Source organism: Rattus rattus, chromosome 4 (genome assembly GCF_011064425.1).
Source record: "Rattus rattus isolate New Zealand chromosome 4, Rrattus_CSIRO_v1, whole genome shotgun sequence".
Classification (NCBI taxonomy): Eukaryota; Metazoa; Chordata; class Mammalia; order Rodentia; family Muridae; genus Rattus; species Rattus rattus.
Genome location: NC_046157.1, coordinates 53,534,759 through 53,823,116, shown reverse-complemented (window position 1 = coordinate 53,823,116; position 288,358 = coordinate 53,534,759). Strand labels below are relative to the sequence as shown.

Genomic DNA, 288,358 nt, shown 5'->3' with positions numbered 1-288,358 from the left:
ACTTACAAAAAAGGGTTGCCCTTGGGGGCTGAAAATATAACAGGCTATTTAAAAGTGGTGATAAAGGCTGTTCTGTTTTAAGAACCATTTGAACAGTAATTTGACCTAAAACCAGCTCTAAAATCCTGAGATGGCTTAGCCAAGACAATGACCAAAGCACCCAGGTGTAGTGCAGACATAGATGGTACTGTGGCTCTGCCCCAGGAACACCAGGAAGTGGTCCTCAGCCTCTTTTTATATGGCGTCCCCAGTCAGGAACTGTAGAAGGCTCCTCGCAGAGCTGAGTTCACGGCTGGTACACGGGGCACCTGGCAGTGGCACTTACATCACGCTGTGCCAGCTGCCCTGGCAGCTATGAGTCAGGAGCTGCAGACTGCAGGCCTATTCTGTCTAGCACAAGATCTGCTGTGGAAAAAACATCTGTCACTGACATTGCAAACAGCCTTGGCTGGCCCTGTTTCTTGGCCAAGGACTTAAAGAGGGGAGGTAGTAAGGTTATGAAAACAGGTTCCTGTCTCCACAAAGGGCTGAAAGTGCAGCAGCAAGACAGAGGAATCCGGGGCCTGACAGGACCAAGTCAGCAATATGTGTCTGTTGGGGAACTGCAAACAGACTGCTGGGGCCTTGGACTACACCCATGCACATAGATACACACATAACGTAAATAAAAAGGAAACCACGTCTAGAAGTCAGACACAGAAGCTTTTACTGTGTGCCCTAAATTATTTCTTCTATCACCTAAATTCCAAAATTTGAATGCATTATCCAACACTAAAAATAATTAAATTCTAATTTGGGGGGAGGGGGATAGAACAATTTCCCCTGTTCTTCCAATTAAGTACAGATAAAGACCTTGACCATAACATTAAATAAACCTAGGGGCAGGCCAGACGCCTTAGAGATGACTCAAAGGTGCTTCTTGCAAAGCCTGACACTGGAATCTATGCCTGGAAGCCATCATAAAGCATCAACCACTCCTTAAAGTTGTTCTCTGACCTCCATGTGTGCTGTGACGGCATGCCAAACATCCCATGCACAGAAATAACGACTAATTAAAAACTAACCAACCAACCAACGAACCAGCAAAGGTCTATAATGACTGAAAGGGAGAGAAAGCAGCTCAGTTCAGGGCTGGAGACCTACGAATGGCAAGGGGGACTGTGCCACTGTGTCCCTGGATCTAGTGCTAAAGAGCCCAGTCATATATTCAAATAGACAGACAGACCGACTGACACAAACCCTAACAGGATGTTTTTCTGATTCAGGACTGACTTAGGCCATGACAACAACTAACTGCCACCTGACTGTAGAAGGCAGCACACTCACCTGGCCTGGTCAGTTCCCCAAAGAGGTGGAGGAGAAAGCAGGGGTCATAGAGGCCGCTGAGGTCCACTCTGGCAGTCTTGTCCTTAAACACCTGTGGCTCCCCTGTGTCCTGAAACAGTCCAAGCCAACAGCATGCCATCACCTGATGGATCTATCATCTGAATGCTGACCCCACGGTCAGAGCTCATAGAGCAAAGCAGTTCTACATGATAATGGGATCTTCGACAGCTGCTTCAAGCTTGTGGGGTAATAAATGAAACAGTGTGACTGCTGTGACCTGGCTTCAGGGATGGACACTGGGCAGACACTGTACCTCTGTAAAGGTTGGAATGGCAAGGAGGAAGGGAGAAAAGCGCATCCCACCTCAGTGTGAAGCAGCCTCCGGTACTGCGGGAAGTGCAGGATGGTCTGCATCATCCGGTCTGGGTCCAGCAAGCGGAGGATGTCCCCAACGCTTGGCTGCTGCCAAAGCGACTTGCCCAGGCTCCGGCATGTCTTGTGATGTTCCACAGCTGCTGGACCCCACAGCAGAACCCTAGAGCCAGACAGGGAAGCAGACTGGTTGTAGGACTCAGCAGGAACAGAACTAACGAGAACCACCCCAACATGTACTCTAAGTACACAGCTCATGCCCAGGGCCACTCTGGGTAAGCATGCGTGCTCTATCACTTCTCCCCAACACAGCTTCTGAGATCAGCATGCTGACAGTGCTGCTGAGGGTGCAGGGACCGCTAGTGCTGGCATAAGTCAGCACCCACACAGGCTCTTGATGTGTGTGGCCAGACTCTGAGCCCATGTGCATGCATTGATTTACCTAACCTGTGCAATGGTCCCATAGCTTACATTGCCATGTCCTGTGCACTGGGGAGAAGGGGCACGGGAAAGACTGGGGGAGCTGCACGGCCACTCATTCGCTGGCTGCTGAAGAAGAGCCGGGATTCTACGTGATGGTATGTGGCTCTCAGGCAGGCTAAAGCAGCTACAGGATCCTGACCTCCTGCTGCCCACACATCGGGCTGCCACACACATCTTCAGTCAACCCTGCCTGGAGATTCCCCTACAGCTCCCCACAGAGGCCCATGAGACATAGCAGGTGCTATGCTGTGAGTCTGGTTCCTGCTGACAAATACAAGGAGGTTTTGTTCTTGACCCCCCAAGTGTGCACTGTGGCATGGACACGCCACACATATGCCTACATGCATACAACATAAGGAAATATAAATGCTAATAAAACTTTCAAACAACAACAATAAAAGAAATGAAGTCTCGGATTTAAAGCTTGAATCTACTCTGTGGCGAGGGCTGCATGGGTGGGCCTGGGGTGCCCAGCGAGTGCCCTGCTCCTCATGCCCGCCTGTCAACCCAACGCTCACCTGAAACTGATGAGACTGAGGCTGTGCTGTTCATATGCACGGAGGAGAAGTAATATCTTCTGGTCTAGAGGGCAAATAAAGGCCTCTTTCAGGAAGCTGAACATCTCAACTCAACAAGAGGGTACACCCCACCAGCCCTGCCCACAGCCTGGCAATCAGGTCCCCCTCACCCAAGATGCTGAGGGTGGCACTGTAGGTCCCAAGGAGCACAGCAAAGTGGCTGCTCTCACAGACAGAAGGGCACATCCTCACCACTGTGGACATCAGGTCCAGCAGGGTTTCTGCAAGAAACAACAGGGACAAGCACCATGGAGTCAGTCTCACAGAGTGGGGTGCCTGCAGCAAGTTGGGGAGCTGAGCTGTCCTTTCTGAGTAAGGCTCGGCTTTGGGCCTCCATCCAGCAACCAGCCTCCTCTCCAGGATCATAGGCACCCTTTATAATGAACACATCTTCACAATCACCATCTTTCTAGGACTCACAGGGCACAGGCTCAGGATCCAGAACCCCCACCACCAATTTTAAGAAACCCAAGATTTTAAAATCCAAGAATCTCCCCAGTTATCCCACCACAGTCGCCAGCATGTATACTACTGCCTGCACGGAGCATGGAGCCCATTTTTAACTATCTGTACCAATACTTTGCATCTAACAGTTTCTGTCTTCGACTTAGTAGCTTATGACATATCAACCCCATGCTGATGTGTAAGGTCTGGGGGTGAGGGCTTTCTCTCTAAACAGTGTTACTGTGAGTGGGCAGGAACTGTCATCAGACATTCAAAGCAGACTATGCTGCTGCACTCAGGACTTGTGAGCACAAAGCGCAAGCCAACGGAGACAGTGCAAACTTAGCTGGAAAGACTTTTCTTTTAAAGATTCACTTATTTATTTATTTAAAGTATGTGAGTGCACTGTCGCTCTCTTTAGACACAGCAGAAGAAGGCATCGGATCCCATTACAGTTGGTCATGAACCACCATGTGGTTGCTGGGAATTAAATTCAGGACCTCTGGGAGAGCAGTCAGTGCTCTTAACCTCTGAGCCATCTCTCCAGTCCCTGGAAAGACTTCTATAGAATGAGTTATCTCCATAAGTTTAAGCCCTTGCAGCTCAGGTTCAATCTTCCCTACAACATTACTGTAGGTAATCCACTCCTCTCAGGACAAATGTTCACATTTGTTTCCCATCGCTCTCAATGTCCCCAGTTCCCAGACTTTTAACACCAGCTCCTGACAGGACCACATGAGCGCCACCACAACCTCTGTAAACCAGCAAAGCCTTCAAAACAGGTGGCAACTTCTGGGTCACTTTTTTTTTTTTCTTTTCTTTTTTTCGGAGCTGGGGACCGAACCCAGGGCCTTGTGCTTGCTAGGCAAGCGCTCTACCACTGAGCTAAATCCCTAACCCCTTCTGGGTCATTTTTAAGACACAGGAGCATGCCTGGTCCCTGGCTTTATAGACAGATATTCTAGTATGTACTCTGAAAGCAGATGGGGGAAGCACTTTGTGTGCATGGCTGTGTGGATGAAAGTGGAAGATAACAGCCACCGCTGAGCGGGGCTGGCGGAGTGCGCGGTCACCTTTTACTGGACTGTCTGGAGTTTCCTCTTCTTTAGATGTCAACATGGTTGGCAGAAACAGAGAATGCTGGGTGAGCATCATGTGCATCACTGAAAGCTGGACCAGTTTTGTGTGCCCAGAGCTTTCTGGACTATACAGGAGCTTTATGGCATCAAGCAGGGTCCTCAAAAAGGTGAGGTCCTGGTACCGAAACCTGGGAAACAGTCAAAGAGAAAGAGTGCACGAAGGTGAGTTTGGTTTTAAGAAAGGAGCAGGAGCACAAACGTGCACTGTGCGTTACTCCTCACCTGGTTCTGTCAGTGACACGCATTGTACTTGTTTCATCACAGTCCTATCTGTACACCACGACAGGGATCACTAACCTACACCATGATGACATTCTGCCATGATACAGACATCACAGAATGAGCTGAATAGACTAAGACAGCTACATTTCTAGGAGCCACAACCTCATGTGGGAGCACCATTGCATACAGACGGTTGTTGACCAGACCATCTTATGTGGCACATGGTTCAATCATCTTTGTGACAGACATCAAAAGAACTCTTTGTTTAGCTGACCCAGCAGGTAGCAGAACCGAGTCTGAGGACGCTCCTCTGCAGTGGACACTCTCAGTCAGCCTTGGTCCTTCAGCCATTTGAACTACACCAAACTATGTCTTAAATCCCTTCCAACCCACTAAAAGTCCCACTATAGAAATCCCTGCAGTCTGTGTGAGCATTAGGATGTCCCTACACTTGTAATCCCAGCACTTGGGATGAGGGATCAGAGTTGGAGGCAGCTTGGGCTATGAAAAAAAAAAAAAAAAACAAAACAAAAAACAAAAAAAAGGAGGAAGGGAAGGGGAAGGGAGGAAAGGGGAGGGAGAAGAGAATGACAAGGAGGAGGAAGAAGAGAAGAAGAGGGGGAAGAAGTAGTGTAGTACTGGTAGTACTGGTGGTGGTGGTGGTAGCAGTAGCAGTAGTAGTAGTAGTAGCAGCAGCAGCAGCAGCAGCAGCAGCAGCAGCAGTAGCAGTAGTAGTAATAGTAGTAGAAGAAGAAGAGCTAGAACCTGGAACCACCCTTCACTCTCCTGTGTAACATTTTCTCTGAATGTTGGCTGCCATGAGTAATCAGGAAATGAAGATTATAGGCACTATACACCATTTCCTGACTCTCTGAACACCCACACTGAACCATAGCAAGTGTGAGTGACGTCACATGAACTCTTATACATTCCTTGCTGGGAGCACAAAGTCACCCAACTTTGCTCATCTAGTGGCAGTCAGTGTGCGGATGGGTACTAGCAGTCAGCAGGTCCCCCAGCATGTGTGTACAATGGGTATCAGTGTGCACCCACAGACATGTGGGAGCCACTGCAGGGGCCACAATAGTGGAGATGGCTTAGGGAACAGCCTTGGTGTGTGCAGGCAGGGTACTGTGAAATAAACCACCATACTGTCTAAAGATGGAATCTATTCAGTGGGAGGCCTGATGACTTTCACATCTATATATTTTTAAATTAGAAACAGCTGAGTTTAGAAGAATGACAAGGGTGTTCAAAAGGTCAAACACAGGCACGCAATAACGCGCTGTGCTGGGACACTCTCTGCCATAAAACTCAGTGGATCAAATACTGCCTAGCATTTGTAGGGTCAGAGGCTCAGCCCCAGTACCACAAGAACAAATAAATAAAACAAGATAAGCAGAGCACATTTGGAAGGAGACAAATATGGGGCGGGCAGATGAAAAATTATTAGGAATGACAGACATCTGTGACATTCATCATGTTTGAGTACAGTTATAATCTATTTTTTCTATTTCAGTTTTACTTACAATGTATGTTTGCATGTGGGTGTGCACATGTAACAGCATGCATATAAAGGCCAGAAGACCAAGTGCATCCTGGGCCAGAAACAAACTCATGGTCAGACTTGGCAGCAAGCACTTTTACCTACTGAGGCATCTTGCCAGCCTGTTTTGCTTTCTTGAGATAAAGTCTCACTCAGTCCAGGCTGGCTTTGAACCTGCTGTACAGCTGGGGAGGGCTTGAATCTCCCCCCAATGCTGCATCACAACAAGCATAGCATACCCTTCCATGTTCCTGTTTCTAAGATGTTCCTTCTCACAGACAAGGCTGACAGCAGCTCTGTGACTGAGGCTAACGACAAGGGAAAGGACTGCACGGTCAGAACACCCCTATCTTTATAAGCCGCAGCAAGGAAATGAAATCAGCTTACTTGAGTCCTGTCTTCACAAACTGCTGCCAGTCACCAGGGTCAACCTCCTTAACTGCATGCTAGAAAAAGGCAAGCAAAAACGCACACGGAACATGTCAGTGAGCTGAAAACATGGAGCCTCCAGCCTGAGTCTCCAGGGGCAGCTGAGCTACCTCCAGTCCCTCTTACGACTCTCTGAATCAGGCTCACAAAGAACCCTGCCATCCCTCCTACTAAGTCTGTCAGTCCACGGCAGCTGCCCCAGCCACCTACAACCATTCCCGCTGAGACTAAGAGGGCAGAGACACCACAATGATCTTAAACAAGGACTAACTCACACAGACTTCGAGTTACCGCAAATACAAACAAAATATCCAAACCAGACCCCGCTTTGAGACAGGGTCCCAAAGTGTAGTTAACTTCAACTTCTACTCATCCTGCCCTTCTTCCTGAGTGATGATTATAGGTGTGGGCTACCAGGCTCTGTTTACTCAGTGCTGGTGATGGAGCCCAGGGTTTTGTACCAGCTGAGCAAGAGCTCTACCCACTGAGCTACAACCCTTTGTTTTGTTATTTTTTAAAAAGTAGCACAGATGGTTTATTAGCACGCCCATGTACATCAAACGTGCAAAAGGACATTTCCTTAGTGACCCTGTTACATCTCCATGCCTCCTTTTCAGAGGGCACAGGTGGATTCTCAGGGGATTCTCTAACCCAACCCAGGAAGCAGTGTTCAAAGGGAAGATGTCTGTGAAACACGAGGCTCAATGCTGGCCCTGAGGCACCAGCTGAGTACAGTGCACATTTGTCTCCTCCACCAGGCCAGCCACACGAGGCCTCAGTGCCTGTGAAGGCTGTGAAGGAAATTCCAGAGCACTGCACGCCTCCACTGAGGGACTGCTCTGAGTCATCCATCCTTAGCTGCAGCAGCTGCCCTTCAGGAACTCACCTGCACATACTGACGATGGCTAGCGCTGCCTTGACGGGACCTACATACTCTAGAAGTCAGACCTCTGGGCATCTCTGTGAGGGAGTTTCTACTCTGGGTTAACTGAGGTGCGAAGGACTCACCCTAAAGGGCAGCATGGTCCATTCCATGGGTCCCAGCGTGCGCGCATGGAAAAGGCTGGCTGAACCCACAACTTCACCCCTCTCCACCTCCTTACAGAGGTAGCCACTCGTCCCTGTCATGCTGCCTTCCTTGCATGGGCTATAGCTATAGGCTGAGAGCCCAACAGAGCCTGCTACTGTCACCCATGTAGCCACGCAGGACTCATTACAGCACTCTTTTTAACAGCAAAAATCATGGACGCCACGCACAGGTCTCAACAGTGTGTGCTAAGCACACTTCACTAGGAGGTCAGCGCCACTGCCAACACCAAAATGTGTCCACAGACACTGCTGTGGGGGGAAAGCCTGAACGTATGCTATCATGTTAAAAACAGAACAAAACCAATGCCTGAAAATGCAGGCTATGCATGACACGGACACAGCTCCATTAACACTTAAAGGTAGTTATTGCAAACACATGCATGCAGAGATCCACGACCTCTCTAGGGTATTCATTCACCTAACACGGTGGGATGGCCTCGCAATGCTTTCTTATTTTCACACTGCTGGTTTTCCTAGAGGAGGAGGCGGGGGCTGTGGATGGAGCTAAGGGAACACAGGCTAAGCCTGCCCTTGGCCTCTCGGCTCCCTCCCAGCTCTGCACCACTGGTTTCTTAAGCAGGGATGGTCATGTGTTAGCTTTATGATCACAAAACCCAGGAAGTTCAAATTTTCATCATGGGATTGAGGAAAAGGATGGTAGACATCTCACACACGGATTACTACTAAGAAACAAAAGCCTAGTTACTCATTCTCATGCCTGCAAAGTATTTAACCCAGAGAAGCCACACTGAAGAACACACATTGAAGTTATGCCTTTTTTGGGTTCCCTTTACTTTAAATTCACAAACCTATGACATAACAAATTAAGTCAGAAGTACAGGCTGTACGTTTTACACACACAGGCATACGTGCGTGCGTGGGCTTTGTATGATATATACCACTTGGTGATTTGTAATAAACTCATGAATAAAAACACAACAGCTAGATTGAAGTGGCCACTCAAGCAAACACTTGCCCTGACCAAAACCCTACATGCTTCAACTCCTGAAGAGGGAGCTTTGCTCAGGGTTACAATGGACAAATACACGGTACCTGCCTGGAAACTCTATGCCACACTCTGGAGCTAACAGTAACTTTGGGGACACTATTTGCATAAAAAACCAAAACACACCACTACCACCACCACCCACCACCACCACCACCACCACCACCACCACCACCACCACCACCACCACCACCACCACCACCACCAAGCAGCTCAAAGGGGAGGGTGCTTTAATAGAGGGGAATAAACAAGGAGCATTTCTAAATTCTCTAACAATTGCCAATCTGCAGACTAAATGGCTCACTGAAGCCAATGCTTCAGAAACCAGGGATGGAAGGCCTGGGGCTATCATAAGCAAACTGTTCAACCCACATTCTCAAACACCCTGAAGTCAGCCACAGGAAAGGGTACCATGTACTGATGAGTGAGGGTAAGAGTAACAGATTGTTTTTTGTTTTTTCCTAGAAACAAAGTGATCCAGAAGATAGGAAAGCAGTTCCTATAAAACAGTTAAGGAAATACTAAACTGTCAACTTTGAATTTCAAACCTAGTAAAACTTTCCCCAACTCATCCCATGAGGCCTGTCTTACCTAACACAGAAGCATCCGCTCCAGTAAAGCCACATGAAACACAGCCATTCCTTATGCACAATAGAACAACACCTAACATATTCATTAGCAAGGCAAATCCAAGAGACAGAGCAAGGCTGATACATTATGATCAATATACATCAATAATGCACTAAGAAGCAAGGCTGGCTTATCATTAACTAATAGAAATCACCCTATTAACAAAGCCATTAACTAGTAGAAACCACCCTACTAACAGACTAATCAAGATACAGACTATAACATCTCAGTAGATGCCACTCCTGATAAAAGATGGCTTACAGATTCAGGGCCCTCCTACCCCAGCTCTGCCCCGGCTGTGGCTCCTCTCATGCCCTATGAGGCCACACTCGCAGCACACAGCTAGAAATGCACCTCTGAAGTTTGGCTTGTCTGGCTTGCTGTCCCCTTAGCATGCAGCCAAGATCTCTAAGGAGAGACACTTACCAACAACTCGCTTAATCGGAGCAGCATTGTCTTCTCCTGCTCCTGGGTGTTCTCGTCTTCTGGCTCCCTGCCACTGAAGGACACAGCCAGCCACTGTATACAGGACCGCAGGAGGGTCTTCCTCCAGGAGGCTAGCTCCTCTGCTGACTCTGCCAAGGCTGCTGAAACAGAGTCCGCCACGATCCAACTGCAGCAGGAGAGCAGGTGGCAGATCACTGCTGAGGGCACTGGCCACTCTGAGCATCCCACCGTCAGGAACAACAGGTCTCTCCACTGAGGTCTAACTAGGGCCTCCCACCTCAGCACTAGTGACATACAGAGCCTGGTGCTTTCTCTGGAAGACTGTTCTATTGAAACACTTAGTGGCACTCTGTCCCCTCCACCCTCTGGAGACCAGAAACCACATCACCTCACGCTGGTTAGACCCTGCAAAACAGCTTCTGGGGAGGCCACTCTACTAGAACACTGCTCTCAGGGCATCAACCACAGCCATCTACATGCAGAGATGCACTTCTCCAGCCAATGGCTGCTCTAGTCAGACCTGCTGCTGCTGCATCTACTGATGCAGTGAGATGTCAGATGCTGCTTTCCCTTAACTTTCATTCTGTGTGCCAAATAGACAAGTGACACCAAGAAGGGGGAAAGCACCCAATGGCCTTGGTTTTCATACCTCTTGTGATTACTCAGAGTCCGAAGCAAGTTGGGTAAATGGTCCATGAGGACACGCAGATCTTTGGTTCTTGCAAATGGAATGAGCTGGGCCAGGGCCTCCAGATGCAGCGCATGTTTGGAAGGCCCAGCGATATGAAAGAACCTGTCTCGCACTTGTCTCCACAGGGCTCTCAAGACAGGAGTGACAGCAGAGGATACTAGGTAGACACAAAGCGGAAGTCACTGTAGACAATGCAGAGTACTTATGAACAAGAGGATGACTGTGGGAGCCGCCCTTCAGAAAGCACCTGTCACCACGGACACACATACAAAGCAATAGGGGAATTGCTTTACGTTTACTATGAATGACTACGTTGGAGGTGGCTGGTGCCAGACTTGAGGCTGAGCAGGGGGAGAGCATTGGATTCACGCTGCCCAGACTCAGTATGAACTTACCAACAACTTTCCTGAGGGATGGCACAGTGTGATGGGAAGGACAGATCAGCCTCCAGTTACTTCAGCTCAATCAGAAACAGCCAGACCACCCCAATGACTGCCCACCCCACCCTGCTTTTCTAATTAGGAATGGACAGGCAGGCACCTGGGGCCGCACTTCACTTACTAAGGGCAAGAGACAGGACATTGAGACATCTCAACTTTCTCAGCCTAAAGAGATTCCAATGAGGATGAGGAACAGGACTGTAGTGTACCCACTCTTGAGTGACAGGGTTTAAGATGGCAACTATTCTGCCTTTCCAGATGGGAACTCGTAAGTTGCCCAAAGCCAGCTATTCCCATACCTTCTGTTGGCCGCATGAAGCTTCCTTGCATCCTGTGTTGGAGGTACACATGGATAAGGGGGAAGAAGTCATCCAGGTGCTCTTGCAGGCTGGGCCCCACACCAGGCTGCCCACACCACAGCTCAAACTTCAGTAGATGCGTACTGCTGTACTGGAGGAGGAGGCTGGCAATGCCCAGGGCTGCCTTCGTCCGTCGGACCAGGCAGTACTCAAGTAGGTCAGTTGGCACCACGGGGGCCAGCACAGGGTCTTTCTGAAGAGTCTGAAGGAATACAGTGTCCAGCTCCTGCTCAGCCAGAGTGGGGAGGAGAGCCCCCAGGCCACGCACATACTCGGCACACCAGAGTAGCTCACTGCTCTGCAGCCGGTTCTGATGGCTGCTTGCCAGCAGTTGTACCAGGGTCTTTCCAAGACTGCTTAGTTGTCTCTCCTTCCCAGGACACTGTGTGCCTTGCTGGGTCAGCAGGTGGGCCTCTGGCAGTCCCAGCAGAGCCAAGGTGACTTCTCGGATCTGGACACCTTCCATGTACGGGTGCAGCTCTCGAAGGGCCTCCAGCTGAGGCAGGGTCTTGGGTGTCGTGGCTGAGTTCACAGTCCTAGTGCGGAGCTCTCTCAATACACTTTGGGTGATGGCTTCTGAGTACTTTGCCAGAAGGCCCAACTGACCCAGTTTATGGAGAATTGGGGAACTTGCCACCAGTAGCTGAAGGACCCCTGCACTGAAGTGGGCTGCAAGGAGCTTTACAAGGACAGGGCTGAGTGTGTGTGGAGGTAAGGCTTTCTGCTCCAGGGCCAGGAACCAAGTCTCCAGTGTGGGGTGTTTAAGGATGGCCACCAGCAGCTCCTCTACTGTCTGAAAGACAAAGCTGTGCGTCACACAGAGATGGAGGGAGGCCGCAGCTACTCGAAAGCATTCTGTGTTCTCAGTGAAATAGAGCAAGGAACACTTTGCAAATCTGCTCTATCCTTAGCCCCAACTTTTAGTGACACTCTCAGGCACGTTCGCCACCTCCTGACTTGGGCTATCAGGACACTACAGTCCTCCAGGGTGTGCTGCACCTCCCATCCATTCCCTGCACAACAATGACAACCAACCTGGGGTACAGTTTGTCCTCACCTAGCCACCAGCATGTCATTACCTAGCAGAGCAGACACAATACAGCCAAACTGCCTTTCCTGTCGTTTGGGTGGCCATGCAAAAACAAGGGATTAAAAGGAGCCACCTGCTGCCTGCTAGTGCCTCTCTGGTGGCTTTGCTCTACTGAACAGATCTGGTAGAGGGCCATGGTCTATCTTAACAAACCGGGCAGTTGTTTATACTCAGACAATGTCCCTGGGGAAGTTGGACAGAGACTAAGGCACAATTAAGAACTAAAGTCAACCCTGTTTCCACTTTTAGGTGGCCCCAAGAAATGAGTTCTGGCCCAGGTGACTTCTACGCACTGACCAGACCACAACTCCTAGGCAGGATAGGGAATGATGTAGTCTGGGTATATCTCTCATAGCCTTACCAACCATGACCTGGAAGATGGTCTGCTAATTCCCAGGGATGAAAACAAGTTCCTTATACCATGGTTATTTCTGAAGGAAGCAAAGAAACCTATCCCCTTTCCAACAAGGCTTTGCCAAACAGAAACCAGAGCTACATCTCCCACAAAGTCAATGTGGAGATCAAGGAAGAAAGCAGCCTATTTCATAAGACTACGAAATGAGAACATACCACTGGGAGTTTCCTGGCAAACTGCAACAGAACTAGCCATCTGGCCCAGAGAAACAGGTGACTACAGACAGAAGAATGCTGCTGCGCACATGTGCCCCAGTTAGCAGGACAGTTGCCTGACCCCCACTCTGATGCCCTCAAGAGGCTCAGGGCACAGGTACAAACAAGAGCTGAGGGCTGACATGATTATAAAGGACTGACTGGAAAGAGAGCCCTCCTTAGGCAGAGGTCATAGGTGGCTTGCAACATCTCAGGTATAGTTTTCTACATTTCTCTATTTTCCTACAGTGACCATATAACTCAGAACTAGCCAGTATCTGCAATCTTGTGGGAAAAGGGTAACAGGCTGAATGTGAGTGGTGGGGGGAGGGGAGTACCTTGTCAGTAGCCAACTCAAGTGAAGCTACAGACTCCATGTCCAGAAAGAGATCAGACTCAGCACGGGCAGCCTCCAACTTCTGCTGATTCTGGGCGTCCAGCTGCTCAGAGTGGATAACCAGGTGCTTAAGGAGACCCAGTAGGAACTGAAGGAGAGTTGGGCCCATACTTTTGCCCAGCTGTAAGAAATACATGACTCTCAGACAAGGCAGGGCTGACCCGTCACAGAGCAGTGATTGCCAGGCCCCATGGTGTCACCGCAGAAAACTAGAGGGTTAGGCAAACCAGGGAAGACTTGTATGCAGTTTCCAAGTTTCTTTCACATGTGAGATTTGGCTTCCTCCAGAACTATAAGGCAATCTCCCCTTCCCACCATTCTTCCCCAGATGAGCCCATGCTGAGACAAGAGAGCATGTGGGTATGGACTCGATATTTACAGAAGCGTGGGATAAAGGAAACTCATCATCCTAAACCTCAGGGAAATACAAATGGTAACTTTGGCTAAAGTAAGGAGGGTAAAGGCACTAGTCACCAAGCATGACAACCTGAGTTCAGTCCCCAGCATCTATACTGCGAAAGAAAATCAACTCCTACATGCCAGCCTCTGCCCTCCACATGTGCACATAAATAAAAATAAGTAAGTAAATCAAAATGTAGTAAGGTTGGCTTTGAGGGGAAGGGGCGGTGTTGATTTCAGGAAAACAGGGTTTCTTTGTGTAGCCTTGGCTATCCTGGAACTCACCGAGATCAGCCTGCTTCTGCTCCTGAGTGCTGGAATTAAACATCATGTGCTACCTCACCTGGCTTTGTTTTTAAAATAAGGGGAATGGGTCAATAACCAAACCTAAAGTAAGGAAGTGTAAAAGCACATCAGCACAAGGTTCAAAAGTGAGCTACTGGACTCACAAACCATCAAAGACAAGACTTGGCCATGCTGCTGTGTCCAGGCGACCAAAGGAAGGGCCTTGTCCTGAGTGCATACACCAGCAGACAGAAGAGTACCGCTGCCTCTGCACAGCTGTTCCAGGAGGCTCCAGCACGGGAACTGCACAGCTAAGAATCAGGCTCTAGAACTGGGGTCTGCCTTGTGGCCTTATCAGGATTCCTGTCCCTCCCTGTGGTACAGACTCAGGAGAGCACATGCTGTGCATGTGGGGGCTGGGAGGAGAAGGAAAGAAACTGACCTGGCTGAAGTTCTCCACGGTGCTCTTAAGGTACAGCAGGACCTGCTTGGCTGAGCGCAGCATGTGCTGCAGAGGTAGGCACGGGACAGCGGCTAGAACCTTTGCCTGGACATTCTTATCCCCAAGTGTTTGGCTTTCATACGCTGTTTGCAGCAAGATGGAGAAGCAGGAAGATGAGGGGGGCGTATAGGGTCCTAAGGTACCAGACACCTGCAGGGGCTGAGGTATCAAAAAGGATAAAACAGGAAAAAAATTACCTCAGAAGCAAAGGCTACACACACTGCTGACAACTGTGGTAGTGTGTAATGAAGGGCATTCCACACTGAGCACGCAGGGCAGTGTGGCGCTGTATCTAGGGAGCTCCATCCCAACACTGACAGCAGAGATCATCCTAGATGTGTGCCTGCTGAAGGGACGCACAGGCACTGGCACTCACCACACACACACCTTCTAGAGAGGAGCCGACTGCCAGACACGGCATGTGACTACTGTATTACCAGGACAAATTGCTACAAACTAGAAAAGCATCCCACCCAAAGCAAAGGCCTACTGCAGGCTACCTGTCCACACCAGAATACCTTGTCCAAAGGCCTAAGGGAGCATGGTGTGTGGGTTGCAGGGGGATAGGTAAAGGAAAAGAAGGATCCAGAGTAGTCCTGCTCCAAACACAAGTTACTGCTTATAACCACCAGGCTACCGTCTAACTCTACACATGTGACTCAGAGCCCGTGGCTTCCTTCAGCTGAAGAGCTCAGGCACTGTGTCAGGAAGCTCAGTGGTTCTCGAAGCATGGTCTGAGGACAAGGACAGCAGCAGCAGTACATGAGACAGTGGGACGAGGCTGAGTCTCAGGACCCCACTCCACTCCACACCCGCTAGCTAGGTGACAATGATGGTCAGAGCCTGGCAGTCAGGTTTAAGCAAATACCACAAAGGACGGGTCCAGCTATGACCCACCTCACTGGGGGCAGACACCAACACCAGTGCACAGGCAGAGTGGCACTGTTGGTGACCAAGGCCTCTTTGTAGAAGAAGGTGGCAATCACTGCTTTGGACATTAGCTCTGGAAACAGACTGACCAAGTCCTGTCCCACCACCAACTGTGTGGAAGCTCTCTGCACGTGATAAAGGGTGATCAGACTCTTGACCTACCTCTCAGAGGTAGTGGCTCAAATGGCTTAAAATATATATGGCACACCACCAACATGGCTACCATCGCAAGAAAAGAGTCCTACTCTATCTGCATTTTTAAGCGTAGCTGAACTGGATTGAATCCACACAAATCCAGAGCAGTGTTTAGACACACAGCATCTGAACAAGAATGCCATTACACAGAGCCTCCCCACCACCCATTTCCTCTCCTGGTGTAGAGCCCATGGGGTAGAACGAGGAGCAGACATGCTAGCTGAGAACACCAAGGTCTGCAGAAGAGTGGAGATAAACACTCCATTTGCTTGGGAAGGGAAGAGAGGAAGAGGCCAGGCTGAAGCAGTGACAATTTCTGTCCTTAGGAGCCACTCCGTTCACGTCAGCTGAGCAGCGCTAACATGACTGACATTCCTCTATTCAGCAGAGGACAGAGGAAGGTTAAGCCCTGGCTCTGCAAACTGTACAGTATCGGGACCCTCCAGCTACACGTCCAGCTACAAGTGCAGAAATGCTTCAGGGAGCAGTGAGTGTAACTCACCAAGGCCTCCTGGGCTTGCTCAGGAATCCAGAGACTGTAGTATCTGTGAAACTGGGCAAGCTGCTGACCGCAGAGCAGGCTAGCAGGCTCGAACTTGTCATAAGACTGGAGCAGAAGGCACAGGGCTAGGGGGTCCCTCTGGGTATGGAGAATGTCAGTCAACACTGCAGTCATGTATGCCACGATGCTTTCCCCTGCAAAGGAATCGGGGCAGGCAGGGTTAGGGAAAAGTAAGACTGCCTCTGAGATACTGATGTGATGCCCCTCCATAGTCAGTCACATCAGACCCAGGAGTACCAGCTCCATGAAGGGTCAGACACCCACCTGGGAGAGCACATGGTCTGAAATCAGGTCCTCAGGTCTGCACGGCCAGACCAAAACTACCCAGGCCAAAGACTTGCAGGTGATGCTCCTGTCCCTTCCTCTGCCTTGGCACACAGGCCTCTCCAAGTCACTCTCCAGGTATAGCACTCCCTGCCTGACCAGACCTCTAGGGTAAGCATGGTTGCCTTGCCCAGGTATCATAGAAACCATGCCTTCAGATGGCATGGCTGTAAGACAGGAAGAGCCTGTACCCCTGGGCCACTTCCCAGAAGACAGCCATTAGAAAGTCATCGGGCCTGTACTGGCCAATGACAAGGTACCTGCTTCACATTCTGTCCCGAGGAGCAGCTTATTCCTGGCTTCCAGAGCTGCAGGGACCAGAGCACTGAAGGGGAAGGTGAGCAGAATCATGTCTTCATTTAACAAGAACCCAATATCCTCGTCCAGGCCCTCACTGCCTTCCACCAGGACGTCCACCATGTCCAGCACATCTGCAACAGAGGAGGGGAGGCCAGCTTAAGTAGGGGCCATCAGAGGCTCCTACTGGAGACAGCCCAAGACAGGGAGATGCTAAAGAATGTTTACAGAAAGAGAGAAACAAAACCAACAAACATTCTCAAACTTCTCTTGGGGAAAAATGCTTCCCGGAGTTTGGGCCTGAACAGGTGACGATGAGGCCTATGGTTCTTTTTTTTTTTTTTTTGATTCTTTTTTTTTTTTTTTGGGGACCCAACCCAGGGCCTTGCGCTTCCCTAGGCAAGCGCTCTACCACTGAGCTAAATCCCCAACCCCGAGGCCTATGGTTCTTACGGATCTGAAAAGTGCAGGCTACTCTGCTAAGGTGGTAACTAAAGCCCAAGGACCTTACCCCATGCTCAGACAGACAAGCTGACATCTGAGAGGGCTATAGCACAGACCAGTAATTGGGCACCTAGGTTCAAACCTCTCTCCTCCCTCTTCTCCTCCCAGTCCTTCCCTCTCACCTACCCTCCTCCTATCCCCTTTCCTTTCTTTTCAAAGAAGGGGAGGCCTCCCTTGGCTATCAACCCGCCTTGGCATATCAATTTGCAATAGGACTAGGTGCATCTTCTCCTACTAAGACTAGACAAGGCAGCCTGGTTAGGGGAAAGGGATCCAAAGGCAGACAACAGAGTCAGCTACAAGCCCTGCTCCTGCTGGTAGGAGTCCCTCATGAAGACCAAGCTACACATCTGGTACATATGTGTAGGAGGTTTAGGTCCATCCCATGAATGCTCTCTGGTTTATAGTGCAGTCTCAGTGAGCCCCTATGGGCCCAGATTAATGGACTCAGTAGGTTTTCTTATGTAGGCCTTGACCCCTTGGCTCCTTCAATCCTTACTCCCTCTCTTCTACAAAACTCCCCGAGGTCTGCCTAATGTTTAGCTGTGGGCTCTACATCTGTTTCCATCAACTGCTGGGTGAACAGGTTCAAATCTTGAAGTTGCAAGGAAGCACTTGTGATAGCCAAAGTGACTTGGTCTCTCTGTTCCCAGCTCTCTGAACTATATATATACTAAGGAGGAAAGGAATCCTTCCTCATCTTAGAGCTGTTAATGAGGTTTCTGAGATCTGTGAATTTAACAGTGCCAGTACACAGTAGACCACACACACACACAGAGCAGCTAAATTCTTCTTGCATGGTCCAGTTTGTAAGTGAGATGGCTTCATCTGCAGAGAGGCCTCATCTTTCACACGAGGAAACGGGCTGTCTGTACTCTAAGCCAAGCCTTTGCACAAGTCTTGTTCTGTCTAACTGTGGCCTGAGAGGCAGAGCACAGGCAGGTTCTGGGCATGAAACCTACCATCAATATGGGAGATGGGAATGCTGACATCATCTGCATCCTGCTTTCCCACAGCGCCCTGCAAGGTGCTGGCTTCTTGGACAAACTCAGAAGCTTTGTCTGTGTATGAGTAAGGATTCACCACCAGTGTCAATAAAATCTGAACATAAAAGAGGCAGGTAAAGACAGTTAAATGGCAACAAGAGAAAAAAGCCTAAAATGCCCTTGGTCTAAATCAAATAAAGTAAGAAAATATTAACCGCCCTTATCATCATCATCATCATCATCATCATCATCATCATCATCATCATCATCATCATTAGTGGTGGTGGTGGTGGTGGTGGTGGTGGTGGTAGTAGTAGTAGTAGTAGTAGTAGTAGTAGTAGTAGTAGTAGTAGTAGTAGTAGTAGTATAATTTTACTGAAAAGATTTTTTTTTTCAGAACTGAGGACCGAACCCAGGGCCTTGCGCTTGGTAGGCAAGCGTTCTACCACTGAGCTAAATCCCCAACCCCTACTGAAAAGATTTTAAAAGCTTTTTTGTTATACAATTTTAAAAGTATCTCTTCTGTTCTACTGTTTTGTAACTTTGCTTTTTGGATAAATTTATTCCTTCATGCAAAAAACAAGCTTCCCAAATGAAATCAAGAAGCATGCAGTAGAGTACTGCTGTTCAGAGGCTAACATGGAGTGGCTCTCAGTGTCAGCAAGATTAGGAAGTCAGGAGCCCTTCAGGTGTAAATGCACACTGGGCAGTGTGGCCCAGTCAGCTGCCCCCAGCACAATCTGGTCCACTGAGCTCCGCACTCACACGCTCCAGGAACTGAATGACGGTTTCCTTGTGCTTTTCTGCAGTGCTGTCCAGGCGCTCCAGCCAGAGCTCCAACTCTCTCCACGTGTGTTCGAACACGCCTGTGTCCCGAAGAATCTGTGGGCAGTGGAGCCATGCAAAGGTCAGAACGGAAGTTACTTTTTCTGTGCGGCTGCACACGTTTCAAACCAACGTACCAGAGTACAGGTGCCAGCTCTTCTCCCAGGATGGAAACCCACTGCTGAGGACAGAGCGGAGATCACGCCATCCCCCACTGGGGACAACATGGTACCTTTCTCACTACTGTGCACTCCCTTTCCTGCCTTAGTTCTTGGTAAGGAGAATGATCCAGGTGGTTCTGAGGCTCGTTTTTATCTGGATTTCCACAAAGACCCGATAAGCATGTGCGACTCCACCCTCAGCATGGGGGCCCTCCAAGTCTAGGTAGGAAGCGCACCGTTCCTACCAGGGTCTGAGCTTGGGACGAGATGGTCCACTGGTGTGGGAGGCTCAGGGCTAAGTGCCCTTATGCCACAGAGCCCTGCAACAGTGTGCACCAAACTTCCCACAACTGTAATCTGCACCTCTGTGGCTATCGGTTATGAGGTCAGTAAGGACACGATGGCACCAGCAGGGACTAAAACAGGGTGGGTCTCAAGTTGCTCAGGTAAGAAGCTCAAAATGCAGAAAAATTCAGAAAAAAACACAAAGTCTCCTGTTGGCACCTACTGCCACCATTAGTGTTTTTGAGACAGGGTGTGGAAATGTGGCCTCAGAACTGTCTAGTCTAGACCACAGGTACCTATTGCTGTATTACATGTCTGGCTGGTCAAGTGCCCGTGGAGAAGTGAGGGCCACATTCAAGAGATAAGACAAGAAGACCAAGTCCTCACTCCTGCACCTGACTCTGGGGACAACTGAGATGGGGGTGATGGACAAGGGTGAAAAGTGAGAGGCCCAGGGAAGTGGGAAGGAGGTTCAAGCCACAGCTCTGAAATAGTTTCCCATGGGAACAGAGCCTAGGGAGAGTGTGTGTCCTGACTGACTTTCATATTTCACCTTTCCAGTCCCCACATATACATACACAGACACAAAATAAACAAGTACATTATAAAAAAATTTAAATTTACTATATTCCAAATAAAAGAATTCACAAAACTCTACATACTCCTAAAACATTCTAAGTCACCACCATAGGGAAGCCATGCAACCTCCTATCAGACGAGAGACTGCTACAGGATACTGACCTTCATGATCAGACGCTGAGTGGATGACTTGAGCTGTAAATGGCTACTATTCACAAACATCTTCATCAACAGGTAAAACACCGAGCGTTCTCCTCCAACGATTTCTGCCTCGGGGCCTTCCTAGAGTTTGGATATTATCTCAACTGTTAATATGCACAATTAACCAAGGCCACTACTTGCTGAGCAAACGTGTGACTGACTGCATGCTCAGCACATTGCCAGGTTCAACATGCTATCGCATTTTAATTACCAATCAGAGAGCAGTACAGGGACGTTACACACAGAAAACCTTACAAGGCAGGCCACTCATCCAGATCCTCCAGCAGCAGATGGTAACAAGCCACAGAGCAGCACACAACCATTTCTGGGGCCACAGCTCAAGTCTTCACGTATAAGGCTCACGGAATCCGCCCCTCACCTAGGAAGCAGCAGAGCTGCTGTCCTATCTGACTCACACAGAAGGTAACAGTGTCCTGGAAACCAAGATCTGGCATAGACATGCACACAAGTGGGCAGTGAAGAGCAACCCTGAGCTGTCCACCTCAGCTGCATGGGCTGCATTTCATCAGGACACTGTGTGAGCTCACCAGCCACATACTAGGGCCTTTAAAACTGCTTCCAGACTCTGAACACATGCTTTAGAGCGGTGGTCTGCACCCTTCCTGATGCTGCACCCTTTAATACAGTTCCTCATGTGCTGACCTCAATCACAAAAGGACTTAGTTGCTACTATAACTGAAAGTTTACTACTGCTATGAATTGTAATGTAAATATCTGTGATTTCTGATGGTCTTGGGTGACCCACGCGCTGAGAAACCTCTGTCTTAGAGACGGGCACAGAGCCCACATTCTGTAAAGTCTGTTGATATGCAATGGCCCTTAGTGGGGATAACTTGGTCCAGTACACAATACCAGCACAGAAGACGCACTTCAGAAGCATGAAATGTGTAGAGCACAGAATGTCAATGTCGTGTGTGCAGTCCCACCCCACCCTTCACCCCCCAGGATTCTGTGTAGCCCTAGCTGTGCTGGGAACTTGCTCTGTAGACGAGGCTGACCCACCTGCCTCTGCTTCCCAGGTGCTGGGATTAAAGGCCTATGCCAACTGCCTCCAGGCTGTCAATCAATGTCTTAGAGTTGCCATTTCTTTCACATTAAGCGGCCTCTTTTGGGCAAATTTTCATGGACAAAGATTGTGTGGAAAACATATCTTATAGTGTGACACTTCTTGTGACATTCAGGATCCAAAAGCACTCACAGTGTCATGCCATAAAGTGCCAAAGGAGAACTACAAAGCACAGTGTGTCATGTGCTGTCTCTTCTACTTGATAACTGCTCTCGGCCTCCATTGTTTCTGTCACTCTTTTTTTTTTTTTTTGGTTCTTTTTTTCGGAGCTGGGGACCGAACCCAGGGCCTTGCGCTTCCTAGGCAAGCGCTCTCCCACTGGGCTAAATCCCCAACCCCTCTGTCACTCTTTAAAGACTGTCCTGAACACACCTGGACAAGTGACCCATCAGCAGGAACTTCCTGGTGCATGCTGACTTGATGTGCAGATAAGATGGCGGTTACTGGGTAGTGACGGTACTCTGGGAGGACTGTTCACCTTTACTTTCACTTGTAAAGGTTTGCCTTTGTCCCGGGAAACACAAGCACAGGGACTAAGCTTCTTTCTTCCACCCTCCACTTCTCCTCCTGGGGATAGCTGGTGTCCTGGTTTCCATGCCTTTTTAGTAACGACGAACACATATGTGTGTGAATAGCTGTGAGTGTGCAAGCACATGTGCACATATCCAGGTGTGTGTTCCCTCCTTTGGAATGACAGCTATTGTTATCTTTTCTTTTGCCATCTTAAGCAATGCACTTGCACTGCTGTGCATGGAAACTTTCGCATTCCTCTGACCCACTCCTGCTACCCCACAACGTATTATGGTCTAGATTGCTTGGTTTTTAATGAGGCCCGAGTTTCTTGCATTTAGAGAAAGAAAAGTGTGAAGGAGGTGGCTCAGTGGCGCAGTGGTAGAGCACTTAACTAGCACACACAGGCTTTAGTTCTATGCCCTGCACCAGTGTGGAAAAGGACAACTTTTCTAACTTTCTGAGTATATCATCAAGAGCTACTGGCCCAACCCAGCTGGAATGAAATTACCAACATATAGCATGCCATTTCAGGATGGAGACAGCTGAAGGCTGAGAGGAGGGCTCAGGACAGCACTATCTGGGCCCACCACAGAGCTCTAGCATTGCAGAAGTGTCCTGAACTCTCTCTGACCCCAGCAGCCTGCCCAACATGGTATGGGTGGAGAGGTCAAAGCACCCTTTGTGCAGTCTGCCATCTTGTAAGTCCTTATGCAATTATGAATTGTCCTCAACTCAGAAAGAGAATTCTGAAAATGTCGTGTATAAATGTCAACATGCCTTTCCATGCCCTGGTTCCATATAAAAAAGGTTCGTAAGAACCAAGTCACTGTGTGATCTGAGGTACTCAGAAGCACATGTATTCTTGCCAGTGCACAGGAGAGACAGCACCTAGGACACAGGTGAACATCTGGTGCCTGCTGACCTTCCCTGCATGAGTGAAGATGCTAGTCCTAGAAGATGCTGCTGAAGGCATGCAGACACTGTGTCCAGTATCTGCCAGCCTCAGCTCTGTTAGCACGGTGGTGCTCCCAGCCTCAGCTCTCTGTTAGCACGGTGGTGCTCCCATTCTGGGTACTGAGTTCTCTCAGGGTGAGAACAAAGGGAAAGTCATGTGCTTTATTTCCAAATGTGTTCACTGACAAGAACTGGGAAAGAATGGAGAGAAAAGTCAAGCACACTGGCAGAAGACTGGAGATGCCCAATTCCTACCTGTGCCTTTAGCCACAAAAACTTGTTAGCAGGCAGTTCCAGGGCCACCTTCAGCATGTGGTGCTGCAGGATGGGAGGAGCCTCCTCGGCAGGGCCCTGCTCAGAGATGATGCCTGCAGCCAGAGATCCGGAAAACACAATATTACCCAGAATAGGGGAGAGAAAGGACAGAGAAAGGACGTAGTCTGCTCCCTGTGTTCCAAGCTCCCTCGCTCAGGCTGTGAGCAGCATAATTCTCTTGACAACTCCCCATTTGATGTCTATCGGAATTTGTCAACAAAAGTCCAAATTCTACAAGCTCAAAATACCCCTTGTTTGTCCCTTAGCCAATTTCAGCCTGTCCTATAACTGAAGTCACCATACGATATACCACTGCCTCACTGCCTCAAAGTATGGTCCCAAACTCATGAACCTTACACCCCCATTATACCAAGCAGAGAGCAGGCCTATTAGCCAGGCCGTAAGTATTTGTACACAGAGACTATGAGCACCAAGCCTGACCACTGACTCTGTTCCCTAGCCTGGTCTCTAGAGTCCTCCCCTGCTTGGGAAGGCTACTGTTCCTAAGACCTACATGGCCATATCTTTATAAACTTCATATTCACATGGAAAGGCAACTTTTCACCCTTGATGATTAAAATGCTAATTATAAGTCTTGAGAAATAATTATTTCAAGAATTTATATAAATTCCAAGAATGGTATTTTTGCAAGTCACTATAGGCCAATTATAAAATTGATTTTATTAGGCAAACTTGACCATCAAGGAACCGTGTCCAGACCAGCATGATGCTATTTACACAAGATGGTTTGAGCCTGACTCACTCGGGTAACGTAACGTAACCATGCACACTGCACCTCTGTACAAACAGGATGGCATGTCCCTTCTACAGGGCTCTCCTTTCTTCTGTCCCCTTGCAGCCTTGTCTTGGAATAAGTACCAAATGACCTGGTTTGGGGACAACCCTGAGCAGCGTGCCCAGGCAGCTTGCCCTCTCACTGCTGTCCTAGGTGTTCACTAGGTAAGTAATATGGGAGCCTCACTGGCAGAGACAATAGTGGTACAAATAAATCATGGTGATGGGTTACATCTGCTGATAAACTGCCCATACTACCCCTCCTGGTCCTCGCTCCTAGACTCTGCTGTAGTTTACTGGAGTGACCTTTGTCCCCCACTGGCAGAAACAGAAGCAGCTCGCCTGCAGTTCCCCCGCCCCTTTTTTTTAAAGATTTATTTATTATATGTAAGTACACCATAGCTGTCTTCAGACACACCAGAAGAGGGCATCAGATCTCATTACAGATGGTTGTGAGCCACCATGTGGTTGCTGGGATTTGAACTCAGGACCTCTGGAAGAGCAATCAGTGCTCTTAACTGCTGAGCCATATCTCCAGCCCTCGCCTGCAGTCCCTTAAGACCCACCTTTTAGGAGCTTGCTGAAGTCAAAGTTGTACTGCGTGACCACGTGGGGAACAACCTGTTGGTAGAGGCATATGACCTGGAGCAGGACGGATTTCAGAAGAATTGTTTCTGCATCATCTGTACCAAAGGGAGACAACATGCATTAGGACAAATATTTGTCCTTTGTCCCTGATCAGGTGAGCATTCACAGCCCTACATGACTAGCCCCAGCCAACTGCATCCTCCGCACTGAGGCTACAAAAGGCTACTGACATTGAAGGGTCAGTGTGGTAGCAGGGTTGATGCTGTCCCATGGACCTGCTCTTAAGCACTCTTTACTGCTGCAGCTTGCTCAGGCCAAGGTTGCCTACCAATCTTGGGCTTCCTATCCTCATCCGAACAGCAGGGATGCACAGTAAGGACTGCCCTATAGTGTCTAGATATGGAAAACCACACCTGGCCAACACCAAATTTTAACACAAGAGAGGCCTGGTAAGCCCACCCCCATCTGCACAGCAACCAAGAGTCCTCACCCATTCATACAGCATGCATGGGTGGTCAAGCCTTTTGAGACATGGTGCTGGCATACAAACACTAAAGTATTTCTGATACTAAAACTCACTAAAATGTACAATTCCACCTAATGCTTCTCCCTAGGCAAAGAAGGATACAGAATCTTCATGGCTAGAGGGGCCTTGACACAGAACTGCTTAAGGAACCTCTGAGGAGCCATCCTGGCTGCCTGACATCTCTGTCCAAGGTCAAGAGCAGAGGTAGCTGAAGCCCTCACCACGATGGACAGCTTTGGAGGCAGCAGGAGTCTTGCTACTGCTCTTCTTCCCTTTCTCCTGGTTCTCCTTAATCTCTTGCTTTTTAAATGATTGCCAGACCCAAATAACAGTGTTCAGATCTGGCAAAATCTAGGTGAAAAAGAGAAGCCAAGATTACAAATTAGTCATTTGAAGCATGGAAAGACATCAATGAACTGACGTACTAACAGGGAAAAAGCAAAAACAAACCCAGAGAGGAGACCTAAGGGAGAATAGCTCATCCCTGTAAGCTCGCTCCTGCGGCACATCCTAGAACTGCACTCAGTCTTCCACTCAGCCCAGGTGGTGGGACGGGAGGGCCTCTTCCTGGAAACACCTCCAGGAATCTGCCAAGGACCACCAGGGCACTCCGCACTGCTGGCCAGTATGCAGAAGACATTCCTTATTAGCAGACTTAGGCATGGAGAAAGCAGATATCCACCAGCCACCAACTGCCACTCCCTTCTAACCTGAGCCTCAGTCCCATCAGTGTGTGTGTGCATTTACAGGTAGGGAAAGAAGCCACAGGCCCCACTAGAACGACAACCCACTGTTTCTGTGCAAAGGCAAGTCAGAGCCTGACTCCTAGCTCACTCAAGGATCTGTCCTAAGTGAGATCTCTAAGCAAACGTCGTATTTGCTGCTCCTGAGTACTGTGCCAGGACACTGCCTGCTAGCTCCGCTATCCAGCAGCTAAGAGGACACATCCCTCAGCTCCCACCCCATGTCCCTTTCTCTCGTCTGTGTTTGGAGACCGGGTCTGCAGTGAAAACTCAAACCTAGCCCTGCACCCACCTTGCTCAAGGCTTCTCTGAAGAGCTGAACAAATTCTTCCATCATCTCAGCTGTGTACACGTCTGAATCTTGCCAGGTCTCTTTGTCCAGACAGTGGTCAACTGTTTTTAATGCTCTCTTCAAAATGATCGAAATAAGGGATAATGCTGACTGTTTTACAGGTATGCTGTCCAACTAGAAAGAAAAGAGAACTGAAATCATATGTGTCTCTCGGGGACAGCTGTGCTTGACAGGTTCTTGCTGTTCTCGTTACTATTAGGGAAAAGCCAAAGAGTTGACAGGACTCTTCACTGAGAAGTGGTGACCTGGGGACCTTCCCCATAGACATCTATCCTGTCGGAGTCCCATGGTAGACTGCTCTGCACATACTTCTCAGTCAGCCTTCCCTGACAACCACTCAGCTATTACAAATTATCTGCAGTGAGAGCACAGGATCTCTGCCTGGCAGCCACTTACGACCCATAAGAAGCACTCACATGCAGTAAGGTAGTGAGACGTCAAGGAAACATGCCAGCTTGCTTGTGAGGAAAGGTTGCACCTTTATAAAGACTAAGCAACTCTGGTAACCTAGATGAAATCTGCCCACCAAGTTTACATGCTAGACGCCCTGTTCCAAAATGGTGGCAGTGAGAGGTGACAGAATATTTAGGGGGTAGGATCACTGAGTAGGCTTAAGTTGTCTGTTAACAGAGTTCTCACAGGATGAGTTGATTTCTAGAAGCAAGGGTTGTTGCAAAACCAAAAAACAAACAAAAAAACCAAAAACCAAAAATCCTGGGCCAGGGCTGATGGTGCATGCATGTAATTCTAGCACCCAGAAGACTGAGGCAGGAGGATCATCATGAGTTGAAGGCCAACCTGACCATCAAGAAATCAAAGTAAACCAGCCCCTCACCATGTGTTCCTGCCCACTCTGCTCACACACTGTACGCCTCTTTGTTCATCTACTGTCACTCATGGCACAGTAAGTGGGGCCTCACTAAAGCCTAAACACACAAGGTCACTCAACCTTGGACTTTTAGCCTCTAAAGTTATGCATAAGTACACAACTTAAAGTGTTGGAATAGCAACAAAAGATGGACACACACACACACACACACACACACACACACACACACACACACACACACCCCACAGACTTCTGATACCCAGAGTTCTCAGTTAGAGAACAACCAAGAAGAGTGTCAAGGACCTCAGTGACCTCAGAGACTGAGTAATGTTCAAGGACCTGTAGGTCCTATCAGCAAAAACAGGATGGGCCCAGGACACTGTGGTAAAAAAAAAAAAAAAGGAACCCAGGGAATGATGTTTCTGATGGGATATGGGGAATTCTACCAGAGATAAGATATCTTTGAAGTTTATTTTGTGTGTGTGGTATGTGTGTCTGAGTGTGAGTATATGCACGTGAATGTAGGTACGTGTAGACATCAGGAGACAGTATCACAAGTCCTGGAGATGGAGTTACAGGCAGCTGTGAACTGCCCAACATGGGTGCTGGAAACTAAAGTTGGGTCCTCTGGAAGAAAAGCAAGTGCTCTCAGCCACTAAATAAGGATACAAAACTTAAGTATCACTTTTTCCTCCAACACTGCCTGAAAATAGCTGTCCCTCAATATAAATGGTCCCCGTAAATCTTAACACCTGGTCCATAAGGCCCTTCAAAGAATTAAGAGATTGGTGCTATTTCCAGATATCCTGAATGAGTGAAGTTTTACCACAGTACCTTCCCTTCCTCTAACATTTTCCCGCACCCACACACCCTACAGAAATGTAGAGGGTTAGGGGTCCCCACAGAATGCTGAAGCAGAGCTAAAGACACCATGCTAGTCACTGCCAGAAGAAATGGCTAACCCCAGGTGCACAGTTGTCCTCGTCAGTGACTTCAAGGCAAAGCTCTGTCTGACAAAACAGTCAGACGCCATCAGCAGGTGTTTTCAAGGACCACATGCTGCAGACGGCAGCAGAAGAAAGCTGGGTGTGTATGACTTACCTTTGTTTTCACATTTTAAATTTTATTTTGTGTGTGTGTGAATGTTTTGCCTAAATGCATGTATGTCTGTGCAGCATAGATAGATAGATAGATAGATAGATAGATAGATAGATAGATAGATAGATAGATAGATAGATCGATCGATCCATGGTATACACATACATATACACAAACAGCAGAGGCCACAAGAGGGCATCTGATCCCCTGAAACTGAAGTCACAGAAGGTTGTAAGCCAATACTTGCTAGGAACTTAACTTGGGTTCTCTGACTGAGTCATCTCTTTCCCTGTGACTTACATTTAATGCCTGAGTGAACATGATCTTATTGCACACCAGAGGCACTGTGGTCACCATCACCATCGCCAGGAGCCTTGGCAAGGGGATAAACTCTCTAGTCCAAAAGGCCGGGGAAATCTCTGGCTGGGCCTCATAGATCTACAAAAGGGAAGAAAGAGATTGAGTTATGGATGGAAGAGGTACAAGGTATAAGTCCCCCAAATCCATTACCTATTACACAACCTGCTAGACCCGGTCCTGCTGCCCCTGACAGGTTACTGACAAAGCACTCACTCAATCCCTTTGAAGCTTCATGAAAATCCTTTAGACAGACACTTAACACACAAATGTGCTGCTCAGATGTCAAACGTCAATGAGATGACCAGCCTCACAGCTACACCATAAGGATTCACACCACACTATAAAACCACACAAGTGCCCCTTCAGCAGCATGGGGCTGGACAGCAATAGGAGCAGCTCCCAGGACAGATGCTGGCCAAGGTGAGTGCTTCTCACAGGACTCACAAGGCCTGCACACATGTGCTCTAAGAAAACCATGTATGAATCAAAAGAGCTGGTTTTACAGATAATGCCCAGGACAAGCTGAGGCATAAGCCAACAATCATAGAAATGTACCCAACTGAAGACCGTAAGTCTGAGAGAAGGCTGAGTCACATTATGGTCACAGCTAAAGCTGTTTACTTTATTTACAGTTAAGTGTGATCTGCAGATCCAAGATCCACAGCTCTTTGAGCACCAATATGATGTTCAAGTTTCACATAGCAGAGCTGCCTCAGTGAGTAGGAGCACTTGACACATAAGTATATGGACCTTTGCTCAACACCCAGGACCTACATACAATACCAGGCATGACTGGGCAGCCCCAGTGGTGTGTGGGAAGACACAGGAGGGTCACCGTGCCTCCAAAACCTTGTAGAGGTTGTACAAAATTACAAAATCCACCCCACCCCACTCATGCAAACCTTCCTGGTCACAAGCATTCAGGATGGGATATCTATCTGATCCACACATCACACAAACATTTTTGTTACAAGTTTTACTGTTCTGTTCAGACTTCACTGATATCAGCCTAAATTGTGACTCCCAAGGATCAGAAATGAGCTCAACTGAATCAAAAGGGAAAATTCCAAATCCAGCTCAGTGAGAAACCAATGCTACCACAGGGTAAGGCCACCAATCGTGTGGTTCACAATACCCCATCCCCAAGACGGGCTTCACTGCACACCCCAGCAGAGCAGATGCCCGCTGGCCCCACCCACCAGCTCTGCTGAGCCCTGTACCTTGTTCAGCAGCTTCACGTTGTTTAGCCAAGTGGACTTCACTCTTGGGAGGAAGGAGAACGTGACCTCCCTGAAGTATTTGGTCAGCAGGTCTGGGCACACCTTCAGGATGCTTACCACGAGTGAGGCCACCAGCTCATCCCCTGCTGCAGTTTTCAAACTCAACAGGAAGTGCAGGAGTGTCAGGTTGCCTCCTCTGTTAGGAACAGAGACAAGACCAGAAAGGTCAGCAAGAGAAGTTCAAATACACTGAGCACTGGAGTCACACAACTCCAGGGTATCCCACAGGTATGCCTTGGCCTGAGGGCACACAAGGGGCTCTAATCTCCCTCCTCTGCTTCTGAATGGCTGAAAAGGTCTCTATTTCACCTCACTTGGCAATTGGAGCCCTAGGGAAGGAATCCTATGGGAAAAGAGTCATGGTGTCCCCAAGTAGGCAAAGCATCTTCAAGTATAAAGTCAAGATGAGGAAAGCCAGGCATGGTAGCACATTCCTGAAACTCAAGCTGTTCAGGAGGCTGAAGTGGGAAGATAGTTTTAAGCGTGCAAGCTCTAGACCAGACTGTGCAACAAACAAAAACAAGCAGAAAAACCCTGCTGACATAGAACCTCAAAGGGAAGCACCGACCCAGGATCTCAACAGCTGAAGCTCCTCCAGGGCTCTGTGCTTCATCTGCCCAAAGCATAAGGCTATGTCCACATCTGCTTGACCCTGGGTAGTTGAGCATCCAGATGCAATCATGCTTCGCCATCTGCTCTTGACTGGCTTACTAGGCTGCCATACTATGGGCTACCACCTAGCTTAAAAGTCGTATTTGGCAGTTATAGTCATTTGTCCTCGTCTATAGTCACTTCACTGTCACAACAGCAGTGCTGGGTAGTCACAGAGACACGCCTATCAATCTTAGTCTACTACTTGGCCCTCACAGAAAAGGCTGCCACCCCTTGCTCTATGCTGGCCCCTTGTCTTCAGTGATTACTTAGGGGACAGCAGCCACCATCCTAGACAATGAGGAGTCTCTGCTTGCTCTTCTCACCAATCAGACTGTGAACAAAGAAATAACTGCATGGTGGTGAAAAGCCACAGAAGCCTGCCACACAAGAGAGGGGCTATTTGAGCAACAAGGGTTACCAGGGTGAGCTTCCCTGAAGTGCTGACACTTGTGTGGGAGCAGAAGTAAGGGGGTGAGTGTCATGACTGTTGGGGCCCTGCTTCTAATTCCTCAGTCCTTTCCACTTCGAACAGCACACTGTCCCCTCGGCCCCTAAACACAACACTTAGTATTTGCCAAAGGTTTTAAAACTCCACATTAACTACAGCGTTTTGCAAACTTATAGCACATCAACTGATGCTCTAATGCTTACTAGGTGACCATCTTTTTTGGGGGCGTAGTAATAAAAGGGAAATTGCTTAAAGGCATGTCAGTAACAGATTTCTAACAGTTCTAACATTGTACTGAATTCTAAAACCCTAAGTTGCATTTTAACAGGAAAATTAATTCATTCTGATGAGGAAAAAAAGGTTCCAATTAAGTTTTTAAAAAGTTAGGGCTAGAGATATAGCTCAGCAGTAGGGTACTTGCCTAGAATGCTCAAAGCCCTAGGGCTCGTTCCTACCACACAGAATAAAATAAAAATAAATAGTAAATAAATAGTAAAGGGTGAAGTAAATGTAGTAAATTAATCAGAATAACCTTAAAACAAATCTATACTCATAGGCAGATTTCCCACCATGCCACCATGCTGAAGGTGTCAGTTATGTCCCTGCAGCTGCTCCAGTTAGCAGTTATAAGTAACTGAATTCTTTTGTGTTTGTTTGTTTGTTAAGACAGAGTCTCTTTACTATGTAGCCGAGTCTGTCCTGGAACTTACTATGTAGTCCAGACTAGGCTTGAACTCAAGAGAGCCATCTGCCTCCCAGATGCTGGGATTAAAGACATGCTACCAGGCTAAAGACATACCCAGGCTAAAGTTTTAAAAGAAATGCTATGCAACCAGGAGGAGGGAAATAAAGCACTGAGGAGTAGAAAGCATGCTCATCTTTTATTACTGAATGGAGGTGGGGCAAAACAAATATGGACATATATATTATAGTTATCTGACTACACAAATACATTTAAAAAATTAATTTAAAAAAAGCATTTAAAAAAATGGGGGGAGGGGGGCTGGAGAGATGGCTCAGCGGTTAAGAGCACTGACTGCCCTTTCCCAGGTCCTGAGTTCAATTCCCAACAACCACATGGTGGCTCACAACCATCTGTAATGGGATCTGACTCTCTCTTCTGGTGTCTGAAGAGAGTGATGGTGTACTCACATACATAAAATAAACCTTAAAAAAAAAAAAGCATTTTAAAAAAAATTAATACCATTAGGCTTGGTCCTCCTTTCCTTACTGATAAAATCTTGTACCTGTGAACAAGGAAATACAAACCTCAAAACTCCACTCTGAAGTCCAACCCAGTGGCAGCACGTTGGAGGAGCAGGGGCTGTTTAGCAATTACATCAATCAGCCTTGGAATCAGATTTTTGCACCCAGTGGAACCTCTGCCACTCACAAGGTAAGTGCCTTGGCCTATGGCTACCTTTCTCTTATGTAAAATTGGGCTAACAGAGCTCAGGGTTGCTATAAAGCCTGTGTCAGCAGGGAGCTCTTTCTCTGATCCTGGGACACTATTGTCTTTAAATACACACATGCACTACCTCTCCCTTGGTAAAGGGACCTTTATCTGTGTGCCTGAATTGCATCTGTGAGCCCTCTGTCTCCAAGGGCACTGATAGATACAGACTCTCCAAATCTCCCCTAAATGAGTTCAGCCAGGTCCATGATTCTGACTTGAAGCACTACAATATCCATCATTTAGCTGGTTTCCACTGGACAGTCAGGATGTACCAACCTTTAGGAAACACACACACACACACACAAGCACACACATACATGTTCACAGATCAATGCACTCACCTGCCAGAAGTCCCCAAAGAGGCGTCATAAAAACTAATCCCATGCTTTCGAGAACAGCAGAGGTCTATCAGGAAGTTATGAACGAGGTCCCTCACCATGGCTTTCCCTGCCTCTTCAGCAGACATCTAGAAGGGGTTAATAAACTATCAATTCCAAGGTCCTTAGTGACAGCTACAGAATAAAAACTGGGCAATTATCACTTGATGTTGTAACTAGGGATGTACTTTAAATCAAATACTTGAGATCAATTCAATAGCAAATAAGCAAACCCCAGGCAATAGATATACACTGATCAGGACCAAGGAACACTCCTAAGAAGATTCAGCTTGTACGTTTAAACTTTAAAAGGTTAAAAATGATTTGTCTTGTGCTTTTGAATAAAAGCCCACAATTATGATTGCCTTTGTCGGCTTGTGGGATTCCTGGTGAGGAACATACAACAATGTTTAAAGCAAAAGAACAAGGACAAGATGGAAGGAAGCCAAAGTAGGCTCTCAAGAGGCAATGGCCATCAACTTAGCAGTGACACTGAGCCCAGCCCTTACCAGGCTAGCAGAGCCCACATTCAGAAGCATTCAATGAAAACCAAAATGAAAGCTAGGCTTGCGCCAATGGGAGGGTGCAGCTTTAATTTAGCTCATGAATTAATCACAACATAAGCAAAATGTGAGGTCTTCTGGACAGAATGCTGAAATAAGAAAGTTATACTGCAAAAGCTAGATATCATAAAAAGGAAAAGAGCCAAGGGAGAGGAGGAAGCGGCAGCCCAGAGGAGCCCTACAAACCTACCAGTCAGGTACTGCAGGGCCAGGCAGAGTGCCACTCCACCACGAGATAATTATTTTCTCATTAAAAACAATTACTCATTGTTCCAAGACCAGAATAAAAACCTTACAGGAATTGCATTATACCTGGCAAAGAATTAATTTAACTCTATGAATATAAGTCAGAATAGATCAGATGGTGTTCCCTTAGAGGTCTGAGGCAGGGCTCAGAAGTTTGCCTATCCTGACTGTGAGGGTCACACAAGAACAAAGCTAAGAGAAACCCTGGACTCACCTCCGTACTCTCTGGGTTCTCTGGAACGATATCTGTGATCCCGTTCCAGTTGTAGAGAGCAGCTATATGGTTCAGAAGCTGCCCAGTAAAGAAACGCACCTTCTGGGTTTTTGTGATGTTTTTATTGTGAATCACCTGGATACAGTAAGACAAGAAAGAAAGACGGAAGTCAATCATTTCTATGTTCTACTACTATGAAAGTACGCATGCCAGGAGAAGATAATTTACCAAAGAAAAATAGAAATAGAGACTCTGCTGAATTCCCACGAATCTTAGACTACCCATTTAGTATTTTGGTGTGTTTCTTTTTAAGCCCCTCCTACCTACACCCACAATGCACACTGATCATATTTATTTATGGTTTGGATGTTTCTTTTATTTACACAGTTTAGCTTTGTTAAGAGCATCATTTTGAAGAGCTAAATGCCCTTCTGTGCTCTGACTGGTCCATAACTAATGCCATGGTTCCTGCGGTGTGTGTATTAAGTGATCCCACACTCCGTGTATTCCCTGTAAAGGCACGACCAGCTTCCGGCTACACAGTTTCTTTGTTTTTTGTTTTTTAAGCACATTTCTGTCTAGGGGGCAGACATTGGTTCTTATATATAGGACCTATATCAAGATCTCAGCCCAATCCAGGGCTACCCTGTTACTGTGCTTCAGGAAATTGTATTCCAAATGCATCCTTGGGTGGTTTGAACACATAATACAATGAACCCACCGTAAGTAAGCTCAGGTATAAACATGTAAATGCACACCAGACTCTGATGCAGCATGCCTCGAGGCTCAGCACTTTCTCCAAGAAAGCCCTCACTTCTGCTGCATCTTTGCTAGCTGGGTACTACTGTACTAAGTTCATAGTACTTTAGGTTAAGGGTTTCTCAACCTCTATCCTGGGAGCTGTCCTGAAGGATGTGTTCCAACATTGTTGGTCTCATCCACAAGGGACTAGTGGGACCATCCCACCATGACAATCAAAACTATCTCTTCAGATGTCTTCAAGTGCTCTCCCCTAGAGGAGAATGGGTCAGTCACCCTTAGTGAGAATCGCTGACATAAATAAACACTACCTGATATGTCAGCCATGCTTCTTAGCCTGTTTTAAAGCATTGGATTCTAACTTTTCATTTCAGAGGGTCAGTTTGTTCACTGACCACTGAAAGTATCTGCATATAAAATCCATGATCCTTTTTACCAAGTTTAAAAATGTCTCTTAAGATAACTGAAAAGGGCAGAATATGCAACATGACTCAAATAACACTTGGGCATGTCAGTAAAGAAAGTATCACTTGTAAGTTACAGTCCGAAATACCACAGCTGAGTCCCCATGGACTGCAGGCTGACAGCTTTTCTCTCTCAGTAGCAAAAGGATCAGGCTGCTTGAGCTTTGGGTCTTCCTTAACCCCGCAGCCCCAAAACTAACTCCCCACCAATCCAAAGTGTAAGCCTAAGCAGCTCTTGTCCAAATGACCGCACTATAAGCTGAGTCCTGAAACACCCTGGGCGTGAGGGTGGGGCTGGCCTTCATGCTTTCTCAGAGACATACCAGACACTAGACAGTAGGCATGTACCTTTGTTTTCAGAGTGGACAACAAAATGTTGATAGTAGAAATCTTATCTTCCTTTATGCCTGAGCTGAAAATGCAAGGGATGAACTCTGAAAATAAATGTTGCAAAGAATTAAAGTCAATGGTACTTTCAAATGTAGAGCAAATAACGCCACCCCGATTCAGGTTCTGCACCAATTATACAAGTTTTCAACAGTAAACCGGCTCCATGGCACAGGGAGTCAAGGGCATCTCAAGGTGAAATGACCACGGAGCTCCCCACTTCCTGTTTCCTTATAAGAAGTAAAGGCAACGTGGAGCTGGGAGGATAGGGCATGGCAACAGCCCCTGAAGTCTCTTCCACTTCGACGAGCTCAGAGAAGCTTAGGATGCTCGTGGGTTCTGAACACCACAGTGCAGAGGGCAGCAGTCTGCCCTTCTCTCTGACTCGCCCCTTTCCTCTACCAAGAAGACAGCTACAAACCTAGAGGTGACATGGCAGCTACAGACCTAGAGGTGACATGGCAGAATGCTCAGCAATCAGTCTCACCGGCTCCACACAAGTCTACAAAGTATAAATTTCAAGTCAACCATACTCCTCTACTCAACAGCAAACACCGTGCCATCCGAGTTGACTGCTGGTTTCTGCCACATGCGCTGTCTGATGTTCACGCTGTTCTACACTCACCCACCTGTCACTCACTCACTCACATCAGTGTGCACTGACACCCAGTACCCCACTGGCTCACCTCACCCCCTGCTAATGGTTAGTTGGAGAAAGATGAAGGCTGGTAGTGAGCTTGCCTCCTCACTATTACTTAGTCAGGGATCCAGCCCACGGGATGGTGCTGTTTACATCCATCTCTCTCTACTTCTGACCATGGATTCAGTGTCACCCTTGCCCTTCCTTGCCTTCAGTGTTCCCTAAAATAAGGCAAGCCCAAACAAACCCCTCCATCCATCCTATCCTTAAGTTGCTTCTGTAGGTACCCGTTACAGCAAAAAGAAAAGTCCCTAATGCAGACCTTATGCAAACAGTCTATCTCCTCCTGTCATGCGCTGCCCAACAGCAACGGCGCCCCCACACAGCCCAGCCCAGGCTGACACGTACAGTCTCCTTGCCCTCGCACCCTCACCTGCAGCATGAAGCTCAGTTCCCTGTCCCGGCTGAGGCAGAAGGGTTAGTCACCAGCCACTTAGGCTCCGGTACATGGGGATTCCCCTAAGGACTCAGCCCAGGACATAAGGGTATGACTCTGGACCTCTGACAACTGCCACATGCTACCACAGGATAAAACACTAATGCTCCTAACAATGCTGACAAGCCTTGTTCTAAGGAGGCAGTCACCAGAAGGTGGTCAAACTGAAGCTCCCTGGTGCCTTTGTATCCTGATAACATGGAGTACAGCCATGATGGCCATTAATGTATCTGTCTATGTTACTTATCATGATGCAGGGAATCAAACTCCTTGTTATGTTGGGTAAGTACTATACAACTGAGCTACAGCCAACCCCTTATACTTTTTTTTTTAATGCAATTACTGGGGCTGGAGAGATGACTCAGTGGTTAGGATCAGGAGATCTTCCAGAGGACCCAGGTTTGATTCCCAGCACCCATATTAACAGATTAAAATTGTTTATAACTCCAGTCCCAGGAGATCTGATGCCCTCTTCTGTCCTCTATAGGTGCCACAAGCATGTGGTATATAGATACAAACAGGGAAAACACCCATACACATTAAATAATTAAAAATTAAAAATTAAAAATACAAGTACCAAAGAGAATCAGGGCTGTGAATCTGTGTGCTTTGGAACGAAAGCCATAAAGCTTCCTGTCAGCCACTTGAGGCTGTGCTCAGCATTCCAGATAAGTGCTAGCAGCACACAACTGCTCACAGCCTTGCCCCAAACACCTGCTCTGAGCACTACGGCTAGAGGCTGCAGGCGCTTTTGGAAGAAACACTCGAAGTAGGCTTCTCTGAACTTCACACTTTCCCAAGGGACAAGGGACTCACTCCTACCTTTTATCTCCAGCACTTGCCCTATAGTGTTGTCATCACCTGCAATGAGGAAGGAAAGGGCAAACTGGATGTAGGCCAGCCGTACGTCATGCACTCCCTGTAGGACAAAGGAGACTCACATGTCACATCAGCCATTACAGAAAAGAACACAGAAGGCCCATATGCCTCTCAGATCAGTGCCAACAGCTGCCTGGCCTTACCTCAAGCACTGACTGGCATGTGATTCCTCGTGCTTTACGGAAAGCACATTCTCTCTGCACCCCAGCTCTGTGGGTCTTCTCTGCTTCCTTCTGTCTAAGTCCATTCTCAATGGAAACATATGGCTGAAAACAGCTGTGCCCCTCCCCTGACTTAGGACATAGCTTCTTCAGTTCACTCTGGGACAGGGCCAAAGAACCTTAGCCCTGCTGAAATCCATGCCCTCTTGCTTGCTAATGCAAACAATCTATTGTGTTTTAGAAAAGCCAGAGATAATAGAGACACGGTGCTGCTTTTGATGAGAGGCCAATGCGGTGATATCTGGTTTTTATTAGGAATCGTAAATAAGTTATTACATCACACTGAAAACCAAAGCGCAGATGATGCTTCATGTTACAAAGGCATGGACATCCCAGGACACAGCTTACAGGCACTGGCATGACCGTGGGAGGCGGGCACAAAGGCCATGACTACCAGCCATACTTCTGGAGAAGTCCTGAGCCATCTCATCAGCTCTCCCTCCCAGCGTTAAGATATATTCGTCTCAACACAAGGAAGTGAAGGCCCAGGTCACCACAGCTGCTACAGCGCTGGAACATGTACTCAGAGCCTCCACCACTCAGACGGAAAACCCTTCCAATTCCCAGTTATTCCCGGAGTTGAATGCTTTGCAAGAATTAAGTTAATAGGATAGAAAGCGTGGTCTTGAACTTGGCAAGACCAAGAAGTCAGCATCCCTGCCTTCCAGACCACCCTGGCCCACTTAATAGTAACAGAAGAGGTGGTGGCAGTCATTGTGACTGGTGATGACAATGGCGGTAGGCACGATGGCGAACACTGAATCACTGTCATCTCCTTCAGATCTCGACAGTCATGTGGGTGGGGGCACTCACACTTTGCAAATGAGTTAGAAAAAGACTTCCCCTCCACCACCCTTTCCCCTTCCACTGAAGTAGTCTGGGGCCTAGGATTCTAATCCTCATTTTTGTCACTTTAGAACTTTCTAGACTATGAGTACACAGTAGACCTGGACAAGATCTTCCTGTAACATCTTCCCACAAAGAATGTCTAAATGAAAAGGAATCTGATTACCATCTATTGGTCCCTATCCTAGATCCCCCAACCAACCCCAAATCCAGGTCTGACACACTGCAGAGAAACTAGACTGAGACAAGGGCACCCGCCCTCCTAGGCCAGCACCACAGACCTCCGTCTCCAGACTACCCTTCAAATCACCTCACTCCCACTGAAGACAGCTGTGCCTACTCCTCACTCCTACCCTATGGCCTCACAGGGCTGTCATCCCTCAACTTCTCTAAACTTGTTCTGAAAAGTACTTTCTAAAATAGACTGAAACATTTGGCAAAGCTGATATTTGGCACGAGATTTTAACAATGCTTTCTTTGGCTGCATGAACAGAGACATGATCTACTTTCTTCTAAAACATTAAAATATATTTACAAAACAGAAATGATTCTCCACCTCCAACAATTTCAGGGTATGAAATAAAGAAGGGGAAACTCAAATGCTCGAGATATTTAAAGACACCAACGAACCTATTAACCAAATACAACAAACATATGGACCTTGTTTAGACCCAGGTTTGGACCAAGAGTATAAAATGTTTTTGAGACTGGAAGACCCAAGGACCAAACTGGCTGTCCATGTGAGAAAGTATTAAAGGTGACAGTGTTATAATGCCATTGCGGTTTCATTTTTAAAGATACTCTTCTGCTAAGAGTACATGCTGAAATATTTATACTGAAATATGAGTCTCTTCTGAGACTTGCTGTAAAAGTCAACTGAAATGGTGGGGTGTTAAGTGGGTGAAGGCGGCTGATGCCAGCTAAAGCTGGAACTTGGGGTCCTTGTGCTGCTCTATTTTTAATGCCTCTGACTTTTGAAAAACCTTAATGTCACTGACCACAATATACCTAAGGGAGCTTATGCAGCTCACACAAGAGAAAGTATAAGCACTTGGAGTGGGACAGAGCCTTCCACTTTACAGAGTCCAGGGGTAAAACAGCGCCCCCTGGGATCCTGGGTGGAGCAGCTGCTGTACCCAGGGTTTGGGAGGGAGCCACTAGGGCTTTCCCTCATTGTTCTGGCTGCCTGGGCGGCCTGGATACATCAGACAGCATGGATAACTCTTTTGACTATAAGTGCATTTCATGTTCAAAGCCTTACCCGCTGATAGGAGTCTGTTGATGTGTTAATAAAGTATAGCATCTAAGGAACACTGAGACCTGGACTTTCTTCCCTCAGACACTGCCATCTTTGTAATTCTATAAGCCCTTAATACCAGGCTAGTCTTGAAGAGCCATAAAATTTATGGCATTATTATGAACCCATCAGACTACTTCCTAACAATTAAGAAGTTTAATCGCCAGGCATACTAGGACAAGGGCTAGCCTACTGTTCATTTTTTCACACAGGAGATGCACAGAACAGTCTTCCACTTCAGCCAGGGTGCGATATGAGTACACTGTGCTCTATCCTCAGAGGAAAGCACTCAGGCCTTGGCTGTGCACAGTGTTGAGCACCATTAGGAGTTGATCTGGCACGCAGGAACAGGTGCTATCAAGACCCATGACTGACCCCTGTGCTGGGGGCTTAGACATCTTTGTTGTGTTTTCCTCTCCAGAGCCTTGCCAAACCCAAGTGTTACCTCTAGAGCTACCCATGAACTCCTGCAAGCTCCAGAACTCCAAGCATTCCTGCTCCCATCCTCACTGGTTAGTTCAGTCTCTATCCATTGAAGGCTATAACTGAGAAGCCAACGTCAGTTAGCACAGAGCCCCAGGAGCTTAGAGTTGCAAAGGATTTCCCTAAAGGGGACAGAACGGGAAGAAGAGGACAGGGATGCTGTATAAACTCACAGCTGTGAGGCAGAGAGGGGCTCTCCTATTCACTCGGAAGAGAGCTAGGCCTATCCACTTAGGCCAAGAACAAAGCCTCCGAGACAACCTCATACTAGATAGGCCCAGATCCTCCTCAGAGGTCCGAGTTGTTCAGGTTCTGTTGAGTCACTGGCCCCATCAGAGGCAGACTGGAGGGGATGTGGGGTGAGAGAAAGGCTGCTGCCCTACTCAAAGGCATGGACTTCTGCAGCTGTGTTAGGACCAAGGGAGGGGAGAAGGAAAAATCACCACCAAAGCCTCCCAAAGGAAATGGAGCTGTGGACAACCACGGTGACACTGGGGGTTCTCACCTTTGAATCCCTCTTGGTTACCAGGGCATACAAGGCTTTTTTATTCAAATCAAAACAGCTGCACACATCTCTGGCAGCTTCAGGGCCCTGGGTCACCACAGCAGTCATCAGGTCCAGGCAGGCTCGAGCCATCCTGCATAGGGACAGGAAACCAAGGATCAGGCCCAGGAGCAGCACTGTCAGGGAGCCCAGCACACACCTTGCTGTAGGATTTGCTGCCCAAAACCAGAAATGAGAAAGCCTGAATGTTCCGCTCTTTCAGGTTTCTTTTAAAGCATAACCAAAACTTTAAAAGAAACTAAAAAGCCAAGGAAAGATTATAATACAGAAGTGAAAAAATTATTATTAATATTATTATTATTTGAGACAGATCCACTGTGTATGTAGCTTTGGCTGAAATGGAACTCACTATGTAGAGACCAGGTTGGCCCTGAACTCACAGATGTCTGCTTGCCTTTGCCTCTTGAATTCTGGGATTAAGGTGTGAGCTACCATGCCCAGTACTAAAGACAAAAATTTTATCTCTCAAGTAACCATCAGTGACCCAGCAGCCACATCCAGTCACTGTGTTTTGGGGACATAAAGGACAACTTTAAAGAGGTGTCTCCAAAAGTGCCGTCTTGGCAGCCTTCTTCTCTGAGCTTGCCAGAACTGGTGGCTCCATGCAAGGCACTGTTCTAGACGCTGGAAAATAAGATCCATGATCCTCTGCACACATATTAGGGAAGAAGTCAATAGATATAGACCATGTGTCAAGTGCACAGGTACTGTCTACATGCAGAAAACCAACCAAAGTGGGACATGGAGACAGAAAAGGACAGTAGGATTGTTACCAGCCTGAGGGTCAGTGACGACCATACAGGCCTTTCTTCTGCAAAGTATTGAGGAAGACATAGACCATGACTACTTGAGAAAAGAGCCATCTGGGCAGAACAGGCTATGCAAGTCATGGCTGAGTCCAGGACAGTGGAGAGAGCAGGCTAGAGCAGAAGGACACTTGGTGTAAGAAGTCAGCCATGGTCCCTGTTGGTCCCTGCTGAAAAACCTTGGTAAAAGTCAGCGTAAAGGCTGGTCGCGGGCCTCACGGCAGACGGCTCACCTGTAACCAGATGCATACAGGGATTCACAGAGGAGCTTCATGTGGTTGTTCAGAAGCTTCTTCACAATGTTGGTGCCCACCACGTGGAAATGTGTAAGATCACTGGCTGTCCGCAGTAATATGGCCTCAAAAGCTTGAAATATTAACAGCACCTGCAAAGGCAGAATTGAACCCTGTCAATCATTTCATCCTTGACTTAGCTAGAGTTATGACATTAGCCCTGCCCCAGATCCTGAGCCAAAATAACGAGAGGGAAGTAGGCAAGCGTGTACCAGCCTTACACAGCAAGACCCAGGCTCTGATCTAGAAACAGACAAGAGGCTGCTTAGTTTTACAAGACAAAAGCAAAGGACAAAACTTTGAGCATGAAATTCAGTGCTCTGAAGACATTCAGTTCTACAGCCTTACAAAAGTCCAGTTCCGTATGTGTTCTGCGTCTGTAACACACAGCATTTCCCCGTTAAAGCAAACCTAGTGTACTGTAAGAATCTATAGTCCCGGGGCTGTACTGTGAGAATCTATAATCCCGGGGCTGGAAAGATGGCTCGGCAGCTGTAGAAAGAACTGGCTGCTCTTTCGGAAAACCTGGGTTCAGTTCCCAGCACCCACATGGCAGCTCACAACTGTCTATACCCAAGTTCCAGGGGACTCACTGCCTTCTAGCCTCTGTGGCAACAAGCATGCATATGGTGTGCATATATACATACACACACACACACACACACACACACACACACACACACACACAAATACCGATAAGCAAAACACTCATACACATAAAAATAAATGAATAAACATTTTTTAAAAATCTAATCTTGACTTATGACATTATTTATAAACTATTGAAGAGAAGTTGCATTTCCCACAAAAGCCACAGAAGCAAAGCTCTGGAGTAAGAGATCACTTTCTGAAGGAAGCTGGTACTGACCAAGATATGGACAGCACACCTGGCAAAGCTCACTGCTACACAACACTGACTTCTTGTCATCATGCAAGTAAGAGACAACCTACTTCACTCTCGGGTCGCTTCTCTCCACTCAGGAGCTGGAAAATTTCTGCACACTCCATGGAAATCTTGATGTAGCCCTCGACAACATCGCACATGTCTTCCTGTGGCAGATGCTTGGCAGCAGAGACGAAGGCTTCCAAAGCTGAAACAAGAGTTAGGAGATCAAGGGGACAGTCTCCTCAGAAACCAGGGCAGCTACTACGACAGACACCACACTTTCCTTCTCCAGTGTCTCCCACACACCTCTAATGTACTCAAAGAGGCAAAGAACCCCTGAACTGAGGGTTCATGTTAAGGCTGTAACTCCTACAAAACTATCTGAAGACAGCACTTCTAAGAGACAAGGATGAGTGAGGTCATCAGGTTGATGGCCCAGGTCCATAGGATTGATGTCCTAGTAATAAGGGACACCAGAGAGACCTTGGAAGAGGTGAGGGCACAGCGAGAGACAACTGTGTGAGTTCAGGGAGAGCCTTCATGTACACGGCACTGGGCTCATTCTACCCAGAACTGCAAGAACATAAATGTTTAGCATCTAGTGTGCAGTCTTTAGTTACAGCAGCCCCGGGCAGATGAACCCACGTGTACATTATAAAAACACTCAAATGAGCCCAGTGTAAGAAAGAAGCTGGGGGTGAGTGAACTCCTGCTGCAATCCTGGCTCTGGCCCTAGAAGGGGACTTGATTCTGCAGGTGAGAGCCATAAACTGTTAAGAGCCAACTACGCCTTGGACAGCAGCTCTATGTGGCTGACTCAAGCCGTTCTGTAACATCTGGTCAGGTATGAGGACCAAGGAGCAAGGCCGGGCACTATGAACACATCAAGTAAGGACATACCAATTAAAAACATGTTTGTGGCAAACACCTTGACCTACATCCTAGAGTGGCCACCTATTCGCTCCATGGTGGTGGGCAAATCACTGAACGCTGAGTTCTGATACCTTATCTAGAACATGAGCAGGAGCAGGAACCCACCTAACAGGGCTTATACAAAGTTTAATTCTGGTATTGCATACGGCACAAAGGAAGCCCTTCAAAGCCAGCTGCATTTAGGTGGCATCTGCTCACATTCTGGCCTCTGCTAACCTCGCTAACCTCACAACGCCTTTCCCAACTTCACTTTATAGTGAGGGTAGCATTTCCCCTGCAACTATACTCGCTCCTTAACCATTCTCAAGTGGTGCTGCTGCCCTAGGCACTGCAGCACAGCCTAGAGAAATAGTAAGCAAGGGCCATGGCACCTGAGAGAGGTGGCTCAATGTCACAGTGGCTCTATCCCTCAGGTCTCCAAGAGTCACTCACGATACCTACTCCTCTTCCAGACAGCAAGCTTAGAATCCGAGAAACAGTAAGGCCTGCCACTGCAGAGAGAGTAGTGTTAATACTTTCTTAAAGAAGCACTTGCCACGCTCTAAAACTCTAGGTAGCGCAGGGTACTGTAAAGTGGGAACTGCTGATCCATCATTACACCTGCCAGCTCTACAGCCATCTTTCATTCACTACTGACTGAGCTCTTACCATACAACAGACCTGGGATGTGCTGGTGAATGAACTGGAAACGGTCTCCATCAACACGGTACAACCAATGGAATGCAGAGGTACACAGATATGTATTCTGGACCTACCAGTCACTTAGTAGATACATGCCACACACTAGTGAGTACTTTGAAGACACGAGGGGGAAGAAAAGGTTGTTAAGAGGTTATAACTGTACAATGTGATTTTGACCAGGGCCTGGGGAGGTGTCTCTGTGGTTGCACCTGATGCTAAAAGAATGAGTTGGGGCAGGGTGAGACAGTGCTTCAAGTTATTGATGTGAAAAGTCACAGGCAAGGGGGAACAGGGTGTGAGTAGGTACAAGGGGATGGTATTTGGGATGGGGAGGAGGTCTGAGACAGAGACAAACGAGTAGGAAGGCGAGATGAACTAGTGGGGGACGACTTTGGCTATTAGTAGGATCACAACAAAGAACGCCCTGAGAGGAGTGACATGAGCAGATTGGCAGTTTTAAAGATCACCTCATACTGCATGTATGATGGGATGCAAGGAAACAAATGTAGGGAAAAGACCAAGCCTGGCAGCTCTGGCCATCACCACAGAAAGACTAATGGTGCCTGGATGAGAGTGACCATGGAGACCACCGAGTCAAGGGGTGACTGAGGCACAAGGAGGGCTCTGGAGAAACATTTAGGTGACTGGACCTGCCTGGCACTGCAATGAGGAACAGGTAACATTTAACCAGCACTGGAGAAGGGCAAACATTTTCAAAAACCGGACTTAGGCAGATCCTTGTTGACCTAGAATTCTGACTCACCGATCATCACTTTAATGCTGACACTGGTCAGCTGAGCATCCTCTGCAATTGAACCCCAAAGCTCCTCTCCACTACACCAAGGGAACAGCAGTAGCCACCAAAGATTCCTAACACACACCCACCAATCCATCCTTGATAGCATTTCCATGACAGGAACTCAGTGTGTACCAAGAAGGAGGGAAGGGAGAAAAAAAATTCTGAAATTACATTCAAATAAAAATCTCCAAATTCCCACATTTACCCACGGACTTCAGCTTTGCAACATCCTTCAGTCACTTCACTAATCGTGTGCCCGTCAACCTAGCTGTCCTGAAATGCAGACAGAAGCTTCTCAGGAACCAAGCTAGCTCTCTTCTGCTAGAGAGGCTCCTCTCCCCACACCATTCCACAACTCTTGACAACCTGCTTCCTTGGGGAAGCCTTCTTTGACTTTACAGATCAAGGCCCCAGGCCCCTTAGGCACAATGGACACCAGGCTCCTTTGGAAGACCTTTGACTATGTGACTTTGCTGCTTTCCCAAACTATCAGACTCACAAAGGCAAGACCTGTGCCAGGGTTTATTCACCCATTCTGTCTCTACCTAGCAAATCGAGGCTGTGATTAAATATCAAATAAATGTGCGGGGCGCTAAATTCTGTGCTAACAAAGGCATCCTCTTCCAAGCAAACTACCAAGGCTAGGCACCAAATGTTTAAAAAATAAAAATTGTAAGAAAAGATTAGTTGAGAATACTTTTTGAGTCAGGGTCTCACTACAGTGTTTATAGAGTCCCTTGGTTGTGAGTTAGCCTGGGGTAGTTCAGGGAGACAGACAGCTTACTCTTCTTGGGGCTGTAAACAGTAGCAGTCAGGAGTGCCCTGCCAACACTGACCCTGTCCAGACAGCACCAATTCTATCCTTAATCTTCTAGTAATTCCAGTGCAGGAAGTCAAGGTGTACTTGGTCTGGAACTTGTTAGGTAGATAAGGCTGGCCTCTGACTCACGAGATCCTCCTGCCTCTGCCTCCTTCTCAAGGGCTGGATTAAAGGCATGTACCATCAAGCCCTGTGATAGCTTATTAACTTAGTAATTTTGTTAACCTGAGAGAAATATAGTTCACTGTCTTGTTTTACCACAGCGTCGACGTCGGAACACGGTAACAGGTTCAACTGTGGTTGACAACCAATGTACCCCTTACACGATTATAAGTAGTTGTGACCTGTAGTCACACTCTGCATAGAGTGAAATTAATTAAATTACAGAATCTGGTCCATCTCAGTCACCGGTCCCCGGACAATCCTAGTCACTTGACAAGGAGTGGTAGGTCCTTATGGAACTTGTTACACGTGACATCCGGCTATTATCAGGGTTGACAGTTGGTTTGCAAGTGCCTATGGGAACGGCTACTGACAGCCCACGCAAGCTGTCTCACTGAACCATTCTAGACTAACTCAGAGCCAGGGCTCGGTAAACGCTTGCAGTGTGAACGGGGACAGTTCCTTTACTTTCCTGATAGCCAAGAGGTTTTGGAGGTGTCTAGGGGTCGCTGCCCGGAAGAGAAACGCGTGGCCGCAAAAGCACAGACATGCAGTCCTGGGCACCCTGTACGCTCAATCGTCGGAGCCTCTGTTTTCCCGGAGGCGTGGCTGTGACGGTTACAGCCCCGAAGCTGAGGAGAGGAGTTTGGTTCTGTCTCCTCCCGACCCGCCGCTCTCACTCACCGGGTCCAGGGCCCTGCGCATCCTTCAGCTGGGTCTTGAACCGCACGCCAGTGAACTCCTCTGCTCGAGTTCGCTTGGATGTGCCCGCGGGGGACGCCGCGCCGCCAGGGCTCTCTGAGGCCTTCCTCTTAGGGACCCCCATGGTCCAAACCACCGGCCCAGAAAAACGGCGCCCTCGGAAAACCCACGCGACCGGAAACACTGGCAGCAAGGAAGGGGCGGGACTGGAGGAAAAGGCGGGGCCTGAGAGGGGAAGCCGGTAAAAGAGCCAGTCTTCGGGTGAGAAAGAGCGAAAGGGGTGGGGCCATCTGAAAGGGGCGTGGAGAAGGTAGAACACCTGGGGGCGGGGTCTTTGGGAGGCGTGTCTCTGGGCGGGTTTGGGCGTGGTTTGGTGCCGGGGCGGGGCCTGGAGGGCCTGGGATTTCCCCACCAGCTCTCCGCAAAGAAAAATCACCTCTGGAAAGACTTTCAGGCCCTTAGCTGCTACAATCTAAATCGACTTCTCCTGTCCCAGCGGCGCTGTTGGGGTCCCTGAGCGGGAAGAACTCCCAGATGCTTCCCGAAGGCCACTTCCCGACGACTACTAGAGCAGCACAAAAAGCTCAGATTTTTTAAACTCTCTGGGCACCTTAATTGTGTCCTTTGAACAACTTCATGGGATTAATACTTCCTCATTTCAATCCCCGTGCGTGTAGACCGGGTGATTTCACGAGGGCCTGACATCAGGTGGACTTAATGCTTGCGAATGTGGGTCCCAGGCTGATCAAGTGTCCTTAACTCTAGCCAGAAGGCCTAGGCTGGTTAGATGTGACTTCGAATAACCTCCATTCCAGGTTCCCCCAAGCTTAGATGCATTCCTTCCTGTGGTGCTGAAGGCCATGGGAGATCAAAGAAAGTAAACATTTAGAAAAAAACCCTGGGACAGTGTCCATGTCTCAACACCCTCATTAAAAAGGACACAACAAAGTCTGCTCTCCCCAAACTTGGGCCGGAGAACAGCAAGTAATGTAATGTTTAAAGAACTGCTTTAAGGGGACAGAGAGTACAATAAGGATTTTTTTTATTGGTTGTAAGCTGTTGATTTACAGGCTACATTAAATGCTCTGGCAAAATGTGGGAAAGTAAAAACAGGCAGTTAGTTGCATTAAAAAAAAAAAAAAGATTGTATCAATACTTGGGTATGTATTTAAAATTCCAAACTAGCCTATAGCTGGGTAACTATTTCAGATGGTTTCTGAAATCCTCTGTCATAGTCTTCTAGTTTAATGAGGTACTCTTTTGAAAGCAAATGTCTTTTAAGCATTTAAGAATGTGGTCCTTGGGGGTTGGGAATTTAGCTCAGTGGTAGAGCGCTTGCCTAGCAAGCGCAAGGCCCTGGGTTCAATCCTCAATTCGGGGGGGGGGGAATGTGGTCCCTGTTGCTACTAGGATTTTAGAGTCCCTAACAGGAAAAAAAAATTTACCTTTGACCCTGATCCTGTAGTCTACAGAGACAACTGCATCGGTGGAAATCCCTAGGTCATAGGCCTGTCAGAAAAATAAAGATGACTGAAGCCATGTAATAATATTAAGAAGAGGATAAAGACAGACTTGTGACCAACTGTCCACGTGGGTCCTCCTTGCTGATTAATTAACGATCATCCACTTACCAGGACCCACACAAAAAAGCAGCAGGAGGATGTAAGAAATAGTCAAAAGCGGGTTGGGGATTTAGCTCAGCGGTGGGAGCGCTTGCCTAGGGAAGCGCAAGGCCCTGGGTTCGGTCCCCAGCTCAAAAAAAAAGAACCAAAAAAAAAAAAATAGTCAAAAGCCTTTTGAGTTCAGCTTATGTGACGTTGGGGGAAGTTACCAATTCTCTGTACTAGCTGCCTGACCTTCCTTCCGTAGCTCAGACCTTCACTTATCCCGCTCCTTGTCCATTCTTCGCTCTAGCTTTCTACCGTCCTCTGTTTTGTTTGGTTTTCACCTTTCTTACCTATTGGTGATACAGAATAGTCTTTGTTAATGTGCACCAAACATGGCAACACCAAGCTGGACACTCTGTTTCCATAGCCTGGAACTCAGACTGGGCCAACAAATGTTTAATAAGTATCTGAATGGATATGAATACGAATGAATCCATGGACCTGCGTTTTCACCTTGGTTTAAATTTGAATTCTGTTCAGTCAGAATCCATATCAAGTTCATATTAAACTGTTTATCATGGATGCAGAATAAGAGAATCATAGCATCACTGCCCACAGGAGAATGCTATCACAGTATTATCGCTGTTGCTGTTTTGAAGCACAGGAATTCAAACCCAGAGAGTCAAGCAGGTTAGGCAAGACCCCTACTAACTGACCTACATCCATGGCCCTGAGCGGAACTTCTCTTGATAATTTGAACTTTCACCCTGCCAAGAGCTCATTGGCACAGTCAGATTGTAGAAATCAGAGGTGTGATGCTGAGAGAAATCTCGGACTTGGAACTTCCCACCAGGCCTTAGGGAAGGTCCGTGAGTTCCTCCCTGCCCAGCCAATTAACGTAAAGGTCACCAGGACCACCAATCATTATGTGCCGAGTTGCTGTTGCTATAATCTGCCCTCAAAAATTGTATTAAAAGCTTATGAAAGAGAGAGAAGGGGTTGCCTCTCCTCTGGGTGCAGAACGACCCCTTGCTTTTGCATTGAACTCCATTCTCCAGTGTCGTTTGAGGGTCTCCTGGTAGCTCGGGCTCACCTTGAGTCTTACATTTGGTGCATTGGCTAGGAAGCCAGACCTCCAGTGACAGCAGGGGTCTGTGGTCGGTGGTTGGAGAAATGTTCAGTTCGAGCCTAGAGTCAGGTACTGCAGTTGTCTGTCTTTGTGTGTCTTCTGTCTCTCTTTTGGTTTGTTCAAGAGTGTCAGAAAGGCTTAGAGAACCCTCTGGTTTGTCTGGTCTGGGTGGTGGTTTGCAGGATGCAGATGTGCCTTAACAGCATGACCTCAGGGATTATGGAGGATGCTTCGGTTACCCCGAGGGGGTTGGGAAGACCCCACTCCATTTGGGATCTTGTTAGACTCAGTTCCGGCAGAAGCCAGCCAAGTCATCTGTACTGGGTTATTCCATGAGTGGCAAGGATGGATTGTTTGGGTCTTCCTTGGTCTCTTTGTGTTAATGGACTTGGACTGGCATAATTTTTGGACATAGGACAGACTGATTCTCACCTTAATCTTATTCTGGCTCATTTTAAAGAAGTTAGGGCTAAGGACCACTTATTGCAACTTGGAGTGGCCCGCTTTTGATGTTAGATGGCCACCAGAGGGGGACCTTTTATCTCCCCAGGGGGTCAGCAGTACAGGATACCATGTTTCAAAAATCTTCCCTCTTTCCCCCTGCTATCACTTCTTCATTAACAGGGATGGCCACAAGGTGACAAGGAACAACAAGAGTCTACTCCAGCCCAGCAGCCAGCTCCATCCTTGCTGGCGGCATCAACTCTAGGCCTAGTGAGATGGCTCAGAGTTAAGAGCAATGACCTCTCTTTCAGAGATCCTGAGTTCAATTCCCAGTCTACACTCGGCAGCTATTGCAGAACTGAAAGATTTAATAGTTAGGGTCAGAGCTCCCAATGAGCTCATGAGGATATGTTTGGCCTAAATTATGTGCCCTTTATGAAGCAGGCCCAGTTCTAGAACCACACAGGTCAAAGAGACTGGATCTACGTGAGATTCCACCAAGGTGCACTTAAACCCAGGTGAAAAAGACACTACATCATCCCGTTGACCACACCAACTGCCATCAAAGTGGATAAAATCACTGCCTGGGTACACTACACTCACACCAGACCTGCTTCTCCACTAAAGAAGACTACTTGGCTCCAGTTGTACCAAAATGGAGGGTTCAAAAGGACACCAACCCCCTCAAGTTAAAGTTGACTAAGTCTATTGTCCCTGCTAACTATATGTACTGTGTGTTTTATATCCCCCTTTTATGAAGACATTGAGTTAATAGTTAAATATGTTTCTACATATAGATGGTCACAGGAAGGTCCACCTTTAACCCTCCAGACCATATTGGAACAGGGTATCTGTCTATGGGAAGTCCCCTTGTCACATCAACACCTCTACAATCGGACCATTCCCACAGTTTATTCTAAATAGATTATTCCCTCAAAACAGACATAGTGGGCCTATTTGACAAGACTGACCCCTTTGCATGAATGGGGTGGTTATTAATTTCTCTACCCCAGATGGGCTCTGTATTTTGATTCATTTGGTGCCCCACATAACCTATTTCTTTTATTTTAACATTAATTCTAGGGCTAGGGCTGGGGCTAGCCCTGGTGGGCACTGAGATAACTGTGCTAACAGAGAGAGAGAGAGAGAGAGAGAGAGAGAGAGAGAGAGAGAGAGAGAGAACTATAACAGTAAAAGACAGACATAGATATAGATATTGAGAGGATTAAAACTTCCATCGCTCATCTCCAGGAGTCACTCACTCACTTCCCTCTCAGAAGTTGTGTTTGAGAACTGTACTGGCTGGTTTTGTGTGTCAACTTGACACAAGCTGGAGTTATCACAGAGAAAGGAGCCTCAGTTGTGGAAATGCCTCCATGAGACCCAGCTGTAAGGCATTTTCTCAACTAGTGATCAAGGGGGGAGGACCCAGCTTATTGTGGGCGGTGCCATCCCTGGGCTGGTGGGCTTGGATTCTACAAAACAGCAAGCTGAGCAAGCCAGGGGAAGCAAGCCAGTAAGTAACATCCCTCCATGGCCTATGCATCAGCTCCTGCTTCCTGACCTGTGTGAGTTCCAGTCCTGATTTCCTTTGGTGATGAACAGCAACGTGGAAGTGTAAGCTGAATAAACCCTTTCCTCCCAACTTGCTTCTTGGTCCTGATGTTTTGTGCAGGAATAGAAACCCTGACTAAGACAAGAACCATAAGAGGTTAGACTTATTGTTCCTTCAACAGGGAGGTTTATGTGCTGCACTCAATGAGGAATGCTGTTTCTACGTAGACCACTCAGGTGTAGTTAAAGACTCAATGACTAATGTATGAGGGGGGCTGGCCCAAAGAAAGAGAAAAAGAGAACAGAGCCAGGGATGGTTTGAATTCTGGCTTAATTCTTCCCCATGGTTAACTACTGTGGTGTGGACCCTAGCTGGACCCTTGACTATCCTACTTTTGCTGCTAACCTTTAGACCCTGCATTTTAAATTGCTTAGTTACTTTTATTGGAGAACAAATTAATACAGTACAGCTGATGATACTTAGACAACAGTATGAAGATATACCTCTTAATGATTCTACCTATGTGTTAACAGAATGTGGTTAATCACTCCAAGATTTCACACTCACAAGAAAAAGGAGGGAACGAGAGAGAGCCTGGACTTGGAACTTCCCACCAGGCCTTAGGGAAGGTCCGTGAGTTCCTCCCTGTCCAGCCAATTAAAGGTAAAGGTTACCAGGACCACCAATCATTATGTGACAAGTTGCTGTTGCTATAATCTGTCCTCAAAAATTGTATAAAAAGCTTATGAAAGAGAGAGAAGGGGCCGCCTCTACTCTGGGTGCAGGACGACCCAACCCCAGGGTGCTGGAACAATAAACTTCTTGGTATTGCATCGAACTCCGTTTTCGAGTCTCATTTGGGGGTCTCCCGGTAGCTAAGGCCCACTTTGAGTCTTACAATGCCTTTCTTCATTTTGATTCCAGTTCTAACTTCTTCAGTTGATAAGTGTCTTAGTGCAATATCTACTGAGATCAGGACAATTGAATTTCCTGCACCACGAGCAAACGGAACATTGTGTTATTCTGAAGGCAGTAACCTCAAGCTCTAGTGCAGAACACAGTACACCTCGGCCAGAAACGGGAAGCAAGCATCTGGATACTCAGTTCAAGTTTACAAAAGGCCAGCATCCACCAATAGCAGCCATGGGCGTTGCTTTTTGTAATCAACAATAAAAGATTCAAGAAAGCATAACACAGCTCACTCACCCCACTCAAGGGTCACTAAGGATGTAACACATTTGACAAGTTCGGTGAAGACAGTTTACATCGAGATTCCAAGGTGAGAAGTTAAAAGGCCACATGGTAATTAAATAAAATATTTGAGCAATGACTGCATCATGGTTATAAACTCCAGATTATTTCATCACCGATATCTTACTGAAATGGTAGTAAAAAAGAGAAAAAGCAGAAACAATGAGTTTGTTGATTTTTTTTCCTTCTCTGAGGAAGAAAATTGAGGAAGAATAGAAAATATTCCTACTATTCAATGTAGAATAAAATAGCTATGTGAAGCTAGACTTGGTTTTAAAATACTTGTAGTGTAGATGAAGTTTGTGACCTTAGATTGCCCCCAAGTCTGCTGTCTACTTGTTCTTGTTGCTGTGATAAGACATTGAACAAACGCACCTCAGGAGAAGAAAGGGTTTATTTGCCTTTCACTTACAGTTCGCAGCCCATTACTGAGGAGAGCGAAGGCAGGAACCCAAACTAGAACTTGAAGCCCAAGCATAGCAGAATGTTGCCTGCTGGCTCCATCACAGACTCAAGCTTACTTAGCATCTCTATAGAGCCCAGCGCCACCTTCCTTGAGGATGCTGGGGCATCCTACATCAACTAACACTAAGGCAATTCCCCACAAACCTGCCCACAGGCCACTCTTACCAAGGCAACTGAGGTTGTCTTCTCGGTGACTCTAGGCTGTGCCAACCTGACAGTGAAAGCTTACCAGGGCTCTGGTACCCACCCATCTCTGCCCAGACAGAGATGCCCTGTTTATCTGAGTCGAGCTGACTCAGCTTTCCCAGAACTGATCTTCCTGTGGAGAGACTGTGCCTGGATGATTCCTGCTTCCACCTCCCTTCCAGTGCTGAGCCTGCATTGTCCTCTCCACACCCCTCCTTCCTCGGCCCCCATCCAAAACCTCTTCCCTTATAAAAGTTCTCTGGGATAATTATCGGAACATAGGGACATTTGGCATGTTCACCATCAGGTATAGGAGCACAATACCCTTCGAAGCCTATCCACGATTACTTTTATATTTTAAAAGAACATTTGGAGCGCACTACCCCAGTGAATTTCGAGTGTGTTTTAGTCGCTGCGTCATTAGGGAAGGCGTAGGTGAGAATGAGGGGCCAGGTCATGGGCAATGAAGAAAAACAACTTCAGAACATTGACATCCATCTACCTGAGTTCTGTCCACGCGTTACATTTTTATGATCTTGAGACTTTTCAAAGACAGATTTTAAAATCCATTCAGAAAGTACGCAAGTATCCTACTACATCCATGTTTCTGAAGGCTACGCCCTTAGCCAACACATATCCTGTCGATGGCCATTGTCTTAGACAGGGATGCTCAGAAACGCTAGGCCGTTGAGTTCATGGACAGAGTCTTTGAATGCCAAAGCAGAGCAAAGGCTGCAGTGAGCTTAGAGATTAAAAGAGCGGATACATTGCAAAGCTATTACACAAACCGTGCTGACATCTTAATTATTAGATAGAAATCTTAAAAACACAAGGAACATTAATAACAGTTTTTAAATTAATAGACTGTAAAAGTTTTGGGCTTTTTTACCCACAGAGAATACATGTTGTTTTTAAGTGAACAAGGAATGGTCGTAAAAAGCTGACCATTTTAGGCCACAGAGGAGGCTTCATAAATTCCAGGATACCCACATCATAACAGGCCATGTTCTCTAACCATCATCCAATAAAAGTTAGTCCTTGATAATAAGAGTTGGTTTTTTTTTTTTAAATCCCATTAGTCTTGGGTGAGGGATACAATTTCTACCACGTCATCTTTGGGAAGCATAATGAAAACCGTGTGAGTTGGAATACAGTGAATGAACCTTAGTGACATCCACTGAGCAGAGTGCACGCAGGAATACTTTCTGCCTTGAAACACACCTTGAAAGTCAGGGAAGACCGGAAATGAGCACACTGTGACAAAGGGTCAAACCATAAGACTGTGGAACGGGTAAACAGAAAGGAGATGTATAAAGTGGGGAGGGGACAAACATCTTAAAAATATTCACAGGCTTAGAAGGAGGCCGGTTGAATATGCAAACCTGTGACACGACTAATTAGGAGAATAAAATGAGAGAGACTACAAAAACTGCAGGACTGAATGCGGAAATTAGCACACGAACAACATCGGTATTTAAAACCACTATTTTATCCTATGGGTGTGGCTGTTTCGTCTGCGTGTGTCTGTGCAACATGAGCAAGCCTAGTGCCTGCAGGAGCTAGAAGATGGCATGGAATCCCCTGGGCCTGGGGTTACAGACAGCTGTGAGATGCCATGTGGGTGCTGGGACTTGAACCCCGGTCCTCAGCCAGAGCAGTCAGTCCTTAATAGTGGTTAAGACCACTGAGCCACCTCTCCAAACCCTATATAGGCCTTAAAATGGTAAATGATTACTCAAAAATATTAAAGCTGAAAGAAATGCACACGCTATTGGAAGGGATAAAAATCCCAAAGTGGGCATTAAAAAGAACCCAGAACAACTGGAAACATTCACAGGCATTAAAATTATAAAATAAACCTTCCCCAAGACACTGGTGATGTTTCAAATTTCTAACAATCTTTAACAAAATCCACAATCCCTAGTTCCCTCAGCTTCTTCCATGAAAGCAGACAAAGCATCACAACCCTAAACGCTACACCAATGGTCGGGGATGTAAGTCAGTTGTAGAGCATTTATTCGTCAAGGGTTAGGACCTGGACTTAATCCACAGCACTGGAAAAAAACCCTACAAAGCTAGCTGCTTAGAGAGAAACGTCACCAATAGTTTTTCCCATCAGTCAACCCCATGAGCAGCAGCAATGACCAGCATTGCCGTGGGTAATAACGACACACAAGTTATGAGGATAACCAATCACTTTTGGATCCCATTTAAGGTCTGCTCTGTTAGAGGAAACTCATACTTCAAACTAGAACTTGACTAAAATTGAGTTAAGACCCCAAGGCTGGAGAGCTTTTAGGCTCCCTGGGGTGAACATTCCATTTTGCTAAAAGGATTTGGTATCAAAACTCCCTCTAGATTTATACCTCTAGGTTGTGGCGCAGATCTCAGACCTGATCAGAGAGGCGTCTTTGTGCAGCCGGCAACTGCGAATGCGGAAGCTCACAATTGTCTGAAGTGCAGATAAGAAGTGGGGTGCTCCACTGTAAGTGGGATAACTGCACTAATTCCCCTAAGACCATGAAGGAAGAGGGGTTGGAAAGACTGCAGGAGCCAGAGGTTGGTGAGGACCAAGGTGAAGCCGTTTCTCCTGGACCTGAAGGGATCTCTGCACTGGGGAACTCTCACAGCTGTGGTTAGCTGCCCAAGATCACCAGTTAGCATTCCTACATGGAGTGGGATTCATGACACCCACAACACACACTCGCATGCATACGCGCATGCACACACACACACACGCGCATGCACACACACACACACATACACACACACACACACACACACACACACACACACACACACACCCCTTGAGAAACTATTGACATTTGGAGAAAAGAGTCAGTTTTTGTTAAAGGTGTGGTCCTTGGCAGCTCAGCCACACTCTAGTGAATAGTCCCCACCCACTACACACTCTGGTGAATAGCCCCACCCACTACTCTGGTGAATAGCCCCACCCACTACACACTCTGGTGAATAGTCCCCACCCACTCCACACCCTGGTGAATAGCCCCACCCACTACATACTCTGGTGAATAGCCCCACCCACTACACACTCTGGTGAATAGGCCCCCTCCACTTCACACTCTGGTAAATAGCCCCACCCACTACACACACTGGTGAATAGCCCCACCCACTACACACTCTGGTGAATAGCCCCACCCACTACACACTCTGGTGAATAGCCCCACCCACTACACACTCTGGTGAATAGCCCCACCCACTACACACTCTGGTGAATAGGCCCCACCCACTACACACACTGGTGAATAGGCCCCATCCACTACACACTCTGGTGAATAGGCCCCACCCACTACACACTCTAGTGAATAGCCCCATCCACTACACACTCTGGTGAATAGGCCCATCTACTACACACTCTGGTGAATAGGCCCCATCCACTACACACTCTGGTGAATAGCTCCACCCACTACACACTCTAGTGAATAGCCCCATCCACTACACACTTTGGTGAATAGGCCCCACCCACTACACACTCTGGTGAATAGGCCCCACCCACTACACACTCTGGTGAATAGCCCCCACCCACTACACACTCTGGTGAATAGGCCCCACCCACTACACACTCTGGTGAATAGGCCCCACCCACTACACACTCTGGTGAATAGGCCCCACCCACTACACACTCTGGTGAATAGCCCCCACCCACTACACACTCTGGTGAATAGGCCCCACCCACTACACACTCTGGTGAATAGGCCCCATCCACTACACACTCTGGTGAATAGGCCCCATCCACTACACACTTTGGTGAATAGCCAGCCCACTACACACTCTGGTGAATAGGCCCACTTCACACATGCTCATCTGGGCAGCATGGATTGGAGGTAGGAATGAGGGAGGGAAAGATGGAGGAGGAGGAGAAAGAGGGAGGTAGAAGAGCAGTTAGGGCAACGAATGGCATATGCTTTAATCCCAGCACTTGGGATGCAGATGCAAGCAGGTATCTGTGAATTCAAGCCCATCCTGGTCTGCACAGTGAGTTCTAGGCTAGCCAGGATTACATAATGAGACTCTACCTCAAAACAACCAAATAAGAGCATGAAGTCAGGAGGGGTTACAGGGCAGGGTGGATCTCGGAGGAGTTAGGGGAGGGGTGGGTGGTAAATGATCAAAATACAATGTACGCATTTATGAAGTTCTCAAAGAATTAATCAAAGCATTATATATATTTTTAAAAATCATCTAAAGATGTTCTTGCTTCAACGATGGACATAAATTTGTATAAATAAAACATTAGCTAACCGAGTCCAAGACTGCACTTTAGAAACAGAAGAATGATTTAATATCTTGTTTATATAATTCACCACATTAGTGGACTGAAGACGAACAACTGAGAGGCCATGAAGAAGAGCATTTGAAAAAACTGCTTATGGTTGTTCTCAGCACCCACACAGGACAATGGTTAGAGGAGCTTCCTCTGCTCCGATGTGATTCTGCGTCCCCAAATTCAAGCAACTGTCACGAGTAACGGAAACTCCTGAGAAGCACTTGAGTTAGGATTGGAGAGAATAGAAAAGACACTGCTGTATACGGCCCACGCTCCTGCCTTTCGCCAGCCATCCTAGCTAACGAGAGAAGCCAAGAGAGACCCTCGAGAGAACCAAGATACAGAACCATCTCCTGCCCCCACACAAGCTGAGAGTTCATCGAAGTTGTCGCACATTAAGTCAAGTTTCCAAAGTTAGTAGTGATGCCTTTATATCAGTAGTTCTCAACCTGCGGGTCAAGAAAGACCCTTTTGGGGGTCAAACGACTCTTTCTGGGGTTCCCATACCAGATAGCCTGCATATATAATTCATAACAGTAGCAAAATTACAGTTATGAAGTAACAACAAAAATAATTGTAGAGTTGGGTGTCAGCGCAACGTGAGGAAGTGTATTGAAGGGTGGGGCATTAGGGTTCGAGAACCACTGCTCTAGACTACAGTCCAGAGGACCCAAGTTCAGTTCTCAGCATCTAGGTGAGGTGCATCCCAACCTCCTGGAACTCCAGCCTCAGATAAAAATAAATAAGGTTTCCAAAAATAAATACACTATAAAAGCATGGTAGAAACCAAGACTCACTTACAAAAGATGAAAGTCACAACTTACAAACTCTGAACTTAAGAACGCTACACGCCACTTATAAAGAGAAAACTGTACAAGAAACCCTGATTAGACAGACATACCACGTTCACGGAAAACGTCTCCACATTACAAACCTGTAAATTCTTTCTAAATGCAGCCATATCATGTATCTAAACGTAGCCATATCGCTAGCAAAGTAAAGAAACAAAACGCATTGATTTAACTTATCTGGGAAAGGAAAGGTTTGTCAATGGCCCAAGTCAACTTCAAAAGAGTTAAAGACATCTTCGCCTTCTCGTGCAAGAGGACATACATGCCTTGGAACCATGCAGCTAGAATGTCATGGTAAAAGAATAGATAAATAGTTCAAAAGAACAGAATATAGACATGACGTCATGGAAATGTGGGTTCATGACTTGGAAACATGCCATGTATCCTGAGACCACAAACTAAGTCAACAACTGGAGGGTGGAGAGAGCCCTACTCCTCACTGTGGGTAGACACACCTGAGCCAGAGGGCAAGGTTGGAATTAACCCTTTAGTACTGAATTACAGGAGAGATTCAGTGTGGTGGCCCTGTGTTCACCTGAAAATAGCTAGAGCTGAATAGACAGAAACAAACACAGCTATGCCTTCTGCCTAGGTCTATGACCATTGCACGTTATCTTTTGGTTTGGTAGACCTAGGAGCAGTGGCATCCCAGTAGAAGACCATGGTCTCTCTTTTTATAGCTTGCATTTATTTATCTATTTTATGCATTTGTAGGGAGATATGCATGCCATGGCTTGCACGTGGAAACCAGAGGACAACTCGTAGGAATCATTTGTTTTAAAAGATTTATGTATTATATCTGAATACACTATAGCTGTCTTCAGACACACCAGAAGAGGGCATCAGATCCCATTACAGATGGTTGTGAGCCACCATGTGGTTGCTGGGAATTGAACTCAGGACCTCTGGAAGAGCATTCAGTGCTCTTAACCACTGAGCCATCACTCCAGCCCTAGAATCATTTGTTAAAGTATAATCAATACGTAGTAAATTGCACATAGTGGCCTCGTACACATTTGTGAGTTTGAGCATTAAGCCATTGGCCCCACCAAGGTAATACATGTCTGTCACCATCACCTCTCAGTTTCCCTGTGCCCCTGGAGTGTGGTGAGGGCTGCGGGAGTTTTAGAACTAACTTTAGAACCCCAACTTTATAGCAACCGCAAAACAAGCTCCCGTTTCTTCCTCTGCCTGCGGGACAGTCTCCCCAAGCATCCCATCCTTGCCTGAAACCCGGTGTGCGTCACAGGCTGGCCTCAAATCCATGGCAATCCTCCAGCTTCAACTCCTGAGTGCTGGGATTGCTAGCGTGGATCACTATATCAGGCACGGACTTATTCTTGGTTTTGTGAGCTGCACCATTCTAAATACTGCATGTAGGTACAATGGCAATTCAGTAGCTGTCCTTTAGTGGCCGGCTTATTACTCAAGAACAGAAATCAGGATCGTGAGGCCATATCTGTACTCCTGGGTTCGTGACAATAACATCATTTACACCTAGGCCTTCAGAAGTCAATGGCCGGATGATTGTATAAAGACAATGACAGGTATATTCAATGGGATATTATTCAGCCCTTTCAAAGAAGCAAAGTGTGATGGTTTGCATAGGCTTGGCCCAGGGAGTGGCACTATTAGAAGGTGTGGCCTTTTTGGAGAATGTGTGTCACTGTGAGGGGTGGGCTTAGAGACCCTCCTCCTAGCTGCCTGAGGATGCCAGCCTATTCCTGGCTTCCTCTGGGTGAAGATGTAGAACTCAGCTCCTCCTGCACCATGACTGCCTGGACGCTGCCATGCTCCCACCTTGATGATAATGAACTGAATCTCTGAACCTGTAAGCCAGCCCCAATTAAATGTTGTCCTTTATAAAACTTGCATTGGTCCTGGTGTCTGTTCACAGCAATAAGACCCTAACTAAGACAGGAACCTTGCCGTATTTGGGAACAGAGAAGACCTGGAGGACATTCCAGGTGTTTGATAGATGATAAGGACAGCGCTCAAAACCCAAAGAAGTTGCTGTGGACACCTGCACGATGCAGTCATAGATTCCTCCCACCAGGTCACATACCTCTTTGCATTTTAACCTCGAAGTTCTTCCTTTTAGGGTGGTAACATCTCTCACTTGTAGAGGAGCAGCCTGGACTTGTGGAGCTCTGGGAGTAGCTCGGCCCCAGCTTCAACACTGCCAGCATCTCTCGTTTGGCTTCCTTCAATGCTCCTGGCTTACTTATCTAAATTACTATGATCCTGTGTATTTACATCATCCTCTGTGTTTACTTCGGTCTTTACTGTTCTGCTTCCCTTTTGTGCACTGATATTTTAATAGCATCAAGTTTGGAAACCCCAGACTTCTAAGTCCAACTGTGCTTCCAGGGGGTTGGGCAAATGCAGGAAGAGTGATAGAGCTGGTCACCATGAGTACTTTATAGACAGAGAATGTAGTCAAGGTAACTAGGACCAGCAGCCCTCAGACACCACAAGTAGGTTAGGGAAAAGGGCCATGGCAACCCAGAGAACAAGACATCGAGGTGGAACATGACCAGAGTAGGGCAGCATACCACAGGCCAACGTGTTTTTTATGTTGCTGTAACAAAATACTTGGGGCTGAATAACCTATACAGAGGTTTCTTTAGCTAACTGTTTTGGGGACTGAAAGTCCAACCACCATGACATAGATTCTGGCAGGGGCTCCTACACAGGGGCACACCAATCAGGTAGCCCATGTCAGGGGTGCATGTAAGCTGAGAGCTCACATGTTGACACAGGTTGGTGAGAGAAGCAGCCATGAGAAGGCTCACACAGCATCTTTGGGGGAGGATAAGGCCTCGCTAACATTCAAATAATTTCGATTTCTACTTCTTACCCTGAGCACCAAACGGAGGGGGCGGGGGGAACACGTAGAGTGTCTTAAAATATTTGTGCATATCAGAAGAGACACGGTAGCTATTGACGTCTCTTTGTCCCACATACACTGCTGGTCCAAGCTGGCTCTGTTTCAACACCTTGTACTCTTTCCCGGTCAGCAATGCCACAACTCAAAAACCTGGGATTCAGCGGTGATTGTGATTCAAAAGGAAGGGAGGGGCAGACAGAAGTCAACATGGGACAGGAAATAGTATTGCCCCATAGGACCGTGACGAACCCAACAGGCACACACACGCCATGCGTAAATAACCATGGTTACTTAAGAATAAAATAAAAATATCTCTCCTTTCAATTTACTTTGTGGTAACTTTTTTCAGATGGCTACTTAATTATTATAACGCAAATACTCACTAAGCTCTTCGGATCTTTTTCCTAAACAGGAAACGTTCAGTTTGTCATTGGGTGTCTGTGTGTTTGACTAGGGCCACCGTGAAGAATTATCAAGACACAAAGAGTAAAGGAACCTGGGAAAATGTGAAACCTTCTGCTCTGTGCTCTTTACCCAACCAGAGATCACGTGTTTGCTTCTGAATTGCCTTTGTTGGGCTTTGTTTGACTTCGTTCTGTGTAGTTTAAAGTCTTACGCTGAGAACAACCACTTATAATTTGCATTTTTTGTACACCCAGTTTCATAGCAGGATAGTCCCAGTGGTCAAAATGTAGAAACAACCCAATTTGCCAGTGAGGGATGGGTGGGAAACGCGGTGGGGTAACAGATGCGTGGGATGTTTCTCAGACCATGTGTGCAGTGGCTGTTGTCCACCTTGCAAAAAAATGAAATTCTGACGTAGGCTACAGAATGGATAGCTCCTGAAGACATTGCACTTGGTGGGAGAGGGACTACTTGCAAAAGGACAACCATTTAAATGAGGTTCATAAAGTATTATCTCAAATTTATAGACATAGAAAGTATTGACTAGGGACTGGGGATAAAGGGGTGTGGCGTTATTACTTAATGCTTGCTGTGGTTTGAGTGTAAATGTCTCCCACAAACTCATGTGTTTGGACCCTCAGTTTCCAGCTTGGGTGGTGCTGTTTAGGGATACGATGAAACCTTTCAGATGGGGGGTCGTCTCCCCAGCAGAAACTGGACGAGGACTTTCGAGTTATAGGTAGGCTCAGATTCCCCCAAACTATCTGCTTACTGAATCCCAAAGCTGTGAGCACAAGCTGCCAGGCTACGGGCTGGTCAGGGCAGACGGCAGCACAGGCAAGAGCGGCCTGCCCTCTCTTCCGAGAAACTGTGCACTAAAATAATCCCTCTCCCCTAATTTGCTTCTCATCAGACGTTTAGTGACCCGAAGGAGAAAGGTAGCGTATGCAACTGCCACAGGTCTAGGGAGATGAAGAGCTGTGGACCGTAGCTCTGGGTCCTCAGTGTGGACAGGCTGAATGCACGTCTAAGGGTTTGGATGGATAATTTTATGTTATACGGACGCTGCCTTCATGTATGTTTTTAAGTTCGTGGCCACTGTAAACGTCTGTGAGACAGAGATTAAGATTTCCACCCACGGAGAGCCCCACTGGGGGTTCATTACAGCATCACGTCCCTGCTGAGTGTGCAGGACCGGCCTGAAAGCCATCTCAAAGGGCTGCATCCTGCCTGAATCAGTTGCTGCACCGTTAATGCGGTCCTACACCGTGTGGCTATCATCAGTAACACCGAGCCTATTGTTCATCCCTAAGGAAGGAAAGAAAGTCCAACCTGCATTGTAACGGGGTGAACTGAGAAACGACACAGCCAAGGATGGGCAAACCCTTTATGGATTCTGTTTACCTGAGGCTACTAGAGTTGTTGTGTATAGAGAGACAGAATGGGAGTTGGGGGAGTAGGGGAGAGGGTGGGAGAAGAGGGAAGGGGTGGGGTGTGGGGTGATTGCCCCAGGCTACAAGGGGGAGCAAAGTTACTGTTAGTGGGTTAGAGTTCCATTCTGCATGATGAGTAGAGCTCAGATGATGGATAATGATGCTGGTTGCATGGCGATATAATTAATGCTATTAACCCTACATTGGAAATATCCATGGGGGGGGGCAGAGAGATGGTTCAGCAATTGAGAGTACACACAGCTCTTGAAGATGGCTAGGGTTCGATTCCCAGCACCCATATCAGTTGGCTTACAAACCACCGGTAACCCCAGTTCCAGGGATATCTGACACCTCTACCCTCTGCAGGCACCTGCTCTCATGGGTATATACCCGCACATAAAGTTTAAGGAAGAGTGCGTTTTTGTTAATTTCCGCATGTGCTATCCGTTGGATTGTATGGGATTGTATTTTCTTCTTGGTAAAAGCATGCCTGAGGAAGCATTTGAGGGTGGCAAACAGTTTGATTCTAATTCACGGGACTCTCGGGTGTGGAAATTTGCAGGTATTCAGAATGGTGAAATCTAATTCTGGGGGAGAGCAGGATTTGAATCTGGAGGTGGGAAATATCAGGATCCAAGGGAAGCCCTGAGGCTGCCCCGAGAGACTTTTGGTAAAGAGAGGTGTGCTGTCTGAGCGAGAATGGCCTCGCAGGCTCATACACTTATGTTCGGTTTGCAGTTGGTGGAACCAGGTGGGAAGAACTAGGAGATATGGCCTTGGAGGAGGTGGGTTTTGAGGCTTGTCTTGTTTTTTTGTCATTTGTTTCCGAGACAGGGTTTCTCTGTCCCATCTTAGCTGTCCCAGAAGTCACCCGGTAGACCGGGCTTGCCTCTGCCTCCCGAGTGTTGGGATTAAAAACCGTGAACCAGTCTTGCTGTCTCTCTTCCTCAAACTTGTGGATCAGATGTAAGCTCTCAGATATTCCTCAAGCACCTCTGTAGGCCCTCAGAGACCTCTGACTACACCTTTCTCCCAGCTTCTGATTGGAGACCAGGGACTCTTCCTGTTGAGTTCTCTGAGGCCAGAAAGCATAGCAGATGGACGTAAGCTCCCTCCACAGCAGAAGCTGCAGCCCTGATTCTTGGCACCCAGGCTCCTGCCCTGCACGCCTGCTTAGTGAAAAGTAGTGGTCGATGGTATGGGCTCTGTGGTCAGTGAACAAAGTTTCAAATCTGAGCTCTGCCAAGACTTGTCCTTGTGCTGTGGGTTGGGAAAGAGTTCATAGCTAAAGGAGTCAGCTAGGGTTGGGGCTTTGCATGTGGGGAGCCATCGGGATGAACAAAATCATTTTATAGATTTATTGTTTATTGTTTGTTTATGTGATGATATTTAGTTTTAATTTGAACCTTTGGGGTTACTTTTCTCTTTAAGGCAAGGTCTTGGGTATCTGGGGCAGGCTGTGAGATTGCTGGGCAGCCCAAGGAACACCTTGAACCCCTGATCCTCCTGTCTTTACGACCCAGCAGCTAAGAGTATAGACATTCATCCTTTAACTCTATTTCTGTGGTGCCGTGACCTGAACCCAGAGCCTAGTGAGTGCTAGACAAGCTCTCTCCAAACTGAGCCGCATCCCCAAATGTTCATGATCAAATAAAGATTTCTCTTCTTAGGCAGTTATGCAAACAGCTTCCAGATGGCTCCTCTGTGAGCCAACAGCCCCGATTCTCTGCTGGACACGGGGATTTTGTTGTCTTTCTGGTTCCCTGTCTGGGAACCCTGCCTGACCCTGCTTCTCAATTCCCAGTTCTGAATTCCCCCCTTCCCTCCTCTCCTGCTGTCTTCCCATGGCAGATACTTCTCAGTCTCCTCTTTCCCCAGCACCGTCCCTGTCACAGAGACTTCTGGGACATGCCTGAGTTTTCAGACCCTAGCTTTTCTTTGAAATGCCAGTTGAACACAACTTCAGCTTTCAAGACCTGTGAAACCTGAAAAAAAAATAATATTGCACCTTAATTTTTTAAAAAGACGTGTTTATTTTTATTTCATGTTTCTCCGAATGCGTGGGTGTATACTCTGCGTGTGCCTGGTGTACTCAGAGGCCAGACGAGGCCATCAGATTCCCTGAAACTGGAGTTACAGAAAGTAACTGGACGCCGGCAAACCAACCTGAATCCTAGAGTGGCAAGGGCTTTGAACCACTGAGCCACCTCTCCAGCTCCTAACCCTTTAAAGCAATGCTTTCATGACCTGTATGTGCGTGTATCTGTATGTGGGACTTTGTACACGTGAGTTCAGGAGCCTGCACTCACATCTCCAGGAAAGGGTGTTGGATCACCTGAAGCCAGAGTGCCGGGTGGTTATGAACACTTGATGTGGCTGTTTAAGAACTGAACTTGGATCCTCTGTAAGAACAGTGTATGTTCTTAACTGCTGACCCATCACCTCAGCTTCACAAAATGGATTTTTATAATTAAAAAAAAAAAAAGCAAGTCTATTGTAGTCCAGGCTGGCCTTAAGCTCACTTTGTCATTGAGGGTGAGCTTTAACTTCTGTTGTTCCTAAATTCACTTCCTGGCTGCTGGGATTATAGAAACACACACACACACACACACACACACACACACACACACACACTTCTGTTTTTAATGCAGTGCTGGGTAGTAAATCCATACAGGGTAGGCATGAATTCTACCAACTGAACCACAACCTTGACCCAAGATAGACCTTTCATTTTGCACCTTTAAATATGCAAGGTGTGACGGGAGATGATGCCACCGTTGGTGATTGTCTTTTAGTGTCACAGCTGGGATTGCACTGGTGGTGTCTAGAAGGGCTATTTGAGTATCGGTGGATGCTATACTTTTGGACATTTGACTCTAGATAGATAGGTGCAAGAACCAGTTAGCCACTACGTACTTACGCTCTTCCTTTTGTTCTTTCGTTGTACATGTAAGGGGCGTTCTCTGCAGGTACATCTGTGCACCATGTGCATCCTAGTGCCCGAGAGGTAGGAAGAGGGCTCTGGATCCTTCGGGACTGGGATTAGAGATGTTTGTGAGCTGTTATGTGAGTGCTGGAAATTGAACCCAGGTTCTCTGGAAAAGCAGCCAAAGTGCGCTTGACTGCTGATCTATCTCTCCAGCCCCAAACCATAGCTTCTTCAAGACCTGGTTCAGCAGTCTTTTGGCCTAAACATTGCCTCAACAAATTTTCTAGTACTTTCTAGCTTCCTAGGTCCCCCACTACTCAGGCTCTCTGCTATTGATGTGGTACAGCTCTAAAAACAAACCGCCATTTGTTGTTTTCTAAAAATAAGCCCTTTTAGGCCTGCAGGGTATGTGGCCTTTCTCTCCTGAGCTGAAAGGTTGGTTGCTTCAAGGCTGACAAATGGCTACTTAATCTCCTCAGAGGAGCCACAGCCCATCTTTATTGGAAACTGGATGCCTTGACTCGATAGCCCAGGTGAAAAGACTTGATGAGACCGCAAGTTTAAGTTCAAAGCCCTCGACCTGCTCTGAAGCAGACTTAGATATCTGTGAAGCTAAGTAGCGAAGATCTCACAGGAGAGAGGAAGTGAGACACCCGACTTACAAGGTCCTTAGTGTCAGATACAAAGTAGCATCTCAAACTCATTCAGTCTGAGGCAAGTTTGCCCAATGGCACGCAGCATACAGAGGGGGCGCTGTTAAGTTGATATCTATTCCTTTCAGAGCAGGGGGCTTCCTTCAGCTCCTGGCTCTGGGTGAGCCAGTACCCTCGGTGACTCTATCTATCATTTTATAATGGACTGATAAATGACGTCTTTTATAAACTATGTATCTCAAAGGGTTGGGAACAGTTTAGCTCACTCCTTATCAGACTTCATTCACTCTTTTTTTTTTCTTCTCTCCAACCATAGCATGGAGCTCAGGTCCTTGTGCACCGTAGGCAAGTGCTGTAGCCCTGAGATACAGCCCCTGCTTTTCACACTGAATGAATGTGGCTTCCAGTGCCTGCAACCTGGCTGGATAATCAAACGATTGTAGCCATTTCTTAGCTTCCAAATTCTATCATAGAAGAAAGAGCTTGGGGGAGTGGTATCTCAGCTATTTCATTTATATGTATGTTCACTTTCATTTGCTATTCGTTTATTTATTTACTTATTTGTAAGTGAGTGGCTTACTGAAGAGTTTATTTGCTTTGTTGTTCCAGAGGGAGAATTGAAAACGGCTGGGAGCTATGACAGCAGGTAGACTGAGAAGCTAAAGGGTCACATCTTCAACCACATACAGAAAGCAGAGTGAGAAAACTAGAAGCTGGGCTAGAGAATGGATGGAGTTTCATTTTCTTGCAAGGGCTAGCCTGGTAACCTAGGGAGGCAGAGGGTAGGCAGCCTCCTGTGCTGGCCCAGGCTGTGGTCCCTTCTTCTAAGGCAGTCACTCACAGGGGATGAACAGAGTGGAACCATGAACAGACAATCTGGTTAGAAGCTCACACGTCAGCTCCAAAAAAAAACCAAAAAAAAAAAAAAAAAAAAAAAAAAAAAGAATCTCACACGTGCCTTTTGGCCCACTTGGGATTCACACAGGTGACACAGAAGACTGGCTGGCTCTCTGTCTAGAAAAGAGCAGCTGAACACGGGTGCCTTTGGGAATGGCCAGGGCTGCCCTGTGACAGATGTCCACCATTGTCAAGAGACAGTGGGATGGCTTAGTGGGTAAAAGCTCAATCACCACGACTCCCACGGTAGAAGGAGAGCACCAACTCTCCCGAGTTGTCCTCTAATTTCCACATGTATCCATGGCACATGTACACACACACACACACACACACACACACACACACACACACACGTAAATTTAATTTGTCTAAAGATTTATTTATGTTTAACACAAATTCAGTGTTTGTTCCTGAGTGTAGGTGCAATTGCTCACAGTACCCAGAAGAGGGCGTTGGATGCCTTGGAGTTGAAGAAATAGCAGTTGTTAGCAGCAGGATGTGTGTTGTGAGCCAACCTCTGGCCCTCTGCAGGAGCAGCACTTGCTGTTACCTGCTAAGCCACATCTCCAGCCTCTTGAAAAGGAAATGAAATATCCCATCTTAATGAAAAAGGCCAAGGGGCAAAGCAAAAGAAGCCAGGGAATCACCGTCAGCCCCTCCTCCTCCTCCTCCTCCTCCTCCTCCTCCTCCTCCTCTTCCTCCTCCTCCTCCTCCTCCTCTTCCTCCTCCTCCTCCTCCTTCTCCTCCTCCCATGTGTAATCATCCATCCTCATAAAACTCTTCACAGGGCTGGGGAGACGGTTCAGTCGATGAAGTGCCTGCTGTGTAAGTGTGAACACCCAAGCTCTATCCCAGAAATGTGTGTGTGTATGTGTGTGTGTGTGTGTGTGTGTGTGTGTGTGTGTGTGCACGCGCGCTCAGCCTACCTGAATCATGAGCTCTAAGCTAAGGAGAGACCTTATCTCAAAAAAAAAAAAAAATGGTGGATGGTGCCTGAGGAACAATACTCAAGGCTGACCTCGGCCTCCTCGTGTATACACATACACACAGCACCCATATGAACACACACACTCTCTCCAAATACACACAATCTTTTCAATTCTCCTACGGTTCTTCTTCCCTCTGGACTCTCTCATGCCAGCCTGAAGTACAGCTCTGTGCTTTCCTTGTGACCAACTCCCTAGATCCACCATTTCCATATGATTTTAAAGACAGCTTCACTGAGAGATATTTTACGTACTATTAACCCACTTGTCTAAAATGTACAATCCAGTGGTTCAGAGTATATTACATTATTATGTTTTTTGTTTTTTTTTTTCTTTTTTTTTCGGAGCTGGGGACCGAACCCAGGGCCTTGTGCTTGCTAGGCAAGCGCTCTACCACTGAGCTAAATCCCCAGCCCCACATTATTATGCTTTTAAAGCTGTGATATACTTATATAATTTTTTTCCATTTTAACTCGTTTCCAGCATACAACTCAAGAGACCTTTAATTATGCTGTTATCCCATATTCCAGAACTTTAAAAAAAAACCAAAAGAAGTTCAATTATTCATTAAGCAATAACTCCTGGCCTCTAGTCAATGTTCTGCCCTGTGACCCTGCAGACTAGACACCGCCTGTAACTTCATTTGTCCTTCTGCGTCTGGTTAACTTCTCTTAGCATAATGTCTTCACGGTTCATCCATGTCGCAGCACGTACCAGAACATCTCACCGTTTTATTGCCAAATAAAATTCTGCATTGTTGTGCCTTCTTCATCCATCGACTGGTGCGTGGACTGCTTCTGCCATCCGGCTACTCTGAGGAAGGAATCCTGGTGCACAAGTATCTACATCAGTCACTAATTCTGATTCTCTGTGGTGCATTTTCTATCAAGACCCCCTTTTATCTGAGATATGATATCACTGTGTTCTTATGCTGACTCACACTTGCCATCCTCCTGCCTCAGCCTCCTGAGGATGACAGGCATGCACCATCACATCGAGCTGGATCGACCATCGATGCCTGCAGTTCCTTTGTACTCATCTGCCACAGAGCCCCCTCCCCCGCCACCCAGTGTTGGAAAATCAAACCCAGGGACTTGAATAATCTAGGCAAAGTCATTGAGTTAATCCCCAGGCCTTATCGATAGTGACAGTTCTACCAACAGATGTCCGACCACCCCACTTCTCTATCCACAAACCTTTGACAGTTTGACGTCGAGATGCCCATTAAGGTCTGAGAAGAAGGTTCCGCTCATAAAGCATGAACATGTGAGTTAGAGCCCCAGAACGCATTCAGGAAAAGCACAATGAGGTAGATAACTTGTGATAAAGACACATAGGTCCCGGGCGGGGCTCACTGGCCAGCTAGCCTAGCCTCCTTGGTGAGTTTCAGGCCAGTGAGAGACCCTGGGTCCTCTGACCCCCATGTGCATGCACAACATGTGAACCCCACATACATACCCATCAGGTAGACATGCACATGCTTAGCCAAGCCTGCAGAACCTGAGTTGGGGCCTGCCAGAGTCTCCGAGGCAGGAGACTTCCATCTTCTCTGCCGACTTCTCTGCTCCAGACACCCTAGACTTTCCACTTTCCATCCTTCTGTGGGGACACACCTATCTCAGATTTTAACCTGTAGGTCCCTCTTTTTTCTCACTATTATTATTATTATTATCATCATTATTATTATTATTATTATATACCTGTATATGTATGCATATGCATGAGGAGACAGAGAGATGTCAGGTTCCCTGGAGTTATAAGCAGTTGTGAGCTGCCAGATGGGGGTGCTGGGAATTGAACTCATGTCCTCTGCAAAAGCAGTATGCGCTCTTAGCCACTAGCATCTCTCCAGCTCAAGTTCCTCTTTCTAAGGTGTCCCTCACCTCCAGATCGCTGGTCTTACTGTCTTGAATGCTGTCGTCAGCTCTTCCTGTCTTTCTCATGGGTCTAGTGATGAACATTTCCCTAATGTCTACACGCCCCACCCCCAGCCTGCCTCTCACGCCCCTGTGCTCTTTCCATTTCTTGACTTTTGTGACATTCACTCAGTGTGGTTGCTCCAAGGTATTGCCTTTCATGCTATTATCTATAGCAGTGACTCTTAGGGACTGAACACCTTCTATGTGTCTCAGGATGCTTCACACACCCCTCCTGTATCACCTGATCACAGCCTGACAATATGGACGCATGGGAATGTACTCACAGTGTCAGTGGCATCTGGAAAACTCTACAGCCCCAACAGCACAATGCTTCCTGTCCCCACCCCTCAGGGAGCATGGTTCCCTTACGGTGCCAGCATCTTTGTGCCCTGCCAAAGAATCTGCACACACTGTAGCCAATCTATATCTAGATGAGGGGATAAGATAGAAGTACCACAGGGACCCGAGGTTTGCACACTCTTTCTCCAGTGGTCTTTATGAGTTGAGCAACCTTACCTACTCTCCCAGCCTCAGTTTTCCCCAATGTAAGACGTTCATATTAAACTTTTTTTAAAATTTATTTATTTTATGTATGTATAAATACACTGTAGCTGTCTTCGGACCCATCAGAAGAAGGCATCAGATCTCATTACAGATGGTTGTGAGCCACCATGTGGTTGCTGGGATTTGAACTCAGGACCTCTGGAAGAGCAGTCAGTGCACCTAACCACTGAGCCATCTCTCCAGCCCCCATATTAAACTTATATCTCATGATTATTGAGGCTTTTTTTTTAAAGATTTGTTTTTATTTGTGTGTGTGTGTGTGTGTGTGTGTGTGTGTGTGTGTGTGTGTGTGTGTACGCGCGCGCGCCTGCGCCTGCGCACGCGAGTTAGCCCACACGCACCTGAGGAAGTCAGACTAGAGTTTGGGGTCCCCTGATGCTGAGGGATTCATGGTGGTTGCAAGCTGCTAGCGTTGGGATCTGAACTAGAGTCCTCTGGAAAAGCTCTCTTAACCACTGAGCCATCTCCCCAACCCAAGACTATGCAAACTGGATCTCTCCATACAAACACCAATATTTTCTTCTCATCCTCAAGATCTCAATTTGGCTGACCTAGCCCCTGCAGGATGTGTGGCTCTCATCCTTCTTGAATCCAGTGGTCCAGCTCTGAGACAGTGCCACAGGGAGGCAGAGCGTCCTCGTGCTCCGCTGGCCCAGCCTCCGCACTTTACGGGCTCTTTTCCCAGAGCCGGGCGGGGCTGGAAGCCTGGACCCGCCTTTGGGCCTCGTTATCTACGTTTCCGCGTCAGGCGCTGGGTGAACTTGGCAAGCCCTCCCGGCGGTGGATGAGGAACACTTTGTGCCGAGCGCCCGCCCGCCCAGCCCTCCTCCTTCCCGCCGGCGCCGCGGGGCCTGGATGCCTGCTCTGTTTGTAGGTCTGGGGTCTCTAGAAGCCGAGTACCTAGCACCTGTCCCGCAGCTCTGGACTCCCACTCTTTGTCCCCGGTGTCCTCACCGGTCTACGGGTGGACACCGCGCGTGGTCAACAGGGTCATATAGATTCCGTGGCCCATTTTAAAACAAAGCTCAATTATAAGCGCTGTTTATTCAAGCCCAGTTTCAGATCCCCGAGGGCTGCTGTCAACTAGAACCCACCGGAAGCTCCATCCGGGCAAATGGAACCGGGCTCGTAGCCTCGTGATCAACCGGTTTGAGGCTATCAGCTCGTTCAGGTCCGGACTGCTAGAACCTAGGCAGATCTCTGTGTGGTGGGCAGAGAGTTGAGGACCCAGTCTCCCTTTTGGTGCGATCGGACGTACTGCGTGTTTGGTAACTGAACATCAATCGCTAAAGGTGGCAGGGACAGTAATGCCTCTATCTCCGGGACCCCCATCTTCCCATAATCTCCGCTCCCCTCTGGCCAGGACTGTACGCTGCTGCGTTGGTTCTAAAGTGCGTCACGGACGGGCACCGGCCGCGCCGCTCCACCGGCCTGGGTGAGGTTGGCGCCCGGCCAGCGCAGGCTGGGCCAGCAGCTCTTGGCCATCACCCCGCCTAGAGACCCGGGTGTGGAAAGCGCTCAAGTTGCGCAGCATCGGGATCGCTGCTGGAGACGCTCTCCGCTAGGGGCTCGGCGCCCCGGATCGGCCTCAGCAATGCTCCGGGGCACGAGGTGACACCCCCTAGACTCTCTAGGCTCTCTAGGCGCGTGGAACCAGGGAGATTTCTTCAGAAGAAACTACGCCTCGGCCTCCCTGGGATCCTTGCCCCGCCCCAGGTCTCCGCCCCCTCCCCTTGGCTTGGGATCCAGGACCCGGTGGCGACCGCCTAAGAAGCTCCAGCAGACTGGACCAGGAGGCGGCAGGGGGCTGGGAGCCGGTGGCTACGGACTCGCCCCGCCATGTGACGCGATCCTCCTGCCTGCGATCCCAGCACTGGCGCCCGCGCCCAGCCGCGCCGCGCATCATGGTCTTGCCGGGACACCCGCGTCCGCCGCCCGCGCCACAGCCAGCGCAGAATCCCGGCCTCCGCAGGCAGGTAGAGCCTCCGGGGCAGCTTCTGCGCCTCTTCTACTGCACGGTCCTAGTGTGCTCCAAAGAGACCTCCGCGCTCACCGATTTTTCCGGTAAGAGCTCCTTTGCTTGCCTTGATCCCGCGTTCCCCTAGCTGTTGCCCAGGTGAGCAGCCTCTCCACGGGGCACGACCCGGTTGGATTAGAGTTGAAGAAGTGTTCTCCCTAACCGGTTGTCTTGCCTGGTGGGAGATGTTGGCATCTAGGTGGTAGTAGCAGGAGAGTCCCTTATTACCTATTTCGAGTTTCTCTCGACTTTTGTTAGTAGTTTCCTGGGCATCGGTGACTCAGCCCTGATCTTTACATGTTCACTCGAGGACCCCTAAACTGAGTCCCATACCACGCCCAATTCTGAAGATTACGGTGTTCTGGACGAAGAATTGCCCTTGGCTGGCCACTCACACGATAAGGGTGCGTCCCAACCAGACTCCAGGGTTACCCATGTAAGGAGACTAGTCCAGGACACGCCGGACCTCAAGTCCAAGCCAGCCTCGAAGGAGGGAGTTTGGGAAGACTGGCAGTCTGGTGGAGATACCTTGAAACTGATGGAAGCTGATATAACCGAGACTACACTCAGAGGCATGACTCTTCAGCAAAAAGGTGGCAGCATCCACCCCCACCAAACACACACACACACACACACACACACACACACACACACACACACACACACACACACACACCCCTCCCTCCTGCCAAGTCAAAGATCGATGCTTTCTTTGGCAAACTCCTACCTGACCTCCGGGCAAAATATCTTAGCAAGGTGTGAGGTAAGGCTGCAGGTGGCAGTTGTGGGGATGGCTTTTAGAACCCATGCTCAAGTGACGAATGTCTCTACAACCATAACCACCCTGGATCTCCATCAACCCCAGGAAGCATCTCTACCTTTCTCCAGGGACCTTCTGCCTAGTTCAGGCTGGACACAGACTCTCTAGCAACCCTCTTGCTACAGTTTTCCTTTCCTTTTCTTTTTCAGCATTAACTGTGGTAAACAGAGTCACCCGTCTGCTCTGCTCTGCTCTGCTCGTGTGACAGAGTACTAGGCAAAGAAAGAAACTGGAAGCGCAGATTCAAGCTGGGTTTCTGGTGCGCTCACAGAGAATGTCATTCATTGTTAGCTGAAAGCCGGTAGGTCAGAGGTTCTTTGCTTAGAATATTTAATATCGAGGCAGTGTTCTTGCCTGGCCAAGGAAGCCAAGTTATGCCTGTTTGGCAAGCAAACCATGGCCCTTTAAAACGAGCTGTGGAGAACCAAAACTCTGGTAAATGTGCTGGGGAAATTCATCCGTTTTTTTTTTTTCTTTTTTCCCCAAGCATTGTTGACTTTTTTTTCTTTTCTGTAATAGAACTTTCTTGGCTTCCAGAAACTTTCTGTGTTTGCTGATTTAAGCTATAGTGAGCGGCTCTGAGTTCAGCCACTCTCTTGCCCTGATTATTGTAAGAGAAGAATTAAAAACTGACACCTGTCCCCTGTCCCATGACATCATTGCAATTGAACAAATATTGCTTTAGACAAACTGCAGTGAGACTCCCCCACCTGCAGATTATAGGATCTTAGAGTTTGTTTCTTGTGGGAAGCAGTCGCGGTACTAACTGTGTGTATGGTAGAAATTAACTGTGCTTTGCAACTTGCCAATTGCAGATCTAGCCTACAAACTGGGAGCCAGCATCCTGTGAGAAGCAGGTGCTTTGGTTCTTGAGTAGCTGACGGGTGGCTTTTCCTGCTGTTTTCTGTGGTTTCTGAGTCTCAGAGCCAACAGTAGGTGGTGGCATTGCCAGGCCTTTTCTGCTTTCCTCATTGCTGTCTAGGGACCAAAAGAAACATGTGGTCCTGTCTTGCCAAACTATAGGTCCACTCAGGTTTAGACCCGAGTTCTATATAATGTGGGACAGGGAAAACCTCTCTGAAATCACATATATTATATCATATATATCATCATATATTTGTATTCATAAAATATATTTATAAATTATATATACATTTTATACACACACACACACATACATTCTCTTACTTTGGAGAACAAAGCAGGGGGCTGGGGTGTAGGGGCTGGGCTGCCTTTTGGAGTCTCAGCCATAAAAACCCCAAGGCATTTGCCTACAGATAAACACCATCTAGTTCATGGGGTTTCCATGTGTCTCTTGGAGCTAGCTCACAGTGCCCTTCTGTACTTACTGAGTCGGTTTCTCTTTAAGTTTATTAATCCAGGGGTTGGGGATTTAGCTCGGTGGTAGAGCGTTTGCCTAGCAAGCGCAAGGCCCTGGGTTCGGTCCCAAAAAAAAGAAAAAAAGAAAAAAAAAGTTTTATTAATCCTTGTTTGGTTGTATTCATATGCGTATATGTGGTGTGTGGTGTGTGTGTGAGGGCACCCAGCGGCCAAAGTGCACCTGTGGAGGTCGGAGGGCAACCTTCAGGAGCAGGTTTTCTTCTCCCACTCCAGGTTCTGGGGATCAATCTCAGGTCACAGCAAACACTTGAACCTTGAAGACAATTCACGGGGCAGTTAGAGGGACTATAACTCTCGGTCACGGTGAGAAGAGGAATATGGACCGCCTGTCAGGGCCGCTTGTTGGACTGTTTTGCCTGGCCTTTCTCTGTCATTTCTCTGATGAGGACAGGCGGGGGTTTCTTTCCGTCTTGATTTCTTTACCTTCTCCCCCATTTTCTTTTCCCCTTTCTTCTTAAAGAAGTTCAGAGGCTTGGGCTGGGGGCCGAGTGTGAAGGGGAGAAAGAGAAGCCAGAGTCTTGTTCATCTTTCCGCTGAACTCCCAGGGTTTGGTCAATGTGGTCTCCCTACAAGCTTGTATGGTTCCTTTCCCCTGAGCTTTGGAAAGATGCAGAGAGTAGGAGCAGGAGGGATGGAGAAGAGATGTCAGGAAAGGCTACCGTGCAGCGCTCTGCTTTTTCCTACTGGTTGTACTTGGAACTAGGCCATGCTTCATCTCCTCAGTGACCATGACAAACCGCTGCAGAATGGGTTCATGAACCCGGACGTATGCTCGAGCCCAGTTTGGAAGGTTGGGGACGTGGGGTAAGACTCGTGGGGCTAAGACTCTTGTTACCACGCTGATGACATGAGTTCAACCACCTGGACCTACGTGGTGGGGAGAACCGACTTTACCAGTGAGTCCCCTGAGCCCCACATTCTCAGACGCAGTGGCATACACGCACAAGATGAATCTATACGTGTAAAAAAATTTGGGGCTGAAGAGATCACTGAGCAGTTAACAGCTCTGGCTACTGAGGCTTGGCACGGTGGCCCACGCCTTTGATCCCAGCACTCAGGAGGCAGAGGCAGGTGGATCTCTGAGTTCAAGGCCAGCCTGGTCTACAGAGTGAGTTCCAGGGCAACCAGGACTACATAGAGAAACAATGTCTCAAAAAGCAAAAACAAAACAAAACACACACACACACACACACACACACACACACACACACACACACACACACAAAGCAAAACAATGGAAAATGAATACTGCTCTTCCAGAGGGCCGGTGTTCAGTTTCCAGCACCGACATGTTGTAACTCCAGTTTCAGGGCACCCAGTGTGCTCTGGAGCCTCTTCAAGAGTCAGACATGCACGTGGTACACGGGCATACATGAGGCAAACATATATTCACATAGGATCTTTCAAAATCCCTTTTGAAGCTCTTAAAACAAATGAAAAATAAAATAAAGAAGCAGTTTGAGAGGCTGGGCCTCTACCATCAACAGTTGGCCTCTGTTCTTGGTTTAGAGGTAGCTGCCTTCTCATCTATGCGGTCACCCTTCTGTGTGTCTGTCCGTGTGCTTATTTCCTCTTCTGAAGCCACCAATCAGAAGGATCAGGGACCACATAATGCCCTTTTCTTAACCTAATCACCCATTTAAAAACCATACCTCCAAGTTTACTCCCATTCTAATGGGAGCCCAGGTAACACACAAATCAGTCTGTAACACGGGTCATCTGAAATGCCGCCAGTAGACCTGCCTGGGTGCTTCATGTCCCACGGGCCAGAATTTCAGGATGTGATAATGGTGGCTCTTAGAGGCCAAGTTCTGAGAGGGAGATAGGACACGCACAGTTGTCCATTTTTTTTTCTTTTTTTCAGAGCTGAGGACCGAACCCAGGGCCTTGCGCTTGCTAGGCAAGCACTCTACCACTGAGCTAAATCCCCAACCCACAGTTGTCCATTTTTAGGGAGCGAAATTTCCCTGTTTTATTCCAGGATGAACACTGCGCAGCCCTAAGTGTATGGAATGGCCTATATACCCAGGTACATAGTTCTAGGGGAACTGAACCGCTGGTGTTTGGCTGCATTCTAGGCTTTCTGATTGAACTGACCTGTAGAGTGCCAGGCACTGGGTTCTTTTAAGGTTCCCTAGGCTTTTCCAAGGTGCAACCAGTTGAGAGGCACTATGCCAATAGTCATAGGGCAAAGCTACTTCCCGTTCATGTATCAGTCCACCCAGAACATGGCTGAATGGGATCCCCTCCCCCATTAGCCCAAGGTGACCCACCAGGGCTACCAGGCCTGCGTTTCCCCAGCTCAGCACCGCCTCACAAAACATATATATTCCCTCCACCCCCACCTATCTCTCTGTCTCTCTCTCTCACACACACAGGTAAACACACGGGCACACACACATACTTACATACATACACACATGTACACACATGTATTCACATATACTCAAATGTACTCACATACATGTACACACACACACACACACACACACATGCCCTATCTGCATTTTATCACACCTCAGTCACTTTACCCTTTACCTAGGAGTTATTGTCACTTTAAAAAAAATTGTTACTGTGTGAGATGCCAGCCCAGAAAGAAACCATGAACATCTGAAGTTGTCTGGCTCTCACGGAGGAAGAGAGAAGGACCGGGGGTCTCAAACTGCCTGCCTGTTTCCGTGGAAAGCAACTGCCCTCGACAATGTCCTGCTGGCCCCTTGTGCAGTAAAGAGATGTCTCGGCTCACAAGTGGGCCCCTTATTGATGGCTGTGCTCTCCCTGGTGCCGTATTGAAAAGGGCAGCCTAGCAGCCGTCCCACGGGAGAGACAGCAAGAAGGGAGTGAAATTAATTGAGCTCAGTGGTATTTGGTCTCAGCCCCGTAACAGTTCCATGGTGAGTCTCCTTTACAGACGAGAACTCAGCCTTGTCTAGGGAATCTAACTTCCCCTGGATGCCTCACTGGCAAAACCACCTCCAACGCTGAGCTCCAGCTAGCCTAGGGGACATGGCTTCGATGGTGTCAAAGGAACAAGGCCAACAATGCGTCTACAATTCGCCCAACTTTTCTAGATAGCTCCTGGAGTGACAGTTTCCTTCACAGCTTCTCCTTACACTGGTTGGGAAGAGGCTGAAGTCATGGGCCATACACACGATCGTTCTGGTCATCTGGTATCTCCTGAGGAGAGACCCAAGGACTGCTATGGACATGAAATGCTCCTTTCCGAGTAAATGGCAAATGGTCTGAGTGTAACTACACAGCTCCTGTTATGGGCTTCCAGCCATCGCTTATCATACCTAAAAGAGCTAGAGCTCTATGCAGATAGTTGTTACATTGTTTAGCAAATGGGCCCATGGAAAAGGAGCCTGTACCCATCCAGAACAGATTGCGTGCATGTGTGCATATGTGCATGCACGTGTGCATGTGTGTGTGCATGTGTGCTTATGCGCATGTGTGCATGCATGTGTGCATTGTATGCATGCACATGTAAATGTGTGTGCATGCATGCATGTGTACATGAGTATATGTGTGCATGCCTGTATGGCTGTGTGCTCATGTATTCGTGTGTGTGTGTGTATGTGTGTGTGTGCGCACATGCATGCATGTGTATGCGTGCGTATGTGTTTGTGCATGAATGCATGTGTGTGTGTGTGTCTGTGTGTGTGTCTGTGTATATAAGAGTCTCATGTAGCTCAGCTTGCCTCAAACTTGCTATGGAGCTAGCTGAGGATGCCATTGAACTCCCACTGTCCTTATCTCTGTCTCACGAGTGCTGCTGGACTGACTCAAGCTTGCATCACCACAGTGAGCTTCAGGTGCGCACAGGTGTGACTGAAGGTCAGGTGTGATTGGAAACACCTTTAATCCTAACACTTAGGAGCAAGGCAGGCGGACTTCTTTCAGTTTGAGGCCAGCCTGGTCTATAGTAAGAGCTGGGCCAGCCAGGGCGCCATAACTAAGAAATGAATAGGAATTAAGTACTTTGGTCTGCAGGAGGTCGAATGTCCATGACCAGTGATTCCCACGCTTAGGGAGGGCAGCTTGTATCTGCTGTTCCATCCTGAAAAAAAAGAGAGGTTTGTTTTATAATTGGCACACACATCCACAGTTGAACAGTGTATCATTTATAATTAAGTACACTCATGTTAGAGATGTTTTCTCTAGATGTTTTGACTGGTGGTCCTTTATTATAAGATGTGGAGATCACTGATCTTCCCTCTCATCTTGTCAGCTTAGGGCTTAGCATTCCTGAGAAGACACCAGTTGAAGGTTATGAGAGAGCATCTTCCCCTGGACCATTACCCAACCTTACTGCTTGCTTTGCCTACTTCTCCCCTCCTGTCAATAAAACTTAGAGTCAGGATTTGAGCCCAGTACTCATCTGGTTTCAGAAACCCACACACTTATTATCTGAGCTAAGATCATGGAGTCTCCGAGATTATTAAGACTGGAGCACTATGAGAAGATGCCCAGATGGGCCAGCATCAGTACCCTCCCCTGATCCCCAGAAGGGGACCCTGTTGCTGGTCCCTAGGTGTGGCTGTCTCCAGTTAAAACTCTGGCCTAGCACAGACAGCAGCCTCCTCATGTGACCTCCCTCATGTGGCCTCCCTTGGCACAAGTGAGAAACATGGATGAGTTGGAAACTCCTCCAGTTATCAGATGAAAAGCAAACCGGAGACCTCTATCTCAGATACTATTCCACGAGTTTCGTGTTCACATCTCATTTACTCCTTATAATTCTGTTTTAAAGTGAAGATGTAATGTCAAGAGGTTTTAATCCAGACAGTTTTCTAATATCAAGGGAAGAAAAGTAATATAAATTCCAAGTGGCTTAAATTAATATCACTTTTGTAACGTTTATTGCCGATTTTACCAGAGCCAGCATTTACCTGTATTCTTGTTTCATGCCTTACCTGGAAAAAAAATAAACACATAGATGTTCCCTACATGGAAACATTAGCAACACAAGTCATCAAAGATTCATGTGAACACCCCCTCAACACACATACAATTTAATTTAAAAAGATTCATACAGGTGAGAAAGCCTTCCAATTATGAGCACATGATTGAAACCACATTATCCAGGTGATGCCCAACAGTAGCCACAGAGCTCCAGAGAAGTGAAAGAGGGAATTCCCCGAATCAGAAGAGAACAAGGTCCACCAAGAAAAAGAATACATGAAGAATACACTGACTGAAATGAACATCTTTGTAGACAGGTGGGTGAGCAGAGACGCAGCTGAAGAGAGAAACAGCAGTATGGAAATGCTAGAGAAATTATTCATGAAGTTGGAAGAATAAAGGCCTAAAACAAAACTATAGGAAATGGAAGAGAATGGATAGACATGGAGGATGAATGAATGGAAGAGAATGGATAGACATGCAGGATGAATGAATGGAAGAGAATGGTTAGGCATACAGGATGAATGAATGGAAGCGAATGGATAGACATGCAGGATGAATGAATGGAAGAGAATGGATAGACATGCAGGATGAATGGAAGAGAATGGATAGACATGCAGGATGAATGAATGGAAGAGAATGGTTAGGCATACAGGATGAATGGAAGAGAATGGTTAGGCATACAGGATGAATGAATGGAAGAGAATGGATAGACATGCAGGATGAATGAATGGAAGAGAATGGATAGACGTGCAGGATGAATGAATGGAAGAGATTGGATGATAGGCATACAGGATGGAAGGAAAAGCTAACACACTGGAAAATTCTCCAGAAAGGGAGAAAACGAGAGAGGCACACACTCAACATCACAGAACCGTAATTCAAGTGTTCAGGAATTTCTGAAGACTTCATTCTAAGCATCTCATGCAAGGTAATTCGCAGATACATCAAACCTGTAACATACAAACTGAGGGGGAAATATTATCTATACAGTCTCTCCCCCCATCAGCAGCACTGGGAGATAAATCGTTGTGCTTCGGAGGAAATGAAAACCCCCAAAACTGCCAGCCTAGAGTGTAGATAAGTGTAAGTATGAAATGAAGACCTTCGCCAGTGATAAAGCTTTGCTGAAAGGACTCCTACCGGACGCCCTCCGTGTAGGACATAAGTCCCAGGAGAGGGCCTGAGAAAGAACAGTGACAAACACAGAGGCTGTACAGCGCTCAGTTCATTCCCACCATGCCTTGCTCTGTCTTCACACTGCATGGTGAGTCTGAGTCACTGCTCTAGTGCTGTGAGGAGACACCACCGCCAAGAGGACTTGGGGAAGGGAGCATTTCACTGGGGGCTGGCTTACAGCTTCAGAGAGTTGGTCCGTTATCATCATGGTGGGAAATGGGGTGGCACTCAGGCAGGCATGGCACAATGCCGGATGCTGGAGAAGTGGCTGAGAACTTTACATCCTGATACAGAAGCAGTAGGGGTGGGAGGGGGGAGAGAGGGAGAGAGAGAGAGAGGTAGACAGGGAGGCAGGAAGACAGGGAGACAGGGAGACAGGGAGACAGGGGAGACAGGGAGACAGGGAGACAGGGAGACAGGGAGACAGGGAGACAGGGAGACAGGGAGACAGGGAGACAGGGAGACAGGGAGACAGGGAGACAGGGAGACAGGGAGACAGGGAGACAGGGGGACAGGGAGACAGGGAGAGAGGGGGACAGGGAGACAGGGAGACAGACAGGGACACAGGGAGACAGGGAGACAGACAGGGAGACAGGGAGACAGGGGGACAGGGAGACAGGGAGACAGGGAGGCAGGAGGGAGGCAGGGAGACAGGGAGACAGGGAGACAGACAGGGAGATAGGGAGACAGGGAGACAGGGGGACAGGGGGACAGGGAGACAGGGAGACAGGGAGACAGGAACTGGCCTGGGCTTCTGAAATCTCAAAAGCTCACCCCACAGTGACACACCTCAACCAAGAAGGCCATACCTCCTAATCCTTCCCAAATAGTTTATCAGCTGGGAATTAAACATGCAAATATATGAGCCTATGGGGGCCATTTTTATTCAAACCACAAGTGGTACTTCCTCCTCCACCTCTTCCTCTTCCTCCTCTCCCTCCTTCTCTTCTTCAACAAAGTCTCACTACATAGATCTATTGGCCTGGAACTCATTGTGCAGGTCAGTCTTGCCTCACAGAAACATGCCTGCATCTGCCTCCCAAGTGCTGGGACGAAAACTGTGCACTCCCACGCCTGGCTTGCACATCTTTATCTTAAGAGTGATGTTCTTTTCGGTTATTTTTTTCTCTCTCTAAATACTGGGTATTAAATCCAGGACTTCATGCGTGACAGGTGGGGACTCTGCCACTGAGTTGCATCGTTAGTCCTGATATCGTCTTTCGTCTAAATTCTAGACTCTTTCTTGACAGCTTTGAGCTCCTCCACTCACTACCAGCCTGGGACACTCACATATCCTCCCCAGAGGAGAATCTGTTCCAGGGTGACCCGAGGGCCATCCTGTGGGAAAGGAAAAGTCTCTCGGGTACTAGCGATGACACATAACCACCGTGCAGAGCCACTCTTGTCCTGTTCTTGGTTTTGGTGGATTCGTGGACACGCACGTCGTAAGGGAGGAGTTTGGGGAGAGCTGACAGGGTTGCCGGGCCTCTGGAGTAATAAGCAAACCACAGAGCTACACACGAGTGTTTCATTCTGTGCCACAGACCTGGCAGGTGACTCCGCCCGTGCACAGATTTGACATGTTCACAATGTCTGACTCACACTCCCTCCAACACCTGTGCCCCTAGAGGACTCAGGCCCCAGCACTGCACCCTCCCTGCTTGAACAAGTCAGAGGCTGAAGGGTGCTCCGGGCCAGCAGTCTCAGCCCGGCAGCCAAGTTTCCCAAACACAGAGCGACTAGGCAGCATTAAAATTCACGACTCGGGCCTCTGAATCCGAACCATGTTTGCGAATGGTCTGATTCCATGTATGCCTCGGATGTCCCTCGAATACAAATAGCCTCATTTGGGCTCGGAGGAACAGGGAGGGAGAAACAGAAGAACGCTCTCCAAAACAAACCTTGAATCGCACGAGTATAATAGAGTGCACTCTGTCAGCATTCCTTTGATGATTACAAACGAGTCCCTTTTCCTGGGCAATGCGGGGAATAATCTGGATAAAATTACCTCCCCCCCTTTTTTTTGTCTGCAAAGGGCCGTGTGGCGCTTACGTGTGACAGCTGTCACAGTAGTTGTTTCAGAGTCTAAGGGCACTCACCGCGCCACTGAGCCGTTTCCTTTCTTTCTCTCAACTCGGAAAACTTTTCGTGTTTGGCCACTTCTAAAATTCTCAGGCTTGAAATCATAAATCATTAATTATACCGTAGTCCTAAGGGACAAGGGACCCGTCACTGACCCCCTACTCTGCCCCCTCCCCTGCCTGTCGGACAGCAGACAGGTGGAAATGAGAGGGAATGATCTTATCTGGAGAGCCAGTTTGTACAGCCACCGGGGGGTCTGCTTTAGGAAATGCAGACAACAAGACAGTCCCTTTACATTAGTGTGTGTGTGTGTGTGTGTGTGTGTGTGTGTGTGTGTGTGTGTGTGTACACATTTAGGCTTCTGTGTCTCTTTGGTCTCTTTGATTGTGAACTATAAGGGACACTCATGTGTAACACTGCTCTCAGTTTGCTGAGACTCGAAGGACTAAACACTTGTTCCAAGGCAGGTGACCAGAATGACCTGTGGGCAGGTTGGAGTGGAGGCAGAAGCTGTCTCCAGCCTTGGAAGGAGGAAGGACGCTGCCCTCTCTGTGGAACTACACATCTCGTGAGCAGAGCAGATCTTGTGGTCTCTTTGGCCTGATTTACCTCTTCCACTTCCAGGGTCAAGTCCGAGGTCCTTCTGTTCTGAATTCCCCTTTGACTTAGGTCGGAGTCCACGGCTGTTTGGCTCTTTGAGGTGCTTTAGATGAGAGACGTCTCCCCTGACCCACATGTTGGAGCACCCGATCTCCAGCTGGCCGCATGGTTTGGGAGGGTTAGGAAGTGTGGCCTTGCTAGAGCCAGGATGTCACTTTCCAGTCCCCGCACTGGCTCTGTTGCACAGGCGTGGTTGAAGATGTGCGCCCCCAGCTTCATAGTCCTGCTGCCTTGCCTCCCGCCAAGGTGGACTCATCTCTCTGGAACCATAAGTCAAAATAAACCGTCTCTTGTGGCTTACGGTCATAGTGTGTTACCACAGCAATGGATCCCTGTGAGGCTGAAGGGCTCCCCTTGTCTGGAGCCTCCATGGTGCTATGTCACATCAGGATGTTTGAAACCATCAGCACTCATCAAGGGGCCTCCCTACGCAGAGAAAGTATGCCTCTCTAGAAGGTTTAATGGAGACAGAAAGATTTTGTGTCTAAGTAATGTTTGGTGGTGTCTGGAAGGATGCTAGTGGAACTGAGACGAGACACCTGAGGATGCTGCTAAGCGTCTTCCAATCCTCACGGAAGCTGTGAGGATGAAGCATCAGCAGTGTCCATTCCCCCCGAACCCCATGCCTATCCATCCATCCGTCTCCCACCCCTCCCCTATGACCCACCTCCCACTCAGGCTGAGGAAACTGCAGTAGCACAGTACCAGTCCCTGCCTCATTTCCCAACCTGTTAGAATTTGAAAAATTTTTTTAAACATTTACTTATCACTGTGTGAACACATGTGTGTGCTATGCTATGCATGTAGAAGTTAGAGGGCAATTTGTAGGAATTGGGATCTTTCTACCTTATGGGTTCCTGGAATTGAACTTAGGTTGCCAGACTTGGTTGCAGGTGCCTTTATCTGCTAAGCCATTTTGCTGGCCCTTATAATGTTTGAACACAAAGTTCCAATACTCTGTCATGGCTCATGTCCTGAAGCCTGCTTGCCTTCTTAGACCAGGGGACCCTTCAGTCCCTCCACAGGGGAACGGAGATCCTCCTGTTAAGGTGTTTCCCACCCTGTCCAGGGGATTTTACTCAGCCCTCCCACCCCCTTTCCTCCCCTCTGAGGGACTGGCTTGAGTCTTTTGAGCTTTTTCCCTCTTCATTTCAAACACAACCATTTGCCACCAGCAGGCATCAACTACAGTGCGGGACATCAGAGATACCCAGGCTTGAAGCCTCTCCGTGCTTGGAGTGTGAACGAAGATGAGTTTGCAGCATACCTTGGCTATCTTGAAATCTCAGTGATCAGCGGCTTGCGGGGTTCAGTTCCATCTGAGTCTTACGAGAAAGAGAGGAAGCCATAGAGACCGGGCAGGGGTCTACTTTCCCTGGAGTCTCCTGGCCGGCTTCCTTCCTCGTTCCCCTGCAGCTATCCCTCCTGTCTCTCTGCCCACAACCCCACCCACCTCTGCACACCCATGTGCAATCAGCCCCTGGCACCCATACACAAACTTGCTGTCTTGCAGCCTGGCACTAAGTGACTCCGTAGGGCCTATCTTGAGCAGAGGGGAGCCCACCACCTCCCCCTACCAGAGGGATGACTCCCACTTTCAGACCATGCTCAGCCCGGTCACATCTTTTAAAGACAAGTCACAACGCCACACAGAGTATTTCCTTCTGTCAGAACTGAAAATCTACTATCGTTTCCAAGAGAGGAGCAGAGAGAGAGAGAGAGAGAGAGAGAGAGAGAGAGAGAGAGAGAGAGAGGAAGAGAGAGAGAGAGAGAGAGAGAGAGAGAGAGAGAGAGAGAGAGAGAGAGAGAGAGAGCGCCACTGGCAGGAATGGGTGTGCAGTATTTGAACAGTTCTGTGACTCAGTCCATCTGAATTCCCAAGTATTTTAAGAGCTTTGTCCAGAGGGGGGAGAAAGGTCTATTGTATGGTTCTTGGCACTGAAGAAAATAGCAAGCCTATCGGAGCGCTGCTTCAGATTTGATTTTCAAGTGGGTGATGTTAGAATGCCGTCCGACAGTGGGGCCTCGGCTCATTTCCTTGTTCCTGTTCTTTCAGAATTTCTCCGGTGGTTTACTTCGGTTTTCAGAACCAACTCATGTTGGCATTGGAAGGTCTTCTCTTGTGAGTCCTTCTTAATAAAAAAAACAGCGTTGTGCCCTTAGGCAAGGATGAGGGTGTTTTGAGATGCATGTGGCTTACTGGACAAAGCGAACACACATTCGAGTGTGTATCCAATAGATATTTCTGTAGTGTAGCTCTCTCTCAGCATCAGACTCTGAGGACACTCACCCCGAGATTTCCTCCCTCATGAACCAAGGCTTTCCAGGTAACCCACGCACACTCCCGTCTATTTACAGGTTATTTAACAACGCTTTGTGCGGCAGAATGCTACGCAAACAGCCGGCATGCCGTATTATTTAGAAAGCCAGCCTGTAATATCCAGTATAGACACTTCCCCACACCCCGAGTGTTTGCTACACGGTTGGTTGAACCCATGAGTATGGGATCCATGGTTACGGGAGGCTGGCTGCATATATTTTCAGAGTTGGGTCCTTATACTCCCCCTCCTCCTCGATTCCATTTGAAATCGCAAGCCCCGAGCTTCCCTGATGCCTCAGTGCTCACTTCTGGATATAGACGTCGCAAACAGAAGCAGGACAAACTCGGTGTTAAATCACACTATTGTCTTGCCTGGATTTGAATAGTGAGTAGTGATTGCTTTCAACACGTGTACATCGTGAGTGCATAGGTAGCCTCTCTCAGCCCTGCTTTTTCTTGCTGTTAACTACTATGTATGAAGAAATGATGCATCACACTCAGCCTCAGGTCGCTCTGAGCCACGAGGAACTGATGGCGTGCTGGCTGGGGAATCCTGTCACAGCCGGGCCAGGAATGTATCCTTGTGATAGTGGCATCTCTCTGCTAACTTGAGCCTTCTGTCTAGTGACAACCTGTTCCTAGCACAGCAACTTGGACATCCTTCTTCCTGGTTTCCAGAAAGTTCCTTATAGCTTGGAAGGTTTTTATTTTGTTTCTACACTAGGAAATGGGACGTGGTGTAATGTGGAGAACCCATGATACAGCAAGAATTTCTCCAGACTGATTCTCAGATAGAGTAAGACCTTGGACAAGATGAGTGTTTGGAAACAGACACGCGTAGCCCTCCTGGCTGAGGTCATTTGCTGCCTGACAGACAGGCCTGACCACAAGAAATGCCTCAGGCCACTACTCCTGTGTGAGCAGACAAACATGATGAAGCCTGTGTCTTTAGAAGATGTTCAGTGCTGATCTACTGATCCCACGGCCTTCTCTGGAGCCCTGTGGAACTTTCTGGAATGTGACTTATTACTGATGAAAGCCTAGTCTGCACCATTTACCTTCTTGGCCCACGCACCTTCTTCGCAGCGAGAAGGTAAATTATTAGGCAGGGTTTAGGCAGACTGAGGTACTAATTGAGAGCTTTAAGGAATGGTAAGTGTGATTCAGCCTCACAGACTGGCATGGAATAGCAGGGTTCGAGGGCGGGTTGTACATTAATATAATTATCATCATTATTACCGTTCAAGCAGGCGGGGAGAAAGGAGCACTAGCCGACCTCGCGTGAACTTCAGCGGACTGTCAGCAAGGGTGAACTTGCTATAGTTACCAAGGGCCAAGGACCACAGGGGCATTCCACAGAACAGCCACAGCCTTGGCCTGTTCCATCAGCTACTAAACCCTTTATCAAAGCTAGGCTTTAGTAAAACCATCACCAAGGAAATCGTATGTTAGAAATGGAGCCGGCCAGCGGAGGCACAGTGCAATCTGTGTATGGAAAATTAGATATTATAGTGACCACTGCAGGCAAAGCAGAAGAAGGAAAAACATCCACCATAAATGTCGCTTAATCAGTGTACATAAAATATCATTATCTCAACATGTACCGTGGACCTACTCACATATCGTCCCTGTTCACGGGGCACCACCCATAAGGAGGTCAGAGGGTAATCTCGATGGTAGTCCTTGCCTTCACGTGGGTCTTTCTAGTTGTCTGTGGCCTTGTACACCAGGCTAGTTGGCCCATGAGCTTCCTGGGAATTCTTCTGTCTCTATGCTATAGGATCTCTCACCATAGGACCACTGGGATTACATATATGTGGGACTATTCCTGGCTTTGACATTGCTTCCAGGGATCCAAACTCTGGCCTGCATGCCTTCCCAGCGAGCACCTAACCTATTGAGCTATCTCTCTGTACTGGTTCTGGTGTCTCTCTAGGCTTTTTTTTAAAACCAAGAATAGTCTTTACCATCTTTAACACTGGCACTTGCTACAGTCCCCTAGAGTCCCCTGCACTGACAGCTATTGACTCCCCATCACCCTGAAGAGAATAGTGTCTGACCAGGGTTGGGAAAGATGTCTTAAAGGTCCAAGAAGGTCGTCAGCCGTTTTCACTCCAACGAACTGATCCTTTCCCTTAGACTGGAACAGTTTGGTTTAGGAAGCATTAAAGAAGGGAAGAAAGGAAGACCGTTGAGGCTTTGGGTTTGGGGAGAGGGTGTAAGGAGTCAGGCTTTGATTCTCTGTGGCTTTGCTGAGGGCTGTACTGTACCCACAGAGTTCACTGCCTACTTTAATTAAAATACTTATTGCTTAATTAACTACTGTGCACCTGAGCCCACGTGTCTCCTGTGGCAGCCAGAGGTCAACCTAGAGTACCGTTCCCCTCCCCCCTTCTCTCTCTCTCTCTCTCTCTCTCTCTCTCTCTCTCTCTCTCTCTCTCTGTGTGTGTGTGTTTGTGTAGTGTGTGTGTGTTTGTGTTTGTTTTTGAGACAATTTCTTTCAATGGGAGCTGGGGCTTGCCAGTTTGGTTTTAGGGTGTCTGGCCACAGAGCCTTCTGCCTCTGCTTCCTCAGTGCTGGAATTGCAAGCACGTGTTTCACATGCCTGGCTTTCCCCCAGTGTTTCCTGTGGGTGTGGAAGAATAAGCTCAGGTCCTCCTGCTTGAATGGCATCCGCCTGGCAAGCCCTTTCCCACGAACCAGCCCCTCATGGCTCTCTTTTATTGACAGGACTCCGTATTTCTAAGTCTCGCCTCACCTCACAGCTCCATCTCCATCTTCTCCTCTGGGAATAATGGCTTCCCGATCCAAGAAACATTTCTGTTAGGGTGATGTCTGACTGGGCACATTTGTTAAGTCTACTTGTTAACTCCTACTGCTCAGCCCCAGGTCAAATGCAAGTCCGAGGTTTCCAAGAGCCCTTGAACTTGTCCACAGGAGGCAAAAACGATCACCCCTATACACGGATCTTGATTAGGAAGTGATCATGCTTGGCTTTCCTTCTGTGCATGTGGAGCTCTGTGTCGGTGCGGTGCCATTCAGGTCTGTACACTTGGCATCCCAGATCTCCTGCTGGCCCCTGAGAGTCGGCAGAAGAGTACTGACCATGAGCTGTTTCCCTCTCTGTACATTGCTGTTGGCATGCCTGCCTGTTGTTTTCGGCAGCTTATGGGAATGTGTTGCTCCCCTTTCCGTGTTCCCTCTTCTTACTCCACTTGTTTGCCCTCACCTGGGCCCCAGTTGCTGCTGGGAAAACATTGGTTGGCTGTGGAGATTGTGACCACAACAGATTCAGGCTCCTGGCCTCGGCTCTCCAGTCACTGGGCCCTCCCACATACCTGAGAATAAATTGGCAAGCAATCAGGGAAAGAACAACGAAAATGAGCCCTTCCACAGAGCTGGGGAAGGCAGCTAAGCATTGGATGGTGTCGCTCCAGAGTCTCAGTACTGCAGGACGTGGCCTTATTTGGAGATGGAGCCTTGGCAAAGGTGATCAAGTTAGAATGAGGTCATCGGGGTGGGTCTTCCCCCAACACGACTGATGCCCTCACACAAGGAAACTTGGAGACACACATGTGCATGGGAAGACTGGAATTATATACTACGGCGAATCAAGGACCTTCCAGAAGGTGGAAGAAAGGCTCTGAACCGAACCTTCTTTAGAGATTTCAAATGAAGTGAGGTTCAGCCACACCACCTCAGACTGCTGGTCTTTAGAAGTGTTAGAGAATCACTCCTATTGTAAGCCACGCCCGCCCACCCTCCTTTTCTAGTACTTTGTTGAAGCAGTGGAGGGATGCCATATAGAGGATTTCTGGGCACTTCACATACAGCTGCTCGTTTGCTCTCCTTGATCGACTGAGACACGTGCTGTTGTCTTTTTTTTGATAACTTACACCTGTCCTGCAAAGATTGAACAGTTTGTCTGAGGTCACATGAGCTAATGGTCACATGACCCCCATCGTTCCTTCCCACCCCTCCAGTCACCTGTGCCCCCTAGAAGCTTCTCCGCTGAAGCCTTCTTTATTGTCCTGTCTCTCACACATTTACCTTCCCAAGTGTCCCACCCAAGTCCTCACGGTAGCTACCCATCTCCCACGGCTCGGCAATCACCAACATCCTCCGTCATCTGTCTCAGAGCTTGTGACTTTGGACCCCATGAAACATCCTACAGGCTCAGCCTGGGAAGGACAGAATCGCAAAGCTTGGCCCTTGTATACAGGCTTCTGTAAGCAAATGATACCACTACGTTAAAACAGCAGCCGTCGCGCCTGAAGGCTTTGCTCTCCCGTATGCCCAGGCTCCACTATCCCCTCCTGATTCCAGGGCTCAATTGCGGTCGTACAGTCAGGACCAGCTGTGTAATTTGTAGGACACAGTGCAAAATTAAAATGTGAACTCCACATTTCTAAACTGGAACTGGAGAAAAGGGACTTTTTTCTTTTCTTGTATATTTATTTATTTATTTAAATATATAACATACATTCACACACATGCATGCACACACACGTGCACATACACGTACACGCACATACACATGGTTTCACTATATAAACCAGGCTGGCCTTGAACCCACAGAAATCTGCCTGCCTCTTCCTGGAACTCACCAAGTAGGCTAGGTTGTCCGGCCAGAAAGCCTCAGGGATGCCGCCATCTCTGCCTCTCTCACTCTTTAGCGCTGGGGCTACAAGTATGTGCCCTCCACGCCTGTGGCTCTCAGTCAAGTACCTACGATTGTGAGACCCACATTTTCCTACCAAACCCTCTCTCCAGCCTTAAATGCAGCTCCTCTTCAGCTTCATTCACTTGTGCATGGTCCCTCTCCCCTCTCCCCCTCCCTCTGCCAAGCACTGGCGATGCTCCCAGCCTTGAAACAATCTGTAAAGGCAATGAGAGGGAACTGGTGACTCCCACTCACCCTTTCACCCTGGGAGGAGGCTGGACCCAAAGTCAGAATTCACTAGAACCCTTGCCTAAATGAGGCTGATTGAACCTGTACTCTCTGCCAGTCACACCACTGCTGTTTGTCTGTTATGAAGGCAGGGTTGCCTTCTTGGCATCACTTGGGACGTGTGCATCAGAAGGTTCTGAGTTATCATCTCTCTCCCCGTGACCCGGAGATCCCTGGAAACAATTAAGTGGATGCTTCGAGTTTACGAAAGAAACTCCGTGAACAGTGGGGCTCACCTGAACATTTACTGGCAGACAGGATCTGGTGTTCAGTGTATCCAGCCTGAAGGTGGCCAAGAACTAAGACTTGGAAACAAACTCCTTGGAGTTGGTGGTGGGTAGAGCTGTCAAGGCAGGGGCTCAGAGGGGATCGGTGTTGGTCACTCAGCTGTCACAAAGTGAGGCAACAGGTGGAGAGAACAGTGAGCATAGATGTGGGCAGCGCTCTGAGCAAGAGTGAAGGAAGGTAGGCCCTGGGGCCAGCACTGGTGTATGTGCCAGGGAATCAATTAAGGATGAATGCAGAGCTCCGGGCCAGCCCTGCCTAACTACTGTGCAGGCGCCCGTGTTTCTTTTCATTTGGTGGCTACCAATCCAGCCGCCTGGTGTCTAGGAAATACGGGGTGGGGGATGGGATATAGAGGGGGTGGGGGCAGGAGGGTGGGAATGCAGTGGGTTACCCAGGTTCTAAAATGAAACCAAAGAACTGAAGGCCGGAGGGTCTGCCCAGATCATCCGCTGAGCCCAGGTGGCAGCCGTACCAAATCAAGCGACGTTGTACTGAGGCACTCGTTCAGATGACACCACTTAGGTCAGATTCAAGCCTTAGGAACCACGGGATGTTGGGTTTGTATCTGCTTAGGAACATGGTGTGTCTGTCTGGTCAGGAGAACAGGAAACTTGCCCTGCTTTCCACATCCAATAGCCTTTGGCTAAGTATCATCATCCCAAACACGCAAACAACAACAACGACAATAACAAAACCCAAAACAAAACAAAACAAAAAACTACTTGAGAGGTGAGATAATTTTCCAGTTATCTGAATGCAGCACAAAAGCCGTGCCAGTAACTCTGACCTTCTTCCCTGATTGTCTTACCCATCCTGAGGAGGGGCAGAGGAAAAGCCGTCAGAAGTCAGAACCAAGAGTGGTTAGGAGGTCAGGGTGAGCCGGAGACTGCGCCTCCCAGCCACAGTGTCTGGCCCTTAGGCTCTGTGGGCCTTTCTGATTGGCCAGTGACCCAGAGCGTTGTTTCTGAGAGCCTTTTGTTGAACACAGAGAGAGGGCTGCAAGTTCGGCCAACTCCAAGCAGAAAATGATCAAGGGTAGATTTCATATCTGGGTTTTAAGTGCTGGTAAAAGTTGCATTAAGTTATCAAGTGCACTGCGAACCGGGCTTCCTCGCCAAGTGGCTCTGTAGTTGGGGGATTATTCTGCATCCCGAAGAAAAGAAAAAGTGTTTTGTTTAGATGCTGGGGTTGGGGGGGGGGAGTGAGGAATTGATCCAGTTTCTCTTAAACTAATCTAACCCAGATGGGGCTTGCTGAATAACTTGCTGGGGTTGGTACCTGGTTAGAAACAAGGTGTTCATTTTATAGGGACTAAAACCTTCCATTGGAAAGGTGCAAAGGGGCTCCTACCAGACCTGTAGGGATCAAATAGTGAGTGTAATCTAAAGGTGGTAATTTCAGACTAACACAGCACATTGAGAGGAATTGTTTAGGGTAATAATTTAATTGATTGATTTATATCCTTTTCCCTGCCACTCACAGGCACTCCTCCCTACTCATAGTTCCCTTGCCTGTGGCCTCCACTAAGACTAGACTGAAGATACAAAATAAAACAAAACAAACCACCTAAGTGAAACCCTGCATATGTAACTGAGTGTGTGCAGGCTTTTTGTTCGGTACCTCCTAGATGACACAGTATAAAAACTAGATACAAAGCATCTTAGTTATGTGTTATAGGCCACATCCTAGGGATCAAGAGGCGCTTTAACATGTATGGGAAGACTGCAAGGGTTATACGTAGATACATGTGTTTGTTTGTTAGTTTGGTTTTGGAGATAGGATCTTGCTACATAGTTGTAACTCCCTGGCTTTAAACCCTGTCTGTGGCCCTGGCTGAAGAACTTACGACCATTTTCCTTATCTTTCTGTGGTTTCCTATAAAGAATGTGAGTTCTGAGGACTCGCACAGCTTCAGACCTTTCTGGAACTGTTATCCTGTGCATACCCAGGGATGGCTGTTCACAGATACATGCAACAAGGCTGTAAAGAGAAATCTGCAGGTCCTGACAGCTCACGAGGGCTCAGCCTGCTGCTCACTCAGCTCTGGCTTGGCCAGCCTTCTTCATTGGCTCTCTTACTCTCATTCAAAAATAATTCACTGGGGCTGGAGAGACGGCTCAGCAGGTAAGAGCATTGGCTGCTCTTCCAGAGGCTCCAGATTCAATTCCCAGCACCCACACGGGAGCTCACAACTGTTTGTAACTCTGGTTCCAGAGGTTTTAACACCCTCATACAGGAATACATGAAGGCCAAACACCAAAGGTACATAAAAATAATAAATAGAAAAATAATTAGATGCATGCATGCGTGCCCGTGACACACACACACACACACACACACACACACACACACACACACACACACATTTCTAGGTACTAGAGATGTGGTTGTTGGTTAAGTATTCCAAAGGGGAAAACTGACTATGTCCTCAGTAGCAATTCAGCAGATTTGAGGGTGTGGCTAATAAATATGGCAGGTTAGGGTCATGGTTAGCGAACAAGCATAAGGATTTGTACTCCACACAGATGAACACACATTTAGCCTAATGACATCAGTCAACGGTGGCTCTGTAGCACTATAGCATAGCCTAGGTTGTCATAGCTATGCATGTTATGTATAGGTATACTCTATGATGTTTGTCCAACTCCGAAATTACCAAATGACATGCTTCTCAGGATGGACACTTGTAGTTGCAGAGGCCTTATTTTAAATTTAATAATGCATCTTCATGGAGGGTAGAGTGGGTATGTGCACATCTTGAGGAGCCCAAAAGAAGGCATCAATGCCTGGGGCTGGAGTCACAGGCAGTTTCAAGGCACCCTGCTACACAAGTGTCCAGAACTGAGCTCGAATCCCCTGCATGAGCAGCACGTGCTTGTAACCAATGAGCCATCTCTCTAGCCTGCATCCCTGTTTTAGAGCAATACACAATTGCATGTATGTGGATGTCCATGCAGAAAACACCCACTTAAGACATATGTGAGAATATGCGGAAACATGTCCATAAACCAGTGGGTCAGTGCACAGAGAGACAGAAGAAACTGACGGAAGACTCAGGGGAACTGACTTGAAGTCCAGGGGAATGTTGAGAAGCCTCTGGGTGGGGAGACAGTGCGGCTGACAGTGACATGCTGCCCCCTCAGTGACATGAGGCTTCTCATAGCTTCGGGCAGAAAAGCCACAGAACCAAGAATTCCCATCACGTGGAAGCCGGTAATTGCTAGGATTATTTTTTCCACATTGAGACATTTGGGAATACTCGACTGTTGAGTGTTATTGAGTAGCATATGGGGAAAGCTCATGCCTTTGGCAATAGGATTGTTTGGTTTTAAGACAGGCAAACAGTTTTATTGTCAAAGGAAATAGTTGTGTTGAGGACGGGTGCTGAAGAACAGACTGACATCAGGCATTTTGAAAACCTCATTTCTCCCTCTCCATCTGTCCCTCCCCTACCCCACCCCTGTGTGTGTGTGTGTGTGTGTGTGTGTGTGTGTGTGTGTGAGAGAGAGAGAGAGAGAGAGAGAGAGACAGAGAGACAGAGAGACAGAGAGACAGAGGAGGGGGAGGGGGAAAAGAATATGTGTGTCTTCTCAGCATCCCCAAACTGGAGGCAAATAACCCATGACATCATTCCCTTGTGGAGTTGAGTGTCTCCTCTCCTCTCTCTAAGATGCTGTACTCCTGAAAGCAGTACCTTTGGGGTATTGGTTGCTCTTCCCCCTCTTAGGGCTTCTCTTTTCAACAAACCTTGAATGGCCAATCTCTTTGTTTTTCTGTCTTTATCTTACTAGTTCATTTTTAAATATTGTGACCAAAATACCTCAAGCTGGGTAAACGAATACGGGAAAACCAATTAAATTGCTCATAGTTTCAGTTCTAGGTTAAAGACCAATATCTGGTGCCGATCTCTTTGCTGGAGGAATCTTGAATTACCACAGGGCATCGTGTGTGCAGGTGTGTCTGCTTCTTCACGTCTCATTCCCTTCTTATATAGCCGCCAGGATTGCATTCTGGAGGCATTACTCTGATGACATTACCTAAGCTTAGGTACCTGCCTCAGAACACTGTGGTCTGATTCAGTTTCTAGCCTCCTAATCCCTGCAAATAATAACGAAGGTTTCACTTGAACCCACGGAGCCACATACAGACCCTGTGCAAACCATTGCCCTCATGTCCTGGGTCTCTGTTGTTCACCTTTCTCATCACCTGTCGGCAGCTGCAGAGGAAGCACAGGCCTCACATTATGCGGAGGAGGGAGCGGATAGTCACAGTGGCAGTAATGAATCTTCTCATAAGAGCTGACTGGGGAAGGTTCTAGAACTTTCATTCCCTCCATGGAGCTCACAGCCTCACTGCTCGCTGCCTGGGTCCTTTCATTCAGGTCTGGGACTCTCCAGAGAGTCCCCTAGCCCAGCCCTCAGGCCCCACCCCACTCCACACTCAGTATATTTCCTTAGCATTTCGTCAGAAGCTACCTCTGTCAGTTTCCCAACGTGGCTCACATCGTGATTAACTCAAATGTGCAGTGAATATCGTGACTCGAGGCTAACACATGAGACTCAGTTCCTTGCACCTCGCACAAAAATCTATGGGCAGAAGCCACATTACCCAGAAGCAAGTTTTGTTTTGTTTTTTTAAAGATTCGTTTTTATTTTTCATAGATGTGTATGTGGTTGTCTCTGTGTATGGGTGTGGGCATCTGTGGAGGCCAGAAGAGGTAGTCGGATCTCCTGGAAGTGAAGTTACAGAAGGTTGTGGGCTGACCAATGTGTGTGCTGGGAGCCAAGCTTGCAGCCCTCTACAGGAGCAGTAAGTGCTCTTAACCAGCGAGCATCTCTCCAGCCCCCTGTTGCATGTCCTTAATTCAAAGAAATGTTTTCAACAGTGAGGTTTGGAAAGTGTTAATCCTGAGATTTGCCAGTTCCACAATTTGGAGTCAATTTGAAGCAAGCTTTAATTAAATACTGACCAGGATGGATTCTGTGAAGGACCACTCTCTGGAATTTCCACTGAGTGGCCCGGAGACATGTGTTACAGAGGCTTTTAAGGACAAACCAGCATGGTCACCATATTTTCCCATGTGGCTTTGTTATTTTTTAAGAACTACAACTCCCAGCATTCCAGGAAGTTACCTGGTCGTTGGGCAGGTTACAGGTTAACATTTTGGTTTTACAGGAGTTAGCAGGGTAGACTCTAGAATACCATCACAGAAGAGTGAGGTGGTTTTGTTACTTTTCAAAAATCCAGCCAGCATTTTACTTACTGTAAGCAACAGCTCTAAGGATTCCAGATTATTGATACAAAGTAAGCTAGGTGTTGCAACCAAGAACCCCTGATTCTTTGTGGCAGAACAGAACAGAGGGTTAGTTCCTACTCAGGTCATTGTTCTGAAACTGGAAAATGAAGGGAACTTTAACTCTGTGTCATTTCATAAGGATCAGGGCTCCTTCCCTCCTGGGACAGCTGCATCGTTTGGGGTCCTAGTTGGCTCTTTGTCCATGTAGGAGAGCAAGGGGGAAAGCAAGAACAGGAGTGTCCCATAGAGATGGGTTTCATGTCCCAGCCTCTCAAATGGCAAACATCTCCTTTGCCCTCTTCCCATTGTCCTAACGTTTGCTGGCCAGTTTGACGAAAGGCCTCTCCCCCTAGAAACCAGGTGGGCTTCCTCCCACGCAGAAAACATCTCTGCTCTAACAGTTGGGTGTCCTCTTCTTATCTGGTATGCTCTTTGGCAAGGTCTCTGAATTTAAGAGTTGTAATCACTACCGTTGGGGCCCATGACTTCCTGTGATTTCCCTTTCAGATAGCTAAGAAACAAGCAGATGGTCCTAGTTTTCTTTATCTCCAGACCTTCTTTCTAAAGGGTTCGGAGATGGCTTCCAAATGGCTTCAAGCATGCTAGGCAAGTACTCTGCCACTGAGCTATGGCGGACCCCAATGTCACTGTTTTTTGTTTGTTTTGGGTGACGCTGGAACTTGAACCCAGGGCTCTGTGTGTGTGCAGCAAACATTCTACCTCTAAGGAGACATTTCTAGTCCACACACCCCCATACCCCCCCAGATTACTTTTTGGTTATGCTGCTCTTGGCATTTAGGGCCTAATGGTGGGCTCTACCTGTGGAGGGGCTTTCCAATGCCCAAAAGACTCCAACTCATGGCTCTAAACACACACAACAAACATGAAAGAAAAATTGTTTTTCTGAAATGTACTTCAAACAGGCAGAGACACTTCTGGATTGTGTGACTAGAAGGGTGTGGCCTCTTATGGGGGGGGTATCACTCCAATTATCTTTTTAAAGAGATGAGAGGAAGGCCAGGATAGAACAATTGAATTCCTTTCTCTTTCCAGAATGGTTGTGATTGTGAAATTGTCCTCTGGGGACTCAGGGACTTCAGCACCTGGATGTAGAGCCAATAACATTGCTCAGAGTGACTCAGGCAGCCTTAGCCCTTAGAAAACTTGGAGAATCTCTGGCTTCAAAAGGGAAAGAGGGAAAAAGACTTGACAGCCCGTTTGGCCTCCTCTGAATATGTGTGATGCTTACTTTTAATTGCGAACTCGACACAACCTAGAATTATTCCTCGTGTCTTGGTTTGTATTGCTGTCAGTGTACACTTCCACATTGTAATCCATCACTGAAGGAAGTCAGGACAGGAACTCAAGCAGGGCAGGAACCTGGAGGCAGGAGCTGATGCAGAGGGCATGGAGGGTGCTTCTTACTGACTGCGCCTCATGGCTTGCTCAGCCTGCTTTCTTACAGAATCTAGGACCTCCATCCCAGGGATGACTCCACCCACAGTGGGCGGGGCCCTCCCCATCAATCACTAATTAAGGAAATGCCCCACAGCTGGATTTTATGGAGGCATTTTCTCAATTGTGTCTCCCTTCTGTCAGATGGCCGTAGCTTGCGTCAGGCTGACGTAACACTATCAGCCTGTGAGAATGTCTATGGGTTTTGTCTTGAAGATGTTAACTGAAGGTGGGGGTACCATTCTCTGGTTTTAGGCCCTGTACTACAGAGAGTAGAGAAAAGCCGCTGAGAACTTAAGCACACTTTACTCATTTCTCTTCGATGATGACTGTGGCAGTCCTGTGACCTGGGGTGTGGCTGTCCTGTGACAGGAGGCTTTGGGTTCCTGTCGCCCTGATTTCTCTGCCCAAAAGACTGGAACCTGGAACCGCAAGCTAAAACAAACCCTTCTTCGGAAGTTACTTTTTGTCAGTTTTTGTTTTCTTTAGCCACAGCAACAGAAAGGAAATTATATAACGATTAGGAATGTTTAGACTTGACTTAAGGGCTGGGGCGAGAAGGGTGGAAGAAAGGGAGCATGGAGGGAGGGCAATCCGATGGGGGAGGACAATCCGACGAGGGAGGACAAGCCACCATTATCCATAGCTCAGCCGCTGGGGTTCTGACCCACAAGGGCAGCCTCCGGGCTGAGTGCTTACCTCTGAGCTGCCTAAAGAGCAGAGGGATGGAGAGAGGCTGCTCCGGAGCCCACCAGTGGGAACTCTGCATGAATTAGTGTTAAGATGGATGGGATGTGAACAGTAACGGGGCAGAGCCGCACCACGGCTTGTGATAGGTAAAGGATGCGTAGGCCTGCAGCAGCGTTTGATTCCCACCACAAATCCTGGGCACCGGTACTGAGAGGTGAGCATCGCTGTCAAACACTGTTTCAACCTCTGACTTGATCTTTAATCCCCTGTCCCCTCCCACCTTCACTGGCCTGCTCACAAGGACTCCAAAGCTTTTTGAACTCTGTAGTCATTCAAGTTAGGTGTAGGTCTTGGCTCAGACTGAGCTTTATGTCGTGCAAGTGAAGATCATTTAAGAATGATATGTTCAGTACACTAGCACAAGAATGGTGCATTTAACTCAAGCACATCCCCATGTTTGCTTACACACACACACACACACACACACACACACACACACTCACACGTGATATATTTGATGTACATCCGTGTGCACACACAAGAATGATGTATTTAAGTGAGTCCTGAGACGCTTCCCGCAGCTGATGGGGCTGTGTACCCGCTCTCATCAGGAGTCTTAGTGCATGTAGCATAACTGACTCTGAGGGTTCTGCAAAGGAGCGCTGTTTTGACGCTATTTTTGCGAACGATACCCAAGCTTTGCCTGTGAAACTCCCCTCCTGCTCCACATAGCACCTGTAGAAATCAGCCATTCCTATGATTCTGGCCTCTGTCACTGTGCTCTTTATATAGAAGAGAGTTTTCACTGTCCGTGTGATAACGGTGCTCCTAAGAGTGACTTTCAATAATGAAGACCTGATTTCTTCATTTATTTCTTAGTGTGAGAGGCATGCGGGCACTGTGGTGCTTATGTGGGCATCAGAGGACAGCTTGCAGGAGCTGGCTCTCCCTTTCTACCACATGGGTTCTAGGTATGGAGCTCCAGTCATTGGGTTTTGCGACAGACATCTTTCTCCCTGGGAATTTACCCAAAGGACTCCATATCTTTTTTTAATTGAGTATTTTTTTATTTACATTTCAAATGTTATCCCCTTTCCTGGTTTCCCGTCCATAAGCCCCCATCCCTTCTTCTATAAGAGTGTTCCCCTACCCATCCACTCACTCCTTCCCACCTCCCTACCCTGACATTCCCCTACACTGGGGGTGGGGTGTCCAGCCTTGGCAGGACCAGGGGCTTCTCCTCCCATTGATGCCCAGCAAGGACATCCTCTGCTCCCTATGCAGCTGGAGCCATGGGTCTGTTCATGTGTAGTCTTTGGGTAGTGGTTTAGTCCCTGGAAGCTCTGGTTGGTTGGTATTGTTGTTCTTATGGGGTTACCAGCTGAGACATCTCATCTCCATTCTCTACTTCTTTGCAAAGATGGAGGGCAACTCCCAGCTCCCATGGCTTTTTAGCAAACTCCTCATCTTTATTGATAGTACAAGAACATAAGAACCCTTTATCTAGTCTGCTCTTAGATCTCCTTGAGACCAGCCTTTCAGCTGTTCCTTTGAGGAAGATTAAGGCTGAAGAAGCCGCCAGAGTTCTGGTAATATCATGCGACTGTTTGCCAGGGAAGAGAGTCTGAGTGACAATCACAATCTGTGGCCAGGCTCCTGAGCTGACAGGAAGTTCTACCTACCTTATGGTAAGCCCTGACCCACCAGTTTAACCAGCAAAGTATCTCACTGGACTTTAAAGACAGATTTTTAAAAAGAACACACACTTCTACATATGCTGGGCTTTGTTGCTCATACTGTGAAACCCAAAATTTGAGTAACTGAGGCAGGAGGATGGCCATGAGTTCCAGGCCAGCTTGAGCAACATGGTAGATTACAGGGCAGGCTGCTGGGATACAGTGTAAGAGATCTGTCTCAACAGGAAATAAAATATTAAAAATGAGGATGGGGAGGCAGCCTCCCCCGTGATCCCAGCACTTGGATCGGGAGTTCAACATCAGCCTCAAGTAATTAACAGGGTGGAGGCCAGCCTGGGCTACTTGAGGCATTGTTTCAAGAAACAGGACAAAACCGTACACTTCAGTCTTCTCCTAAGGTGGTAAGCAGAGTTAAGATTATAAAATCCCTGGCTGGGACTATGGCCATAGAACGCATTTGACTCATCCAGTATGGTCCAGAGAGAAGTCATAACCAAAGGTAGCTGTTTCTTGACAAGGGTTACCTTTTGAAGCAGCGGAGAAAGCAAGTTGTGGGGAAGCCAACTGTGTTCACTGAACAGCACACTGGTGAGAGTGGACTCTTCCCCACCCCAGAGAACCGGATGCACAAGACAACCCTGGCAGCAGGCTGCTCTGTTCCTCTTTCTTTTGAGGTGTTCTTGATCCCGAGGGATTCCTCGTTTACTGTACAGAAACATCTCCACTTTCAGGTGCTCCTCTAGAACTGCTCAGTGATATTTCTCTGTCTATTATTATTACACTTATTTAGCGTGTGTGTGTGTGTGTGTGTGTGTGTGTGTGTGTGTGTGTGTGTACCTGCATGCATGCGTTCTTGCTATGGCGTTGTTGTGGAGGTCAGAGGTCAAGCTGTGGGATTAGTTCTCTCCTTCCATATGGGTCCCAGGGGTTGAACTCAGGTTGTCAGGCTTGGTGGCAAGCACATTTTCACACTGAGCCGCCTTCTTGTTCCCTCTGGGGCGTTCTATCACTCTGCCCTCCAAGGACTTTCCGCTCACAGTTGTGCTTGCCCTCTGATCTTATGACCCTTCTCAGCAGGACCTCAGTTCCCCAGGCTCGGTCCCTCCCACACTCATCTCCTTTGCTGTATTTACACTGGGACCCATGGTCTCTCATCCCAAGCAGTTTCTTGTCAATATTCACTTTCAAATTTATTGGCCACAGCTCACAGTAAGAAGCACAGTAATTTGCACATGGTCTAGAACTCATTTGATATATATTTTGACATATACAAATGTATACATCCAAGGTTTTCCTCACTGTAACCCACACATACTCATTTTTAAAATCTTTCCCTAAAAACCGTTCTTAAATCTGCAGCTCTGGATCTCTCGTGTGCACCAATAGTCACTAAGAAACCAAATCACCACAAACTTAGTCTCAGAGCAGCACAGGGGGGCTGCTTGGAACCTCAGTTGTAAAGTGCTGGCTAGAAGAGTGGGCATGGTAGAGCATCTTGTATTCTGGTGATGGAGAGGGGAGATGGGCAGGTGGGCTGGCCGTCTCACTAGTAGCCTACTTGGGAAGCTCTGGGCAATGAGGAACGTGTTCTCCGTGAGAAAGGTGGACAACACTCAAGAGGAGACATCACAGGTTGCTCTCTGGCCTCCATGAACATGTGAGCAGATGTGCATGCACTTGTGCATGTGTGTGCACACACATATGTATGCATACACATGCCCACACAGCACACAGATTTGTAGTTCTATTGGATAAAAGTCCGATGTGGAAGTGGCTCCGTTCTGAAGTCTCTGGGATCGTTTTCTTTAGCTTTTCCAGTCTCTTCAGGCCACCGGCACTCTTGGGCCAATGACTATGTCTTCATTCCTGGACGCACTGTCTTAGCATCTGTTCCTGCTCTTGCCCCACCCCCGTGCTTCCCTCCTAATAACTCTTGTGGCTATGCTGAGCTGTCACAGATACTGTGTATGGCAGGCTGGCCTTGAATTCTTGATGCTTCTGCTTCCGATTCCACAGTGCCAAGCCCACTGGTGGGATCACCCAGTATCCATAGTGTCTGTCGGATCCACTCTCGATGGTGTACATAAGAATTTGGGGCAGTGTAAGTGACATTGTCTACCATTATAATCCCAGACACCAGGGAGTAGTTTTATGTCCCTGGGTATTCATTGTGTCCTGCCTGTTCCTCTCTCTCTTCCTGTAATTTCTGTCAATGCTGATCTTTCTCTCGCATCCACACTTCAGTCTTTCCCAGAACATCAAATAAATATTGCATGGTATATACTATCGCTTTTCAGACTGGTTTCTTTCATTCAGTGATGCAGGTTTAAGGTAAGGTACCTGTGTGTGTGTGTGTGAAGGGGGATTTGATAACTCATTTTCAAAGACTAGAGCTGGAACCTAAGGCCTCATGCCCTATGTCTCTTTTAAAACCAAGTCCATGGGCCCAGTTTGGAAACAGGGAAGGGGATAAATATAATGCGGGCTTTCCTGCCCAAGTGTCCTCTTTGTAGCTCAGAGTAGGGGGGCTTTGATGATCTTGCATTAGTCTGTTCTGAACACTCCCAGGATAAAAATATGGGACAGAGTGAGTGATTGGACGAGCACATACTGTGTGTGTGTGTGTGTGTGTGTGTGTGTGTGTGTGTGTGTGTGTGTGTGTGTGTTTTTCCAGGGCTGAGGACCGAACCCAGGGCTTTGTGCTTGCCCCAGGGCTTTGTGCTTGCTAGGCAAGCGCTGTACCACTGAGCTAAATTCCCAACCCCTACTCATGTGTTTTGATGGAAATGGTCCCACAGGGGTCAAGCTCAGTTTCATGGGAAGAGGCCCTGGTTCATAGAGTGAGGCGAGGTGCTAACCCAACATGGCTAGGATTTTCCTGTGATGATCTGGGCAGCAAGCCGTTTGTATTTGTGCCTTTCCTCATTGCTGTGGCCAGCGACCCAAGGGGGAGAAACTCCAGGAGGAAGGGTTTATCTCGGCTGGTGGGTTTGAGGGTAGAGTCCACGTAGCAGGAGGTGGCATGAGAGGAGTGTGACACAGGCGATCGCATTGTGTCTGATCAGGAGGCAAAGAGATGTACCAGGGACACATCTTGTTTTCTCCTTTTTTTCTCATTTAAAACTTTCTTTCTCTGTTCTTTTTTCTTGTTGGTTTGTTTTCCTTCTTTGTTTCTGTCTTTTTTCTTCGGGGGCGGACGGGGGGACGGGGGGGCAGGGCAGGGTCTGGTTCTGTGTGAGTTTATGTGCATGTGTGCATTGGTGCCCCGTGGCTCTCCCTTTACCACTCTCTACTCACTTCTCTGAGGTGGGGACACAGGGCTCACATTTCTCAGCTATACTGGAAGTCAGCAAACCCAGGGATCCTCTGTGCTCTGCCCCACTTTGAGCTGAGGTCACAAGCATGTACGGAACTCTCAGCTCCTTACATGGGGGCTGGCATCTGTACTCTGAGCCTCATGATGGCAAAGCCAGGGCCCGTAATCACTGAGCCACCTCCCCGGCCCCTCTTTATCTCCTCTTCTGTTTTATCTCCTCTTCTGTCTGGGACCCTAGGCCACCGGATGGTACCATCTGCATTTAGGGTGGGTCTTCCCTACTCAACTAAACCTTTCTGGAAACCTCACAGACAACCCTTCAGGTGATCTCAATTAGCATCAACTATTACAGAGCACTTCTGTTCATGGTTCTAGGACCCAGAACTCTTCTGAGAGTCTCAAGACTCCACCATCCTTAGAAGCCCGTCCTGTCCTTTATCTACTAGCGCAACAAAGCATCTTTTGCATAAACAATGAGCCTTAAGCCAATGTCATCTTCCTCTGAGAATTACTTTGAAGTTGCAGTCAGCTGACCACTCAGCAGGGTTCTGGGGATAGGGGCTGATGGACAGGAAGTTTTAAGGAGATGTCCAAAGGGATCAAGTAGAGAAGGGTCCCCGCTGAGCACATCTCAGAATAAAAATGCTGGCCCTTCCAAAATAACTACCCCGATTTCCTGCGGGCAGAGTGTGCCCCACAGGGTGTTGAAAGCCATAATGAAATCCTGAACTACTGGTGCCTGTCACTGGGTCAGAGGCTCCCTTCCTGTGTGCTGTGCAAAGAGACAGTGACCCGCAGCCTATGAAGTTGAGGGCTGGTGGCCGAGAAGAATCAGATTCAAACTGATGCCTGATTTCCTTTTGCTGTTCCTACCTGATGAAGGTAGCCTCCCAAAGGAGGAGGAGAAAGAGAAGGAGGAGGAGGAGGGAAAATGAAGGGGGCATTATGGCTAGGATAAGCCTTCCAAAGGGCACTTGCAGCCTTCCTCAGAACACTCATGTATGAAAAGAATGACCCGAGGGCCTGTAAGCATCCAGGAAGCCTAGGTACTTTTAGTCGGGAATTATACTTCTGAGAGATTTTGAAACCAGAATGGGACTCACATAGGCGTGGGTCGGCTGTGTGGGAATCAGAGACTTCAGGAACGGCCCTTCCTCCCATAAAGCTCTCCTGTCAGTCTGCCCAGTAGATCCCACACACACCTCAGCAGAAAGTCCCTGGCTCTGCTCCCAGCAGCCACACTGTTGACCTCATGAGGTGTGAGGAGGAAGGGAGATCTACACTCTGGCCAGAACTTTACTTCCTCATTTCTGAGAACCAGCCATGCTCCAGACATGCAAGGCTGTCGGTCCCCAGAGCTTCTCAGAGCCCAGGACCAGCCTGAGTCATCCTCCCCCACTGCTTGAGAAGTCACCAGAGAGACTGGTGTGCAGAGTGTATAATTTCCAAAATGGGTGGCTGTGTAGCTCAGAATCGCAGAGGTCTGAAATCAAGGCGTCGACGGAGACACACACCTCAGTTTCTGCTGAAGGCTGGCCCTCCTTTGGCTACCCTTGGCTTGTGTCCCTCTATCACTGACTCTTCACATCACTGTTTCCCTCTTTCTATCTTCCTTCTTTCTTCCTTCCTTTCTTTCTGTCTTTCTTTCTATCTTCCTTCCTTCCTTCCTTCCTTTCTTTCTTTCTTTCTTTCTTTCTTTCTATCTATCTTCCTTCCTTCCTTTCTTTCTTCCTTCCTTTCTTTCTTTCTTTCTTTCTTTCTTTCTTTCTTTCTTTCTTTCTTTCTTTCTTTCTTTCTTTCTTTCTTTCTTCCTTGTCTCCTGATGGGGACACTCATCATACGCCATGAACGGATCCCCTGAGCTCGGTATGCCCTCCTTTTAACTACTTACATCTGCATCCCCGTGTTCAAATAAAGCCACATTCTGAGCTATGCTAGGAATACGGAGACATATTATTCAGTCCACGACAAAGCTTCACTATGTTTCTCATTACCTCATTCCCCTGCCCCTCTGAACTCCTTCCTGGCAGGCCTTACCTTAGGCAGGCAACCCCCCACCCCCAGCTTTCCTCTGTGGGGTCGGGCATGCCCAGGAGTGGTTTCCTGAAGTTTAATGGCATCCCCTTACTCCAGGAAGGCCTGGAGACTAGAGAACTCGAGTCTTCCTCAGGACGGGTAGCCGCACGCCCAGGGACACCCACTCAGCATACTTTCCTGCTTTATAGGTTCTTCCAGATTCCCTGGGCTCGCATCCAATCCCTCAGTGTGCTGCCTGAAGGGAATAGAGCCCTCTGAGCCTTACACTGGGCCATCACAGCCCGAGGTGCCTGGCCTACACAGGAAAGCCAGCATCTGGACCTCCGCAGCCCCCTGTGGCCTCAGATCTTCCATAGCCGCTAAATACACCCATGCTTTCTTAACCCAGCAGCCCCTGCCTCGGGACACTAGTGTCTCCTTGCTCCGAAATCTCCGTAGTAACGGGGAAGGGGGCTTCCTGAAGCTCCTGTAACCCAGCTAAATATTTTCCAGGTTACTTAACCAAACTCCTGCAAAACCACACCGCCTATGCCTGTGACGGGGACTATTTGAATCTGCAGTGTCCTCGGCATTCAACAATAAGTGTGCAGTCGGCATTTTATGGGCAAGATTTCCAAAGGTGTAGCTCCCAGGAGCCCACCTCCCAGAGGGAAGACAACTTGACCTGTGTGGCATCCACCGCTTTGCAGGTACTGAGTTTCGTGGATGTTCTAAGCTCATGAAATTGGTGTCCCCCCCTCCCTATCTCTGTCCCTCTCTTTCTCCCCCTTCTTCCCTACATTCATATATATGTGACTTTTACAGTTCATTCAGAGCAAAACCCCATGGGAACTCCAATTACTATACATCGCTAGTTTTTACAGGTGAGAGCTGCTCCTTGCTTCTCAAACTTTGACATTGTCATGGAGAGCACATGGAATCCCTATGCCGTAAAGCATTCCCTCAGCACATGTTCAGTGAGAAGTTCAGGGCACATTCTTTACTGTAGTGAAGCAAAACAAAGCCATATTGGACTTTGACCTCCAGGCCACAACGCTGATCAATGCCCCAGTGGGAAAGGTGGAGACCCCCAAATGTCTTTCTGATACCAGAATTGGATCGAACTTCCTAAAGACTGTCCCAAGAGACGTATCAATGGCTTTTGTGCCTCATGGTTGGCTTCTCTACCTGCGGACAACCCTGTTACTCTCATTTGGAGAATATGAGGATATTTTGAGTGGTCTTGGTTGGATTTGGTTTTTCTTCTGAACAATGCCAGAAAGAACAACAACAACTTCCTCCTCCTCCTCTTCCTCCTCCTCCTCTTCCTCCTCCTCCTCTTCCTCCTCCTCCTCTTCCTCCTCCTCCTCCTCCTCCTCCCCCTCCTCTTCCTCCCCTTCCTCTTCCTCCTCCTCCTTCCTCTTCTTCTCCCTCCTCCTCTTTTCTTCTCCCCCTCCCATCTTTCTTCTTCTCTTCCTCCTTGGGTATATTTGAGGAAGAATTGGTACATATAGAGGTCAAATCATTTCTCTGCTGGTATTAGCCTATCTGTGGCTTATCCATGTACTTTTTTCATTACTGGAGATTGGCTGAACCTGGGATTTTCTGCACGTTGGGTGGGCGCTATAGCCTTCGGCAAGCTATAGTCTCAGCCCACGCCCTCCCTTTTATTTTTCATATTTGAGACAGTGTCTTGCTAAGTTGCCCAGGCTAGCTTTGAACTTGCTCTGTAGCCCAGGTCGTCTGTGGACCTCCATCCTACTGTCTGTGCAAAGCTGGGATCACAGACCTGTGCCACTAAGGCCAACTTTATCCAAACAGTTTATAACCTGTCACCTCAACTACCTGGCTAAGATTATTAAGTCACTGGCCTGGGATGATTTTAACACCTCTCAAGTTCTTTGCAACAAATGGTGTTAGAAGTCAGCTTGATCATGACCAGCATAGAATATGTGGGTGAAGGTCAACTTACCAGTAGGTCTAAGGAGACTTTCATATCCTTTTCCTAATGCCTACAGAGAAGAAGCAAAAATATTAGATGGCACAGAAATTCCTCCATTTTTCTCGTACCACATATTCAGTCCAAAAAGCCATAGCATCTGGGCTGTCATATGATTGGTGAACAACAGAAAAGAATGTGACTGGCTGACACATCCCCTTGATATGGTTTCTGTGTTGTGATGAGCGACAACAGGTTTCTTTGGAAGTCATGCATAGTGTCTTTGAGTGCCCCATCCTGCCCCGGTTCCTCCCCTCTGGGCCTCCCTTCCAAAAACCATAGTCCCTGTCCTCCTCACCCAACCCGGTGGCCAGGCCCTCTGCTGTCCTCCAAGGTGCATGAGAGGAGAGCTGGCCAGCACAGGAGCACAGAAGTACCCGGTTGTTGAAAGTTGGAACTGCTGGTACCCGCATCCTTGCTCCAGCCTGGTGCCCTGAGGGAAGAGGAAGTTCATTTAGACTGACATGTTAGCATCTGTGAACACAATCGGAGGCTGAGTCTGCCAGGAACAACCCTGTGCAGCTCAGCAAGTTCCTTCCCCCGAGGGCTTCACACTATACTGAGGCAGCCAGTGGCCTGAGGGGCAGTGGTGTTCAAGATAGGGACGGGTTCACATCTGCCAAGGCAGACACCGTGGCACCTCTCTGCGTTTTGCAGTTGGTAACATGGTTTGAGCACACTTTGCCTCAGAGGGAAAAGCTTTAGGGGAGCACCTGAGGGCTGGGTATGTAGTTCACCAAGGCCATTCCAATGTGCCATCATCTGAGAGCTGTGCCTCCCAGGGGCGTAAAGGGTCCCCACGAGTTCTTTCTGATTGACAGACAGATCCAGATCTCCTGGGCCCCTGAGGTGGTAGGGTAGGTGACATGGCAGGACTAACATCCTCATGGAATTATGTGTTCCTTGAGCTGCTTGTAAGAACACAGTAACTCGGGAAAGCTCAAAAATCTGAATAGAATTCAGTCCTGAAGTGTGTGTAGATTCGTGAGAACAGTTCCCATTCTGGACTTGATCTCTCTTTCATCACAACCAAGGCTGAGACCTGAATTTATTCTGGGCAGAGCTTTCTCTGGGAGCCAGAGCCCAGAGGAGCAGGAGGGAGTGGTGGGTCTTTCCATGAAGCCGTGTAGGGTTTTCCGCGAGCTTCCAGAGGGAGTGTGGGAGAAGCTTTTTGACTAAACGAGTAGTCCACTAAAGAAATCATTCAGCCACAAGGTCACAGGCTCTTGCCCTTGGGTTCGTTAAGGGTGGGAATCAACTTTATTTTATTTGGTAGAACAAGTTTGGGTGTTTGAAGCTTTCCCCGAGTTCCTAGGGCCTGTGTGTGGCCATTCTAAAGGTAAGAAGGTATGGCCATAATTCCTGGTCATAATGGCTTGCTCAGCTTGAAGGTTTGGATCACCCCCCTCCCCCGACTGAACAATCAAACATGACTTGATCACACTCACGTGCCCTGGATCCTCTGAGGGATGGCGCTTTGTAAGAGTCAGGCATAGTGCCCACTGTGGCTGGTTGCTGCTGGCTCTCCCATGGGCCTGGTTCTCTGGACCAAGTCCTTTCTTCTGGATGTTATGGGGGAGATGCTCCACCCCCCACCTCATATGTTTCCATATAAGACACAGCTCAGGCTGGGCAGAGAAGCCTCACTCCCTCAGAGCCCAGAGCAACCCAGGTTTGGGGCCCAGCAGACACCATGTGCAGTTTACAAGCCTATCCCTTTTCTACCCCTCCTTCCAGAAGGTGCTGGACGAGTGCCAGAACCAGCGGGCCTGCCACCTCCTAGTCAATAGCCGAGTCTTCGGACCTGACCTTTGTCCAGGAAGCAGTAAATACCTCCTGGTCTCCTTTAAATGCCAACCTAGTAAGTAACTTCTGAGGGGGGACAGTGTGTTTGGGATTGGCCCCTGGTCTCATGGACACTCCTGACCAAAGTCCTCTGCCCATCCAACCTCAAATCCCTTAACAGGAAGATCAGAAAAGAGAGACACACAAGGGCATGTGTGCACTCACACTTACACATCTTTCAAAAGTAAAAATCCCTCTCAAGGTATACAGCTCGATTGTACTGATCCTGAGAGTATCCACAGAGTGGAGGAACCCCAGTGTTACAAGGCTTGATTTTCACTGGGCTCAGTGGCACGGGTTCCACCAGAGCCACCACCTCACGTGTGTGCTGTCCCCAGTTTCGTGGATGCATGGTGTGCAGGAGTAATCGCTTCCATTCTCGTTCTTGTGCTTTCTCCATTGACTTTTGCCATCCACAGTGCACAGAGCTTTATGATCAGCCCACCGTAAGCTCTAAGTAATCCCTCTTCAAGGAGCTGTCCCATTTCCAGGCCCCTGGGATACGCCTGTAACAAGCCCAGGGGATAGGTGACTGGAAACTTTCTTTCCTTTTCTTTAAATTAGCATACATATTTTGGTTGGTGCTCTCCCACCGCTCTGTCCCCCCTCCCACTCCGTCATCTCCTGTCCCCCTTCCCCACCTTTCCACTCCCAGTTGTTCCCTTTCCAACCTCACATTACACGCATTTTTATTCATTTCCCTCCACCTCCTTGAAATCTCTTCCTCTATTAAGGCCCCCTTTTTACTTTCACACCCACACAGACACAGGAACATAAAAATTTATAGCTGGACTTTCACATGAGGCCTCTCACACTGTCTTTCTAGTAGTCTTTCTTTGCTTGAATAAATGAGTGTTGAAAAGACATTGTAGCAATAGTATGTAGCAGGATGTTAGGAAAGATAGTTTGTTTCTACAGCGCCCTCTATGCTGTCCCAAACTCAACTGGGTTTTTGTTTGTTTGTTTGTTTGTTTGTTTTTGTTTTTGCTTTTGATCTCTGTCCATTCTAAAACACTAGTAGCCTAAGACTTGGCTCTATTGTCTGTGGGGGACCCTTTCAGCAGACTGCAGACTTTTCTTTAACAATCTCCCAGAAACGACCAGGAGTATGATAGAAGGGCCCCTTGGTACTGTGCCTGCAAACACACTCACACCCAGACTTGTACATGCACACATCTGTACACGCACAGCACACAAGAGACCCTCCTGTGCCTCATCACATACACATTGCTGTGGCCTTCTACCCTCTTAACCATGCAGACCCACTCACACGTCATGCTGTCTCACACTCCGTTATACATGCACACTGCATACACACTGTCTTACACACTCACACATACACTATTGTAGAGTGTAAGCAGTTACAAACGAGCCTAGATGTTGAAGAGTGCCTGAAGAACCCTCCTCCCAGGCCCCCCAAACTCCTTCCACCTCCCCCCAGCACCCCTAGCACTCCCAACCCAACACCCCCTATCTTAGCCAACAGAGGAAGAGCATCCCTCAGGGTCTCCCCATCCTTCGTGGGCCTTCTGCGGCTGACTCAGAGAAACTCCACTGTGCCCTCGGTTGCCATTAGATTTGGCATCCTTTTCCCTACCCCTAGTTCCCACCTCCGTGAAGAAAGCAAATATTCCTTTCAGAAGCAGTCGCTCAGACTGCCTGCAACTGGAGAAGAGGGTGGTGAGAGTGTGAGTATTATGGACTGGAGACACAGAACATAGATATGTCCCCAGCCTCATACCAATGTGGTTAACCTTTTTCTAGTCCTAATACAGAAAGAGCCCATCTCTAAACACCACAGTTACATTAAATGTCCACCCTCTTATGACTTCCCAATGGGGATTGTACACAAGAATGAATTTGGAGTAGACAAACCAGGGTGATGTTTGCACCGGGAGGTGCAGGGTAGGTAAAGCCCCACTCTGACTGCCCCAGGGGAAAGATGAGGCATGGAGGCCGTGTGACCCGTCCTTGGCAGTCAGAGTTTTGGAAGGCGGTTTTGGAGGCCTTTTTTCTTCTGCCCTCCTTCCTTTGAAGTCTCTGGTCCTTGTTCTGCTGTGATCCTTGCAACCATAGCTGCCTCCGGGGCTGTGATGCAGAGTGGTCCGTGAGTCCAGTACTGCCGCACAGAGCAGTCTTTGAGTCTGATGCTGCCATACAGGGCAGCCCGTCTCTTCCTGGTTTTGAGTCCTGAGAAGTCTGCATGACAAGGGAATTGACACCAGGGAAATTGGCAAGTGCTATAGACCAGAGTTGGTTTTGCTGTGTGATCTTGGACAGTGGCTTGCAGAAGCTCCATTGCCCAGCCGTGCAGTGAAGAAATGTCCCCAGTATGCGTTTGTGAGATGCCTACCACAGGCCTGTGGTGGAGTTGAGTGGAGTCAGGGCTGGCCAGCATGCCAACAAACAAGCTAACTAGTTCTGGTCACTGATGTGCACTCTGACAAGCAGTGATGCTCCCGGGGCAGATGCATCCTGGGAGCTGGTGAGGACGTGGTGCATTGTCAGTACAGAGTATGAGGACACAATCCAGGCAGCCAAGTGTCCATCTCAGTTTTAACACCGCCTTGCAGTGGTGGTGGTGAGCAAGACCAATGTCTAGCTACTCCTGTCACAGCAGATTGCTGCCCCTCCGACCTTCCACTGCTGAGATGTAAAAGCGAACTGGTCCAGACGCTAAGTGATGTGCATTGCAGGAAGGACTAGACTTTGAATATATATCTATTATGGTGCTGGGGATTGAACCGAGCAGGTTTTGAATTTTTGTGTTTCCCTGAGCTATCCACACGCAGTACTCTCTTTCCTCACAACACCTAGCAATAGCTTCCAGCCACAGTGCGAGCGGGGAGGGAACATGCCAGGGCATGTATGTGGAAGGCAGAGGAAGACTTGCAGGAGTCGGCTCTCTCCCTCCAACATATGCGTACAGGGATTGAACTCAGGTCATCAGGCTTGGCAGCTCTGGCCTCCGATTGGTCATTTGATCACAAGGAGAACTGATAATGTGTTTGTAGCTTAGGTGTGTTACATGTGTTACAATGTACTTTTTTGTAGTTTTTTTTTATTGGATACTTTTTAATTTATTTACACAATCTACATTTTTTAAGAAAAAAAATTCTGGTAAAAAAATGACATCCGTATTTTGAACTAGATGACTTTTTAACCCACTGTGGTTTATTTGGACATAGCCCTTTCAGGTCAGGGAGGGACTGTTTACCAAAAAGGGGGTGCCCACACTGGTCTCTACAGAGTCCTGCCTCTGCCTTCCCAGGCTTCTGCTGGGCTCTTTCCAAGTGTGTCAGCCACTCACTCTTGGGAGTCTGTCCAGATCTCAGAGCAGCTCTGTTCCCCTTAGAGGGCAGCAGTTATGTTAGGAGGCCCCTGCTCCTTTAGAACCCCAAAACTGTACTCTTAGGTGACAGCCTGCACATTTGCAATCAGGAAACTCAATACAACATAGCAGGAAGCAACCTGGCATGCACCAGCCTTCTCTGCTGCGGGATGTACAGTCAGGGACAGGGCATCTAGAAGCCTTACACATGGGTGCCCTGTTACCTTCAGTGGGGTTTGCTGCCATTGAATGACTGAGCTTTCGTTAATCAAAGAGCCATGGCTAATATTTATTCCATGGTGTGCCTTTAAAAAGTTGTAATAACCAGGGCTGGAGAGGTGGCTCAGTAATTAAGAGCACTGACTGTTCTTCCAGAGGTCCTGGGTTCAGTTCCTAGCAACCATATGGAGACTCACGACATTCTGCAGCTCCAGTACCAAGGGATCTTCTGGACTCTGCCAGCACCAAGCACACATGTAGTACATGTATATACATACATACATACATACATACATACATACATACATACATACATGCAGTCAAAGTACTCATATACATTAAATAAATAAAATGAACACTTTGTAATATTTTTAAATGCTAACTTAAGGAGAGACAGAGACAGAGATGAGAGAGAGGAAGAGAGAGAGAAAGAGAGAGAGAGAGGAGGGGGATAAGTCTTGTTTTTAAAAGTTTTTTAAAGCTGGATATGGTGACACAGGCCTTCAATCTCAGTGCTTGGGTGGCTGAGGCACAGTTCAAGGCTAGCCTGAGCTACACAGTGAGTTTAAGGCTAGCCTGACTTATATAGTAACTGTCTCAATGTAAAGAAACCAAACTAGCCATGAACTAAAAAGGTTCATGTTGAAGTTTGGTTGTGCCAGCTTCTCCCACCTCTGCCTTGGAGGCTCTCTGTTCCTGGCAGGCATTCCGAGCACGTTCTGACTGCAAAGCTCTCTGACGTGGCTCCCATGTTTTATGCATCAAATGTCAGCTGTCACTCTGGGCCTTTGACGTCAAGGGAAATGTCATTGTTGGTGAGCTTGAGCACCTACTGAGACACAGTGCCCCAAGTCACAGAGGCAGCGGTCTCTTTATTTAGAAGAAGACAAATTTTTCCTTGGATTTAAGTGTAAAATCTCACGCTGACACTGCGGTGAGCCAGTCGGGGGTCTTTTAAATGTGTGCCATGACCTTGGGCTCTTTGCCCTGATTCACCGGTTCTTCCTGTGCGTCAAGTGAGCAGAGAAGATGGGAATCTGTGAGCATCGACAGCCTGGCTATTGCTGATTGCGTGTCGATCACGCTCATAGGCATGTGCAACCTTTTACGACTGTGGTGTGACGTTATCACCTACAAAATAAGCCCTGGATTTGTGTCGGCTGCGTTTGTAACTAGCTATGTGTGGCCCATAGGCATCAGGCTGGGCAACTGCCTGGAATTTCTTCTTTAAAATACATAATCATTTGCCCTTATCCAGAGGGACAATCTCCGAGAGATTCCATGGATGTCTGAAGCCACGGATATTATCAAACCTTATGTAGACTGTGATTTTATATAGATACACACCAATGATAAAGTTTAATTTGTAAATTAGGCACAGTGAGAGATCTGTCACAACTAATAATAAAAGTTATAACTATGGCAATAATAAAATTGCCACCATCAACATTCTTGTACTTTGGAGCTGTCAGGCAGTAAAATCGGGGTTATTTGAATATAAATATTTCAATATTTTGACAATAGATCTGATATCTAAGACAATAAACCAAGGGCAGGTAACATATACAGGGTGGAAACGTTGGGCAAAGGAAGGACTCATATCTTGTGTGGACAGAGCCCAGTTGCAGAAGAGTGCAGCAAACTACTGGGAATAGGGATGTTTAAATTTTAGGAAATGTTTACTTCTAGAATTTTCTATTTATCATTACCAAGCTGTCATTGGTTGCGGGTTACCTAAAATCACAGAAATCCACCTGCAGGAGGAGTAGGAGGTTGACTATATTAAAAACCACTCCCAAGGCTCACCACTAAAGCTGGCTTACATCTTGAGATCTGAAGTCTCTCCCTGCCTATGACCTTTGGTCTTTCTGCTTCTTTTGGGGCTTTTGGTGAAGAATCACAGGAACTTCAAAGTCACAGGAAGGTGGGCTTTGTTGTTGCAGACGGTTTTCTTTCATGGTTTAATTTCGGAGCTTAAGCAGTGTTGGTTCTGTGGAAGGCCAGCCAGCTGCCCTAACTCTGCGAGCGGGTTAAATACGCTTTTCTGGAAGCCTTATGGTGAGAGCTTTCAGATCATTTGGACTCCAACCACAGTTAAAAAAACAAACAAACAAACAAAACAAAAAACAAACAAAAACAAAAACAAAAACAAAAACATTGTGCTTATTGGCCCAACATGGTACACACTCATACTAACACAACTGAAAGGCGATTGCTTGAAATCATAGCCATGCTTGTCCTGACGGAACACCCTTTGATATTTTGATGATTTCTAATCATTCTTTTTTCCTTTTCTGTTTCTTTCTCTTCTTCTTCTCTTCATCTTCATCATCTTCTGCTTGTCCTCCTGCTTCTCCTTCTGCTGCTTCTGCTTCCTCTTGCAGTTGTTCTTCTTTTCTTCATCTCCACCTTCTCCTCCTGCTTCTGCTTCTCCTCCTCCTTCTGCTTCTTCTCCTCCTTCTGCTTCTTTTTCTCTTTCTGCTTTTCCTTCTACTGCTTCTGCTTCTCTTCTCTTTTCCTACCGTTTACTTCTCCTCCTCTTCCTCTTCTTCCTCCTCCTCCCCCTCTTCCTCCTCATCCTCTTTCTCTTCCTCCCCTTCCCCCTCTTCCTCCCCTCCTCCCCTTCCCCCTCTTCCTCCTTCCCCTCCTCCTCTTCCTCCTTCCCCTCCTCCTCTTTCTTCCCTGAGCGAGGACCCAGACAGGACTCTCGATGTAGCTCAGACTGTGGGCCTTTGTGCCGGGCTGGGATCACAGCCGTATGTGGCCACTCCCAGCCAGTCTGTAGTTTTTAAATTTCCTGGTGACAACTCTCTTACTTGATTTCAAGACTCATCAGTAGGTCTCAGATCACATTTGGGAGAACTCGGTCTTGAGGTGTATGAAGATCTGAAATCAGCAGAGTGGAAGACAAACGTGAGCTAAGGAGGGACACAGAAGGCAAGAGATTTCTTGGGGAAGCTGACTCCCTCCAGACAACCATCTTGTCATTAGCTCCCGCTCCTGCAGGCTCTGACAGGGCAGCTCCCCTAATGGCCATTTTGAGTAAAGTTCTTTACTACATCTAAAGTGTGGGGAGCAGGAACAAGTGGAGGGAATCCCTCAGTATCAACTATCATTATTTTTAAAGTATCCCGAGGTATAATTCTTATAACTCGAAATCGCCCATTTTAAATAAACAGTTCAACACCACGAAGTTTCCTGAACCGTGTTCTCTTGACCGTATGTCCCGTCTGTCTTGTGCCCAAGTCCCTTGAATCTACTCCTCGATCATACCCACAGATTATAGTGAAAGAAACTATTACTTTTAAAAAGAAAAAAATCAAGCGGAAGGCTCTGGGTTCGGTCCCCAGCTCCGAAAAAAAGAAAAAAAGAAAAAAAAAATCATTGATGGGTGGTGGTGCTGCAAGCATTTAATTCCAGCATGTGGGAGGCTAAGGCAGACAGGTATCTGAGTTCAAGGCCAGCCTGATCTACAGAGCAAGTTCCAAAACAGCCAGGCTATACATGTGTCAGAAAAGAAACCATGTCTCAAAGGGGTAGGGGGAAGGAAGGAAGGAAGGAAGGAAGGAAGGAAGGGAGAGAGGGAGGGAGGGAGGAAGACATTATTATAAATTTTTATTTGAATCAGCAAGATGGTTTCCTGGGTAAACAGGCTTGCTGTCAGGCTTGGTGACATGGGTCAGTCCCTGGAACTCACATCGAAAGGAGAAAACCCGCAGTCAGCTGTCCATCCGTGCATTGAGATACTCATTTCCACACACATACACATACACAAAAGTTTAAGTTTTGGGTTAAATGGATGGTTCTATCATATGATTAATTGTTTTTTTTTTTTTTTTTGTTTTAAGACAAGACTTTTTACCTTCGTAGTTCAGGGAAAATGAGCTCTGTATGATATGTAATGAGAGATTTTTTTATTATGGTAGCACAGAGATCTTCCTGCTTCAGCCTCCTGGGCACTGGAATTACAAGACGGACCCCTCCCCCCTTAATAAAAAAGCAGAGTCTCGTGTATCTCGGAATGGCCTCACGCTTGCTATACAGCTGGGAGCGCAAGGGTTATCCTGAGCTCCTGTCCTCCTGCGGGCCCCTCCCCAGTGCTGAGACTATGGGCATGAGCCGCCAGCTCCCATGTGTGTGGTGTTCCCTCTCAGCGAGGCTAATCTGTCGCTGCTTTCCGCTTCTCCTCCAGATGAGTTGAAAAACAAGACAGTGTGTGAAGACCAGGAACTGAAGCTTCACTGCCACGGGTCCAAGTTTCTCAACATCTACTCTGCCGCCTACGGCCGGAGGACCCAGCAGACAGACATCTGTTCCTCCGGGGCGGAGCTGCTGCCCCCCTTTGGTAGGCGATTTTATTTGGCTGTCTGTCATTAGGCTGTTGTCTGAGTGGATTGTGGTCCCCGGGTCAGCAGTGAGATGTGGTTTGTAGCAGCATGAGAGGGAAAGTCAAGGTGCAGCTGTTGTATGCAGGGCCTGTTCTAGGCACTGGGAACTCATCAACGAATAATCTACCCAGTCACGGAGTGGCCTTCCAGCACCACAGAAGGAGGCTATAAGTAAACAGAAGAGGAAGGAGTGGTTACAGCTGGCTCTCCATGTGCACAAGTTCGTCGACTGCGGGTTAGGCCAAGCACAATGGCAAATACTAGAGGAAAGTTCCTCTATTCAACAGGTACGGGTGTGTTCCCTTTGTTGCCAGAAGTGTCCGCCCTGCTGTCCATCAACCACACACATCTAGTGTAGATATGAAAAGGGCCCAATGCGTCTGTAGAAGTCAATGCCAATGAAGTCAATGCTCAATGTCAATTGTTTATAATACTTTCTATAATATCGCACCTATGCTATATGATACAAGTATACATCATACTGTATTGTTGCTAGGAGCACATGCCTCGAAGGCCTTATGATGTTGGGATGTAGCTTGTATGTCTTTCAAGGATCGTGTGCTAAAATTTAATCTCTGATGGGAAAATTTTCCATACTAAAATGTTAGAAAGTGTTACAGAGGCATATAGAGGTCTGAATTTTGGAGGCAGATAAGGTTATCAGTGTGGAACCCCCAGAATCCTTTATAGGAAGAGGTGAGACCAGAGGAGGCATCCCTGTCTTGTGTTATGTGGTACCCTGTGCTGTCTAGAAACTGACAGCAAGGTCATCATTGGATACAGGCTCCTGCTCTTAGACTGGAGTTATAAGCCAAAATAAGCCGTTTTTCTTTACATTGTTACTCAGTTCAGGTATTTTGTTACAATAAAACCAAACACAGAAAACTAATGCAGGAAATTGGCACTGGCAGTATATGGGGTTATTACTATATCTATATCCGAGAATGTGGAAGGAAGTGGCTTGGAAACTGAATAATGTGCAGAGGTCAGAGGAGTCTGGGGAAATGGGTTGGGGAAAGTTTGTATTGCTACAAGGCAAATGCTACTGGCCAGTTCTGGGGGTGGGTCAGAAGAGACTGGCAAATTAGTCTTAGATGGAAACAGGGAGCCCCTTAGATAATAGGAGGGTGGTTATTCTTATATGAAATAGCAAAGATCCCTGCTGTATGGAGTCCACACCCTAAAACCCAGGGGAACACTACATGTAAAGATGACCGACTTGTTTACTGGGCAAATGTGATTTCGGATCAACCAAGATTCTTGCTGCTGTGTGGCCGTTATTGACTGCTTTTAGTCAGATGTATAGTAAAACTCAGGACCAAAGGGAAAGATTTGAAAACCTCTCAGTCTGGCCAAGGAGGGACCAAAGAACAAGCTCTAAAGGAGTGGCTGGAAAAACACTTGCTAGAGAGATTAGTGTGGACAGAAGCCAGCCAAGGGCTGAGATCAGAGCAACTGGAAAAAGGCCTGGAGTCAAACAGGCCAGCTTGCAGCTCCTGTGGGTGCTGGCCCTTGGCATCCATGCCAGGCTGGAATTTTAGGTGTGCAGTTGTGGCGTCATGATGGTTTCCCCTGAGGTTTCAAAGGGAAGCCTGGCAGAAGCTAACCATGGATTGCAACCGCTGTGGGAAGCCCCCAGGTGAGGCAAGGTATAGAGTAGCTGATGGTGGGTGCTGGAGTTTGGTACCTGCTGGGGTTCCCAGCTTCTCAAATTTGAATAAGGAATTTGATGTGGTTAGGAGCAAGCAAAGTGAAGGAATTTATTAAGAATGCGTTTTAACCGAGCAGTGGTGGTGCACACCTTTGATCCAGGCACTTGGGAGGCAAAGGCAGACAGATCTCTGTGAGTTCAAGGTCAGCCTGGGCTACACAGAGAAATCCTGTCTCGTTAAAAAAAAAAATAATGCAGTCACAAGAGAGGAATCCAGAAGGAGCCTCGACTATACAAGTCATGTGGACTTTTACACCCCACAATGGAGAGCTCTGTTAATTTGCATTGTGCAGGCTTCTCACACACCGTGTGTTGGGAGTACCTTATAAATGCCACAGTTCATCCCAGACTTCCTGGAGTACCCGTAGGTAATTCTAGCAGGCCTCCTCTGGTCTTAGCCCACAAGTTTTTCTCATACCCTATTTTTTTCCTTTATGTGGGCCTTCCAGATTTCATTCAGCTCTCGTCTCCCTGTCCTTCCTCAGAGACAGGGCTCTGTCCATCTGAGAAAGGTATAGCCATGGGCACCTGCAGCCTTCACTGAGGAAGGCTGGGAACCCTCCCCTCACAGTATGTGAGAGAGGCTGGCCTTGGCATGTTAGGGTTTAGTGTTTACCCTGCAGGATTTCAGTCTCGTTTCAGGCTGAGCATTCTTCCCCACTTTCCCGTTCCTTCCTTTGGGGCAGGAGCACTACCCCTGTTTCACCCTTGGATCTTGGAAATGGAACGTGTTCTGATTGTCCAGGTTTACAACCAGGGAGTCAGGTCGAGTCTCTGCTGAGCCTTGGGGCTTTGGAATGAATGTCAGAAGGCTGATCCTAAGGCTGTAGGATTCTTGTGGGCAGAAACACAGGATTTTGCATTGTGAGGTGGACAGAGAAGGGTGCTATGGTTTACATATGACTTCAGTGTGCTCCCAAGGGCTCCTGGGTTGATACTCCCCACTGGAAGGTACCAAGAAGGAAGAAGCTGAATGATATGATATTTAGAAGTGGGACCTTTGGGCAAAGTTGAAGGTTAGGTAAAGTCATCGGAGTGGAGAAAGCACGAGGTTCAGTGCTGGTGGCTGTGGACGAGGAAGGAGAGCTCAGAAGAGGCACACACTTGTATGTGAAGCTGTGTGAAGCCCCATGCTTTCTCCTGACATTAAAAAAGCTATACCTAAGTATTGACCTTGGACCAGGGCTGTGAGTCAAAATAAACCTATTTTCCTTAAAGTTACACAGCCTCAAGTATTTCATTATAGCAACTAAAAAATGTAGTCACAGAGGCCCATGTGCAGTTTCTCTCTCTTAGTTACATGAGAAGGGCTGTTTGCACGTGCCAAACTATACATATGGATTTCGTCAGGTAACTCAGAGCAACTGGTTCTCTCTGTACAGTGTGGGCCCCGGTGACTAAGCTCAGGTTGGCAGGCTTGGCAGAAAGGGCCTTTACTTGCTGAGCATTTCATGAGCCCATGCCCGTTCCTGGTGGACCTCTGTCACAGGGCAGCCCTGGCAGGCCCCAAAGGCACCAGCTCTCAGCTGCTCTTTTCTAGAGTCTTCTGTGTCACGTGCATGATTCCCAAATGGGCCAAGAGGTGCCCACAAGGGTCAGTCCCAATCTTCTGTTAATGGCTCCACTCGATGCTTCATCCCTGAGTGACCTGTGAGTGACCGATTCGGCCCTCTCTCTCTCTCAAATCACTTTGAATGTGCCAAGATAGGAGCTGGGCGAATTCCTTCTTCAGAGTCTCCATGCCTCCTGAGTTAGGAGATGGGACCGTGGCCTGGGCTGCAGGAGACTTCCACTCCTAGGCTTGGTATTGTCCCCAGACTGCAGTCATTGCCTTTAGAACTGTCATTCTCTTAACCTCCCTGTAGGGGTGTCATGGGCCATGTGCATCCTGTGGTCAGAGAAGGGACCCTTGATGGCAAAATAGGATCTTCTTCTTCTTCTTCTTCTTCTTCTTCTTCTTCTTCTTCTTCTTCTTCTTCTTCTTCTTCTTCTTCTTCTTCTTCTCCTCAGCTTCTTCTTTTTTTTTTTTTTTTTCACACACCATTTCTTTTTCTTTTTCTTTTTTTAAATTGGATTTATTTTTTGTTTTATGTATATATATTTTTTAAATGTTATCCCCTTTCCTGGTTTCCCCTCCAGAAACCCCCTATCCCATCTCCTTCCCCCTGCTTCTGTGAGGATGCTCCTTGCCCACCCACCCACCCCTCCCACCTCCCCACCCTAACATTCCCCCTACACTGGGGTATCGAGCCCTGACAGGACCAAGGGCATCTCCTCTCCTCACCATTTGTTTTTAAGAACATTTTCTACATTTGTTTATTTGTCGTATGCAGGGGTCAGGAGCAACTTGTGGGAGTTGACTCCCTCTTCCTACCCTGTGGGTCCCGACCAAACTCTGGCCATCAGGCTTGGTGACAGGTCCCTTTACTCCCTCAGTTACTCCAATGGCTCAGCATCACTTCCTAACCCGGGTGAAGGACACCCTGTTTCTCAGGCTTATTAAATCTAATGTGTGTCTCAGGGAATCCACTGCCCCAGCTGCTCTTTTGAGCACACAAGCCAAGTAGGCAGATCCACCGGCTGAATGCTCTGTGCTCACCAGGCAGCTACTGAAATCACGAGGATGCTGGATGGGAGGCGCAGTTACCGGGAAAAGAACCCAAGCAAGCGAAGTGAAGCAGTAGACCCCAGGTTTCCCTGGAGAGCTGGAGGACTCCCCAGGGCTGGCCAGAGTTTTAACCAACACCGGAGACAATATGGCGGATGCAGAAGATCTGTGGCTTGAAGACCTTGCCCTTGCTTAGCGTATGAATAAAGAGTTTAGGCTCTGGCCAGAGTAGCCTGCTGACCTCTTCTGCACGGCTGACCCCGTCCCTTATCCAGGCTCGGTGTCCCCAGCACACACACAGCAATGAAGATGAAGCTCGTTGCTGCACTAATGACCCCCAAGCCTTTCTTCTCTCCATGCTGCCATGGAAAGATCTCAAGGGAAAGTCGGGGCTCCTGAGGACCAAACATGGGAACCTCAAGTCTGTACTCGTCCCTCAGGGCAGAGCTAGGCACACAAAGTTGGGGAGAAGGCTTGGTGGTAGAGTGCTTGCTGTGCAAACTTGAGGACCTGAGAGGACCCGAGGGGACCTGAGGGGACCTGAGTTCTGGTCCCTAGCAATCTCATTAAAAAGGAAGTCAAGTGTGGGGGTACACCCCTGAAATCCAAGTACTGAGGCCGAGACAGGAGGGTGCCTGGACGTTTGGGGCTAGCCAACCTAGCTAATCGATGAGATCTGGATTTAGAGAGAGATCTTTTGTCAAAGAAAGAAAGAGAGAAAGGAAGAAAGAAAGAAAGAAAGAAAGAAAGAAAGAAAGAAAGAAAGAAAGAAAGAAAGAAAAAGAGCAAAAGACAAAGACACCTAATGTTGACCTCTGACCTCTATTCAGGCCTGCATCTCACCCCCCCCCCACATACACACACAGACACACACACTGGCGTTCATACATAAACTCATTTTTTACTCACATTTGTAAAGTAAATACATAAATCTTTTAGAAGACACAAACCTTTGCTGGCTAATACATTTCTTTGACAAGCTGGATGCTGAGAAATCTTTGCTCTTCAGACAGGCATACCATTCATCATGGTTGCTGAGTGCACCTGGAAAACACTCCCTAGAAACACCTCAGTTTGTCCCTTTTGTATAAATAAACTTTGTCACCCAACTGACAAAACCCGCTTCCTGTCCCCCCAGGTGACGGCATACTTCCAATCCGGCCTCTTGGCTCCCAGCCCACTCTGGGGATGTCTCATCTGGGCCACGGGGTTCCCTTCTTTCTCCACTGACCAACATCTGAAAGGTTTCACTTAAGTGAAGCAGGTCACGCCCCCACTGTGTGAAACCTGTACTCTGCCCATTGTAACCAGACACGGAAGCCAGCTGTGGTCCTGTTCCTCTCTATCTGCTTCCCTCATGACCTCGAAAGCACACGTGGCCAGCTCTGTCACACTTCTTCACCGTCACCTTGACTGGCACAGGAGAGAGGTTTCCCCACCACCTGCCAGAACAGAGCCCTGTTATTATCAACTCTGTCTTCACAGTAAAACTTCCATGGAATGAGTACGGGCCTCATCCTCCCAGATGCTGAGCTCTGCAGGGACTGTGTCAGCAAGCAGAGCGTCGCCTGTCACAGGATGGGTGCCCTCTGAACCTTTGGTGGGTGAATGAACCAGGGCCCCTTGTAAGCATGGCTGGGTGCCCATCCTTGGCTCTGGGTTGCAGGCTGGGATGTGGGCTTGGTGTTATCACAGCCTCTAAGCTCTCCTGAGATGCTGGAAATCCAGTCTTTTTTTAAATGTAAAATGTTCCAACTTTAAAACACGGAATAAGCCAAAGACAACATGCCTACAAAGCCACATCCGGGCCACAGGCTGCCGGTGTGTGTGTGTGTGTGTGTGTGTGTGTGTGTGTGTGTGTGTGTGTGTGTGTGACCTCTGCTTTCTGTTCCCAGCCATTCCTGCAGCCCAGGCACATGGCTTTGAAGAAGGAGGAAGGCGCATTTGGCCTTTGCTCTAGACCTGGCAGGGGCTCACAGAGCTGAGGGCTGGTTCTCATCAGGGGCCTGTGAAGGGAGCCCTGCGGTTGGCGCCCCAGGGCATCTGGCTTTTGGGATTGATTTGTGTATTTTCCTATGCAGATGAGGAAAGTCTGGCAGGTCTGTGAGCTTTAGATTCAGTGCATCCCTCTGCAAGGCCATGCTTTGGTGGCCATGAGATGGCCTGCCAGGCACATAGTGGTCACGGACCATTCTGGCTTCCACAACAGCTCAGAATGACTTCAGCACTCAAAGACTGGGAAGAAGATAGTTCTCAAACTTTCTAAAGCATAGCCATTGTCTTTGGTGCAAACACAGTAACAGCAGCAAACAGTAATAAATAGCAATACGACCGAGCTACAATATTAACCGTCAAAATGACACGGTATTTATTCTTCTGGATTTCTCCGAAGTCCTAATGTCTAAGAATAAATTCTGTAATTATCCTCTGGCCTCTTTTTCCTTAACTTTGCACCAAGGGTCTTTTTCCATGTGGCCAACACTGCCTACCATCTTGCTTAGATTTCAATATTGGGAGGGTTTTGCTGTTTCTGAGTTTCAGAATACATTTTGTATTTTGTAGGCAAGTGTGTGCTGGTAGTTTTCTTTCTTTCTTTTTTTTTTTCTTTTCTTTTTTTTTTTTTTTTTTTTTTTGGAGCTGGGGACCAACCCAGGGCCTTGCACTTGCTAGGCAAGCGCCTACCACTGAGCTAAATCCCCAACCCCTTCTGGTAGTTTTCTATGGGTTATTTCTTTGGAATAAATCCCCACATGTTTTATATCAGAAGTGGGTGGGGCTTGTTTATATCCTGACTTACATGATAAACTTACTGATTTGTACGACAAGCACATGTGTACCAATTTGAATATATAAATAGTGAGGACAAGTTCTGGGTTGCCCTGCAACTTTGACGGTCGGATGTTTGATTTTCCTGAAGGTTTCCATAATACTGCTTTAATTCTCCTTCTTTGGACTATGGATGTGTATACAATGTATATGCAATGTGCACGTTGTACTGGTATACATTGTCTCTAGCCTTTCTCCCCATTTCCTCCCTGCTGGAGTCTTGATTAATTGACTGATTGATTGATTGACTGAGTTCATAATTTTTTTTAAGCTCTTAGCAGAGCAGAGAGTAACCTTGAATGGTTTTCCTACTGTAAATATCCCACACTCTATTACATCAGAATTTGTAGCTTGGGTTTGCTACATAGAGCTGGCTACTGGCTTCTACATTAGCATTTTATTTATTATTTGAAATGTTCATAGCTGTATACAGGACATTCTGATCTTATCCACATCATACCGCCTCCATTCAACTCCCCCTGGACCTCCCAACCTACCTACCTCCCAACTTCTATCTCCTTTTAAAAACACTATTTATTATTAATAGCTCTGAGTTTTCTTAGTGCTGACCACTTTGGTTCTGTCTGTGTCATATGTAGAGTGGTTCCAAGAGGAACTGATTGGGTGACTATGAGAGGCTTCCCCACCCCATCATGGTAGATTTTAATATGTGTGTGTGGCACACTTGAAGTCACAGGAGTGATTCCACTGTGCTGTGATATGCACCCCCAGGAATGCCCAGTGTCTGGCTATCAACAGAACACACTCTCTTAGTGAACACAAGGGAAAGAGTGCTTACGCCTGCAACTGTGCTCTGGGACCACAGGGAAGATGGCGGCCACCATGCCCCAGGTGAATCATGGGAAGGCAGAGGCCAAGGTGGTCAGCATTGGTTGCAGAGCACAGCCTCGTCTAGGGCAATACTTCCCACGACTATCTGTTTCGTGCACACAGATAGCTGTATTCATTTGGCATAGCATAAAGAAGAGTAACCGGGTATTGCTTGATGTCCAAATCAATGGCTGGGGTGGGTCAGGGGGCGGGAACATCTAGCCTACTGTATCCTTCCAGAGTTAAGTTGGGGCAGCCCACACTGGAGCCTCTCTTGACTTCTATAAAGTCACTGGATACTGAGTTTTTCATAAAACCCCCTAAATTTTCTCAAAAATTCTCTTCCTATCTCTCGCCTACCGCTCAGTCCCAAAGTCACCACCTCAGCCACACATTCCTAAAACTCAACCTGTGTACTCACTTCCTGTTACCCTGTAATAAAACGCTCCACATTTTAACGGTCTTCGATAAAACACGTATCATCTTGCAGCCTCTGTGGGGCAGGAATTCGGGGGCAGCTGAGAGCAGAGTTTCTTGCTTTTGGTGCGGGGAGGTCTCCTGAGGTTACATCTCTGGTTGGAGGGCTACACTCCCAAGGTAACCAACTGATAGGGAGAAGTTGGCACCGCTGGAGGGGGGGTGGAGGTTGGCACTGGTTCCTCCCCTCACAGGCCCAGGGTGTGAAGTGGCAGCTGGCTTCTTTTGGGAATGGATGTAAACAAATAAGAAGCCAACCTCACCACGGTGTGCAGACCAGACTTGGTGCGTGTAGGAAGAGGGCGCTCACGGACATACATTCCTGCAGTTCACTATGGCTGCAAACTTGAGTTCTATTCGGATGCCCCACCAAGACGCACACACTGAAATCCCTCTTGCCGGTACCTGAGAATAGGACCTTTACTTACAGATAGGGCCTTTAGAGGGGAGCGTAAGTTGATGTGGGGTCATTCAACTGGGCCCTGAACAATCTCATGTGTGCCTTTATAATAAGAGGAAGCCAAGCCTGAACACGGGCATGTGTGTTATGACAGCCATGTGAAGACAGACAAAGCCAGCCAGAGGCCCCATGGAGCCGGCCCTGATGGCATCTCAAGTCTTGAACTTCCAACTTCCACAACTGTGGAGAAGCAGGCTTCCGGGTGGGTGTGCGTCTGGGGGCGCACTGCTGCTGCCCTAGCAAATGAATATCAAAGAAGGAGTTACAGCTAATAAGTGACAATGGAAAGTGACATCTAACAGTCCTGTGGGGTCGGACAGAAGGAGGTCTGAGTTCTCTGTGTCGAGGTTGGGCCAACCAGAGGCATTTCTGAGGGATCTTGGAGGGAGCCAGGCTCGTTCCCACTAAAATCCATCTGGGAGAAGGGAAAAGGAGAGAAAAGGTGAGTTCAGTGAGCCTTCGCTGGCCCTCTGAGCCAGGAGGGAGCCTTCCCAAAGAACCGGGCACCAGGGTGTGCCCCCGCCTCGGTGTGTCATTTCCTGCTATGGTCACATTTTCTGGGTGGGCTCCAGGGATTCTGCTATTTCCTTAATAAGAGCATGAAAAGCCACACAACACAATGGGCCTCAAAGGCTGGGCTAAGGCTGTCCCAAGGCCAAGTGTGGGCAGGCCTCGGCTTTTTAGCCAAGATCAAGGTGCCAGGAGCTCTCCCCAGCCAAGACAGGGCCACTTAAGAGCAGCCAGCCCAATTATCTAAATAAACACGGGCTCGCAAGAACGATTAACTTCAGTCCCGGCGTTAAACAATTGCCAAAAAGTAAGAATTCAAGTGGTGGAGTATCTTGTTATCACATGTATTGGGGAGGAGGGAGCTTGGCAGCAACAGAGGCAAAACCCGTGTGGGCGGGAAATAACCACCTTTAAAGAAACAACAAAGTCCTGGGAACGGTTCAGAGCTCAGCATCAATAAGGGTGCAGCCAGCCCTGAGTCAGACCTGAATTACCTTGGCCATTTCCTGAGGTCACGGCTAGGATAAAGTCAGTCTTTGAGGCAAGATAAGTTCTGCCGCTAAAGCGTGGAGGGTGTTCAGAGTCTGTCAGCTGTGGTCCTCACAGCTTAGACCTAGGTGGTTGTTTTTTCTCTTCTATCAGTCTTGAGGACCGTACTCGGGATGGACCGAGGATGGAGCTCACGTAGGAGAGAGCCTGCCTAGCGTGTGCACCAGGCTCTGGCTTTGATCCCAGCATTGCAAAACTGGGCATGGCTGGTGCGTGTTTGTAACAAGAGGACTCGGGGAGATGGAGGCAGCAGGGGCAGAAGTTCAAGGCCATCCTTAGCTACATATTGAGTTTTATGCCAACCACGGCAACACGCAACGCTGGCCCAAGAAAACACTAATAACAGCTCTTCCCCCCCCCCATTAGGCATTATTTCTTCATAGCTCTAAGAGAGCATAGGCCTTCCAGAACGTTCCTTTTCACCCACAGTATACAATAGCACCGTTTCCACAAATAATAACTTGCCAATTCGTCACAGCATTCATGCTTTGGATTTTTGACAGTTCAATCTATGACCGCAAATTCCTATGAAAACTCCCAAATTTGCATACAAGCATTTAGCTCTAAGCAGGTTTGACATGACATTGCTTATTGTGTCAAAAAAATGAAAAAAAAAAAAAAACCCAACCCTGAATGTCCCCCTGGGTGTTACAAAAGGATGAAAATCAGGGCAGCCTTTAAGTTCCTTTACTTTTTAAGATTTATTTATTTGTTATATAGAAGTACACTGTAGCTGTTTTTTCAGACACACCAGAAGAGGGCATCGGATCCCGTTAGAGATGGTTGTGAGCCACCATGTGGTTGCTGGGAATTGAACTCAGGACCTCTGGAAGAGCAGTCAGTGCTCTTAACCGCTGAGCCATCTCTCCAGCCCCCTTTAAAAACAGAGCTGATGAGGCTGGAGAGAGGGCTCAGTGGTTGGACTCAGTGTAAGGACTCGAAGTAGATTCCCAAGCACATGATACAGCATTTACACGTACACACCTACACACTGACCTTCACACATACACATCATTAAAAATCACAACCTGAAATTAAAATAAAGCTTATATTTACATTTCCCGAATATGTTAATAAAGGGGAAGAGCCACGCACAGAGCCACATGTGTGTGACGCCACTGAGGGGACAGATACAGTGGCAAAGGAGAGGCCTTTAATCATTTTACATTTATTTATTTTGTCTGTGTGCACACGTGCTTTGCTTGTGTATATGCACTTATTTGCTCGGTACCTGTGAAGATCAGAAGAAGGCATTCGATCCCTAAAACTGGAGTCCCAGATGGCTGTGATCCGCTGGGTGGGTGCTGGGAGCATAACCAGATCCTCTGCAAAAGTAGCCAGTGCTCTAAACTGCTGACCAAGCTGTTCTCCAGCTCCCGCTCCTGTTTTGAAAAAGGGTTTCCCGTAGCTCAGGGATAACACAAACTCCTGCTCCTCTTGTCCCACGTCCCGGGTGCTGGGATTGTGAGCGTGTACCTCCACTCTTGGCTCAGGGAGATGTCCTTAAAGATGAACAGGCACGAAGCGTCTCCTTCCCGACAAGCAGGATTTACCGGGGTTTTCTCTCTCCAGTGTTGTTTTATCTATATTTTTAAAATATGAACTCTTGTACAATTTGTAAAAGAAATAATGGGGGGCTGGGGATTTAGCTCAGTGGTAGAGCGCTTACCTAGGAAGCGCAAGGCCCTGGGTTCGGTCCCCAGCTCCGAAAAAAAGAACCAAAAAAAAAATAAATAAATAAATAATGGGACTAGTATATTAAAACCTCTGATTTCTAAGATAAAAATTTAAGCTCATACAGGCTCAGTCTTCCTCGCATGGCAACTTCCGCATGGCGTCTGCCTGTGCCCTCTGGAGAACTGAGGACTTTACTGTTCGAGAGGGGAGCTTAGTGGAAAAGGGTCTGGTTCTAGTCTTTTGTGTATATACGTGAATTGTGGCTTAGAAGAAACAACTTAGAAGTTTTTTTATTCGTGTGTGTGTGTGTGCATGTGTGTGTGTGTGTGTGTGTGTATGTATGCTGCATGTGTGTGTGTATGCTGTGTGTGTGTATGTATGCTGCGTGTGTGTGTGTGTGTGTGTGTGTGTGTGTGTGTGTGTGTGTGTGTGTGTGTGTGTACAATACCCAAGAAGACCAGAAGAGGATGTCAGGATCTCAATGTGATCAACTAAACTTAGGTCCTCCAGAAGAGCAGCAGAGACTCTTAATTATTGAGCCATTTCTCCAATCCCTGAACAATGTTTTTAATCTGAAGACAAAAATATGCCCACTAAGTTTCGAGCACACAATTTACAAAGCAACAAGAAAGGAGTTTTGAAGAACACAGAGAGGATTGGAGTTATTCCCCAGGTAAATGCCCTGTCGTGTCTGGGAAAAGCTAAGTTGTCCCAAGAATAGTTTGAATAATGTTACAGAAACTTTTGCAGATTTGAAAAACATACCTGAAGACTCTCACCATTTAAACAGTGGCTTCTACTTCAACACAGATTTTATTTTTACATTTACAGAAGTTTATTTTGTGGCCCAGGCCTACCATAACCAAGATTCAGGAGGCGAGGCAGGAGGATTACCCGTCTCAACATAACATGCTGGGAAGGACCTTCCAATAAGTATGTAGGGATGACAAACCCTATTTTTCCCTGCTAGTCACAATGGCCTCTGCCATCATTCCTGTAACCTCATGACCACAGCACCAAAAAGGGAGGAAGAGGAAGGGGCCAGGGTCCAACACTCCCATCAAGGTCACATCCTTGATGCCTGAAAAAACTTTCCCTAAGCCTGTCTACCTCTCAGGGGCATCTCACTGAGAAGCAATCCTGTACAAAGGTTGTGGGAGGACATTTAAGAGCCAGTCTAATACCAGGTAGCCTGATGTCACTGATGGTGACCAGGTCTCCAAGGTGCCAACACCAGGCACTATCCATGAAGGGTTTCAGATGATAATCACACTGGCCCATGAACGAGAGCATTTGTTGTCCAGGTAGGGAACTGAGGCTTTGCAAGGACACTGGCCCGCCTGACCTGACATCATGCTTTTAGTCATTACTGTTCCCCCTGAGGCTGATATTGTGTGAAATCTTGACCACAGGAGCTGTGTTAGTCTTTGATCTTAGCTGTAGTCAGTGCTCTGTTGCTACTAAGGAAAGACCAGAAACAAAGTAACGTAAAGAATGGGAGTTCATTTAGTTCAAAGTTGCGAGGGCCCTGGTCTCCCAGCAGCATCTGAGGGTTTGCATTTTGTTATAGCATAGAGCGTCACAAGGAGAGACAGAGCCAGCAGCCCTTCAGTTCATCTTCTATTAGTGTGTGTGTGTGTGTGTGTGTGTGTGTGTGTGTGTGCGCGCACACACACACACACCTGTGTGTGAGTGGGTGTACTTGTACATGTTTATGTGAGAATGCACATGTGTGCATGTGTGTATACGGACCAGAAGACAACCACATGTGTTGCTCCTTAGATGCCGGCCACCTTATTTCTTGAGACAGGGTCTCTCCTGGGTCGGGAGTTCATTAAGTAGGCAAGGCTGGTTGGCCAGTGAGCACCAGGGACTCTCCTGTCTCCTCCTCCCAGCGCTAGGATGGTTTACCCTAGAGGCCAGAAGGGGATACCAGATCCCTGGGAGTCAGTTCCGCGTGAGTGCTGGGAACAACTCAGATCCTCTGGAAGAGCAGCTCTTAACTATGGCGCCATCTCAGACCTCCAGCACTTAAACTTCTGGGAGAGCATCAGAACATAGCATGGCTAATCCATCCAATCTGGCGATGGTATTGTGACCATGTACTAACAGCAGAACCTTGAATTCACTAGTTCATTCTTCCACTGGTTGCTTTCTGGGGTCCTACAGTGGGCCGGACAACAGGAATTAGGTTGAGGAGGAGGAGGAGACATATTCCACATAGAGCATGTGGTCATGTAGAAGGAAGTCTTAAGCGAGGCAGATATTTCAACGTGTAGCGGTCGTGAAGTGAAAAAGAACCTCCTCCGTGTTCTGCGTATTTATTTCATCTGCTCTGTATGCAGCCAGTTACCTTCTGCAGAGCCTGGTGTGAGTCAAATGTGCAGGTCCTTTGACAAGGACTACATCAGAGTTCCCAGATGGCGCCAGCAGGCTCTTAAGACAAACTCAGGGCTCTCTAGGGACTGATGGCTACGCTGGCGCAAAGCATCTTGGGTGATCCAATGAGACAGATCGGCAGAGAAACTGTTTGGTCAGCCCTGTGTGTTTATGCATCTACAGCAAGTGCTCTTGTGCCAAGCGCAGACCAGCCTGATGCTCTCCCTGCCCCTTCCCTTCCAGACTGCCTGTCTTACACGGCTTCACAAGTCCTGTCCAGAAGGTGCTACGGGAAGCAGAGATGTAAGGTCCTCGTCGATAATTACCACTTCGGAAGCCCCTGTCTTCCAGGAGTGAAAAAATACCTCACTGTTGCCTACGCGTGTGGTAAGAATAAACCCTCAACCAGCTCTGTGAACACGTGCCTGGTAGGGAAATGGTAGCCATGTCCAAACAGGAGTGTGTGACACTTTAATTGTACATTGTAGGCAGGGCATGGCCAACAAACACGACCAGGCGAGGGAAGAATGGATCAAGGTTTATTACAGCGAGTCAGGAGTGCACCAGAGTCGTTTGCGCCCACACAATCATCCAGAAAAACACCTTGGGGGTGGTCCGTGGTACTGAGCATGCTCAGTTTAAGTTCATTTGACCAGTCAACTCAGAGTCCTGGGGTAGACATTTAAAAGGTGAAAATGGTGGATGAGGACTCCTCTGGGCATGCTCAGTTCACGTCATAAGGGCAGCAGACAGGAAATGGGCATAGCCGGGCACACTTGCAATCCCAGCTCTCAAGCAGCTGAGGCAGAAAGATTGCTGGGAATTCAAGGGCTGGCCTGGGCTACATAGAGGTCCTTATCTCAAAAGATAGAGTAATGCTAATGACCGGCAAGTGTATTTTCAGATGTGTGCAGCATCTCTTTCCCAGAATGGTTTCCGCTGAAACCGAAGGAAAGGAAAGTTTGAGAGTCTAGTATCATAGGTGCTTGCCCCTAAGGGTGCCCGCCCTACTGTGCTGCTGACAGAAAGAGCCCATCAGCTCAGCCGGCCCCTGCCAACTTGCCTTGCACACCCCAAACTCTTTCTCTCCATTGTCCTAGTTTATGGCATTCACATTGGATAAGCAATAGGGTTTTCTTTGGCCAAAATAGTTTCGAGAGCACATCAGGCAATCAGATTGGCAGTGGATGGGGAGAGTAGGGATTGTTCAAGCATCCTGAGACAGCGCAGAGGTCGCCGAGAACAAACGATTTCTATCTTGCTTCTTCCGAAGCCCTGAAACACACTGGTGTCATGTGAGTTCACAGAAGTGTTGTTCGGCTCCTTTTTAGCCCCCGGTATTATTCAGGGACCCTCAGCCACTCGCCCAGGTGCTACCGACCTCTGTCACAGCTACAGGCTTCCACAGGCTTCCACGCGCTGTCCCGTGTCTTTAGAAATCTTGGCTTCTGTCTTCAGGAAGCCACTTATGAGCAAACCAGCATCTGTGTTCAGGGGACTGGGGGGGCCAATCTGTAATCTTGTCTCATGGCTCCCTCTTCTGAAATGAGTATGTGGTGGAGGGAAAACGGGATGCCCAACAGCAAAGAACTTGATGCCTCCCCCGCAGAATAGCATTCATCAGACTTCGCTCAATTTCATCTCAGGATAAAATTTGCGAGTGCCTGGTCAAGCACACAGTCTAGGCTTTTTATTTTTTATTTTTTATTTTAGAATATCCACCTAATTTTGCAACTACTACCATTGCCAGTTTAAGAATATCCCCATCACCACAATCCATTCTGAACCAGTTTGAAGAAACTTTTTCAAAACAGGGTCTCATGTCGTCCAGGGTGGCCTTAAAGTTACCGAGTAGTCAGAGGTGGCTGTGAACTTTTGATCCTCCTGTCTCTACTCTCAGGTGCTAGAATTACAGGCATGTACTGTTCCACATAGTAAACAGACAGGTTCCTATGGTGACTGATGTCTCACAGCTACATGATATGGTGGGTTGACAAAGCTCATCCCAGAATGCCCGTCTGCTCCAAGCGTCTCTCCACAATTCTGAATCTATAAAGCCTCTCAAATTTGTGGAGAGCAGGAGTCTCATTTCAGCACATCTTGAGAATTAGCTGAGAGAGGGAGGGAGGGAGGGAGGAAGGGAGGGAGGGAAGAAGGGAGGGAGGGGGGAGGGGGGAGGGGGTTACGGAGAGAGACCGGAAGGAGAACTGCCACTTCCGGTAGGGAAAGACAACACGGGCCCGGGCTTTACTTCTGCCAGGAAATCAGAGAGAGTGTTCTTGGAGCCCAGGGATGAGCGAAAGGTTATTGAGCTAAAAAGCATTTGTCTTGGTGCTACTGTGTTCTGGGATCAATGATGTGTCTCTCTAGCACTTCCTCTGCACCTCTCCAGAAAGCTGCCCTCATCTTGATGGGCACAAAGGTGCCAGGGTCTCCTGGATTTGGGGGGTTCACAATTTATGGCCTGTTCTCTGCTTGTTGGTCCTGGGATGTTTCCAGAAGAATTTAGTTAAGCACTCAGAGAAGGAAGCAGGGTTTTCTTGTAGCTGGGGAGACTTACAGGGTCTCTGTGCTGCGGATCTCGCCTCGTTTGTGTTGGCTTCACTTCCTCTTCCTATTGCCACTTCTCTCAGATACCATCTGGGTTGAGGCAAAAATATAAATAAGCAATTTTCTGCAGCTAGAGTCCTTGGCATCCTCTCCCTTCTCCCAGTTGGCAGCAGTGTGCTTCACCTCCGTAACTGTATCTTTCTTCTCTCTAGATCTCTCTGTCTCTTTGTCTGCCTGACTCGCTGTCTCTGTCTCTATCTCTCTGTGTGTGTCTCTGTCTCTCTGTATGTCTCTGTCTCTCTCTCTGTCTCTGTCTCTGTCTCTGTCTCTGTCTCTCTCTCTCTCTCTCTCTCTCTCTCTCTCTCTCTCTCTCGGGTCTCTGGTAGCCCAGGCTAGTCCTGAACCCTTCCATCGTCAAGGGTGACCTTGCACCTCTGATCTTTCTCTCACGAACCATCCTTCCATCCTTCCTTAGATTTAGTGAACCGTGTGAGCCCTGATTGCTGGCTCCTCTAGGTCTATACTGAAGTGACAAGATGAGGGTTTCAGAGAAAAAGCAGAAGAGAACAGAACAGGAGTGGGCGGGAGTTGGAGCTGGTCCTCACTGGTCCACTTGCTTTACTGTAACTCAGATATGCTGGGATCCCCCTTAACAGCTTTCTAAGGCTCTCCCAGCCTGAGCTCACCCACTTGAGACACCTCGGTGGACTTCAGTACACTGAAAGCTGTGTAGCTGCCCCCCCATTTTCGTGACCCCCAAAGTTTCCCATGCTCTCCAGTGCCCCCACTGATCAGTTCGGTCTCTAGATTTACCTTCTCTAGGCGGTTCACATAAATAGAGTTGTGCAATAGATGGGTTTGGTAGCTGCCTTCTCCCACGGAGCGTGTTGTTTTGAGATCCGTCCTCGTGTCCTTTTCATTACTAACATTTTCCATGGGATGTGTGTGCTGTGGTTTATTTACTTTCCTTTTTGTCTGAGGTGGGGTCTTGCTGTGTAGTCTAAGCTGGTTTGAAAGTTAACGCCCTGCTACCTCAGCTCTCTCACTTTTAAGATCCTTTAAAAGAAAATATTTGTTAAATATTAAATATACGTGCATAAAGATAAACATATTTTTGCAGAGGTGTGTGCATAGAGGTGCCTGCAGAGACCAGAAAAGAGAGGCGGGGCCCCTGGGGCTGAGCTTACAGACAGTTAGTTATAAGCTGCCCAGTGTAAGCTAGGAGTAAACTCGGGCCCTCTGCGCCAGCCGATAAACTGCGCCGTCTCCACAACCCCAGCTTCTTAAAAACATAGTGCAAATATATGCCTAAGTTCACCTGTCTGGGCACTCGATGGTCTCATATTGCCATCTGTGTCAGCGTGTGTGTGTGTGTGTGTGTGTGTGTGTGTGTGTGTGTGTGTGTGTGTGAGAGAGAGAGGGGGGGCTGTAAGTCATCTGCAAGTATTTTGTAAATCTTTATCTACATTGTACCTTAAATATATATTATTTGCAAAGTTTGTTTAACATACCATGTTTTTAAAATACTTCTTTTTGGTTTTTAGTTCCCAAGAACATACTCACGGCGGTTGACCCAGCCGTTGCTAACCTAAATCCCTCTCTGAAGAAAGATGATGAATACGGTAATTTCGGCGACGGCTTACTCCCAGCATTTCCTTTTAAGTGAGGTCAAGTAGGCACACAAGACCATGGTGGAAGGAGGCCACAGAGGTGTCGGGCTGCTCTGCTGATACAACGGGGCATGGCTGGTGGTTACTTTCATGCATGCGGGCAGCTAGCGCTTTGTTTCAAAAAAAGAATTAAAATCACAAATAGGATACGTTTACCCCCATTTGCTTTTCCTAGAAGAAAAAAAAAACTAAAATTCACTTTGAACAACAGATCTCAGAAACAACTTGGGTTCTTGCAACAACAGGAGCTTGCAGCAAAGCTGGGGCCGGGGCCAGCTGACCGTGCCATCCCTCCCCAGTCCCTTCCTTCCCACATAACTTACACAAATAGGGACGTAGTCTGATTTTATGTTTTATACATTTTCCTTATGCGTATAAGTACGTGGATGTGGCCTCACGTGAGCCTGGGGACAGCCTGTGGGAGCCAGTCCTCTTCTTTTACTCTATGGGTCCTGGGGCGTGAGCTCTGTCATCAGGTTTAACAGCCTTGACCCACTGAGCCTTCCTGTCAGTCTGAATTTTCTTTTTAATGACACATAGAGCAAAATCAGCCCTGTGAAGTGCCTGATAGAAACTACAGAAACCCCATAGAATACATAAGACGCTAACTTTGGGTATCAAGGGTTTGTCTTGTGCTATTTTGTTTTACTTAAACCTCCCTCCCCCCCATTGAAAGTAAAGTATAGCTGCTCCCTCTCTATCCTAGGGTTGATTCTAAAACTTTCCTCGCACCGTCCAACCAGCAGATGTTCAAGCCCTGTAAATAAAACAGCTCAGTATTTGCACAGAACCCACATGGTCCTCCTGTGCGCTTTAATCTCTAGGGGCCTTGTGGTCATCAATGCCATGTCATTGTGCTGTGTAGTTTAAGGAACAGTGACAAGAAAGAGACCTGCAGACATTCCATTTCTTCTGCTCAATCTTTCTGTCTGTGGGTGAATCCATGGATGTGGGCCACCCTAACACAGAGGACTGGCTTCGCGCTTTGCTTCCCTGTGTACCACTTGCTACAGAAAACACGACACCGAGGCATAACAGCCCTCAGCCTAAAGCTAGGGCGAGGACTAGAAACAGCCTCCACATTCTGGTTCACAGTCTCCCTGCCTCTGGTTCTGCCTCCCAGCCTCCTTCTGTCTCTCACTTGGCTCCCACCTGATCCCGAAGGCTCCCCACCCACCTTCAGTGCAACCCCAAGAGCCACATCTTTCTTAGAGATACCTCCCCTGCGTGATAGTCTCAGGGCTCCCTGAGCTCCAATACTGCTCCATCTGCACTTGCTAAATGTCCTCTAGCATCCTGATCCCTCCCATCTGAAAGCAGCACAGCCACACATTGTGTGTGTGTGTTTGTGTGTGTATTGTGTGTGTTGTGTATGTATTGTGTGTGTATTGTGTGTGTGTTGTGTGTGTTGTGTGTGTCTGTGTCTGTGTGTATGTGTCTGTCTCTCTCTCTGTGTTGTATGTGTATTGTGTGTGTGATGTGTGGGTGTGTGTCTGTGTGTGTGTCTTGATGTGTGTGTCTGTCTCCGTGTGTGTGTTGTGTGTGTGTCTGTGTGTGTGTCTGTGTGTCTCTATGTGTGTGTTTGTGTGTGTCTATCTGTGTATATATATGTGAGTGAGTGTGTGTGTCTGTGTATGTGTGTGTATGTGAGTGTGTGTGAGTATATGTGTGTGTCTGTCTGTGTATGTATATGTGAGTGTGTGTCTGTCTGTGTGTGTGTGTGTATGTGTGTGTGTGTGTGAGTGTGTGTCTGTCTGTCTGTGTATGTATATGTGAGTTAGTGTGTGTGTGAATGTGTGTGTGTGTGTGTGTGTGTGTGTATGTGATCTGATAATCCTCACACACCTCCCTCTGTAACCCCAGGTCTGGACCACAGAGCACACAGCAGTCCCATGGTAAACTGAGGGATTATTTACTCAGACTGGTGGAAGCCACTGTTGGGATGGAATAGTGGACTCTGTTCTGGACGAGGGCACATGAACTGCACCTCAAGTTGGACTTGAGACTTGGCAATGTTTTAGATCCCTTTAATGATTTGATATTTTTCAGAGATGGCTTTGGCATCAGCTGCTTTTCCTGTCACTGGCCATCGTGGTGTTGGGACTGGGAGACAGTTAAGAACCAGAGGACACATAGGAAGTGGGACCAGATTACAAACCTCAAGGCCCACCCTCCATGACTCCCTCCTCCAGTGAAGACCCACAACCTCCCAAAGCACACTGCTGGCTGGGGACCGAGTCTTCAAATGCATGAGCCCACGGGGACACTTCACATGCAGGCCTCAGTGCTGGGTGTCTAACTCCTATAGCTTAGTCGGAAGCCTGGTGGTTTGACAGCTAGGACTATCCATTCCTGTGGCAGGCGGGACTTTCAGGATAGGCACACAGTTCTGACCAATGGCCTTTCCACATTGCAGGTATAAAATTCAACCCAAGCGGATCGAGGGTGGTGCGGAAAGACGGGGTTATTGTCAGCAACTCTCTGGCTGCGTTTGCTTACATTCGAGGTACGTGAATGAGTGGGAACTTCTGGGGACTCGGAGGGGGTTACCCACCGCCTTGCTGACAAGTACTCTGGTGACCAAAGGACCATGGCTTTAGTTGTACCTGGCAACTGCAGTGTTGTGATATCCAGATAGTACAGGACTGGGACTCAAATACAGCCACAAAACCAAGGGACCAACAAGGATAAAGTTGAGTTACTGAGGGTTTCGTCTCCAAAGGTAGTTCCCCCTGGTAAAGTAGAAATGCTTTTGTCTAAAACTTTGGATGATTGAATCCTCCCAACATCTGGAACGAAAACAAGGCAGCTCACACAGAAGCAAAACAGGGATGACACAGTGACCTCTGGAGGCTTGAGAATTCCTCTGGTCGCCAAGATTTCTTTGTTAGTGTCCCCAGAGAAGGCTCACACCAGGCCTGGCTGAGTATGGTCCTCTCTGTGGAGGGGTGTACACTGTCCTTGCTACCCTCTGCCTTTCCTAGGACAGATTGTATCTTGGAATGTTGACTGTAGTCTCAACACTGACTCCCTGCTCAAGGAGGGCTCTGTCAGTCATCTTTCCTTCGCCATTACATAATGCAAGACCTAGGCTCCTCCTGAAATAAAAGGAGGTGTATTTTGGCTCATAGTTCTGGGGGGTCAAGTCCAAGACCCAGTGACTCAATCAGGGGGTTGAGGGGACAATGGGGCATTGCGAGTGATCACACTTTAAACCAGAGGACAGGGAGAGAAAGGAAGAGAGCAGAGTCCTACGATTCTCTTTGATGACACAGGACTAATGACATAAAGACTTCCTATTGATTCCACCTTTTAAAAGTCCACACCAGCCCCCAGGGCCACTAGCATCAAACCCAACTCTTACTTATAGGTCTTAGGGGGAAGGAGCACTTGAGTAACATGCACTCTAATGGGTACATGGGTGTTCAAGCCTGCTGGGGCTGGGCTTGTGTGAGGTAGAGCTTCCTCAAAGGGAAATTAAGGCTTAGAGAAACATCTTAATACAGGAGCTAGAGAGCCTGGCCCAGTACTCTGTCACACCCCTGTCTTCCCAACTCACTGTGCTCCTCCAGTAGGCTTGCCCGACGCTGTCTGGCTCTTGGCCTCTCTTTTTTCCTCACAACCCCTCCCCCATTTCCATCCTTGCTGCCCCCAGTGACTGCCAAAGTTAAAGAATATGGAGATTTGGGTTTTAGAAGTGTGTCCACAGTTTCAAAGTTCCTTCAAGTGGAGGACAACGATGAAAAGACTCAGAGGTGCTGTTAGCTGAGGTGCCGCCATGCTGGGTCCTCCGCTGTTGGGCTCCATCCTTCCTCAGCCGCCTTGGTCTAACTTAGTCTCCATAATAAAACTCTGTAGACCGGAGCTTAAGAAACAGTTTATTTCCTAACAGTTCTGAAGGAGGCTGGAAGTCTATGATCAAGAGCTTCCTTCTGGCTTATAGATACTAGCTGCTCTCTCTCTCTCTCTCTCTCTCTCTCTCTCTCTCTCTCTCTCTCTCTCTCTCTGTGTGTGTGTGTGTGTGTGTGTGTGTACAAAGAAAGAAGAGAGAGTGTGTGTATTTTTTAAATACCACCAGTCCTATCAGATGAGCACCCTCTTGTGAACACTGTTAACCTTAATTAACTCCAAAAAGTTCCAACAACACAGTCTCATTAGAGTTTGGGGGGACATGGTCATTACAGAGCAATGACTCTAAGGGATGGGACTTTGATCCCGGATTCTGTGCCTAAGATGCTGAGGGTCAAGGAGCTGGACATTTGCCTAGGGCACCACGGACAGCGGCTGGGTTCAGCTTCTTGTTGGGTAGAGAGCAAGGCTGTCGATCAACTTCTACAAAGAACCTTGTCTTCAGGATTTGACTGACAGGAGCCTTTTGCCCCTGCATTATGTAAATACCCCTTCCTGCAGCCTCCATGGGCTCATCCTGCTATGTGTCTGGAGGACGTGTTTGCCTGTCTAGCTCCTTAAGGGCAGATGACTGTCATCGTGTTTACCTCTGTCATATCTCTGTGTCTGGGACAGCTCTGGGGGCAGACCAGGTTACAGAGAGCAGGTAACGAATGGCTAAATAATAAGTCTGAGTTGACGTATGGCTGCCTTATACTCCATTCTCATCTGTGATTTGTGCATCTTCTTTACGTATCCGGAAAAACGGCTCCGTGGTTAAGAGTGTTTGCTGCTCTTGCAGAGGACCCTAGCTCAGTTCTCAGCACCGTGTCTGGGGGACTTACCATGGCCTGCAAGTCTAGCTCAGGGGAGCTGACACCTTCCTTTCACCTCTGCAGATACCTACACACATGTGGTGTACATGCACACAGACACATACATGTAAAACGTGTCTGTGGGTGCATGCATACTATGGCATGCATGTCAGAGGACAACTTTGTGAAGTTGATTCTCTTCTACCATGGTTTATGTAGGTTTGGGGATCAGATCCAGGTGGTCCAGTTTATGTAGCCAATGCCTTTATCCACTGAGCCATCTATAAACTCAACAGTGCTCCATGCCTTTAATATGACGGCTGTTGTTTGGTTTGTTGTGAGCTAAGCCAGTATGTGCACCTTAGCAAGTCATGGGTGTGCGGCAGAAACCTTGCTATGGGACTGGGGCCCAAAGCCTGCACGTGGGCTCCTGGCATTCTTTGAGAGCCAGGCCTCTGGCCAGAGCAGCTGGGAAACCTAGAGCTTGAGCAGAGAGCATTCCTGGTAAACTGAGGGAAGCCAAAAGACATTCCTAGTCAGCTATCAAGTGGCTTTGACACATGAATCCATCACATTGATGGGAAACAAGCAGACAGGCAACCCAAGCCAAGGGGCAGGGGAGGTGAGTGGAAGGGATGTGAGAGTGTGCAAGGGTCTCAGAAAAACAATATCTCCTCTGGTTATCTGCCTGATCTGCAAGGCCATTTCTCATAGAAAGGGGAAGTGTGTGTGTGCGCGTGTGTGTGCATGTATGTGTATATGTGTGTGTGTGTGTATGTGTATGTGTGTGTATGTGTGTATGTCTATGTGTATGTGTGTATGTGTGTGTGTGTATGTGTGTGTGTGTGTATGTGTGTGTGTGTAATATGTGTTATAGATGTGTTATATATGTATATGTTATATATGTATATGTTATATATGTGTTATAGATCTTGGTGTGTATGTAGTGCATGCACATTTGTGTGCTGCGTTTTCGGTGTGTGGTAGAGTGGTGTATGTATATGGTGCATGGTATGTATGTGTGTGTGCTGTGTGTAGTCTGGGGGTACTTGTTTATGATATGGGGGCCTCTAGGATAGAACTGTGTGCACATGTGTTTGTGCACATGTGTTTATGTATGTACATGTGATCCCGGGGAAGGCAGTTTATAGCTGTTTCAGCAGAAGTCATTGTCCCCCGACTGAAAGACTTATTAATTTAGTTTTGTTCTCTAAATAAATAACATGGCCCCTCTCAGACCACCAAATTAACATCATATTGACATCTGGCTTTTGGTGTTTACCTCATCTGTGCCTACAGGCCTGCCTTCATGACTCAATATCCTGTCACTGCCTCTGTTGTGTGTGTGTGTGTGTGTGTGTGTGTGTGTGTGTGTGTGTGTGTCCAGCCTCAGGCAAGCCTGAGAACTTTCGGGGTGTCGGGAATCTGGGACCATGGCCAGGGCAGCCTTGGTGGTTCTAAGACAGGAACTCCAGGACATCTGAGGAGCTGTGTGAAGGAGAGATTTTATCACACATCACAAAGTCAGTCACATGACCCTTGCAGAGAGGACATTCAAAGAACAGCACAGCCCTGTCACATGGGTGAGCTCTGACATGTCCCCAGCTTCTGCAACTCTGACAGAAAGTCCTGTCACACTCCCGAGTGCCATCAGAACTGGTTCCAAACACTTTGTGCTTCTTCCTCCTGGAGGACTCTGGCCATAGTCCCCCAAGAGAGAGACCTTTGCTGGTGGCTTCTGGTGTCTTATCTGGGTGTGACTAAATTTGAACTGGAGCTTATGTTGGCTCCAGACCAGGATCTAAAGAGCAAATGGGGCCTGGAGGCCATTGGCCACCCATCCTGGAATCATGAGACAGATGATAAGTCATTCCCTCTCGCCTGTGATGAACTGAGACTAAATTTAAAAAAATAGCAACAAAAACACTGTGAAGATTCTATTCAACCACAGCAAAACAAATGCTTTGTGTTTCAAAAAGAGATGACAGAGCAGGGGTCCCAATGGTCTGACTGGTCCAGTCAGTTCTAGAAAGCGGAGTAAATATTGTTTTGTGTAAAGTCTGGGGCAGTGGCCTGAGCCCAGGTTCAAGTCAGTGGCGACTTTGAAAAGTGTCATCACTAAAGACGCCAGCTCATCCCTAATGTGCCATCTGCCTACAATCTGGTTACGGACTTCTTATGAATACAAAGTGTTCTTCCCACGGAACTGCTGAGAGCTTGTCTTCCCCCATTCCTGGACCACTGGACCTCAGTGACAGTGACGTGAACTCTCGCACAGAGTGATCCTGTGGCAAGAGGAACCTCTGAATCCCAGGAGTAGAACCAGGAGCCTGACACCTGGGGAGGTGGGCTGACTGTGGTAGCATGTGATGTACCCTAAGGTAGCATGTGATGTACCCTAAGGATTATGACTCACTTAATTCAATTAATTTAAATTCTTTAAAAGTAGAGCTGAGGTATAGCACTTGCCTAGCAGGTGTGATATTCTAGAGCAAAACCCTGATCCAGAGTTGATGGAGTCTGAGGATCTGGTCCAGCGCTACTCCCTCCTTGGACAGGGAGGGGCAGGGTGGGGTCCCGGACAGCAACCATGAATCTTTTTGTTCCTCAGAGACCTGATGTAGAAGTGCGTTTCTGCCTGGAGCTGGCCCTGTCCCCCACACAAGTGGCCAGAAAACGATTAAGGCTCTGGCCTCTTGCTACGTCACAAAAGCTATCAATTCCAACACATGGGACTCTCGAGCTTTGTCTGAACTATGTCAGAAGAGAGAGCGGACCGGCAGAGCAGGCTTTGATCTGCAAGAGAGAGGAGGACTGACCAGATGCCCTGGCCTTGGTATCATGGTTTAGTGACTTTGTGTCAAGCATCGGTGTCTCCAGATAGCCCATCCCCCACCACTCCCAGCCGTCAAAGTAGCTTCACTCCTGTGGAAAGGGCTCGTGGCTCTGTGAGAGCCAGATCTTTATACACTTTGTCTCCTCGACACTAGACACTAGAGTTGACGCTGCCAGAGACAGTTTGCTGTCCTTTCCTCAGCCAAAATAAATGTTAATTCAGACATCTTCATCTTAAAGAGAGTGGGTAGATAAGAGGCAGAGGTCACAACATGCCGGGCAGATGAGTAGAGCCCCTCTAGGGACAGCTTGGGCTGTGGGAAGGAGGTATCCCCTTTCAGGAAGATAAAAGTGTCCGGGTTCCATCTCTCCTGTCAGATCTCAGCTGTGAGGTCCCTCCCTGCAGAGGAATCTCGGCAGCCCTCGAGTTTTGAGACTCCAGTCTAGACCTCTGGGGAAAGACAGCAGTTGTAAAGACAACGGTCTTCATTGTTTTTCCCACAATGAAAGAGTGTGCCGGGAGGAGGCCCAGCAGTTGAGATGTCCCGAGAAAATGCTGGGGGCACCAAAGTATATTCCACAAGGAGCTCCAGGATCCAGCCTGGTTCTGCCTGGAAAGGCTGCTGGCCTCTGCAATTTTCCCTCCGGGCCTCAGTTTGAACATCTGTAGGGGTGGCCAATCAATGGGCCCCAGCTCAAATCTATAAATAAAGTTTTATTGGGACACGGGCCTCGTACTATACATAGTATCAGTGGCTGCTAGTTATAATTTGAATCTGGGATGTTCCCCCTAAGTTCATGTTCTGAATGTGTGTTCCCCACTAGTAATGCCATTTTTGGACTACTGTTCTCTGACAGGAGAGAGGGCAAGTCTTCAAAATTATGAGCCAAATGAACCCTTTCGGATCCTCACATGTTCTCTTCTTCTCGCAGCCCACCCCGAGAGAGCCGCTCTGCTGTTCGTGTCTAGTGTCTGCATCGGCCTGCTCCTCACACTGTGTGCCCTGGTCATCAGAGTGTCCTGCACCAAGGACTTCCAGGAGCTGAGGCAGGGGAGGGAGCACCTGGTGCAAGGGAGTGACAAGGCGGAGGAGGACAGTGAGGAGGACGTGGAAGAGGAGGACTCCTCAGATTCTGAGTTTCCTGTGGAATTGTCCAGGTTTTGTAGGACTACGTATCCAGCCTATAGCTCTATAGAAGCCGCTGAGCTGGCAGAAAGGATTGAGCGCAGGGAGCAAATCATTCAAGAAATATGGATGAACAGTGGCCTAGACTCCTCGCTCCCCAGGAACATGGGCCATTTCTACTGAAAACCAGATGCATCTGGATAAGATTATACTTTCTGAAGAAGGAAGGATCCAGAATGCGCTGTCTCCCCACCCTCTCCAGTTCTGGTCCACTTGTACCTTCTATGAAGGAGAACCTGTCATGTCATCCGAGATGGGTGAAGCCGGAAAGGTGTCACAGGGACGCCTCACTGTTTACAGCACACCCCGGAATAAATTGGGAGGAAGACGTGGAGTCTTGTATTCGTTTGAAATCATGTCTAGACATCAATAACTCTTTACAGAATTTCGGTTCACATTCACTCAGTGCGTACAATGCCAGGTGTCGGGTCATCTATATTCGTGACCTGAGTAAACAGGGGGCTGCACATATTCGGGAAGCGGCAAGATGGGTCAGTGGGAGAACGGTGAGTGCCTGACCTCCTGAGTTCAATCCACAGTGCGGATAGAGGGAAGCAGCCCCCGAAAGCTGTCCTCTGACCTTCTTACATGTGTCGTATACAGAGACAAGAACCTAAGCAGAGGGTAATAGTGACAGGATAGTAAACGCCCACAAATGCCCTGGGAGTATAGAGAAACAGGGAAGAAACTTCGCCTGTCAGAATCAGGGAGGATATTGTAAGTGTTGGATGTGATGATTGAAAGAGTTGTTTTTTAAGGGGAGTATTGATCACTGTCTTAGTTTCTGTGACAAAATATCTGATGGTGCATGTGTGTGCCATGCACACACACACAGAAACACAGACACACACACAGACACACACATAGACACACACAAAGACACATGCACAGGTGCACACACAGACACACAGGCATACACAGACACAGAGACACACACACAGACAGAGACACACACACAGACACAAACACACACACATACACAGGCATACACATAGACACAGACACACACACAGACACATACATAGACACACACACACACACAGACACAGGCATATACACAGACACACACACAGACACACAGACACAAACACACACACACACACAGACACAACACACATACACAGACACACACACAGACACAGACACACACACAGACACATACATAGACACACACACAGGCACACACACAGACACAGGCACACACACAGGCACACACATACACACATACACAAACATACACACAGGCATACACAGATACACAGATACACAGAGATACACACACACAGTAAATAAATATACAATAAGACTTCAATAAAACTGGTAGGGAAGAAAACATGAGCTCAGAGGTATTTTATCATTTATTTATTTACTTATTTAAAAGAATTGTTTATTTTATTTACACAAGCACACTGAGCCGTCTTCAGACACACCAGGAAAGGACACTGGATCCATTACAGATGGTTGTGAGCCACCATGTGGTCGCTGGGATTTGAACTTAGGACCTCTGGCAAAGCAGTCAGCTCTAACCACTGAGCCGTCTCTTCAAACGCCTGGTTTATTTATTTTTGAGGCACAACCCCTCTGTGGATCCCAAGCTTGCTTTTCATTTGTGATCCGAGATCTGATCGCCTCAGCCTCTTGAACACTTGGGCTGCAGCCATGGTCACAGTCACGTGCCACCATGCCTGGCACACAGTTGATTTTTAATTCTCAGTATTATTTGTTTAGAGCAGAGACTCAACAGGATTTTTCTTTAAAGAAAGATGAGAAACTGCTCAGGCATCAGAGGCCATGATTTTTTTTCTCCGTGTCTGTTGGGGGCCAGTTGATGGCTTCCTTCCCATCGCCATCGTGGGCTGGGTAGGAATGTCTGTTTGGAGGCCCTGTCCTTGTGGACACTGGCACTTGGAGTCTGTTTTTCACACTCCATTCGATACAGTCTCATGGCTTTTGTTATTTGTTGTTTTTTGAGACAGGGTCTCACATGTAGCTCAGGCTGGCCTCAAACTCATGACAACCCTCCCCCTAATGGGTGCTGGGAGACCAGGTTTGACTTCAGACACCCAGATCCAGCTGCTTTAAAAAAATCAGCCATTCTGGGGGCTTGGGCGATGGCTTTCTCTCTAAGGATCCTGTGTGGCAAGCTTTGATTAGAATCTGCTCTTCAGAACACTTGTGAGAAAGCATGATGATCCTCCGCGCTCACCCCCAGCCTAGCAATCTCGGAAAGTTCTAGGTTAAAGGGTGGAGTTGCCAAAGGACCGACACCCACGGTTAACACTTTAACAGGACTGAAACTGTGGGCCGGAATAACCATTCTGCCGCACACGCACTGCCTCTGCCAGGCACTGTGTTGTTTTAGTAACTCGAGACGTTTACTAATACGGACATGGAGCATGGGAGGGATCCTGCTGCATCTGTCACAAGCCAGGGCCATCTGGGACTTCAGCTGACCTCATCGAATCAATCGGTCCCTAGGCAAGCCTGTCAGGGATTTCCTTGAGTAATGATTGATGTAGGAGTTCTCACACCTTGGGTTGGTGGTGCTGGGTAGGAAAGGGTGCTGGGTAGGAAGCAAAGCAGGCTGAGCAAGCTGGGAGGACGAGGCAGAGAGCAGGTTCCTCTGCCATCCTGTCCCTGCCCTGCCTTCCTCAGTGTCAGGCTGCTGTGGCCTGTGCCTGTCCTTCCCAAGTGGCTTTGGGTGGTGGTGTTCATCACAGCGACGGAAAGCAGGACATGCGTCTCCTGAAGCCGGCTCTGCTGGCTCTGCCCGGCCTCACAGGAGTCTTCAGAGCATGTAGACCAGGCAACTGCAGGCCAACAGGCTAAGCACCGAGGCCCACAGCACACGGCTTTGTCAGAAAAGATGTCCTGTCGTTTGAGTGGCAACAGAACTCCCTCAGGGTTCCCAGGCGTCTGAAGCCTTCATCCACGTTGCAGGGCTTGGACAGAACTTGAGGGGTGCGGAGTGACATGTCCTAAATGTCACCGGGGAGTCATTTACTCTCCATTATAGCAGACAGGGGGTGACTTCTAGTATCCATTTCCCCCCTTTTTCTATTTGCATGTGGTGTGGCGTGCATATGTGTGAGCATATGTGTGTGTGGGGGGGCAGATGTGCACATATGTCCGCATGCGCGGAAGGCTTAAGGTTGATGTCAGGGATTCTCCATCATGCTCCCACCTAATTCATCAAGGCAGGGTCTCTTAATCAAACCTAGAGCTCACCGATCAAGGCTACTCTTACTAGCCAGCTTGCTCTGCAGAGCACCCAGCTTGTCCTTCCGAGGTTGGAGTTACAGGTGACCCCAAGTTCACCAACATCATCTGTGCGTTCTGGGGGGTCCCCAATCTCTCCTTATGCTTGTATGGCAAGCTCTCCAACCACCGAGCCTTCTCTCAGCCCCCAGAACCCGACCTCTTCATAATGATGTCGCTGTATCCTTTTCATTTCGCTGAACTCCAAGGGGCTGAATCCTGCTGCGGTCCTTGCTCTCAGAGTAACCCCCTCCTTAGTCGGTTTCTGCAGCCAACAAGGCCTCTTCTCCAGCTCTGGGAGCAGACGCTGTCAATCTAACGTCTCTCCGTGGGAACAGAGAGACCATTGCAGCAGAAGGGGTTCCTTTACCACTTAGAGAGGGTTTTGCTCACACTAACACCGGCCACAAAGAATCCCACAACGGTATCCTCTGAGTCCTGTCTCCCCCAACACCTACCTACTACAGGCCTGCAGACATGCGTTCTCTTAGCTATTACCCCCCCCCTCTCTCTCTCACACACACACACACACAGAGAGAGAGAGAGAGACAGAGACAGAGAGAGAGACAGAGACAGAGAGAGAGACAGAGAGAGAGACAGAGAGACAGAGACACAGAAAGACAGAAACAGGGAAACAGAGACAGAGAAACAGACAGACAGACACAGAGACAGACAGACACAGAGACAGACAGACACAGAGACAGACTCATGGCGCATGCACATACTCTTCTCGGTCCCTTCGAGGGTGGCTGTACACCAGGCTGCCTAACCATGGATCAGTCTCTAGTCCCGCAAGTGCAATAAGCTGTTGGTTTGCATTTTCTGACCTCCAGCAGAGAACTCCCCTTTCTTCTCTGGGCCTCACGGGCCCTGCTGAACGCGTTTGGTTGGGCACCAAGCCCAGAGGAAAATGACCGACGCACACTTGGATGAGGGCTGGCTGCTGGACCAGGCTGTGGCGCACGGAGGGTGGGGTGGGGGGATGGGGGTGGGAAACGCCTACATGGAGGTGCGCCCAGGGAGCTCAGAGCCTCCGTCCTCCACGACTGTGTGTGTCTCTGAGCAGAGGCATCGCTGCCACTGCTAAGCCGTGGGGTCTTAGGAAGTGCTGTTGGGAGGTTTGCATACACAGCCACCTCGGTGGCCTGCGCTAATGCTGACTTTGAAGCTAAGTGCTGTCTGCAGTGAGCATCGCCCTTCCAGATTGGCCTGAGTCATTAGAGGGGCTGCTGGGACCTTGGGGTGTCATGGTGTTTGCTACTGCTCTGGGGACAAGGAGTCTACATTCAGGAACCACCTGTGCTTTGTGAAGTCTCGTGATCAGCCCACTACTGCTGACACACGAATGGAGTAGTTCGTGACATGGGTGCTTACCAGACCTGCTTTCCCAGCAGCCATGGGAAGGGTGGCTGTGTTTGGTTCCTACCTGCCTTCCTCTGTGTAGAAGTGTCCCTTCCCTTCCCCTTCCCCTTCCCCGTCCCTCATCCCCCACCCCCACCTCTGCTGAGGGCTGGGGATAGGGCTCTGCTGCTGAGTGTTGGCCCAGCAGGAACGTAGCCTTAGGCCCATCTGTAGCACTGTATAAGGCAGCCATAGTGCGTGCCTATCACCCAGGAGCTGGAGGCAGAGAGATCAGATGTTCAAGGTCAAGTCTCAAGCTGAGTTGGAGGCTATCCTGGGAGACGAGAGCCCTGTCCTAAGATACAAAAACCAACAATTTCCACTTCAGAAACAGACTTAGAGCATCCACAGGGATGAGGTCTGGGTCCTGGGGAGGGTGCCATCCTTGGTGGTCCATGCTGCTCATGGGGAAATAGGGGAGGAACTCTTCAGAAAGTTTTCCGGAAGTCAAGGGATCCACTAGAATCCACTTACAACCAGCTCTTTCTTTCTCCACAAGTCTCTGGAAACCTGTCTGCTCCAGGTCACCCAAAAAAACCAAAGCCTGAGGCTGAGACTTAGCCATCAGGCTGGAGCTGAGGTCCTTACCTCCATTTTCTGCTCACTGTGACAAAATATCTGTGGTTGGAAGCTTTATAGAGAACTTGGGGCTGGAGAGATGGCTCAGCCAGTAAAGACTAGGCTCACAACCGGAATCTAATGGACAGAAGCTTACTTCCGGCGTGTCGCTCTGCTTCTGTGGAAGGCTGTATGTGGCTGGCTCTGTGCCCGGGGAAGGAGAGGCGAGTGTCTCCAGAGGAGGTCACATGGCAGCAGGCGGCTGGAGGAAGCTGAGGGAGGTAAGCTCACTCCATACCAGAAAGCCCAGTGTCCAGGACAGCACAAGTATCTGAAAGAAGAAAATGGTATAAAGAAGGAAAGGAAGAACCTGAGCTTTCCTGAGTGCGAGGAGTGGGAGCCGCCATGACTCCTCGAGTCACCTTGCTTAAGTCACCTTAGGAAATAAGCCGGGTGCACAGATACCACACTGCTCACTCCTGCGTGAAGTATAAACTGTCAGCCTCAGACAAGCTGGGAACAGGAGGGCGGCTATCGAGAGCTTAAGGAGCTTGGGAGGGGTGAGGATGGTAGTTACAGGGACAGCAAGCTCCAAGCTCTCAACCGAATAGAAGAAAGGATTTCCCATGTCTGTACTATGTAGATGCCACATCGGAGGAGAAAGACATCCCTAGCCCATTTTAAATATTGTACACTGTATATACGTATCGTGACATCTCTAGGTACCTCATCCATATTTGTGACAGCTGTTTTTCATAATCTATCTGTAGGATTAGTGGAGTCCCATGTCTGCTCCTGCCACAGGGCTCGGCCGCTCAGGGAGTCAGGACATGGGAAGGTGACCCCACTTACCCCATACTACCCCATGCTGTCGCAAGGGGCTGTTGCCTATGGTGTTGGTCCCCAGGGAAGCCTGGGGACACTGCTCTCGGGGTGGGAAAGTGCAGTCTGAGGCACAGGACAGCCAGGGCTATCTGGTTCTCAGGCTCTTGGACATCCAGGTGCTGCTGGAAGCTGAGGAAGAGCTGAGAATGGAGTAGTCATTGGGCTGGATCTGATTGGGGCAGGGAGAGCTCCGGCTGGTCCCTCAGGGAGAATTTTTGGCTTGTTGGCTGTTGACTTGAGCTTGGGCTTGGTGGTGGCTGCGGCTGGGAACACAGGGAGGCTTTCTATGGGAGATTAGATGGTGGCTCTGTAGGCAAAGGCCTTCTGCATGGCTCCCCACAACCGATCCTGATGAAAAGAGGCAGTCCGTGGCTTTAAGACATTTATTGTCTTGGTGGAAAGTGAATGTGTAGAACAGTACCCCACTTCTCAGGGTGGGCCTGAGATTAAATACCTTTTGCAAGGAGGAGTGTCTGGGAAGGAAAATTTATTGGCTAAGCTCCCTCGTGGCCTCTCGGTACCTCATGAGCATGGAGATCTCTGTCTTGAGCCTACTTGACCTGTGGTCATGTCCTCTACCTGTGAAGGGGCTTGGGGCATTGCCCTTACCTGACTGATGGTCACAAATCTATGGGGGCCTGCGGATAGAGACAGGGGCCTGGTGCCCGGAACAGGTGAAGCACTTACCTTCCCTTTAGGGTTTCAAGCCTTAGCTCAACTTGGAACCAGGCTGCCTCTCATGGTCCCACATCTATCAGCTAAAAATAGTTTTTGAACCAGTGTTGCTCTGTGCTTCAGGCTTCTTTAGAACTCGTAATCCCCCACCTCAGCTTCCCAAGTGCTGGGACATGGTAGGCACCACTGCACCTGCCCTGGAGGTTATTTAATAACTAATACTACTAATAAAGACTGCCACTCACTTAATCTCGAGAGCCTAGAAATTGCCAAATTACAGCTCAGTTCTTTAGGAAACTAAAGCTGACTTTTCTTTTGGTCGGTTTATGCCATTTATTTTAATCTCTTCTTTGTTAAAAATTATTTTGTTTTCTTTTCAGCCGCTGACCCCTCCCCATCCCTCTTCCCACAATTCTTCTTCCCCCTTGCCTCAGAGAGGGTGCTTTCCCTCTCCTCCCCCTAAAATTGACCTTCTTAGAGATGCAGCCATGAGTCCTGTGAGCATTTAAACGTAATTAGGCCCACCTTTGCAGGATTGTCAGGACCCTGACAGATTTTCTCCAGTGGAGCCCTCTTTTAAAAGGTTCCCAATCTTTTTTTGACAGTGGCTCACAGCATAAATTAATTTCTTTCAAATTGCTTCAACAGAAAACGCACTTGAGAACTTATCTTGGGGTAGAAATACTGTCTTCCTGCTTTTGAGGGAACTGCCCATGCTATCATGAGCTTAGACTGGGCAGAACAAAGAGAGGAAAACTGGTCACTTCCGATTGCATGGGAGCCATGGAGTGGCCTTACTTTCTCTGTTCCAAGCTCTGGACTTCACAAACTGAGCGCTTTCAAGAAAAGAAAAATAGAGCCTCTGTCATTTCCTTCAAAGACAGAGTCCAGCTCAGGACCGACGAGGAAGGCAGGAGGGGACCTGTGTTCAGATGACTAAGCGCGCATCTGACCTGGAAAAGACTCGTGTCCTCTATGCAGAAGGGACAGAGTCCAATTAGGGGCATGTATGAACAAATGACATTACCTCACTGAGAGAAAGGGAAAAGCTCCCTCTGGGCTAACAATGAACTTGAGAGAAAATGTGTTAACTAATCTACAAAGAATTTGCCAACCCGGTGAGTTGCCTCCCTGCCCCGAGCTCCCAAGCTTCCATCCTTAGAACTTGACCTCTGACCCAGTGCCGCTGGACCCTGAGAAAGTCAGGTGGGTGCTGGTCTGCTGAGGGGGCATCGCATGAGCTGAATTTTCCTCTGGGGTCTCCTTTCTGTCACACAGCTTGTGCACAGAGATAAAGTCTCCATGTTTTACTTAATTCATTTATTTTGGGTGTGTGTACCCGTGCCACGGTGTGTGTGGAGCTCAGATGTCATCTTCCACCAAGGATTGTCAAGTCCCCTCACCCACTGAGCCATCTCGCTGGCCCTGGATAACTTTTTACTGAAAATGAGTCAGGAAGAAAAAAGTGATAACGTAAAAGCTGTTAAGAAATACACGGTTCATGACCGTTATGGCACAGCTCCTGAGTGGGTGCAGCCTGGGGCCAGTAGACAGGTTTCTGCTCCTCGAGGATGGGCAAACTCCCTGGAGGCTCTTCTTAGCTGGTTCTTCCCATGATTCGCTCAGAGTTCTGCTGGCTCTACGGTCCCACTTGTCGCTACTAGTATCTTGGGGTTGCTAGCCCTGGGTTGCTCCATTATTCCGTTGCTGTGGTCCATGCCCAAAAGCACGCACTTTGCCAGACTCTGCTCCGAATGCAGTCAGCCCCCATAGCAGAACCATCAGGGGCAGCCTCTGTCTCAGAGCAGAGACAGGGTACCTTTTCCAGAGTGGCACTGTCCTGGGAGAGGGCTGAGGTCAGTTCCTGGTCTTTCTGCTCTTCCAGTGCACCGAGAAAGCTGGCCTGAGGGTGGTAGAGACCTCAGGAACTTAGCCCAAAGCCTGAGAGGTGTGGATGGGTTAGGGAGTGAGTCCTGGTCTCTCAGCCATGCTCATCCAACGTAGGGCTTTTATGGTGCGGAGCTCCATGAGTTTCTAATTCCTGCCCTTCACAGGATAAAAGTAGAGCCCTACAATGTGGCCTAGGGGAGAGGGAACCTCTGTCTCCCTGGTTGCAGCTGCCCACAGTGCAGTTCTAGTCACAGGGAGCTGGGAGGAGGTCATCAGTGGCCCAGGCCATAGGCTGACCCTGTTCCTAGTGAGATCAGTAGGCTTTTTTCTTGGAAATGTTTTCCCATTTATTATACACCCTCAGGGCAGTTTCCAGTGGCTGTTCAGTGATGCTTTGGGTAGTTTTTAACAGTTATACAAATAGTTGCTTCAGAGCAGAGAGTGTGGGGAGCTTCTTATAAGGCTCCAAGGCAATATCTATGCCAGTCTGTGGAGCCCCGTGCTGCCTACCCTGAGCTCCTGAAGAGAGAATATGATAAGCTCCTGAGGTTAAACCACTTGGCATAGTGTGTGTGTGTGTGTGTGTGTGTGTGTGTGTGTGTATGTATTTCCTGCATGTATGTCTATACACCACATGCATACATGTGTGCATGGATGTTAGAAGATGGAGTTACAGATGGTTGTGAGGTACCTTGTGGGTTCTGGGAACAAAACACATGACCCCTGGAAGAGCAGGAAGTGCTTTTTACCACACATCTGACTAGTCCAGTTTGTTTTTAAAACAGGCTTTTACTATGTGGGTCTGGCTGGCCTTGAACTCACAGATATCTTTTTGCCCCTGCCTTCTGGGTCAAAGGTGTGTGCCGCGCCCAACCTCGACCAGCAAGGAAGACACGACCACAGGAGATCTTCTTCAAGCAGTTTTACTCAGGAACCTTGATACAATCTTCTGACCTCTATCTCTTCTGACTCTCTCTCCTCTGACTCTCTCTCCCTCTCTGACTCTCTTCTCTTCTCTCCCTTCCTCTTCCCCGGGAACGGCCTGCACCACACTTAAATAGCTAGCACTGGCCAGTCCTAGCAAGCCACGTGGGTCATGTAGATAGGCTGTCACTATGCGGAAGCTAGGGGGCCAGGCAGACATAGCCAAATAAGGACTTGTTTACTGCAAGGAGCGCTCACCATTGGGAGGGTGGAAGGCGGAAACCAGCGCCAACTTTGAGGCACGGCAAGTTGCAGCTCTCTACAGGTGTGCACCACCATGTCTTCTTCTTCTTCTTCTTCTTCTTCTTTTTCTTCTTCTTCTTCTTCTTCTTCTTCTTCTTCTTCTTCTTCTTCTTCTTCTTCTTCTTCTTCTTCTTCTTCTTCTTCTTCTTCTTCTTCTTCATCATCATCATCATCATCATCATCATCATTATCATCATCATTGACACCACCACCATGCTTAACTAGCGCTCTGCTGCGTTTCCACTCCAGACTCACAGCTAATTCTTCACTTACTATGTACTCTTGAAGCCCATGCAGACACGTGGGCCATGTTTTCTATCAATTTTTATTTCTTTCATGTCTAATGCTTGGGCATCATGCACTGAATCTGATGATACTAACTCCACGGATGAGCTCTTGGACCAAAGGTTCTTCCCCAACCTCTCCCACTCCATACATAAGACCTAGGACAGGCTGGCAGCTTCCTCCCCCTTCCTCCCATGCCTATGCCAGTTTGTCTTGCTGTCATTCATTCATCCATCCATCCATTCATCCAATCATCCATCTATCCATCCATCCATCCTCCTGATCACCAAGTTCTGTTGTATGCCAGTCTCTGAGAAGAAAGATGGCACTGTCACAGTGAGTGGAGAGAGTCAGGGCACTGTAAGGGTGGATATCCTAGAGACAGCCTGACCCCAGTTGCTGGTTGGAGGGAAAGTAGCTAGAAATCAAGACTGGTCCACCAGGCCTCTACCCAACTCTATCCTGACTGCCTCAGCATTGCCTGGGTTCCATCCCACCTCCACCCTACCTCATCCGGGTCTCAGCATTGCTCCCACTTCAGCCTCTGCAGAATACCCTGGAATGTCTCTCTCTCCCCCAACTCAGCATCCTCACAGGGATCAGGTCCACCTCTGGTGGCTCTGTTTTGAATCAGCTTGTCTAGAGAAGGAAAGTCATGGTCATCCTTGGAGGTCAGAGTCAGAGGTTCTGTTCTCAGAACCTGTGTACCTTACTGCACAGCTGCAGGGTTGCGTGAGGGGCCTGGCTGATGTCTGCTACTCCTGGGACTGTGGGGCCTCTAGCTGTCCCTCAGGAGCTGGTCCTGACTCCCAGCGCTTGCCTCCTCCCCTCTCACACTTTGGAAAGCTCTAGGAGTCAGTTATCTGGGGCACTCTCAGCTCTCAGTAGCTCAAGGTAACAAAATCTGAGACAGAGCCCATGGGAGGGCAATGGGCACTATCCCGGGAGAGCGTGGCCAGTCCTAGGTACATTGTGCATAGCTGCTCCTGGTTCATTCTCTTGGCCTCTGTGTTCTTCTCTGTTATCCACTGCCTTGCCCACTCCACCTTCTCACCAGCCATGTGACCAGACATTGCACACCCAGTACAGCGGAGAACAACCCAGTATTGCAGGGTATTTGATCACATTGTGATCTCAAGATTGTGAACTGGAAAAACCTGTTTCTTGTTGTGGTGTGGCTCAGCCCTAGCACTCACCTTTGACCCCAGAGCTTTCTGTTTACAAGAGTTAAATAAGGTCACGGTTAGGTCAAGAGGCGGAGCAATCAGTTGATAGGGAGTGAACACAGGAAAGGGCAGGGAGGAGAAGGAAAAGGAGCTCTTTTCTCTTCTGGGAGTCAGTGGAGTAGGAAGGTCAGCTGGGCGCTTTCTCTGCTTTGAGCTCGCAGGCCTTCACCACCACAGTGTCTGGCTCCTGAGTCTTTACTAGTAAATCAAACGTTTGGGTTTTTGTTTTAAAAACAACAGCCCAGTTCATGGAGTCACACCAAAAGAGAACACAGGAAAGAGACAATACACTGGCTTCTGGGACATGCCTGAGGAGAGAGAGCAGGGCTTCTCGAGGCATCAAATTATGTTACCTCTGAGGGTGTGAGTTTCTGTTCCCAGACTTCCGCTGGCCGAGCCCCAACTGGCCCTTGGCGGAGGCCATGTGCTGCCTCTGCCCAGGTCTCTTCAACATTAGACATCTAAAATGATGGATCCTAATACAACCCCACCTCAGTTACTGAGAATCCTGAGTGCATGGCACATCCCTGCCATAGTTAGACGTCACTTCATACACAAAGATGATGAGATGAACTTTTGGGGGGGTGGGTCCTGTGGATTCACATCTTCAGTATTAGCTAAGGGGTACCTGAGAGCCCTGCATGGTCCTGCCTGGGTTTCCAGGAGCCCAGTACTGGTTGCTTATTATATGGGCCTATCCCGCAGTGGGGTGTTTGTCCCAGAGCAGCCTCTTAGAGATCCTCACCCCCTTGAACACTTGTCTCCCTCCCCCTGCCTCTCCAGCCCCCACTGGGACCATAGCATTAGCTTTTGAGATGCTTTCCTGCCCCGAGTGTCTCCTCCAGGGACTGTTCCCTCCACTGGAGCCTCTAAGCCCCTGAAGTTGCAGGAAAGAGGGAGCGAGTTCCTGTGCTTTCTCGTTGGATGAGAAGGAGGTTCAGTGAAGTAAGCAAGGCTGGAGTTGACAGGCGCTCCATGCCCCACAGGTGTGAGGCATCACTATGGGCCCAGCAAGACTGATGGGAGTTGACATAGGTCTCTGTGTCTCCAGGGTCCTGGGAGCTTTGGCTGGATCTGCATGCAAATGAACAGTGACTTGTAAGTCTCTGAAGGTGACAAGGAAGAGACTGCATACACACGGAATGTGGGCTGTCACTGAAAAGCAAGATCCTCCATTAGTGGCCATGGGAGGTGGGGAGACAGGGGCAGAGCAGCAACCCAGGGCGTGTGAGCTGACGGCTGGGCAGACCCTGTTTACCCATGGGCTAATCAGGAAAGTGGAGCAGGTGGGCTCACAGGCCCCCTTTGCTCAGGAGTGCCAGGCAGCCCTTTCCCCATGTGATCTCTGCAGCAAGGATTCAGCAGTGTGGGGTGGGCTCCTTTCGCTCCTGATTCTTGTCCATCCAGGATCTGACCTTAGAGGATGCTGTGGTCGCATTTCTGTTGCTGTGATTAAACAAACAAACAAACAAACCCAACAATGTAGAGGAGAAGGGTAGCTCACAATTCTAGGTTACCACCCTCCATACCAGGAAAGGCAGAGGGGCAGAAACTAAAAAAATCCAGTCACATCCACAGCCAAAGAGCTGAGACAAAAGGCAAGAGGCAAGCTCCGTTCTGCGTGCTTTCCTTGGATGAGTGGCTGCTGCTGTCTACAGTTGTCTTGGCCCACGCAGCTCAGTCCTGCATCTGCCTCAGCTCTGAAGGGGACAGGCGCCTCCCACTGAGTTTAGAATTGCGGTCTCTTGTCTCACAAACCCTCTCACATCCCTGCAGTTGGCACTTGATCCAGGGCATGGAATATGCATCACGTGATGACAGTTACTAGAAAATGTGGTCCCTCCTCCCTGACTGGTTGGGGTGGGATTTGGGGAGCATTTGTTACAGCTGTCATCACCCCATTAGGGTAGCTCTTGGCTCACAGAGGCAACCCAGGCTCTGAAGTGCTGAGACTGGGGGATCAGCCCTGGGAAGTCCTGGTGGGGGGAGGTCACCCTGATGCTTACCTGTTCGGCCTGCTCAGCTTGAACAGCGAGACCCACAAGGACGTTGCTGTCACATTGCAATAAATAGCCGTGGGCTCTAAATCTCATTTTCCTTAAATCCATGTCCCAGAGAAATATTAGAGCATTTGCTCCTTCCACTTTATAAGACACGGTGAATAATGCCATTCATTCTAAATCCCTCTTTTCAGTCACTTTTAATATTCCTTTAAAAGAAAGAAAGGAAAACACTGTTGGGACCAAGAACCTCGCACACTTGGACCAAACCCAAAGGTGAACATTTATTTCAGCAAAACTCATTCAAGGTCTTGAAAGTCAAGTGTGCGGTTAAGATGTACCTTGTCAGCCAGGACAATGCCCTTTTCTGCCTCTGACAGGCTGACGTGTTTGCTGTTCCAGGAATGTGACCCTAGAGAGATCGAGGCGACTGTGCTGGCATTGGTGGCCTCCTGGCTCGATGGAACCCGCCAGGATGGCTCCTTAACATGGGCTCTGGAAAGTCCCCTTCCATGCACCTTGTCACATGGTGGCTCTTCCTGAGACAGTGCCCGGGACCAGACTTCAGGCCCCCACCTTCATCTCTAGTCAGTACAAGGGAGTTCTGTCAGTGTTGCTTGACAAGCTCAGCTGTCAGCTGTCAGCCCCGTTTGCAGCCTCAGGAGGTGCCTGGATGGTGTGCTGTGCACTCTCATGTGAGAGGGATCCATCAACACTTTCAAATGCTGGCCCTTGTCATGGTCATGGAGACACCACCTGCTCCTCACAAAGGGGATTTTGCCAGAGCTCTATGAACAGGGCTCTCTTCCTGTCCTCCGCTCTTCATCCTAGCAAGGTTATTGAGAAATGGGGGTGACAACTGGCTTAGTAAATTCATCTGTTATTCATTCAATAAATGTTCCTTCCACCTCAACAATTCCTTGGATCATTTTTTTTAAATTTGAGCAGTTTCTTATTGTAGCATTTAAGAACATTTTAATGTATTTTGGATACTATTTCTTTGTCTTGATCCTCCCTCCGCTCCCCCGCCCCCCAGTTTCAGGCCATTGCACATGCTGGCCAAGTGCTTACCTCTGAGCTGCAATCCTTTGGTCTGTGACGGTTAGTGTTGTCAATGTGACAAAATCTAAAATGTCTGAGAGGTGGACCTCTGAGAATGTCCCTGAGGGGATTATCTCCATTGTCTGAGTTAAGGCAGGAAGATCCTTCCACTGAGGGTGGCACCATTCCTTAGGCATGGTATCCTAGGTGCTTTAAATCGGAGAAAGCCAGTTGAGCAGTAGTGAGTCTGCATCGATTGCTCTCTTTTTCTGGTTGTGGACATCACGTGACCAGTTGCTGATGCTCCCATTGTCTTGACTTCCCCGAATGGTGGAACTGAGCTACAATAAGCTCTTTCTCCCCAAAGTTGCATTTGTAGAGTATTTTAAGACATAGTCTCATCTCTTGGTGTGAATGGTTAGGCTGTGCTTGGAGTAATAACTTACCTCATCAGAACTGCCAAATGGAACTGACCGTGGAGTGAACTGTCCCAACTGTCAGGCTGACAGCATGGTGTCTGTTGTGGAGAAGACCCTTATTTCTGTTTTGTTTTTTTGTTGGTTTTTGTTGTTGTTGTTGCTGTTGTTGTTGTTTTAATTACTTTTTTTAAAAGCACAACACATTGAAGCATCCCTCTTTAGTCTTTCAACACTTGAGCACAACAGGCCAGCAACATTACATCTTTGTTTACGAGAACCTTACGCAACTCTATCTGCTCCAATCTCGTTCCTCTCTGTAGCCTTGTGAGGCACTTCAGGGATGGGCCCGGCATGGTGAGCGGGAGATGGGATGCCGGTTATTCCTGGTAGGATGAACAAAGGGTGAGCCACACGTGTGATGGCTCACGGTGCTGCAGACCCAGGCTCCTGCTCTCCTCTTGCTCTACTTATGGCTTCTCACCCAGGTCAGCTTCTCACCCAGGTCAGCTCCGAGCCCGAGGTGCAGGTGCCATGGAGACCAGAGCTGTCAGGGTCAGACTTCCCTGGAATTGGAGTCCCAGGTGGCTGTGAACCACTAGACATGCGCTCTGAGAATAATCCTCCCTGACCCTTCTGCCCCATGGACAGGAGCCCTGGAATCCACCTTACCCTCTATGATAGGATGCCCGCTAGCTTCTGGATAAGGAGTCACAAGGCTGAGACTCAATGTTACGGTACCCTAAGCAAGTGGCAGTTAACTGTAAGCTGGATGGCACATTCACGGCAGCAGAGTGACCAAGGGACAAGGCTGTCCTGCGACAGAAGTCTGGCTATGCACACTAGCAGTTGGATGGCTTAAAGGAGTTTAAGTGGTATCAAAATGTATCACCAGCATTCTTGATCACAGAGAGATATTCAAATCGTGTCAAAAGACAGAGCCACAGCCAGTCGGTGCAGACATCGGCTACTTCAGAACCCAAAGATGTCAAAAAGAAAAGAAACACAAGACTTCATGTTAGATGGTGGTCTGCACTGTCAAGGTGATGTCTGCTGGGAGTCTCCCAGAGATTCACCAGTCATGTGATCCAGTGAGACACCAGGTTGGTAAACACATTGTGGTCACCTGCAGTGGGCCCTTCTGTATGGGCGGCTATGGGGGGCCACGTCCCCCTGAGCATCTGGCTCTCAGTGGGGTTTGCAGCAGAGGATAAGAGGGCTGTGCATTGTATGGAGGCCCTCCCTGTCTGCTGTTTCTTCCCTCAGAATGAGAAGAGAGGCTTGGGATGGCGAGTCCTGCTGCTTACGTGAAGCAAGTGTTCACTGTGAGGCCACAGGCCACATCTGGTGGCACGGATGTCAGTTTCTAATCAACATAGTTTCTAAAAGTTCTGCTGAGGTCACACGCCTTGACTTACTCTCCCATGTAATTCTAAGCATGAATCTTCTGCACACAAACTGTACATGGGCAAAGGCAGGTTCCCCAGATACAACTGGAGGCTCTAAGAGCAAACATCATGCAAGGCCAAAACATTCCCAGGAAAAACTTAAAAATTATAATCAAAGTAAGGAGGAATAGATGCAAATTTGGTTTGTACAAAATCTGATCATAGTAGCAGAGCTACAAAGCGTGGTCAGCTACATCTGGCTTGGGGAAGTGGCCTTTCAGGGCCTCCCTCTAAGTAGCTTGGTGAAGTAGCTTAGGAGATTGAAGCTTCTGGGAGAATCTCAAGGTGTGGGGCTTAGTCCCATGGCTTCTCCCAGATGCCCAAGTCTCCCTCCAAGTGGGGACAGGGACATCTAGCTAGTTTTATACCTGAGGATGAAGCTGGCCAGAAAAAGCGGCTTGCTCTTGTCACAGATCTGGGGTGCTGGATCCAGGGAATGGCTGCCTTCGAGCAGTTGGAACCTGTCGGGACCAGCTCCCCTTGCTCCTACAGCTCCTTTCAAGGCTGTACTGGGGACCTTGGGTGCTCAGGTGGGAGGGGCACTGAGTGGGAAGGGCAGTGAGTGGGAGGGCAGTGGGACAGGAAGTCCAGTGCAGGGAACGGTACTGTGCTGGCTTCCCGTTACGGGGCGCATGAACAATTTCCTTTTCACTGAGCCAGCATCCTGGAGGCCAAGGTCAAGGGTAAGTGTGTCTCTAGGACACTTGTGGCTGCAGGGAGCAGCCTGGGGTGTGCCTCGTTGGTTGGCAGATGTAGATGTTGTGGGTGTATAGTTGCTTGGGGGGGAATAGTGACTTTAAAAAGGGCCAGTATGTCCTATGGATGATTACTGAGCTGAACACAGCCTCACAGATCTGTTGTCGTCAGCCTGACTGTGTGGACGTGGCCCAGGGACAGCAGGGAGCTGAGCCTGGAGTTGTTGTAGCCATCCCCAGGCATAGCTGTCTGGGCCAGGATCACAACTCCTTATCCCAACCTGTCTTAGTGCAGAGGAGACTTGAATGGTTAACTCAAGAATCAAGATGCCCGATTAGCCTAGCTGGCCACCAACTTGAACCATAGGTGGCCTCTCCTCCTGGCAAATCAGGCCAGGGGTCACCAAGCAGGAGCCAGGCTTAGCCTTGAGAGCTAGCACAGTCAGATCTGCCGGTGGGTTCACCCGATGCTGCAGTTCTCAACCTTCCTAATGCTGCGACCTCTTAATACAGTTCCTCATGTTGTGGTGACCCCCAACCATAACATTATTTCAGTGCTACTTCACAGTGATTTTGCTGTCATGAATCGTAATGTGAACATGTGACATGCGAGACATCTGGTTTACAACCCCTGTGAAAGGGTGGTTCAACCTACAGGTTAAGACTCAGAATTCAAGACCAGCAGTTGTACTGTAGCTGTTGGTTTTAGGCAGACGCCTAAAGAGCTGTCTTCTGTGGTTTATTGGCCCTTCTGGACTTCAATAGAGAGTGGCTTCCATCTGGAAGAAACAACCCCTTGTTCTGTCTGGTTTGACAGCTTCAGTAACGACTGATTCTTAGGAACAGCAGCGTACTGGGAAAAGTACTGGGAATAAACTAATTACTTAAAAAAAAAAAAAAAAAGACTCAGAATTCAACACCCATTCACAGCAGGAATGACAAGTCTGCAGCTAGCGGCCTCTAGTGGCCATGATGGTCAAGCTCCACATAGCTATGGCTATCTCGTGACAGAGGAAACTGAGATCCCCTCCAACACTGCACACACAAGATAAGGGAAGTAGGGAAGACATGGCTCTAATGACATCTATGAACTATGATGCACCAACGAGGAAGTCCTTACATGTGACACAGTTGTCCTAAAATGAGGATGATTCACACATTTTCTTTTGAGTGTGTATTTATTAAGTTCTAAAACTATCAACAACTTATTTCAAAAATTCAAACGAAAGGAAAACCAGGAAAGTAGAAATCTCCACATCTTTGATAGCGTTTTATAGTATTATGATTATTTTGCCCAAGGATAGTGGGCTGTGGTTCTGACAGCCGCATCAAGTGCTGGCTTCACCTGGGTCGCCACTTTATGTCTTTTACCCCATGAAAATGTCTTTTCAAAGCCGTGTTGTCAGCCCATGGGGAGTTTAGACAGGAGTCATCGTCATTCTCTTCCAGTTTCTGGAAATAAACACGCCTTACTCAGGGCAGCACTTGAGGAAACAACCCAGGTCACTTCCTGCCGCCCAACCCGAACCCTGTCAGCAGTGGGACCCCCACCCTGTGGCCTAACGCTGGTGACAGCCTTGGAGAGCCAGAGAGCCCTTCCCCAGCACTGTGTAGGCTGGATGGCACAGGGCCCCCGCCCGTGGGTGAGCACCAGATGCACGATGTGGCCCCAGATCTGCTGCCACCCCTGCTGCCCAATGGCTACCTTGAGCTCCTCCTGCCTTCTGTGATAGAACAGCATCAGCTGCTTATGCTCCTCACTGCTGATGAGCGGCTCCCTGGCAGGTGCACCCTGCCCTCTCTGCAAAGGCAAAGGCAAAGGCAGAGTCAACCGGGGCTGAGCCGTTCATTTTGCAGAGACACTGGAGGGCAGCAGGGTTATTCTGCAGCTGCCTCTGCTCACAGCTAAGATGGCAGATGCTAAGCCAAAGTGGGGTCATGGGAATGAGCCCTGCTGGGTTCTGGGCTCTGGGCTCCTAGTGGATGCCATCTCTGTCATGGTGCAGTGCAGACAGGACGACACTCAGAGCCATAACTCAGAAGACAGAAATCTTCAGGCCTTGTTCCTCAAATTAGTGGTTCAGGAATGTGCCCTTGGATGAATGGCTTCCCTCACCCCCCATCAAACAGCAGCAGCCTGAAAAGCCTTAAACCAGTGTGGGCTGCATTCTCAGTATGAGGACATTTCTGTGCGTAGACCTGACTTTAGGTTGAAACAACATAGAAAGGAAATTTCTACTTTAAATTGGGGTGAACAAGGCAAAGTCCACACGGGGTCAGAGGACACACACAGGGTCAAGTCCACACGGGGTCAGAGGACACACACAGGGTCAAGTCCACACCGGGTCAGGGGACACACACAGGGTCAAGTCCACATGGGGTCAGGGGACACACACAGGGTCAAGTCCACACGGGGTCAGGGGACACACACAGTACTGAGGACACGTGAAGCAGAGGCGCTCACCTGCTGAATCTTGACAATGATTTTGGTTTTCTCATTTTTCCCCACATAGTCAGAAAGCTTCTTTGTTCTTCGCAGCTCCTTGGCAGCCCACCACAGCTGTGCCTCCGACTCCTGAATGACTTCGAGCGCTGCCTGTGGTAAGCCGCAGGAAGTGGCTTGAGGAGGAAAGCCATCCGCATCCCACCCCAGCACCAGAGCCTGGCTGCAGGCCCTGTAGGTCTCCCCACGCTGCCCCACACCTGAGTTCCTGACAGATCTTCTTTATTTTCAAACTCCATCCGGATAGGATCGTATGGCGGCAGCCCCATGGGGTAAACAATCATTACTGCACCTCGAAGCTGGTCCAAGGCATCTTTCACCATCTCCATGGTAACAAAGACTCCAGCTTCCACTTGTTTCTGAAAGTGGGTCAGGCATCACTATCAATTCAACCCCCCACCTCACCTCTGCCCCCACCCCCATCAGGTTCTCCTGTAAGGGCCTTGGTGGTCAGAGAAGGAACCAGAGAGGTACTGCTCTCTGGGTGACTACTGTCCACTTTGGGGCTGAGCTGAGGGCACTGTGGTCCAGGCAGACTGTGAGTGGCACCAGAGAAGCCTGCAGTGCTCAGGGCAGACAGCTGGGAGGAGGGAGTGAAGAGGTGGTGAGAGGCAGCTTCAGGACAGGTACTGCCCTGGGCAGGTTGGGGAGAAGCGGCAGGCAGAGCCTCAGTGTTAGGCAAAGGGTGACAATCTCCAAGGTGCGGGGACTACACTGGGAGCCTATCTTGCACTGAGCACAGTATGGACTGAGCTGGAGGGACATCAGCCAGGAGGCTCTCAAGAGGACAGATGGAGGTCTATGAAAAGAACATAGCTAAAGTTTGTCCTGTTCCCTCGTACACAGAAGCCCTTGGGGTCACTAAGTGCCTGGATGGGGCAGTGCCTACACGCACATCTGTGCTTGTACCATGCTGTGCACCACGTGTGTACCTGGTGCTTACAGAGGTCGTCACTGGACCCTCTGGGACTTGCGTTGAAGATCACTGTGAGTTGAGAGCCACGTGGGTGCTCTGAGCAGCAAGTGCTTTTAACCACAGCCACCTCTCCACCAGTCTGATGAGACAGACCTTCATGGGTAGGGCAGGCTGCCTGGGTCTCGGGGTTCTCACCTCAGCATCCTGTGTGCACCACCCGGCTTCCCTGCTGCCTACAAGAAGCTCCTCTTCATTAAACCCGTGTGCATCAGCAGCTTAGGTCATGGTCACTGGACACAGTCCCTGCCTAGCAATGCGGAGAGGGGCTGGGGTCCTTATGCAGGGTGATTGGCTCACTGGGTGCTCTCTAGCTGGGGGATCTGAAACGAATGCAGGAGCTGAAGGGTGTGGCTCCTAACTGGGTCCCTGGGGCTAGACCTGAACTGATCTCCTGCTGGTACTGAGCAGATTTTAAACAGCACCGGGGTGAGGGGTGGGAATGAGAGGAGGTGTTTCAGGAGTAGATGGTACAGGACCAGAAGATGACAGGCACGTGGATGACACAGGGAAGGAAGCTCTGACGGTGATGCAGGATTATAGTCTATGAATTGTGTAAGTGACACTGTGGTTCTGTGAACAGGAACCTACAGGGGATGCCCATTCTGAGGTACAGAATGCAGAGCAAAGGGTGAGGCTAGCGGAACTCTGTTCTAGAATCCTGACTGTCCCAGTGGGGGTGAAGAACTGTGGTCTGAGGTGAAGGATTCTGAGAGGACACGGGCTCTGAGGCCACGACCGACACTCTCCTTAGAGGCTCTTTGCTCAAATGTGTCTCCGAAACAGCAGGACTGAGGCTCTGGCGAGACTCCAGACCTCACCTCAACAGGCGGCTTTGCAGGAGCTCCTCGCAGACCGGGCAAGGCACATGGGGTGCATGCCTGTAATCCCAGCACTCAGAAGCTGATGCAGGAGGATTGCTATGAGTTCAAGGTCTGTTTGGGCCACGTAGCTGAGTATTAGGCTGGCAAAGGCTATATAGGAAGAGTTCAAATGTAATAAATTGAAAAAATACGTAGGCTAAGAGCTTGGAGAATGTTCAGAAGAACACTTTGTGGGGTAAATCTAGAAGCATGGGAGGACTGAGTTATGTCAAGATGCGCTCATGTGGGTATGTGGGTGGCAACGATTATCACCCAACAGATAAATGTGACAAGTGAAAATACCAAAGATGTGTGTGTGTGTGCGTGTGTGTGTGCGTGTGTGTGGTGTGTGCTATAGCACATTTTGGGGGTGGTGTGGTGAGAGAACAATTTGTGGGAATTGGTTCTCTTACTACCAGGTGGGTCCTGAAATCAAACCCAGGTCTCTTGAACTTACGCCATCAGGCCCAGACGGCAGCAAGTGCTCTACCCACCCAGCCAGCTCTCCAGCCCCCAGGTGCTAAGACATGCCTGAATCCTCTTCATCCAGGGGCACATTATCTGCCCTTTAATGGTGGTATCTCCCTTCTGTGAGATGGGTCTTCTGTAAGCTGGAGATGATTACCACTGCTTTGTAGCAAACGTCTCTGTCAGCCCTGCATCTACAGCTCGGCTAGGACCTTCCCAGCTTAGCTTTCTAAATTCTTCAACACACAGAAAACTCAGTTCAGGTCGGGCTGCACACTGCACACCGCCCACATTCGCACAAGACAACGGAAACCTTTGTTTGCTTGGCAGGCACTGGCAGGGCTGAGTAACTGTCATCGTCAGGGAGGGAAAGTCAGGGCCCTCCGCAAACACCCTTGTTTGCTGTGCCACTGGAAGGCAGAGAAAGAAAGTAAAATGCAGAAGCCAAGGCAACAAAAAGGTGGGGAGGAGAGGAGAGGAGCAGGGACTGGTGCCGCCGGCCGACAGCTAACTGACCCATCCTCTAGATCAGCCACTTCAAAGACAAGCTGACAGAAGTGCGTCCTACGGAGAAGCTGACCTTAGACACTATCGCTTTGGCTTCTTCTACCGTCTTCTTTAAAACCTGCTTCATTTTCTCATTTGGAGCTACAAAAATAAAAAAAAGGACAGTTGTCAAACACACAGCCTCTTTAAAAACTCGTAATGTCCTCAAACTGGCCTGCCTGAGCCAGGGGGCTCGAGACGTGGGTGTTCCAGTCTGGATTTAACCCACGGACATAGAGAACCCAGGTAGGGATCCCACAGCAAGGGGCGAGGCCTGCAGCGTCTTCTCCGCTGCTTGGCACAGGCTACAACAGCAGGCCAGGGAAGTCGCTGAGCGGGCAGGGCAGCAAACCGAGCAGATGCTCAAAGAATCTTAGGCCTCTTGAGCTACAAAGCTGCGACTCATCTCTGTCAGGGTCTCAAAAGCAGATATGGCAGTAGCTGACTGGCTGGCTGCATGCTGTGGAACTTTATGTGCTCATGTATGAGGTATGCTTGTCTGTCTGAGTTACGGCTGCCCTGCACACACAGGCTGTCCCAGTCTTCTTGTCCTAAGCTCCTGAGTGCTGGGATTATGCCTGTTTCCTCCTGACCCACAAAACTTTACTTCACCCGACAACTGTCCAAATGTAGCATGGAGCACCAAATCATAACTTCCAAGCCTAAAACTGAGCACAGTGGAGACAAAGTCCCCGCGTCTAGGGAGAAGGTTACAGTACCAGTTGGCCCATTTCTGGCCTACAGAAATGGCAAATTTGAATGGCACTTCATTAGGAGCAAGCAGACAGCGGGGGTCCTCCCCTTGGCTCATCCTGGGCTGGGGTTTTAGCACAGGTGTTTCACAGTGCACTATTTCCCAGGTCTTCAGAGAAATGATGAAATTGAATGAGTGCGTGTGGGTGTGCATGTGTGTGCCAATGCGCACACGTGAACAACGGGGAGTTAGCTCTCTCCATCCATCAAGGAATCTAGGGGCCAGACTCATCATCAGCACTCTTAACCTGCAGAGCCGTCCTGCTGGCCCGCATCTCTTAACCTAAAGCATTGCTTTCGGGTTTGCTGTGATGTATGGGAGCCAAGGCAGAAGAGAGAGCTGGTTACCGTGCCCGTTCCTCCGTCCAATGTCGTCCTTCGTAAAAACAGACCCCCCGCTGGGCACACACTTCTCCCCCCACTCGTCCTTTAGTTTCAGCTCTTCAATCTGCTCGTCAGTCAGTCCTTGCATGTTAGGGGGGAGGAACACCCCATGCTCTGCCAGCTCTTCTATCTCTGAAAAACAAGGGAAGGAAGGGCAAACCGTCTTCAACTGTAATCACGAACCAGACCCACAGACGTGCACACTCCTGGCTCAGGTCTGGCCCCTCTAGCTCACGATTTTAACACTCATATAGCACGAGCCGTGTGTCAGAGCTTTCCTCATCCTAGACAAAGCCACCGAGTCCTCCTCAGTCTGTCAACGTAGCCGTGAGCTTCAGATCCTCCTCCCCCGTCCCCAAGTCTATGCTCTAAGCCACTGCTCAGGCACTACCAGATCAACACTCAAGACCAAGCCCGTTCACACAGCTTTACCAACTTTTCAGGGAAAGTCTCAGATAGCCCCACTTAACGTACCTGTGTGAAGGGGGCAAGACAACTGCTCAAATGTCCTCTCCCTAGTGTGCAACTCTGTGATCTGAGGCTTGCTGAGAGCTCTGGCTAATATTTTATGAGACCCTTCCAAGAAGGCTCACTTGGTAAAGTGCTTGCTGTGTAAGCGTGAGGTGCTGACTTGAATCCCAGAACCCATGTAAGAAGGCCAGGTATGGTGGAGTGCACTTAAAACCTTTGCACTGGGGGTGGGAGTCCATATGGGAAGGTACAGACCTGGGAAACCCTGGGGATTGATTGCTGGTCAGCCTGCTTTGCTTAGGCCAACGAGATATCCTGTCTCAAAAAAAAAACACGGTCACACAACACCCAAGTTACCCCCCCCACACACACACCCCTAACCCCAAACTCACTCATAAAACTTTCTATGACACTTCATAAAATCACTAGGAAGGATTTAAGGCAGCTGTCCAGGTTGGTTTTGTCAACCTGGCACAAATCTATACATAGCCTGGGAGAGGGAACCTCAACTGAGAACCTTCTCCCTCAGATGCCGACAGGCAGGTTGTAGGGCATATGTCCGAGTAACGACTAACGAGCACACTGCAGGCTTTGCCATCGGGTGGGCAGATGGTCTGCAGAGGCAATGTTCAAGCAGACCTGAGGGGCAAGCAGGTCAACTGCTTTCCTTCAGGGTCTCTGTTTCAGCTTCCTGCCTCATGTCCCCTCATGGACTAAAACTGCCAGAAAGAAAAAACCCTTTCTTCCCCAAGTTGTGTTTAGCCATGGTGTTGTTTGTTTTTCTTTCTTTCTCACAGCTACAGAGAGCTACTGAAGACAGAATTGGTCAGGATCACGGCCTATTATGCTAGGCCTGATCGTGTTGTTTGGGGACCACTGTGTGTTTGGAACTTTGGGCTGGAAAAGCCACTGAGCGCTCAGCACTTACTGGGCTGTTGGAGGAGCTCGAAGGCAGAGTGCAGAGAGCAGGGCAGACGATGCAGGTTTGCTTGTGAGGTGCAGAGGGAAACCAAGACTGCCTGGGTCAGTCCTGTGCTATTTCTGTATTAAGTATCTCCAAATGCCTTTCATCCCAGCACCTGGGAGGCAGAGGCCTCTGAGTTTGAGGCCAGCTGGTCTACAGAGTAAGTTTCAGTCAAGGCTACATGGAGAAACCCTGTCTGGAACCAACCAACCACCTACCCTGTGGTTCTGGTCAGTCAGCGAGAACTCCGCTGTGACTAATAAGAGGCCAGAACCACTGAAGTGAAACCTTTGCCAGGGCTGAGATCAGCTGTGACTAAGAAAATACCAACATCACTGAAGCCAAAAGTCCTCTGGGATACGTTTCCTCAGGGTCAGCGGACAGAAGCTGTTGTATAGAAGGGGCCAAAGCTACGTCTCATGTCTGCAGTCAAACTTGGCAATGTGTATGAACTGGTTTTGAGGGCATGCAGAGTCATGGAGAAGGTGGGCCCAGGAAGAGGCCAGGAGATGCTCTCTGTGAAGGTGAAACTTTAGTTTCAGGGAAACCCTAGGATTGAAAGGATCCTGGAGAGGCCGAGGCTTGGCATCATGAGGCGGGGTGAGACCCTGAAGAGAGGCCAAGAGGCAACTGATGCGATGGGTAAAGGTGAAAACTGTGGCATTCCAGCATTTTGGCAATGCCAGTACCATGGGACGACAGCCAAGGACAGCAGCAGCTGTGGCCAGAGCCAGCCTCAGCCTATGAGCCGTGTTCTGTGGGCTCTGGTGGCAGAACGAGGGGAGCGGAGAGCGTGAGTCCCATATGACACTGAGCTTCACTGTGTTGTGCTTCGGTTTTCATTTGAGTGCAACTGTGCTCTGGGTGTTATTTTTATAGGAGCCCAGTTATGGATATTATAGAGAGGTTTGAACTTTGAAAGAGACTGAACTTTTAAAGTGAATTTTTAAAAGCCTGTGGAACTTCTGACAGTTGAAATTGGTTTTATATTGAGATATTAATATTAATTAGGTCTTGGGGATAAACAAAAAGGGGAGGGTTGTGGTTTAATGGTGATGTACTGATGTTGACAAGGAAGCGTTCTGGTTAGTTTTTTTGGACCTGGCATGAACAGAGACATCTAGGAAGAAGGAACCTTGGTTGAGAAAATGTCTACACCAGCTTGCTCCAGACTTACAGGCACTTCTCAATGACAGTAATGGAAGGGCCTGGCACCCTCTGGGTGTTATCACCCCTGGGCAAGTGGTCCTGGGTAGTGTGAGAAAGCAGGCTGAGCAAGTCACGAGGAGCAGGCCAGGGAGCCTTTCTTCCTTCCCTTCCTGTGAGGAAGACACCGAGTGTTTCTCGAATGGGAAGATAGCATATGACCCGCGGCCATACAATACTACGGGGTAAATGATGTAAGGAGATGTTTGCTTACAGCCTCTCTCCATTTCGAGACTAAGGGACTTGGGAGACAAGGGGCTGGTGTGTCCCACCCTTATCTTCCCAAGGCAGACCACACCAGTGCCTGTCTGAGTGCCGGCTGGCAATGGTAACAGTATATCTGTAGGTTCAAAACTCACCCACGGAATTCTTACATGCTGTGCCACACTTTCAATTTAAGATGTCAAAAACCCGGAGGTGTTTTTTCCCCCTAAATGTTTTACTTTTAATATGTCACTTAATATTGAGCCTTCTTTGAAAGCAGTTAAGTTTAATTAAAAAACATATAACGGGTCTTAAGGCGTTCTTTATAATGTAAAAAAAATACGTGTTTCCTAGGAGACAGAAAACAACACCAAGGTTCTCCCAGTGAGAACTTTTAATGGGCGGTTTCAAAGCCAGGAGACTCAAGGGCCAGGGCTCTTAACGTCTCAAACAAGGCATTCACTTTTGTAAACCCCCTTCCCTGCAGCTACCACTCCACTCTCATCCTTGCCAACTCCCACTGTTGCGCTGGATCTCTCTGCTCCGTCACGCGGCCTCTCGACCCAGTTCGTCCGCACTTCCGGGAAGCCCAAATCCTATCTCGGCCGTACTTGGCTTCCCCGCTGCTCTCCTCTGAGTCGGGTGGCAGACTTGTCTGGGTTTCTCCAGTTGTTGGTTTTTCATCCCGGGTCAACCCTGATGCTCCTTTCCCACCCCAGGCTACTGCAAATCTTCCCGAATCCTCACAGCCCCGAGCGCTCCCACCACGTCCGCCGTCCTCCCGTTCCGCACCTGTGCAGAGCCGGTGCACCTTCAGCCGCCCGTTGTAGACGCGGGTCACCTGAGCCGTGAGCTCTTCCAGCTCGGTGCTCCCGGGCGCCTGCAGCAAGAACTGGCTCTCGTCGCCTCTCTTCACGTGCAGCACCACCATGGCTGCGCCAGAGGCGCCGCCGAGGCGGCAGGGCTGCAGGCAGGGAACACGAGGCCCGAACAGAGTAGGCCTGACCCGCACCGCCCTGAGACTAACCGCTGCTTCGATGCGGAACCCCGGAACGCGGGCTCACGCGTCCGCCGGGTGGGATAAAGAAAACGACGCACGCTCGCGGAAGTGACTGTTGCCCTTGGCAACAGTCAAACCCTGAGCCCGCGCCCAGCTAGAACGCACGCCTGGGAAGCCAGAGGCGCTGAAGAAGAGGTTGTCGGGTCCGCCGAGGCAGGAGTCTCGGTGCACGCTCGTCGCTACCGGAAGTAGCTGTTGCCCGGGCAACCGAAACCCAAACTAAGCAGCTACAGGCCTGTACGGACGGTCCAGGGGTCTCGGGAGATGAGTTGGAGGAGCATGGTAGCTCCTGGGTTGAGAATGAGTGGAAGGTGGGCACTACGGGAGCATAGCCGCCGCGAAACTGGTTTCGCAGAGGCACCGATGGCTTCCGGAAATGCCTACGGTCTCCGGAAATAAGAAAGTGGGGAGCTCTGCTGCTGCGCACAGCTGATTTAGTCTCACTGCGGTCTACCGCCCGTCCTGCCAAGTCTGGCTCCCCACAATCTCAGAAAGGGCAAGCGAGCGCTGCGCTGTTCTTTCAGGGCGTTCAGACACACTTAAGGATCCCATTTTGGGGTTACAAAGAGGAAACAAATGGACTGAGGAAATTCAAATGGAGGAGTAAAGAAAATTAACCAAATTAAAGAAAATTAACCTGTGCTTTGAATTGATCTCAAACTCATAGCTTGGCTAAATGGTGAGGTGTTTGTTTGTGGTGATGGATCATTAAATTTTTTTTTTTTTACTTGCTAATGGAAATTCCTGGGAAGAAGCTGTGTCTGTAACTAATTAAAACTGCAGTGATGTGGAGAGACTGGGATTCTGCGGGTCCGGAGACTGGTTATCTTGTCTCTGTTAGCTTTAGCTTTCGGAACAGCCATCCACTGCCCTCCTCTGGGTCAGAACTAACGCCCCTATAACCTTTAAAATCTATAAATGTAGCTTTCACTAGCCCAAAAGTTAGGAATGTCATCAAACAGCATCTGGTACCTATAGAAAAACTCCATCTTGATGTAAGTGCCTCTCTGGCATTTCCACCAATGTATTTTAAACTTGCCATGACTTAATGACTTTGTCCTATAAAGCTATAAAACTTTGCGAAACTGCTTCCATGGCAAAACATGGAATTTGGGGTAACCTAAATCTGCCATGGTCACTCAAATTTGGCTTCAGAATAAACTATCTTATTCCCTGCATATATTATGTACACACACACACACTAACGCACACGCACATGGATGTGCACACACACACAGAAAAAAAGTACAGAAGTCAGCTAGTGGTAAAGACATATTTATTTCATATGACAGCACATTTCACAGGATATGTACAGAATGTATACCAGCGACTTTAATACTGTACTTCTATAAAGTATATAGTTATAAATACTGTATGCCACATAAGCAATAAACCTCTTACATACATATAAACAGCAATCTACTAGAGAGAACAGAGACTCACAAAAATTCTTAGTGTCTGTTTTCTGCTTTGACCAGAGCTGGTAAATACACACAATGTCGAGCTCTTTGTAGCAAACTTTAACTTGCTTTGTGCGTTTCAGCAGCTACCAGACTTCCTGACAAGGAAGAGCTATTGCTCTGCAGACATTACAGTGGTTTATACCCGAGGGAGTCACTGCTCGGGGCTGCAATCCACACTCTGCTTCAGTTTCCTAAAATGGATTATGCTAATGGGGAGTGGATACCATACACACTACTCACACAGGTGTTACAGCCACAATCTCCACAAATTAATTCACATTTTGAAGTACACTGCTCTAGTAATACTGCAGTTTAAAAGCTACTACTGCTGAAATGTTTAGAACCCCAACAAGCACAATATAAAACTCACAAGAGTTATTGCTAACAGCAAGTTACGGCTGTAGCAGAGAGTTACTTCTATAAATACAGGGTTTGATAACACTGAGCATTTGCAAAGGTGCTCTGTCCTAACAGATCTGCTCTACGATAGAAGTGCAATGCAGTCTGCTGTGCTTTTACAGAGGTGAGGGCAGCCATAAATTCTTTCTAATCTCACAATACACATCTTTAAAGGTTCATGTAGACTAGGAACTTGGGTGTAAGCATGGAACTCTTTTTATATAAAGAGAACATTAAGTCTTAATGGGTAAGGATGATTTTAACTTCAACTGACAACCAACAAAACAATAGCTTAGGGAATTTTCTGACTGGCTTACCTAATGATATCAAAATACTATGGTTTTGGGTGTTTTTTTGTTTTTTTTTTTTTTTTGTAAAAATTCCATGTATTTTTTTAACAAAATTAATAAATGCAAGATCAGTTGCATACTGGCAGTGCAGGAGACAAAATCCACAGCTAATTTGAGGTATAGCCTCTAAAACCTTAAAGCAGCATCATGGATATGTTATGTAGCCTCTTACATGGGAGAGAACCTATACTGGACATGTTCCTAATTCGGACCACTCAACAGCTGAGAGCAAAACTCCAGGCAATTGGCAAACAGAAAGGTCTGAAGGGAAAGGGCTGTGCAGAGAAAGGAGCACACTGATAGTGTTCCTCCTGGAATCTGGTGGCAGGTGCCTACTGTTCTGAGTATCTGTCACATGACTGACCACGTCTGTACTGCCCATTGTAAATGCCCAGGGAAAGGCATACCAGAGGAGGAAGGTAGGAGGATGAATGTGAAGGTCTGAGGTGCAGCGTAACAGGAGAAGGCAGCTCTGTAAAGGGACTGACCCTTCCATTCTGGGAGGCAGTTAGTGACGTAATGAAGCACACCCAGTGGCAGCCAGCTTCTTGATAGTGAGATATTGAAAAAAAAAGGACATTGTCAGAACTGTTAGGTAAAATTTGATCTGAATTATATCAAGACAGATTTTATAAGTATGTGGATGTACACATGTGTGTTTGTGCATATATACAGACATACACACACAGTGTATATATACACAGACCTTTTGGCTAAAGTGATGCCGTTCAAAGCAATCTCACCAGAACTCTGGAAGCTCTTTGGTAAGTATCCACGAATACCAATCGTCAACAGCACGATGGGCTGGCAGTACTGTCAGCTGCAGTTGTGTGGGCTTTACGTGATTGTTATGTGAGTATCTGAGTAAGGACTATTCTAGAGTAGTTTTAAGCACTTTTAAAAATAGTTCCTATTCTCTTCCATTCATCTGAAGAGAAAGGCCAGAACTCCAGTTAAGAGGATGTCTTTGCTATTTCTGATATACACAAACTCCAGCTTTGTCCACATCCTCTAGTGGTATTTTATATAGATATCAGTGCACTTACTGATTATTTATTGCACATAATGACTAATTAATGCCCCATTCTCTTGGGTCTACCCTGACAAAACAGAAACAAACAGCCACGCTACACCAGGAGAAACTCCCTTCCCTCCATGTCATTATCTTTCTGTGAAGTCCAATGTGGGAGATGCCTTAGATGACAGGGTTGTGCTAGGTCCTGCAGATGAGGTGGTGCCAGGTGGTAGCAGAGGGACAGGAGGTGGAGGTGGCCTTCTGGCTGGCAGCACACAGAAAGAAACGTTTGTACCTTTACTCCAGTCATCATCAAATGAAGTTGCTGTGTTAACCAGGGAGTCTGGATAAACCGACCTTGACTTTCCTTTTGTAGGAAAGTCGTCATCTTCGTCAAATGTTACCCATCCTTTGGGGTTGCTTGTTTTTACTGTAGACTGGCTCTGCAGAGCAAAATTGTCCTCAAAACCATCTAGTGAACTTGAAGGCTTGCTCATGTCATGACTGAGAGGCATGAGAGGAGGGAAAGGACTGTTAGGAACAGGCTCTTTTTTGGATAGCCAAGAAGTTGCCTCTGATTCTTGAGACTGAACTCTAAATGGGTTTCCAGGGACAGCAGTCCTGTCTGTAAAAGGGTTCCTGCTAGGCAGGCTGGGAAATGGGTTTGCAGAACTCCCCACACTTTCCTGTGACTTGCTTTGCTCTGGAACTGGAGGCATGGTTAGCATGCAACTTACAGAACTCAAAGAGTTAACTTTACTTTGCGATGCAGAAGGCAACTGAATCAACATCTTTGGGTCTGGGGTTAGAACAGGTGAAATCTGAGCAGAAGGCTGAGCCTTGGATACAGCAAGCACACTAAGTGAGAGGTCTCCAAATGGGTCACTCTTCAATGTTGGCTCTTGTTTGACACCACAAACTCCATTTATTTTTACCTGGAAAAGAATGAACACTGAATGATTGGTTTTTTGTTTTTTTGTTTTTTTTTTATTCATTAATACTCTTCTCTTTCTATTTTTATTATTTCTGCTTTTTATAAAGCAACTATATAAATTCAAAAACTAAAAAGTACCTGTATAGAATTTTTGCTTTGGTGGTTTAATAAATAGGGTGAAATTGGTAAAATTATGTTCTTTAAGAATTCATAACTAAGTAAATCCATGTTTTTTTTTAAATCTCAAAGAAATGTGATAGGATAATTTCTTCCATTCTGTTTTTGAAATGGTAAAAAAGAATTTTAAAAAAATTATGAGTTTGCTCATGCTCTGTTATTTTAGAGTTTAACACAAACTAAAGGAACATATAGTAAGAGCATTGGGTAAACACGCATAGTAAACTTCCAACACCATCTATGAGGATATGTGTCATCTAAATTCCCTATAGAAATTCAACTTTATGAATAAAAGCTAACTTATTAGTATATTCATACATTCAAAGCTATAAATGGAATTTTTCCCTTTTGTATTTGGAAAGGTGAATTTTCAAAGCTTTCTTTTACTTTTCAATGGTAGTTTGTTTGCCTTTGTAGCTTACTCACTGAATAATGTAAGTTTCCTTAGCTAACCTTCCTTGTCCTGTCAAGCAAGGCAGATAAAACTAATGATTATTTAAAGTGCAAGGGGACATTCCATTTTCTATGAACACTGATTCTAAAAAAAAAGAAAGAAAGAAAAGCAGGTGTACTCTGAGAGCGCTGGCCATGGAGGTATGTTCAGAGTTAAGTTCGTGGCCATAAAAAATTTGCACTTCTTCATAAATCCCTTTGTTTACCATGAGGCTGGTTACAGGAAGTCAGCCTTTGGAGTGAACGGGGCTCAGATGAGACTACCAATTACAGTGAGACCCACATTACCACCCTTAGAATTAACTTATGATCCAAGCAAGATTTGGAAACTCATGATGGCATCAGTAGTGCTTGTACAGGTGCTGGAAGGGCTTTTAAGTATCATTAATTTTAATCTAAATCACCAATTCTTTCATACCAAAAAGAATCTGAAAAAATTATGTGAAAAAAATATTTCCCAAAAGAAACCTAAGGAAAAAACAATTAGGTTTTCCCATTTATGTAGTTCTGTCAGATACAAATAGTTGGCGTTTTTGAAATTATACTTTTTAGTTTTGTTAATTTTCATAGAAAACAAAGCAAAAAATGAAAAGGCATTAGCAAAAACTAATATGATTCCTAAAAACCCAAAGTACTAAGAAAAAAAAGCAGATATGAGTTTACGACATGATAATAGAACTTATTAATGTGGGCGAGGAGATTTAAATGGGTGAAACTCTAGATGTATGAAGCAAAAGACTCATACATCGGATGCACGGGGAGACAGATGAAAAGCACATGGAAGGCGGATAAAGAGTCAGGTACCTGCTATTACCCTGTTGGTTGCTCCTGCTTCGAGAAAAGGAACACAGACATCAAAGGAAAGAGTTAGGACAATTCCAGACCAAGCCGCAGCCCCAACAAGTCAGTCCTCAGAAAGCTTGTGGCCCCAGGTCACAGGTGGGGTCCAAGAGCAGTAACACTTGCAGGTGATACTGTCAGTCAGAGCACAGTTCCGGTCTCTGTAACCTCACGGTGTATGTTTAACAGAGCCTAGGTTGATGACTAGCCAGTTTGTTATTCTGTGTTTCAGACGCGGAAGGCTAGAGAAAATGTACACAATCCCACTTTGCAGGTGTACAACCACACATTCATCGTCACAAAACATCAGGATGCAGGCCTGCTCTATATTGCTCACGTTTTCTAAAGAGTTTAGAAAGTTAATTCCCTTACTGTTTACTAGTTGGAAAGTACAACAAGAAACTAATTTTTGGTGTTTAAATCTTAAATTATAATCTTTCAATAATTTCATGGCATCAGAACAATCTGGGGTTCTTAAGAAATTGGATGCTCTAACACTGCAGGTTATTTGTAAACAGTGACATCTTAGAGAAACATTACAGACTTTAGCATCTCCCCTCCTCACCGCCCCTAGTCCTTCCCCAGTACACAGATGACCCAGTAATACATGTGTGACTAATGTCCTCCCACTGACGTACAACCGTTAACATGATGCTCTGTGACTTCAGTCCCCACCATCTTGATGACCTAGGATGTTATGTGGCCAGTGTCCTGCCACTGACATGCATTAGTGTGATGCTTTGAAATGAACTTTGGGTTCTCCCTTCTCTCAGCTCTCCTACGGTGCCCTGTGCACATCTGTCACTGTGCTGTCCTTTGTTCTGTTCCTCTCTCTCTAGATTTTAGCTCATGGTGAGATGACTAAGATGTTATAAGTGAGAGCAGGTAGCCCCTTACACCACGTAAAGGCTGTACAGCATTTTCTCGAGCTAAAGAGCAGCAGGCGACACAGAGTAAAGCTGGCTCACAAGTCTCCTCTATGCTTTAGATACACCATAGAGTTGGGCCTGGATTAATAAAGACTTAAGAAATTACCAAACATTCACTTCTGAAACAATATAAGACTAAACAAAACAACGAACAACTCAATAAATAGTGATAAAATACCAAACTTGTCACAATTAAAATTCTCATCAGTGGTATGTACCTGAATATACTGTACACACAAACACACACACACACACACACACACACACACACACTCTCTCTCTCTCTCTCTCTCTCTCAATGTATAGGAAAATCTCATTACTTAGGAGAAATTTTCAGTTTTGTACCTTTTTTTTAAAACAGCATGATTACTATTATGATTCCAAATTCAAAAGGTAGAGAAGGGCAGGAAGTGCTGCCTTCCTGTTCTACTCAGTATCACACTCCTCCTCAGGGGACACTCTAGCCTATGTGACCCTACATCACAGTGGACTCATAAACAAGACCTGGAAAGGCAGAGTGTCTGGCTAAGCTAGGGTCAAATATGGACGGCTCAGGCAAAGAGAACCAGAACTTAGAGAGCATCTAGATCTCTGTCCTTTTTAGTGGGTAGACTGCAGCAAGATTCAATTCAGGGCCAGAGAAACGGCTCAGCTCAGGAAAGTGTTCGCCATGTGAGCAAGCGAGCAAGAGAACGGGGGTTCAGTGCCCAGGGCCCATGGGAATCACTGGCCTAGTGGTGTAATCTTAGCACAGAGAATGCCTGCAGCTTAGTGCAGCTCAGTGCAGCCAGACGCGCCTATTCAGCGCACCCCAGCTACTTGAGAGACTCTGCCTCAAACTCTCCAGGTAGATGGCTCCTATGGAACGACGTCTGAGGGTACAACACTATGAGTACACACGCAAAGGGGGGGGCACTCCAAAACAGTCTACCATGCCACCTGTAGACTCTGCTGCAGGCTGCTGTCTTCCCAGTCTCTTGTTTCTTCCGTGGGAAACAAAGACGCAAGCAGAGAAAAGGATGGTTCCTGTCATCTCCACGGCCAATTACAGTGCCGGGCCGCAGAAGGAGAGCGCCTGAGCCTCCAGTTGTCTCTAGCCGTTTGCCATTTGCTCCTGCTTAACTTTTCATTGCAGAGCCCCATTCTGCTCTCACAGGGGTCTATGGATACTTAAAGCCATTACAAGTGGATGGAGTTGTGTGTGGTGCCTTCTATCTGAAATGGATGCCTTAAAACAGCGCTGATAACATTCACAGTGACTAAAAGACTTCAGCCTTCAGGACAAGATAAGTCTTCATTGTTGGAGAAGAGGAAAAAGAACAGTATACACTTACTCTTCGTAGGGTTTCTATTAAATATCTTTAGCACTACTACTTAACCTATAAAAATCAGAGTAACCTTTAGATTTCATCGTCTGAGAACATTTTCCTATTTCTGTTGTTTTCTTTAGAGTTCACAAATGTGAGCAATAGCCTTGGCAAGTGCAAACTGCTAACGAACGGCTCTTGCTCTTAGCTACTTTATTTAGTATTTGCTTTGCAACAGAGATATATGTTTGAAACAGTTTGCCAACTAGGGTGATATACACATATATCTGCAAAAATGCAAATTATTACTCATGAACTGTGTTCAAAGGCTATTGCCAACACACAGTATTTCAGATTAAATCACGGACTTCTAAAACCTTACACATTGTGCTTTGATGGCATTTTTAAGTAAAGAATTTGTGAGCCAGCAAAATATACCTATTAAATTTATCAACTTTAGTGAAATGCACACAACAAAACTAGATCAGAATGTAAACACAGAACACTGTGTGTGTGTGTGTGTGTGTGTGTGTGTGTGTGTGTGTGTGTATATATATATATATATATATATATATATATCTCACATGTAATTACAGTGGTTATCACAGCAGCCTGACACACAGCAGTGCTGTGGACAGGACACACGGAATGCCCGTGATGTCAACATGTCAGGCCATGGACCAAGCTTCTACGAGACATTAATGAATGGATGTGCTCTTCTGTGGTTTTTGTGTGAGTGAATGAACCTTTTGCTTAGAAACACAAACCTGCTAAGCTACTCCGGTAATGACTGCAACCTCTGGACCCAGTGCCAGCTCAACACGGGAGAGCCGCTGCTCACGTCAGGAGGCACTGAAGAATCACTCTGCAGGAAATTAGCCATCGTGCCAATGTCTACACACTGAGCTGATCTTGGTTTGCCTGTCTCTCAAACTAACTCATCACCTCAGTGTTAATGAGAGGCCTCTATTATTATCTAATTAACTAACTGCCTAGAGCAAACAATGTATTTAAAATGTTACAAATTAGCATGAAGAAACACTTGAACTTCCTAAGGAACCTGCTTTAGTATCAAGGGAACTGAGAACTCTTTGACTGTTTAGCTCTAGCTAGCCTGGAACTTACTATTAGACCAGGCTGGCCTTCAACTTGTAACTCTCCTACCTCTGCCTCCTAACTATTCCCGTTGCTCTCTGAGGTTTTCTTACTTAAGCAACACATACAAGCAAACAAACAAACCCTTAACATTCTTGAATAATCAACAGCATATAATCATTTTAGGTATCAAGATACAAAAATCATCTCAAGATGCTATTATTTTCAAGCAGCAAAAATAAAATTTATTTATTCTTACGAATGCTGATCATTAAAATAATTGTGCCCCACACTACGCAGTGTGGGCATCTGAGAGCCTTCCTTCAGCAGTGACACTTACTTGTAGCTGTGGTGAGGAGTCTGAAGGCAAGCTTTGAGACGACCTGCTCCGAGGTGGGGGCAGGGGTGGGGCTTCCAAGTTCGGCTGGGGAATGGAGGGAGGCACAGGCGCCGCTATGGGGACAAGCGGGTCCTGTAACTTTTGAGCAGGTGTGGGCAGAGACGGCTGCAGAGGAAATGCAGCCTGAGGCTTCAGTGGTTCTGGAAGGACAGCAGGACCTAAAACACCAAGGATTGTCACACATTAGCTGTGCTCTAAACACCATGGTTTCTCTCTTGTTAACGGGCAGAGGGATTCTAGTTGTTGCCCTTTCCCACGGCAAACAGCCTCAATTCTAGGGCTACAAGGGAAAGATCCTGTTTGGATATGTTAGGTTTCATGGAGGGTGGCTCACAGAGCTGAGTGTGCCCCAGCAGTGCCTACCTTTCAATGTCTCCGAGGGTTTGCTTTCAGGAGTCAGCCTTCCAGCAGACATCCGAGCCTGGCTCTGAGGGGCACTGATCACTCCAGCACGAGCTGGAATTGTCTACAGATGGAAACATATAGTTAGATTCTGTGAAGAATACATGTTTTCACATCTCACTGATTCTCTGGATAATTTCCCACCTTGCCATTTGAATTGTTCTCAAATTGTAGCTAAACAGTGATACTTTCCTTTTTATTTTTGACAGTGTACTGTGTACCAGGCTCTTGTAAGTATGATATAGACATTTTTATTTAACCTTCAAAATAACTTATCTGACTCAGTCATCTTCATTTTAAATTAAGGTGAAGACCGTACAGAGGACGTGGGTGTTAGGATATACACAGGACGTGGTGTTGGGATGATAGGACTCATGCCTGGCTAGCTGTAGGTGAGGGACCTGCAGTGCTGTGAGAGCATAAACAGTGGAGACAATCCTAACACACTAGGAGACTTCCGAATTAACCCTCCTGGGTTGTTCTGAACATCAAATAACATTCTTAAATGTCTAAATATTTAAATTAAATAAGCCAGAAGACACATTGGTGAACAATGCTTTTTATTCTCGTATGTTTGGTGAAGGCTCTAAGCCCATATACTTATGAAAAGATGAAATTAGTATAGGTTTTTGATTTAGGCCTGGGTGTTTTAAGCAAAGGTCTCACTCTGTGGTCCCAGGTGCTCTGGAACTCACTGTGTAGACCAGGGTGGCCTTGGACTCACAACAGCAATTTCCCAGCCTCAGCCATCTACTGCTGGAACACAGATGTGCGACCTTAGGCCTGCTGTTAGGACAGCTTTTAACCCACCCAAATCCTGACTTTCCTTCCCTATCCCTGCACTATCAAAGTACATGGAGGAGTGTGGCAGCAGAGTCAATACAAGCAGTCTTCCCTTTGTGTGAAATAGAGAGTAACAATTATCTTGAGGTATATCCTAATTTAAAGAATAGAATTCATGTAGAAAAGGACCTTTGGTTTGTTACGCAAACAGTTACAACCTAAGCACAGTGCTAATTCTAGGTTCTCCACTCTGCAGATGTAGTCTCTACTCTAATGCCCTCAGCTACACTTTAAAAACATTATTTGTGTGTGTGTGTATGTACAGGCACTCATGCATGGCACAAGAGTGATGTCAGAAGAAACTGTTGGGTCTCTCTCCCATCATGACATGGGTTATGTGAAGATATACACAGGTTATCACACCTGCACAGCAAGCACTTGACCCAGCGAGCCATCTCTATGGTCCTATCTTTTTCTTTTTGAGTATCTGGTATAAGTTAGAGGAATTTTATTTGAGTGAATAATGGAAAATATATGTATATAACAGGACATATGATAAACACACAGGAAGTCATAGGTTTATAAAGAATACTGCAAGCCATCTTATTTTTGGTATCTTTAGAAACAGTTTAAGTATTCTATCACAATTTCATGTTAATCAAAGTCCTTACAAATAATTTTTTGGGGGTAGGGTGACACAGGGTCTCTCTCTATAGTCCTGACTGTCCTAGAAACTTGCTATGTAGACCATGCAGGCCTCAATCTCAGAGATCCACTTGCCCCTGCCTCCTGAGTGCTGGGATTAAAGTTGTGTGCCACCACACCTAGCTGGAAAGACAACTTATGATTTCTACTGATTTAATAGCTTAAATGATAAACAGCTATTCAAATACATTAGCTCTTTATGTTTATTTTGAGAGACTTTACAAAATGTTTATTTAGTGACCATAATTAAGTACATAATTTTTATGCAAAGCAGTTAATGCAGTCATTTGCAAGTCCATGAGAAAGGTTGAATTGAGATGTAATTGGAGATGACCAATTCCCTTATGTTAAGTTGAAGAACCAAAGCCTGGGAGGTTTCTTTGGATTCTCTCCAAGGTAACAAATACCCTAACTGTAGATTGGAACCTAGGACAAACTCCTCTTAGCTCCCAGGCTAGGTGTTACCTACCGGTCTAGCTGCACCATATCCAGAAGGTCCTGGGCCTGCAAGTCCGGCTTGAGGGGAAGGCTGATTACGCCCTGAAACAAAAAAAAACCACCAATCACAGTGTATATTTAAGTATAAGAGAGTTTTTTTAAAAAGTAAAAAGAAATGAGAAGCCATGTACTTCTATTCCCAGTGTCTATTTTATGGTCCAGTTTTAAGGGGAAGTAACTACATTCAAGTGTTTTTACCTATATTATCTTTCCGTGCTGTTCCCGGGCTTTTGGGTGCTTTGAAGCAGAAAAGAAAAAGAGTCAATCATAAGTAAACAGTAAAACCACAGTGCATGGCATCACCAGATTTTTCTGTTCACTGCCCACAGAGACAAAGGAGACAGCAACAAAACAAGCACCACGCTCTGGGTAAAGACAGAAACTGGAGTATTAGAGACCTGCATGGGAGACAAAGGGAGTCACACTAAGGTGACAGTCTTCACAGACCTCTGTCCATGAACCTTGAAGACCTGGTCAGGTGCTCCTTATAGCTTGTGGCTCCTGAGCCACCACTCCTAAGAGCTTAGCTTGTCATCTAGAAGTCTGACTGTGGATAAAGTTATCCTAGGGTGAGGTCTTTCCAATCTCTACAAGAGACTATTAGCATCAAGACAGAAGACAGGTATGCACATATTTACAGCTGTGTTACAATATGGTGCAAACGCAGTAGGAGGATAGCCTAGGGATGAAGAGATAACAACTCTGGGGACAAAAAGAGTAGAAGATAGGAGCAAATAGTATCTGTCTTTCCATTTTGAGAAGAAATTCAAGTACAATGGTTCTATTGAATACAACATCCCATAAATAATGATAGTCTTAAAGCGGCGCTAGTCTTAGTGGTCTTTCAAGCAAATCCAGCTCAACATCGAGATCTTTAGAAGCACCTTTTATAAAAAATCTGTAAAACACTAAGGACTTACAGTTAGTAACTTATAAAGCTTCAGTTTAATCAAGAACATTGTCAAACATGTGACTTGTTCAAGAGAAAATGAAGGCATTGTTCTTTCAACAGTTACTGCGGAGCCTGAGTACATGGGACTAGGTATGAACCACACAGAACCCTCGGGGACATTGAATGGATTGCCACTGGACACTATACAGACAGCACAGAAGGACAGAGGAGAAAAGTACAAGGTTTATGTACGGGAAAGGAGGGTGCTTCTAGCAGGACTTAGTGTGCCTTTAAGCACTGGATGGACTGACAACAAAACCAAGTCTACAATGCAGAAGCCTTGTTACCTTCCATCTCTCTCCTAGTAACCCCAGGACTGGGAGGGGCTCCAACACCTTTGTAGAAAAAGAACAAAAGCTATATATTGCTCAGATCCCACAGCACAGGATGAAAGGCAGGCACACTATTACTCTTGCAGGAAGGGTCTTTTATTGCTTTAAGTCTCTTGGAAGGTATCAATCAAAAGTCACTAAGAGTGACTGAAAGGACACTCATCTCTACAAAGCTAGTTTCTGACGTGTATATTCCCTAAGCCTTCTGTCTTAGAGGACTAGTGGCTGCAGAGTAAGGTGGTTGTAGAGGAATTATGAAAAGGGACATCTAGAAATGGAAGCAGATTTCTAAATAAGCTACTGGTTTGCTGATATGGTACAAGTTTTTACAAGTTCATTGCAAAATTTATTTTCTACAGATTGGTTTCCTAGTAAAGCAGGAGAATTCACCCCAAAAATAAACAAATAAATGAAAAAAGGAAAAGGTTTCACAGAAGTTACCCTGTTCAAATAAGTTATCTATTTTTATTACAAAGTCATCAAAATCTTCACCTAAGCAGTGTTAGTTCCATAACTGACCCTGTGTCTCAGGGACCAGCAATGGCAGGTAGCCAGGACCTCTGTACAGCCAGGGCTTTAGGAACACTAGTTAGAGCTGCTCAAGCTCTGAAGAACTGGTACAGTTGCCATCTTTTCTTGAGCCTTACTAAGTGTACCAAGCAAGAAGTGCTTCAGACTGGGCTGCCAGTCTACCCTTTGTGGTTGTAAGTACTAGGGTCTAAATCCATGGTGTGCACATGTCAGGTGAGCACACTGGTGAATGTACAGCCCACTTGCAGTTTTCATGTGAATGAAACAAATTACGTTTTAAAACCATCCAATAGTGAACACAAATTACCTCATTAAAAGTTATATTTTTCCATAAGCAAATGAGGCAAGAATTTGATGATTTATTAAAAATGCAAAATAAGATATAGTCTATTAGTTATACTCACAGAATAACTAAGCTCTAATATAGAAGTTTGGAATATAAATGCCATACATTTTGATGCTTACCAAACAGATTTAAACTGTCTCTGAGTTACAAAATATTAAACTCCAAAATATCAATAAGCCAGCAGTCACACAGGATAGTGAATGTAAATGGTTACCTCCAAATTCTTTTCTAGCAGGTGCCGGACTCCTAGCCCCTTATAGTTCATAAGAAATTAGGCAGCAGAAAGGGAATGACATTAAATAAAGAGTTGAAATGTCAAAATCTGCTCTAATAGTCATGAATGCACACAGCATGTACGATATGTAAATATCTAGACATTACACAGAGCTGTTGTTCAGTGCAGATGCTCACAAGAAGTGGACATTGCATTTAGCTAAGAGAACATTTAAAGAGGTATAAAACATATTAAAAACATGTATGTTCTTCACTTCTAAAATACATTTTCCAGAAATTAATAAATGTTAATTATCTTTGTAAAGCTACAGATGAGGAATTAAAAAAATATTAAACTTAGTTTTACCAAAGAACTTCATACATGCCCAACCACATCAAAGTAGCAAAATGCAAACAAGTGTCTCCTGTGCAAGGCAAGGAGGCAGCCTGACCGTGCTCTCGAAACCCGCTGGATAGACACACCATCCTGCTGCTCCCCAGCGTTCCTTTCAAGCTCAAGAGGTAGCAATAATGACATAAACATGGAAAGTCCAGAGGATGAAGAGAAAACATGCACGATGCTTTTAAATGAAGTGGAGGAAACCTTAAGTTAAACAGGCATCCTAAGAGTAGCTGGTTACCTGAAGGTGGAGGTGGCCTCTGTGGTGGGGCAGGACGTGCTGGAGGAGCAACTGGGCGGGGAGGGGGTGGCCTCTTGGGCTCTATGGTCTGGGAAGACTCCTTCTGGGCTGCTGGCTGGGTGTCAACTGGAGCACCTGTGGAAGTGAGTAGGTGAGGTCAGGTGCTAAGCCGGTGCTAGTGAGAAGGAATGCGCACATGTAATGCACTGACCCAGTTTTCTCCTCTAAAAATTCTGTGCATCAAAGAAAGAATAGAACCAAAGCAGTGGTTGCCATGGGACCACCTTCTGGAGCCATGGGCACCATGGGCTACCCTGTGTTGACTTTTACATGGCTGAGGTGCTACAGGCTGCTTTACTGAGGAGGACTATTATTAGGAGACAAATTTACTGTTTGAGTTAGGTCATACATAACTTGCTGGTCAGCAGAGAGGGGAAAAGCCCAAATAGTCACGGATTCATAGGATAGAAAATCACAAGCTGTAAACAGACGCTCCTGACCACATGGATAGGACTGAGACAAATCATCCAGTGGCAGCAATGGCACAGTTCTTTCACTAAGAGTTACTGTCAGGAAATCCACCTTCTGTCTACAGTGCACTCAGGACACAGTTAAAACAATGTGTGCTGATTAGTTTTTGTCAACTTGATATGAGTTAAGAGTCACTGGGGGAAGGAACTTCAACTGAGGAACTATGTCAGATTGGCTTGCAGGCCAATCTCCTTGATTAATGACTAATAGGACCAGACCCTGTGGGTGGTACTACCCTTGGGCAGGTGGTCCAGGAGGAACAGGAAAGCAGACAGAGTTAGCCTCTGTGTCAGCTCCTGCCTCCAGATTCTTTCCTTGAGTTTCTGGCTTCCCTTGATTACCTGTAAAGCAAAGAAGCCTTCCCTCCCCATGCTGGCTTTGGTCAGTATATTAGGGTTCCCATTGCTGTGATGAAACACCACGACCAAGAAGCAAATTGGGGATGAAAGGGCTTATCTGGCTTACACTTCCATATTGCTGTTCATCATTGAAGGAAATTAGGGCAGGAACCTGGAGGCAGGAGCTGATGCAGAGGCCATGGAAGGGTGCTTCTCACTGGCTTGCTCAGCCTGCTTTCTTATAGAACTCCAGGGCTACCAGCTCAGAAACAGCACTACCTACCATGGGCTGGAACCTCCCCCATGAATCACTATAGTCCCTATAGCTGAATCTTATTGGAGGCATTTTCTCCATTAAGTTCCCTCCTTTCAGATAACTCTAGCTTGTGGGTCAAGCTGACAGAAGACCAGCTACCACAGTCAGTGTCTTATCACAGCAACAGGGAGCAAACGAGGACACAACAGTTCTCCAAAGTTCAAACAAACCGTCTTGACAAAGTCGCACAAAATCTTCAAATAAAACACGCACCCTGTGAACTTAGAGGTCCTGGAGTTCTTGATGGTGCTCGACTAGGTCTGATGGGAAGAGAAGGTGCGGAGTACTCTGGTGCTGTGGGTGACTGGCAGGGACTGGTCCGGGGCGAAGAGCTTGGAGAGGTGCCGAGGCCAGAGCTGGAGGACGGCTGGAGGTGCTGAGGAAGAAGCTCCTCCACTTCAGCACTGTAGTCGTCGACATCACCTAACGAAAGCAAGGCCACCAGAGAGCACCTTTTAACTTTTCATCTTAGGCTTTATTGGGCTAAAAGGCAAATAGTAAGCCATCACCAACACACAGGGAGTAAGCATAAAGGCGTGTAAAAATATTTGTAAATATAAAAGTTAGCATCAGCACAAATGTTCTTACAGAGAACCTAAAGATGACCATCCCTTCAGCTGCAGCTGCACCCGGAGCTTGCTGACTGGAAGCTCTATTAACTGAGCAGCTATGAAACCAACTTTGCCCATGTGCTCTGTGTGATGCCTCTACTCCCTGCCCAACCCAGGTCCAACTTAACAGTCCACGAGGTCTTGGGCAGTCACACACCCTTAGCCAGAAGTCTCCTATTTCAAGCCTTTCACTCAGCATAGATCCATTTCTTCCATCAGGTCTCATCTCCACTTACCTAAGGGTTGGAGAGTGGGGTCAGGGTACCCCATGCAAGAGGACCCATAACCTACAAACTAGCCATCCTTCCAAGTCCTGTTTTTTTAAGGCTGTTACCAGGAGTTTATGAGACACCCTTTCTCTCACCTACTTCAGAAAACTCCACCCTCTGTCCCTCCAGTGACTGAACTATCTAGTAAGCCATTCAGGACTAAGCAGAAAGCACTACAGTAAGTGGGCCCTACCACCCTTCTGCACACCCGAAGTCCTATGGACAGCATGCACGGCAGTCTGAACAGCTCAGTGTTGTCCTCACCGACAGGGCTGCCTCCGCCTTCAGCTATACGGCCTCTGGGTCCTCACCTGCAACACTTCAGTCAGCTCCTCAGCTCCTTCCCTTTACTCCACCAAGATCTAGGGCTTGCTCCCTCACGCTTCAGCCCTGTTCAATCTGGTCCCTTCTGTGTTTGGTGCCCGATGTTCGCTATGGTTCTCCTGTTGCCTGTGCATGACAAACCCTACCAATCCTCACCCACACCTCACGTCTCTGCCAACTGCACTTGTCTGTGAGTGTCACTTCTTGAAGAAACATGAAATCTTCATGGTTACATTAATGATGTTTGTAGTTTCAATCTCCTTTGGGTTCCCCAAGTTGCCTGAAAATTCTATGATCTCCTGGTTGGTTATTCCTCTCATTCTTTTGCCAGACACATTATTTCAAAGCATCTCAGGTACCCTCAAACTGAGGGCTGTCCTACTCCTGCAAATGATGTGAATATATAAACTTGACAGAAGTCTCGGGATAGCCTCCACCAATACCGCCTGCATGCTGCCTTCTCACCACACAGCGTATGCTGTGGCATGCATGACAGGGTAGGATGCAAGGGTACAGCACACTTCACTGTCATTCTGCCAACCCTTCCACGGCATTGGCCTCCTCTGCACCAGCCCCATTCCAGCAGCTCTCTCAGGCTCCTCCCATTGAAAAGTAACTGTTCTGTCACCCTACTTCCTCACCTCCCACCCACAGCAAATCTCACCACCTGGCTTTGCCATCCCACCAAAATTACTCTTCCAAAGGTCACTGACAGCCTCCCTCGATGCTCCTACATCAGTCAAGTGTCTGTACTTATTTTCTCCTTCATCTTTTGCAAGTATGAGATATCATGGATCATTCCTTTGTGGTTATATTTTCTTTTCTTGATGTGTGTGTGTGTGTGTGTGTGTGTGTGTGTGTGTGTGTGTGAGTGTGTGTGGGAGAGAGAGAGAGAGAGAGAGAGAGAGAGAAGAGGTCACGAGGCGAGCAAGTGAACCCTGACTGTCCTAGACTTGCTTTGTAAAACAGGCTGGCCTCAAACCCACGGAGATTCACCTGTCTTTCTCTTCCAAGTGCTGGCCACTCTTTCTTGACTTTTAAAAATAGTTTTATTTTTTATGTGTATGAGTGTTCTGCTTGCATGCGTGTATATGTAACAAGAATATGGTGACCACAAGAGGGTGTCAGAGCCCCTGGAACTAGAGCTACAGATTCACCATGTGGGTGCTGGGTCTTCTACAAGAACAGCCAGTGTGCTTAAGCCCTGAGCCGTCTCTCCAGCACCTGGATTTTTCTTTTAAATTAAATCCTCCCCATGGCCCACCACACAACTGCTCCTTATTACCCTGCTATCCTTACTGTGACTGTCCGTATACCTGTGCAAAACACCCAGGAAACAGTGAGTTCTAGAAAGAACCAACAAAGACACGCTCTCAGAATTTGCAGCATCTATCATGCACTTCTCTGATGGTTAATTTTGATTCAATTTGATGGCCTATGCAGCTGGGGGATCACTGGAGCCCACCTCTGGGTGCGTCTGTGAGAGCACCTGAGTCACTAGGTAAGAACTCTGACACGATGAATGCATGGTGCCTGATGGATGCATGAGATGATGGCATTACCACAAAGTAGTCAGGGGTAGGGCCTGTGAACTAGCTGGAGCAAAGAGGTCAGTAGGAGTGCGTCTCTGGGGTCTATTTCATGCCCTGGCCTCTGCCTGCACGTCCCCTTTTTCTTTGTTTCTTGTCTGCTAAGAAGGGAAGACCAGCTTCTATCATCTGTTCCTGCCTCCATGATGCTCCTCCATGTGTATGGACCAATCAACCAAGGACTGAACCTTTGAAATCATGAGCCAAAATAAATATACTTTCCGTAACCTGTTTCTGTAGGGGATTTGGTCACGACTAGAAAAGGAACAACATAACCTGGCACACAGAGCGCACACACTTGTAGCTAGCTGTGATCATCCTAACGATGTTTAACCTGGCTGTACTAGCTTGCAGTGCGGAATCAGGTATGCCTTTTTAGAAAGGCTGGTGACAGAACCAGGGCCTCACCTACACTGATCACAGAGCTACATCCTATAAAACTATGCCACACATGTAACATATAAAAAGGAAATGGACTTTCAAATAATGGTAAGAAAACTACAATACCCACGCAATTTGTCCCAAAGTCTTGACTGCCTTTTTATCCATGGGTTCAGTTCTGTGAGCTGCTTGGACTCTTTCTGAAGTCCTTTGGAAGGTATCTTCTTTTGTATAATTATGAACTTACTGGAACTTCTACTTAACTCTAATTCTGGCACAAACTGCACACTCAAAATACTAATTCATGCTTTTACCATACAATATAAACTAAAATGTGCAATTGTATTTACTATTTAATGACAAAATAACACATAAATTACCAAGTATAATGTAATCAGGTAAACATTATGCTATAGAAAATAAGTCACCATTAACACTGTGTTCAAGGAGAGAGAGGAAGTGGGATACTAAGCCATCGTGCACATACACACCTTCCATGTCAAAGTCTGCTGAGACCTCTGCGTCTTCACCGAGCAGGGTGGAACTGGTTGACGAGGGCAATGTGACACTGATTTTCTCTAAACTCATCTCTTCTTCCAAAGTTTTGATCCAGTCTGGACTTTTTAAAGTAATTGTTATAGTCCGATTTAATAACTAGTTGATATAAAAAAAAGATACAGAAAATGTATTAACATGGAAACGACTGTGGGAGAAGGGTCACTATGTCATACCGTGCCATGGCATCAACACTTTAGTTGGATTATAGTCAAAATCCAATCTGCCACACATACCGAAACTTTCCATGTTAAGGTTGCTCACATTCTGCCTCATGATGCCAAATAAAAGTAGTTAGGACTCCTTATCTCTTCCTGGCCAAATATAAACCACTGATAATCTGTGATGTAATTTTCGTTTGGGTCCATAAATTAAAGAACTGCTCCTGCGTGAAACTACACAGGAGAGGGGCCTTGAGCATGCGCGTGCTGTTGTTCGTCCTCTCTCACTTGGCACACCAGCCCTGAGAGCTGCCCCACCGCATGCTGAGACTGCTAACCTATGCTTTTAGCATCTCAAATGTCGGGAGAATGTTGTGTGAGGATTATTTTGAATCTTCTACAAAAATGAACGGTTGCGGAACTGGAATAGCTGCACCATGTAAAGCATGCCCTCAGCTTTTCTTATACATTTAAGTGACTTTTAGATCTAAGGATGATTCGATAAACATCAACATGTAATAATCAAGTTACATTGTGTCTTGGATTTATTTTAAATTCTTCAAAACTGTGTTGTTGGGTCAAAGCAGACTCCTTTATCCTGGGCATGGAGATGATATGACCCTCATTTATAGTTCACAGCACACAGGAGACCCGCTCCCTATTGATAAGCTCTTTATTGCAGGTTCAAAAATCCTTTGTTTGAAGAGTTGATCTGCATAGGTACAGCCAATGCGCCATGCTGACAGTTGGCAACTCTATGGGTAGATCCAGCTCAAAGTGTTACCGCTCCCCAGAGCTACTCACTTAAGCAGCATGGCTGTCTGACAGCCACTGAGCTTTAAATTCAGAGTTCCTAAATCCATTATTTGTTTCACCAAACCCAGCATTGAAATGAATTTAATTAGTTTACCTAGACATTCCATAGATCATTAAGTCAACAAAAATCTTATATTTACCAAATATCATTTAAAGAACATGACCCCCCCTCTCTTTCCCTCCGTCCACTCCCTCCCCCTCGTGTGTATGTGTGTGTGTGTTGTGGTGTGTGTGTGTGTGTGTGTTTGTGTCTCTGTTTGTGTGTGTGTGTGTGTGTGTGTGTGTTTGAGTCTCTGTGGTGTGTGTGTGTGTGTGTGTGTGTGTGTGTGTGTGTGTGTGAGAGAGAGAGAGAGAGAGAGAGAGAGAGAGAGAGAGAGAGAGAGAGAGTATCATAGGCTGGTTCAGACTGTTTTCTTTGAAATGGGATAATAAATGGGATAATACCTGAAAGACTTAGGGTTAAATTCATGATTCTAACAAAGTCAACACATTAGAGGTTTAGAAATGTATTCCAAATTTCCAAAAGGGTCAACTAAGTATTATCTTATATTTTCTGGTTTTGTTTTGTTTTTTTTATCATTTTGACATAAGTATATTAGTAATACATTAAAAAACAAACAAACAAATAAAACTCAGGCAATATACACATGCAAATATTCTCCTTTAAGAAAGCAAATGTAACATGACAAGAGAAGGGTAGTCAACTCCTGAGGGAGTTGCTCACTGTTAGAGAAATGGAGCCTAGAATTCAATCTAGTGCATAATGGACCATACAATTATCAATACAGATTTCGCTAGAAAAGAAAAATGAAGATACAATTTACAGACCACATGAAGCTCAAGAAGAAGGAAGACCAACGTGTGGATGCTTCAGTCCTTCTTAGAAGGGGGAACAAAATACTCACAGGAGGAAATACGGAGACACGGAGACAAAGTGTGGAGCAAAGACTAAAGGAAAGGTCATCCAGAGACTGCCCCACCTGGGGATCCATCCTATATGCAGTTCAGTCACTATTGTGGATGCCAAGAAGTGCATACTGACAGGAGCCTGATATAGCTGTCTCCTGAGAGGCTCTGCCAGAGCCTGACAAATACAGAGGCAAATGCTTGCAGCCAACCATTGGACTGAGTGAGCATGGGGTCCCCATTGCAGGAGTTAGAAAAGGACTGAAGAAGCTGAAGGGGTTTGCAACCCCATAGGAAGAACAACAATATCAACCAACCAGAGCTCCCAGAGCTCCCAGGGACTAAACCACCAACCAAAGAGTACACATGGAGGGACCCTTGAGTCCAGCTGCATGTGTAGCAGAGGATGGCCTTGTCTGGCATCAATGGGAGGAGAGGCCCTTGGTCCTGTGAAGGCTCAATGCCCCAGTATAGGGGAATGCTAGGTTGGGGATGTGGGAAGGAGTGGATGGGTGGGGGAAGAACCCTCATAGAGGCAGGGAGTGGGAGGATGGGATAGGGGGCTTCTGGAGGGGAAACCAGGAAGGGGGATAATATTTGAAATGTAGATAAAGAAAATATCCAATAAAAAATGAAAAAAAAAGGGAATGAAAATGTGAAAAAAAAAAAAGAAAAATGATTCATAAAAATTGACAGAAGCAACATTTTACAGAAACAAAATTACACCAGGTCATCAGTGTAAGTTCCCCATCAATGACATTTCAAACCAAAGACTAGAAACAGCTCCAGCAGTTAATCTGAGAATGCTACAACGTGGTGTGTTTGCTATCTGAGGATATTCTATACCCATGCTGGGAAAGGGCACTGGACAGGAGAGTCCCTCCTTGGTCACTCATGGGTAACTCCTGGGAAGGGTAAGGACCTTCTGCACCCTCTGCCCCATGTTCTTGTCAAGAACGCGTGTTCTCCACTTGGTAGCAATGCGGAGAAGCTGAAATATCTAATTTTAATTAAAATTTTATAGTAATTTGTATTAAATATCATAGAAATCAAATTAGGCAGGGACTGTGTTTTCCTTTTCATTTCTGTCAATGGTTAATAGCTCTGAGGGGAAAATAAAATAACCTTAAGTTAGGCAGAAAACAAACTAGTAAATAAAAATACTAAGTGACCCTCACAGAGTTCACGGTTTTCCATTTGTCTTAACTGAAAATACATCTAGACATCAAGTGGCTGTCTGCACAAACACAATCCTGAGACATATGGAATGGTTTGGGATCAGCAAGTCTACCTTACCTCTTTACCATTTAGGCTCAGAACATTCAAGGCAGAGCTCCCCTCCAAAAATGTAACCCACATTTTATCTTCTACGAATCTTTAAGAGAAAGAATAAACAATGAGTAAGAATATAATTAACTTCTCAGACATAACTAGCTCAATCTGTAGCCACTGGTGTACGAATGAACAGCCGGGGCCAAAGAGAACATGGTGGCCATTGGCTGGTTCTCAGAGGACACTCTCTACACAGCACTTCCTTCACCCTGTGACAAGCACAGGCAGGAGAAAGGGCCTCATTCAAGGCGAGCCAATGCACCTATGGCTTTCCTTCCCCGCAACAGATTATTTTCTTATCAGTATGCTCCCTAACGTTGGCAATATTCTGAGGAAAGTTTTAAATTTCAGTTCTGAATTAGGAAGACCCCAGTGAGTTAAAAATCCACAAATCCCTTCTCCTTTACCCGTCTCTCTCCCTTACACAGTGTGGACCTTACCTTTGTTCATGCAGCTACCTGCTGCCTACTCGCACAGCTCACAGAGTTTCTGTGCTTGGCAAGGCTTACTGTTATCTGTAAATGTGGAAGCCTTTACAGTGTACTTTCTAAAGCCTTAAGTTCTTAAGCCTTTTACAAACAAATGAATTCATTATTGCTAGGGCATGCATGTGGAGGTCAGAGGACAACTCTGTAGGGTCTGCTCTCTCCTTCCTCCTTCACATGGGTCCCAAGTGTGGAACCGAGGCAATGCCTTTGTGCACTGAGCCATCTGTCAGGCTCAGGTTTTATAAAAGTTTGATGATTTAAAATAGAATGCTCTCAAAGGTTGGGGGAGGGGTAAGAAAAATCAAAGGGCCTATTAAAAAATGTCTATTTTTTAAAATTTGTTCCTCTGCTCCTTGAAAAGACCTGTTATGTCTCAGGCATGAATTCCACCTGACAGAAACTACACCATCATCATTCCATGGGTCTGGAGAAAAAGCCACTACAATGACTTTTCCAAATAGATATAGCAGAGCCACATCTTAAAGTTCTCTGCTCTTCTATGGTTTCTGCAATTCCATACCTTACAGAGGTTTGCCTACCGAACACAAATAAACTATCCTCAAAGAAGCAAATGAACATCATACAAAGGCAGTGAGTAGAGAAGTAGGGTGAGAGAAAGCCCTGCTAGGACAAGAGGTATGCTGGCCTGCAGGAAGCAGGTGGGTAAGTCAGCACAGGGACCGAGACCAGAATAAATGGCTCCTACTCATCACATTGCTGCTGGCTAGAAATTGAACGTTTATCTCTTATAATGACATTTATAATATAAACATCAGGTTTCTTAAGCTTTGGGAATTAAAAAAATCCCTCTAGGTTGTTTACTTATTAAATAGTTATTTATATATTCTCTATGTAGTTCACACTGTCCTTGAGGTAATTATCCTCCTGCCTCTTGAGTTCTAAAGTATTGGTGTGCACTATCAAGCCTTTATTTTTCTCTCCTTAAAACACTAAAATGTCCAAGCATAGCTTCCCTCTCACACAAAGCTTGCTACATTGTTCCACTGTACGGAATCAGGAAGAGGCCATTCCTGAATTCAAAAATGTCTTTGTCTTCAATTGTTCGTGTATGTTTCATTATTCATTTTAAGTTTCCTACAGAGAACTTAATTTGAAAACCCAGGAGCTCTTGAAGAACATTCCAAGTGCGGCTGTCAGTGTGGAGCACCAGCCCATGAAGCAGTCAGTCAGTAGATCAGACTCCCCAGTGCACAAACGACCACTTATATGTGCTGGGTCATAAACCCTCACTTACCTTATAAGTATAACTTCACCGAAGTGTGCAAACTGCTGCAGAAGCTCATCGATCAAAGCATCGTCAAAGAAAGTATTCTCTTGTGCAGAACTTTTGATTGAGACCAGTACTGTGCCGTCTGGTGGGCCCTGGACTGCAATAACTTCTTTATAAATTTTTTGTCTCTCTTCAGCTTCAACTTCAAATATATCTATATCGATCAGGGCGACAACGGGCCTTAAGGCACAGAGGAAGGTAGATGCATTAGAAATGTTTCTAAAGGGATTTATTTCAAACAAACTTCAAGCATCATTAGAAAAACTGAGGTTGTTTAAACCTGTGGTCAGAAGTCTTCAGCTCGGCTCTTCCATAGTGCAGCAAGGTGCCAGGAGTCCATGTATATAGGATTTTACTTTCATCTTGGAAACTAGCATTCAGAAGATCTAAGTCTTCAGCTGCAATTAGAATAAAGGAAAGTTCAAGAGAGGCCACATGAGAAGGACAGGCAGGGCATATGGCACACGTAAGTGCATACTTTCTTCTAGAACCTTCAGCAGTCTGAGGACAGGATGACAGAACTCTGGAAGCAGCCACTATTAGACATCTTTACCTAGAAATTTGTTTGTCAAGTTACTTTATTCTTTACTCAGGGAGATGTTGCTTGCTTCTAAAATTACTTAAAGGCCTGAGACCAAACAATGTTTCATAAACATTCTATTGAATGACCAAATGGTCATTGAAAAACCACAATTTCAGGATTGCAATCAGAAATTTTACAAAATAAATGTTTCTTTACTTTACATGAAATTATATCACTTAAAAATGGGCATAAAATGTTTGTTTTGTGCTAGATAACCTTTGTATAAAATAGCTTTTGTTGCTTAATATTTATTGCTCCTTTCTTCCTTCTCACAAAATTCAGATTAATTTACCTAAATAAAAAAGTTCACTCCTCACCTGATCTGTCAAAAGGCCACTTCCTCCTTCTCCAGAGGACTCGGTCTGTCCAAGCAGGGGTGCGGCACTTTTCACTGGTATCATAGTCTTCGGAAAACAAGTCATATTTATAGGTTGGAGCAAACGTTACTTTTCCCTCTAAAAATCCTCTAAAGATCTAAAATAAACATACACAAAGTTTTTTTCAAAACACATAAACGTTTATGTTTTTATTTAAACTTTTTCTGGATTTTTGAGACTCCATGTATGCAATGAAACATGATCATAGATAACCTCTGTTGTCCCTCTTCAGAGCTCCTCCATCCTCAACATCCTGTCTTCCTTTTTGATAACTCATTAAATCCCACTAGTGCTGTACAGATGTGCTTGGGTGTGGGAACATCCACTACTGCAGCGGCTCTCACCCTCCCTAATGCTGTGACCCCTTAGTACAGCTCCTCACGTGCTGACCCCAACCATAAAATCATTTTTGTTACTGCTTCAGAACTGTAATTTTGCTACCGCTATGAATCCTACTAACTCTCTGGTATGTGGCTCCCAAAGGGTCATGACATAGGTTCAAAACCAGTGTACCAGGGCATGGAAAACCTGCCAGTGGCTAGATCTTTAAAAAATGGTTCTCTCTCCTGCAGTAACTCAGCTGCCAGTGACTGCTTCACAAGAGTCATCCAGCCTCTCTGTAGGCAACTCTGGCTGGCTGGTCCTATGTGGGTGCTGTGTCTTGGCCCCCCTCATCCTGTTACTGCACTTTCTGCCTCACCGTCTGAGACGTCCCTGAGCCTTGGGGGTGGGGTTAATAGGGATGGATGATTTAGGGCTCAGCACTCCGTCTTATCCCAGGGCAGCTGCGCATCTCTCCACGGATTGCTGACACTATAAGGAGCTTATTTGTCCAAGGCTGAGTGAGAGCAGCCCATGTCTGCGGGTGCCAGGAACAGCTGATGTATTTTATTTATGTGCTTGTCTTTGCCCAGGTGGGCTGGTGTCCATGGAGGTCACAACAGGGCTTTGGATCCAGAGTCTTCAGACAGGGTGGCGAGTGCCCTTAACCACTGAGCCATCTCTCCAGAACTATACTTTTATGCTTATGTGCTGGATAGTCTCATAGAAAATATCTGTCTATCTAGTAAGTATTTCTAACAGAAAGAACGAAAGTAACAATAACCACCCCCCCAACAAAAACAAAAACCCCACAATGGAAAAATATGACCTTTTCCCTATCACTTAACCTTGCCATTAGTGAAACTTGAAAAGCATGAATAAAGAAATCATTCTGCTTTATGAGACACTCAGAACTCTAGGAAGGACTGGGATTGCAGTTCAGAAGCAGAACACTTGCCTGGGAAACACAAGAACCTAGGTTCAATACCCAGTCTTGCCCAATCTTAAAGAAAAAAGTGCCAATTGGTATGAAGCTCTGGGAACCATCTAGCCTGATATTGTGCTTTAGAATGACAGAGCTGACATCTATGATGGTAAAATAGTCACTGAGGTGACATTCAGCTCCATGGTCCCACGCACTGTACCAGTGGCTCCTATCCCTTCTCCTTAAGCTGAGAGTCAACATTATCACCATCCCTACAATATAAGCCTTCTGTTTGACAGCGCATCTCACAAAGAAATAAATGTATTTTCTTCCTAGGAAGAATCATAAACTTTTTGTTTAATATTCCCTTCCCCTTCCTTTCTTTCTTATTTCTTTTCTTTCATTCTTTCAAGAAAAAAATAATCCTGAATGTTACAGATATGTAGAAATGACTCACAATAAATACAGAAATAAAATAAGAAAATATGTTTAATGCCAAAATTCAAAGCCTCCTTTTACAGCTTTTCTTTATTGTGTGTGTGTATATATAATTTTATGTGTGACTGTGTTGAGTGAAGAGGGCACATATGTGCCACAGGACACATGTGGAGGTCAGGGACAACTCTCAGGAAGCAGGATTCATCTGGATTCTGCAGTTTTACTCCAGGCTGCCTGGTCCAGAACCTTGAACACAATACCTTGACTGGTATTGTGTCTGCTTCCCAGCTGTCTAAGGACTGCAGGTGATGCCGCTGTAGCGGCGTTTATCTGGGGCTTTCTGTGTAGGTTCTGAAGATCACACTTGACCTCCAGCACTGCAAGGCAAGTGCTTTAGCCCCATTCTCATCTCCCCAGCCCCAAGTCCCAAGTCCTCTCTCTCTCTCCCTCTCCCCCTCCCCTTCCCCTCTCTGAGGAAATATAAACTTATACTCCTTTTTATTTCTGTGTATCTTTTTATATGCTTACTTGTCTATTGTGTGTCAGAAGAGGACACTGGATCCCCTGGACCTAGAGTTACGGTCCTAGAGTTATAGACCTAGTGTTACAGTGGTTGTGAGCTGCCCAGTGTGTGGGTGCTGGCAACTGGACCTGAATTTTTGGCAAGAGCAGTAAGTGCACTTAACAGCTGACCCATGTCTCTAGCTCTCTAAAAGTCCCTCCTGTAAGACAATTATCTTCTCAGGATGTATTTACCTGTCCTGCATTTTTCTGATTGATGAGTTGATCTCCAGCTATAAGAGAATCCCAATTTTGCTGTCTTATGAGCTCTTTAACTTCTTCATTAGGAAGATCGATTCGATAGTTGAAATCACCACACCAGAATACGTAGTCATGGGAGAAGAGCATTCTTCCCTGGAAACACGAGACAGCACTTGAAGTTCAAAATAACCTGTGTGTCACTGTCTCTCTGCTTCACGGGGCTTACACTCTCAATACTGCCACGAGCCCACGAGTAACAAGACAGCAGTTGAGAGGTAGGCAAGCACTGTTGGTGTCTCTAAGGACTGCTTTAAATCTTCAACACGGCTGACAGAAAATGCAGGATAAACTTAAATACAGTGCAGGGTTGTCTTAAGGAACAAAAGCAGAAGCTTACCATGGGGAAACTCAATTTTCGTGCTATTTCTACGAAATCTTCATTTCTCTCTTTGACTTGGGACTGGCCTGCAGCAAAGTGGCTGCAGACAAAGCAAAGGCTGGTGGTGTGGAAGAGCATCCGGATTGCAACAGCGCCCTTATTTCCAGTCGCGCCTCCCATCCCAGTTTTCACAGTATCGACTGCAACATCCCTACACACAGAAGTCATGAATGGAGAGCTGACATCGCTAGACCTTTCTTGTCAGGTAGTGAGAAGAGACACAGAACGGGTCTGTCACTGACCTGATAAAGGGAGCATGCTGCGGTCTGATAAAGACAAACAGGCAGACACCCACCAACTGCTCCGAGGCCAGGAGAACATACTTGTTGTCTCTGGAGATGGTCTTCTGAAGTTCCACTGCCCACAGCTTCTGGTTTGTTGTGCTGCCAAAGTGTTACAGAGGGAAACTTTAGGGAAAGTCTTATACACTTTATACATCTCATTTCTTAAGAGGAAAAACATTTTCATGCAAGCTGCTTTCTGTTTCTGTTAAAAAGAAAAATGTGCAGCTCGACCAAAACAATACAGTGTTTAAAACTTACAACTCATCCAAGAGGAGATATGGGTTTGGTGAGAAGGCACATCACGTAAAGGTACCATAGCCAAGCCTGACAACATGAGTCTGATCCCCATGACCCTTGGGGAAGGAGAGAACTGACCCTGAGGTTATCCTCTGACCTCTGCATGCACAGCACTGCACATGTGTGTCTTCATACACACATGCCCCCAAACAAATAATGCTAAAATAAAAAACCACCAAGAAACAAAACAACAAGAGAAATAAGAAATGAGTTAAAAAGAGACATGAGGTGAGTGACTCAGACAAACTCCACACTTTAATGTCGAGTATTATTAGGCTAATGAGAAACATGTACTTCTACACATCACCTTGTCTCACCCCCACTTATCTTATTCATGAATTTAAATTTTATTTAAAAACTACTCTGTGTGTGTGTGTGTGTGTGTGTGTGTGTGTGTGTGTGTGTGTGTGTGTTAAAAGTCCTGGAGAACGAGATATAGGTTGTTGTGAGCCATTTTATATGGATGATGGGAACTGAATTCTGGTTCACAGGAAGAGCAGCAAGAGATCTTAACTGCTAAGGTACCTCTCCAGTCCCCTAAACTAATTTTTATTTTAGTTTACAAAGTTTTTCTTTTAAATGATTATGGAAAAAAATTTTAAGAGCTTACAACTGTAAAATAAGTCACCACAAACCAATATTTAGCTTCAAAAATTTCTCTTCTTCCCTTCTCCTTATAAACCTGGGATATTTTAGGCCAAGTCTAAGACATATACCATTTTACTCCTAATTACTTTTATGTCTTTAATACAGTGGACATTTTCATCTTTACAAAAAACACAGTACAATAACTCTTAATATCACCTAAAACTGCGAAACAAGGTCAACTTTATTTCTACTAGCAAAATGAAGCTACTGCAGTCTTTGTAGTTGCGCACGGCTGTCCTTCAGGGTATGTTATCAATCAACAGCATCCACTGATGGTCAGTGTACAGTCTACAAAAATTCAGGTTATTATAATTAAGATTCAGAAAGAACTGACATCAACTATTCAAATTAAACTGTAAAAATATCCACAGGTTTAACAGACTGGCTCTAAGGAAGTGGTGATCATTATTGGTCTCACTGAAGCCCACCTGGGAGCTGCCCCCCTCAATGTTCTGAGCACATTCCTCTAATCACTGAATGGAAGCCCCTGCCATTCTACACTGTGAACTACCTGCTACCTCTCATAGCGCATAGCCCTTGAAAGAACCACTCGAGAGTGTGGTCATTTTGACTGATGTTATTGGGAGGTATTTCTTTAGACTGTCCTGTTCGTTACGAGGAAAACAGGCAACAGTATTAACTTCTAATAATAAGACCTGAAGAGCATGGGATGTAGCTCCCTCAGAATAGGGTCTATCTAGCCCTGGGCTCAATCCCATCCATGGATAAAAGTGGGGTAGCATTGTCACCTGAAACTCAGCACCTGGGAGGCAGGGGCAAAAAAATCAGAAGTTTAAGGCCAGCCACAACTACATGGCTATGGGTAGTTTGTGGCCAGACTGGGTCTTTGTCTGAAAAAGAAAACCCCAGAGTCAAAAAAAAAAGAATAAAGCTTGAAGTTTTCTTCTATATTTTTAAAAATTATTGTTTACATGGCAGTAGTGTGCCAGTGTCTGTAGGAGAGAGCATAAGAAGACAACTTGTAGGAGCTGTCCTTTCACTTTTGCCATGTGGATTCTAGTGAACAAACTAGGTCATCAGGCTTGGTGGCAAAGACCCTCACCTGCTGTGCTAGCTTGCTGGCCCGCTCAAAAGTTGTATTTTCAAGCAAAAGTGAGAATTTTTATAAAACTTGGGTTAGCCACTGTGATTTTACTACTTCCCAGTATTTGAAGAATTTGATGAAATATCCATTGCTGATCCCAACCAAAACAGTACTGCAGATGTGTCAGAACTTAGGACTATGTACACACTCAGTGAACTTTTCTAAATAACCAAAGCCCACAGTGTTAGAAGACTGATCCACAGTAAGAGTGAAAGATTTTAGCACGACAAAAGCATAGAAAGCTCACTAATTGTTGGAGGTGGTCAGCAGCTACCAGCATTGACTGCTCTCCAGGGCACACAAGCACTCACAGGGCAGCTCATAGCTGTCTGTTAACCCAGTCTCGTTCTTGAGCATCTCAGACCCTCTTCTGACCTCTCAGGCAGCGTTTATATATGACTCACTTATATACACAAAGGCAAAACACTAATACACACACAAACAAACAAACCTGTCTTTTCAAATTTCACTAACAAGGTTTTAGCTTCCATTTTCAACTAATTCCCTCCCCCCGTCCCCCTCACCCCCCGTCGCTGAGGACTGAACCCAGGGCCTTGCGCTTGCTAGGTAAGCGCTCTACCACTGAGCTAAATCCCCAACCCCTTCAGCTGATTTTTAAGAGGTACTACCATTTGTTCAGTTTTTATATAGCACCTTTCAGAGGAGACATTTTCTAGAAAGGTTATTAAAGTATTTTTCCAACTATATATTTATCTGGGTTTTTCTTTCACGTAATTCACTCCTAACAACTTGCAGCACAATATGGAAGCACGTGAAGTATGTGGAGGAATTCAGGTGTCTTAATGTAGACATTAAGCAATGTAAAACCCACAAACAACGCCATGCTTCCCAGTAAACTTCTGGTTTAGACCACAGTGCACATCTGGAGGTCAGAAGTCAACTCTGTAGAGCCGCTTTCTCCTCCTTTTTATAGTGGTTCCAGGATCAAACTCAGGTCATCAGGTTTGGAGAAAAGACATCTTGCCAATATAAAATAACTGTTTACACTTTTCCAGTCTTATTTTCTACTACAATATCAATATTTTAAGTTTAGAAAGAGACTCATACCAAAACTATTGAGAACTGCTATTTACAGTTTGAAAAGTTCCTTTCCACACACTTTCTCAATCCCAGCACTGTGACAGCTCACTGACCTGCCTTCCAGTGCTGTTACCAAGCTAGCTCACCTTGCATTCACAATGTTCCCAGCATTCAGCTCCACCATTTCTTCAAAGCCAATTGCAAATATATCAGTTGGCTTACTTCTCTTATCTACAATTAAGCATTCAAAAATACCTTTAAATATAGCATAGGTCAAATGGCAGCCTTACCCAATAAATTCAGTCCCAGATCACATAAAACTCCTTCTATGTTTTCAATTTGACCAAACTCCCATCAAAAGTAAAAATTCATCAGTGAGCTACACTGCTGCAAATTTAAGTCTATTTAAGAGTATTTTGAATATCCTTAAGAACTAAATAAAATCGTTTAAAAACAATGGTTAAAGTTTGCCCCTCTAACAATAGGGAAACACGCCTCGCTTCTTAAAAGTGAAGGCGAATCAAATTTGCAGAATTAAAGGAATTACTCCGAGAAGATATATGATCGAGATGCAGAAGGCATTTGCTGGTGGGGATTCTGCGCAAGGGCCACACTGTGCCTGACCATCATTACACAAGCATGTGATGAAGCAGTTCTTGCTTTTGTTTGCTGACAGGAAACTATACATGAAGGAACTAAGTAGGGAACTTTCCTGATATAGCATGACACACACACACTGGGAACCATAATGGAGCTCAGACCCTGCCTTTGTTAAACTGGCTGCAGGACCCTTTCTGTGTTTTAGGTTCTTTATCTATGAAACTGGAATAGTAGCCTCAATGTAACGAATCTGCTAGAGAATTAAACATGTGGAAAAAAACCCTATGATGTTCTTTTTATTATTAATCATTCTATTACCGTCACTTTTTTCCCATTTTGATTACTGTGACTGAAATGGCCAGAGTTTAATAAAATGTTTGAAAGAAATTCCAAAAGCTAAGATATGATTGATTGATTAAAAAGGACTAAAAAAGGAAAATTTCTATCCCGCACAATTTCCTATACATAGCCCCTTCATGTGTACCATTGGTATAACAGACTATTCTTAAAGGAAGTTTAAGTGGAGTTGTAAGTTCCTAACTCGAATTACTTCATAATGTTGGAAAGCTGTTCTATGAATAGCTTCATGACAGGTATCTAACTAAGTTTTGTGTTGTTGTTAATGTGTGTGTGTGTGTGTGTACACCTAAGGGCTTATGTGCGTCACATCTGTGAAACCTCAGAGTTGTGGAAGAACAGTAAGCCCTTTTCTCTCTGAGCCATCTCTCCAGGCCTTTTACAACCAAGTTATCACAATTTCTTTAAGACTGCTCATGATATGCTCTGGAAAATGGAACATTCTGGGCTTACATCATAAAGTACAAATGATCAACTATAAAATAAACTTGGGTCATGTCTATTTAAATCAAAACAGAAGTAGTTTCTCTTATATGTGTGGCTTCCTTCAAAGATGTCTCCATCCTGATCTCCTGAGAAACAACTGGACAAAAAATTTTAAAAAATTTGTGTTGCTTTTGTTTATGTTTATTTTGTTTTATGAATCAAAGTTTTACTGTATAGTCCAGGCTTGACTAGAAATTAGAGCAATCCTCCTGTCTCAGTCTCCGGAGTGCTGGGATTATGGATGTAAACCACCACACCCAGTTCCATCATTGCTTTTTTTTTTTTAACTGAATAGCAAATTTTCTATAAATAAAAAGTGAGGTAAGATTTTGTCAGACTTAGCCTGAGAAATACTGGCTTTCAAACTAATTTTAAAAAGCCAAGCCAAGTTTCTTTTCTAAATTAGTGAAGTGTTACACTGCAGTCAGGACTTTAAACCCCTGATATAAAAATCCAACCTTGAAACTCCTGGATGCCAGCTAACTTGGGCGCATCAAGAAGCCAGTCGGTGAGGGTCTGGTTCTTGAATGCTATGCTGCGGAACTGTTTCCCGCCATTCACATTCCAGGTTCCAACACACACTCGGATCTTCTTGGGCTTTGAGTACTTGTAGAAGTTCTCACACATGTTCTTTAAGACTTTGGAAGATGCTAGACAAAAACAAGATGCAAGAGAATGTTAGCTGCAGCAAATCATCTGTAAAAGTGTTTTTCAGTGACAGAGGTATCTAGAAAGTACAACTATCATCACAAGCACAAATAAAATGCATGCGCAGGCACAAGGAAGAGATCAGCCCTCAATGCCAAGCCCAGCCGGATGCATTAACCACACTGCATCAAAGAAATTAAAGACTGACATAAAAACTACTACAGAATGACTGTAGAGACATAACGCATGCAGGAGGAACAGTTCGGATTCAATGGTATGCTGGTTCATATACCTAAAACTTAAAAGCCTTTTTAAAAAAAGCAATACAGCAACTGACTTAAAATCTTAATTAGGAAACTGGTAAAAATATAAATTTTATTTCTCCCTAAACAAAAGCACTTAAAAATATCTCGAGTTAAAATTCAAATTACTGACAAGCAGCTTGATGAACAATGGCTCCCTCACAAAAATGAGCACAGAGAAGAAGATGAGATGCTGGGTGAAATCCTACTGAATGCTTCCCTCTCATGGAAGGAGCTCATGAGCTCAGTAGAGACCTGCAGGGTCTGTCTATCTGTCCTCCTCTTCAGCCCTCTGTTCACTCACCACTCAGCGACCGGCCGTATTAGGCTTGCTCCCATTACACACTTTTAGCCTCTCTACTCTCTCCTCTCATCAGCTGGTGAGAACTGCACTGGGTCATCCAGGTCCCTGTCCTCCCTTGCTAGTTCCATACACTCTCTCACTCTATGACAAATGACCTCCCTTCCCATGTTATTATTTATGATACTGAGAATTAGCAGAGGCCTGAGAACTGGCACTGTAAAGGTCAGTACCACATTAGTCTCCTGACCGTAGTTTTGACTTAGTTTTGACTTCGGAGCCACTGGGACCTGAAGATTATTTGGACAATCCTATCTCCACTTTCTTAAAGGCAGATGTGTACATTTCTCAACCTCTTCCTGTTTGATTTGATTGTCTATAGCAGTGACAGGGTGCAAACAAAAGCAAATTATTTGCTCTGTCCTCAGTACAACTAACTAAAGCTGATAACATCCAGTAAAAAGCCATTCTCTATTGTGATGGACATTACTGACTCTAAAGTCATTGCTACTGCTACTGTGAAAACAGCATTAAAATCCACTCAGTATCAAGATGTCAATTCTGTGATTGTGCAGCTTAAGGAACTGAACAAACAGTAATGCCTTGTGAACAAACCCAGGCTGTCTCGTTGTTTGAATGAACAAGGTCAAGTCACTTTACGGATGGAATAAGAAGGTAAAGTATAATCCTAGTTTCTTCTCACCATGGTGGCACCTTGCTGTGCTTAAAGAAATTAGTCCGTTAAGACCACAGATGTCTAAACACTATATCCTTACAGAAATGGTATTCATCACATAAACCACTGCACAGCCAAGCGCTCCCTCCTCACTTTCATTTAAAACAAAAACAGCAATAGTTGTCAGAAGAGTCACAGTGGTGATCAGGCAAAACATCCTAAGAAGGGGAAGAGAAGGTGTGCTTTGCAGCTAAGTTTCAGGCCAAACTTTGGCTTTGTCCTGTTTGCTACAGAGTCGGCTTTAAAGACAAGATCATGAACCACAGAGGATGAAGAGATGGGGTCCCTACGGATGCAGAGGCAAGGAGAAGAGAGCCATATTAAGCACTGCCCATGCACCAGCTCTGACTTGGGGAGCAACACGATGCTGTTTAAAGTGAGCCGGTTTCAGATCTTGTTTCGGTGCAGGCCTGTACTTCTAGAGAACGGTCATCTGCACGGTAAGGGAGTGAGCCAGCAGCCTGTGTGCCAGGCAGTGCTGAGTGAGTACAACCAGCATGGGCAGGATCTGCACCACCGCAGAAAGTCCCATGCAGACCTTTGCCTGCAGCCTGGAAGAGTAAGATCTAACGGGGATAATGTTCAAGGAAACAGGACGTGAACTTTCATCTAGCTGAATTATCTCCCATTAGAATACGCCTGTGATGCAGGAAGAGAAAGAATCCTGTATATTTCTTCCCGAATAAAGTACTTAATTTCTGCAAACTTAAAATTTTTATTTAGAGTAATAATATTAATTTACTCTGTAATATGATAAAATTATACCTGTGTGTTCAACATCAGCTTTAAAAAAAATAAAGAAAAGGTTGCTTTTATTTATACATGGATTTTTCTATACTGTACCTGACTGTAATGTCTGTTCAGACACTATGGATGCATCAAGAAGAAAACAAAGAATCATTAGTAAAACAACAAGTTACATTTAAAACTTATTGTGTCACCTTAAAACATCCTGAGGTGGTGCTATTTCTGTCAGGTTGACAACCTGAGTTTGTTTTTGAAGCTAGAACACCAAAGACAATAAATAACAATAACTGGTACAAACCCGTGTGTCTGAGGGTGTCCTGTCCTCACTCAGTGATGTCCACTGCTTCGCAATATGAAGGTTCTCCTCTTCCAGAAGCTTGTGTGTGTGTGTGTGTGTGTGTGTGTGTGTGTGTGTGTGTGTCTGTCTGTCTGTCTGTCTGTCTGTGCACATGTGAAATAGAGAGTATGAGCATAAAAATCTAAGAGGTTGAAGGACACCGAAGACATAGAAAGCTATGTCTTAACACCTAACGTTCAATGTTCTGGGACTCTCCAATGATAACTGCTATCATTTCAGCTATAAGAAGACAAGTGCATTAAAACCATCAACTATACTATGTAAAACTACAAAAATTCATGTGGCTATCAAAGTTTTGGGGAAAATGGGGTTGGGTATCACATATAAAAACTTCAAAAGTGACACAGCAAAGAAGACGGAGCCTAGTTTTGAAGACGGCATGGCACTATGTATGTTAAATGTATGAAATGCAGGACTATATAACAGTAAGGCATTACAGCTCTTAAAAATATGAAGGTGGCTTGTAGAAATCAGCACCAGAAGGGCACAGCAACTGTGAATGGCAGCAAAAGGGCCCTAAGAAAATGGATGGATGTCGAGCATCAGATGTGGGTGGGTATGGCTCAAAAGGCATTGAACTGCAGAAGGGAAGATGTTTAAGGTATGTGCATATGGCTATGCACGTTTTGCATATCTGCACCCATGCTGGTTCTGCTGGGTAGTTTTCTGCATTTGCCTAATGCTGCTTGCCAGCAAAACCACGCAAAAGCTCATGCAAAACTGGCACCATGTCCACATTATTACCTAACATGTCAACCACACTGGACCAAGCTGTCTCTCAGTGTCAGAATAAGCATGGCATGGAGCTGACCACTTCTGAGAGGCATGTGACACACGGTGAGCTGTGCAGGGAACTAGACACCTGCTGCTTAGCTTGGGGAGTTCCTGGACGGCTTGCTTCTCCTCTCCCCTCACACTTAAACTTTCCACTGTTGTTTATTAATGCCTCCACATCAAGTAGGCACGGGTGCAAAGAGGTGACAAAACAGAGCTCAGTCAGTCTCTACTGGAAACCAGGAAGAAGTCTGAAGTTCAAAGATGTAGTAAGTATCAGACTTATTTTAAAAAAAGAATTTGAGTAGGTCACATCCCCCAAGACTACTTATACATTCCTAGGAGCAACCTTCACGGCATCAGGAGAAATCTGACATTCTGTGATCACCTGCATGGTCAGTCTCCAGAGGGCATTACCAGATCCAGGAATGTCCTGTGTGAAGAGCGAGTGCTGGAAGGTTTGGGGCTGAGGGAAGATGTCCACGGCTCTAAAGCTCTAATGGGAACTAAAGGAATCTAAGTGAGCTTGTCAACTATACCCTATCAAAGCTGGAGAGAGGCAGGAAGTCTAATGTATGGCATGTACAATGAATGTTGTTTAGTTTCCTCATAATATTGCTTCTATGTATTCAATAACATGAAAAGTTAATGTTTTTGACATTTAGTACAAGACATACAAAAAGATAAAAAGCTATGTTGGGGGAAAAGTTACTTTGAAAGCTACATATTTAAGACAACTATTAGAATAGGTCATAGGGGTTAGTGACCAATAATAAACACTGCTTTCAATCATTACTATAATTTAAGCTGATTCAGACAATAACAACCAGTTAGGATGTGATTATAAGAAATTAACCAATACAGAGAGAGGGTTTTCTCAATGAAGCATTGCCTGTAGAGTTGGATTACTGAATGCTTTAAAGTGCTACCCTATGCTCTATGGGATCCTGCCTTGTATCAGGTTAGCAGCACTTAGACTACACAGTCCTCAAGTCATAATCTGTAGAAGAAAGTACACATAGTGTTCAGAATGAAACAGCCAGTTTGTGGCTAAGTATCACAGTATTAACATTTGACAAGAGAAAAACTTCATTGGAGAATCCTACTTTATAAAAACCACTTGTCCCAAATTATTTAAATCAACTACAGCCTAGAAACTATTCATGTAAATAGGTTTAGCTTGCTTTTTAGGGGGGGCTTTTAAAGACTGTAAATAAATGAGGTAAGTAAAATATAAAGTGTGCATACCACGCAAACTCCCAGTAGTTAGAAGTGCCCGGGCTTTGTCGGCTAAGTCGCTGTTCAGAGTGTTTCCCAGAAGCAGGACATCAATGGCTTCTTGCTTGGAGCTGTCGAAGAAGTTATTCTGAATGGTTCTGGTGACAGATCGCGCACCATCTTTTAACTTTCCAGCCTGTTGTGTGAGAAAGGAGATGGACCCTTGTTTGAAATACTGTTGATTTTGCTCAATGGGTATTTTGCAATTTTATATGGATTTTTATAAAATTCTAGTATTAAAAAAGTTCTAATAATTATCTTTTAAATGGGTAACCACATTGAAAGGCTTTAAAATGTAACTTTCCTTTATGGTCCACACAAGGAAAATGATAAACTAAATGCCACAACTTCATCTAGCAATATATGGAGCAGTAAATATTGTGTTTATTTGAATTAAGAAAATGCCTTTCTATATCATAACTTTTAAATGTAAGGATGGCTGGGTGGGAAAAGATAGCGGGGACAAAGGATGAGACGTTGAACTTACAGTGCCTAGAAAACCTTCTAAGTACTCTGATCATATAAAAGTAAAATTGTACCGCAATTATTTAATGGTAGTTAAAGACAGAATTGAATCTAAAACCAAAGGTCTTGTTAAAAAAACAAATTTGTAAGTACATCTCAAATATGATATATAAATTTTGGTTTGTTTATTAGAGATATTTTTTTACCTATACAAATATAAATCACAAAACAATTACCTATTCCAATAGTAAGGGAGTTGATTACAACTTTAATGAACAGGTATTTCACTTATCCATATTATCAGATAATATTTATTTTGGTCTTACAGAGTTTTAACTGTCAAAAATAACTTTGGTTTGGAATGTGTCATTTTCATCCCTTTGAAAAGTAACAGTAACTACAGCCTTCTTTTTAAAATAAAGAGCCATTTTTTTTTTTTTTTCCAGAGCTGGGGACCGAACCCAGGGCCTTGTGCTTGCTAGGCAAGCACTCTACAACTGAGCTAAATCCCCAACCCCGTAAAGAGCCATTTTTATATGCCACTAAATACAATATGGCATTAAAATCATAATTTTTGTCATGAAATAAATAAAATGTTATTGAAAAAAAGAACACTCACCATTCACATTATCAGGCAATTAATCAAAAGGAGCCGAGAGAAAGGAAAAGAAAGCAGTTGGGATGTTAGATTTTAGCTCAATTCAGACTAGTATATTTAATATTAAGATATAAAGATTTCATATCTATACTTATGTTAAAGATAAGAATACTGAACATATATGCAACTTATGTACATATATTGTCATGGCCACAGCAGAAACCAAAGGCAGAGAAGAATATACATGAGTATTTCAAAGCAACAGTCGGAGAGGCAGTGTTTAATAAAATGATTATGCTGTTTTAAAAGGAGTAAATGAAAGTCAAGAAGCCTCAAGTTTTCTACAGACAGCAGTGTTTAGGGAGTGGATTTCTACAAAGCACTCTGACGGATGAGGCGCCTGCAGGTGAGGCCAGCCTGCAGCAGGGAGCTGACTGAACACAAAGACCTGAGATGCTGAGTTATCCTCATGGGACACAGCTGCTCGGCCGCAGCTCCTGAGACCATTAAGATGGCTAACACTTTCTCCTTTTGTTGACGGGTGTTTTTGTTTTGCTTTTTAAACTGGGACTTGTCAGACCTGGTACTCTCTCTACACCCTAGGTTGGTCTTGAGCTTGTGGCAATCCTCCTGTCTCAACTTCTCCAGTGCTGAGATTATAGGTATGAACCACCATACATAGCTAAATGTTTTCACTTTTATCCAGAAATAATTTGAGGAATTAAGAGATTTAGGAAAAAATAAACTAAGGTCCAGGCCCCTTAAAGAGTTAAACAAGATTTAAGTACACAGAATTATAAAACATATTCCAAACACAGCCCCAAATCCCACAACGAAGGCCAAGTACAGAAGAGAAAAGCAACCTGAAAACAATATAAGCAGCCACGAGTCCTGGTGAGATTCAGAACTGTAACTACAGCCACGCTCCACCCTACTACACAGTGATAGCTTCCTTTTAAAAGCAAAAGAGCAGAGAGTAGTGTCACCAACTGAGCCCACCTATCCTGGGCTCACTGTACTGCTTGTATAAACTGGTGATGGTCCACAGGTCTGTCCACTGCTTGTGACACGCCTCCTAAATAGAGGGCCCGTGTCAAGTGCAGGACACAAAGACAATGAGACAGGATACACTATTAGGACATTGTTGTTGTTGTTGAAATTTTACTTAAAACCAATATAAACAATTTAAAAAGTAAGAGAGGCAGACAATATTAAACCATATAAAATAACCTAAGAATTTTCTAGGTTTCATTAATCATCAGAATCTATGACATGTATCAGACAGGACATGAAAGAATTCTAAAAGACACCTGTTAACATAAAAAACTACTATTTAGAAAGTTATTTCAAAACTTTCTACAGAGAGGAGAAAGATGACAATCAGTGACAGATCTAGCTCTACCTTGGCCTTCCCTTCGAGGGCTCCGGTGCCTGCATATATTTTACTGATTGAATCGCCATTCACAGACCACATGGACCGGAAAACTTCTTGAAAGCGAGTCACCAACTGAGGCTTTTCAGCCAAGCCCAGAGCTTCCAGCTGTTTAGCTAGCATCTGAAAGAGCAAACAAGGATTTTCAAGGTAAATGTAGTTATATAATCATTGTAATGTGACTTTTTTACAACTATAAAATTAAAGTTAGAATTTATGAATATACAACTCTGAAAGTGTTAACACTTTATTGGGCTATGTTTATTACCACTTCAAGTTTTAGGGTAAAACTTGTAGTTTTTTAAGATAAAATGGTCTTTCAGGAGATTCAAAAAAGAACATGGATTTGGAAACAAAAGAAGTAATGTTCCCTCAAATTAACTTATAGCCATTCATCCATTTACCTTGCTTACTGAAGAAACAGTCACAACTAATCTATAAAGAAGAGCAGAAATACGCACTGAGGTTCCCTAAATATAAACAGTTTTCATCTTGGACTTTGTTCTTGAAGCTTGGGTAATTAAGGTCACAGGAGAAGCAGCAAGCTATTCCTAAGTGTCATAAAGAAAACACCACGGCAGCTTTTTATGTGTGCAGTCTACACTGGTGGCATGTTTAAAAGAACTCTAGAACCAAGCGTACATTTCAAGGGCCTTTTGGCGACAAACCCTCCAAGGCGGATGGCAATGCATGCATTGTACAAGCTACTGATCTTGGGCTGCAGCAGCATGGGCACGCTGTCTGTCCCTCTTACTAACTCCCCAGTTGGCCATCCCTGCTCTTCTGCTAAGCTCCTTCCCACTTACATTTTCTTCCTTTCTGTTAGGTGTGGTAATTATCTATAATTTCAAAAGATTTAGAAATATATTAAGGCCTCTCAATGGGCTCGTTTTATTACTGAGGCTTATGCTAGAGTTATTCTGTGTTTACACGGGACATAAAATAGCCCAAGGGTTTCCTTTATTGCTTAAATCTGTCAATCTTTAAGAAATAGGAAAAGCAAATTTCACTTTACTATTATTGGGCATAACTCTAAGTTAGCAATAAGTTTTTTAACTGGTTAACCAAATGCGACCAACAGAGAGGCACATTCTCACGTCACACTTCAGATAGTGAAGGTCAACTGAGACAGACTAGAAATGAACACTTAGTAAGTTAAGTATAAGAACTCCAATAAGTGTGGGCAGATCCTGCAAACACAGCCAGCCACTGAAAGCCAGGGCCTCAATCAAATCTGAGCCATGTGAATTTATCTAATTACCACCTGCCTTTTTTCACGTCTCCTATGTCATAAAAAATGTCAAGGTTTCAAATGATAGGTTTCAAAAAGAAATCAAAACAGTAAAATTTACTTACATAAAATATATCTCTGCTGCTGAGAATTTTATACAACTGAATTTTCATTTTTGAGACAGAAGCTGAGCTTCGATAATTAATTAACCAACTCACTGGCCAAATTTAAGATCATTAACTACAGAAAAAAAATCAGTTACTTTCTATTTCTGCCTTTATAGTTCTTGAAAACTACATCCTTCCTAATGCAAAGAGAATGCACCGCCGCCTTATGACCCTGACTTACTGGACAGGGAAGACCTGGGCAGCTCAGAGCTGCTGCAGTTCACTGACTAGCTGAGACTCTGCCTGCTCTAGATGACATGGTAAGTAAACACTGAAATATACATAAATAATGCCCACTTGGATTGAGTTACAAACTATCAAAAATCTAACTCTATAGAAATATACATGTAAAACCAGATTTTAAAATCCTAAAATAAAATCTTGAAAACTTCAGCATAAAGTTAAAAATCCATGCACACTGTTTCAAGAGACAGGCCAAACAAAACAAAACAAAACAAAAAAAACCATCAATGAGCACTCCAATATACACACAGGCGTCTGTCTAGAAGACATGTTAAGGAACAATAGAAGGAAACAGTTGACAGCTCTAGAGCAGATGAAGGGACAGTTAAATCACAAGGGTTTGAGAGCGGTGGGGGTGGGGAGAAAGGCGGAAGTGAAAACAGTCCTAAGAAGGCCCTGCTTCATTACTTTGTACAGCTGAGAAACGGGCTGCACAAGAGCACGCGGGCTGCACATGGCACAGGCAGTGATCTTACCTCTAAGCCAAGGAACGCCTGCACACTGTTTGTTCTATCCAGACAGTCCAGGCAGTTTGTCCGAACTGTACCACTCTGGCACCTGTAACAATTCGATAGTTACACGGCTAGTTTACACCAGGAATAAAGTATAAACAAACTGGCTGCAACAGACAGGAAGAAAACTGCATGCCCTTCCATTTCCAACTTTACACCGACACCATTTTCAGGCACAAAATAACCATAAAAATAGGAAACAGTTAGCACTGCCGTCTACATGCTGATGTTTTACTACATGGCTTTCATTCCATATCTACCACACGTCCATTTTAACCAAGCCTGAAGTTAGGAGATGAACAGACATTCAGGTTTATAATCCTACTGTTCTTTCCACAAAAATAACAAATATTTTGGGAATGGTTTTTTTAAACAAACAAACAAACAAACAAACAAACAAACAAGTTCTCTTCTGCTGACTGCCCTATAAAGCCACTATAACATAAAAGCACAGATTGGAAGAAGCCAATAACTTTGATATTTGTTCATAAGTTTACTTCCATGTAAAATCTGAACTTAAACCTTTTGACTTTTTTTCTTATTTCATATGCAAAAGCTAAGGATGTAAGTTACACCAATTTGGACAATAAGTAAAAATTTCCCTTTATTTGCACGCAATGGTCTTTACTAGAGTCAAGAGTTACTGAAACTTCAACTTTACTAATAGCATGGAGTCGGAAGCCAGGTGAACAGCAGCTCCAATGCTTCCCAGTCACAGGGCATGGAGTTGAACAAGAACATGCTTCAGTTTCCTCAGATGCAAAAGGCACCATCATAGATCCTATTTGTTACAATAAAGACATACACACTGCTGCCCCACACTATGTTCTGGATGATGGAACATATTATTATTATTAGTTGAAATCTAGAGAAAAAAACCCAAATTTAACATAAAGTATTAAAAATACTTCAAAATTATAAACTGCAACATAAAAATAGAAAAATTAAAAGTTCAATGTTAAGAATAATTTATATCAAAGTTCCAATTTAAAGAGAAGAATTGAACCACCAAACCTTTGAACTGCACTGCCATCGAAATAAAAAAATCCATAATCTAGAAACTTCTGGACTTGTGGTTTGAGAACACTGTGTAATTTTTCTGCCTTTCCTCCTTTAACCATCTGATGATAATCAAAGGACACCATGTGGATATCAGAAGCGTGTTCAGAGGCTTTCAAGTGACTCTGAAAGTAAAACAGCAAATGTTCACACAGGTGTTGGCTGCGGCCTATCGCTGCAGCACCACAGACACACATGTAATTCCAAGCTGGGACCCAGGGAGGAAGTTCCCTGAAATCCACCCTGCCCCAGTTCCCTGGAATTTTACTAACCCCCAAACCTTTCACTGACATTGGCAGCAGAAGGGACATCTTTTGATACCTAATGGCATTTACTGTTATTATCTAAAACCCATATACTATTCCAGAGAGACTGAGTGGCAATATTAACTCAATACTTAATTAATTAATACTTTAGTTTGGTTTAGAAAATGAAATAGTTTCTAATAACTAGTATTTTATTGTAATGAACAAATTTAGTAAGTAATTTTACCTTCTAGAGAATATAAAATAAAGTACCTTAGTTTTTTTTTTTTTTTTCAGAGCTGGGGACCGAACCCAGGGCCTTGAGCTTGCTAGGCAAGCGCTTTACCACTGAGCTAAATCCCCAACCCCAAGTACCTTAATTTTTAACACAAAGTCTAATCAGACATTAAAAGGTTCATCTTTATGCCCTCATTCAATGCTATGCATATTAAGTTCACCTTTAAAAATATGGCTCTCAAAAGTATAACGTTTAAGTAACAATTTCCTCACAATCTTAAAAAGTAGCTAATTAGGTTATTTTTCCACTCAACTAGACTCCTAATTTAAACCTCAGAAAATGTTTTCTGGCTACTTTATGTAGACTGTATAACATAATTTACATCAACCCAAAATTGATCAATTATTGTGCCTATACTAAATTCTAACAGCCTCAGAGAGTTAAGGGCATCACCAGGACCTAACTTTTGCTCTCTGAGGAGGTGGGGAGTCTGGCTACTTTGTTTTTGTTTCCACTCTAGGTGAGCAAGGGCCGGACAGAAGCTAAAGCTGGTACTCACCTGGAAGGCCTTGCTCAGCATATGCTCACCCTCCTTAGATCCAAGCAGATTTACTACTATTTGTTTACCATATAAGTCCTTAAGGGTTCGGAAATGCCTATTGACAAAAGACAGGAAACAGCATATAGTCTCCCCCAGTAAACAAGAAACTCCTAACATTTGCTAACTTGGATACAATCCACCCTACATGTTCTCAAACATCTGCATTTACAAAGTTCAGGAAGCACAATTTTCTCTCTGACTTATGGATGCTATACTCTCTGGAGCTCCCACTGGAGCTCTGGGGTCGTCCAGCCTCTAGCTCACTTCCCATGGTGAAGCGAACAACAGACAAAGCAGATCGGAGCACACTGGGCCCTTCTGATGGCCACCTGCTTCAGCAGTGTTCAGCAGGGCCTCCTGACTAGTTTGAGCCCTCGAAGGCTCCCTTAGCGATGGCTTTTCTTCCCACAGTTTCTGTTACCTAAGGTCAATCAGGGCCCCAAAATGCTAACACCTGTTCTGACTCTTTCCTCAGAGATGTTACATTGTGCATTAATTTTAGTTTAGCACAATTATAATTCTCCCATTTAAAATTTTTTTATTGAGAATTTCATACATGCATATAATACAATTAGTTATTAATAAGAGTTAATCTCTCACTATCTATAAATTAAAGTTTAATATATTTATATATGCTCAAGAGAAACTTAAGTGCAAGGTGTAGTTAATAGTTTCTGTTATATATAGCAATGCTACACAAAGCAAATACCACATGAACTTCATCTACAGTACTACACAAAAATAACCAGTTCTACCTGTCAAAGGCAGGCGCATTGGCTTCAAATCCCCTTGACATGCGAACACGATGAGATCCCACCTTAGGCAAGAAAAAAGATTTAATCATTACCCAAACCACTGTCGGGACAAAAGAAACATCACTACTTGCAATCCAAGTAATTCATTTAGTGACCACAGTAACCAGAAGGCCTCACTCAGGGTAATTCAAGGGGTCCCTATTCCTAGCTGTAAGAAACAGTCGGATAGAAAAAGAATGGTGGCCAGGCATGCAGGCACGCAGATGTACTGCAGCACTCATCCTTACACTGATGGAAACAACAACAACAACAACAAGCCCAATCTGTAGAAACTTGGATTTAAAAAGTAACATAAGAGCTTGGCTTGGTATTGTTTGTTGTGTGAATCATCTACATTTAGCATACAACATAGAGGGTTTTCTATGCTTTGTATCTTTTAACAAAGACAGAAAGGAAAATACATAAGGTGAAATGGCCAACATGCAAAGTTCACTTTTATTTCCATGACATAAGAAGACTAGGAAGCGAGAACAGAAAGGAGACACAGGAGAGAGGAGAGGGTGAGAAGCCTAGGCACTGGAGACTGAGAGATAGGAAGAATGCTGTCAAATTCAAGACTAAACTGGTCTACGTGGATCCAGGCCAGGGCTACATAACACAGTGAGACCCTGTTTAAAAAAAAAAATAACAAACACGTGTCTTTGACCCTCATAGTGGTCACATATGCTGTAAATGATAAAAGGAAATAGAAAAGAAAAAAAGAACAAGCTATACCCACTAGGAAATACTCATTAATAGCAATTTTTTGATGGTAGAGATTTTTGAGTGCTTTCATACATACTATCTACCTTATTTCAAACTTAAATATATATTCTATTTAAGTTCCATGTAACTATTTTTTTAAAATGTTCAGATGAGAGATTTACATTCCTGACCAAAATTTGTACTTTTCCAAGTAGCCTATTACTAACAATGTCCACATGTCTTTTTCTCTATAACGGTAAAGATTCTAGTTATCTCAGCTCAGTAAAACTCCAAACACACTAAAGAACAAACCAAGCCAAACCATTCCTTTCTGGAGCTGGAAAGATAGCTCAGTGGTTAAGAGCACTTGTTGCTCTTCCACGGGACCTGAGTTCAAGTAGCACCCATGTCAGGTAGCTCACAAGTGCCTGTAGCTGCAGACTCAGAAGGGGAGCCTGGACACAAGTGATGTGTGCATGTGCACGTTCCTGCCCTCCCACCCCCAAATACAAAGAAGGAAGTAATTTTTTCCTGCAGACTCAGATTTTCCAGGCCAATCTCATGGCCACATAACCATAAGGACAGCACATTTTGCAGAATTAAGAATGTTGTGCTAGTGGAAAAAACACAATGGGGAATATCTGCCTAATGTGGGTTATACTTTTTTCCTCACACAGGCAAGAGGAGGGACTGAGAGACCTAACATTTCTCTGAGATTTCTGGATCAACGTTTTCCAGAAGTCTTTCCTGCTAATCCATGAACAAATCAACTTGTTAAAAGGGGTTAATGAGGAACTCTACCATGTCAACTCCACAGTGCAGAACTGTAAACTCAGCTTCGAGAGGTAGACACAAGGGGACCACAAGCTCCAGACAACACACCACCATAAATGGATGAACAAAAAAAAAAGTCAGTCCCTAAGATAAATTCTCCTCCTGAGAATATATGAAACAGAATCATTTCTAACAGCCCTAAAGCAAGAGTCCTAGTTTTATTCCACAGAACAGTTGATCCTTGGCATTTTTATTTTTGAAAATCAGTTGTCTATTTTTATACCTTCTTAAAAATAAATAATGTATTTTCGTTTTTTTTATTACCACTCTTCTAGAACAATAGAGGAAATGTTTCAGTATTTACAAAGAGGATCCATTCTCAGGAGGCTAAAGCAGGGTAAGTGCCATATGTTGGAGGGCAGCCTGGGATACACCAGCCAGGTCTATATTGCAAGAACCTTTCTCAAAACAAAAGCAAAGACCAATCTTTTCTTACACAAAGGAAAGTTGATTTTAGAGACCACTAAAGTAAATAACTGTGAAAAACAGAATCAAGTATCTCTCCAACCAGTCAACAACAGACCAGCTAGGTCATAATTTAGGAGAATTCTTAGAGTATCTCAGTGACTCCAAATTTACTGTCTCTCTGAAGACATGCATGGTTTACAACATGAAAGTTTTCAGAGAACATTAGCCAGCAAGATTCCCAGTCAGGTGAGACATCACAGGAGAAGGAAGGAGCAAAATCCAATCCAAGGGGGCTCCTTTAATGTAGCTATTCAGGATCCAACTTTACTAAACAATCAAATACCATGACTCGGGACTTTCTGAAAAAGTATCAGAGAAGCAGTACGATGTGGGCCTGTGACTCAACCACTGTTCTCCAAACAAGAGCAGGCTGGGGCTTTAGGACTGTTCTCAAAGCGATACTCCAACTACTCACCAAAGATCACAAAAGCATCGGAAAAGTGAGGCTGGGCAGGCATGCTCTTCTAAGAGAGTCAGTCAGGAAGCTGCCCTATGCTTAAAACAGTCTACACCTGGCTGGATGTGGTGGCACACATCTTTATACCAGCACTCAGGAGGCAGAGGTAGGTGAATCTCGGAGTTCAAGGCCCGTTTGGTCTACATACAGAGGCTCCAGGCCAACCAGAACTACAGTGAGACTCTACCTCAAAATAAACAACAAAACAAAATAAAAGCCCACCACCTTCCAAAACAACACCACCCCCTCACATCAGTCAGATTAGTCTAGACAATAACTAAGAATGTTAGCAAAACAGAACAAGTATTCATTGCATTGTTAGTCCTTGGCATACCTTAAGTAAACTAACACTGGAAAATTCAGAGGCCTCCACTTCCTACAGGGGAAGCAGGGCTTTGTTTTCATTCTCAATACTGAGACCCAGCTGCTGGATCCCACAGCAGACAGAGGCCTACAATGAACATGGCTCTTTAAAGTCCTAAGCACTTTTCAATAGAATTCATGTCAGAATAGATTTCTGGAAATAATTTAACATAACCTTATATTTTTAAAATATTTCATAAAGATGAAGTATTATGTTTTTAAAAATGAAGTTAAAACTCATCAGGAATATCCTGAGAATGATAAGACATCACATATTATAAAGCAAAGGTCGGGCCACAAACGTGTCACTGAGCCAGCAGTGGCTCACCGGACCTGCTGCTGCTGTGTGCCAGGCACTGCTTCCCGTGGTCTTAGTTAGCCTACATAACAATTCCAGGAAGGAGGCAGTATGCCCGTCATTCTCATTTACACATGAGGAGACTGAGACAGAAAGAGGGATTCAGTCGCTTGTGGAAGATCACCTAGCTAGCAATGGTAGATAGACAGAGAAAGGGCTATAAGTAAGTCAGGAATAGAGACTTTTTTAGCTACTAAATTCTCCTACAGAGTAACTCATTCTACACTACAGTTATGAGAAAATAATAATGAAAACATTGTTTTAAATCTTGAAATCTAAAATACTGAACAGCTCCTAAGTTGCTACAGTTATGTTATGTGGTTTGGAAGTGGTCCATCCCTTAAGCTTTCCTGATGGAGGTTTGGTGCCCAGGGTGCAGTGCTGGTGATGGTGTGGAACTGTTAGGAAGCGGGGCCTTGTGGGGCGGGAACACTGGTTCCCTGTGGCGCACTCTATGGAACCAGCAGTCACAGAGGCCTGAGTTGAATATGGGACATTTTCTTTGGCTTCCTGTTGAGAGATATTCCCACATATACCCCGTGGTAAGGCCGTGCGTGAGGTGCCAAACCAATTGGCCTGTCCAGTTGTGACTTCTGATCTCTAAAATTATCAGCCAAAATAAAAATAAGACTTTTTTCTCTATAACATTAGCCTGACTATAGTAGATCACTGCAGCAATAAACAGCAGCTAACCCAGAACTGAAAGGAAAGGCGCCCCAGAGGTGTTCTGCAGAGCCTCCCTTGTGAGTGTTACACACAGAGAATGATCAGTAAACTTGAAGAACCATGTTGAAAATATGGACAATGTGGAAATTTTCAAAAGAAAACAACAATAACAAGAAAACAACTGACTGTCAGGCACATACTTGCAACCCTGGTTGCTCCCAGAACAACGGAACAGATCCTCGGATTTGTATGAAGGAGGAGACACAGTCATCTAAGTATATAACCTACCAAAAAAGTCCAAAGAAAAAACTGTTAATTCTGGATTAGAAAAGCAGCCACTAAAGTCTCTGCACAGGAGCGCTGTGAGGACCACTTATGAATAAACTGTCCCAATCAAGGCAACCAACAACAGGAGACTAAGAGTTTCAGTTAATGATAATATTGAACAAGAAAACAATAAAATGTAAAAACACAACTTTAAAAAAGGAACTCCTTTTTAATCTCACTGTTATGTACATATACCCTTGTATTTCTTTTAATTTGTTCCTTAGCCTTTTTATATTTTTCCAAACCTAATTTAAAGATCTGAGTGGGGCTGATTTACAGCCTGAAACTTTAGCTACAGCCAAGTCATAACTTTAAAATTTTAGGATTCTTAAAGATAAATATGTACACATAAAATATTTTTATTAAGTAGCTTGCTCTATAATTGAAGATTTTAAAATTTACTGTCAAATGTGGAGCCCTGACTATGTAACAATACTTAATTAGTATTATATACCTGTGTGAGTTTGCTCTAGGAAAGCCTTTCTTAAGGCCAATAAGTAGTCAAGAACACCAACACTAAACATGACAAAATGCATTTGCAAACGACAGGTAACTGTCACCTAGCATCTCCCGTGTCCCTCACAAGAGCGTTACCTAGTACTTCCTGAGTCTGTCTTACAACACTGTAAGAAACAGAAAGCACTGTGTTACCTGCTCTGTCTCTACAAAGTTGGCAACATGACCGTCATCATTTGTTCCCCGGACGTTGAACCTTGTCCCAGCTCGCTCACAGCTTAGTCTTGAAATGAGGCAAGCTTTTGCCTGTTTATGGGCAGCATAAATTGTTCTAATCTCTACTCCTCCACACATGAGCCGTAACAACCAGTCATCACAATTCACACCATAGTGCTTGAGATGCAGATGCAAAGACTGATTCCTAAAGGAGGAAGAAGTGATGGATTAGGTTACTAAGTACAAAAGATACACAGAGGACATTTTATAACATCAGTATTATTATTAAAAGGCTCCCCAAATAAAGAATACATTTACATTTGCTATGCTAAAAACAAGGTTATAGAATGAGATGCAGATGCCTCATCAGGTGAGCTAGTGAACTAAAAGCCTGTGGCTTTAGTATTGGTAAAACATTTCTAGGGTATAGACTATAGCACACACAGAACTTAACTTGTTCCAAAAGGGGTTTTGCAAACACAGTCTACTTTAAAGAGACATATATATAAGACTTATATATAAAGAGACTTATCTAAAAGGCTATATTTTAATTAAGTTTAAATAGCCAGCATAGTTAGTAGCTGTCATATCAAACAATTTAAGGCAGTGTTTTCTATGTCTCCAATAAAAATTTTTGTTTCAGTTTTGGTCATGAAATCCAGGACGCCACTCATACTAACAAGTGCTTTATCTGAGCACACCCACAGACCCATGCAAACACGGTAGTACCTTAGGTATCAGACAAGGCCTAGTTTACAAACTTGAAGGGAAAATTTTTTTATTCAAGCAAAGACACAGCCCAATGGTCAAAAAAGATAAAAATATTTAGTGTCACAATGACTAAGCTGTGAATGGGGGAGTGAGCCCTACCAAGTCATCCCCCCCGACCCCCGTGTAATACTCTTTAGAAGTCTGTCTTCTATTGGAACCTTAGTCTTCCACAGAACACATATGGAAGACTCTGGAATATTCTAGGGAACCCACTAAAAAAGACGCCTTTCAGCAAACAATCCCATCAGTTCAAAAGTTACTTTTCTCTATATTACTGTAAGCTCAAGTTTTAAGATGTTGACCCATTTTAAATGGACTTTAAATGTTTTACGATACCCTGGTATCTTACAAAAAGAGAACAGGAATATAACAGTGCCTTCCTAAACACAGTAAAAAGGAACAAAGCTGCTTTCAGTTAACACTAGGTAGAGGCCATGTGCATATTTGTAGACCAGCTACCATCCTAAGCCTTCCTGCTACTTACAAAGCAGACCGGGATACAATGTGCGGGATACAATGTGAAGTCCGGCAGCCATTACTTATTTGGCTGATACCATGACCCATGCTCTCATACTTTACTCTTATTTACACCGACCTGAGGAAAACCTCACCAATTCTGACCCAACATGTCCAAAGGGCTACGTCACGGTGCAGACACGTGATGTAGTTGCTCTCTTTTGAACGGAGCGTGGACCTGAGGCACTGCGAGCAGGTAGCTTCTCTTGGCTCTGCTGTAACTTACATTCTCCCTCCATCATTGCCAATGCATGGCCGTGTTATTTATTCTATTTACATCTATGCAAGTCTTGAACAATAGCAGCTTAAGCTCTCTAATGGAACACAACTACAGTTTTTGAAAGAGGTATTTGGCAGTCTAGCTACAAGCTTACTCTATATCTTTCAAAGAAAAAAAAAAAGACAAAGCTGCAATGATATGAATTCTAAAACTTCCATTTTTTTTCCTAGGCAAAATTAAACTCAAATATTTCAATCTTTAGCAAAACACAAGTTCAATCTATTGATCCCTGGACTAAGATCTAAGACTAAGATCCCTCAGGCTAAGATCTAAACTTGTCCTGATCCCCACCTTTAATTAACGAAAAGAAAAAGAATTATTTCTACTACTGAACATTGCCAATGCAATTGCACCTGTCTGGACTTCCTACTGCGGTGGGAGTTTCTCTCTGTCCATATGGGATGGAGATAGGAGTGAGTGAGTGCGGACAGAGAAGCGTGGCAGCTGCCCCAGCACAGCGGGACTACCACTATTTACTTCAAGGGCTTTAAGGTCCTACTAGAGAAACCCATAGGATCGACAGGCTTCACTGTGGAAAGCCTCTGTGTGTGCCTGACAAAGTACGTTCCATCTTCTTCCTCTCCTTTGCCAAGCCCGAGACCCTGACAGGCAATGCTCTACAGACTGTTTATCTGCCCTTGTGCTCCATTCTCTCTCTTCTGTGAGTCAAGACTCTTGCACATAAACTATGAGGTTTGTCTTCTCTCCTCAAGCTGTCCTTAACATGGAGCCCTCTGACAGCCGGAGCAAATGTGTCAGAGCTGAATGTACAACTAAGAACCACACAGTATGCTGAGAGGGAGAGGGAGGATGGCCTCAGAGCAAATGCTTCGAATCTGAAGACCAAGATGGGGCTTTAGCTTTACAATGTGTGTTAATATGGTGAAATATAATTTCTATATGCAGTAAAGAGAAGTCATCACTGATGCGGCCACAGACAACAGAAACACCATAACTAGAAGCACTGAAATCCAGTCTGCTACACAACTTTCAGTCTGATGTGTTCTGCTCCCCATTTGTGCTTGCCTGTAGCATAGCACATGGGTACCTCAGGTAACCCCCCGGATACCCACCCAAGTTTTAGTTACTGCAGTGCAGACTGTGTCTAGTGCAGGGCTTCTTCAGAGCCTGCTGCTCTCACACCAGATCATCTGCTCAGGCTACTGCTCAGCTGCCTGACATGCACAAAGCACATTCGATTTCCAGCACAAAAAAGAGGCTCAGCTACTTACTAACCTAACACTGAAAATAAGGAAATGCTGCTTAGAAGGTCGATCGTGTCAGAGATGATGAACTAAGCTAAGAATGAGTGACACCTACAGACAAATGCCACAGATGGGTAGTTCTCAGATGAGAGCACGGTTGAGTCCAGCTCAGGAAGAGCCTAATTGCTTCATCCCATATGGCAGTTCCACCAAGGCTGCCATGCTCTGCTGCACGCACAGGGCAGGGAAGAGTACACTCATCAACCATTTCCACCCTTTGCTCTCTCCATGGAGCACACTAGGCCCCACATCTCTGAGCTATCACAGAGTAAATAATTACAAAGGAAGAAAGATAACAGAGACTCACCAGAAAAACCTATTGTCAGTTGTGTGCTCCTGCATGCTTCGATGTGCGTTCAGACTCAGATCTAAGCTGACTCCAGATGCAGACCATGCAAAATAAAAGTTTCCTGAGTTCAAAACCTTTCGTACTTCTGAAATGCGGTCCTCATCTGAAGCATCAACTCGAAGTGATATAAACTCAGTGGAAGTAACTCGGAAGACTTCAGATTCTTGAATTTTCCCAACAGACATGCATCCAGTGACTAGGACCAGATAATGCAACATGGTATCACCTGCGAAAACCAAAGATTTTACTGGACAGAACAACAACTTTTCAAGCTTATAGCTTCAACTCACATAGTTTCTCCTGATGACTTCCTGCGTTTCTATCTTTAAAATCTGATGTTGTAATTTTTTTGTTTCTTTTTTCAAGACAGTCTTTCTATGCTTCATAAACTGACTTAGAACTCCTAATTCTCTGGCCTCAATCTAGCAAATGCAGGGATTAGAGTGAGTACCACCATGCCTGGCCATTCTGATTATTCTAAACTCTTCATCAATATGTTTAAATTTACAACTATAGGTATTTTTTTTCCAGGGGAAAAATTCTTGTTTAAATACATTCAGTATGTGAAACACCAAAACAAATTAAAGAGACAATGTCACATTCACAAAATTATTTCTATACCTAATCTGAGATAGATGGACAGAAAGTTCAGATGAGATAGTGAATGTCCAAGTGTCTTATAATGGTTAAATTTAAAATGTAGATCAGGGAATGATGGAAACAAGGCCTTGTAACAATTCAATAAGCAATCTGGTTCATGAAAACTTTCACAGACTTCGTGTGGTTGTTCTCTTTCTTTTTTGTGGCAAAGGGGTGATATTGGGATCCATTCTGTGACCCTAACTCCTGAATATCAGGAGTTTTAAATTTTTCATGTAATGACAACAAAAATCTTATGAAATTATGAGTTAGCATCACAGGCATTGCATGGTTCTTTACATATTACCCAGACTAAATTGAGTGAATCAGCATGACCACCCTGTAATATGATTCCCTATGAAAGGGAGGAAAACATTTATGTCATGATTCCTTAAGATAATACAGTAAACAATCCAGCACAGTCTTTTGCATATGACAGATTAATAGCAAGGGTAATCCCCACTTGGCAGACTAGCGCTGCTCAAAGCAGTCCATCAACTCTTGGACACAATAAACACACAATAAGAAAAGAACCTGAATCATAATGAAAACCTATATAGCTAAATCCACACTTTAGTTTACTTACTTTTTAAAAAAATGTCATAGTTAGACTTCATCAAGGAAGAAAACCACATGTTATATATGCATGATAATGCAAGCTTCCTTTTTTTATTGGATATTTTCAATAAACATTTCAAATCTTATTCCCTTTCTGGGTTTCCTGGACATAAGCCCCCTATCCCATCCCCCTCCCCTTCTTCTTCTATAAGGGTGTTCCCTCTCCCCAACCACCCTACCTCCCCACCTTGACATTCCCTTACACTGGGGGTGTCCAGCCTTGGTGGGACTAAGGGCTTCTCCTCCCATTGGTGCCCAACTAGGCCATCCTCTGCTACATAAGCATGGTCTGTTCATGTGTAGTCTTTGGGTGGTGGTTTAGTATCTGGGAGCTCTGGTTGGTTGGTATTGTTGTTCTTATGGGGTTGCAAGCCCCTTCAGCTCCTTCAATCCTTTCTCTAACTCCTCCAACGGGGACCCTGTTCTCAGTTCAGTGGTTTGCTGCTAGCATTCACCTCTGTATTTGTCATGCTTTAGCTGATCCTCTCAGGGGACAGCTATATCAGGCTCCTGTCAGCATGCACTTCTTGGCTTCATCAATATTGTCTAGTTTTGGTGGCTGTATATATATATGGGCTGGGGCAATCTTACTTTCTTACACAGACCCTTAAAAACATGGATGAGGTCTAGTCTCTGAACCACACTTCAAGTCATACTTTGTATACACAAATTGCTAATCATAAAAGTTACCCAGAAGACCATGGTAACATTAAGTCAGGACTGGAGAGATTGCGCAGTGGTTAAGAGTCCTGCTCTTCCAGAGGACCCAAGTTCAATTCCCAGCACCCACATGGTGGCTTTCAACTAACTGTTTGAGCTCTAGTCCTAGGGGATCTGAAACCCTATTCTTAATTCAGTGGGCTATGTGCGCATCTTTTACAGACATACATGATATATAAAACTCTTACACATAAAAATAAACAATTTTAAGTTAAAAAAGAACATTAAATAGCAGACATTTCTGACTCTAGAATAGATGCTTTTCCCACAATATACTAGGGAATCAGCGTGTTTCCCATACGGACTCCTATTCCTTAATATACTGAGAAGAAGAAAGATAATACTTTCATTTTCTGCTGATGTATTTCAACAGAACACTGTCCTTGGATCCTAAAACGAAAGAAACATATAAGATTAGCCTAATTATTTTTGTTGTATGTGTAGGAGTGTTTTCTCTGTATGTATCTATGTGCACCACATGTAACCCTGGAGTTATGAGCTACTATGTGAGTACTGGAAAGCAAACCTGGGCCTCTGTAAAAAGACCTCGTACTTTTAACCACTGAGGCAGGCAGCTGCAGGAAAGGCACGGTCTGTTTGCTTTAGGGGTATGACCTCTGATACACTGATCACACACCAGGAATAGACCCCACAACCACGAGTGCTGGTTAACCAATGTATAGGTTTGAGAGAGGGATGGGGGAGGGAGGGACCGAGAGAGATTGAGATAGAGAGGGGGGAGGGAGGGAGCGGGGAGAAGGAGAGGGAGAGTTTGTTGGGTGAGGATTGGCAGTAGATCTGGAAGGAGCTGGGTGGTTAAATATGATCAAAATACATTACATGAAGTTCTCAGTTAATAAAAATATTTTAAAAGATTATCCTGATGAATATTTAAAAGGTATATAATACTTAAAGCTCAAATACTGGGTCTGAAATGATATACAGGAAGTCTCTACCATCTTTAGAACTATAAAAACAGAAATGAAAAAGTAGATGAACCACACTAAACAACAGACTTACCAAGATTTAATCGTAAAACTCCCAAAAGTCCGTATGCATCCAGCACTTTGGCATATGTGCCTTTAATGGCCTCCTTTTCTGCAGATGCTGTTAAAAATAATAATTGAAAACATTAGAATCTATTTAGTTACAAAGCCAGATTTGAAACAAAATTTCAAAAATGTGATACATTTCCCCATTTATTTATTTGTTGATCTATTTTTCTATTTATTTATCTGTTTTCTCTTTTCCCTCTCTGATTTTAGACCCGCATTACTTGGTTTTCCCCTATGTCCCAGGGCTATCTAGTCTGTTATTGACCACTCAAGCTGTGTCAGGTCTGGGTTCACCTCCTGAAGTGAGCCTCGAGCCAAATCAGTTGTTGGTCAGTTACTCCCGCAAGCTTTGTGCCACCATTACCCTAGCAGATCTTACAGGCAGGACACCACTGGGGATAAAGGGTTTGCGGCTGGCTTGCTGCTTACATCACTCTTGATAACGTGCAGAACACCTTTCTGTATCAAGGATGCTGGAACATAGGGATAAAGGTGTCTGTGGGCACTGGCTCAGTATCTCCATGTTTGATATAGGTGTTGAGGTCCTAACACTGCATTAGGTATTCTTTCCAACTAGTAGTAGAGCTTTCTTGCTGGAGTTACATAATTGCAAGTGTCTAGTGAGTCCTTTTTCTTGTCCATAGCCTGCTTTACTCACCCTTTTATTCTTGATACTGGAATAGTGCCTGAACATAGAAGCTGAATACATTTGTAAATGCTGCTCGCCACTCACTGCTTGACCACACAGTTTAGCATGGCAGTGGGCAGTCTTTAATGCATCTCACTTCCTTCGCTTTAAGCTGATGCAAACTTGGTAATAAGCTCAAGTCAGACAATAAATTCCCTAGAGCAGGCTACTATGATTAGTCTACTGATAAAAAATAAATAAATAAAAGACAACAAAAATATCCTGGAGGTTTAAAGGAAAAACCTTCCTAGCACTTAGCAGATATACATTTAAGATATAACAAAAAAAATCAAAGAAAAAGAAGCCACATGTAGTATTCCAAAGAATTTCAAATAACACATTCTGAAGTGTGAAATTCAAACTTACCCACTGCCCTTCTTTCCCTGTCCCACCTCTTCCCAGCTCACTGCGGCTGGCTAGGTCACAGGTTTCCCTGTCTTCATCACACTTAGCCTTCTCCCTCTCCTCTGTCCACACCACAGAACCACAGAAGCCTTGGCAGGGCTCCTGTTCACTGCTCCAGGAAAGCAAGTCAGCAGATTGCTCGACCTCTTACTTCCTGTCTGTCTTCTCTGCTGACACAGGCTCTTCTCAACCTACATCTTGCCTAAGATTCCTTGCCAATTTCTTGGATTCCAGACTTTTAAAGCGCTTGCCCAGAGTTCCACAAAGTTGCACTTCCCATCTGCCTCTCCTCATGCTAGCTACTCAAGCTTCTTCCCTGGAATCTCACATTGGCCAGTCGGTGACTTGTGTTCAGCTAGCTGGCAGCATGAAGGCTAAATGACTCAACTAACACCATCACATTCCTAATATGTTCATTAAGTGTGGGCCTTTCTCTAACCAGCATGAACCAGGAGTGGGGAAGAATTTTACCATGATAGGGGAATTGTGTCTTACTCCACATTCCTGGCTGTCCTGGCGTTGTATTATTCCACGTGTTGACAGAACTTACATCTAATGGGCAAATATAAAACTTTACAACAAAAACTGAATTCTGCTTTCTAAAGGAAACCAGAGCTGCCTTCCTTAAACACTACACTTCCTCATTCAGAGTACCATGGGTAGGGCTGGGAGTTGATCTCAACAGCAGAGCACTTACCTAACCCTTGCAAGGAGAGAATTTTTTTTTTTTAAGTTTTTATACTATATACACAAAAGCAGATAGTCAAAACAACTGTTCAGTTTCTCATGGCAGAAAATATGGTTTCCAGGTCAGATTGCTTTACAGAGTCCCATAGGCTACATGCTGTATGAATTTAAAATACTATTGCTGACATAGGAATGCAGGAATTACTGATGTATTAGTGTCAGCAGCAATCATCATTAGGTTCAATGACCACAGCTAGCTGAGTTAAAAAGAAAATGTAATTTAATATTAAGTCATTCTCTTCCCGTATGAATATTCTCTGTAACCTAATTTTCATAAAAAAATTCTCTCTTAATAACTATTTTCTTCTCAATTGCACAACAGATAAATACTGTCTCTCAGGCCCAGTGACCATCCTTCTATTACTGTCATCTAGCTTAAACATGTAAGCACATGCCAAGCCGCTTAATTAGTTTTATTTCAGAATTATCTTCTGGGAGCTTCTCTTCTCTTCTCTTCTCTTCTCTTCTCTTCTCTTCTCTTCTCTTCCTTCCCTTCCCTTCCCTCTTCTCTTCCTCCCTCCCTTTCCCCCTTCCCTCCCTCCATCCCTGTCTCTGTCTTTATCTCTGTTCTCTCCCTCTCTGACTAGAGAAAAGTAGATGAGATTACATTTTTCCTACCATGAGTTTTTGTTTTCCTCTTAAAGTATTGCCAGCAACTTAAGAGTGGTATTGCAGCTAAAGTACTTGTTTATTATCTCTGCAAGTATCATGGCACTAACACTAGGCCAGGTGTTTATGAGCATTATTCAATTTTTATAGCGCTCCAAGGACAAAGCTACAATTTCCATTTGACATGAGGAAACTGACTTTACTAATTATCTAAGTCTAAGGAGCCAGCATTAGAGAGAAGAGAGCTTTTCTGGGCAGGGTGACTCAGACTTTAATCCTAGCACTGGGGAGGCAGAGGCAGGTCAACCTGGTTTCCACAGAGTCCCAGGCTAGTCCCAGGGGTACAATGTAAGACCCTGAAAGAACTACCTACCTCCTGCTCTTGTAATTAGAATAGGTTCATTGTTACGTGTTCAATGGTACTAAATACAAGCAACAAAGTAAACAATAATATGTTATCAGTCCCCCAATATGCTTATAGACTAGAAGTTCCACAAGGAAAGGGATATTTATATGGTCTCAAAGTCCTTAAAATAATCATGAAAGAGGACAAAAGCCTGTCAGACACGCCTGGTAGACAGTTACCTTTACCAGTTATCAAAGTGAATACGGACATTAACGAGACAATTAAAGCTGTCACTGGGAAGAAAACAGCCAGCTTCTGTAATAGCTCTGCCATAGGTGAACAGCAGCAGGAGCACCACACAGCAAGGAGGGGTATCCTGTAAAGCAACTGTACTCCTAGGTCCTGCGTGTCAGAGAGATTTGAGGAGATTAAGACCCGACTTTTAAATAAACTGCACAAATCTGAATGGATCTTTTCATCATAAAAAGCATGGCTGGAACTACTGGTAGGAGCTAAAGAGGGTCTGAGCATTAGCAGTGGCAGAGCCGCTGTATGCCTTTATGCCGGAGACTATCTAGGAAACACACAGTACAGAATCTGGGGACAGTAAGGTATCATGTCAGCAACCTGCTCTCAAGTAAGTAAGAAAATACCTTGTTTTTATTATTTTACTGAGCTTCAACTTTTCTGTGCACTTAAAATTGTTTCATCTTCCTAAATTTAGATAAATATGTCTAAATAGCATTAATAGAATAAATTCTTACAATACCCTATTACCCATTTATAACTTATTTTTTCAGAGGAAGAGCCTCATCGTGTGGGCCCAGATTAGTCTTGAGTTCACCCTCTTCATGCCTCAGCCTACTGAGAGGTGAGGTAATCCAGCTCAAACATTGCTTTTAAGTGTGGAAAAAAATCTTATTTTATCAGACCTTGTAAAATATACCAAAAGAGATTATATGAGGGTTAATCATGATCACTGTTCCACTTTCCTGACAATCTCACCTTAGAAATAATGTAAGAATCTTCGACTATGGAGATTATCTGAAATGAAACCACTTATACCATAATCAAGATTATGTGCATGACCTTTAGATTAAAAAGGAAAAAAACCCTTGACAATACCAAGCAATCCTTCCTGTCTTCCTTTCCTTCTCACTACCTCTTGGCACACCAGGCTTCAGCCAAAATTAGTCATCCTCTGTCTACCTGTCCTGCACTCTCTTCTCTTCCTCTGTCACAGTGTCCTCCATCTGGAATAGCCACTAGTCACCCTCCTATTTTCAAATATTACCCATCCTTCAATCTCTAAGCAAAATGCCACTTCCTGGAGTTTTGCCCTCATCACTCAAGTAGAAGTAAATCTTTCTTTTTATTCTGTATTTCAGTCGCTTGTATATTAATAGCACCTGTAGTCAGGCTTCACTTTTTCACACCTCAGTGTGACACTTAACTTTGCAGACACTGAACATCCCAGCTACAATACTCATGTCTCAGGCAAAACACACTGAGTGCTCACGGCACAGAAGGACATGTTTTGCTGACTTTTTTTTTTTTTCTTTTTCTTTTTTTCGGAGCTGGGGACCGAACCCAGGGCCTTGTGCTTGCTAGGCAAGCCCTCTACCACTGAGCTAAATCCCCAACCCCATGTTTTGCTGACTTTAAAGAACATTTTACAGAGACCTTTCTCTTCCCAGGATAGAATCCTGACAGACATCCTCATTGCAGAAGATCCTATTCAATAATCCTCCTCAAGTGTGTGAGGGGGGCAGTGTAGGAAGATAAATGTGGGGAACACAGGACTGTTAACTACCACCCAGGGTATAAACAGTCGAGTTCATGAAACAGCAGAGGGAACAGAGGGGAAGGCTGAGTGGAAATCAAGGCTGGGGAGATAGGCTGATATGGAAGTGCAGCTCACATTTCTGTCCCAGCGTTCACTGTGCTTTCCTGAGAGGATAAATTGTCTTTTGTGCAGAAGGTTGTCTGTTTTCTTTTCTTTGATGGTAGTTATTAAATAAATAAAGCACTAGAGAAAATAAACTCTTTTTACAAGTTACTGATTTCTAACCACAAGTGGGTATGATTTCCAAGAAGCCCACTGTTTTTGGAGTGACTCTGAGCCAATCAAGACTTCAGTAGTTCAGCTAAGGTAACCAGGCGTGTGTCCTTGCAGTTCATGTATTTAAAACACTTAAGCAAAAGCAAATTTTGGCTTCTAAGGTATGACTGTCACCATATACTAGGGATTAGCAGTAACTCAACCACACAAGGTTTTATTTAAAGGGAACAACTCTTCTCCCCATGCTACAATTCGCCTGTCACTCATTTGGATATAAATACTTTCTTATGCCAAGCATGAGGTCTCTAAGCACACAGACCCATTTCATGCAAAGATCTAGCTCCCCTGTGCTCACTGCTTGTATATCTGCATTTTAAATGTATCTCCACATCACTAACATTAACATCGTAAGGTTTTCAGACTCCCACTGCTAGACAACACACCTATCAATAAGCTCATAGAACAGAATTTTAAACAAGATAAGTGCAATAAACATCTTCATGAAAATATCTTTGAGGCACCAGGACACAATCTGAATGCTAATTATATATTCAGTATTTTTAGAACCATTGTTAAATTTTCAGATGTCTTGATGATGACATAATTAAGTTTAAGGAATGAACAGAGAACGTCTTATGGTGCACTCCTGCACCCCCAGCCTTAAGAGTCAAGGCAAGCAAGACTTCAGAAAAGCTGCTAAAAGCGAACACTCAGCCCATATCTTACTAAAAGCACACGCTGAAACATTTATGATGCAGTTCCCATCTTCATCGTAATTCTATCATCTAAACAGCAAATCACAAAGCTGCACCTTATCCTAGACCAGAACATTAAGTTACTTGTATCAAATTAAAAGGTATTTGAAGGACGAAATTAAATGTAAACTTTCAGTGAATTACAATAATTCAAACTAGATAATAAAGCTATTCAAAAAGGCCCTGCTATCCAATGAAAACATTCTTGTGGCACAAAACCTTCCATTCTGGGATTAGATTTTACTTCTCCAATTGAAGCAGAAGACCAAGCAAAAATCTGTGGGCCCATAAAGTATAGAACATGGGATCAAATCAAAATCAAAATGCCTATAATTCTGGTATTTCTGAAGCCTAAGATCGGAGAATTTTGAGGTTGAGGCCAACAGGGGTAAATACAAAGTTCCATGCTACACCCCACACTAAGCTACATGTCAGCTACACACCCCACACGAAGCTACATGTCAGCTACACACCCCACACTAAGCTACATGTCAGCTACACACCCCCACTAAGCTACATATCAAGACTCCGGCTCAAAAAGGCAGGGCGGGGTTGCTCCTAGAATCGCAATTTGCCTGTGGTTGCACAGGTGGCAATTTGTGGTCAGCCCATTTGCATGCAAACAGCATGTTGGTACAGAAGCTGCAGAGAGTGCTAGAGATCGTGGAGTGCAAGCTTCTCATTTTCAGAAGAAAAGGACTGGCAATCATCTGATTCATCCACGAGCATATGACTAGCTAGCAGTAAAGCCCGTTCCCATTTCATCACACATAAAACAAAAGGTTTAGAAGGTAAAGATTTTTTTTTTGGTACAATTAAAAAAAATCAAAAATACACATGAAAGACAGGACACAAATTACTGTTCTATATAACCTACACATCCAAATATTAGAAACACTTTCGAAAAAATAACTTTTCTCACTCAAAGTATCTGTCTACTACATACTAGGCCCTCAGCAAGATTCTAGGTTCCTGATAGGACAGAAGAAAGAAGACCGGTGTTATATAACCAAACAAATGCCAAATCCTAGCTAACTGCTAGGCATGGTCACAATGCCTGTCAATCCAGTTTCCTCAGCAACGAGCTGTCACAGAAGGATCAAAAGTTCAAGGCAGGTGTGGACAATTTAGTAAGAATCTGTTTCAAGAGAAACATTTAAAAGGCCTAGTGTCGTACAACTCAGTGGTAAATTTACATGGCTCTGGTCTCAGTCCACAAAACAACAAACCAGTCCTAATAGAGATCTGACCGCCATGTTAATTAACATGCTGAATTCCAATGGAGTCATCCTGCATAGCCAGCTCTGTATCGATCCCACGCAGCTTCCCAACAACTATGAATCTAACATGCTTTCAATCACATTTTCCACAAGAGTCATTAAATAAGACAGGTCAAAGACGCATTTTCAGTGTTGACCAGAGACCAACAACTAACAAGCACTCGTGAACAAGCAGCCAGAAGCCACTTAATTATAAGAGTCATCCTGTCTATTCATGTGTGGTCCCTCAAAAGACTGCTAGTCTGTACTTCAGTAAAGCAATTCAAAAGACAGCAGCAGTACTACGGCTACTAGAGAACATGGTAACACACAAACCATAATAAACTCTTATCACTAAGAGTCAGTTTCTATAAGGAACACATTGTATCAATTAAGTTATATAGGAAGACTATGGCTAGGGAACATTATATTAAAGAGTTTAACATTTAATATACAGGAATGCTAGCAGAGAATAACAATAGTAAATAGATTTGTTTTTCTTTCCAGCTGTCTATCTCAATTTTAGCCTGCAAAAAAGAAAACACAAGTTAGTGGGAGCTCGTGCTAAAACTCCAGCACTCAGGAAGCTGAAGCAGGAGAATTACCATAATTTAGCTCAATGAGTTATAGCCCAGTCCAGCCTGGACTACAGTATATGAGACACCACATCTTAAACAAGCACTATAAATTCAAATGAGCAAATCAAAATATAATGTGCCATTTGCCAAGCCACACTTCTTTCCGGTACTCCAGTTACATGGCTGTCCCAGTGTGACTGTCTAGTGAACACCATAGTGTTTCTCTCCTTGTGGTTCTTTCAAAATGGTACTGCCTCAGCCTTCACTACAGCAAACCATCAGAGAGCAAAAGCAACTCCATTTCCCTGCTACCCTCCACAGAGCTAAGAGTTTCTAGCTTTTGAATGCGTGGGGAAAGCCTCTTTTTCTTCAGTAGTTCTAGAGAGCCCCACCCAAGTGGGTCATTTGGTTCTGTTTCCCCTTTCAGTACTTGGTGTTTCTTTGTTCTCTGGCTTGGAGTGCTTCTAAGGGAAATCCCAAGATCACTCTTTTGTATACACAGGTTCCCTTTTCTCTGAGTTGCTTTAAAGATTTTCCTCTGTATCTGAACTGATTTAATAGCCTTTTAATTTTGTATCACAGTGTAATTTTCTTCATGTTTCTTCCACCTGGAGTTCATTTAACTTCTTGGATGGGTAGACTGACAGTTTCCACCAACCTTGGGAAATTGTCAACTGCCATTTCTTCAAACATTTTCTTCTCTCTTCCTTCCAAATACACATATATGTTAGGCAACTGTTCCATAACTCACCCATGCAACTGATTTATACTGGTCTTTTTGCCTTCGGTATATTTCACTTTGGATATATCTATCACTAGTTCTTTATAAGCTTACCAACCACTCATTCTGTAGCATTAAATACAAGGTTTCTATCAGTGTAGAATATCATTAGATATTGTTATTGTCACTTTGAATAACTGATCTAGTCGTGCTTTTCATGCTGTTAACTTCTTGAACATATGGAATATATTTCTATCAAAGCTGTTATAAGCCTACAGATTGACTTTCCTCCTCATTAAGAAGTGTATTTTCTGCTTCTTGCATATATACCAGTTTCAGTGTGAATATGGGTTGAATGATATGTATGTATCATGTAAACCTAACTTTTGGTGTGTGTGTGTCCATACAGATAAACACACACACACACACACACACACACACACGTTTTTCTTAAACTTCTTAGATACTGTTATTCAAAACTTAAATTAATGGAAAATGTAATTTTGGGTTCAAAAGCAAATCCTCTGGGGTTGTAAACTTTGTTAGGTAGGACCAAAGAAGAATTTAGTTGAGAGCTACTTTGCTCCCTTAATGAAATAGTATCCTTGTATGTAACCTGTCTTATCTTTTATATCTGAAAATCATTTTGTGCATTTCTTTTAGTTTGCTGGTGTTATTGTCATATGGGGGGAGGGGGAGACCCAGGTCCCACTATTCATCTTCACATAGGAGGGAAAAACCCAGGGCCTACTACTCCGCCACAGTAAGAAACAAAAGTCTGGGTGTATTTCTGGACTATTTGCCTTTCGGGCCAAGAAATAGTATTTGATAGATCCATGATTGTGTGATAACATGTCATCTATGGGACTCTGCTGTTCAGTGAGAGGCTCTAGCTCTCCTTTAATTTGCCCACAGAAAAGTAAAGAAGGAAATGAAAGCACTTGGGAACTGCTGATGTGCTCTGATGCGGTCCTATTATTCCCACTCCTGCTACTCTTCATTCAGACTTGAGGACCTGTGCTGATTTCACCTTAAGTTGGTATTAAAGCTACTGTTTATTTTGTATTAAATATGCACATTCTGCATTTTTATAAAAAAAACTTCAGAATCTTAACACAAGCAGTGTTAACAAGTCTACATTTCATTTAATGCTTTAAAAGTCAACTCTAAAGTCACTTCTTCACTCACTTATGTTTTTTCAAAAAAAAAAAAACGGGGTTCTGCAACTTATCTAAAGGGCAACCATGTTGACTGACAGCATTTGGCAATTGAAAAAATACACTGCCTGTCATTGCTTCTTATTACACTTGGCATCCAAAATTCTACAAGGTAACATTATATATAATTTGGCCCAGAAAAACAATTATGTTCTTAATGGATATAGTTAAAATCTAACCATACGGGGTTGGGGATTTAGCTCAGTGGTAGAGTGCTTGCCTAGCAAATGCAAGGCCCTGGGTTCGGTCCCCAGCTCCGGAAAAACAAAAAAACAAAAAAACAAAATCTAACCATACTTCTATATACTAACAGTAGTAGCTTATAGGCAAAAATACAAATTAATTGATTCCCTCACTAGAAAACACTGCCAACTTCAATTTTAACTGAGGACACTCTATGGGTTCACCTTTCTTTTTTGAGAAGGGACATTTACAATTTTTTTAAATTTATTTTTATGTGTTTGAGTATTGTACCTGAATGCATATCTGTGCCCTGTAAGCATGCCTGGTGCCTGTGGAAGACAGAAGAGGGTGTTGGATCCCCTGAAACTGGAGTTACTCATGGTTGTAAGCTGTCGTGTGGGTGCTGGGAACTGAGGCCAGGTCCTTTGGAAGAACAGCCAGTGCTCTTAACCTCAGAGCCTCTTGCCTCCCTCCAGTCCCTTGCTTCCCTCCAGCCCTTTGATTGTCTTTTTGCTCCTCATTTCCTACTCAGACACTAAAAGCCATCAGCATTCAACAGCAGAGACAACCACAGTGAAAGACCATCAGGTGGAAGGGCTGTTGCTGCAGATTTAATCTTTTAAAGTTACACTTTCCACGTCTGGAACACATGTACAAAACGGTAAGTAACAGAACTGAAAGGAATACAGCATGTGACTGCTACAACTCCTGAATTGCCTGAAGAGGGGCCTCAGGGCACTATCGCCAACTGGGAGGTGCAAGGCTAATTTAAATTGAAGAGAACACCTAGGGTTTCAACATATATTGGATACTAGGTAAACTATTAGCCTGAGGTAGTTCAGAGCTCATGACTACAATGTATCCATTCTATGATCCCTGCCTGTGTGAAGCTAGGTGTCCAGCAGTCCCTGTGGTAAATAGCAACTCCTAAGGGAAATCAGCAGAGAACAGGAGATGAGGATGGCGGCCCTCCAGCTGCCGCCACAGTGGGAAAGCTGTCTGGAGCCCACCAAGCATGCACAGACCATTAGTAAACAACTGTAGCTACGTATGAAGAAGATAAATGAGTCTCTACTTGTCTGTAACACTTTGAACAACAGCTAAAGTATTGGGATTTAAATCTTTGTTGTTTAGCTGTAAGCTCGGAAATTAGGGCTGGGGCAGGAGGACTATTGTGAGCTTGATACAGTAAGTTCCAAGCTAGCTGGGGCTAGAGTGAGACCCTTTTGCTAAAACAAAGTCACACGGCTTGAGTCTACTAAAGACTTATCAGACATTATTATGACCTACAGGTTTTCTAAAATACAGTGAGACCCAGAGGCATCATGGAAAATTCAGGTTTAATAATTCTGTGTCCCTCAGTCACGAGTAAAATATTGTGCCAAGCATTGGAGATAGAAACCTGCATACAGTTCCATGTGATATGACAACACTGTACTGAAAGTCAGTACATCATGGGAGAATTATCTTTTGGTTCAGTCTGAGGGCTTCAAGAAAATGATTAGCCTTGTAATACACAATCACTGCATTAAAATTCTGAAAACACGGTTATTTTAGATAAAATCTATAGGTAAAAAAAAAACAAAAAACAAAAAAAACCTCATCTGGTAATCTGTAAAAGCAAGACACATGTAAGGTTTGCTCAGAATTTTCATTCTGATGTAACCATAGGAACCCAAGCATGGTACTTGTAAAGTCTTCCTAGATGGTTATGTTGTGCAGCCTGGGCATAGAAACTACTGTCTCAGACTAGGACACGCTGGCTGAGCACTTAGGAGGATCCAGAGGTTAAGGTCATCTTCAGCTACACAGCAAGTTTGAGATTAGCCTAAGGTACGAGAAACACTGTGAGAAACAAAAACAAAAACACCTAAAACAAACAAACAACCCCAAACATTAATTAAGTCATTCCAAGTCTAATAAGAACATAATGAAGACTGGTGAGTTCCTAGTGCTTCGGGAGAACACTGAAAACACCAGTCTCTTGGAAGGAGATCACCACTGAACAGAAAGAGTGGAGTAAGATTAAGGAAGACCTTGAAAAACAGGCTGAGGAGTTTGAATTCTATCCTCACAAAAGAGGGACACACTTTGACATAATATAAAAATGACTTCAGAGAATGGTTCTTGCAGATTGATAGGCAGTGTGCCCTGAGGCTTCTAGGCCAGGAATGGTGAAGGTGAGGAGGACACACCCAGATCTCCAAGACAGTCCCTGAGTGCAGCAGGCATTGGAAATTCTGTAGGTTGTTTTTTTGCAGGACAACATCTATCTTGCTATCATCCAAACTAAAGGTCAGGTTAGTTGTTTTGTGTGTGTGACAGGATATTGCTATGTAGCCCAAGATAGCCTCAAAGACATGCTCTTTCTGCTTCTGCCTCCAGTGTGCTAGGGTTACAGATATGCAACATCTTATTAGCACCTAACTAATTTTATAAATCAATGTATCTAATACTGTTCTGTATATTTTATGAAAACTAGAAAAAGAGTTTTGTATGTTTTCACCATAAATTGCAAATGTCTAACACCATTTCAACATTATATAATGTATAAATGTATTGAAACATCATGGGTTGTAGCTACATGCATAATTTTTACATGTCAATTAAAAAGTCAAATCAAAATATATAAGTGTTGCTGCGTTTACAGAAAAGATAACATATCCAAGAGAATATGTATCTATTTATGTTAGTTTTCTGGAGAGAAGCAGTATTCAAACTCTTGTGCTCTCTGAGAATTACCTACATAGCTTAAATCCAGTGAAGACAAAAGAAAAGATTAAGACAGGGATAAAATTTGGTGGTAGAGAGCTTAACATACAGTACCTAGGTTCAATTCCCAGCACTGAAAATAGATATATATTGTTAAGAAAATATTTTAATGTTATTCCACTTCATAATTAATGAACCAACTAGATGTTTTTGAGCCTTTTAAAAACCATTATTTGGCATGAAAACTACTGGAGGTTTAGAAGTATGATTACTTTTAGGTTTTTTTCTTAACAGACAGCAATAATTCTGAAAACAACAGGTAAAGTCATAGTCTGTAAACTCCTTAGCAACTTCCCATTTGTAACTGTGAGTAACCACAATTTTAAAATACACTAGAATCCAGACAACATTAATAATCAGGTAACGGCAGCCAAAACACCAGCAGCTGAAAAACAATGCATTACTGGCCAAGCCCCTCCGACCTAATGATTTTATCTCAGTGTTCCACAGTATAATCACATCTCTGTATGAAGACATATTATGGAGATTAACACTGGAGCATGGCATTTTCCACTTTATTAAAACATAATAAATACACTGTAATAAACATAACATAAAGACAATTTGGGACACTGAAGTTCACACTGAATACCACATTACTGGGAACACCAAAGATATAGATCTATGTTACACACTAACCTCTGCTTAGGTGTCCTTCATTATGTCACTACCACTTCCCCCAGGATACAATTTTACCATTTCAGTCATGTTACACTTGAACAACATAAAAACCACATATGCATAGGTCTGGGTCTGGTGCTCTTATTGAGTCTAAAGAGCAACATTTAAGATATTTAAGGCTTATATTAGTAAATATGTCTCTTAATCATCACTGAGAGAGAGAGAGAGAGAGAGAGAGAGAGAGAGAGAGAGAGTGAGTGTGAGTGTGAGTGTATATGTGTAGGCCAGAGGTTGATAAAGCACCTTCCTTTACTGCTCTCCATATTATTTTTGAGATAGATTCTTATGCCGAATCAGGAGCTTAAAAACTTGACTGCAACAGCTGAGCAGAAAGCCCCAGAGACCTTCCTGTCTGCCCCCCAGTACTGGGATTATAAGCATGCAAGGCCCTGCCAGGCTTTTCTGGAGGAGCTGGGGATCAAACTCAGTTCAATAAACAATCTGAGCAAAATATAACCAAGGGCTGGGATACAGATCAGTTGGCAGAGTGCTGGCATAGTGTGCATAAAGCCCTGAGATCAGTCCCCAGTACTGAATATACCTGGTGCAGTACAGCACATCTATATTCTCAGCACTCAGGAGATGGAGGCAGGGGATCTGGAATTCAATGGCACTGGCTATATTATGACGGCCCTGGCTATAACCATAAGAGACTGTTAAAATGATGATGATGATGATGATGATGATGATGATGATGATGATAATGGAGGAGGAGGAAGAAGGAAGAAGAAGGATGAAGAAGGAAGAAGGAGGAAGGAGGAAGGAGGAAGGAAGAGGAGGAGGAGAAGAAGAAGAAGAAGAAGAAGAAGAAGAAGAAGAAGAAGAAGAAGAAGAAGAAGAAGAAGAAGAAGAAGAAGAAATCATTAGAAAAATCTGTTTAAAAAAATACTTGAGACAATCCCAAACAGGTTATCTGCCCCAGTCTTATATTAAGAATGAAGCATGGATTACATTAGATGTCTCATTAGGTAGAAAGCTTTTGCCACCAAGCCTTAAGACCTGAGTTCAATCCCTGGTGCCTATATAGTAGGAAGAGGTCCCACAAGCTGTCCTCTGACCTCCACTTGTTCCCCACCCACCCACAAATAAATGACTAAATGTTAAAAAAAAAAAATGGAGCACAATGTTAACCTTTTTATTTTCATCTATCTGCCACAAATTTATCCAAATATTATTTTTAAGGTACAAATAACTAGTCCTTTTCTTTAAAATAAAGGTCATTTTTCAATAATATGAAATCAATAACATATGTTACATGAAAATTTTAGGAGCTGTTTGCAATTTCTATTAAAGATATAAAAGCTTAGGCTGGAGAAGCGACAGTATAGCACTTGCCTAGTATGACTAAAGCCCTGCCTCTGACCCACCAATATCACACATGAGCACACCGAATGCCTAAATAAAATAAAAAAAATTAAAAAACAAGGCTGATGTAAGATGGACAGAAACCTCTAACAGATAATACCATTACTATTAAATCTGACTTGCAAAATTCTGTGCATTACAGGAAAAGCAAGCTGTCTTATGGGTTAATATGATAAGACAAAACTGCAACACCATTTTACAAAAAGATAAACTTCTAGAAGCAGAACAGGAGGAAAACAAACTCCTATCCGCCAAATCTGGGCTTCCCTGCACCACTGTCACCCCAATAAAAACCTAAGTCTGAGTTTACAGAAAATAAGGTTTCATTCAAATTAAGTCAAATCACAAATCCATAAGATAAAATTCAGTAAAAAGGTTTTTTGTTTTAAACTTTAACTTGCAAGTTACAACCAAAACAGAGATCATAATCGGTCAGGTTAAAACATGTGACTTACAGAGCACTGCCACGGCCCCAGACTCGAACATGAGACATTCTTCCTTATGCCTAGTTTCCACTATGAGGCTGAACGGTGGGGGATCCAATTTGTGGTAGATTCGAAATCCTTTGCTGAACGCCATTCTCCTTTCTTCAGAGGCAGCCCTGTGAAAACCAAGCCCAAGGACCTAAGGTTTCCTTCTGCTGCAAGGACTGCTTAGGCATCCTGAGGTCCCTCCCTGACAAGTTTGATGGGGGTAGGGGTAGAGAAAAAGAGAGCTCAGGGGTGAACGATTTATTCCAAAAGATAAGGCGTCACCAAATTTTTACCAGAAGGCAAAAGGAAAACGTTTCCAATTCTCAGATACAGCAAGGCAAGGCAGGGTTTTAGCACCGTTGGTCCTAGTTTGGATAAGGTGAATTTCCCATTTAATTTATGTTTACCCAAAGGAAAAATCTGGAGCGTATTTTCAGTTGCGGTTGTTTATCAGCTTCCTGCTTCACGATTTGTCACTACTGGAAGGGAACTGATGGGGAAACTTCAAGCCGATCCTTAGGCGGAAAAGGCAAGAGGATGGGAGGGAAGGCTAATCAGGCTGGTTCAAAGCTCCCGACGGGGCCGGGGAGGGAAGGATTATCACACCGCGGACTCTCCAGGGCGGCGGCGAAGGGCAGGGAAAGCCACACAGGTGACCGCCGCCTCCTGCCCAGTCACGAAGCTCACCGTGACAAATGGATCCCACCGTCACTCAGGCAGTTCCCGGGCGGCCGGGGAAACGGAGGCACCGGGCAGTCCAGCGCCTCCATTACGCACCTCAAGAGATGCCCCGGAGCCGGTGCTGACTGGGTTCTTTCCCGCCCGCTGGGTGACAGCCGCTGTCACGGCAGCCGCCCGCCGCCCCGGGGTCTCCTCACAACCCGCTACCCTCGGCCCTCTGCCACCTCTCACCGCTTGCGACCCGGCTGCGACGGCCGCCACCGCTCAGGAAGCGTCCACCCACCCGGCCGGCTGCCGCTGGGTCTAGCCGGGGCCGCTCCCCGCCCCCCCTCCCGCCGCCTCACCTCTTCCTCCGGCTCCTCCTTCTCCTTCTCCCGCAGCCGCCGCCGCTACAGCCGCCCGAAGCGTCACTTCCGCTCCAGCAGGTCCAGCTCTTCCGCATTGCGCCGCTGCCGGGGCGGAAGACCCGCCCCTTGGGGTGAAGGGGCGGAGCCGTTTCCGCCCACGCGGGACCGTGCAGCGGAGCCGGGCGTTTGCTGGCCACCTAGTTTTTGCGGCCGATGCGACCAGGGTCCGTGAAGCTTCGGTCACCCCGGGAGTGGACGGGAGGCACAGCCAGGGGAGCCGGCAGAGGGAGGGTCCGGCCTCCTCGCGTGGAGCCCTCTAGCTCAACCCTCCCCGCGGGCGACAGGGAGGGACTGCAGGAAAGAGCGGTGGGGAGCCCGTGTTGATTCGTGCTTGAGTCGGGCATCAGGACCACCCCCTGCCGCCTCCGCGGACCCGACGGGCGAGTGAAAGGCGGGGGATGGTCTGCACCCCGCGCCGGCTGGGTGGTGCTCGAAGAGCTGTCCATGGTGTCTATCGTCAGGGAGGCAGCAGGAGACTGTTTGGTGACTGTTCCGGTGCGTTCTCAGAGCACCAGGGGCTGTGGAAGTGTGCTCAACTAAATGTAGTGGAGAGTGGGGGAAATCAGCAACCAGAAACTCAAGGCAGTAAAACAAAACATGGCTGTCACTTACTGCTGTACCGATTTGCTAACGGTGGATACCAATACCAATTGGTACCCAAAATTTGCATACCGATTTTATAGCTAAGGGCATCACACCGCTTCATACTATATTTTTAAATGAGACATTATTGCCTATAATTTGTGTCCAACAGAACTATTCTGCTTATACTTAAGAGACAAAAATGGGAGGAGATTGTAGTCAATAGGGCTTTAGGGAGGAATTGAAAATCCGAGGAACACAGCACTCATGTTTTCATTTCCAGTTGCTTTACCCTAGCCTCTTCCCCTTTTTACTTTCTTCCCAAAAGCACAATTTAAATATGACGTATTGCACAAAACCATTTCCTCTAACATGCTATCATGTGACTCAACATTTCTCTATTTGAGAAAAGACAAATCCACCCAGGTTCTAAAATATTAAAAGCAAACTAAACAGGAGAGAAGCCACCTCCAGCCAAGGAGAAACACATTTGGCTTCAGTTCTGAGATCTTTTTCACTTAGTAGTCTCCTTAGAACAACTTTTGCTTTTCGCTATGGTTACAGTAGCCACTAGCTTACAATAGTAATTGCTTGCTGTGAGCTGTGGTTAGTGACTTTCCTCTCAAGAAGTGTCCATTTGAGGTGGGAACAGTCTAGGAACGTTTGAGAGTGGGACTTTTCCTAAATGTGATGACTGTATATGACAAACACCAACAAAAAAGGATTCAGGAGAGCTGGCCAATGAATTGTAGTACCTTGGAGGTAACTTGTTTTTTGAGACAAAGTATCACAGAGCCCAGGCTGGTGTGCCAACCGTACCTGGTTTATGTGGTGACAGAGACTGAACCCAAAGCTTCATGCATACCAGACAGGCATTCTACAAGCTGAGGGCATCCCAGCCCTAGGGATGTTCCTTTTAATGACAGCTGAAATCACCCCAAGTGGAGCGGTAATCAAACTCACTTATCTCACCATTCTTTTCACATCAAGAATTCCTGTGAGACTACACCATAAACTCTTTCTCGAGGTGGGAATCATGGAACTAAGCTTTTTCTAAAGCAAGCCTTCTGCCTATTCTTTGCTTTTTGAACTAAAAAAGTGGAGGTGCAAGCTTCTATATTACCATTTCTTTCTTCAAATTAAACTAAAGCAGCAGTGTTAGATTTTAGCTTTTCCAAGTCCGTTCAAAATACATTTTTAATTATTAAGTCAGCCCAAGATTTGAAAAGCATACTAGTGACCTTCGAACATTTATTGTTCCTTTCCTGTTTATTACTGTTACAGCCAGCATGTCAAAATAGGTGCACATTTTAGCGAACCAGTGTCTCTTTATAGTAGGCTAACTCAAAATACTTGAGTGGTATAGACATAGTCTAAAGCTCTGCAGAGAAGTCAATGTTGTGCCAACTGAAACTTAGCAATGGTGAGTGTCAGAATGCTCACACCCTGATACCTGCAGCTAGCAAATGGCAGAGGACTGGGTGAAGCAGTCTAACAAAGCTTTTGATTATCTGGTAGATAGTTGTGGTTATGCGAAAGATCTGAATGAAATCCCAGGTACCCTTACAAAGGAGGCAGAGGGAAATCGGGTACTCATGTAGTGGCATGAAAACAAATGGAAGACTGGAAAATTATGACAAACCCAGGTGCACCAGAAGCTTCTAGTTGAGCTGAGAACCTTTATAAGACACATGATTCTGGTGACAATTATTTCCAATTTCTGGCCTTAAGCACTTAAGAGAGTAACTGTCCTAAGACACTCAATTAGTATGTAAGTGTTATGGCAACTGAAGAATTCCATCTTTAGTGCTCTTTGCCCATTTGGGAGTGACAGCCTGGTTGAGACATAAAGAGAACTTTCTACATGCAGTTCTGTCCTCTATTCACCTTACACCAGACTCCTAGGATAGTGTTGAAGCCTGTTCCTCAGAGTCAGAGCTTATCTGAAGAATTCCTAAACCCAGATATAGGAAGAGTGATTTCATACAGATGGGCTTGGAAACACAGTCTAAGGCCCAAATACATATTTGTGTTTGTTTTCATTCATGAGAATGAGTGCTCTGATGTTTAATTCTATTTACGAGACAACAAAGATTAGTAACAAGAAAACCCTCATCCAGAATGACTACGTAGAGATAAGACATACTCCTGCGATACATACAAAATTGATGGGAGAAAGGAGAGCATGACGCTCTCCTATCTAAGAGCACACTGGCCTGTTAAAACCTCACCATATGAACCACTGTACGCATGTTCTGAACTTAGACACCAGCAAAATACAACAAAGGATGTATTTAAAAATTAATTTAATGCTTGGCTAAAGCTTAATTACATATATATTTATCAAACAATAGTCCTGAATTTCCAAAAAGTTCCTCTTCTGAAAATCACAGAATCAGAAAGCATTAACCTTAAAACAAGTTTCTCTGAGTATTTACAGTGTGTTATAAACATTACAGAATACCATAGATAGTAAACTGCCTGGGCGTGTCTAATCAGCAAGGCATGTTCTTTATTGCATATAGAACTCACATATGTGGGATTCAAAACAGGATAGATAGACTATAGAAATGCATGTACCTATAGGCCGGGCAGGGAGGGAAATAACAAGAAAGGACAGTCAGGCTAAGCTGTGCAGTTAGTCTGTGGGCTTACTGTCAAAGACTAAACTGACATCCTGCCCCAAACTATTGCATATATTGCCTAGAGCTCACAGCAAACCCACAGTTGCCACCCAGGCTGACTCACAGAAGTTCCACACTCACTCGATCACAAAGTCATCTTTCAGTTTTCAGTTTAAGGCAGCACAGCTACAGTGACAGTGACACTAGCCAAGTGGAAGTGAAGACCCGCACCTGCTCCCCTTCTGCTGCAGCAGTGCGGTGCTTCCCTAAGACAACGGCTACTGGGTAACGGTCGGCTGTTACAAAACACCGCAGATTCCCAGCATGAAAATCCTGGGTGGTATAAATATATGCAACACACACACACACACACACACACACACACACATACACACACACACACGCATAATTACACAATTTACACTAAACACATCATTCATAGAGGACACTCAAACAAAGTTAATTTAATGACCATACAAAATACTTCCATAAACAAAATATGACAGGCAGTAAGGAAAACACCCATAGACTGCTAGAAATAATCTGAATTCCTTTCATTCTGAAGAAATCACATTTAAGGACACAGTATTAATATAATGTTTTTGTATTAAAACAAGAATCAGTATAGTACAGTTTAAGAAACTTTACATATATACAAAATTTACACACTGGGAATGGCAGCAAAGCAAACACGTTTTGGTCTCAGATCTATTTTCCTTCAATCAGAGACTTGACTTCTTTCACATTGTGGTCACTTGCAACAGATACAGCATGATCCAAAGCCCGAACACTTGCAAGGAGTTTCACTATCTGTTTTATATTTTCCCTGAAAGAGATAACAAAATTCGCAATATTATATTGAGATAAAATTTGTTCTTGATTTTACAACTAACAAGAGAATCTGCAAAATAACCTTTCCAAGCATATATTTTTAAATATGGAGAACAAGACATGAAAGCTACAGCATGCCTTAAAAATCTGCAGGGCTGACAAGATGGTTCACTTGTAAAGATGCTTGCCACCAAACCTATTGCAAAGTCAATCTCCAGATCGCACATGGTGGAAGGAGAGAACCAAATCCTGGAAGCCATCCTGACTGCCATACTTGCATCATGAGAGATCTGTTTGTCACTCTCAAAACAAGAAAATGTATGAGGAAAAAATGTAATCTGTTACTTATCCCTATTAAACAAGCCTCACATTTAAATGACTGGGCCAGAGGTCGGAAATTCATTTAAACACGGAAACAAGAAAACTTCATTCCGATAAATGATTTTGATCAATATCTACAATGAAATCCAGTATCATCCCAAGCCCCTTTGGAGCTCTGTCTCTACTTCCTTCCCACCATATAGTCAAAGTCCTTTTGGAGCACAACTTAACAGAAAATTCTATTTTACTTCATCATCAACCTATGAAGAGCCAGACTTCAACTGCATTAAAATTCATCCAATAAAGCCTATTTCTGCTTTCTTTCTCAGCCCTGCCATAAGCACTCAGCCTTACTTTGAAGAAACCCTGAGATATGAACATCAGAATTCTGGAAAGAATGAGTAAAATACACACCCGAGTCCCACTCCAGGAGACTGACTAAGGGACAACAGGAGCCCCACTCCAGGGTTATGCAGTACAGAGAAACAGAAGGCATGTCTACCAAGCTCCACTTGTCCTGCTGCTGTGTGAACCAAGGCTTACAGAGCACTCAGACTGGCCCTGAGCTCATTTGGAAGCCCAGGCAGGCCTTCACCTTTTGAGAGTCTCCTGACTCTGCCTCCTCATGAGCTGTGGTCATCTCCTTCCTAGAAAACTTTGATGAAAACCAGACATAAGTTGCTCTCTAAAACCATCATGAAATGGTTTAGTCCATAACATGGGTCAGGGTACAGAGTGAAGCCTCTATTAAAATAGAGCCTCAGCTTTAACATGAGACTATTTCAGTGGCCACTCTTTCTAGGTCTTACACCTACACAATGACACCTCAAAGGCCAAGGATCACTGCATCGTAACCATGTGAATCTACTTAATTCCTCACGAGACAAAATGCAACTATTCACTGCTCTAAGACTTACTTTAAGTCTTTCTCTAAAAGCTTCCCAAATTTAATGTATGGGGACAGGGAGGGGGTACAAATAAAAAAGTATACATTTTGGTAGGTTTGTAACACTGAATAAATGTACAATGAAAGCGAATATACAAATATAAAGAAACTGTTTAAACAATAAAGAAACCAACAAGTTAAGATGACTCCACTTAAATACTTAGTATGGCTGAGAACTAAAGAAACTCTAGACTACCATTTCATTAATTATAATAAAAGAAAAAAACAAATTACCTTGCATTTCTTTTTTCCACATCAGAGCACCCAATACTGTTCCTGTAAATTGTATCTGCTAAATGTACAAGATATCGACAAAAATTTTCTAACTGAGAAATAGTTCTTTCTCCTTTCAGATTCACAAACCACTGTTTAGGGAAACAGTTGATTACCTGTGCAGAAGATGCAAATCAAGTAGTTAAAACGATGAGATGTCAATAACTCAGGGTATGCGATGGCTTTGACTTAATGCTATACAAGTTATCTTTCTTAAAGACACCTGACTTCTATTAACTATACCAATATGTCTGATTTCTTATAATGGTCCACACACTCAAAACAAGTTAATTTGCCAAGTATTTAAATAGACATAAAATTGATAACTGGTTTCAGCTATCTAATGTGATTTAAGCAAACCAAGTTCCTCTTGTAAAAGTACCTGTATGACTATGGTACTATGTCTTTTCCTTCCCAAATACTTTAGTGACTGGCATGACGCATGCTGGCTTGTAAAAACCCAGGTAGCTCAAAGTAAGAGTCAGAATATCTACACAAGAGATCCAGCACACAGCACGAGCCTTAACGCAGCCAACAGGGGACTGTAACCTTCTGGCCTTAGTGCAGAAGCTTAAAAAGTAGGAGATTGGTTCCCCCCGAAAAGAGAGTCTACTTTGGTCAGTCATTATCCAAACAGGTTAAAAAAAGGCTCACCATTAAAAGAACAAGGGGTTACTAAAGGAATGGCTTATCCCAGGGACACAGCAGGTATAAAATGAGCCGAAATATCTTGCTCAAGAAAGAGCACTTACTTAAAGAGGGGACATATTATAAAGCTCTGGAAGTCTTCTAAGGGATAAAACCACACAGGAAAATGGAACAATCTCATCCAAAGACGCAGAACGTGAATCTAATGGAGAGATCTTAGACAAACTCATACTGAGAGGTCATTACAAAATAACTGGCCTGTCACAGTCAAAGGTGTCAGTTGTAAAGGTAAGAAAGAATGACATACTCTTCTAGAGTAAAGGAGACTAAAGAGACGTACTAATTAAATAAGCTGGTGTTTTTTCTGCGAGTGAACAATATTTTACCTGACTGAAAATGCACACTGGGATGGCTCACTAAGGATTAGGGAACAGTCCAGCGACAGTGTGAATGCCCAGATACTAATGGCTCTGGTCTGGTCCTGAGGAGGGATAGCCAGGATTGTAGAAAATGTATACACATATATTTGAGACAGTGAGGCTATGTGTGAGAGATTTAGTTTGATGAGGTTCTAAAGTTTAACAACAACAACAAAACAAAAAAACCCATGCTGGGTGAGGTGACTAGAGCACTTTATGTGGCCAAGGCAGTCAGATTTCTGTGAGTTTAAGGCCAGCCTAGTCTACACAGTAAGTCCAGGATAGCCAAAATACAAAGTAAATCCTGTCTCTGAAAAACCAAAACCCTAACAAACAAATAAACAAACAAACAAAAAAACCTCACCAAAAAAGAAAAAACCCTGTTACTAGCAGATTTATATTAATTTAATAATTGTTATGGCTATTAATGATTACTACAAATAGATATTTAAAACTATCAAACTCTAAGTAGAAAACCCAACAATATTAAAATTATTTTTGTTTGTTTTTCAAGACAGGGTTTCTCTGTGTAGCCCTGGCTGTCCTGGAATTTTATATAAACCAGGCTGGCCTTGAACTCAGAGATCCTGCCTCTGCCTTCTGAGTGCTGGGATTAAAGGCATGAGGCACCCCCATTTACTCCATTTAACTTATTCAAGTAAGAGGGAAAAAAATAGCTATCCTGAATTGCTCAAAACAACCAACTATGAAGAAAACTACTCCTAAAATAAAAATTTCACTGATATCTAGAAAAACAAGAATCACAAATATAGACAGATCTACATTTTCACACATTATTTCTTGGCCTTTTGGTTAAGATCAACTGTCTATTTCTTGGGTTAAAAAAATGTAATGTTTAGGACTACCTGGGCAGTTTAATAACTACAGCAGGTCCAACTGTCAAAGGAGTTTTATAAAACTCCCCTAGTCTTCAGACAAAGAAGCTGAAGTCGCCCTGATCTACATACATGTTTCCCAACTCACATTTTGGGCTTTTCTGATGCTGTCATCTCCGTATTCTGAGTTCTGAAAAGCCATGAGGATGTATCTGTTTAACAAGCCGTCTATTGATAACTCCTGAAGAGTTTTGTTTGAGAAAATGCCGTACCACTGAAGAAAATTTCCCAATAGCTAAAAAGAAAAAAATATTGACAGGCAATATCAAGCAATTATTATTAGTACAAAGTAAAATAGCTATATAGTAAAACACCAAATGAAATACGATGGATGCCTTGTATTAGTAAACACTTCTGAACTATCTGAATATCTCCTATAATAAAAGCCACTCCTGCTCAATGTATATAAAATGAAAGATGCTGTCATGATCCAACCATAACAGTGTCTAGTTCCCCACTCCTTCTCAGCTTAGTAAACAGCAGGCAGCACTCTGTAGCCAACTGCTCAGGCCAGAAGCACACAGAGGTCTGTCTTCATCTTTGTGGAGTCCTCTGACTCCACCTCCACCCAAGCTGTCCTTTCCCCCACTCCACAGTTCCCGCAGTGACTGCCAGATGAATACTGCAGTGCCTTTCCTGGAGCAGAGTTCCAAACAGAAAGAAGCCTAGTCAGGACTTGAGAATCCACTCAGTTTTCTTAAGGACACAGAGCTAGTCCCCTTTAAGAGAAAAATCAACACAGAGGCTTGAGGGTATGCAGAATTAATTTTCTTGACAAACTCTGTTAAGAGCTATTCAAAGGCAGACTGGCCTAAACTAGATTCCTGTCTTGTATTACCAATGGAATGACACTGCAGGTCAGACTGTGCCTCCCTGACCTATACAGGGAACAACAGTGACAGTGTCTACTTGACAGAGTCATTCTAAGGTTTCAATATAATGGGTGTGGCACAACAAAGAGCAAAAGAAAGTTCCAATTTTCATTATCACCATCCTCAATCTACTTCAACCCATTAGTTCTACACAGCCATAAAGTCATCTTCAAAGTGGCAATTAGTCTATATCCTTTCCATGCCAAAAATAACCCATGACTCTCATATCTACACTCAAGTAACTTTCAATTAGGGTAAAGCAATTCAAAGCAGAAAGGCTGTCTTGACAACAAATATTGCTGGAATAAAGAGGGATTTAATCCATGCCTCACATCTAAAATAAAAGTGCATTTTTATTTAATTTCATTTTGTGTATATGGATATTCTGCATGCATGTCTGTGCACGTGTGTGTGGTGCCCGAGGAGGCCAGACTGGATCCCCTAGAACAGAGATTACAGGCAGCTATGAAGCTCCACATGGATGCCCAGATCCTCAGTGCTCTTAACTCCAGAGCCATCTTTTTAGCCCCTAAAGTTGAAATATAAACAGATGACACAGCTAAATATAAAACCTAAAACTATGAAACTTCTAGGTACAGGAGAAAACCTTCATGGTTCTCCATTAGGAAAACATGTCTAAGTATGACTTCTAGAGCACAAAGAACCCTAGCAGAAGCAGACAAATCCGACGTGCAGTGCTGAGAATTCTGCTCAGGCACAACCAGTTGGGTCCAGTTCCCAGTGTGCAGCACCATCATGACTGCTGCAGCTTCAACTCCTTCAATGAGGAGGAAGACAGGAGTTCAAGACCATCCCTGGCTGCGTACAAGCCTGAAGTGGGCCTGGGCTACATGGGACCTCAATTTAGCAATGACAAAACCCACGAAAACCTTTACCCTTGAAATAAATGAAAAACTAACAAACAAACCAGACAAAAGTTTAAAACTCATCTCCATTATTTTTTTCTCCTGAATTTTGAACTCTTTAAGCATAAGGAGAAAATGGTCAATTTAAAACATGAACAAAGTCCTGAGAAAAATCGAGGTGGGGTGAGTGCACAAACAGGGCTCAACACCACTATCAACGCAGCAAGTGGAGAGCTCGGGAGGAACAGAGCCTCCCTCATGTGCTATGGGGAACAGACACAACAAATGGTCTCTCCTGGTTTCACTCAGTGGGGTGAAATGAGAACACAGACTGAGAAGGTCCTCACGGCATCTCTCTCCTCATTACTCCAACTGAATCCATTTCAAGTCCTCATAATTAGGAAATGAATTAAACAAAGGAAAACTGAACTCTTACGCCTCCCTCAACAGAAAAAGCAGCAAACCACTGCTAACAGGAAATACAAGTGAATATCGAACACCCCCAAGGAGAAGGGCCAGCCTTCTGTATAACTCCTCTAACATAACTGGAACACACACAGGTTGGGAGGTCTTCACAAGTGGGCTAAACTACAAAGGGGAATTTTGGAACGACTCTGTCTTTTGTCTTGATAGTGGTGACCAATGCACTTTATAAAAGGCACAGGACTGGAGTGAATATGTGTAAATTACAGTAAAGGAGAGATGCACAGACAGAACCTGATAGCTTCCTATAGCCTTTAGGGTAAAGACAAGCTTCCCCATGACTTCCCTAATCCTGGCCCCCTGAACTCGTCTTCACATTCACCAAAGGCCGCTGCTCTCCTTTACCTGGAGTCTACTTAACTCCCTTGGGTTACACTCTCAGGATCACTTCCTGGGGAGAAGAGGATCTCCTAGTGCAACACTAGGGCTGCCCGCCGTGGCTCCCCAGGGCCCTTTATCATCTGTGGACTGTATACCTGCAAACTGTGCTGTGCTGTGAACCTCATACAAGGCTGCTGTCCCAGCCATGCTGCAGCACTGACTCGGGAGAAGCTGGTGCTGCAGCTGCTGAACACGGTGCTTTGTGTGTTCACTACGCTGTGACATATACCTGAGCAGTTTATGAGACTGCATGAACCTTACTTTCAAACTTTCCATGAAAATATCAAACTGAAACAAAAGTTTGAAATATTTGGAAGATGAAAGTGTGTGTATGTCTCAGAGATATAAGCCTGAGAGTTAATAAAAAACAAAAACTGTCTCAAAATATACTACATGAAGTCCAAAAATTATATATTTTTAGATAGTCTATAATTACATACCTTGACAGAAGACCAAAACTGTCGTTGAAAAAATAAGTAAGGCCCAGAATTTTTATTTTCTAAAACACTACAAGAGAAAGAAAGCACAATCAAGTATTTTATAAGTAAATGCCACTTCATCTGTACCCACAAGAATGTCTACAGGAAACAGGGTCAGGTACGGCTGGAGAGGCCCTGGGCAGTGCTTGCTCAGCATTCTCCTCAGAAGCGACATACGGGCTGGGATATAGAAAGGGAGGGAGTAGGGGACAGGGAAAGGGGGAAAGAAGAGAGAAGGGGAGAGGGATAGAAATAGAAGTCAGAGAGAAGAAAGGAAAGGGAGATGCAAAAAGCGGGAAGAAAGAAAGAGAGGAAGGGAGTGAGTCTGAAGTCCTACGAAAGCAAGCACACCCAAGGAATTAAACGACAAACTCCATTTTGAGATACTAAGAAAGAACAAAGCATCACTTGCTCTACTCTGATCAACACAATGTCTCCCCTCCAGTCGCTCTGGGTCATTTTATATCACACAGGCACAGCTTTTATGTCGAGCCAGCTCTACTTTTCTAGGTTAGACCCTGAAAGCAAATACAGACTATTACACTTAATGTTTGTCTGGCTTACTTACTTTTTGGGATACAGAGGCATGAATACATCATCATCCAAAGTTCTTCTCATCCTCAATAAAAGTGCTTTAAGGTATACCTACAGAGTTAAAAAAATTACATTTGCATTATGTTAATTTTTAAAAAATTCTACCAGATAATCTTTAAACAATTAGTAATCAATAGTCATTTACCAATTTAAAAATTCCAAATCTATTATATGAAGATTTAAAAATCAACATATTTTACTTCAAAATAAGGTTAGTTGAAATTCAACAATGATAAAAGACTTTCCCAATCAGCTCAACGAAAGCAGTGATTTTACATTGGGGCTAACTATAAGAGTATCTGGACATTTTAAAATATGCTATTCACATCCCAATTATCAACTATGAACTCATCCAGTGATTTTTACTTTCTATGGAAGTGGGCTGTGCTACTGAGTAGACTAATAATGGTATCTGTCTCCCATAGAAGTCCACACAACTGAAAACGAGCAGCCTAGCTGTACACACTGCAGGCTTTTATAGCCCAGATCACCTAACTAGGAGAATCAGAGACCTGGTTGTTTCAGAATAACCATTCATTCTCTTAAACTCTGGCTCATTTTCAAAAGAAGGAAAAGGAAAACCTTGCCAAGCATAGGAGCTGAAGTACCTGTGTGTTCTTATTCTCTGCATTGACTACTGAAGGATAGCCATTTATTAACTTCAGAGTGATTCCGACCATTCTCGACGTCTGCGTTGTGGAAAAGGGATCCCACATGTTCTCAGCTATCACTATTAAGAAACAAAAGGCAAGATATTAAAAATGTAGAAAAATGGGGTTGGGGATTTAGCTCAGTGGTAGAGCGCTTGCCTAGAAAGCACAAGGCCCTGGGTTCGGTCCCCAGCTCAAAAAAAAAAAAAAGTAGAAAAATGGCAGCTTACATTTTTTAAAAGATTGATCGATTACGTATACAGCGTTTTGCCTGCGTGTATACCTGCAGGCCAGAAGAGGACATCAGATCCCATTACAGATGGCTGTGAGCCACCACGTGGTTGCTGGGAATCCAACTCGGGTCCCCTGGAAGAGCCACCAGTGCTCTTAACCTCAGAGCCATCTCTCCAGCCCTGAAGCTTACTTATAGTGTCAGATAGTTCTTTGTTATAAATACCAGTATTTATTTTGTGCTTTGTAACATAAACTTCGGAATTTGTCCTTTAAAATAAAAAGACCAGGGTTTCGTGAAGCCCAAGCGGCCCTCAATCGGCACCAGTGCTTGCCTTGCCGTGGGCAGCGCTGTGCCTCCTCATCTTTGTCCAGGTAACTGAGGATTCTGAGGGGAAACGGGGAGAGGCAGTAAGATAGTCTACGTACTCAGTGAAAAGAGATAGGGAGCAGGTTCCCTTCATCCCAGATCTTATTTAGACAACCAAAATTGCTATTTAAATTTCATTTTTACTTTTTTAGTTTAAAATAGGTTTCTGTATCAGTAAATTCTAATCTTTAAGAAAATAAGCAAAAGAGATGTATAGGACTCTCCCAAAATATCTATTCGGTTTGGCATCAAGCAATCTTGAATCTCTGAAACCAACCTAATGATCAATTATTGCTCCCAAGTGTAGGTCCCTTGCGAAGAGGCCTTCGAGCCTCGAGCTAATCATTTTCTATCCTCTGACATCCTTGGACCAGGTGAGATCCAACTTTGGCTATGTAACGTCGGAGATAAAATGACCACTGGTCTAAGAACACTAAGCACACCTAGGAAGCCCAGCGTGCTGAGGTCTTCCTGTCCCTACCTGTCAGCTTGGGAAGAATGACCTTCTCCACAATGGTGGGCAGCAGAGCTACGTCAACATCGTCCTTCTCTTGTTCTCGCTCTTCACAACCATAGAACAGCAGAGATTCAAACCACAGCATATTCTCAAAGTCACGGCATTTTGCCTAAAACACATTACAAACGTTACTCAAGCATTTACAACTTTTGGAGGAGTAATTTTTTTAAAAAGCCTTGTTTAAAACAGATTGGTATCAGATACAGTTTATGCTGCGTCTCCCTCTCTAGCTTTTAAGGAATAAAGCACCCAAATCCTCCATTTGCTTTGGAACAGTGGGAAGAACCACCCACCTCAAGAGGAGTCCAGGTGAGGAGCTGAAGTCTGATGAGAGGGTTGAACAGCTTTGGCAAACAAAGACCAATGTAAGCGTCCTTATAGGACATGTAGTATTTTGAACGCCACGCTTCAAACTGTGCTTTAATGCAGTCAATTGAACAGAAACTCTCAAGGACATCTTCAAAAACTTTGCTGGACTCTTTCAAAATTCGATCTAGAAAACATTTCCAAACAAACGGACAAAGTTAAAAGCAGCAGAACCCCAGCAGCAGAATACTACTACTATGTTCACAGGACACAGCAATTTACTATTTCACTGGTGAAATGGCTCAGCAAGAATGGTGCTCGCTCCCACACCTAACTCTCTGGGAGCAATCCTCAGAACCCACATGCAGACATTGAATTTCCAGGTCTTTATGGGTAAAGTGTCATGATGTCTAGAGAGAAATACATGTACACACAAAGACAAAGAAAAGCGGAAAATATCAGCATCTCCAGTCTGGACCATGGACCAGTGTTGGGCATCATGCCTTCCAATTTCCCACATGTCCAAAATGCTCAATATAAAAAGCTGGAAGTTATGCCTGGAATCCTAGTATTTAGGAAGTGGAGGCAAGAAGGCCAGGAGCTCAAGCACATCCTTGAGTAGGAACAAGTTGAAAGTCAACTTGGGCACAAAAAGAGCTGAAGCTAGCCTGGGCTATGAGACCCTGTTTCAAAAATCCAGAAGTCAGAGAAATTGGGTCTGGCATAACAGGAAAGCAGAGACCAGAGGATCACAAGTTCAAGGGCAGTCTGGGTAATTGAGACAAATTGTCTTAAAATGTATTTTTAAAAGGCTGAGTGGAACTTAAATTTATGGGGTGGAGTGGAGTGGGTGACGGGGGAAGTCACAGCTGAAATAAGGTTTTTTAAAAAGCACCCCACGCAGAGATCAGTTTGACGAGTCTCATTTGCAGATAAAAGTCTGACCTCTCTCCAGATTGAAATTGGTAATGTCTGTAGATGTCTCTTCATCATCGCTGGACAGGCCTTCAAGGTGATCTGCCATCTGGCCGGTTTGCTCTCTGGCTTGCCGACGGCGAGTCCTAGATAACAGATTGATTGGTGGATTTAGATAAGGGATTCCTGCTTCCCTAATAAGACACAGCAAGTATTTTCAGAATCACCTCCTGGCTTCCCGCTCTGCAATCCGACGTTTCGCATGTTCTTGATAAAGTGCCCGATCACGTCCAAAGGAATCAAGATTTGGTGCCATCAGAGCTTTATCTGTAAGACAACAAACAGTTAAAATCAGCAGTCTTCCTTCGCTGTCTTGAGGAAAGAATGTGCACAGAACAAGCCGTTAACAGACTGCTTGCTAACTCCAACAGCGAGGCTCTGCAATGACTGGTGACCCAGACAGGTTTAGTACAGAGCAAATCATGGAATTATTGAGTCTCCATGAGAAAGTACGAGAATTAAAACAGCGACTTCTAGAGCACACGACTACTGCAGGGCTTATTGTCTGTCTGAATAACAGGACCAGCTGATTCTATTGCAATCAACAAACAAGTGAAGAATCTATATTCCCCATGCAAAGGAAAAACAGTGTTTCATGAAGGAGGCTGCAGGATGGATGAGGATAGCAGAGAAACCTGTGGGAAGCCCTCGCAGCTCTGGAGCCAAGGCTTTAACCTATGCTCTCCTAGCCTATGAAGTTTAAGTTTATTTAACACTACTCTTAGGGCAGGCGACACTGTGCATAGGGAAACCTGATGTTTGCTGAGTAGGAAACCTTTCACATCATGCATCATCCCTTGCACCTTTTAACTTCTATGATAACAGTCCAGTTCTCCTCTGAATATCCCCTCCGTGGTCACGCTCTACCTTTAGTTTCCAACTCCCTCCTGTTTGTGTTCCAGCACCACAGTTTTAGTTTCAAAGATGTGGTTCTTGCTACTTCTGTCACAACTCCCCACCCTGGGACTTACCTAGGCTAAGCCTACAGATCAGCTGGCAGTGCTGAGCCCCGGGTAAGAAGTCCTGGATCCAGTCCCCAGCACATCTAAATGGGGGGAACCTCATAAACTATCTCCCTGAAGCTCTAATTAGCTCTGAGGTCCCCCATCCTCTGTCTCTCTGGTCTATTGCTATTATTGGCCTTTCTGGTGATTGTTAAGTGCTTGTTCATGTAAAAGACATAAGATTGGGGCAAGAGAGATGGCCTAGCAGTTAAAAGTTCACACTACTCTTACAGAAGACCAAAGTTTGGGTCCCAGTACCCACATTGGGGTGTTCACAATTGCCTGTTAACTCCAGCTATGGGGTTCTACATCTCTGCCCTCCAAGGGCACCTGCACTAGCTACACATACCCACACCCAGACACACTCAAATCCACATTATTTTAAAAACAATAACAAAACTTTTTTAAAAGGAAAAGTAAATATGGAGCTGTCTTTGCATCTGTGAGAACTAAGAGGCGCTTCCATTATATCACTGATAAAAGGACCTCTTTTAGAGGTCCCAGATGTCAGTGGCTCTACAGACTTGCTTAGAGTATGGGGTGAAAAGAAAACTGTCCTCTACAAGTCCCCCATTTCTACTTAAGACATTTTGGAAAATACAGACTAGTTATTGAAAAGCAAAACAAACACTGGCAGGCGGCATGCATGTACACAACAAATGGTGCCACTTGAAGCTCATGCAGATTTTTTCATGTAGATTTTTGCTACTGAAATAAGCAACAAAAAAAAAAAAAAAACAAGCCCTAAATTCTGTTCTGTCCAAACTACTCCAGAGCTCATGATTCCTTATTTTTCCCTTAAATAGCTAACATTAAAATGATACTCTACTGCTTACACGTTTGATGAAAAATTAAAAAAAAAAAACACAACAAAAAAATAAAAAACAAAATGTGGTTTCCTTCATTCCTGCTAAACTATACAAAAATAACTGCAGATAAGAGCTTACACTCTAAACAGATAAACCTGACACTGGAAAGTCCAGGAAAGTTTTAAAAGGAACACTGAATTGATTCCTTCATATCTCATATAATTTTCTTTACATTTTTGTCAACTATATCCCTCAAATACACTGGGTTTTTCACTTTTCTGTCAATGCTTCCCATTTTTCAGTCTAATTAACATGCATCATGTAACTATCACTTCAAATCCCAGGTAACTACCCAGCCCCACACTATGAAGAATAAATTGTAAACAGTGAGGACAGTCAATGTGCTACAGAGCTCACAGCACTAAACTTAAAAGGAAACGTACAACGTACGTTTAAATGTACAATGGTTACCTGTAATCTGCCCCCGATATTTGGCTCTCTGAATCTAAAGGGATCTGGGAGGCATGCATTAGTCATTTAGGTGCGTGCCCGAAGTCAATGATGTAACTTAAAACTTTTACAGCAAAACCAGGCCAAAGCCATTCATATGGCTTACAGCTGAATCTGCAGGGGTCAGATCTGAGTGCCGCAGTATTTTCTCTTTATGCCTCTCTCACACCCCATCAGACATCAGGAGGATGCTTGCCATGGATCCAGTAGCTGACGGGGAAGACAGGCTATATGCACTGTTCTAAGAACAGCACAACGCTCCCTTATCAATCACTAGAAGCAGTTGTTTAACATGCAGATTTCTGGGTAGGAAGGCCCTAGGAAGAATCTCCACGTATGGGACCAGAAGATCTGCATTTTAAATGAGCACGCCAGATACATATGGAGTATGATACATATGGAGACTGCTAGCACAGGGACAAAGAAAGGACAAAAGAAAGCACGAGGAACCTTCACTAAGAAAATTCCCACCAAACCACCCAAGGATATGGAATGCAATGAGGGAGATGACTAAAAGGGTTTCTAAGGCATCTGGCTGAAGAATCTCAACTACAGGAATTGAAAAGGTTTCCATTAATTTTGGTGTTTTTTTTCCCTTAATTCATGTCATAAGTAACAATGCAATTCAATTTCTACAATTTTCACAAAATTTCCAGAACTGTATATATACAACATGTAATATACAGCGAACTAGAAACAAAGCACTTTTAAAAGAAATACAAAAGCATTTGCTTTACCCAGGGTGGCAACAACTCCTCTGATTTTGAAGCTATCACGTGTCACACAACACAACCTCCTCCCTGCTCCTTTCCCCGAAACTTCCAAATCCCTAAATTCAGTATCTCTTGCTGTGATCAAAACAGTATTTATCAGTATCATGAGCAGAATGCAATTGGGGTGGGGGTGGGCTGTCAATTAGGGCCAGAGAGATAGTGGGTTTAGGATAACGCTGACCATGTGTTTGTGTGTTCTAAGGGCTGACTGAAAAGCACATCCAGGGAAGAGGAGACGGATAGAATATTAGTACAGTATTTGGCTCCTTGGTTAGGTCATACTTTCTTAAACATAACCCAAGTACATGCATTACAATTTTTAGATCTACCTAACTTATGAACAAGGAAAATTTTTAAAAGAAAAAGGTCTGTAATTTTCAATTAGGCTGCACTAAGTAAACAAGGTTGTTTAATGAAAAATAAAAACCTTCAAGATGGACTGACTTGAATGGCTTGAAAACTCCGAAGATTCATCTTTAATATCATCTTGTCGTCTTTGGACAAGGCGGGAAGCTCGCTGTTTGTACAGCTGATGTATTGCTGATTCAAGTTCATTAATCAGCGGCACCTGTAAAAATACAACACACTCCGTAACACCAAACTCCTCAGCCGTGTCCGCATTTGAGGGTTCCATGCTATTTCCGCTTTTCTGAAAAAGTACTCTCTCTATGGACAAAATAAGCAGGCGTCCCCAACAAGAGCAGAACAGCAAGTCACTCTAAGTCAGGAAGCAATACTTTTTCAACCCACGTACAAAGCTAAATGTCCAGTGCCTGGTTATCGGAGCAAAAGTTAACTTAATAAATGTAAGGCTTCTGTGTTAATAAGAACAACAGGTAGAGAGATCAGGCTTTATGGTTAGAAAAATGTGAGTATTTATATATCTTACAAATTTATATTTTAATTATCCAGCAACATGATCCACATGGCAAATTTTGTAGGTTTCTCTTTCTGTTTTGAAGATGAAGTCTATGTAGTCTCACCTGATCTAGGGCGATATGAGCCCTAGCTGGCTTCCTAACTCTTCCTCCTGACTGATGCAATTCCAGACACACACCACATTTAGTAAACTTCCTGGTTTAAAGGACTGTTGAGCTATTAACTATTCTATTTTAAGTTGTTCAGCCATTCACTCATACAACATACCCTACAATAATATTACACTATCCTGCAATGTTATTGTACATCTTACAATTAAACTAAAAAGGTAAATAAAACGTCTAGCTATTGCTAGCCAGTCTGAAATCAAACTGAAATTTCTCTTCCTAGCAAATGTTTGAATTTTTCTTTATTTTATAATAAAATCTTCAAATAAATTACCAGCTTTCAAGGTCAACAAAATTTTCCAACTTAATATACTTATCTAGTTTACTTAGTACAAAATGAATACAAAGACTTCAGAACATGGCATCTAAAATTTCAAAAACCAGAACATCTTTCTTTATAAATACCTTACTAAACAACCAAATGTTATGAAACTTTCACAAAACACAAAGGACCACTATATATAACCCAAGGAAACCAGAAATTCTTGTTTCCTGGTGGTTGGTAATTGGGAAAAGACACTAATCAGCATTTAGAAAACTGGCACCAAGTGTTACAGCATCTTCCTAGACCAGACAGCCCGTAGCTGGGAAATAAAAAGCCAGGTAAGATACACAGATGCCTGTAAGAAAGGCTTTCATTCTTGCAGAACTCCATTGCCAATGTGGCAAATGTTCACAAAAAGGTCAGGCTGCGGGAGTCCTCTGTTCTTTAATATGCCAGACCATGGGCAAGCATGTCCCCAGTCGGCAATGATTATTCTGTAGTCCCAAGTCACTACCTAATCTGAAATGTTTATTTCCCAATTGCTGCTGTTATCACTGTGGCTTGGGCTGCCCATCTATAACTAGTAACGTTCTTTTTAAAATCCTGCAAGAGTAAATTTGAAGGTACTGAAGATGTATTTTTTTAGTCACAGATAAAGCATTCCCTACAGTGCTCAAGCCTGTCCTGGTATTGTAAAGAATTATCTGATTTAGGAACTTGGAGTGCCTTTTTTTAAAACTCAGAAGACAACTCTGGGAACTAAAGCTTAAATTTCAATTTTTGATCTCTTTCAAAGTTCACAACATTGATTTATCTAAAGAGTCTGCCATGACAGTTTCTTTAGCCTTTCCAAACTACAAGCTATCACTAAACTTATTTAGGAGCAAATGTAAATGAAAAAAGAGATGACTGACAGGGAAACTAAGCTGTGCAAGTTAAAATGACCAACAGACAATTTCAGTTTAAAAATCACTCTAACTTCACAAAGAGGAGAATATTTAACTTACTCTGAAAGAGTATTTCAGCATAACTAAACATAACATTCATACCTATCCAATTATCCCTAATTTAAAATTGTTATCTTGAACATCATAAGGGTGACAACTCATGACATTTTCATCAGAAGCACACACAACTGACTCTATGCATGTGAAGGTGTAAGAATGAAGTACACATCTCTGAAACACAGGACTATCTGCTCCTTTTCCTGAAAATATATTCAATATGTAAGGGTTCAGATCTGGTGACTCTATAGCCAACTAGAACTATCTGAAGTAGACTTCTTCAGGAACACGGTATGCAGAAGAGGAAGCACAGTAATGAACCAGTAACAGAAACAGACACTGTGTCCTAATTCTTCTTAATCTAGGGTAGCATAGTTAGCAATGCTATCCATTTTAGCATTACACTTGCAACCCTGACTGCTTACGTTTGTAAGTTCTATAAAGCAAAAGCCAAGACACTTACAGAAGCAGGTCCCAGAGCCCATTCCCACACACACAGCACTGTTTAAGGAAAGGACCTTATTCTGGTGGCTCTGACACGTAGGCCCTACTTCCAGTCTTGCTGAAACATCTAAACTCATGTTTCCTTCCTGGCCCCAAGCAACTGACCTGTCACAGGATACCACAACTGCAGGTGCATCGGGCACTGGACAATACTTCACACCATGCAAAGTGCTAGGGAGGCTATGATGAATGGTCCCATCTGACCACACACAACTGAACCAAGACCCATCAGGAAGACAAGTCTAACTGCACTTTCCTTAACCTTTGGCTTTATTGTATTGAAGCCAACATCCAACCATACTTTCTATAGATTCTACCGAAACAAAACAAACAACAACAACAATCTAGTTAATAATAAAGAAAAATGTGCCTTCCTAGCCAAGATTCTGGAAAAAAAAAATGTAAGAATCATACTTTTAATATTTTTTAAAGCTGAGGTGAAGTACACCAACCAATGTTTATAAACCAGCCCATCAAGCTAGATATCTACTTTTCCTTAAGTTTTACCTATGATGGTGTGTAAGCATGATGTATGGGATGCTCATGCCACTGCCTGTGTGTGGAGGTGATAGGACACCATTTCACAGGGTGCTTCAATAGCAAGCACCTTTACCTGTTCAGCCATCTTGCCGCTCTTTCTCCCACCTTCTAATGTTAAATTATTATGTTATATATCTGTGCATGATATGTATGGAGAATTATCTTAGAACAAACAAACAGAAAGTTACTTGAGAAGTTAGCATATGCAACTAATTTTTAAATATACTCGAAAGATTTTGTCAATTGTCACACTAGAGCAGTGAATTCAGAAATGAGAAATGTTCGATGAATAAAAACATAATGAATGGCTTCTGAAATGAATGAAGCGTTGGCTTAGACAAAAACTAACAGAAACATCACCATAAAAAGCAGAACTAACTAGCAAAAACCTGTCATATAGTGCACTACTTATAAATGTTTAGAACTACTAAAAAATAGTGTAGAAGTGAAATTAGACCTGAATCATAAAAACAAAACACTATTAGGTGAATCCCTTTTATTCTATCAATCCAGTGCAGACCAGCAACTAACATGGTACTGAGACAGGACTTGTCAGTGTGAAAACATGCACTCTGAGACAGGTTCCCTCTATTTGTATGAAGCACTCACTGTGTTGCCCTCAACTATGATGTAAAGAAAATAGAGCATGACTTCAGCACTTCTAAAGCTGGGTGCATTCTTTTCTGGGAACTATAAGATGCTCTATGAAAGGCCGTCTAGGTCTCCCTATTTTTGCCTTATTCAAAGAGATTATTATTTTTGCATTCTTACCTTTTCACTGAAACACTCAAGCAAGTCTTGGACATACCCTCGCATTTCTTGCAAAAATTTATACCGTTCACCAATGCCCCCAGAAGACCCTTCTAGTCTCTCAATGGCCCTGGTGGAGTCCACTCGGCTTTGCAGGTGTTTTTCATGCTGCTGTCGATTGGTTTTGTGCAATTCTTTCATGGAGTCCAACCTTCAGAACACAAAAGGAAAAATATAGCACATTTACATCTAGAATTCAATGCTGTCAGGACTCTTGCAATATTATATGCATTTTAGTTCCAGTATTAGAACATGAAAATACTTGGAATGCATCTTTTTGTCTGTACTGCTTTTCTTATAAAAATAAAAAATAAATTTAAAAAGGCAGTTTAGACTTCCAATAGTTATTTGGTGGGCTAACCAAAATCTTCTGCTTTGCGTCTCCCCCCATCTCTTGGCTACACTTTCTGAGTCCAAGAGGTGAAAACTCAGCACTGTCTTCGACAAGCTCAGGGAGTAGCATTTTAATAACGCTGAGGCTTCCACAGAAGTACTCCTGAAGGTAGCAGAGCAGAGCATGAAGTCATCTTCTGATTAGCTTGTGAAGATAGGCCAGTGAGTCTTCTTTGCCGGCATTCTGCATCTGCTACCCCAGACTACAGGTTGCCTGAGGGACCAGAAAGCTAGCAGACAGGTCTTTAAGAAGTTGATCTGCCCTACCTGTCTTTAAGCTGTTTCTTTACCAAATCAATAGTAATGGGAGCCGCCTCGTTACTGGGAGTTTTGAAAGGGACTGTGTTATCTGATTTTTGAGACTTGGCATCTGATGATCCATAGGCTGTATAACTATAAGGTACGCCATAGGATGCACCATAAGGCATTGTCTGGTAAGTGTTCTGGTAGTACATATTCACTTCAGTGGGCTGACTTGCTTGAACCTGAAAAAAAAGTGAATGTATAAGAAAACTAATTTAAAAAATAAATGCCTTTAGTTATGAACACAAACAAACAGCAAAAATTATATCCAGTTCCCAGAAAGGAATTAAGATAATAACTGCAATACTCTTCAAAATCAAATAAACATAGGGTTGTATAATTCTTGGGTCCTGGTAAAATCACTCATTTTATTTCTAATGATTTTCAGAAAAATACTCTCTCAGAGTTTAAAATGGAAAAAAGTTTAGGATCCAGGTAAGGTGTTATCAGGAAAAGTGACTTGGTTTACAACTAGGACTCTTTCAGCCACTCCAAGGTTCGTTACAGTCAGTCTGCTACCCACACTACCAACACTACATATAAAAATGCTCATACTATGCTCTTTCTCCACGCTGCTACAGAACACATCACTGGACTACCTTGGTAGGGGGTTTCATCAATCTCTTTGTTTGCATACCCGGGAAACCCATCTTCAAAATTAAAACATCAACAACAAAAACACAACATGTGGTTCAAGGTAGACTTCTCAAGCTTCAGCATGTGACAGAATCACCTGGAAAACTTGCTAAGTGAGTGCTGGGCCCAACCTCCACCTTCTCACTCCTCTGTACCTTAAAAGGGGCTTCCCCACCCTGCTGCTGAGAACTAGCTGGAGAAACTGGACATTGGTCCACCACTCTGACTATAAAAAGCAAACTTTGACATAGTTTCTTCTACAACCCGATGAATATATGACCACACACCAATTCCAACTGTGACACTTGACCGAGTGGAGAGACTCACTGTGGTCCTCTCTACTTTAACAACAACAAAAAATCCAGTATACTTGTTTTCACTCTTGAAGTCTGTCTTCTTACCTGAGGGATGTTAATTCCCTTTCTAATCTGCTCCTGCTCCCAGCGGCTGAGCTCTTCGTCTTGCTCTCCAGTTACTAAGGCATCATCGTCACTCCCCTCAATACCTGAGGCCATAACAAGAGAGATCAGCATCCAACAGCAGGGAGGAGGAGGCCCTGTGCTAACATGTCCGCTTGGTCTGGTTCATTCTCCTGACTTTTCCTGTTTTAATAATGGCAACCATCTTTAATGCTAAAATAGTATTTAATGTTTCTCTTGCAATCTTTGGATTCTTAGTTTCTTTTAAGCTTACCATCAATTCTATAATGGGAAGCACAAAGCGCATGGCTTCAGAGCCCTTAGAGAGCTGTGCAAATTGATGCACAGGAAGTCCTTAGTGCTTGCACCCAGAAGTGCTGAAGAAGTAAGAGCTGGGGAAGAACAGCCGTGTAGGCAAAGCTGCTACAGTGTGGGATCAATTTACTGCAATGCAGTGCGCTTGCTGTCAAGTCCATCAAGTTACCTATCTCCTCAGCGATCTTTTGTCTTTGTGACTTTTCCTTCACAGAAAAAACGATCCGGCGTTTCTCATCATCATCCTCATCATCGCTGGCATCATTCTCATCCTCTCGGACGAGGCGGCCTTTACCAGGCTCACTGTCGTGAGGAGTGAAGTCTCCCAGTTCCCGGGCCAGTTGGCGCTTTTTTCTTGCAGCATGGATAAAAGCTGCATCTGGAATTTCTCCTGGAAACAAATTGTCAGAATTATAAAAAACTTAAGTACCTAGGTTATGAAGTGTACTTTCTTTAAAACAGGAAGAAGAGAATAATCCAAGACAGTCTTGTGAGCATGGTGCTTGACAATGGCACTGGCCTCTTCCTAAACTCTACATGCAATCCAACTACTGAGCTGTCGACGGGTTGAGTCACAACTCCCCAGCCCAGCAGAGACATCTTTAACTGTTCACAAACATCAGTGTATTCATTCACAGTTTAAATTTGCCCACTTAAAGCACTGATTTTCAAACTGATTAGCTAGTATATAGATTCACAACTGGTATATAGATTCACAAACTATTTCCTACAAGAAATAGGAGAAGGAAGTAAGAAAATAAAAGTATAGCAATTAGTTGTGGTTTTGTAGCTGTTGTATAAAGAGTTAAAAGTCTTTAATCTGGTAGAGGGCTGAGGGAGATACAGCCTGAGATAGAGAAACCTTCAGGACTATGCTGGCTCCTTGAAGCCCATTTGTTTCGATTAAGGAGGGCTGGAGAAATGGTTGCTCTTCAAAGACAGTCCTGTCACCCACATCAGGAGGCTCACAACCACCTGTAGCTCCAGCTCCAGGGAAACCAACACACTCTTCTGCCTCCTCAGGAACCTGCATTTACATGAACATACCCCACAGACACACACACACACACACACACACACACACACCACACACACACACACACACACACACACACACACACACACACACACACACACACACACACACACACACACACACAATTTTTAAAGTATTTTTTAAGCAGTAAGAAACTGGAAAACTGAGAAGCTTTTGGTTCTTGTATTTGTACATCTGGAAGCAGAGAAGCTCGCCTTACAAAGATGTACTAATTACAAACAGCACTTCTGTGGTGGTTCCCCTGGGCCAGGCTAGGTGATCCCTGTAAGCACACACCTGGGCGGAGCACGTTCAGGGAAGACAGAGCATTGGAGAAGGCACCCCCAGCCTTGGGCTTCTCCTCCTCCTTCTCGCTCTCCATATCCATCTCGTCTTCACCGTGCTCGCTAACGACAACACCATCTTCTGGATTTGTGTCCTTAGCATGACACATTTTGTCCAGAGGCTGGTCACCTGCAATTTTGAAAAGACCAATTAAAATATGTTTAAAATAGAAAGTCATAAACTATCAAGTTACTTTTTATTAAATCTTGAGCTCAATCCACTAAAACTGACATTATTTCTAGTACTTAAAAACCTCAAACCTGGGGTTGGGGATTTAGCTCAGTGGTAGAGCGAAATATGGTAAATATGAAATAGCACAGTAGGTAGGACTGGGTGAGGCTAATAGAGAGAAAACAGGGATAAAATGACATTTTAGTTAACTTTGTAAAAAATTTAGTAAATTTATCAAAATCTAAGTGATTCTGAGCAGGTGTGCAGGACTATGTGGCGTGTAGGTGCGTGCACATGTGCACAGGGGCCCTTGGAGGCCAGACGCCATGAATCCCCCAGAGCTGAAGTTACAGGCTGTTTTAAGTCACCCCATGTAGATGCTAGAAAGTGAGTACCTGCACGGCCTGTTCACACACTTTTATTTACTGGTGAGCCAAGTCTGCACTGCCTAGTCACAGATTTTTATTTCACTTTCCACTTTACATTGGTGCTCGACTAAACACTGCATGCATTTAAGACAGTTTTCTGTTGAGAGCTAAATATTTGGTGGTTGAATGACTGTACAAATATGACCTTTCACCTATCATCAGGGTGAAGAGATCCCAACAATTACATCTACACTGTACAATCCTGACCCTGTCACAACTCAACATTGAAGTACGGAGCATGAAACATAGAAAACCTGATAGATCTGCAAGCCTAGAAGTGAGACAGAGACAAATTATAAATTATAAGACACTAGGAATATTGACTGGAAGCTCAGAAATGGCCACATTCTAACGCATAGAATTTTCAAACTATCAGTTCCAGTCTGAGTTGAAGGCTGACCTAACAATATATTTCCACTATGAGTACTTTGTGATAAACTGTCCTTTTAAACTTTATCTCTGCAATTACTTGTTCTAGGAAAAAAAAAAAAAAAAAAAGAAAAAAAAGAAAAAGAAAAAAGAAAAGAAAAAAAGAAAATCCTAAGTGTCTGACCTTGGCCCACTCATGTGGATAATGCTCGTCGGGGGTGCAACGAGGACAACTGAAAGAGAAGAGCAAAACTTCCTTCTAAAGAGAAAGACATGCCTTAAAAAAAAAACCTGGGTGCGGCCCCCAGCCCCGGAAAAAAAAGAAAAAAAAAAAAAAAAAAGAAAGACAGTCTATCTCCTCAGAGGGTCACCTCCTCACACCATGCCACACACAGCAGCCCTGGGCTAAGAAAACTCAGACCACCCTCGTTCTGATTTGTCAGGGTGCTGTTTGTTACAGTGTGACTTTCCGTTGCTTGCTAGTGCCTGTCACCAACATCCCCCTAAGTGCACACTGAAGCCTGAGGCTTTAAAAATCAGTTCAGTCACATGGCTACATGAAGTACCTTTTTACTTGAAAATTATTTTCATACTTATTTACATGTGTCATCACATGGTCTCACGGCATATATGTAGAGGTCAAAGGACAACCTTCAAGAGTCAATTCTCTCCTCGTTATGGATTTGTGGGAGAGGAAATAAAATGGTCAGGCTTGGCAATGAGCACTTTTATCCACTGAACAAATTAGCCAGCCCCACTCTACGTCCAGTGGCCTTTCAGACTGAAAACAGATCTGATGTGCTCAGAGGATGAAGGATCCTATAGATATTTTAATCCTCTCAGGTCACTATTCGAAGTTTATTACGGCGGGAAAATAAACTTGAAATGTACCGTATGAAGAGGGCTCAGCAGATACAAGTGTCTTGCGAGCCTGTTGGCCTGAGCTTCATGCCCACGACCCATATGGTAGAAGGCAAGAAGTGGTTCCTGCAAGCTGTCCTCTGACCTCCCCTCGTGGCATGTGCATGCAGTCTCTTTGGAGTTTCTATTCGGTGTTAAATCCACTCACATACTGTGTGACCATCAGCACCGCTCATTTACTCACAGACATACATTCACAAGCTGTAAATCTACATTTGTCAGCAGTAATAGCTTGTGCCCACTCTCCTCCTCCTTCTGCCCAGGCCCCTGAAGCCCTTGGGCCAGCTGAGGCCTTTGGCCTATTTAGTCTTCTGTGACTGGAACCATACTGCACTTGTTGGCAATTACCTAGCTGCTTTGGTCTAATGTCCCCAGATTTTCTCAATTACGGCCTGTGTCAGCCTCCTCCCAAGCTTCAGTATTGTATTGTACTGCATGTATGCACACGCCACACCAAGCTGCTCACCTGCAGATGGACATGCTGTTCCATGTGTTAGCTGCTATGAGTGCTATGAATAGGCATACAAAATCCCTCAGGAGCTTGCCTTTGTTTCTTCTTGAGCTGTGTCTGTCACAAGCGTCAGTCCTGAGTCTTCTGGTCTATTCACATACTCATCTCTGCCTCTGGCCCAGGTCCTAGCAACGACCCTAGCTATTCATTCTGACTGTTCTAAATATCAACGATTATCAAGTCAAATCAGACAGTATTTGCTCTTCACCTTCCTCACCAATACTGCAGAAGTATTCTAGTTCCTTTATATTGTCAACATTTGCTATATTCCTGAGCGGTTTTCCTTCATTTGTAAAACTCAGGCATCTTCATGGGTATATAGGAGTAAACAACCCCAGTATATTCTCACTTAAAAGTTATTACACATGTATGTGTGTATATATGTATTTTTTTCTTTCAGTACTGCGCCTCAAATGTATGCACGTTGAGTTCTGCACAAACTTAGGCATATGTTGCGCTCTAGAAGAATGTAACTCAGTTATTAGAGTACATGAAGCCCTACGTTTGATCCCCAGGTACACATGAACTGGGCATGGGGGCCCACAGCTATAAGAAGGCAGAAGCAAGATGATCAAACTCAAGGCTACCCCTTCGTGTGTGGGTTGAGGCCAGCCTGGCACATATTAGAGCCTGCCTTGACAAGGCTCCACCAAGCCCTTCAGTTTAATTTAGGAATACCACAAAGTCAGAATTTCATCAATGCTGCTTTTAAGTCATCTTTGCCTCCCAAAGTACTTAGAGGTACAGAGTTCTGGATGATGTGTTAACAACACTTCCAGGACTGTTGCTTCAAGAACAGCAAGGACAACCTGTGGTACCTACCAACAGAAGTTCTACTTCTGGAGAAAACACTGAATTCCCTCATGAGTACAGAACCCAGTAATGGTAGGACACAGGAAGTTCACAAAAAATGCCCTTAAGAACTTCCTGACTTGGGGTTGGGGATTTAGCTCAGTGGTAGAGCGCTTGCCTAGGAAGCGCAAGGCCCTGGGTTCGGTCCCCAGCTCCAAAAAAAGAACCAAAAAAAAAAAAAAAAAGAACTTCCTGACTTCAATCTGAACCCCGCAATGAGTGGTAAGCACACTCCCAGGCCTTTCTTAATTTCCACTCTGTACCCCTCTGAGGCACTGTACACAGTTCTCAACAACTCAAGGAGTGGAGCAGTTCCCAAGATGCAGAAATAGCTCTGTTCTCTAAAATACTCTTCATCCCATGGCCCTCCCTACCACAACATAACGCACACTTCTCATTTACCCTGCACAAAGCTTCAATTTGTCTGTTGTTTCTAACAGCAAAGTACACATGAAGTGTTTCAATTTTTCTTAGGTATGGTTCTCAAATAAGCTGGTTTCTGCAAACCCCCCCCACCTTCTACCTCCTCTGACCCCGCCTCCCCATGCCTTGGCTGTCCTGGAACTCGACTAGAGACTAGGTTGGCCTCAATCTCACAAGACCCACCCTCCTCGGCCTCCCAAGTGCCAACAGCTATCACCTTTAACACATCCACAACTTCCCAGGGCCAGGGAAAGTGTCAACCTTATTCAGCCTTCTAAGGCACTGTGGATCAAAGTTGGCTACCATGTTTCAGCTGTTTTAGGACTCCAATCTCTCCTTATAGCAATTCAGGACACCTGTCAACAGGTTATAGTTTCAAAAGCTATTTATTATGTCCTGTCTTGGCAAGCCACTACATACAGCAACTCTTGACTGCATTTTATAAATCCTTCACATGTCAACAACTTCTTTTACTTTCAAACACTGAACTATTCACGTCACTCAGAGCTAGTCAAATGTACTTGCTCCTTGGTGGTATTCCCACACTTCCTATTTGGGGAATTCTAATCATCGACTATCCAGCTTCACATCCCACTTTACTACAAAGCTGTCCCCCCTTTTCTGAAAATATGTAGTTAAACTTTGACCTACATTCTGGACTTTCTGCTAACACTTCTGTTGAATACTTACAAAACAGTATCCATTGCTTACATTGTAATTTGATATATAATAGCATTCTTATTCAAGTTATGCCTGTAGCTGAGAATCTGAGAAATACTCTCTTTAAGCCTTTGAAATAAAGGTCTCTCTGAAACATAGGTATAAGATTAACTTAAATTATAATGAATACAAACATTATCCATGTACAGTAACTGCTTGAAACATTTAAACCTTGGGACTGGTTTATTGCTAGAATGTTTGCCTCCAGCAAAAGAGAAAAAGTGAGGTGAGAGAAAGATTTAAACTTGAGTTTTGAGAGGACAATGTCCCCAGTCTCTTAGTGTCAAATAAGGCTGCTGAATACTGGTATTATCAACATTAACTTCCTACAAATTCTTTAAGAGTTATTTATAATACTACCAGAACTCAAACGTCTGTCTCTGTGAAATAACAGTACAAAACTTTTAAACAGAAAAATCTGTCTCCGTGTCTGAAGCGGGAATCTCTGCTCCCTCTCCACACAACAGTCTCTATATCAGCAAGGACTCAGGAGCAACAACCCATTATAGACAGTACTGGACCTCAGTGTGGACACCGGTTAGCAGGCTTCACGATTCGCCTGTGGGAAAGACATATTTGTCATTCACTTGAAAGAATTATCTAATACTTACTGTCAGCCGCTGCGCTGAGTTCTGTCTTGATCTTTGATTTTTCAAGGTCTTCTTTATATTCTTTCTTAAGCAATTTAACTATCTTTTTGCTGTAACTTGATTTCTTTACCTTGAACACTTCTTCATTTTCTTAAGAGAAACAGAACGAATTCTGTAAGACACAAACTCAGAAAATGCTCCTTTCCTCATGCCTTCATGCTGCTTGAGTTCTCCCAATAGATTTTCACACACAAAAGTCATTACAAAATTTGAAATGTATTTCAATCTATCGTAGACTCAAAAACTGATATTGCCCGGCTTGGCGGCCAACGCTTGGGACCCCAGGACTGGGGAGGTGGAGGCAGGCAGATCTCTGAATGTGAGATCAGCCTGGTCTATGGGCTATAATATAGAGACTCTGTTTCAACAAAACAAAATAAAAACAAAAACAAACAAAAAAGTAGTATCGATTCCAGAAATTAAATGAAAAATTTAATGAGTAACCAAGGAGCTTCAAAATTGTTAATTTTTGGCTTATTTCACCTATCTCAGGATAAAAAAATACTTACGATGTTTCCTTAAAATAATTAAGTCACGAAACCTAAAACAATATACCCCAGATTACAAAGTTCTGCTAAGTCTGAATAATTCTGGTCACAGTAACAGTTATTTCAAAACTGTGCCTAAAGTAAATAATTTTGCAAAACTAAGTTTGAGTGACTTATCACTCATCTTTGATTTGAAAATCCAAGTCAAGAACAAAACATTTCAAACAGCCCATGTATCATCAAGCACCTGGGAGGCCAAAGATAAATCACCCATCTTCTAGAAACACGAAAGCATTTGAAATCATGACGCAAGACTTTCGAAACTTATCCCATTTTTCGTAGCATGATATTGGGGTACAAGTAAAATCTAAATCCCTGCACCCTGGTCCTTCCTCTGCTTCAAAAGCCAACACTACAGAGGACATCTGCTCCGCCCATTTACTTCCACAGAGAAACAAGACTGGACAACAGCAAGGGACTTATTGGATCAAGGTCACTCGGAACCAGGGCTGCAGCTCCAGATTTGTTCCCAGCCCCGGTTTCGGTCCTCCTCTTAACCAAGGCCTTCTTAACCAAGGATGCCTAAACCAAGGCGCCAACAAGCCTCAGGTACAGAGGCCTGCAGAGAACTGCGAGCAGGCAGTTAACCGAGGGACTCATGCGGTCTGCAACTCCCAAGGTAGGAGACGGGTCCACGGAACATCGGGCCGTCTCTTCCACTCAGGATGGCTGATGAGAGCTCTAACAGCAGGAGGAGGGACGGCACAGGTCGTACACCCGGCTGGTGGCAGCGCGGGAATGCAACCCCAGGCAGAACAGAAGGCCGGAGGTGGGGAAAGGGGCGCGGCACTAGGGTGAGCACGGGCTCGGAGTCCGCGTGGGCCGAGCGGGGGCTCACCTTCCTCCTCGTCCTGGAAGCTCAGCAGGCTGGCCCTGGGCACCTCTTTGTTCTCGCGAGGCCTCTTGCGCTGCTTCAGCCCGTTGCCGGGCTCCGCGCCACCGGGGATGCCGCCCCCAGCCTCGGCGCCGAGGCCCGGGGTATGCGCGGAGGGCGGCGGCGGCGGCCCCGGGCCCAGGAGCGATTCCCCCGCGGGGGCCCTGTCGCCGCCGCCAGGGCCAGGCTCTTCGCCCGAGGCCGGCGGCGGTAGCAACGGCGGCGGCTCCTGCTCTTCATCTCGCTCCCGCTCCTCCTCCTCCGAGTCATTCCGCTTGCGCACGTTCACCCGCCGGGCCTTTCGGAACATCCCAGCCGCCGTCACCGCGCTTTCACAGCCGCTCGCAGACTGAGAGGACGAGGGAGCGCGGAGACCACCACCGCGCACGCGCAGTCGCGAGAGCTCCAGCCGGGTCGTCGCGGCTCTAGCTAGGTACGGCGCAACGCCGAGTGCGCATGCGCATACGCTCTTCTCGCGCCCAATACCTGGGCGGAGTCTCTTAGCACTGCCCTCTAGCGACGCGGGGGACTGTTGGCACGGAACCCTCCGACTCCAGAGTTGTTCCACAGGTCACAAAGAGGATCATCGAGATGAGAGGAAAGAGTGTAGTCTGTGGTCGCTGAGCGTGTTGCTGCAATGCGTCGGCTGCGCTTACACTGAGCCGTTACTTGTGGAAGCCTCCCACGCAGCGCCTGCAGGGTAAACAGAGGCGGGAGGCCGGGGAGAGGCGAAAGGACGAGTCAGTTAACCTGGGCTTTGGGAGGTCAAAGTGTATCCCTATGGTTAGTATTCCTATTACTAATGCGAGGTGATGCTACCAGGTAGGTCTGCAGATCAGTAACTCTATTAATACTTTCAATTCCTACAGCTTTATCTACGCACACACTCTCAAAGGCATTGGCTCTCTTCCATGAGAAAAAGCCGGCGTGAGGACGCACACGTTTAATCCCAGCAGCACTGGGGGAGTTCGAGGCAAACCGACCTCTGAATTCCGGGCCAGCATGAGGAACATAAGGAATTCCAGAATGACCAAGGCTATGTAGGGAAATCCTGTCTGGGGAAAACCAAATAAAGACAAGAGATATTTCCAGGAGAGCAAAGTGTTTTGGGGTGGCTTAGTAGGAAAGCCAAGTTAGCTAGCAATAATAGAACTATTTTACGAAGCAGAGTGAATTTCTGAAACAAACGGAAGGAAAATTTGTCTTTTCACACTATATCACAAGGGGAAAAAATCTGAACCTTGGAGGTCTTAAGGCGATTGCATGGGGTTGAGCTAACACAGGTTACGAGGTTCATTACCAAAGTTGAATCTTATCTTTCCCTTTAGCATATCAAGGTGCGTGGGTAGAAGTGTTTGTCAACTTAATTACGTGTTTCAAAACCCGCAAAAAAAAAAAAAAAAAAATCGGAGAGGTGAATCTGCAGTTTAGAACCAGAGGACCCAAGCTGGAGTCCCAGTACCCACGCCCACAGAGACCCTCACAACTTCGGTTCCAGGAATCTGACACCCTCTTCTGGCCTCTGCATGCGTGTAGCGCCCAGCTGTATTGTCTAGCATGATGTTTGCACATCATCTGTAAAAAGGGAGCGGGTTTTAAAATGTACAGTTAGTGGCTGGAGAGATGGCACAGCAGTTAAGAGCACTTTGCTGCTCTTGCAGAGGACCTGGATTTGGTTTTCAGCACATGGCAGCTTACAACTATGACTAACTCAGTTCTAGGAGATCCTAAACCCTCTCTGGCTTCCTCGTGGTCTAGGCACACGCAGAGTTCACATACAAAGCATGTGGGCCGATATACATAAAGAATAAAACAAAAACATTAAAATTATCCAGTTAATTGACGTAATCCCAGCACTAGAAAGTGGAGCAGGAAGGTCATATATCCTCCGGTTGGAGACCAGCCTAAGATACATCTTTAAAAACAAAAATCCCTAAACCTCAAAACTATAGGGCTTTGGGCTTGTTGAGTACTTTAAAGGAGAACTAAGCCCTCTTCGTAAAGCATCACTTCACTTGCCTCTTTACAACAACTACAGAGAGAGGTTTCCCCTGAAGTTCTCTATTTGACCTGAAGATAGAGTTCCCAAAAGAGGAAACACAATTGTATAAGCACCACCACCACCACCACCCCTGCCCCAGCCCCAGGAATCTCATCAACTAGGGAATGTTAACACCAGAGGGGAGGCCAACGTGCAATTGGATTCCAGGCACCTATGGGATACTTCAACATGATTTATGTCCCCCAAGAGACGTACCACGTGTCGAGATGAGCATTATCCACCATACTGTTGCCTGCTTTACCCATCTGCCCCCAGTCCCCACCCGTCTCCCAGAGCCTCAACTCCCATCGTCTCTGTAGTCACATGTTCTTAAAGTTTCATCTCCTCCTTTGAGTCTCGTATTTAATGGGACACTAGTGTATCTGTATGAATCTGTGACTGTTGGTTTATTTTACAAAATTATGGAAACTCCTGAGAGCGGAACTCTATCTCCTTATACCATAATAGTCAACGCTGCTGGGAAGAGCTTTGAAGAATTGTCACATCTATGAGGCTAGATTGGAATTGCTTGGGCCCCAGGTAGCATCTTAGTTTTGTTGATCCTAGCTCACCCTGTGTAGAACGTTTACAGTTTGTAATTGTATCAACAGACATGACTGCATCTTTTAGCCTACACCATACCCTCAGATTTTCACTGAGATTTAAATTCCACATTGAAGTAGGAGATCCCACTTTTCTGTTTCATATACTTTGGGTTTTTTCTTTCCAGTTCCCTTTGGTTAGACTTGAGATCTGCCCTCCTAAGACCCAGATGTGCAGCTGAAAGCACCCTCTCCAACCGTTTTCTCCGTGAACGGGAAAGTTACTGTTATGTGACTTCTACTCTCCTCCTATTACTCCTGCTGCTTATATTCTGACTGCTCAGCATTGCTGGAGTTCTCATCGGAGCACGATTGGTGAAACTGAACCCCCATTCTCCATAACAAAAGATCCAATTGTGCCTGGTCAGCTTCCAGACACCTGCCCTGCACCCTGAAATATATTCGAAGTAAACAGACAGCAAAGGTAAGGCCCATAAGCAGTAGATGGGTGAGGACACCCACCTGCCATGTGCAAGGGCCTGTTTGGTTCCCCAGGACCTCAAGGGAAAAGGAAAGGATAAGGTATATTGAACTGTCATCCTGAAGTTTTAAAAAGACATTGTAAACCTGCTAACTGGACATGTATAGAAGGGAAAACACTGGTCATTTCAAACATTATAGGTAAGGAAGATGTTTATAGGTTTTCCATTCTACCTATCCAGGCAGTAGAAGGGCAAAGTTAAACAAGCATTATCTCGATGCCTGAGTAGGCCAAAGTTCCCTCTACAAGATACTATAGTCCTGGGGGAACGTCAGTTCTGGAGCCCTACTAGCTGCTTGAATTGCATGTCAGAAAGGAATTATTTGGAAAAGCACTGTTATGTTTTGAGTGTGCGATCTACTGATTCATTTATCAATGCTGCTGCACCATTTCAGCATCCATTGTTTCTATCGGACTGTTAAACCAACTCTTTGGTTTAAAACAGTTAGTTCTTAAGTGGTTTTTGCAGGCAACGATACCAATTTGGGGGTAGATTGTCGTGTCACATGAGTTAATTGACTCATAAGTTCTGACAGAATAGGTCTGTTTGATTTGCTGACTCAGCCTTAGCCCCTGAAATGGAGACCAGCGTTTACCAAATGTCAATGTCAGGTGTGTGTGGCAGGGACCGTCAGTTCCTGTGACGTAGCAGAATGTTCGCTGCTGGACCAGACAGTCCTGTCAGCAGTGATGCCCCTGTGGTGCTGGGTGTGCTTCGGGCTCCGACCGGGCTCAGTCCTTCCACACTTTCTGTGCTTTTACCCAGCAGGTGAAATCTAATATTACAGGAACTGATGGCCCTCATTTTCTTCCTCTGTTTCTTTTATGTAATTCTAGAAATATTTTTTTTTAACTTTATACTGGTTCTTTGTGAATTTCACAACGTGCACCACAATCCCACTCATCTCCCCTACCCCCTCGTACCTGCCCTCCGCCCTTTCCGCCCTTGCAACCTCCCCTGCAAAAGAAAAAGAAATAATCTCGCTGTGGAAGCTGCAGTGTGTCACAGTGTGTCCCCCAGTATACCCCGTTGTCCACAGTCTCTTTTTTTGTTTGTTTGTTTGTAAATGTTGGTTGCGGTGACTCATTGGTCTGATTTGAGGCCTCTGGCTTCTGCTACACGACCAATCCTGGAACCCCACTGGGTCCCCATTGGATGTCTTGCTGTTGCCTTGTGTCCTGGCAATCCCGTAGCTTTAGATCTGGCAAAGGGGTAAGGAGAGGGGACATCTCTCCCTTGCCCATGCCACTGGCACTGTAGACAAGCAGGGCTGGCTCGCCTGTGCTCATGCCCTCAAGGCTCGCTCACCTGCTACCAATGTCATGCCTACACAAGTGCGCTCTCTCTCTCTCTCTCTCTCTCTCTCTCTCTCTCTCTCTCTCTCTCTCTCTGTGTGTGTGTGTGTGTGTGTGTGTGTGTGTGTGTGTGTTCTTCTATGCTGCCCAACTATGGAAATCTTAATATTAATTCTATTCTTTTTGGTTTGGCTGTTTGGTTCTGTTTGTTTTGTTTTGTTGTTGTTCTTTTGAGTTTTTTTGAGACAAAAGTTCTCTGTGTAGACCTGACTATCCTGGACAAGGCTAGCCTCAAACTCAGAGACCTGCCTGCTCAAGTGCTGGGATAAGAGTAGTGCACCACCACTACTAGGCTTAATGATTCTAATCTAGAAAATAGAAATGGATCCAGTTATATTTAATTAAACATTTCCATATCTTACCTCACTGACAGCATTGATTTGTGTGGGAAAGGGTTTTGTTGTTGTTATTTTTCAGTTACGTCTCCGTGTGAGGAGCTGGAGCTGCAGGAGAAGAGATACTATTTCATTTACTGCTGTCTTTGTAGGAGCTAAAGTAGCATTTGTCATTGCAGGCATTTGGCATATATTCTGTTCCCTGGTGGCAATATTCTACTTTGTGTTGATATCATTTCTATATCTTAAATATCTTAATACCAAAACATATCAATGTATTTGTTACAAGCTACCAAAGTTGATAGGTTCTTAAAATAATTATAGATAGTTTCCCTTCACCTCTGGTAACTTCCTCTCCAAAGAGAAATAATGCAGATAACAGAAAGACTGGGCACATTGTCCTGATGAGAAGTGGACTGACCCCAAGTGAACCATCGAGGTTTCCCCAAAGGGATGACTTCATCCTGACTGACCCCAAGTGAACCATCGAGGTTTCCCCAAGCTTTCCCACTTGAAACAGAGGCAGTACCTGGGCCCATAGTGAACTCAGAAGCTATAGAACATCTGGAAATTACCGTCTGTGGTGGCTATGCCTGCTTGTCAGCTTGACTACATCTGGAATAAACTACAATCCAGAAGTGGAGGGCATCCGTGAGAACTTTTCTGTTAGGTTTGAAGTGAGTGAATCTACTTCTGGTCTAGACCTTTCTGGTGAGCAGCATACACCTATGAGCCAGATCTTGAGGCACGAAGACACACCTTCTCCTGGAAGTCGACAAAGACATGGAAGAAAGAGCTTTTGCTCTTTACCTGATGGTCCTCCGCTGGCTAGCACATCCATTTTGTCACTGGCATTAAAGCCTACTTCTTCAGGATTCCCGTGTTTGCAGGAGACCAGCTGAGACATGCAGCCTTGTGTGACTGAGCAACTCATGGATTCTTAGACCCTTTGTTCACAACTAGTCATCGTGGGATTAGCTGGACTGCAGCCTGTAAGCCTTTCAATAAATCCCCTTTCCATAAGTTCTGTGGCTCTAGAACACTGAGTGATACACCATGGAAACTTGTGAAGAACTAGCCAGTGTAGCATGAGAGGAGGAACAGGTCGGGCATGGGAGTGTGGGAGAGACCAGCCCTGTCCTCGGGACTCCCTGGAGTTGGATGGATAGTCTCGGGTGCTCTGGAACCCTTATGATTTCCATTTTAATTTTGTTATTAACATTTTATTTTGTTGTGTGAACTTATTTAGAATATACCAAATTATAAAAACTTAGAAGCCAAGCAGATGCAGGTGGATCTCTGCGAGGTCTAGGCCAGTCAGGACTGCAGAGTGAGAGCCTGAACAACAACAAACACACCAACCTCCCACCAAGTCTAACGAAATAAGAGAGTCTTTACATTCCTGCGTTATGTTTTAATCTCTTCAATTATAAAAATCTTTTAAAAGTTTACTAGCTAGTGTTTCAGACACACCTTTTCCTCAGGTAAAAATCCGCTGAGCCACACAGCTGTTGGAGGCAGCTTGTGAAGAGACAAGTACCTCTGTCTGTAGCACGTGACTGGTAGAATGTGCTGATGTCCGAACTTAGGAAATTAGAAGCTCCTAGGTAGTGTGTGGCCCAATGGCAGGGCATTTAGCTACTTATTCTAGTTCAGTGAAATAATAGTCTTCATTGAGCCATTAGTAGTGACCTGACCCAGGCTATAAACATCTGGAGAGATTTTCATCATTTTAAATTAATACACGTGCCAACGGACATTAAGTATCTTTATTGTCATAAAATGTGTAGGGGTTTTCAGAATGAAGGCAGGACAATTAACAATAGCTCCAGAGTGTCAGCTCCTAGAATGAACTCCTGGACCCATCACAGAAAAGAAGCAGCTGCAGGCACTTTATCCAGTTCAGTATCTCATCTCTTCCACCTCTTTGTACAGAGTGTGCCTCAGAACCAGAGTCCCTTTACATTTAGATTATATGCAGTATGACATAAGTATATTGAATATAACCTAATTCACAATGTACACTTTAAATGCATGAATGGCCAGTGCAAAAGCAAAATTATCAGTGCATCCTTTTTTAAAGGAACCAACCTATGGTCTGTGTTATCGTACTGCCATCTGCACAGTAACCACCCCTCGGGAGAATTTTAAAGCACAGATATTTTAAGACAATGAGGTTCTAAACATCCCCTATAGGTATAAAACACAAAAGAATTAGTATTTCTCTTGCGTGTGTACATTTTGAGTTTTACCAGAAGCCAGCAGAGCTATGCAGCAGTGTCATAGCATGAGCCCAGGAGAGTGGGGCAGAGCTGTGGGCCCATTTCATCTGTAAGTGGACTGTTATCTAACTGAAAGCATTGCCTGCATTTGAAAAGCTGAGAGGATGGAACAACACAGCTCCTCATCACAGCTACAGTTGTAGGTGCGTTTCCTTCTAGAACCATCCTGCATATTCTTTCACTTACTCTCAGCCCCATCCGTACTCCAGGGGGACCTCCTCACACCCTGGGTTGCCTAAACCACTCCTCGAGTCTCTCCACTCCAGCCACCTACCTGACCCAGGTTCCTGGGAGTTACCAAGTCCTCCCCAGTAGCCACAGCACCTCTGCCTGCCCATCCTCCTGCTCTACCTCCAGTGAACCCAGCACTTTCTACTGTTTACCTCTTCTTGCCTGCTCCCTCGTCAGTTCTGGATGTCCTGGGAGAGGACCGTATCACTTGCAGCAGAGTCCATGACTTGCGGTTATCTTATTCTCTGACACTGTTACTCGAGCTCTTGAAGCCGTACGTGGCAGTGGCATCCAGAAGGGTGTGCACTATGTATGTGTGTGTTGTGCTTGGAATTTATTTCTGGCACGCATGTATGCTGGGTAAGCTCTCTCCTGTTGAGCTGTACTATCAGCACACAGTGTCTTTTCTCAGCTCTGTTCTCTTCATAGCTTGAAACTCACCATAGTCGCAGTATTAGCATCACTAAAACTGCAAGGAGCTGCATATACCGGTCTTAGTTTTTATTTTGTTGGATATGATAGAGAAATGCATATGAACTTATAAAATGTGTCGTGTCTATAACCTTTACATTGCGAATAGTATCCCAAGTTAAGGAAATCCCTGTAGCATTTGAAAATACTTTTCGATTCTGTAAAAAGTATTTACATGCTTGGCCAACGAGGGACATTTCTATGTATATTTGCATCGTGATGTTACGTGTATCCCTAACATACATGGGAGCATCAAACTGTCTGTCTGACAGCCTTATCTTCTCATCATCCCAACCTTTAGTGCAAGAACTTGGTGAAAATCTAGCAACACATTGAGAATTTACAGAACTTAGAATAAAGGACAATATTTATTGTTATTATTCATATGCCATGTGCTTCACGATCTTTATATAACCTCTTGTGGGTGTGAGAAAGATATATGTCTTCCTCCTCCTCTTTGAAATGATACCTACTTTCACCAGCTGGCCACAGGTGACAAACTGCTGGCCCAAGCCGGACGGCCCACTACAGTTTATCCTAAGAATCACATAAGCCATGTGTGCAAAGCTCTCGAGCCAGCACCAGCTCCCAGATGGAAGGTATTTACAGGCACATAGACTTTCTAACATCACTCTTTTAAAACAATAGGTTTCCACCAAAATCAGTTTGTGATGTATGCAATAATGATGGTTAATAACATAATTTATCTTTTGACTTAAATCTTTCTTGCTTTCTCTTCCCCCTGGCACCCAACTCCTTGTCTTTTTCTCACTTTAACCTCTGAACTATATCAGTAATGAGGCCATTACCTTTTCTATTAAAATTCATAGTTTGGACTTCATTTTGTCCTAATTTAGATGCTGACACTTTGGACCCGAGTTAATTAGTCTGAATGACCAAATCCCCTGTCAATTATGCAAATGCAGTAATGTTAAGATTAAAAATATGATGTGGCTAACCTGTGATTTTACGATATTATTTCTTACCATCATGGTATCATGAATTAAATGTTTCAACTTCATTTTATTTTAAGTTTAGACATTTGTGTCACAGCTGGCATGGGTTTTACATTTTAGTTTGGGGTTTTATTCATATGTATGATGTGCATGCCACATATGTACAAGTTCGCATGAAGGCCAGAAAAGAGCTCTGAGTTGGAGCTCCAGATGGCTGTGAGCAAACAGACGCGGGCGCTGGGTGAGGAACAGCAAGTGCTCCTGAGCTTTGAGCTGTCTCTCCCTCCTCCTCACATGGGTTTTAAAAAGTATTGCACATTAATGCTAAATTTGGTCTTTATTATGGGGGGAACGTTCCTTTATGTAATGGTGAACAATTTAATAAATCGTTTTTTAAATACTTGCTTTGGTTCCTTTTATCAACATGTCTAGTACAATTTTGTGTTAACTACCTGCTATGAAGTATCTTTAACTTTCTCATCTTAAAATTCCAAAAGGAATAAGGACCAAATTTTCATTTTAAAATGAACTCTTTGAAATTTGAACACCAAGTTTAAAGAGATTGTTAGATTCCCCGGCTTGCCCCCTGTGTGGCTTAATAGTCTGCTGACAGCAATCTAAGTCCTGAATTCAGGAGCAAGAGGGGAGAAGGATGGGGAGCAATGACAAGACATAGGAGTTGGGGACAGAGGGAACGAAGACACTGGAATAGAGCAGAGGAAAGGGAAGGGAAGGCCCAGGAGAGCCTTGCCGGCTACTCTGTGAAAGTGAAGAAAGACCAGAAAAGAACTTCCCCACAGAGCAGTACTCCATGCATAAATTTGAGGCTAAATGTATGGGCGTGTGTTTTCACTCCTGTGCCCCTCTCTCAGAACCCCAATGCCTTCAGGAAGTGTTATAGTCCCACATAACCTTGCCAAGTCCATAAATTCACTTTCAAATTCCAACTTCTCAATGCATTTGCTCTTCACAACTATCTGGAAACTATCAGTCTGGGCAAACCTGTCGTTTAGAGGGATTTAGGTCCCCAGACTTCTGAAATCTGTCATTTTTGAATCCTAATTCCAGACCATGTCACAAAATAAAAAAGAAAAGAAAAAGAGAATGGGTACCATGGTCCCCAATGTGCAGTTTATTTATAAATCAGAAGTTTTAAACTTCAAGTTGTTCTAGGGAGTGTGAATGTGGTCCTGCCTGATTCTACCTGGGACACGAACCTGTCCCATGGGACATGCTTGTCCCGTGCCTGTTCATAAACACTAAATACACTACCACCCATGAGCCCCTTAGTGACTGGTCTCTGTTGTCAGACTGACCATGTTATGATCCAAGAAACATATATTTTATTCCATGATAGCCATCATGTAAAAAGTAGCAACGCTGGAAATGTGGCTATGCCAAAGAGTGCCATCGCCACGGGAAAAGCAAGCACAACTGTCTTACAGTACGTACAGGTTCTAATCCCACAGTGATCTTAACTTATAAGTTAGACTGTATCAAAAGTCTCTATAGGGAAAACACAGTATGCATAGGGTCTAGTATTGTTTGCTCATTCAGGTGTCCTCAGAGTCTTGGAATGCACACACACACATAAGGAAGAATTACTGCATTCTGAAAGAAAAATCCCTTCCTTGGGGCCATGAGTATACCAAGATCCACTAAACAGTCTCTGGTATGCACTCCTCGCTCCCCTTCTAACCTGACAGCTCTCCACAGGCTACCAACTGCAAAGACCAAGCTTCTCGCTGGCCCTTGGGACATAGTTCAGGGGTCAGGTTGCTCTTAGATTGAAGGTAGAACGGAGAGAACCGGCTGCTCTCTGGTGTGACTTTGCTGTAAATGGAGGCTCAGAGAGGGAATAGAGACAGCTATCTCATGACCGTATTCCCAGACGCCTTGTTCAAAGGCTCCATTTATTTTTTCAGAGGTCCTGGTGGATGGACACAGGATGCTAATAAATAACGGTGACAAGGTAGCTTCGGTTGTTTGGCACTGGGAAAGTTTTAAAGTAAGAAAAGTCAGGAAAGTCACCGGCGAGGCTAGAAATGTCATCAATACTATATGACTTTAGAGAAGAGTCTCTGTTGAAAAGAGCCACGTCTACGAGTGAGATGAACACACGCGTTTGCCAGCCCTTGTACAAGGAACTGCCTTCCCTCCCGTTGTGGATGAGTATGCTCTGCTCCCCGGAGGGATGCTTGGCCTCAGTATTGATGTGAAGCCTCTTCAGGCCACAGACAGCCAGGTACTTGGTGGGGAAGGTGTTGGAACCACACAGGGAAAGCTTCAAGTCTTGGACCAGAGTGAACTTCAGCAGGTGGCCCAACGTGGATATATCTGTGAACCAGATGGTGAGGTGGCCATGATAGCTGGTTTGCTCCATGGCCAAAGGCATGACAGACTTACAGCTGCACATCAGGTTGGCCAAACTGTAGTCACAGTCCCGGATGTCTGTGGGGCAGCTGCAGTTACGAATGGTGTTTCCCTTTGTGGAAATCAGTGTCCTGCTCTGACCCTCTGCGAAGCGGCCAAGG

At 45.5% G+C, this 288,358-nt stretch overlaps 6 protein-coding genes and 1 non-coding gene across 11 annotated transcripts in view; 2 read left to right on the top strand and 5 right to left on the bottom strand.

Moving 5' to 3' along the window:
- The window catches only part of Urb1 (URB1 ribosome biogenesis homolog), a 60,411-nt gene extending 13,386 nt beyond the window's left edge, over nucleotides 1–47,025 (bottom strand). The window contains exons 1-30 of the mRNA XM_032900456.1: nucleotides 46,832–47,025; nucleotides 42,818–42,957; nucleotides 41,807–41,958; nucleotides 40,708–40,840; nucleotides 37,299–37,395; nucleotides 35,302–35,387; nucleotides 33,731–33,865; nucleotides 32,672–32,796; nucleotides 29,713–29,908; nucleotides 28,433–28,570; nucleotides 26,146–26,319; nucleotides 25,332–25,461; nucleotides 24,563–24,679; nucleotides 23,142–23,254; nucleotides 20,294–20,413; nucleotides 19,047–19,163; nucleotides 18,258–18,396; nucleotides 16,755–16,925; nucleotides 16,111–16,304; nucleotides 14,424–14,642; nucleotides 13,239–13,418; nucleotides 11,142–11,994; nucleotides 10,361–10,559; nucleotides 9,691–9,877; nucleotides 6,498–6,556; nucleotides 4,277–4,470; nucleotides 2,870–2,980; nucleotides 2,700–2,763; nucleotides 1,690–1,861; nucleotides 1,327–1,435 (exon numbers count right to left, since the gene is read on the bottom strand). Coding sequence (XP_032756347.1) covers nucleotides 1,327–1,435; nucleotides 1,690–1,861; nucleotides 2,700–2,763; nucleotides 2,870–2,980; nucleotides 4,277–4,470; nucleotides 6,498–6,556; nucleotides 9,691–9,877; nucleotides 10,361–10,559; nucleotides 11,142–11,994; nucleotides 13,239–13,418; nucleotides 14,424–14,642; nucleotides 16,111–16,304; nucleotides 16,755–16,925; nucleotides 18,258–18,396; nucleotides 19,047–19,163; nucleotides 20,294–20,413; nucleotides 23,142–23,254; nucleotides 24,563–24,679; nucleotides 25,332–25,461; nucleotides 26,146–26,319; nucleotides 28,433–28,570; nucleotides 29,713–29,908; nucleotides 32,672–32,796; nucleotides 33,731–33,865; nucleotides 35,302–35,387; nucleotides 37,299–37,395; nucleotides 40,708–40,840; nucleotides 41,807–41,958; nucleotides 42,818–42,957; nucleotides 46,832–46,973 — 4,966 coding nt within the window. The 5' untranslated portion in view covers nucleotides 46,974–47,025. The remainder of the gene's footprint in view (nucleotides 1–1,326; nucleotides 1,436–1,689; nucleotides 1,862–2,699; nucleotides 2,764–2,869; nucleotides 2,981–4,276; nucleotides 4,471–6,497; nucleotides 6,557–9,690; nucleotides 9,878–10,360; nucleotides 10,560–11,141; nucleotides 11,995–13,238; nucleotides 13,419–14,423; nucleotides 14,643–16,110; nucleotides 16,305–16,754; nucleotides 16,926–18,257; nucleotides 18,397–19,046; nucleotides 19,164–20,293; nucleotides 20,414–23,141; nucleotides 23,255–24,562; nucleotides 24,680–25,331; nucleotides 25,462–26,145; nucleotides 26,320–28,432; nucleotides 28,571–29,712; nucleotides 29,909–32,671; nucleotides 32,797–33,730; nucleotides 33,866–35,301; nucleotides 35,388–37,298; nucleotides 37,396–40,707; nucleotides 40,841–41,806; nucleotides 41,959–42,817; nucleotides 42,958–46,831) is intronic.
- Nucleotides 47,026–72,148: 25,123 nt separating this feature from the next.
- Eva1c (eva-1 homolog C) lies at nucleotides 72,149–145,483 on the top strand. 3 transcript variants are annotated; one of them, XM_032900453.1, is made up of 8 exons: nucleotides 72,149–73,365; nucleotides 106,908–107,104; nucleotides 110,134–110,254; nucleotides 117,981–118,133; nucleotides 132,448–132,591; nucleotides 136,299–136,376; nucleotides 138,841–138,930; nucleotides 144,896–145,483. In XM_032900453.1, exons 1-8 carry the CDS (start codon nucleotides 73,206–73,208, stop codon nucleotides 145,270–145,272), a joined length of 1,320 nt encoding a protein of 439 aa, XP_032756344.1. In that variant the 5' UTR covers nucleotides 72,149–73,205; the 3' UTR covers nucleotides 145,273–145,483. The 3 variants fall into 3 exon arrangements, with proteins under 3 accessions (XP_032756344.1, XP_032756343.1, XP_032756345.1); XM_032900452.1 differs by having other exon boundaries at nucleotides 110,131–110,254; XM_032900454.1 differs by lacking the exons at nucleotides 106,908–107,104; nucleotides 110,134–110,254 and having other exon boundaries at nucleotides 72,153–73,365.
- A 17,331-nt stretch (nucleotides 145,484–162,814) lies between these two features.
- LOC116899822 lies at nucleotides 162,815–162,948 on the top strand. Its single transcript, XR_004387822.1, has one exon. It is a non-coding gene; the product is annotated as a small nucleolar RNA SNORA2/SNORA34 family (small nucleolar RNA).
- A 357-nt stretch (nucleotides 162,949–163,305) lies between these two features.
- Nucleotides 163,306–172,563, bottom strand: Cfap298 (cilia and flagella associated protein 298). Of its 2 annotated transcripts, XM_032900450.1 has the most exons (7): nucleotides 172,282–172,560; nucleotides 168,609–168,776; nucleotides 167,542–167,609; nucleotides 164,858–165,016; nucleotides 164,619–164,750; nucleotides 163,860–163,955; nucleotides 163,306–163,606 (listed from the first exon to the last, which is right to left on the bottom strand). In XM_032900450.1, exons 1-7 carry the CDS (start codon nucleotides 172,418–172,420, stop codon nucleotides 163,496–163,498), a joined length of 873 nt encoding a protein of 290 aa, XP_032756341.1. In that variant the 5' UTR covers nucleotides 172,421–172,560; the 3' UTR covers nucleotides 163,306–163,495. The 2 variants fall into 2 exon arrangements, with proteins under 2 accessions (XP_032756341.1, XP_032756342.1); XM_032900451.1 differs by lacking the exons at nucleotides 163,306–163,606; nucleotides 163,860–163,955 and adding an exon at nucleotides 164,024–164,447 and having other exon boundaries at nucleotides 164,588–164,750; nucleotides 172,282–172,563.
- A 1,245-nt stretch (nucleotides 172,564–173,808) lies between these two features.
- Nucleotides 173,809–245,689, bottom strand: Synj1 (synaptojanin 1). Its single transcript, XM_032900449.1, has 32 exons — nucleotides 245,564–245,689; nucleotides 244,521–244,666; nucleotides 229,643–229,729; nucleotides 226,604–226,871; nucleotides 223,444–223,669; nucleotides 222,666–222,749; nucleotides 218,576–218,637; nucleotides 217,779–217,875; nucleotides 216,692–216,861; nucleotides 215,642–215,723; nucleotides 213,495–213,647; nucleotides 211,000–211,156; nucleotides 208,716–208,739; nucleotides 206,344–206,535; nucleotides 204,589–204,673; nucleotides 201,310–201,450; nucleotides 201,026–201,218; nucleotides 200,623–200,781; nucleotides 198,123–198,279; nucleotides 197,503–197,620; nucleotides 197,187–197,402; nucleotides 195,408–195,486; nucleotides 192,165–192,327; nucleotides 188,713–188,922; nucleotides 187,315–187,449; nucleotides 186,675–186,713; nucleotides 185,539–185,586; nucleotides 184,498–184,536; nucleotides 184,271–184,341; nucleotides 182,275–182,377; nucleotides 181,852–182,069; nucleotides 173,809–176,711 (listed from the first exon to the last, which is right to left on the bottom strand). The coding sequence occupies exons 1-32, from the start codon at nucleotides 245,659–245,661 to the stop codon at nucleotides 175,923–175,925; spliced, it is 4,809 nt and encodes a 1,602-aa protein (XP_032756340.1). The 5' UTR covers nucleotides 245,662–245,689; the 3' UTR covers nucleotides 173,809–175,922.
- A 2,808-nt stretch (nucleotides 245,690–248,497) lies between these two features.
- Paxbp1 (PAX3 and PAX7 binding protein 1) lies at nucleotides 248,498–277,502 on the bottom strand. The gene is made up of 18 exons (XM_032900448.1): nucleotides 277,034–277,502; nucleotides 275,609–275,737; nucleotides 270,555–270,731; nucleotides 269,391–269,612; nucleotides 268,889–268,992; nucleotides 267,816–268,033; nucleotides 267,117–267,306; nucleotides 263,431–263,554; nucleotides 260,058–260,157; nucleotides 259,861–259,976; nucleotides 258,903–259,102; nucleotides 258,574–258,718; nucleotides 257,450–257,571; nucleotides 256,816–256,892; nucleotides 256,209–256,275; nucleotides 253,255–253,401; nucleotides 251,165–251,319; nucleotides 248,498–249,658 (listed from the first exon to the last, which is right to left on the bottom strand). Exons 1-18 carry the CDS (start codon nucleotides 277,377–277,379, stop codon nucleotides 249,541–249,543), a joined length of 2,757 nt encoding a protein of 918 aa, XP_032756339.1. The 5' UTR covers nucleotides 277,380–277,502; the 3' UTR covers nucleotides 248,498–249,540.
- A 10,141-nt stretch (nucleotides 277,503–287,643) lies between these two features.
- Nucleotides 287,644–288,358, bottom strand: part of C4H21orf62 (chromosome 4 C21orf62 homolog) — a 13,507-nt gene continuing 12,792 nt past the window's right edge. For both annotated transcript variants that reach the window (XM_032900445.1, XM_032900446.1), the window contains one exon: nucleotides 287,644–288,358. This exon is cut by the window's right edge and continues 117 nt beyond it. In XM_032900445.1, the coding sequence (XP_032756336.1) occupies nucleotides 287,776–288,358 (583 nt within the window). In that variant the 3' untranslated portion in view covers nucleotides 287,644–287,775.

Coding starts and splice junctions, on each gene's coding strand:
- Eva1c (XM_032900452.1), top strand. CDS start 73,206: ATGGTCTTGCCGGGACACCCGCGTCCGCCGCCCGCGCCACAGCCAGCG. Junction 107,105..110,130: donor TGGCATCCACCGCTTTGCAG/GTACTGAGTTTC, acceptor CCCTCCTTCCAG/AAGGTGCTGGACGAGTGCCA. Junction 110,255..117,980: donor CTCCTTTAAATGCCAACCTA/GTAAGTAACTTC, acceptor CTTCTCCTCCAG/ATGAGTTGAAAAACAAGACA.
- Cfap298 (XM_032900450.1), bottom strand. CDS start 172,420: ATGGTGGTGCTGCACGTGAAGAGAGGCGACGAGAGCCAGTTCTTGCTG. Junction 167,610..168,608: donor TGGACGGAGGAACGGGCACG/GTAACCAGCTCT, acceptor TTATTTTTGTAG/CTCCAAATGAGAAAATGAAG. Junction 163,956..164,618: donor TCATTGTCAAGATTCAGCAG/GTGAGCGCCTCT, acceptor TTGCCTTTGCAG/AGAGGGCAGGGTGCACCTGC.
- Synj1 (XM_032900449.1), bottom strand. CDS start 245,661: ATGCGGAAGAGCTGGACCTGCTGGAGCGGAAGTGACGCTTCGGGCGGC. Junction 201,451..204,588: donor GGGAACATTGTGAATGCAAG/GTGAGCTAGCTT, acceptor ACACTTTGGCAG/CACAACAAACCAGAAGCTGT. Junction 187,450..188,712: donor AGGACCTCTAAGTTCACAGG/GTGCGTGTTTTA, acceptor TCACTTCCACAG/GTGCTCCAGTTGACACCCAG.
- Paxbp1 (XM_032900448.1), bottom strand. CDS start 277,379: ATGTTCCGAAAGGCCCGGCGGGTGAACGTGCGCAAGCGGAATGACTCG. Junction 263,555..267,116: donor TTGAGTGTTTCAGTGAAAAG/GTAAGAATGCAA, acceptor GTATTTTTACAG/GTGCCGCTGATTAATGAACT. Junction 258,719..258,902: donor TCACCTGGACTCCTCTTGAG/GTGGGTGGTTCT, acceptor AATGTGTTTTAG/GCAAAATGCCGTGACTTTGA.